Here is a 288,358-nt window from a genome sequence, read left to right as displayed (position 1 = left end):
TATCTGATATTGTAATTTGCATAAACATGAAAATCCTCTTTTGCTACATATTCACTTGACTTAAATGCTTTCCGTTGACTAGGATTTTGGCTCTTGTTATTCTGAATTTAGATGACAACAAGTCTGACATGATAACAAAAGTTGTTTATGCAGTTTTCAAGTGTTATAGTAAATGAAATATCCATACCCTGTATAAAATTCTCAATGATATTATGGTGTTGGTATCCTCATTAAAATTTAGACACGACTAGTATCAGAGCATTTAGGAGTCCATGAAGAGGTGAGGTATTTAAGCTGTTCAAAATCCTGCTTCTGTAATACCCATGCGATGACACATTGTTATGATGCTCGGATTCGACCAACTTCTTCCATGATCACCTCGACCGTTGAGGGAATAGATGGTGATGTGTAAGTTCGGATATTTGTTGAGTGAAGGGGATTGTTGGACAGTCTCTATTCCGTCCCATTCTTGGAAGTCACCATCTTGCAAGTCAACTATGATTGTAAGAGTTGACAAACTGGACTGGACATGGGCAACATTACAATTTAATGACCATACAAAGTATATGCTGTGAACAATCATTTATAGATCATTGGCTGTGCACAAGTCTATCAAACCTGACATGGACAGTGGCAGGAATTTTCTACCTATTGTGGGTCGCTCTTGCGCACACATACACTTATAAGATATACCATCATATCATGTTAAATTGTACTCATGAACAATGTTCCCTCTAATTTTTCACAAGTCTGCGCAAACACGTTAACTCACTGCGCAGGCCCTTGGACAATAGTGCGCAACCAGCCCCCCACATAAGGTGATAAACCGAACTTATCGGGGGCGAAGTCCCCCAGACCCCCTATCGGGCTCTGCGCTTTTTGCCGATATCATCTACATCGGGGGGGGGGGGGCTTAGTGGCTATCTCGCCTGAACGCGCGAAGCGTGAAAATTCTATATGATTCATGATTGAATCGGTCAATATGATCGGGAATTACATAGCATATATCTATTGCTATCCATTTTTATCATCTCTCTGCTCACATAATCAGATTTACCGGTAAAGCTGATCAAGTGATGTGTGTTAGAAAAGGTAGGTCCTCTAAATATTAATTAAACATCTTCGCGCGCACTCGTTGGTATAATGACTCGGTTATATGATGCTATTTCATGACCTCCCATCGGCTATGTCAAAAGACATTGAAATCGCTCAAACGTACTAAACTAAAACACGAACACGATTTAAAATTGGTATTTCTCAACTGGCAAATAATGTTCCCTCGACATGGCATTTGTCTTGTTGTGGGACTCGGATCGCCAGCACATGAACATTCAGCGCCAGCCATTTACGCACCTGTGGACAATTAAACTTATATGTATGAATCGAAGTTTTCGGTCAGCATATAGGGCAGTCCTTTTCGGCCAAGCTTTTCTCGCTGCTGATCGTTTTGGCGCACTTCTCGGAGTCGCATGTCACACAGCCTATAACTTCATCTATGTCTTGGTGCGCCGTGGCATAAGGTAATGGCCGACGCCCAAGTGCCCATTTCTCTTAATCACGCCTATTTTTGTTGTGGGACGGGTACCCAATAATCAAGACATTTGACAAAATTAATTCGCGCACGGCGCGATAAATATTTTGAAAAATTCCAAAAAAATATACCATGATTTATGTTAATTCACGAAATAATTTTGGGTTCCTTTCGATCTCGGCCCCCTAATTGAGGGTTTGGGTGCGGCAGATACGGTCCTGAGGAAATCTTACGCAATGTTCATGACACGCGGAGAAGACTATGCGCTAGTTTCTCGCAGATTAACTTCGAGCTCGCCCATTGTTATTTATAACTATGTTAAACCATGTTATTTCGCCATTACCGGAAAATAATGCGCTATTGAAATGATATCAGTATCGCTCACGCGTACGAGACCATACAAAAAGAAAAGATTTTTCGTTAGGCGCTCGTGATTGCAAAGTCTCATTTCTTCACGGAGTGCAGTATTTACCTTTGCTGGCCGCACTTGTACCTCAATGTAAGACTTCAGCGATAACACTATTTGCCCCTGGCAATGTTCCCTCTAATTTTTCACGAGTTTGCGCGCCTGCGTGGTGCCTTGGACAACAGTGCGCAACGACTTCAAAAAACATCACTTCGGATTTTCTGTGCGCAACCTAGATTTTCTGTGCGCAGGGACCGCTTCAGCACTGAGCATTTGCGCACATCCGCAGCTTAGAGGGAACATTGCTCATGAAGTACCGTAGTTTGAAAAAGTAGGTTAAGACCAGGTTTTGCAGACGTTTCTTAGTCAATTGGATATTGAAATCTACTTGTTGAAGCAGAAAATGAACGGTCTGAAAAGTACTCGAGTAGTATGAAGAAATGAGTTAGACTTTACTTTGTATACATCTGTTAGTCAATTGTATACTGTATCTACAAGCTGCTGACGATTACTCCTGATATGTATCAAATAAAAATATTTTTATTTTTATTCAATTGTATATATGAGCATTCGGATCACAAGATGAATCTCTGTAACAAAGGAATAATGACTATTATTACTTCAAAAACGTGATGCTTTTTGCGATATCCTCAAGTAGGTTTTGCCTACTTTCACAACTTCAGAAGGCCTGACTTCAAAGTCAGTTTTAGAACCTGCCTGAATTGACTTGAAAAATTTAGAAATGACTTCGTGACTTGATTAAAAATTTGCAATGGCTTGAAGATAAGGACCTGATCCCAACTCTAGCTCGTACTATGAAGTATTCACCTTTATTTGATACTGCGAGACCACCTCCGATCACAATGTTCATCACGTAGGCACACTGGTACATCAGTTTCGTCTGAATATTAAGCCATGCTACTGGAATCGGCCAAAACCTGTACAGTATGCACACATTTCACGTGCAAAAGAGGTCTCGATAAAAAACTTTTCACTACGTTAACGCCAGTTCCTGAAGAAAGATTGCTGGCGAACCGTTTGTTTACATCGATTTCATTCCTGTAGTGAAGCATGACTCGCGACGCGCTCAAACGCAGAGCTCACTGGAGTTTCCAATCATTGTATATATATCATTGCAATACCCTAGTGATGGAGCATTTTAATATGTGGTCTGGATAGCCAGTTTTGGAGAGAATCAAGTGGATATCATCCAATTCGCGTGACAGTTTTTTCCGGCGAATAGAGGCGCAAGGCCCGCTTAACGAGAGCAAAATAAATCCCAACGGATATAATGGACAGTGAAGGTAGATTTCCTGTACACCGACGTTAAAAACGTATGTCCTGCTCTCTCAACTAACACGTCTAAAAAGGTAAGGGTCGCACCAGTTTCTTTTTCCACGGTAAATTGTGGAGCTCGGTGGAGACAGTCCAATTTTTCGAAGTTTGTTATTGTTGCCATTGTTACAATGCGAATTTCATGGTCTGTGATTTTGGTTGTTGTGTCAAACTTTGCTTTTTTGGTTTTGATTTTTAATCTGTTTAAATCCCCTTAGTGTGTCGTTAACTCTTGAAAAGAGGCACCCGAAAAGTCTTCGAGCTCACTAAATATTCTTTTACAATGGATGTTGTATTAAAAGCTAAAAATCTAAAAATTGGAAAAAGCAGTTTATTGTAATGCCTAGCATCTCTTTTACTCTCAACGCCCCCCCATCGCCCAGTTTGTGGCTAGCTCTCCCTGCACGGTCACTAACGCCTCCAGGGGGCGCTACCGTTCAATTAACGAACCAGTTGTGCGATGGTAACCTACGCATAAACGCTGATAGGTGTTACAAGTTAGAAGATAATATGAAAACACAACAAACTTGTGAGAGCACCATTACGTAAAAATAAGGGACTGCTTAAAGGCTGGGTATGACCCTAAAATAAAATTATATATATATTGTAAATCACTTCAAGGATACAAGATTTGCAGGATCAGGGTTATCAAGTAGCACATCAGTATTTTCGACCATTTGAATATGAAATCTTGAATTGGACTAGGTAATTTCGTTATTTTTAGAGTTCATGCAATACTCATTAATTCATAGCGGCGAGCCGTCAAATTTGAAAGTGACGTCACGGTGGAGCTTTGAAATCAATATCTAGGATAATATTGACTCGCATATTGGACACCACGCCAAAACCAAGGTTGTCATACTCAATCGATCCGATCCCCATGTTCGTAAGCACACTTTGCTTTGCTTTGGCCGTAAAGTCATTATAGGCGCTAGTCTAGCATTCATCACATATTATGAACCGGCTTATATTATAGTTCTTAAGAGCTCCCGAATCCATAGGTACAATCAGAAGCCAATAAATATTTCGAAGCACCAGAGAGCGATGAAGCAAGATACTAGGGATGGTGTGAACCTCTGAAAGGTTCAGGTTCGTGTGAACGCGAACCTTTTTGAAAGGTTCTGTGTGAACGCGAACGTGAACCTCATGAAATCACATGACGTCATATTGCTAATTCCAACCCTGCATTTCAGTGAAGTGATGTATTAATGTACACGCTAAAGACGACTCGGGCCACATTGTGTCACAAGTTACAATGTTGGAGTACATGCTGACTTGCAAGGGAATGTAAGCTTTCGCCCTAACGGTCTAGGCCAGACTGGAAAATGTATTCGGCGTTGTATGACTATTGCTTCAATGATATTAAGCAGCGTGTTTTTACTTTCGATGCTCTATTACCCCATTAACAAGTTACACAGTAGCCAACACCCCAATCTCAGGGATTTCGTTTTTATGATACAATAAACATATTAAATCAAGATGGATCCCGCAGCGTAGCGCCTGCTAGATCTCTTACATTACAACAGTGGTTCCCAACCTGTGGTACGCGAAGGTCTTCCAGGTGGTACGCGAGTAGATTCTGTTTTTTTCGACCGAAGGAAGTTATTAGTTCAGGTGAGGTTGGTTTTGAGTTGTTTGAAGCCGTCGTCTCACGCTATTCCGCAGCTGCCCCCTTAAACGTGGGAATGCGAGCAAGGATTTTCATCCCTGATGACTATCAAGTCAAAGAAACCGACTTGTTGCACCCATACATGACTTTCGATGCGCTGTAAGCAAACGTATGCAACGCATTGACAAGCTAGTGGAAAATAAACAAATGCAGCCATCGCATTAAATAAATTGACTTTTGTTGTGTAATGTCATTTCATTATGTTGTTCTTCTTGTGACTGATGGTGAAAAAACAATTCGATACATCCCATCAACCCTGGCTGATAATGTCTAGTTCAGGGGTGTCAAACTCAAATTGCATCGCGGGCCTGATCGAAGTCATGAAATCGCTCGCAGGCCGGACCAGTTAACGGAATCCAAAATGTTGCCTCGTGCCATTGCTTCTCGCTGGAATACTTTATTATCAAGCATATATAGATAATACAAGGATCGTAGGGGATCATTCTAGCGCAGAGGTGGGCAAACTACGGCCCGCGGGCCGCATGCGGCCCGCAACACCGTTCTGTGCGGCCCGCGTGAGTCTAAAGAAAAATTTTTGCAATATTGATAAAATGCGTACTAAAAATCATATTAATGCAGGGACTTGATTAACTTTTTTTTAGTATATTTCACCATAATAATTCTAAGACAGTGGATCTCAAACTGGTGAGCACGCCCCCCTGGGGTGCGTGAAGCTGAGCTCGACTGAAAAAATTTTTCGCGCTCCGCGCGATATTCCTCCAGTTCATAGTCATTGCTCTGTATTCAGTCTGAATTACATATTTAAAAATCTCTCATGCATAGTCGTAACCTTCCGTGCCATCAAACTACCCGTTAGACTAGCTAGAATTCTGGTTGCGTTTTGTGATATGACGATGAGGGCGCACGAAATCTTTCACCATCTTAAGGGGGGGACCTGTATTAAAAAGTTTGAGAACCACTGATCAAAGGTAAATACTTGATATCACAGCGGGATAGCTGCAACGAGATTGACATGATTTGGATCTCGAGTGGGATTTCAGATTGGCCACTCCATTTTTAATTATTTCAGTGATGTGCTTATAAAAAACGATTCGGGCGGGTCTTAGGTAGATTCGTTGTCTGCATGCGTAGAATTGGGATTTTTATATTTTATCTACACATGGTAGAAGCGTGTTTGAAGCTAACATGGTTATGATGCTGTCAGCATTGTGTTTCCTGGAACTGAACCAAAAGTGGAATTAGTTAATCTATCAACAGATCGCTGCTCACAGATTCAAATTTCAATCCTGTTCTAAGAATCGGGCCAACCGACTTTCATCTCTATAGTTTTGACAAGTTGGTTGTTGAGGTATTGGCTTGGCTTGTTTTAAATAAGCACATATATTATCGCCATGTCCTCACTATATAATCAAATCAATATTGCGTTTTGGTTTATAATCCCGATTTTATATAGTGCGGCCCGCGAATGGATTCAGATGTTGAATGCGGCCCGCGAGCTCAAAAGTTTGCCCACCCCTGTTCAAGCGAGTCGCAACACCATTATTTGCAAGCAATGAAATTGGCGAAAATACGATGTTTGTCCGGTTGAATACAGTTAAGAGCCGCTAAAACAATGGCGTTACCGGCGATAGAAGTAGACATATTTCAGTGTTCCCTTTGCTTTAGTCCAGGGGTTGGTCAACCTGTGGCCGTAAGAGGGAATTTGTGCGGCCGTAGACACGCAATTCAATTAGTATGTGTTGGCGGCCGTCGACATGCAATTCGAATTTTCGAATTGACTCCCGATTTCTTGGAAGATTTCAATTAATCTTGAAATTTTCGTCGCGCTGCGCGCGATTTAATGCGAATTCATTTTTCGATTTTAATATAGTAGCACCCTTTGCAATCAGAGCCCCACAGTACAGATGCGAACATCAGTGGAAAATGATGAGCCTCACATGGATATATCAGCTCGGAATCGTGTGCTCCTCACTATACTAACAATCCTGATGGGAGGTCAAGAAATAACAGCATGCTACAATGTGACTAATGCAAATTGGCCTACCCGAAGATGCATCGTAATTTATAACTTGCTTTAAATTTTTGAAAACACCCCCACATCAACTCTATACCAGTGAATCTGATCACAAGGGATGAGAAAGGATAAATGTTTGATGGTAATATGTAAAACTACTATAATATCAATGACGAAATTCATTGGTGAGTATGAATATTTTTCGCGCCTCGCGCGACTATGATCACCCCCTTCCTTAACATTTTACCAGTGACCACATGCGATTTGGGTGCGCATAGTAAGCGTGTCATTTAAATAGATTAGTCCGGAGTTCACCAAAAATGGACATATACACTTTAACCTGGGTATTTGGCGTTCAGCTCATTCATTACGACTATGCCCTGGAATGCGGTCATAGGCTACACGAGTAGTCGAAATGCGGCCGTGAATGGCAAAAAGGTTGGCCAGTGGCCACCCCTGCTTTAGTCATAATCTGGCGTTATCCCTGCGTATGCGTTGTGATGAGTACAAGATATTTAACTGTCAACGCGGACGTTGTAATTTGGTTTATTACTGTGGATCTTTTTTCAATGTAGCCTACTCAGAATTGCTATGCGGGCCGGATAAAATCGTCTGGCGGGCCGGATCCGGCCCACGGGCCGTATGTCTGACATCCCTGGCCTAGTTTAATAGAATGTGTTAATACACCTCGCATAGGTCAAATACGTGAGCATGACGTCATAGATGGTGGAAACGCACGTAACTTATATAGGTGGTACGCGAGCACTGCATAAAACCTCAAAATGGTACGTGGGTGGAAAAAGGTTGGGAAACACTGCATTACAACAACAATGTATTCTTTACATCAATTTCATTGATTGGTTGAAGAAGCGTCATTCACTGACTACCAACATGAAACGTATTTCGCTCTTGATGTTGTGTTATTGCGGGTCAAGCTCACAACAGAGAGTCACTAATTATTCAAAAAGAGAATGCTGGACATTATGAGCAAACTTTTATTGTAACAAAGCAAGTAGAATTTTAGGGATTGGCAAAGTGCATACTCGTTTAGCGTTGATTTTTTTTAATGCTTCCAGCGCCATGCATAGAGTGGCTCGAAGTTGAAATGCAAAGAATTTCAACCAAAGATGCTATATTGATATGAAAAATTGTAATAGACATCCGTGAAATCTACCCTAAATTTTATTTGTTGTAAAGTTTAAGTTTGAAGCATAGAGAACAAACAGTATTTATTGAATATAATAACCTAATGTACTTCAATAGCTGTTTAAGTCAATCGGATGTGGCGAGACAGCGCAGTGGTATGATCCGCGGCTGCAACACCAATGGGTTGTGGGGTTGGAGTCCGACCGAGGTCGACTTCAGATTTCATCTACTTATGTGTTTAAGTTTTATCTAGGCTCGTCTTCGCTACCTCATCCGAGTAAACGCTGTCTTGCAAGAAGCCTAGAAGTGGGTCGTGCTATAAGTCGGCAGTTACGGAATAAAAATGAAGAATATCGGCCTGGTGTAAATGACCAATGACCATAGTAGTCAACAGACACCATCATGAATACCTCAAAACAAACAAACGAACGAGTCAATCGGACATTTGTGGTCGATCAAAGTTGCCGACATGTTCTTTGAACTATGGATGCATGTCGGATGTAAACCACTGTAGTGAACATCACTTATATTGGAACACGGCTATATCTTGCTATTTTTCATGGTCAAAAATTTTAATTCGCAAATGTATGTAGACCCGAACAGAAAAGGTATAGTTTCGTTCATGACCATAATTCTCAGTTTGGCAAACTTGGATTCATTCTGTGACGCACAAAATTTGTCGATACCTTCAGATTTTAATTTCACTTTCAGTGTAGAATAGAAATTCTCTACGGGCCGCTCAAAATCTCGTCGCGGGCCCCCGGGCCGTATGTTTCCCGCCCCTGAGATATATAAACCTGCTACACTTGGGATACGGAGTCGGAGGTATAGTAAGTGGTAAAATCACAGTATCGGTGTCAAATGTACAGGCGAACATGTAGATTGGATCTACCGGAGGTGACTGTAACATTACAGTCTGGCGTGTATAGAGTGAGATTAGCGGATGGGTGACGGTTAAATTTAGAGTGACCGACGGTAATATTATATTACCGCGAAGTGTCTGGCCACCCTGCTTCCAAACATTTCGCGGTAAATCGATGGTATCTTTTTACAGTGTAGTGAAATGCGATAGCTTCGTCAACCGTACTTGAACCGTGTCTATTCGGAACAATTCGTAGACTCACTAAATGTTTAGATCACTGGAACATGTTCATAGTTCCCAGCAACATCGTAGCGACGGATACGCGGTAAATGTTTGCAATGCTGCCAGTAGCCGATACATAATATACACGTTATGAATCGATAAAATCAACAGAATATGTAAATGAAAATGTTCAGTGAAAAAATTATGGTAAATAGTAATTCTATTTTTGAATGTTATTTACTCAATCTCCCATGCATACTCATTGAATGGGACTGAACACTGTTTTGTCGAACACAATTATCTGTCATTCCCAGCGCTTTGTTAGTTATATGCGTACTGTGTTAACTGGGCGTGTCGAACATGCGTCGCACAATGTGCAATCCATTTTCCACACGTTCCTATCCCATGTGTAAATTTATTAGTGATCACGAGCAATGAGGTATTTGTAATCTTCCATTTTTTAAGTAGAACGCTCTACTGAGGCGCAAATCGATTGTTCCGCTTTACATCTGGATTGGAATTCTTCACTTCCAACTACACGGAAAGCACTGCCTGCGCACTTCCATTGATTTAGTAACAAATGGCTGTAAATAGGTTGCATGCTACTGTAAGCGCCGGCGGAACTGTAACTCTTGTCAACCATAATGTGGCGTTGGACGATAGCGAAATGTAATTTGAATAGAAATAGAGTGAAGTCATTGAAAACGGAAAATATGTGAGACTATACATAGCATCCAGCTTGAAGTTGACACAATAATATTACATGATGCCAAGTGGCCCTTCAACCAGACCATTATCTGTGGCACAAGTGTAAGCTCATTCGTTCGTTACGAAATGTGTTAATTATTGCATCAATTCTGCAACGTTTTACCGAACCGTCATATCTCCAAAGAATTCACGAGTCCCTTGGTCTTACGTTATTTTGTGCAGTACGTCGGAATGTTCAATTCTTCTAATTTTGTCATAAATGCGTGAGTAGTCAATGCGATGCAATACAAAAATGGTATGCGATAGTCGCAGTATCTTCATAAGATTTACTGGTGTTACGTTGCCTAGTAAAGATACGAAGGCGACAACTACGCGGCTATGACGACAATAAACTATCTGTGTACACTGTACACGGACGGCGAATTCGATATGTCTTCTCTTTATTCTTGAAAGCTGGCAAAAGCAAGGCTTGGAAACTAAAACTATATAGTCGCATTTTATTTGATTTCTTCTCAACGGGCTTTATTGTCGCGTTACTGAATATCGAGCCAAGCTAATCGCTTTCCGCCAGCTCCTATTATTTAGGCTTACCATACGTCCTCTTTTAAGAGGATTTGTCATCTTTTTTGACTTTTTTGAAAGTGTCCTTGGAGGACGCCCTTTTGTCCTCTTTTTTGAGATTTAGAGCAGATTTAGAGCAAATTGCGAGTGATATGCCGCATATCAGCACAGAAGTGAAGCTCCGACGGGTATTTCGGAGTGAAAAACGGTGATTTTAGCTCTAGGCGAAAAGATAACCTTTTTTTTTTTTTTTCAGTCAACCGATCACAAAGTGGGAAAAATTAACCGGTTTTTGAGAATTTCACTCCGGTTTTGCAAGTTGAAAATTTCTGAAAAAGTGTCCTCTTTTTTGATTTCCAAAATATGGTAAGCCTACTATTATTCAATTTCTACTTCGACGTTACGATGGATAGACCAACCCTATTAGTCTCCTACTCTACGATAAAAATGACTGTCGACTGCATTTTTAAAAATCAACAAACCAGAGGCTGTCTACTGACGTCATTACTACCGCCAAATACCATCATTGGTCAAGATATTGCCAAAATCTGCTACTATTTGAAATTATTGGCTATATGGAAGGGAAATTGTTTGGATCAAAGGAAAATATCCCTAAATGGCACTTTAACCAAAAATTTCGAAGCCTCGTAGTAATTTAGCGTAATCTTAATTGATATTGAATGTTTAAAAACCTAGACGAATTAGATCTGTTAATGTCAGTATTTCAAATCTTGTCATACGTGATTCCGATCCGTATCAAACAGGCGTTAATGGAATGGTTGCGACCAAAACTGCTGAGCAATGTGGTCTTAAGCAAGACATTGCCAGTGATATTCTACTTTTATCGCCACATTGTACCCACTAACTGTAGATAAACAAAATCAGAACTGTCGTCGATTCTGAAATCCACTGGCATTCTGGCAAATTTAAATCACCCCAATGATCCTTTTATTGTGAAATCGTATTCAAATGCGGTTCGATTCGCTTTGTTGGGTCGGTGTCGAGTTATATCACACATGGGCGAAGCTGCATAGACTGAGAGGCTGGGAACCACTGAATTATGGTAACGAATCCATACATGTAAAACCAGTCATTCACTACACACGGGTTTGGCAAATATTGATGCAGAAGTTTGGCATTCAAGTTTGACAATCAAACGAATGCATTCATACTGTATCCGTGAATATGCGATACTTATGTGTATATTTGTGTATAACAAATCAATGTTTGGTTGGTATCTGCAGAGTGCACAAATGAGACTTATATTGATAAAGACGGTATACTACATTTAAATTTGATATGCAGCTTCCCTATTTTGAAGTAATTTTCTTTAATTGACTTCAGAGATGTGGCATCGGTAAAAATATGAGTCATAGGATGCAAGCGAATAAGCACAGTCGAAACATATTCAAATATATTGCAGTTCGAAGGGATTTAAACTTTCAAAGCAATTTTTCGATTTCGTCCTCGTGTCAGTTACTTTGACGAATTTTGGATGATGAATTAATTTGACTCAAACTGATCACTGTAGATCAGTGGTTCCTAATCGTTACTAACCTGGCGAACTTGTATGTTAATCTTCAAGTCTTGGGCAAACTCCAAATGCTCGCCAAGTCATAAAACAATCTACGACATTACTCATCTAAAACATGGTGCACACAATGAGCGGTGCATCAACAACATAACATAACGAATTAAACAATCTTTACACAGAAACATACATATTATAATAAAATTCACTACCAATCAGTTGTAAGAGTCAGAGATGTGTGTCTTAACCTCCAGCGAACGCCTGAGACTGGCTCAACGAGCCCCTTGGTTTCGTGCGAGTCCCGGTTAAAAAGTCACTGCTATAGATTGAATATGAATCTGTTCGGACGCAATTCCGATCCACAGCTTCATGTCAAACTTCGGTAGCGGGAACCAGATTAGTAATTTAGAGAGCAATAAGGAATTTCAGCTGGAAACCAACTTCACTTCGTAGCTTTTGATAAGTCGAGATATACAAAATTGGGCAACCTTCTCCTGCAGGGGTTTATAAAGTAGGCCTATATTCAATTCGAACCTTTATTAGAATACTACATCACCGAGTAAGAAGATTTTGAAGTATCATACATCTCGGTCACGAAATTATTGACACTTCATTCGAAAGAGGGTGCCGACGTACAAATGTAGAATCTTGAGTTGGTTGGCATTGCCTCACCCGACTCCGATTGGAATCAGACATGACGTATATGTGCCTACTTTTACATAGTTTGGCACTGTTATGTTCTTGATCTTGCTTGAACAATAACTCAATGCGACGAAGTTGCAATATGAAATCAGTATATTAAACAGCAGAATAACTTTAAGGCAGCGACACGATCCAGAGTGCAGTTAAATGAAAAGACCACGAGACAACAGAACACAGGGTATCAATACAAGCACGGCACACGAGGAAATAATGATTGGCTGTGATTACTAATCCTATAAGAAAGAGTTGTAGGACACTAAAACGTAAATGCACGAACATAACAGTCCTCCCCTATAAGTTGAGAGGGTTTCCCACATTTACGTAGGTTTGTAGAAATCGGTTGGCTTTCTGTCCCTAAGAGGATAACGTCTACCCGACGTATGAGCAGGATTAGCTGCAGGACCTTGTGCCCTGTTCCTAACCAATGGTTGCTCAGCTTGCGACGGTGGAGGCTGAGCAACTTCCTGTGTGGCTGTATTATTATGGCCATCTGAAATCAAGCGTGGTTGGAGTTGGTTTTTGTGCCTTCTCCAATACCCATGATCCGTTTTTATAATGTACACAACACGCCCCAGTATTTCTGTCACCACGCCAGCAACCCACTTTGGTCCGCTTCGGTAACTGCGAGCGTAAACCGAGGAACCAATCTCGAAATGAGTGACTGATTGTCTAGGCGTAACGGGTATCGATTTATCGAAGGGCGAGCACAAACTTAACAAATTGCCATCTGCTTCATTTTCGCGATACCCCAATGTCCTTCGTGCAACAATGATAAGACTCGCGAGCGAAGTGACTGCGGAATTACTACGCGCTGAAAACCATCAATATTGAGCATGACTATGTCTTCGTGCAGAGAGAGCGAATGTTTGCGAGACGCAAACCAAGAAAAATCATCAATGTGCGTCTGTGGATTCCAGTTACCATGAGTGACAGATAATTTCACTAGTTTCATGGTTTTGTCCTTCAGCGTCGCGTCGCGAATTTCATTGCGAGTTAACGGTAAACCATCGAATGCCATATTAATAGCGTGAACGATCTCCGCGTTTTCACGAATTTCCAGTTCGTCAAACTCACGGTCTGGACCCTTTGGTAGGCGAGATAAACCATCGGCGTTTCCGTGCTGATTAGTCGGTTTATAGCGAATATCGTATTGGTACGCCATGAGCGTTAGTGCCCATAGCTGTGAGCGTTGCGCTGTAATCACGGGAATTTTCTTGTCCGGCGAGAAAATAGCTAAAAGCGGTTTGTGGTCCGTTACGAGCGTAAATTTTCTACCATACAAGAATTGACGAAATTTAGTGACTCCGTAAATGATTGACAGAGCTTCCTTCTCGATTTGAGAGTAGGATTTTTGCGAATCGGAAAGTGTTTTGGATGCGTGCGCGATCGGTCTCTCTTCGCCATTGTGCTCGATTGAGAGGACAGCGCCAATTCCGAATTGAGAAGCATCAGTTGACAAAATGAGCTGCTTGTTTACATCACTACGTTAACGCCAGTTCCTGAAGAAAGATTGCTGGCGAACCGTTTGTTTACATCGATTTCATTCCTGTAGTGAAGCATGACTCGCGACGCGCTCAAACGCAGAGCTCACTGGAGTTTCCAATCATTGTATATATATCATTGCAATACCCTAGTGATGGAGCATTTTAATATGTGGTCTGGATAGCCAGTTTTGGAGAGAATCAAGTGGATATCATCCAATTCGCGTGACAGTTTTTTCCGGCGAATAGAGGCGCAAGGCCCGCTTAACGAGAGCAAAATAAATCCCAACGGATATAATGGACAGTGAAGGTAGATTTCCTGTACACCGACGTTAAAAACGTATGTCCTGCTCTCTCAACTAACACGTCTAAAAAGGTAAGGGTCGCACCAGTTTCTTTTTCCACGGTAAATTGTGGAGCTCGGTGGAGACAGTCCAATTTTTCGAAGTTTGTTATTGTTGCCATTGTTACAATGCGAATTTCATGGTCTGTGATTTTGGTTGTTGTGTCAAACTTTGCTTTTTTGGTTTTGATTTTTAATCTGTTTAAATCCCCTTAGTGTGTCGTTAACTCTTGAAAAGAGGCACCCGAAAAGTCTTCGAGCTCACTAAATATTCTTTTACAATGGATGTTGTATTAAAAGCTAAAAATCTAAAAATTGGAAAAAGCAGTTTATTGTAATGCCTAGCATCTCTTTTACTCTCAACGCCCCCCCCCATCGCCCAGTTTGTGGCTAGCTCTCCCTGCACGGTCACTAACGCCTCCAGGGGGCGCTACCGTTCAATTAACGAACCAGTTGTGCGATGGTAACCTACGCATAAACGCTGATAGGTGTTACAAGTTAGAAGATAATATGAAAACACAACAAACTTGTGAGAGCACCATTACGTAAAAATAAGGGACTGCTTAAAGGCTGGGTATGACCCTAAAATAAAATTATATATATATTGTAAATCACTTCAAGGATACAAGATTTGCAGGATCAGGGTTATCAAGTAGCACATCAGTATTTTCGACCATTTGAATATGAAATCTTGAATTGGACTAGGTAATTTCGTTATTTTTAGAGTTCATGCAATACTCATTAATTCATAGCGGCGAGCCGTCAAATTTGAAAGTGACGTCACGGTGGAGCTTTGAAATCAATATCTAGGATAATATTGACTCGCATATTGGACACCACGCCAAAACCAAGGTTGTCATACTCAATCGATCCGATCCCCATGTTCGTAAGCACACTTTGCTTTGCTTTGGCCGTAAAGTCATTATAGGCGCTAGTCTAGCATTCATCACATATTATGAACCGGCTTATATTATAGTTCTTAAGAGCTCCCGAATCCATAGGTACAATCAGAAGCCAATAAATATTTCGAAGCACCAGAGAGCGATGAAGCAAGATACTAGGGATGGTGTGAACCTCTGAAAGGTTCAGGTTCGTGTGAACGCGAACCTTTTTGAAAGGTTCTGTGTGAACGCGAACGTGAACCTCATGAAATCACATGACGTCATATTGCTAATTCCAACCCTGCATTTCAGTGAAGTGATGTATTAATGTACACGCTAAAGACGACTCGGGCCACATTGTGTCACAAGTTACAATGTTGGAGTACATGCTGACTTGCAAGGGAATGTAAGCTTTCGCCCTAACGGTCTAGGCCAGACTGGAAAATGTATTCGGCGTTGTATGACTATTGCTTCAATGATATTAAGCAGCGTGTTTTTACTTTCGATGCTCTATTACCCCATTAACAAGTTACACAGTAGCCAACACCCCAATCTCAGGGATTTCGTTTTTATGATACAATAAACATATTAAATCAAGATGGATCCCGCAGCGTAGCGCCTGCTAGATCTCTTACATTACAACAGTGGTTCCCAACCTGTGGTACGCGAAGGTCTTCCAGGTGGTACGCGAGTAGATTCTGTTTTTTTCGACCGAAGGGAGTTATTAGTTCAGGTGAGGTTGGTTTTGAGTTGTTTGAAGCCGTCGTCTCACGCTATTCCGCAGCTGCCCCCTTAAACGTGGGAATGCGAGCAAGGATTTTCATCCCTGATGACTATCAAGTCAAAGAAACCGACTTGTTGCACCCATACATGACTTTCGATGCGCTGTAAGCAAACGTATGCAACGCATTGACAAGCTAGTGGAAAATAAACAAATGCAGCCATCGCATTAAATAAATTGACTTTTGTTGTGTAATGTCATTTCATTATGTTGTTCTTCTTGTGACTGATGGTGAAAAAACAATTCGATACATCCCATCAACCCTGGCTGATAATGTCTAGTTCAGGGGTGTCAAACTCAAATTGCATCGCGGGCCTGATCGAAGTCATGAAATCGCTCGCAGGCCGGACCAGTTAACGGAATCCAAAATGTTGCCTCGTGCCATTGCTTCTCGCTGGAATACTTTATTATCAAGCATATATAGATAATACAAGGATCGTAGGGGATCATTCTAGCGCAGAGGTGGGCAAACTACGGCCCGCGGGCCGCATGCGGCCCGCAACACCGTTCTGTGCGGCCCGCGTGAGTCTAAAGAAAAATTTTTGCAATATTGATAAAATGCGTACTAAAAATCATATTAATGCAGGGACTTGATTAACTTTTTTTTAGTATATTTCACCATAATAATTCTAAGACAGTGGATCTCAAACTGGTGAGCACGCCCCCCTGGGGTGCGTGAAGCTGAGCTCGACTGAAAAAATTTTTCGCGCTCCGCGCGATATTCCTCCAGTTCATAGTCATTGCTCTGTATTCAGTCTGAATTACATATTTAAAAATCTCTCATGCATAGTCGTAACCTTCCGTGCCATCAAACTACCCGTTAGACTAGCTAGAATTCTGGTTGCGTTTTGTGATATGACGATGAGGGCGCACGAAATCTTTCACCATCTTAAGGGGGGGACCTGTATTAAAAAGTTTGAGAACCACTGATCAAAGGTAAATACTTGATATCACAGCGGGATAGCTGCAACGAGATTGACATGATTTGGATCTCGAGTGGGATTTCAGATTGGCCACTCCATTTTTAATTATTTCAGTGATGTGCTTATAAAAAACGATTCGGGCGGGTCTTAGGTAGATTCGTTGTCTGCATGCGTAGAATTGGGATTTTTATATTTTATCTACACATGGTAGAAGCGTGTTTGAAGCTAACATGGTTATGATGCTGTCAGCATTGTGTTTCCTGGAACTGAACCAAAAGTGGAATTAGTTAATCTATCAACAGATCGCTGCTCACAGATTCAAATTTCAATCCTGTTCTAAGAATCGGGCCAACCGACTTTCATCTCTATAGTTTTGACAAGTTGGTTGTTGAGGTATTGGCTTGGCTTGTTTTAAATAAGCACATATATTATCGCCATGTCCTCACTATATAATCAAATCAATATTGCGTTTTGGTTTATAATCCCGATTTTATATAGTGCGGCCCGCGAATGGATTCAGATGTTGAATGCGGCCCGCGAGCTCAAAAGTTTGCCCACCCCTGTTCAAGCGAGTCGCAACACCATTATTTGCAAGCAATGAAATTGGCGAAAATACGATGTTTGTCCGGTTGAATACAGTTAAGAGCCGCTAAAACAATGGCGTTACCGGCGATAGAAGTAGACATATTTCAGTGTTCCCTTTGCTTTAGTCCAGGGGTTGGTCAACCTGTGGCCGTAAGAGGGAATTTGTGCGGCCGTAGACACGCAATTCAATTAGTATGTGTTGGCGGCCGTCGACATGCAATTCGAATTTTCGAATTGACTCCCGATTTCTTGGAAGATTTCAATTAATCTTGAAATTTTCGTCGCGCTGCGCGCGATTTAATGCGAATTCATTTTTCGATTTTAATATAGTAGCACCCTTTGCAATCAGAGCCCCACAGTACAGATGCGAACATCAGTGGAAAATGATGAGCCTCACATGGATATATCAGCTCGGAATCGTGTGCTCCTCACTATACTAACAATCCTGATGGGAGGTCAAGAAATAACAGCATGCTACAATGTGACTAATGCAAATTGGCCTACCCGAAGATGCATCGTAATTTATAACTTGCTTTAAATTTTTGAAAACACCCCCACATCAACTCTATACCAGTGAATCTGATCACAAGGGATGAGAAAGGATAAATGTTTGATGGTAATATGTAAAACTACTATAATATCAATGACGAAATTCATTGGTGAGTATGAATATTTTTCGCGCCTCGCGCGACTATGATCACCCCCTTCCTTAACATTTTACCAGTGACCACATGCGATTTGGGTGCGCATAGTAAGCGTGTCATTTAAATAGATTAGTCCGGAGTTCACCAAAAATGGACATATACACTTTAACCTGGGTATTTGGCGTTCAGCTCATTCATTACGACTATGCCCTGGAATGCGGTCATAGGCTACACGAGTAGTCGAAATGCGGCCGTGAATGGCAAAAAGGTTGGCCAGTGGCCACCCCTGCTTTAGTCATAATCTGGCGTTATCCCTGCGTATGCGTTGTGATGAGTACAAGATATTTAACTGTCAACGCGGACGTTGTAATTTGGTTTATTACTGTGGATCTTTTTTCAATGTAGCCTACTCAGAATTGCTATGCGGGCCGGATAAAATCGTCTGGCGGGCCGGATCCGGCCCACGGGCCGTATGTCTGACATCCCTGGCCTAGTTTAATAGAATGTGTTAATACACCTCGCATAGGTCAAATACGTGAGCATGACGTCATAGATGGTGGAAACGCACGTAACTTATATAGGTGGTACGCGAGCACTGCATAAAACCTCAAAATGGTACGTGGGTGGAAAAAGGTTGGGAAACACTGCATTACAACAACAATGTATTCTTTACATCAATTTCATTGATTGGTTGAAGAAGCGTCATTCACTGACTACCAACATGAAACGTATTTCGCTCTTGATGTTGTGTTATTGCGGGTCAAGCTCACAACAGAGAGTCACTAATTATTCAAAAAGAGAATGCTGGACATTATGAGCAAACTTTTATTGTAACAAAGCAAGTAGAATTTTAGGGATTGGCAAGGTGCATACTCGTTTAGCGTTGATTTTTTTTAATGCTTCCAGCGCCATGCATAGAGTGGCTCGAAGTTGAAATGCAAAGAATTTCAACCAAAGATGCTATATTGATATGAAAAATTGTAATAGACATCCGTGAAATCTACCCTAAATTTTATTTGTTGTAAAGTTTAAGTTTGAAGCATAGAGAACAAACAGTATTTATTGAATATAATAACCTAATGTACTTCAATAGCTGTTTAAGTCAATCGGATGTGGCGAGACAGCGCAGTGGTATGATCCGCGGCTGCAACACCAATGGGTTGTGGGGTTGGAGTCCGACCGAGGTCGACTTCAGATTTCATCTACTTATGTGTTTAAGTTTTATCTAGGCTCGTCTTCGCTACCTCATCCGAGTAAACGCTGTCTTGCAAGAAGCCTAGAAGTGGGTCGTGCTATAAGTCGGCAGTTACGGAATAAAAATGAAGAATATCGGCCTGGTGTAAATGACCAATGACCATAGTAGTCAACAGACACCATCATGAATACCTCAAAACAAACACACGAACGAGTCAATCGGACATTTGTGGTCGATCAAAGTTGCCGACATGTTCTTTGAACTATGGATGCATGTCGGATGTAAACCACTGTAGTGAACATCACTTATATTGGAACACGGCTATATCTTGCTATTTTTCATGGTCAAAAATTTTAATTCGCAAATGTATGTAGACCCGAACAGAAAAGGTATAGTTTCGTTCATGACCATAATTCTCAGTTTGGCAAACTTGGATTCATTCTGTGACGCACAAAATTTGTCGATACCTTCAGATTTTAATTTCACTTTCAGTGTAGAATAGAAATTCTCTACGGGCCGCTCAAAATCTCGTCGCGGGCCCCCGGGCCGTATGTTTCCCGCCCCTGAGATATATAAACCTGCTACACTTGGGATACGGAGTCGGAGGTATAGTAAGTGGTAAAATCACAGTATCGGTGTCAAATGTACAGGCGAACATGTAGATTGGATCTACCGGAGGTGACTGTAACATTACAGTCTGGCGTGTATAGAGTGAGATTAGCGGATGGGTGACGGTTAAATTTAGAGTGACCGACGGTAATATTATATTACCGCGAAGTGTCTGGCCACCCTGCTTCCAAACATTTCGCGGTAAATCGATGGTATCTTTTTACAGTGTAGTGAAATGCGATAGCTTCGTCAACCGTACTTGAACCGTGTCTATTCGGAACAATTCGTAGACTCACTAAATGTTTAGATCACTGGAACATGTTCATAGTTCCCAGCAACATCGTAGCGACGGATACGCGGTAAATGTTTGCAATGCTGCCAGTAGCCGATACATAATATACACGTTATGAATCGATAAAATCAACAGAATATGTAAATGAAAATGTTCAGTGAAAAAATTATGGTTAATAGTAATTCTATTTTTGAATGTTATTTACTCAATCTCCCATGCATACTCATTGAATGGGACTGAACACTGTTTTGTCGAACACAATTATCTGTCATTCCCAGCGCTTTGTTAGTTATATGCGTACTGTGTTAACTGGGCGTGTCGAACATGCGTCGCACAATGTGCAATCCATTTTCCACACGTTCCTATCCCATGTGTAAATTTATTAGTGATCACGAGCAATGAGGTATTTGTAATCTTCCATTTTTTAAGTAGAACGCTCTACTGAGGCGCAAATCGATTGTTCCGCTTTACATCTGGATTGGAATTCTTCACTTCCAACTACACGGAAAGCACTGCCTGCGCACTTCCATTGATTTAGTAACAAATGGCTGTAAATAGGTTGCATGCTACTGTAAGCGCCGGCGGAACTGTAACTCTTGTCAACCATAATGTGGCGTTGGACGATAGCGAAATGTAATTTGAATAGAAATAGAGTGAAGTCATTGAAAACGGAAAATATGTGAGACTATACATAGCATCCAGCTTGAAGTTGACACAATAATATTACATGATGCCAAGTGGCCCTTCAACCAGACCATTATCTGTGGCACAAGTGTAAGCTCATTCGTTCGTTACGAAATGTGTTAATTATTGCATCAATTCTGCAACGTTTTACCGAACCGTCATATCTCCAAAGAATTCACGAGTCCCTTGGTCTTACGTTATTTTGTGCAGTACGTCGGAATGTTCAATTCTTCTAATTTTGTCATAAATGCGCGAGTAGTCAATGCGATGCAATACAAAAATGGTATGCGATAGTCGCAGTATCTTCATAAGATTTACTGGTGTTACGTTGCCTAGTAAAGATACGAAGGCGACAACTACGCGGCTATGACGACAATAAACTATCTGTGTACACTGTACACGGACGGCGAATTCGATATGTCTTCTCTTTATTCTTGAAAGCTGGCAAAAGCAAGGCTTGGAAACTAAAACTATATAGTCGCATTTTATTTGATTTCTTATCAACGGGCTTTATTGTCGCGTTACTGAATATCGAGCCAAGCTAATCGCTTTCCGCCAGCTCCTATTATTTAGGCTTACCATACGTCCTCTTTTAAGAGGATTTGTCATCTTTTTTGACTTTTTTGAAAGTGTCCTTGGAGGACGCCCTTTTGTCCTCTTTTTTGAGATTTAGAGCAGATTTAGAGCAAATTGCGAGTGATATGCCGCATATCAGCACAGAAGTGAAGCTCCGACGGGTATTTCGGAGTGAAAAACGGTGATTTTAGCTCTAGGCGAAAAGATAACCTTTTTTTTTTTTTTTTTTTCAGTCAACCGATCACAAAGTGGGAAAAATTAACCGGTTTTTGAGAATTTCACTCCGGTTTTGCAAGTTGAAAATTTCTGAAAAAGTGTCCTCTTTTTTGATTTCCAAAATATGGTAAGCCTACTATTATTCAATTTCTACTTCGACGTTACGATGGATAGACCAACCCTATTAGTCTCCTACTCTACGATAAAAATGACTGTCGACTGCATTTTTAAAAATCAACAAACCAGAGGCTGTCTACTGACGTCATTACTACCGCCAAATACCATCATTGGTCAAGATATTGCCAAAATCTGCTACTATTTGAAATTATTGGCTATATGGAAGGGAAATTGTTTGGATCAAAGGAAAATATCCCTAAATGGCACTTTAACCAAAAATTTCGAAGCCTCGTAGTAATTTAGCGTAATCTTAATTGATATTGAATGTTTAAAAACCTAGACGAATTAGATCTGTTAATGTCAGTATTTCAAATCTTGTCATACGTGATTCCGATCCGTATCAAACAGGCGTTAATGGAATGGTTGCGACCAAAACTGCTGAGCAATGTGGTCTTAAGCAAGACATTGCCAGTGATATTCTACTTTTATCGCCACATTGTACCCACTAACTGTAGATAAACAAAATCAGAACTGTCGTCGATTCTGAAATCCACTGGCATTCTGGCAAATTTAAATCACCCCAATGATCCTTTTATTGTGAAATCGTATTCAAATGCGGTTCGATTCGCTTTGTTGGGTCGGTGTCGAGTTATATCACACATGGGCGAAGCTGCATAGACTGAGAGGCTGGGAACCACTGAATTATGGTAACGAATCCATACATGTAAAACCAGTCATTCACTACACACGGGTTTGGCAAATATTGATGCAGAAGTTTGGCATTCAAGTTTGACAATCAAACGAATGCATTCATACTGTATCCGTGAATATGCGATACTTATGTGTATATTTGTGTATAACAAATCAATGTTTGGTTGGTATCTGCAGAGTGCACAAATGAGACTTATATTGATAAAGACGGTATACTACATTTAAATTTGATATGCAGCTTCCCTATTTTGAAGTAATTTTCTTTAATTGACTTCAGAGATGTGGCATCGGTAAAAATATGAGTCATAGGATGCAAGCGAATAAGCACAGTCGAAACATATTCAAATATATTGCAGTTCGAAGGGATTTAAACTTTCAAAGCAATTTTTCGATTTCGTCCTCGTGTCAGTTACTTTGACGAATTTTGGATGATGAATTAATTTGACTCAAACTGATCACTGTAGATCAGTGGTTCCTAATCGTTACTAACCTGGCGAACTTGTATGTTAATCTTCAAGTCTTGGGCAAACTCCAAATGCTCGCCAAGTCATAAAACAATCTACGACATTACTCATCTAAAACATGGTGCACACAATGAGCGGTGCATCAACAACATAACATAACGAATTAAACAATCTTTACACAGAAACATACATATTATAATAAAATTCACTACCAATCAGTTGTAAGAGTCAGAGATGTGTGTCTTAACCTCCAGCGAACGCCTGAGACTGGCTCAACGAGCCCCTTGGTTTCGTGCGAGTCCCGGTTAAAAAGTCACTGCTATAGATTGAATATGAATCTGTTCGGACGCAATTCCGATCCACAGCTTCATGTCAAACTTCGGTAGCGGGAACCAGATTAGTAATTTAGAGAGCAATAAGGAATTTCAGCTGGAAACCAACTTCACTTCGTAGCTTTTGATAAGTCGAGATATACAAAATTGGGCAACCTTCTCCTGCAGGGGTTTATAAAGTAGGCCTATATTCAATTCGAACCTTTATTAGAATACTACATCACCGAGTAAGAAGATTTTGAAGTATCATACATCTCGGTCACGAAATTATTGACACTTCATTCGAAAGAGGGTGCCGACGTACAAATGTAGAATCTTGAGTTGGTTGGCATTGCCTCACCCGACTCCGATTGGAATCAGACATGACGTATATGTGCCTACTTTTACATAGTTTGGCACTGTTATGTTCTTGATCTTGCTTGAACAATAACTCAATGCGACGAAGTTGCAATATGAAATCAGTATATTAAACAGCAGAATAACTTTAAGGCAGCGACACGATCCAGAGTGCAGTTAAATGAAAAGACCACGAGACAACAGAACACAGGGTATCAATACAAGCACGGCACACGAGGAAATAATGATTGGCTGTGATTACTAATCCTATAAGAAAGAGTTGTAGGACACTAAAACGTAAATGCACGAACATAACAGTCCTCCCCTATAAGTTGAGAGGGTTTCCCACATTTACGTAGGTTTGTAGAAATCGGTTGGCTTTCTGTCCCTAAGAGGATAACGTCTACCCGACGTATGAGCAGGATTAGCTGCAGGACCTTGTGCCCTGTTCCTAACCAATGGTTGCTCAGCTTGCGACGGTGGAGGCTGAGCAACTTCCTGTGTGGCTGTATTATTATGGCCATCTGAAATCAAGCGTGGTTGGAGTTGGTTTTTGTGCCTTCTCCAATACCCATGATCCGTTTTTATAATGTACACAACACGCCCCAGTATTTCTGTCACCACGCCAGCAACCCACTTTGGTCCGCTTCGGTAACTGCGAGCGTAAACCGAGGAACCAATCTCGAAATGAGTGACTGATTGTCTAGGCGTAACGGGTATCGATTTATCGAAGGGCGAGCACAAACTTAACAAATTGCCATCTGCTTCATTTTCGCGATACCCCAATGTCCTTCGTGCAACAATGATAAGACTCGCGAGCGAAGTGACTGCGGAATTACTACGCGCTGAAAACCATCAATATTGAGCATGACTATGTCTTCGTGCAGAGAGAGCGAATGTTTGCGAGACGCAAACCAAGAAAAATCATCAATGTGCGTCTGTGGATTCCAGTTACCATGAGTGACAGATAATTTCACTAGTTTCATGGTTTTGTCCTTCAGCGTCGCGTCGCGAATTTCATTGCGAGTTAACGGTAAACCATCGAATGCCATATTAATAGCGTGAACGATCTCCGCGTTTTCACGAATTTCCAGTTCGTCAAACTCACGGTCTGGACCCTTTGGTAGGCGAGATAAACCATCGGCGTTTCCGTGCTGATTAGTCGGTTTATAGCGAATATCGTATTGGTACGCCATGAGCGTTAGTGCCCATAGCTGTGAGCGTTGCGCTGTAATCACGGGAATTTTCTTGTCCGGCGAGAAAATAGCTAAAAGCGGTTTGTGGTCCGTTACGAGCGTAAATTTTCTACCATACAAGAATTGACGAAATTTAGTGACTCCGTAAATGATTGACAGAGCTTCCTTCTCGATTTGAGAGTAGGATTTTTGCGAATCGGAAAGTGTTTTGGATGCGTGCGCGATCGGTCTCTCTTCGCCATTGTGCTCGATTGAGAGGACAGCGCCAATTCCGAATTGAGAAGCATCAGTTGACAAAATGAGCTGCTTGTTTACATCACTACGTTAACGCCAGTTCCTGAAGAAAGATTGCTGGCGAACCGTTTGTTTACATCGATTTCATTCCTGTAGTGAAGCATGACTCGCGACGCGCTCAAACGCAGAGCTCACTGGAGTTTCCAATCATTGTATATATATCATTGCAATACCCTAGTGATGGAGCATTTTAATATGTGGTCTGGATAGCCAGTTTTGGAGAGAATCAAGTGGATATCATCCAATTCGCGTGACAGTTTTTTCCGGCGAATAGAGGCGCAAGGCCCGCTTAACGAGAGCAAAATAAATCGCAACGGATATAATGGACAGTGAAGGTAGATTTCCTGTACACCGACGTTAAAAACGTATGTCCTGCTCTCTCAACTAACACGTCTAAAAAGGTAAGGGTCGCACCAGTTTCTTTTTCCACGGTAAATTGTGGAGCTCGGTGGAGACAGTCCAATTTTTCGAAGTTTGTTATTGTTGCCATTGTTACAATGCGAATTTCATGGTCTGTGATTTTGGTTGTTGTGTCAAACTTTGCTTTTTTGGTTTTGATTTTTAATCTGTTTAAATCCCCTTAGTGTGTCGTTAACTCTTGAAAAGAGGCACCCGAAAAGTCTTCGAGCTCACTAAATATTCTTTTACAATGGATGTTGTATTAAAAGCTAAAAATCTAAAAATTGGAAAAAGCAGTTTATTGTAATGCCTAGCATCTCTTTTACTCTCAACGCCCCCCCCATCGCCCAGTTTGTGGCTAGCTCTCCCTGCACGGTCACTAACGCCTCCAGGGGGCGCTACCGTTCAATTAACGAACCAGTTGTGCGATGGTAACCTACGCATAAACGCTGATAGGTGTTACAAGTTAGAAGATAATATGAAAACACAACAAACTTGTGAGAGCACCATTACGTAAAAATAAGGGACTGCTTAAAGGCTGGGTATGACCCTAAAATAAAATTATATATATATTGTAAATCACTTCAAGGATACAAGATTTGCAGGATCAGGGTTATCAAGTAGCACATCAGTATTTTCGACCATTTGAATATGAAATCTTGAATTGGACTAGGTAATTTCGTTATTTTTAGAGTTCATGCAATACTCATTAATTCATAGCGGCGAGCCGTCAAATTTGAAAGTGACGTCACGGTGGAGCTTTGAAATCAATATCTAGGATAATATTGACTCGCATATTGGACACCACGCCAAAACCAAGGTTGTCATACTCAATCGATCCGATCCCCATGTTCGTAAGCACACTTTGCTTTGCTTTGGCCGTAAAGTCATTATAGGCGCTAGTCTAGCATTCATCACATATTATGAACCGGCTTATATTATAGTTCTTAAGAGCTCCCGAATCCATAGGTACAATCAGAAGCCAATAAATATTTCGAAGCACCAGAGAGCGATGAAGCAAGATACTAGGGATGGTGTGAACCTCTGAAAGGTTCAGGTTCGTGTGAACGCGAACCTTTTTGAAAGGTTCTGTGTGAACGCGAACGTGAACCTCATGAAATCACATGACGTCATATTGCTAATTCCAACCCTGCATTTCAGTGAAGTGATGTATTAATGTACACGCTAAAGACGACTCGGGCCACATTGTGTCACAAGTTACAATGTTGGAGTACATGCTGACTTGCAAGGGAATGTAAGCTTTCGCCCTAACGGTCTAGGCCAGACTGGAAAATGTATTCGGCGTTGTATGACTATTGCTTCAATGATATTAAGCAGCGTGTTTTTACTTTCGATGCTCTATTACCCCATTAACAAGTTACACAGTAGCCAACACCCAAATCTCAGGGATTTCGTTTTTATGATACAATAAACATATTAAATCAAGATGGATCCCGCAGCGTAGCGCCTGCTAGATCTCTTACATTACAACAGTGGTTCCCAACCTGTGGTACGCGAAGGTCTTCCAGGTGGTACGCGAGTAGATTCTGTTTTTTTCGACCGAAGGGAGTTATTAGTTCAGGTGAGGTTGGTTTTGAGTTGTTTGAAGCCGTCGTCTCACGCTATTCCGCAGCTGCCCCCTTAAACGTGGGAATGCGAGCAAGGATTTTCATCCCTGATGACTATCAAGTCAAAGAAACCGACTTGTTGCACCCATACATGACTTTCGATGCGCTGTAAGCAAACGTATGCAACGCATTGACAAGCTAGTGGAAAATAAACAAATGCAGCCATCGCATTAAATAAATTGACTTTTGTTGTGTAATGTCATTTCATTATGTTGTTCTTCTTGTGACTGATGGTGAAAAAACAATTCGATACATCCCATCAACCCTGGCTGATAATGTCTAGTTCAGGGGTGTCAAACTCAAATTGCATCGCGGGCCTGATCGAAGTCATGAAATCGCTCGCAGGCCGGACCAGTTAACGGAATCCAAAATGTTGCCTCGTGCCATTGCTTCTCGCTGGAATACTTTATTATCAAGCATATATAGATAATACAAGGATCGTAGGGGATCATTCTAGCGCAGAGGTGGGCAAACTACGGCCCGCGGGCCGCATGCGGCCCGCAACACCGTTCTGTGCGGCCCGCGTGAGTCTAAAGAAAAATTTTTGCAATATTGATAAAATGCGTACTAAAAATCATATTAATGCAGGGACTTGATTAACTTTTTTTTAGTATATTTCACCATAATAATTCTAAGACAGTGGATCTCAAACTGGTGAGCACGCCCCCCTGGGGTGCGTGAAGCTGAGCTCGACTGAAAAAATTTTTCGCGCTCCGCGCGATATTCCTCCAGTTCATAGTCATTGCTCTGTATTCAGTCTGAATTACATATTTAAAAATCTCTCATGCATAGTCGTAACCTTCCGTGCCATCAAACTACCCGTTAGACTAGCTAGAATTCTGGTTGCGTTTTGTGATATGACGATGAGGGCGCACGAAATCTTTCACCATCTTAAGGGGGGGACCTGTATTAAAAAGTTTGAGAACCACTGATCAAAGGTAAATACTTGATATCACAGCGGGATAGCTGCAACGAGATTGACATGATTTGGATCTCGAGTGGGATTTCAGATTGGCCACTCCATTTTTAATTATTTCAGTGATGTGCTTATAAAAAACGATTCGGGCGGGTCTTAGGTAGATTCGTTGTCTGCATGCGTAGAATTGGGATTTTTATATTTTATCTACACATGGTAGAAGCGTGTTTGAAGCTAACATGGTTATGATGCTGTCAGCATTGTGTTTCCTGGAACTGAACCAAAAGTGGAATTAGTTAATCTATCAACAGATCGCTGCTCACAGATTCAAATTTCAATCCTGTTCTAAGAATCGGGCCAACCGACTTTCATCTCTATAGTTTTGACAAGTTGGTTGTTGAGGTATTGGCTTGGCTTGTTTTAAATAAGCACATATATTATCGCCATGTCCTCACTATATAATCAAATCAATATTGCGTTTTGGTTTATAATCCCGATTTTATATAGTGCGGCCCGCGAATGGATTCAGATGTTGAATGCGGCCCGCGAGCTCAAAAGTTTGCCCACCCCTGTTCAAGCGAGTCGCAACACCATTATTTGCAAGCAATGAAATTGGCGAAAATACGATGTTTGTCCGGTTGAATACAGTTAAGAGCCGCTAAAACAATGGCGTTACCGGCGATAGAAGTAGACATATTTCAGTGTTCCCTTTGCTTTAGTCCAGGGGTTGGTCAACCTGTGGCCGTAAGAGGGAATTTGTGCGGCCGTAGACACGCAATTCAATTAGTATGTGTTGGCGGCCGTCGACATGCAATTCGAATTTTCGAATTGACTCCCGATTTCTTGGAAGATTTCAATTAATCTTGAAATTTTCGTCGCGCTGCGCGCGATTTAATGCGAATTCATTTTTCGATTTTAATATAGTAGCACCCTTTGCAATCAGAGCCCCACAGTACAGATGCGAACATCAGTGGAAAATGATGAGCCTCACATGGATATATCAGCTCGGAATCGTGTGCTCCTCACTATACTAACAATCCTGATGGGAGGTCAAGAAATAACAGCATGCTACAATGTGACTAATGCAAATTGGCCTACCCGAAGATGCATCGTAATTTATAACTTGCTTTAAATTTTTGAAAACACCCCCACATCAACTCTATACCAGTGAATCTGATCACAAGGGATGAGAAAGGATAAATGTTTGATGGTAATATGTAAAACTACTATAATATCAATGACGAAATTCATTGGTGAGTATGAATATTTTTCGCGCCTCGCGCGACTATGATCACCCCCTTCCTTAACATTTTACCAGTGACCACATGCGATTTGGGTGCGCATAGTAAGCGTGTCATTTAAATAGATTAGTCCGGAGTTCACCAAAAATGGACATATACACTTTAACCTGGGTATTTGGCGTTCAGCTCATTCATTACGACTATGCCCTGGAATGCGGTCATAGGCTACACGAGTAGTCGAAATGCGGCCGTGAATGGCAAAAAGGTTGGCCAGTGGCCACCCCTGCTTTAGTCATAATCTGGCGTTATCCCTGCGTATGCGTTGTGATGAGTACAAGATATTTAACTGTCAACGCGGACGTTGTAATTTGGTTTATTACTGTGGATCTTTTTTCAATGTAGCCTACTCAGAATTGCTATGCGGGCCGGATAAAATCGTCTGGCGGGCCGGATCCGGCCCACGGGCCGTATGTCTGACATCCCTGGCCTAGTTTAATAGAATGTGTTAATACACCTCGCATAGGTCAAATACGTGAGCATGACGTCATAGATGGTGGAAACGCACGTAACTTATATAGGTGGTACGCGAGCACTGCATAAAACCTCAAAATGGTACGTGGGTGGAAAAAGGTTGGGAAACACTGCATTACAACAACAATGTATTCTTTACATCAATTTCATTGATTGGTTGAAGAAGCGTCATTCACTGACTACCAACATGAAACGTATTTCGCTCTTGATGTTGTGTTATTGCGGGTCAAGCTCACAACAGAGAGTCACTAATTATTCAAAAAGAGAATGCTGGACATTATGAGCAAACTTTTATTGTAACAAAGCAAGTAGAATTTTAGGGATTGGCAAGGTGCATACTCGTTTAGCGTTGATTTTTTTTAATGCTTCCAGCGCCATGCATAGAGTGGCTCGAAGTTGAAATGCAAAGAATTTCAACCAAAGATGCTATATTGATATGAAAAATTGTAATAGACATCCGTGAAATCTACCCTAAATTTTATTTGTTGTAAAGTTTAAGTTTGAAGCATAGAGAACAAACAGTATTTATTGAATATAATAACCTAATGTACTTCAATAGCTGTTTAAGTCAATCGGATGTGGCGAGACAGCGCAGTGGTATGATCCGCGGCTGCAACACCAATGGGTTGTGGGGTTGGAGTCCGACCGAGGTCGACTTCAGATTTCATCTACTTATGTGTTTAAGTTTTATCTAGGCTCGTCTTCGCTACCTCATCCGAGTAAACGCTGTCTTGCAAGAAGCCTAGAAGTGGGTCGTGCTATAAGTCGGCAGTTACGGAATAAAAATGAAGAATATCGGCCTGGTGTAAATGACCAATGACCATAGTAGTCAACAGACACCATCATGAATACCTCAAAACAAACACACGAACGAGTCAATCGGACATTTGTGGTCGATCAAAGTTGCCGACATGTTCTTTGAACTATGGATGCATGTCGGATGTAAACCACTGTAGTGAACATCACTTATATTGGAACACGGCTATATCTTGCTATTTTTCATGGTCAAAAATTTTAATTCGCAAATGTATGTAGACCCGAACAGAAAAGGTATAGTTTCGTTCATGACCATAATTCTCAGTTTGGCAAACTTGGATTCATTCTGTGACGCACAAAATTTGTCGATACCTTCAGATTTTAATTTCACTTTCAGTGTAGAATAGAAATTCTCTACGGGCCGCTCAAAATCTCGTCGCGGGCCCCCGGGCCGTATGTTTCCCGCCCCTGAGATATATAAACCTGCTACACTTGGGATACGGAGTCGGAGGTATAGTAAGTGGTAAAATCACAGTATCGGTGTCAAATGTACAGGCGAACATGTAGATTGGATCTACCGGAGGTGACTGTAACATTACAGTCTGGCGTGTATAGAGTGAGATTAGCGGATGGGTGACGGTTAAATTTAGAGTGACCGACGGTAATATTATATTACCGCGAAGTGTCTGGCCACCCTGCTTCCAAACATTTCGCGGTAAATCGATGGTATCTTTTTACAGTGTAGTGAAATGCGATAGCTTCGTCAACCGTACTTGAACCGTGTCTATTCGGAACAATTCGTAGACTCACTAAATGTTTAGATCACTGGAACATGTTCATAGTTCCCAGCAACATCGTAGCGACGGATACGCGGTAAATGTTTGCAATGCTGCCAGTAGCCGATACATAATATACACGTTATGAATCGATAAAATCAACAGAATATGTAAATGAAAATGTTCAGTGAAAAAATTATGGTTAATAGTAATTCTATTTTTGAATGTTATTTACTCAATCTCCCATGCATACTCATTGAATGGGACTGAACACTGTTTTGTCGAACACAATTATCTGTCATTCCCAGCGCTTTGTTAGTTATATGCGTACTGTGTTAACTGGGCGTGTCGAACATGCGTCGCACAATGTGCAATCCATTTTCCACACGTTCCTATCCCATGTGTAAATTTATTAGTGATCACGAGCAATGAGGTATTTGTAATCTTCCATTTTTTAAGTAGAACGCTCTACTGAGGCGCAAATCGATTGTTCCGCTTTACATCTGGATTGGAATTCTTCACTTCCAACTACACGGAAAGCACTGCCTGCGCACTTCCATTGATTTAGTAACAAATGGCTGTAAATAGGTTGCATGCTACTGTAAGCGCCGGCGGAACTGTAACTCTTGTCAACCATAATGTGGCGTTGGACGATAGCGAAATGTAATTTGAATAGAAATAGAGTGAAGTCATTGAAAACGGAAAATATGTGAGACTATACATAGCATCCAGCTTGAAGTTGACACAATAATATTACATGATGCCAAGTGGCCCTTCAACCAGACCATTATCTGTGGCACAAGTGTAAGCTCATTCGTTCGTTACGAAATGTGTTAATTATTGCATCAATTCTGCAACGTTTTACCGAACCGTCATATCTCCAAAGAATTCACGAGTCCCTTGGTCTTACGTTATTTTGTGCAGTACGTCGGAATGTTCAATTCTTCTAATTTTGTCATAAATGCGCGAGTAGTCAATGCGATGCAATACAAAAATGGTATGCGATAGTCGCAGTATCTTCATAAGATTTACTGGTGTTACGTTGCCTAGTAAAGATACGAAGGCGACAACTACGCGGCTATGACGACAATAAACTATCTGTGTACACTGTACACTAGGGTTGTCCATAATTTGGAAAATCTTACAAATCCTCGGTTGTAATGTCTTATTCGATAGATTATTGATAAAAAACGACACTGAGCCTGAAAGAAGCTCACAGAAAGGCCGTTAAGATTTCGTGCAAAGCGTTTGAAAGTAGCTGCCGAAGAATGGGCGTGCCACCGACCATAGAACGGCGAGAAGACTAGTAATCAAGAAACCACGGCTCTTGATTGGATAATCGGCTATGCTTCAATGACCACGTCAGCAGCAGCTTGCTGATAAGATGAACAAGGAGTCTGCTACTGGCAGCGATTCTGAAAGCGCATTGTATGTAGGTTGACAGATAATGATTTAGGATTGATTCAAGGTGTCTTGAGGTACGAAATACATGATGTACAAACAACAGCTGCTTCACAAAAACGTCTAAAGCATGACCGCTTCATTGTGAAGGAAACCGCTGTAGCCTATATGCCTTGTTTTCAACGAGGAAAAGCATAGGCGCTTATGCAAGTGGCGACGGATTCCTGGTTTCAGAAATAATATATCATTATTGAATACAAACATGAAGCTTAACAATGACACTATAAGTTAGGTGATCTGATTGGGCTCAGGTTCCAGTACATAGTTTAAGTTTTGATTGCTCTAGTGATCGGCTGAATCAGACGGTTTGGCTTAGCACTCATCAGATGTTTGCAGCAAATTGAATTCACTTGTAAATGTTTTCAAAGTCCCTAATGATGTCGCAGAAACGAGGTTTAAATACAAGCACCGGCCCTGCTTGATATGATATGCAAACTATGCTGGATACTATGCACTATGCAGCATTGTCTGTGTTTGTTACCTTTACACCCCTTTTCTGCGCGATTATTAAGGAATTTGACATATCATATCCAGAATATTATGTGCTTACTTTTACGTCTCTTTTCTGCGTCATCATCAAGGACTCTGACAACACTTGCAAGTGAATACAGTTTGATGCAAGCATCTGACAAGTGCCAAGCGTGACCCGCTGATTCAGCCGACCCTTAGAGCTTTCAAAACTTCAACTATGTACTACAACCTGAGCCCAATGAGATCACACAAACTATAGTGTCATTGTTAAGCTTTATCTTTGTATTCAATAATTATATATTATTTCTGAAACTAGGAATCCGTCGCCACTTGCATAAGCGCCTATGCTTTCCCTCGTTGAAAACAAGGCATATAGGCTGCGGCGGTTTCTTTCACAATAAAGCAGTCATGCTTTAGACGTTTTTGTGAAGCAGATGTTGTTTGTACATCATGTATTTCGTACCTCAACATACCCTTAATCAATCCTAAATCATTATCTGTCAACCTACATACAATGCGCTTTCAGAATCGCCGCCAGTGGCAGACTTCTTGTTCACCTAATCAGCAAGCTGCTGCTGACGTGGTCATTGAAGCATAGCCGATTATCCAATCAAGAGCCGTGGTTTCTTGATTACTAGTCTTCTCGCCGTTCTATGGTCGGTGGCACGCCCATTCTTCGGCAGCTACTTTCAAACGCTTTGCACGAAATGTTAACGGCCTTTGTGTGAGCTTCTTTCAGGCTCAGTGTCGTTTTTTATCAATAATCTATCGAATAAGACATTACAACCGAGGATTTGTAAGATTTTCCAAATTATGGACAACCCTACTGTACACGGACGGCGAATTCGATATGTCTTCTCTTTATTCTTGAAAGCTGGCAAAAGCAAGGCTTGGAAACTAAAACTATATAGTCGCATTTTATTTGATTTCTTATCAACGGGCTTTATTGTCGCGTTACTGAATATCGAGCCAAGCTAATCGCTTTCCGCCAGCTCCTATTATTTAGGCTTACCATACGTCCTCTTTTAAGAGGATTTGTCATCTTTTTTGACTTTTTTGAAAGTGTCCTTGGAGGACGCCCTTTTGTCCTCTTTTTTGAGATTTAGAGCAGATTTAGAGCAAATTGCGAGTGATATGCCGCATATCAGCACAGAAGTGAAGCTCCGACGGGTATTTCGGAGTGAAAAACGGTGATTTTAGCTCTAGGCGAAAAGATAACCTTTTTTTTTTTTTTTTTTTCAGTCAACCGATCACAAAGTGGGAAAAATTAACCGGTTTTTGAGAATTTCACTCCGGTTTTGCAAGTTGAAAATTTCTGAAAAAGTGTCCTCTTTTTTGATTTCCAAAATATGGTAAGCCTACTATTATTCAATTTCTACTTCGACGTTACGATGGATAGACCAACCCTATTAGTCTCCTACTCTACGATAAAAATGACTGTCGACTGCATTTTTAAAAATCAACAAACCAGAGGCTGTCTACTGACGTCATTACTACCGCCAAATACCATCATTGGTCAAGATATTGCCAAAATCTGCTACTATTTGAAATTATTGGCTATATGGAAGGGAAATTGTTTGGATCAAAGGAAAATATCCCTAAATGGCACTTTAACCAAAAATTTCGAAGCCTCGTAGTAATTTAGCGTAATCTTAATTGATATTGAATGTTTAAAAACCTAGACGAATTAGATCTGTTAATGTCAGTATTTCAAATCTTGTCATACGTGATTCCGATCCGTATCAAACAGGCGTTAATGGAATGGTTGCGACCAAAACTGCTGAGCAATGTGGTCTTAAGCAAGACATTGCCAGTGATATTCTACTTTTATCGCCACATTGTACCCACTAACTGTAGATGAACAAAATCAGAACTGTCGTCGATTCTGAAATCCACTGGCATTCTGGCAAATTTAAATCACCCCAATGATCCTTTTATTGTGAAATCGTATTCAAATGCGGTTCGATTCGCTTTGTTGGGTCGGTGTCGAGTTATATCACACATGGGCGAAGCTGCATAGACTGAGAGGCTGGGAACCACTGAATTATGGTAACGAATCCATACATGTAAAACCAGTCATTCACTACACACGGGTTTGGCAAATATTGATGCAGAAGTTTGGCATTCAAGTTTGACAATCAAACGAATGCATTCATACTGTATCCGTGAATATGCGATACTTATGTGTATATTTGTGTATAACAAATCAATGTTTGGTTGGTATCTGCAGAGTGCACAAATGAGACTTATATTGATAAAGACGGTATACTACATTTAAATTTGATATGCAGCTTCCCTATTTTGAAGTAATTTTCTTTAATTGACTTCAGAGATGTGGCATCGGTAAAAATATGAGTCATAGGATGCAAGCGAATAAGCACAGTCGAAACATATTCAAATATATTGCAGTTCGAAGGGATTTAAACTTTCAAAGCAATTTTTCGATTTCGTCCTCGTGTCAGTTACTTTGACGAATTTTGGATGATGAATTAATTTGACTCAAACTGATCACTGTAGATCAGTGGTTCCTAATCGTTACTAACCTGGCGAACTTGTATGTTAATCTTCAAGTCTTGGGCAAACTCCAAATGCTCGCCAAGTCATAAAACAATCTACGACATTACTCATCTAAAACATGGTGCACACAATGAGCGGTGCATCAACAACATAACATAACGAATTAAACAATCTTTACACAGAAACATACATATTATAATAAAATTCACTACCAATCAGTTGTAAGAGTCAGAGATGTGTGTCTTAACCTCCAGCGAACGCCTGAGACTGGCTCAACGAGCCCCTTGGTTTCGTGCGAGTCCCGGTTAAAAAGTCACTGCTATAGATTGAATATGAATCTGTTCGGACGCAATTCCGATCCACAGCTTCATGTCAAACTTCGGTAGCGGGAACCAGATTAGTAATTTAGAGAGCAATAAGGAATTTCAGCTGGAAACCAACTTCACTTCGTAGCTTTTGATAAGTCGAGATATACAAAATTGGGCAACCTTCTCCTGCAGGGGTTTATAAAGTAGGCCTATATTCAATTCGAACCTTTATTAGAATACTACATCACCGAGTAAGAAGATTTTGAAGTATCATACATCTCGGTCACGAAATTATTGACACTTCATTCGAAAGAGGGTGCCGACGTACAAATGTAGAATCTTGAGTTGGTTGGCATTGCCTCACCCGACTCCGATTGGAATCAGACATGACGTATATGTGCCTACTTTTACATAGTTTGGCACTGTTATGTTCTTGATCTTGCTTGAACAATAACTCAATGCGACGAAGTTGCAATATGAAATCAGTATATTAAACAGCAGAATAACTTTAAGGCAGCGACACGATCCAGAGTGCAGTTAAATGAAAAGACCACGAGACAACAGAACACAGGGTATCAATACAAGCACGGCACACGAGGAAATAATGATTGGCTGTGATTACTAATCCTATAAGAAAGAGTTGTAGGACACTAAAACGTAAATGCACGAACATAACAGTCCTCCCCTATAAGTTGAGAGGGTTTCCCACATTTACGTAGGTTTGTAGAAATCGGTTGGCTTTCTGTCCCTAAGAGGATAACGTCTACCCGACGTATGAGCAGGATTAGCTGCAGGACCTTGTGCCCTGTTCCTAACCAATGGTTGCTCAGCTTGCGACGGTGGAGGCTGAGCAACTTCCTGTGTGGCTGTATTATTATGGCCATCTGAAATCAAGCGTGGTTGGAGTTGGTTTTTGTGCCTTCTCCAATACCCATGATTCGTTTTTATAATGTACACAACACGCCCCAGTATTTCTGTCACCACGCCAGCAACCCACTTTGGTCCGCTTCGGTAACTGCGAGCGTAAACCGAGGAACCAATCTCGAAATGAGTGACTGATTGTCTAGGCGTAACGGGTATCGATTTATCGAAGGGCGAGCACAAACTTAACAAATTGCCATCTGCTTCATTTTCGCGATACCCCAATGTCCTTCGTGCAACAATGATAAGACTCGCGAGCGAAGTGACTGCGGAATTACTACGCGCTGAAAACCATCAATATTGAGCATGACTATGTCTTCGTGCAGAGAGAGCGAATGTTTGCGAGACGCAAACCAAGAAAAATCATCAATGTGCGTCTGTGGATTCCAGTTACCATGAGTGACAGATAATTTCACTAGTTTCATGGTTTTGTCCTTCAGCGTCGCGTCGCGAATTTCATTGCGAGTTAACGGTAAACCATCGAATGCCATATTAATAGCGTGAACGATCTCCGCGTTTTCACGAATTTCCAGTTCGTCAAACTCACGGTCTGGACCCTTTGGTAGGCGAGATAAACCATCGGCGTTTCCGTGCTGATTAGTCGGTTTATAGCGAATATCGTATTGGTACGCCATGAGCGTTAGTGCCCATAGCTGTGAGCGTTGCGCTGTAATCACGGGAATTTTCTTGTCCGGCGAGAAAATAGCTAAAAGCGGTTTGTGGTCCGTTACGAGCGTAAATTTTCTACCATACAAGAATTGACGAAATTTAGTGACTCCGTAAATGATTGACAGAGCTTCCTTCTCGATTTGAGAGTAGGATTTTTGCGAATCGGAAAGTGTTTTGGATGCGTGCGCGATCGGTCTCTCTTCGCCATTGTGCTCGATTGAGAGGACAGCGCCAATTCCGAATTGAGAAGCATCAGTTGACAAAATGAGCTGCTTGTTTACATCATAATGAGCTAACTGCGTAGCGTCGATTACGTCGTTTTTGAGAATGCGAAATGCTGCGTCACAGTCCGTATTCCAAATGAATTTAGCATCTTTTTGAAGAAGACGGTACAAGGCAGCGGCTTTATTCGTAAAATTAGGAATAAACGCGCGATAATAATTGACTTTGCCCAGGAATGCCTGTAGCTGGCGAACATCCTGAGGTTTAGGCAACTGTTTGATTGCTTCAACGGATTTGTTAGACGGGCGTTTGCCATCCTTGTCAATTATGTGACCAAGATACTCGATACTTCTTTTGAAAAATTCACATTTAGCGAAGTTGACGGTGAAACCGTATTCGGTGGGGCGCTCAAAGAGTAGCGATAAGTTGCGAAAATGATCGCGTTCATCAATGCCAGTAACGATTATGTCATCGATAAAACTAGCAACACCGGGTAAGCCGGCGATCATGGCATCAATACAACGTTGAAAATTTGCGGGACTAGATGCGACTCCGAAACACATGCGTCGATAACGGAATAGACCGAATTGCGTGTTGATGACACACAAATTCTTCGCATCATCATCTAAGTCTAGCTGAAAATAAGCATCGGCAAGATCAATTTTCGTGAATATACAACCACCCTGTAACTTGTGAAGGATTTCATCCAAGGAGGGCAGGGGATGTTGATCTATCTGAATTTGTTGATTCAATGCTTTAAAGTCACCACAAATGCGTACTGATCCATTAGACTTAGTGACGGCAACAATTGGTGCTGCCCCCCTGCCCAATCACTGTAATTGATTGGTTCGAGAATACCTTGATTGACTAATCTATTCAATTCGGTTTGAACAGCGATTTGTCTTGCGAAAGGCAAAGGGCGTGGCTTGTTGAATACGGGCTTGGCATTAGGTTTCAAGTGAATTGTCACCTTTGTCTTGGTGCATCGTCCTAATACATTAGAGAAAACGGAGGGAAATTTGGACTGAAAAGATACCAATTTGTCGTTCGAATCAGAAATGTCAATAGTATTACATGATTGCGATTTGACCATCTGCGAGGAAATTGCATCCAAAGCAGACGTTCCCTTAGCGGTCATGGAGAAAGCATCGCTCCAATCGAGACCAAAAATGTTTTGCCCACGGTGTTCGTCGAGAACCACCAATTTTATGCCAACTCGAACTTCAGAACCCACCTGCACGCTTACAGTGCAAATACCTTTCACTTTCAGTGGCTTGTCGCCATACGCTACGAAAGAGCAATGGTATGCTGAGAGTTTCGGAGAGCCCAAAGTTTTGTACCCAGTCAATCACACCATGGCGGAGGGTGCACCAGTGTCCCACTGTGTCGGCAACGGAATGCCGTTGATGCTGAAGTCGATCCAGAGCTGGTTTCCTACGCGTCGATATAGTTGATCGATGTCGAAGGAGAGGAGTGGTACTGAGCAGAAATTGACGGATGTGACCTGTTGCGTGATACTAGGTTTGGTAGACATGCACGCAGGTTTGATATGACCTTTACGACCACATTTCTGACATACTGCATGTCGATATTGACAGTCTTTTCTCTGGTGATCGATGAAACAGCGGCTGCAGGATTTCAGTCTTTCCGGGAAGTTGCCTTGGATGGATTTGGAAGGTTTTTTCCCCTTCTGATAACTTCCCGTCATTTTGTTGACGATTGAAGTGTCTTTACCGTTACTCTCGCCCTGGATAACCCTATCAGTTTCCAGAGCTCTCACATATGTTGCGGCTACTTTGAGAACGTCGTCGAGGGATGGATTGGTTTGTGTTAGACAATGCCGTCTCACATCCGCGTGCGGCGTTTCTTTAATGATGAGATCGCGCATTAGCTCATCAACGTAGCTTTGATCACAGCCTTCTCTTGAGCATGTGAAGTTGCAATCCTTGGAGATTCCGCGTAGAGTTGCGATCCAATCGGCGTACGATTTCCCCGGCTGCATTTTGCAATTGTAAAATTCGTACCTGGCTGCCTGCACATGAATTGAGTCCTTGAAGTGTGTAGACAACTTCTCAGTCAACGCGTCGAAGGTTTGCGCACTGACATCAGCAGCACCAAACAAATTACGTAGGAGCGAGTACGTTTCAGTTCCAACCCATGAGAGTAGACACGCTCTTTTTTTCTCCATGCTGGAAATACCGTAAATTGCCAGGTGATGGTTGAATCGTTGCAGATATTGGTCCCATTTCTCCTTTGATTTGATGAACGAATCAAACTTGGGAGCGGTAGCTTCGGATGTTGACGCACCGGGACTCAACCTCTGCGCTAATTGCGATATGGCTTCCTCGTGCTGCAGCTTTTGCTGTGCCATATCTTCTTTGTGCTGTGCGCGTTGTTGGTACAAATCTTCTCTGTGCCGAGCATTTTGCTGCTCCAGCTCTTCTTTACGCTGTGCTTTTTGATTTGCCATTGTTTCATGTAGGCTCGCCATCATTGCCTGCTGCTTCTCGAGCAGCTTCAGTATACCTGAATCCATGCTTTATCTTCGTCGCAGAAATAACTTTGAATCCGACTTCTGACACCAATTGTTATGTTCTTGATCTTGCTTGAACAATAACTCAATGCGACGAGGTTGCAATATGAAATCAGTATATTAAACAGCAGAATAACTTTAAGGCAGCGACACGATCCAGAGTGCAGTTAAATGAAAAGACCACGAGACAACAGAACACAGGGTATAAATACAAGCACGGCACACGAGGAAATAATGCTTGGCTGTAATTACTAATCCTATAAGAAAGAGTTGTACGACACTAAAACGTAAATGCACGAACATAACAGGCACCTTCCACTTTCGTCATCAATTTCTGGATTTATGTCATTTTCCTAGTAATTAGTATTCATTGTTGCTTTTATACTGGCGTTCAAGTTAAAAAGAGAGATATGTTAAAACTGCTGGATGAAATGTTGTAGCGTAATGTATTTTACGGTAATACTGATATAGGCCTACGTGATGTTTTTAAATCCGAGTGGTCGTACAAGTTCTCACTTTTATCTGTATAGTTGAGTTCGCACAATGTCGGATTGAGTGATCTTCCTCGTGGGTGACATCCTTGGACTGTACGTGACTGAATGCCACCAGACATGCTGAAAGACGTTGGTAATCAACGCTGTGGATCCGGTATATTTTATCACCAACTCTATGGGTAGGACTTACATGCTGTCCGCATAAATCAGGATTATACACGCCTGCATGTAAATTAACCTACATCCATACAATACATACAAGCCACACACAATGTACAACGCGATAAGACACAATGCGATGTCATGAACAGATAGGAATGTCGAATGACACGCATCAGGAGCGATCCTTTACTCTAATATCCACCTCGGCCTAGAGTGCCCGAGAGAGAGAGAGAGATATGATATTCTTTTTCGCCTGCACCATCGAGATGCTTCGACGGCGGAGTTACGATACGGCCCTAAGGTCATCTAGTATGCGACCCCATTTTTTTCTCCTTCATGGTATCCGTGATTGCTGAGCGCCTAGCAGGATAGCTGCGGATACCAATTTTCGAGTCTTTGGTATGACCCGGCCGGGGATCGAACCCACGACCTACCGATCGAGAAGCCGGACGCATGTTGACCTTTTCTTGAAGCCGCGGGCCTTTCTCCTGGTTCTTTCCATTCCTTGTGAGTGCTTTCTTTCGTCGAATATTTTTCTGGGCTTTTCTATCGCCGTAAGAACGGCAACGGCGGGGGAAGAGGAGCCCAGATAAAGCTCCGACGGGAATCGAACTGGCTCCGTCAGATTGGTGGGCGCTTATCGTTACCGCTACGCTATCTCCTCCGCCATACCTCCATACCTATCGCATTGTAACGCGATACTAAAATATTCACACTCCCAAAACAACACTGCTAAAAATTGTATATTCATTCATGATTCAAGATGATAAAAAGGATTAAGACAATAAAAATAAACAATGAAACGTTTGTTTATCTTTCTCGTCCTTATTCCTACTGGGTAATTAGTTTCTTACAGTTCCACCTAAAAAAAAGAATTCATTCGTAAGTTGAAATATTAAACATAGTTGCTAACCTAGAAATGATATTATAAATAGTAAGACAAATAGTTTCACAAAAATATCACAAGTTTTGAAGTACCGGTACTGGTACATTGTGTGTGACGGCTATCCCATTGTACGTGATTTCGCCGAGATTGATGACATATCTAATGTATTGAAGCAAAAGGTTCCTCATTTGAGGTGGCATGAGCACCAAACATATCGAGCAGTGGATGAAAACATCTCTCTAAGCTATGGCCCGATAAATGACATGAACAGGCCAACCGTTTCAACTCCTCCACGGAGTATGTTGTGTCTCATGGTCAATATATCGGTCGACTAATATCTCAAAATAGAAGAGAGAATGCGGCGAATGAAATATTTCAATCATGAAAACAGAGTAACCCGGTGTTGTGCACAGTCGTAGATATTCACGGTAGCTAATACTATGTAGTAGCAGTACTATACTTTTTACGATGCGTATCTCATTCATCATTCCTAGGAATCTTCAACGATCGTGTCAACTATCTTTACTTGAACACGCTTTGCAACACCCTTTGCTCAAAGCTCACTAATTCACTAAAGACCAGACGGCGCACAGACGATCCCGAAATCAGTGATATTTCTCCGCTTCAGATATGCCACCAATAATATTTACTGACCAAGTTATATAATGTTTATTGTAGGTCATTTCTTCCAACAGAAACATTTATCAACACATTCAGTCCATTTGTTGTTGTTGTTGTTGTTGTTGTTTATTAAAAGGAAAATTTGGCGCTTATTACCTGTTGGTCTTTTGCGTCACGGTCAAGAATTGCGTAATAAATGAAAAGCAGTCAATGATGGCGTACGTATCGGACAGACATATTTTTTAAAAAATAATCATTTCAGTGAAACGAAAGAATATCAAGGCAAGAAAAGGGAAATTTCGGAGCGGTGGAAAATAACATATTCACGGCTATTCACAAATTACGGTTGCAGGATATCACAAATTCAATTATAAAAGGGATGATTTGATCCTCGATTAGGATAATTTCAAGGCGGAAATCAACATTCAATTCAGCACATTTAGCAATGAGGAAAGTACGATGGAAATCATATTTTGAGCAGTGGATCAAAAAAATGTACAGTGGTTTCCGGATGGCGACAAATAGAGCAAAGTGGAGATTCCACTGAACCAATTCTAAACAAATGGCTATTCAGACGACGGTGGCCGGACTGAAGACGAAACAGGACGCTTTCTTCTACGCGGTTACTACGTGCGGGCGGTTTGTTCGCAATGAATGGATTAAACATTTTATAATGTTGTCCGTTGTCGGATGCTTGAAATACTTCGTCCCATAGAACCAGATAATACCGCCGGATGATCCTCCGCACCTCAAGTTTTGATAATATCGGCAATTGCTGGCCGATATTGGACGAATAGTTAGAGACCGTTTTCGTTAGCCTGTCGGCTTCCTCGTTTCCGCTGATCACTGCGTGCCCTGGAATCCACAAAAATGCCACATCGATACTTCGCTGTCGTAAATCGAGAAGAGATAAGAGGATTTTCTTAACCAGTCTGCAGTGGGGCTGTAAATTAGAGTTGCGAATGCAGAGTACGGCACTAGAACAGTCGGACATGATCAAGAGCTTATCGGTCGTCAGATAACTTCTGGAGATCCAGTTGACAGCCCACGATCACGATCAGTTCCGTGGAAAAATCAGATTGCTCGCTAGGGCAAGGATGAACCTCTGATACTGCGAGTGACGGAATATAAAAAGCAGCTCCTCCTTCATCGGTTGATTTAGACCCGTCGGTATAAATCGGAGTGTATCCGACATACTGGTCCGCCACATGACTCAAAAGCATCTGGTTGGAAGATTCCGAGACATCGCGGGAAGAAGACTCGTGCAGAAGAGAGAGGTTAACGTGTGGCTGGGGCAGAAACCAAGGTGGAATAGATGGGAAGTGGTACTTGTCCAATATGATGCCGTCAAATAGCGTCGAGTTCGTGAGCGTATTGAACGTTCGAAAGTTCGGTCTCGTTAGACTGTAGATCTCATGCCAACTATCTTGAATGATATGCTGGACGAATTCATTTCCAGGCTCTTGATTCAAAATATGACATCGATAGTTCATCGAGATCAGAAGGTGTCGGAGATTAACGGGCATCTCGTGACATTCGGCCTGGAGCACACAAATCGGGGTACTGGTCATTGCATTGGTACATATGCGAAGGGATTTATTCTGGATGGCTTGAATCTTCTTGAGATGAGTGGCAGGCGCAAAGTAGTATGCGGGCAAACCATAGTCCATAATAGATCTTATGAGTGTTCGGTAGACGCGCAAAAGGGTCCTTTTGCTGGCTCCCAAACTCGTGCCACTTAATACTCGCAGTATGTTGAGCCTCTTACAACACTTCAACGAGATATATTCAATGTGAGGTTTGTATGAAAGTCGTCTGTCAAAAACAACACCAAGGCACTTGAATATTTCCACAAACTGGATTTCCGAACCATCAAGATGCAGCGAGATGGGGGAAATGTTGCGCTTACGTGTAAAGTGTATTGCTACAGTTTTTTCCTTGGATAATATCATTCCCCATTAATTATACCAATGCTGTAAGACGTACAAGGAACGCTGTATGGTGTGGACAAGATTCGAGATGGACAAATCACTATCCCAGATTAGAAGATCATCAGCGAAGAGTGCGTGGGAGGTGGGAGCAATCGGCTATTGGTGGAATATCTGACACCATTACCGCAAAGAGGAGCGGACTTGTGACACTGCCTTGAGGCAGACCATTCTCCAGATAGTGTATGTCAGAAAGGGTATTCTCGACACGAACCTGGAAGGAACGTGTTGACAAGAAGTTGTTGATCCAGTCTAGCATTTGACCTTTGACCGCATGCTTCGTCAATTTGCACAAAAGACCTTTTCTCCAGACCATATCGTAAGCGGATTGTATGTCCAAGAAGACTGCAATTACTGAATACCGATTACTAATACCCTTATATACATTATCGTGTAACCGAAGAATGTTGTCTAACGTACTGCGCTCATGACGGAAACCAGATTGCTCATCGTTGATGAGGCCATTGGATTCGAGGTACCAGGCGCCTCGTGACCATGACCTCCATGATCTTGCACACATAGCTGGTAAGGGATATGGGTCGGTAGGACTTGGCACGGGAAGGATCCTTGTCCATTTTTGGAATTGCTATAATGACAGAGCGCTTCCTTTTTTCAGGTAGTAAACCACTAGTCCACGAGGTGTTAATCATGTAGAGAATATTGATTAGGCTTTTCTCTGACAAATGCTTCAACATCGGATGACCTATTTCGTCCTGACCTGGACTATAGAATTTTCCGGGAAGATATAGCTGCCTTTAGTTCAGCCATTGAAAACGCTTGGTTTATGGCATCGCAATTCGGTAACAAGCTAGAGATGTCGGAGTTCACATTGACCTCGAAAGCATTTTTCCTTGCTTGAAATTCGGCTGGATAATTGCAATCACTACTTACCGACTGAAATCGTGCGGCTAATGCATCGGCTTTTGCTTTGTCACCACATATTCTATCGCCATTGACTATGATTGGAGGTATGGACTGATATGTTCTAACTCCGGAGAATGAGCGAACAACGTTCCAGACTTTCGAATAATTGCTCTTATCGTTGAGACTAAAGCAGAACTCTTCCCAGCTCTCCTTTTTAGAATGTAGGATTGTTTTACGACATTCTGATCTCAGTAGTTTGAATTCGATAATATCGGCCATGGTGAAACTCCTTTTCATCTTCAAGAAAGCTGTTTTCTTACGTCTGACTGCTCTTTCGCATTCCACCATGGTACCGATGGCTTACGGTAACGTAACGGACATTTCCGCGGGATGTGCTTGCGAGCCGCGCTCAGAACACATGCCGAGAGACGATCGTTTAGAGAATCGACATCGGCGCAGCCATGGGAGTCAAGGTTTCTCTCAACGACTTTGCTGAATGCCATCCAATCCGCTTTGCGGTAATTCCAAGATAGATGTCTGGTATCTGGTATGGGGACACGGATGTTATAAGTAGTTGAGTCAATGAAATGGTCGCTGCCTAACAAAGTATCTAAGACCTCCAAACAGCACTTCGGCGATACGTCAGCAGATGCTATAGTGAGGTCGATGAGCCAGTATCAACTAATTGCATTGGCCGCAATATTCAAATGAGTGGGAGTGCTGCTATTTAGCATGACCATACCATTCCTATCCAGAGCCCCCAAAAGAAGATTACCCTTTCTATTGCTGCTTCCTCCCCAAGATCGGTGGTGGGCATTAAAATCCCCGAATATGATCGACCGGGAGGCCAGTGAATTCAGGAAGACAAACGCGTCCTCTTCCAGGATAGCGTTGGGGCTCACATAAACGTTGCAGATACGAAGTTGACCGATAGATGCGCACATGACTTCAATGCAAGACGGCGTCACGAGATGGACCTCCACTGAAGAGAGTGTTTCGCGAACAAATATGGCAAGTCCGCCCGAATGAAGTGTTTTGTCCTTTCGGAAGGTTCTGAACCCGAGTATATTGGGGGAGTACTTTTCAATAAGATGAGTCTCCTGCAGTAGGATGACGTCAGGTGGCGAAGGGAGGTTGGTAATAAAATGTCTTAATTCAGTTAACTTCCGATAAATTCCCCGACAGTTCCGCTGTAAAAAGTGGAGGGCGTTAGCGGCCATGAGCATTTGGTACCGGAGCACTGAGGCCAATTTCTAGGCATACTTTTGAAACTATTTCGAGGGCATTACTTTCACCAGATTTGAATGCTTCCATGGTGAATTGTACAATCTGCACGAGTAGACGCAATAACTGACGTAGGTCCGAATGACTTGTGTTAGACGACGGAAAAGATGAAGACATCGGATTATTAGAAGGAAGTTCCTTCCCCTGCGATTGGGTCAAGTGCTGCAAATCACAATCGTTTGAAGCAGGAGCGGAGATGTAATTTTTACTAGGGGGTCGGGTGGCTTGAATTGAAGCTTTCGAGGGACGATGTTCCGGGATTGCCACGGTGGCACGAGAAGGTTCACCAATTGATTCACGAAGCACTTGGCTAAAAGTCCTACTTACCTGTTCGGAGATCAAGGTGGTGTTTGCGAAACCAGAGCTAAGAATTTCTTTCGCTTCTATATAGCTAACCTTGGTGCGCTCCTTAATTATCTGCAGTTTTGCTTCAGTTTGGTACACTTTGCAGCCACCGAGGGCAACACTATGTGGCATTTTACAGTTTACACAAAATTTGTTTTTGGTGCAGGAAGAGTGCTCATGCTCAGAACTACCACATAAACTACAACATGCTTTACCTCTGCAAGAATCTTTATGGTGGTCATACCTGTTACAGCGATGGCATCTTAGCGGCGGTGGATTATAGGGTCTTGTCCGGAACCGAAGGTAAGAGAAAGTGACACATTGACGGCGAAAGTGAAAGGTGGAAAACTATGTAAAAGCATAGGCACATATGTATTTCATGTCCGACTCGAATAGGAGTCGGGTCAAGCAATGCCAATCAACTCACCTTTCTTAATTTATACATCGGCACCCTCTGTCGAATGAAGTGCATGTCAATAATTTCGTGGCCGAGATATATGATACTTCAGAATCTTCTTATTAGGTGATGTAGTAGGCCTATCATAATAGAGGTTTGAATTATATATATACCAAGTTTATAAACACCTGCAGGAGAAGGTGGCCCAATTTTGGATATCTCGACTCGACAAAAGATTAAAAGTGAAGTTGGTTTTCTGCTGAAATTCGTTATTCCTCTCCAAGTTTTCAATCTGGTTTCCGCTACTGCAGTTTGACATGGAGCTGTGGATCGGACTTGCGTCCCAGCAGATTCATATTCAATCTATAGCAGTGGTTCTTAACCGGGACTCACACGAAACCAAGTGGTTGGATGAGCCAGTCTCAGGCGTTCGCTGCAGGTGAAGACACATCTATCTGAATCCTACAGCAGACATCACATTGATTTGTAGTAAATTTTAATATAATATGTATGTTTCTGTGTAAATAGTGTTCATTTCGTTATGTTCTTTTGACATTGTTGTTGATGCACAGTTCATTGTGTACACCATGTCGGGTTGCATTTGAAACAAACCGTTGTTTGAAACACCTTGCTAAAAACCCGTTTTGAACAGTGTTTTAAACAAAAGCCTTTTAAAAAAATATTGTGTTTTTTAAGTTATATAACTATGCCATAATTGCGTAAATACTTTCCAAAAACATGTTGTATGAGCCTACCGACGACAATCAGCACCCGATATAGCCGACGTATATGATAGTGGATGGCTGGAATCCTCGAAATAGTCAGTTCATCAGCTATAGTACTTGTATATAGATCATTGGTACGAAAAGAATGTTCGGATGATGATGACCGCCGACCGTAAAAGTGCTGCAAGACGATGTAGCCCTGGTTAAAAATATTTTTGGTCCGTACATGGCAGGGGTTAGATGCCTATTTCGTCAAAGGAGCTATATTTACTCTATATTTTCAATTGTGAATATCAATCCACTACGACGTCACAATTTGATATGCGTGACGTCATGGCTTCTAGAAAAATATAAAAAATAAAAATAAAATAACATGTTTTAAACTAGGGCCTTGTTTTAAACATGTTTGTTTTAAATTGATTTTTGTTTTAAACACAACCCTAACACCATGTATTAGATGAGTAATGTCGCAGATTTTTGTTTTGGGGAGCTTCTTGGCTTCGCCCAAGGCCTGCAGATTAGCGTATGAGTTCACCACTGATCTATAGTGATCAGTCTGAATCAAATTAATTCACCTTTCAAAATTACTCAAAGTAACTGAGAAAAGGACGAAATCGAGAGATTCTCGTAAATCCTTCGAACTACAATTGGTTTGAAAATGTTATATCCGTGCTTTTTCCCGGTATCCTTAGATTCTGATCTATACCGATAACCCACCACTGAAGTCAAGTCAAGAGACGAGACGAAGAGAAATACTTCAAAATTAGGAAGCTGCAAATCATATTCAAATGTCATATGTCATCTTTATCATTCCAAGTCTCATTTGTGCAATCTACAAATACAACCAAACATTGAAACACCATACACATATATACAGTACACATAAGTATCGTAGAGTCACTGAGATAGTATGAATGCATCCGTTTGACTGTCAAACTTGATTCCCAAACTTCTGCATGTAAATATTCCAAACCCGTGTTAAGCGAATGACTGATTTTACATGCATGGATTCGTTACCTAAATCAGTGGTTCCCAGCCTTTGCGGCTCCGCCCATGTGTGATAACTCGACACCGACCCACGAAAGCGAATCGAATCGCGTTTGAACACGCTTTCAAAAGAAAAGGATCAATATGGGTGATTTAAATTTTCCAGAATGCCAGTGGATTTCACAATCGACGACAGCTCTGATTTTGTTTATCTGCAGCTAGTGGGTCCAATGTGGCGATAAAAGTACAATGTCACTGGCAGTGTCTTGCTTATACGCACTTTGATCCATAGTTTCAGTCGCTAAACGTTACATTCCATTAGCACCTGTTTGATACGGATCGGAGTCAGATATGACAAGATTTGAAATACTGACATCGACAGATCTGCTACTATTCCGTCTAGGTCAGTGGTTCCCAACCTTTTTATCCTAATTCCCCACTTCCAGCTTATTCTGAGGCTTCATTCCCCACCTAAAATCTCTATATCCATATCTACCCTTACCATACCAACCAACAGAAAAATAGGAGGGGTTTGAAGATTTTCCAAATGTTGCGAGGTAGCATCAATTTACATACGTAAATGCCGAATAATACATGGGTTAGATGAACTTCCTGATGTTGACGAACTCATGCGTGCGATTCATATATAACTTCACTTTCGCACAACACTAAAAGAACTTGAAATAACATAAACATGTAATTTCATTTGTAACGAGTCCGGATTTACTACCAATTAGCGCGTCCACGATATCCCTTGAACACATGTTCACAGCACCGTAACTGCCGCACCCAAAACCCCCCAATTGGGGAGGGCCCGAGCTCGAAGGGGGCCCAAAATTATTTCGTGAATTAGCATAAATCATAGAGTATTTTTTCAAAATTTATGCAATTTTTTCAAAATTTTTTCGCGCTGCGCGCGAATTGAAGTAACCGTTTGTCTTTCTTATTGGGTATTGGGCCATTACGGCGCCACGACCCACCAAGACATACAATCAAGCTTTAGGCCATATAACATGCGGCTCCAAGAAGTGTGCCAGAACGATCATCAGCGGGAAAACCTTGGCCGAAAAGGTCTATGCCAGTGGTTCCCAACCTTTTTCGACCCATCCACCCCTTTTCAGGTTCAACACCGATCATCGCTCCCCAAATTTGAACCGAAAAATGGGCATACAAACTGTAATCACCGGTGGGTTGACTAAGAAAAAAAATAAAAAAAGGTCAACTTTTCGGCTCGATGTCGAACTTTACACTTTTGCAACCAATTTTTCGTGGATTGACTAAAAAAAAAGATCATTTCTCCGACTTATGACTCCAATATAGCCGCTCTAACGCGTTATCGCCCCCTTTGTCCGTTTTCGCCCCCCTATCGCCCCCTTCGTCATTTTCGCCCCCCTAGACCGCGAAATCGTCCCCTGGGGGACGATATCGCCTACGTTTGGAACCTTATGCTGACCGAAGACTTCGTTATATATACAAAATACATATCGGTTTAACTGTCCATAGGTGCCTAAATGACTGGCGCCGAATGTTCCTGTCTTTGCAATCTGAACCTCACAAGACAAATACCATCCCACTGGGAACTATTTTATGCCAGTGAAGAAATACCAATTTGAAATCGTGTGCTTCTCTTAGTTTAGAAGCCTACGTTTGGACGATTCTATATTTTCTGATATAGCAGACTGTAAGTCACGAAATAACATCATGTAACGAAGTCATATCATCGGGTCCGCCCACCCGAAGATGTTTAATTATTATTTACGGGCCCTCCCGATTTCAAGACACTTCACTCAGCTTCACCGGTAAATCTAATTACGTGAGTAGAGAAGACAATAAATTGATAGCATAATATATATGCAATCGCCGATCTGATTGACCGATTTTATCATAAATTATCGAAAATTTTCGCGCTTCGCGCTGACTCATAATACAGTACAGATGATTTCGTGACAATCGCGAACAACGTGATGGGGGGGGGGTCGTGTTATCACCCTATGGGAGCGCAAGACCCACTTTTTTGGGGGTCTGACGAGGTACTGTTTCGTTCCTGCCAACGGGTGTATGCCCGAAGATGTTTAATTATTATTGAGTGGTCCTACCTTTTCAAACACACCTCACTCAGCTCTACCGGCAAATCTGATTACGTGAGCAGAGAGAAAATAAAAATTTATAACAATATATATGCAATTCCCGATCATACTGACCGATTCAATCATGAATTCCAGAAATTTTCCGCACTTCGCGCGCTTAGGCGACTAAACTGATTCACTACACAAACTCCCAACGAATATGATAAATAGCGGTAAAAAGTGTATCACCGGAGGGGGGTCTGGGGGAAGTTCGGCCTATAACCCTACGGGGGGCCCAAGACCAAAGTTTTTTTGGGGGGGCCTGACGAAGTGCTGTTACGGCCCTGCATGTTCAGCAATATGAGCTCTTAATACAACGAATAAGAAATTTTCTATCACTACGTTTCGTGACCGATGATGGTGTACAAATGAATAACAACATTTCTGGAGATCGCCTGTCGCTATCCAAGCGATTCCCGCTAGTTGGTGGCACTGATAACATGAATCGCTGAACTGCGAATGAGCTATAAAATATTTGGTCGGCATTTCAAAACGACATTTAATAAAGAAGAATCTTACTGTGAGAATTTTTTCAAAAGTGAGTCTATTCCCCACCAGAAATCCCGAAATTCCCCACCAGTGGGGAATTCCCCACCGTTTGGGAACCACTGCTCTAGGTATTTAAACATTCAAAACCAATTAGGATTACGTTAAATGACTACGAGACATCTGCATTTCTGGTTCAAGTGTCAAATGGTGATATTTTTCTGGATCCAAACATTTTCCCTTCCATAGCCAATAATTTCAAATATTATAAGATTTTGGCAATATCTTGACCAATGATGTTATTTGGCGGTAGTAATGGCGTCAGTAGACAACCTCAGGTTTGTTGATTTTCAGAAATGCTGTTAACCGTCTTTTTGTGTCTTAGAGCAAGAGATTAATTGGGTTGGTTCATCCATCGTAACGTAGAAGTAGGAATTGGATAATAGCAGCTGCGTGAAAGCGATTCGCTTGGCTCGACATTCACTAACGCGACAATACAGCCCGTTGAGAAGAAATCAAATAAAATGCGTCTAGTTCTTAGTCTTGCTACTTGTACTGGGTGAATTTTACCTATTTTCACGCTGGCGATGTCTGACATGGGATTCTTGCTGCAGATATCATAGTATAGATCAGAGGTCTCAAACTCAAATGTGCTCGAGGGCCAATTTCCTACTTTTTTTATGGCGGCGGGAGCCGGCACCAATAATAGGGGAATTAAATGTATTTCGAAGTAGGTCTTATTTCTGGATTTCGAGCATAGGCCTACTCCTGTTAACTAGGCTATAGTGATCATGTCATTACCGAAGTCAAATAGAATCAGCGTTTCATTTTACCTTTGAATGTTGCAACAGATCAATATCAACTTGAACATAATGGATCTGTGCCATAACAATAGAAATGTGCAATCGCCGAAGAGTCCATTCGTGTTACAGCTGGGAAGCGTAGGCTACGACTAGTTAATACTCGCCACATTAAATTGGCGATAATAATATATATAAAGATACCCAAGATGGCACAGTATGTAACCAACTATACATCAAAGGGGCAGCATAATGCCTATGGCGGTTGCCATACCTACCTGCTTAGATATCTAAATAAGCAACGCAACGCCAGATACGACCTTTTGATATTTTACTATTTCTCCTACCAGTTTGATAGTTTGTTCATAGTGTCCTATATGATGTGGACACAAGCAAATCTCACGGCTCAGTGAAATTGGTCTATGTCACCCTTTCCATTTGGTCAATTGGACGGTAATTTCGACCGGCTTGTCCAGCATTAAATTTGGTAAAACGGGTATCAATGGAAAGCTACCGCTGTACTGATTGCGAAAATATAAATTTCATTCTGTTCGTGGCCTTGGAACTCCCGAAAATAAGCCTAGGGTGTTGCGTTGTACGTGAGTTTGGTATTGTGATGCAACCATGCCGTCTGAACAGGTCAGGAGAAAATGCGCACGAGAGTGAGAGTGTGAATGCTCAGTCGCCTGTGCATCAATGGCCAATACGCTTGCAGCTTGCGGTGGTCCTCACCTGATCCCGGACGTCATTGCTGCGACACAATACCAAACTCACTTACAATGCAACATTCTAGGTTTATTTTGGGGAGTTCCAGGACCACGAGCAGAATGAATATATATTCTCGCAATCAGTACCGCGGTAGCTTTCGATTGATACCCGTTTTATCAAATTTCATGCTAGGCAAGCCGGTCAAAAATTACCGTCAAATTGCCTTGACCAAATTGAAAATGTGACGTACACCAATTTCACTGAGTCGTGAGATTTGCTTGTGTCCACACCATATAAGACACCATGGCTGTACCAAGTCACGGCATTTCGAGTCACAAAAGTCCTTCTCTGATTGTAACGTTTGACGCGACGAGTACGAGAACGAGTAATTCTACTGAAGGTCGCGCCCAAATCCAAATCGCAATTTTCAGTCACGAATCATCAACGGGTCATGTTTTACCATCATACACAAGTAATTTCACGTAATAGTTGATCTTCCACTGCGTGGTAACTTTTGAAATTAATGTATTAGTGAAGTTTGATGAGTAGTTTCAGGCTTCTGGAGTTGTTTTAGAGCGAATTCTAAGTTCTCAAATTTAAAAAATGGTAGTTAAATACTGTCGAATACTTCGAAATCCAAAATGCCGTCGCAAGCCGCACAAAAAGGTCTCGCGGGCCGCGTGATTGAGACCTCTGGTATAGAAAGTAACAAACAGGTTTTGAGCATACGAAGTATTTTTCTAAATTCGCAGTGATTAGAGCAGGAGTGGGCAAACTACGGCCCGCGGCGCGTATGCGGCCCGCAGTACAGTTCTGTGCGGCCCGCGAGAGTCTAAAGAAACTTATTAAACCTTCCATGCCATCAAACTATCCGGTAGGTTTGCTAGCATCTTGGTTGCGTTTCATGATATGACGATTAGGGGGGCGCGAAATCTTTCACCATCATAAGGGAGGGGGGGTGTCTTAAAAAGTTTGATAACCACTGTTCCAAGGTAAAAACTCTCTGTATTATTTTTTGTGTTTAATTTCTGGCGCAACAGCCCGATCTCAAGGCCCACGCAGTTTGAAAGGTTTCAACTGCTAAACATCACATAAATGCTGAACAAAATTGACATAATTCGGATCACGAGTGTGATTTCAGATTGGCCACTCCAGACTGGAGTCTCCAGTTTTAACAGACTGGAGTCTCCAGTTTTAATTGTATCAGTGATGTGCTTATTGAAAACGATTCGCGCGTGTCTTAGGTAAATTCGTTCTCTGTAGGCGTAGCATTTGGGTATTTATGTTTTATCTACACATAGTAGAATCGTGTGTTAAAAGCTAACATGGTTATGATGCTGATAGTATTGTGTGTCCTGGAACTGAACCAAAAGTGGAATTAGTAAATCTATGAACAGATCGCTGCTCACAGATTTTAATTTCAATCCGGCTCTAAGAATCGGGACAACCGACTTTCATATCTATAGTTTTGACAAATTGGCTATTGAGGTCGACCAGCCTATGAAATCTCGCCACTGTTTCTGACGCATCTACGATATCATCAAAGCAATGATTGGTGTGTTTTAAATAAGCATGTGTAATTTCTCCATGTCCTCACTATATAATCAAATAAATACCAATATTGCGTTTTGGTTTATAATCCCAATTTTATATAGTGCGGCCCGCGAATGGATTCAGATGTTGAATGCGGCCCGATGGCCTCTAAAGTTTGCCCACCCCTGGGTTAGGCGGTAACTTATGGTATCAAGTTAGTCGGCGCATTTTGGAACCTCGCGAAATTAACTCGTGTTGATGAATATTTCATTCTCGCGGACTGAACGCATGATTTGTTCTCAAAACGTGCGCTAGATATCGCAAACTCCAGTGGACAGAGACACTCTAAAACGTTTGAATTCTTCACGCCTTTGATCAAAGTCAAAGTCGGCTTAATACAATTTCCTGATCTCCGACAAATACGACTTCCATGGTAATTGAGCATGACAACTCATAAATAACCGGTAAAGGCGAAGCATCTAATATTTGTGATGTTGGCAAGGAAGTGCACATCTGACATCAACATAGACGCATGCACAACGTCAACAACATCTGGTGTAATCTAGTTCACGCTTCAATGCAAAAGAGGTGTGGAACCGTCACCTATCGCGCTGGCGCTTAGGCTATTACGTACATAAAAACACACTTGCTTAGGGTTCAGCGTCTGGAATGTCTTTTCGCGTAAGTTAGGGAGTTGACCCAGGCCAAAGGCTGACTCTAGTAAGTTCCAATGAGTCATTGTTTTTTTTGTTTGAAATGTTACGAGACGCGCCTAAATATGTGGAAGATCGTCACGGGCAACTGGCTACTCGACGGCAGTGAGAAAATTGAGCTAAGGCATTCTCTAGGCGCTATCTATTTTTGCCTCAATACCGTCTTGAGATAACTATATTATCCCGCATGGGTTGTTGCATTTCAATAGTGAAATGTTTACCGTACGCTATTTGCATGTAATATATTGGTTACAGACGGTTTCTGGATGAAGTGTTTAGAACTAAAATGCTAAAGCGAATATGTAGCATACGAACATGAAGAAAACAGGTCCAGTTGACTAGCTTTACCAATATTTTTCTTATATAGCGTGCAGTTTGTGCACTATAAAAGGAAGTAAGACTATAGGCAAATTTTCTTACAGCTGATCTTTATACGAACTGGATTTACTAACGGCAACGGCGTTCGGTGGTGATTTCTGCGAATCGGGATGCAGTTACCAGTCAGTGTGGTAAGATCTTCAGCAACTGTAACTGAAAACCGTATTGGTTATTACAGGAAATATTCAAAATCATCATGAATTTTTTCGACGTTGCTCGGTCCCGGCGCGAATAATCAGTCAACCGGAGAACAAGATTGCCATAGTCGTCAGCCAATGTTATGTAGATATTTCAGATGGAGGTCAGCCTGTGCCCGAGAATATCCAGAAATTTCGCAATGGATTAAGAAGCGATAAGCCGAGACCTCGACAACACAGAGCTATATGCAGTTCGATAGGACTGTATACGTTGAATACGGGGGTTATCTTAGAAAACTGACTGCTTCCGATACTAATCTATTTTTCAACGAAGTCGAGTCAGCTCGTCTGATTACTAATTGTTGAGTTCAAATTAGACATGCACGTTTGTACATGTCGTTATTTTGCCCAGATAAGCGTCAATACGTTCTGACACTTGGGTCGATAATTCTTTCGAACCAAAACTGGTGTTGCGGTCGAAATTGTTGGTATTTCGTATGCTCACAATAACGCAGGGTAATGTGCGGTATATACCATACCATGGTTCGGCGGGTTCTATTGAACAAACGCATGCATGCCTAATAACACGCAATAATAATGTGGTATGTTTGTTTCATATCTTTTGCAGAGCCTATCTGTAATCTATATATCCGTAAGGTAATAATATGGCGTATCTGTGATAAAGCATTATTGTTCAAGAACGAACAGACAGCATGCACGCCGCATTGACGACACTGCTTTTTTCAATATCCATGCAATATGCTTATGGAGTTGGTAAGTATAGCCTACTCTGTGATAATCGAGATGTTTTATGGGCAATGTATATCCTAATATTGGTTCTGGCGTCAATTATGACACTGGTCTACAAATTTCGAAAAAACAATTTGCGCCAAAAATTTTAATGATTGACTTAGGCTAATTTATGGTTGCTGAATACGATTCTGTGCTCAGAATTTCTCCATCACCTCAGATTTTTTCCGTATGAATTTTTCTCATTTTCTTAAATTAATCAAATTTCGGCTTTCGTTAGTGACATCACGGTAAGCATACAACAGCAACAGATTAAACTTGTTATTGAAATCATCTATCATGATATATGGGTGGTTGTATAGTACAAAAGAGTGAGTTTTCGGTGAACTGAATCCGGTAATTCTCTATCTTCGTTCAATCAGAAGTTTTTTTCGACCCATAAAATCACACTGGTCTACAAATTTCAAAAAAAATTGCCCCGAAGATTTTCATGATTGACTTGGGCTAATTTTAGGTTGCTGAATCCGATTCTGTCGTCAGAATTTCTCTATCACGTGAGATTTTCTGGTATGTATTTTTCTAATTTTCATAAATTGATGGGATTTCGGCTTGCGTTAGTGGCTACGGTCAGCGTACAATAGCAACATATCAAATATTGTTATTGAGTTCATCTATAATGATGAAAGCTGGGTTGTTGTAAAACAGAATAACTGTGTTTTCGGGGAACTTCAATTTAATGATTCTCTATCTTCTTTCGATCAGGACCTCTTTTCGACCCATAAATTTATATGTAGCTGCAATTTTTTTTAGTCGGTAGCAGTAGTCATCTCTATATACCACTCTTCATTTAAAGATTGTGATTAGTAGCTCCGTACCTAATTTAGTTCCATGCGTTATCTATCTTTATACATCCATCCTGCTGACTGCTGAAATAATTTATCATCATTAATCTCTACATGTACTTATCGGGGTAATTCATCTTCTCCAGTTTCCATATATTGTCACATTTCATCGGTATCGAGGAAAGCTGTTTCTGAACGGATTTTATTTTGGTTTATTGCCATGATATAAAGGGCTTCTTTTGCATTGTCTATTTTAGACAACCAGATGAATAGAGACTGCTTACTAACAGCTCAACACGAAACTGAAGTGTGTGTTATTTCACAATAGAAATAAATATGCATCGGTTCTAAGTCAGTCGATTCCTCTCGGCATAGGACATTCTATGGCTCTCTGGACGCTGGCCGGTGCGAAACCCTAGTGGTCCAACCATAATACTTCAATCACTCTTACACCCAGGAAGAGTATGGCCTTTGGCCTTCATATTCCGAACTGGATCTGAAACCGCTTGACGGGGCAGTATCCCTTGCATAGCCATGGTGGCGAGGGCAATCTTGTGGCCGCAGACTCAAGCCCCTCAAAGCCTGGCTATGTAGACTCGTTGCACCAGTTTGTAAAAATAAAGAGAAACTGAAGCAAAACGAGATGGGTGTCTATGTGTACCACATAGACACCCTGGCAAACCCTACAGGGGGAGGTTGGCTGCGGTCCCTCCAGACCCTCAAGGATCATATCGCCGGCACCCGTCTATACCGTTATAGAGTTAGTGACACGTTAATATTTTTGCTTCATGTTTTTTGTTTTGTACATTTTTCCCCAACTTATTCTGTTATCCCGGTTGAAATAAATAAATATCTCTCTCCCTCTCTCTCTTTCTGTGCAACTAGTAAATCAACTAAGAATGTGGTAAAGATCTTAGCTTACAATGAATTTAGTATTGCACCCAGTTATCAACTTTGACATAAATGTATTCCAAACAAAGCAACCTATTTTATATAACGTTCAGGTGAGGTTGTGGGTCACAACACTAATCAGTATCATTCTTTGTGATACGCTGAAGAAATATTCTAAAGAGTCAATTTTGTAGCTGTCAAATATAAGTGTATTTAGTTGATCATTTTCGAATAAAATCTTCAAAGCTTCTTTAATGTACAAAGGGCTCTCACTCTCAAAGGTGGTACAGAGCCTCTCTCTTCGATATCGACACGATGTGCGCAGTGCCTGCAGGATGCAATACATAGTTCGAAACATTATGTGTAAAATAACCGGAGCTAGCGTGATGGAAGTGTTTTAAGGGGGAATCACTGATTCCGAATCAGCGATCTAAACGTACGCGCAATTCATTTTACATCACACCTGGGCAAAGTGCGGCCCGCGAAAACATTTGAAGAGGGGTGCAAAGCCGCAGTTGAATCAAAATTATTTTCGCGCTGCGCCCGATTTACCACGTGATTATGTTATTATAGTTATAGCTCTGTGTATTGTCCGACTTTGATATTTCAGAATTTTCTCATCATTACCCAGGTAGCAAGGAGGGGCTGGGAGGTAACAAGCTAGGATGAAACGTGGTAACAGAGTGGGGTGGGTTTAGAGTGCCCTCCGTCACAGTTCCTTTCGAAGTTGATCTTTTTTGAGGCCGCGGCCCTTTCTAGTTCTTTCCATTCCTTGCGAGTGCTTTCTTTCATCCGGTCATTTTCTGAGCTTTTTTGTCGCCGTAAAAACGGCGATGGCGGCGGAAGAGAAGCCCAGACAAACCTCCGACGGGAATCGAATCGGAGCCGCCCGATTCGTACGCGCTTGTCGTCACAACTACCCCGAATTCAATTCATATGGAGAGAGGAATAATCTGGTGATGGAATTCATGTTGCAAATGTCCCAGCGACCATCATCGCAAATGAATAAATCGGAAACCGATTATAATATGACTTTGCTATACAGATCAACAAACCTTGCTGTAGGAAAATATAAAAGAAGCATCGTGAGAAGCATCCTGAGTCAAAAAAAGTAGATACAGATAAGGGATAAAGGTAATGGGATCTACGCTATAAAATTATATCGCACGCTGTGAGGAATTGAGTACTCTAGCAAAGGAAATTTAAGTTCACTTCAGTGTGACGATCGGTCAATTTTAAATAGTTCAAATCACCATGACGAAGTAAAGCTAGTAGGGGTGTTAAAGTTCGATGTTCGAGGAACCAACAGGGATCGCATAATAGCTAGAAAACTTTACTACATACGGAACCACCTTATTATTCGATTAAATAAACCAAATAACATTGATGGAAAATAAGGTTGGTTCCTGTGTGGGTAATATGTGGGAAATCTAAGCTCCTCTATATGTGGATTTCTCATGTTTCAAGATGATTTGATTACAAAAACTCAACAGGTAAAACTCCCCTGAGTTCAAATTGATAGGTACAATGAGAAGATAGACTTATTGCAATCTACCTGGGATTAGTATGGTATAACCACGCATCTTTATGGATAGAAATCCCGCTTGGTTTCGATGTGGGTCACATGTTACTAACCCATTTCATTTTTCCACCCCACCTAAGCACTTAAATTCCACTTGGATACCAAGTGGGCGTGCTAGCTGGGTAGCAATAATCTTACATGACATCAAACTATCCGTTGAGATTGCCAGAATTACCGTTGCTCTTTTCAATATTTTGTGATATCATGATAGAGGGGTCGAAATTTTTGCTGTCATAAAGGAAAGAGTGCCTAAAAAACTTTGAGAAACACTGTTCTAGTGTCTTAATAGGCGAACGAGAATAGCAGTTTAAATATAGTTAAAAATGTAACATGTTTAACAATGTTTCGAATCATGACGACAAATAGATAATTTTTTAATCACCGCCACTTTCTCATTACCTAACATCAACACATTCACTGAGCAGCATTAATAACAATGTAATTAAGTAATCTAATTAAAATACGCTGGAAAGTAAAGCTAAAATTTTCACTCGGCCCGCTAACGTATTTTCTACTTCTCATTTACCCGCGGAGAAAATAATTGCCCACCCCAGTTTTACATGAATTATAACAAATCACTGCTTTCGTGGAATAATGTTGCAAGCATTGTGTGCGTCATTTGACAAATTTGACGGATTTTCGCGAATGTTATTTTGCAATGAGAAGTCAGGAATATATAGAACTATTGTTCTACTATATGATCATATGTCCCTACTACATCATCTGCTGAGATGGCATTGTTCTTCAGTGCCGCTCATAATGCCCCCTGAGCTAAGCGACCCCATATCGCCGCCTTCAAAATTCAAATCACCGCTTGGAAGGCGCAGAAGCCCAAGTTAGAAACACTGATGTAGGGCCATATGAGAATAAGATGAGTAGGCTACAATACAATTCGGCCATTATGAATAATCCTTCTCGTATGTCCAGTTGAACATGTTTATGCCTATCGTCTACTATCCTCTCAATACAGATATCGTTGCGAATATTTAATTGCTTTTGACCTGCGAACTCACATTTAGTATCTCTGTTCGTCTCATTTGGTGATTTGGTCATTGATTGTTTGGGTTGTAGGTTAGGACAGTGGTTCTCACCCGGGGGTCGGCCAAACCACTAAATTTGCAGATTGGTCGATAACCTAATTTGTATTTATTTGAATTAGGTGAATCACGAGGTATAGTTTAGCTTCGTAACTGCTAAAACTTCAGTACTCACATAACTGAATGACCTTCTGGGGTGGAATATCCTAACTGTGCAAACTTAGGCCTATTTCTATTGTCAAATTGCCAATAGCCTACTGATATAAACATATTGCTGTTTAGAGGTGTTACGTTGGTGTTTGCGAAAAAAAGTTGCAATCCATTTTCCCTTGTGTTCCACCATTCCAGAATAACTTCAAGATGAGCTGCTAGATAGAAATGACCAGGCTGGACTTTATATGTACCGTACATATGCCATTAAAAAAATTGGTGCCTTATGTTGCGATCATTCTTAGAACTGTCGTTGAAAGCATTACGCGTTATTTTTGCATTCGCCACTACCTATTTATGAGGAAATGAATTTTCGGCACTCGTTCACATCCAATCGAAGACGACGATTTTCAAGACACGATCACGTATTTCAAGAAATGCGGCTATATAATAATATGCTAAATTTGAAATAAAACTTTAGGGGGTCCACGGGGTCCGTGACGGTCCAAAAGGGGTCCACGAAGACAAAATGGTTGAGAACCTCTCGTTTGGGACGTAGTGCCTAAATGCGTTCGTGTGTTCGTTAACCGTTGCTGTTAATATACCTGTCTTTTCTCATTCGAGTGTTTGACGTCGTTGAGGTCGGATGCTCTCCTTTGGCTGTGGAGCGAACGACATTTGTAGTCAACATCGGAGCTACTTCTTCTTGTAGCTCAGGTGTAGTCGCTTTGAAGTTATATCTAGTAATATATATTGCAACCACTATATAGGCTACATTCAGTTAGTGTTACTAACATTTAGATGCCTAGCGCCGGCGTCGCTCACAAGCGTACCGCGAGCGATGAATTAATTGGTCCCGCTTCTAAAGGTATCGCCGGTTATGATATGGCTGCCGGGAGTAACCTCACTGCGGTCATTAAAGGTTTAACGAAGCCATTGTGACATTACAGCCCTATCGCGATCAACAAAGCGTTGCATCGTGTTCTCGGGGGGTCTTACGAGGAAATGAAGGTCTTGCCGTCGGGAGATCTATTCGTTAAATGTCATAATTCGGGACAGCTAGCAAATCTGCTCGCGTGCGTAGATCTAGGAGAGGCAGGTAGGAAGATTGAGGTGCGGTGCAAGCTATATCAAATGAGGAGTCCAGAGGTTCGTGGCGTAATAACTGATGTCCCACTTGATATGACTGATGACGAACTGAAAAGCGGGTTAGAAAACCAGCACTTTATTATTGCGAAACGTTTCACCTACCGCACTGATGGTAAAGTATGTCCGAGTCGCTCGGTATTATTAGATTTTGGTTCTACCATACTGCCTTCGGTTGTGACGATTGGCTTCCTAAGGTTTTGGACACGTATATATAATCCGCCACCTATGCGGTGCTTCAATTGCAGCCGCTACGGACATAAAGCTAAGCACTGCCGAAGCGCGCAACGCTGCACAAGATGTGGAATGAGGCATAAACATGATCAATGCAAAAACGAACCATATTGCGTGAATTGCGGTTCACCGCACTCTGCCGGGTACGCGGGCTGTACTAGATAGCCTACAAGCAAGAGGCCTAGATAGCCTACAAGCAAGAGGCCAGAATAACCTCGATTATGGCGCACAACAAAATAAACTATTGGGAAGCCAGAAAAACCTTACAAAATCAATCCCAAGCACCTAACTTGACGTCAGAAACTGATTTTCCTACGCTGACTCGACCTGCACGAAACTACACCAACGCTACAGACATAGCACCTACATTTCCGTCACCATATCCAGGTACGAGTGTCACCATTCCGTCCGCGCCATCCCTCACACCGGATGGAAATATCACAATACCGTTGAACAATTTCTTCACCTTCATAGCCGATGTCATCACGAATACTCTTGCTTCCATCTCTGATGGTGGGAAGCCGCAAATTCATTCGATCATAGCCAAATCTGCTGAAAACACACTGGGAATAAATATAAACGCTCCTTCCGCCATTGAGCACCGCGATGAGGTCCTGGATCTTTCGCCGAATCGTCCAAGCAATGAAATGGACACCACCAATTCTCTTCAGGAAGACGAGACTAGCTCCAACAAATACTCGAGTACTCTGAACTCAGCAGGCGATGAACGACCAGATGATTCTCGCCTACAACATCGTCAACCTCGCCAGGATATACTCCTGCAAGGCCAAAGACAAACTCCACAAAGCAACTCCCAACCCAAATCCTATTCACTCTGATTCAATGGAACTGCAGAGAGATATATAAAAAAATAGACGAATTTAAACACTATATTGCAAATTTACCAACGCAACCTGATATAATAGCTTTACAAGAGACTCATCTGATTCCTAAGTATTCCCCGAGAATACCCAATTACTCTTTGTTGAGGAAAGATCGCAACATCCATGGTGGTGGTGTTTGTATTTTCATTAAAAACGGGCGACGATATTTGGAAATGAATATTGAAAATATCCATCCAATTGAGGCTCAAGCGATAATCATCGACGGTATTATGATATGCAATGTGTATATCCCCCCTAACAAGAAAATCACTCGCTCTCTCATTCAGCGCTGCTTTTCTGCCGAGCGATGTGGTTCGCGGTGTATCCTCTTGGGCGACTTCAATGCACACCACCCCCTTTGGGCAAGCTCATCCATGAAAGAATGCGGTAGGCATCTCCCTTACTTACTGGAGGAATCCGAGCTTGTTGTTGCTAACACGACATCCCCGACGCACCTGGACATGTCTCGCCCTAACCCAGGCAGGTGCAATATCTCTGCTTGACCTGACAATAACTTCAAAGGACCTGACACACAAAATATCAACATCAGTAACCGACACACTCCTTGGAAGTGACCACTTCGTTGTTATAGGCGTCCTTGATGTCATGTTAACTGCTCCGCAAAGGCACCACAGTTCATGGGCTTTACGGAGAGCAAACTGGAAAAAATTCAAACAGTTGTCTCAGATTCACTTTAGAAATTTTTCCCAGGCCAATGAACGAATTAGGCTACTATCCATTCAGCCTCAGAAGCCATTATAAAAGCGGCAGAGGAGAGCATTCCAATAACGAAACCGTTTACGAAAAACGGCGTGCCATGGTGGACTGACGAGTGCTCCAGGGCAATCCGTCTCAAACGAGCGTCATTCCTGAAAATGAAACGCTCTTTCTGTCAACGGGACATAATCCAGTTCCGGCGCAGTCGCGCCTTTGCACGAAAAACTGTGTTGAGGGCAAAGCGTTCGCATTGGCAAACATTCTGTAGTGGACTTTCGAACACTTCAAAATTATCTAATGTCTGGAGAGTTATACGGTCAATGTCTGGTTCCAAAACTTGGAGTGACATCCAATCCGTGACATCGGCCCGAGGAACGCTAACAGACGACTTCAAAATAGCCAATGAGCTGGCAACATGCTTTGCGTCGGTCAGCAGTAATGGCAATCTCGACACCAATCACTTGCTAAAGAGAGCAACTCTCCGATCCGAATTATCTAGAGAGACTGCAACATCAAGCGCACCAAATCAAGGTATCAATGCTCCATTCAGCATAAACGAACTACAGGCAGTACTGAAACCCAGGACAAATACCGCACCTGGAATCGATAAGATTTGCATGGCAATGGTGTCCAACCTAAATACAAACTGTAAGACGATGCTACTGGACGCATCCAACGACTCTTGGACAAGTGGCATCTGTCCAGAGCCATGGAAACATTCGATTGTTGTCCCTATCCTAAAGCGCGGAAAACCCCAAGACATCGCATCATCTTACCGACCAATTTCTCTCCAATTTCTCTCACCAGCAATTTGTGTAAGATCATGGAAAGGATGATTCTAAATAGATTAAACTGGTGGTTAAATAACAACAATATTCTACACCCAAACCAAAGTGGTTTCCGACCTGGCAGATCAACCACCGACTGCATTGCGTTACTGCATGATGACATATATAAATCGCTCTGGAGCAAAATATCTGTTGTAGCAATATTTATAGACTATGAAAAGGCCTACGACTTGGTCTGGCGCGACGCCTTAATTTATAAGCTCCGAAACATCGGGCTCGAGGGCAACATCGTCAATTGGATTCGGTCTTTTCTTACTGACCGCACCTTTCAAGTGAGAATCGGTACTACGATGTCAAACACATTCGAACTCGAAAACGGTATACCTCAAGGAAGCGTGTTAAGTCCGGTTTTGTTTTCGCTCATGATAAATGATCTCCCTCGAAACGTCACATCTAGTATGAATTTGTACGCCGACGACATGTGTATCTGGGAATCGGGCCTAATCATTGCTGAAATCCTTCAGAAAATTCAATCTTCGCTGGACCAGATTTCCTCGTGGTGTGAACAATGGGGTTTCAAAATAAATTCCGAGAAATCAGCAGCTGTATTATTTACGCGACGCAGAAAAATCCCAAGTATCGATCTTGTATTCAACGGCTCACCCATACCTGTACAAAAGGAATACAGGTATCTTGGCATTATATTCGATTCCAAACTAAATTACAGGTCTCATTCAAAGATGGTTGTCGGCAAATGCACCAAGAGACTGAATCTCCTCCGCGCCTTGGCAAGTACCTCGTGGGGAGCATCGAAAGATTGCCTCCTGACCCAGTATAGATCTCTCATACGATCTGTAATCGAATATGGGTACGAATCATACCTTTTTTCACCCAGATACAATCTCAATGCTATTCAAGGAATTCAGAATGCTGCGTTACGAATTTGCTGCGGTGCGATGCGTAGTACTCCAACGTATGCTCTACAGCACTTCTGCGGAGAACCGCCTATAGAACTCAGACATCTGCAGTCGTGCCTGAATTTGAGATGTACCATTTTGTCCAATGATGACCACCCTGGTCAGCAAATCATCAACCACAGCTGGCATGAAATTTTTCCCGATTTCCATCGTTTCAATACCTTTAACATGCTGACAAGTGGGATACTGCCTGCAGAACCGGCTATTCAGCGATCGAAACAACTTTCCATCCCCCCATGATGTGAAACACACCCCTTTGCTGTTGACTTCGCTCCGTGGTTGTACCTTCAATAGGTCATCATACGGCAATTTCGCAGGTGTGCAGTCGTCACATATCGTACATCTATCAGGGGTTTATCAAAATATTCACTGATGGCTCAAAAAATACTCGCCACTCTGGTGCTGGGTTTTATGTTCACGACTACAATTTCTTATTTAGTATAGGCCTTGATTGTCTACTCTCCGTTTTTTCTACAGAGCTAATCGCGAACTACAAAAGTCTCACTTGGGCGTACCAAACCTGTCATCCTCCATGTAAGATAGCAGTCTTCACCGATAGCCTGATTGCATTGCAGGCCATCGAAAATAGAAGCCTCGGCAACAATATGGTCACTAATATTATCAGTGGCGGCTCGTGACAATATCGGGTGGTGGGGCAAGGGCTGCAAGCGACTTTTTATCAAGATGACGTCACAAAGGCGTTTTCCAACGTAAACAAGTAACTTAATGATGGTACGGTAACATGAATTTCCCGGCAACAGTGATTTTAACGTATGTGCCACGAGAGTTCCGCCGGTGAGCTGTGACTTGAAGTGTGGTAACTGCGTAAACGGCGTACGGAACAAAGATTCAACACGGTTCATGTTCGCACTAGACCTGACTAATTATCTGCAGAAATGAAAATGACTATTGACTATTCCTCGAGAGACAGCGTAAGCCTAATTGGAAAGGTCAACGAGTTCGGACAGATACGCAATTGTTATCTCATAGATTGGGCTTGTCATATTGAATCCAAAACATAATTCTGAAGAACTAAGAATAGCAGCCTCGGAAATTCGGTCTCGGTACAGCAAAGGAGATTTTGGCCTTGAAACTGGAGACTGTAACACGACACATACGGCTTTATTACTGTCTAAGTGTCTATAGGTATGCTGCGAAATCGCCTTTGGAAACTATATTACCGAATAAATACGTGGATGAAAGCCTTAAACTTAGTACACTGTTACATGACATCATCGAGAAGTGGCCTCATGGCCCTTTTCGGTATGGTACACTGTCAAAATTAATGCGAACAGACCAACACCGAAAGAGGAATAGGCTGATCAAGTGATCAGCTGTTAGCCGCCATCGAAAACGAAATAGCTATCGCGCTTGACAGGGGTTGTAAGCAAATGGCTTGAAGGCCACAATTTCACGGTGAAATTGACATTGGAGAATATAGTATCAAAGTAAATATTTGAATGCAAACTGAGAATGATATCATCATCTCAGTTAACGTTACCGCAGATACACCGGCTTTTGCGAGAAATCCGCAATGCGTCGTAAGCTAAAGTGTCAGATCGGAGCACATCTCTACCATACTCGACCTTGAAATCGAAATTACTGTCCTAATCATTGAGTGTCAACCTTGAGACTTGGCACAGCGTTCGATACTAAAATCAAGACATAACGTGCAAAAGCTTATGACGGATCTAGGTAAGGAGCATCGTTAAAATCAATAGAGACCAATACCGGCTTTGCGTATAATCTGTTAGCGATAAATGACGAGTCAGCTTTCACTCGAATTAGGAAACGAAATTACCACTAACACAGTTCTGTGACAAACTTAAAACTTGGTACAGCGTTCGATACTAACATTAAGACTTACCGTGCCAAATGTCATAACCGATCTCAGTATTGAACATCGTGAAAATCAATGGATACCAATACCGGCTTTTGAGTAAAATCTGTTTGCGAGACATGACGGATCAGCACACACTCAACTTCGGAAACGGAATTACTACCCTAAACTTAAAGTAGAAACCCTGAAACTTGGGGCAGTGTTAAATACCACCATCACGACATGACATACCAAGTTTCATTAGTTTTCATGGTGTGAAACACCATCAAAATCGACCTATACCAGCAAAGGTCGACTAAACGCATATGACGGTAACCGAGTTCAGCTATAGATACGATTGTTACATCACACCTTAGGGGCACAGAGCTATTGAGCCCCGGTTGCTCGGCAATTTTAGGAATAGGAGAGAATAAATCACCGTTTCTTTATTGTGCGCGGCTTTGAGAGAATAGACAGTGAAAGCTTGTTATGAGCGCTACCGGGGCATGCCCCGGCTAGGCATTCGCAAAGCGAAAACACAGGAGAGAATTCGATTTTCGCAGAGAATGCGATATATATATAAGAAGAATACCATTTTCGCTGTGATTTCGGTATATATAGATTGGTGTGCGTCTATAAATGGTAAAGAATTGTTATTGAACAGAATTTTAGGTGGGGCAATGCCCCAGTTGCCCTATAGGACGAGCCGCCACTGAATATTATTACTATCTGCGGAGATTTATCTCAAAGAAACATCTCGTCCCACCTAGTCTGGATACCAGGGCATCACGATGTCGGATACAACGAGCGGGCGCACAAATTGGCCAGGCATGCTGCAAGTTCCCCCGACGTCGAGATCATATCCACCCCTTTGTCGCTGAAGGAAGCCAAAGTTCGCGTCTCTAAACACTGTCGTGAGAAATGGATTGGCAAGTTCAGGGAGCATACGGACGATTCCCAATTCAAGCGTATTTTCTCGCAGCACAACGGAATCCCGGTTTTCCCGCTATCGTCACGAATCCAATCGTCAGTCCTCATACGTCTACAGCAGTGGTTCCCAACCTGTGGTACGCGAAGGTCTTCCAGGTGGTACGCGAGTAGATTCTGTTTTTTCGACCGAAGGGAGGTATTATTTCAGGTGGGGTTGAACACAAAGATTGTTCTCCGATAAACTTCAGGCTTACCACGGCCTCCTCGTACTCGACTATAGCTTAGCACGCTATTCCCCAGCTGCCAATTTTCCCTTCTACGTGGGAGTGCGAGCAAGGATTTTCATCCTTTCATCCCTAATGTCTATCAAGTCGAAGAAACGAAACCGACTTGTTGCTGCCATGCGACTTTCGATGCACTGTGAGCAAACATATGCCTCGCATCGACCAGCTAGTCAGTGGTTCTCAAACTGTGGGTACCCCTCCGCCCTTGATGCGCGTGAAAGCATCTGAAGGGGGCGAGAAGCTGCAGCCAACTGAATTTTTTTTCGCGCTCCACGCCATTTATCTCCGTTCCATTGTTTTTGCTTTGTGTATAGTCCTAACTGCATATTTTAGAATCCTCTAATCAACTGTCATAACCTTCCATGCCATCAAATTATTCGCTGGGATTGCTAGCATTCTCGTTGCATTCTGTGATATGACGATTAGGGTGCGCGAAACTTTTCACTATCATAACAGGGAGCGTGTTTAAAAAAGTTTGAGATCCGCTGAGCTAGTGGAAAATAAACAACTGCAGCCATCGCAATAAATAAATTGAAGTTTGTTGTTTGCTGGTATTTAAATATGCTGTTCTTCTTGTTACCGGGTGTGTAATAACGATTGCATGCATCCCATCAACCCAGGCTGAGAATGCCTAGTTCAATAGCATTTGCTATTACGCTTCGCATAGATCAAATACGTGATTATGACGTCATAAATAACGAAAAATTTCTTGACCGACGTCGGCGCGCGCAATGTTCTCTCTAATTTGTGACGAGTCTGCGCACACTCACCAACTGACCAACTCACTGCGCAGACCCTTGGAAAACCGTGCGTAACGACTTGAAAAAGGTCATCACTTCAGATTTGTTGTGCGCAAGTTATATTTTCTGTGCGCAAAGACCGTGAAAGCGCTGCGCATTTGCGCACGTGCGCAGCTTAGAGGGAACATTGGGCGCGCGTAACTTAAGTAGGTGGTACGCCAGCACTGCATAAAACCTCGAAATGGTACGTGGGTGAAAAAAGGTTGGGAAACACTGGTCTACAGACATGGCATTCCCGACTTGCCAACCACCTGCTTCGAATTGGAAGCCACGAAGACGGGCTATGTCGTACTTGCCAGCGGCCAGAAACTGTGGAACATTTCCTCATCGATTGCCCAAAATATTCATGCGAACGGGAGTACCTGGAAGGCGTAGCTCGGGAACACGGCGTGCCTTTCTTCATAGATAACATACTGACCCATCCCGCCACGATTTCCTCCGCAATAGAATTTGTTTTGTTGTCCAGAAGAGAGATTTAATGAAATAATGCATATATAACTAATTGACCTGGTGCACAAGGCCATTGCCGCCGAGCACCAAAATTCCATACCAACAACAACAACCTGTCTTTTCTACGCTGGATCCTACTTGCAGATGTTAAAAAAGATTATCTGATTCCTTGTAATAAATATAGTTCGATTGAAGATATATATCTCAAACCTTGACCGATCAGGTCATCAGATTTTTGGAGCTGTCGTTACAAGTAACGGACAAAAAACAGTCCGGTCATGATTTACATCAGTAGTCGTTGGTTTTTAATGCTTCGATGTGTTGTAAATAATCATTAATTTTTTGGCGATTATTAAATTTCAAATCTTTGTCCGATGAACATGTACATAGGCTACTCCTCGCCAAGCAGCAATGTTCAAACTGCATTTAAGTAAGAAAAACGAGACACCTATGAGTACGTTACTATTTGAAACGACGCTGAGTGGTGAATATTATCCTCCTCTTGTGAGGTATTGGTGTCCGACTTGACGGCATGACGGTTGTTCCTTCTATCATACTACTTCATCGAATGTATATTTACTAATTGTAGAATTCGCTAAGCAATGATGGACGAACAAAACTAATACACATGACGTCATAATGAGATGTTGAGTTTGAAAATCAGACGTTCCTGCAATCAATAAACTGATGTAATATCGCACTATTCGTTGTTCAAGAATTTTAAAATATTTTGCAAATCTGAGGAGAGGACACTTTTTCAAAATTTACGGACTTAAAATACTGGAATGAAATAGGCCTACGACAAAATGGTAAATTTTTCTCGACTCTGTGGTTGGTTGACTAAACAAAAAGGTCAACTTACCGGCTCAGCTCCCGAAATAGTCGCCGGGATGTTGCTCAAATAATGATTTTCTGTACTCGGTCGACTTTTACCCTATATTTAACCAGAATTCCCCTAAAAAAGAGGACAAATGCTCTCACGCGCCACTAGGGTGGGCGTGCCCCTAAGGTTGAGAACCACTGCTTTGAACCGTGAAATATTTACTCAATCCCGATAACTTTCCGAAGTCGCCGAGTTCGTAATTTTGTGCGGCATGTATATATATATATATAAATAGTGTTCGAATATTTGGTATGAAGATATTTTTAGATTATATTTATCCTTTGCGTTTGACCTACTTTTATCCGTGTCCCACCAGTTCACTAACAGTGGTAGGTGAAACTCCGAAGTCACAATTATTGAATATATTATTCCAAAAGGGCTTCTAAAAATTCTTGAATTTTTATTTCAGATCAGATGGCAGCTCCTATAATATCGAATGTACGATCTACATCTTTCGATATCTCGTTCGATTCGGTAGCTGACGCCACGGAGTACAAGGTCACCGTCATGAAACGACATTCATCTGGTTCATACGTGTATAGGAATATCACAAGTGGAGATACAGTATGATGAGTCAAATGTTCAAAATGCCACGGTATCAGACGCCACTATTCCGATCGTGTTTTTAGATCACAAATCTATCTTCGAACATAATCTATGACGTCATCATCAAAGCACAGGACGGCAGCGGTGATGTTTCACCCGACAGTACTGCGACGACCGTTTTTACCTGTGAGTTTCTTGTGGAGTTATTATCGTTTCTTGTGCTTCCCTGATGCCTTGTTACTGACTTTTGCAAATCGAGTGTGATGCGACTGTTGATTGACGATGAGAATGGATTAAGAAAATAATAATTGTATAGTTAATTATGCGTATAGTCCTGATGTGGTCCGATGCATTTTGGAATTTAATCATTCTATCGCAATAATATTGATTGGATTATTCCGATTTGATTGTGGAAATGTCACTGTACCATATTTATCTGTCCGTAAATTACTTTTTTTTTATAGTCCAAGGTCGCAATTTTCCTCTAGTAACTTATTCGTTGAAATTCCATTCGTGCATATCTATTCGCTTGGAATTAAAATGAATTTGCCCCCGTTTAGTGCCGGGACCTCCGATTCTTCATTTATCCACGCCGCTACAGGACTCAGTCTTCGTATTTTTTAAATCGGCGCGCAATTCCAGAGTTTCGCAGTGGCAGATTCGTTTCTGCGATGAGCCGCATCCCAGCAACGGCAGCTTTATCAACACGACGGAAAACCAGTATTTTGCTCACGTGTGAGTTCTTCTAGAAACTTGAAAACTGGCAAGTGTCAGCTTAAAAATACGTGTGGGTGATTCAATAACATACTCGTTTTGAAATCAATATTTTTCTAACATTGCTGTAGCACTGGATTTTATGATGTTGTAAACCAGCGGTTCTCAACCTTTCCGACCGCGCGGACAGGTAAAACTTCAAAACAAACGATGCGGATCGGTGAACTTTTATAAACCAAAATTGACTCTAGATTTACGACAAATGCCCGCAACTTTAATGTAATATTAGTAACTTCATTTAATGGTATATTTCTGATACGAGATTTACATGTGGTTCTCTTGAAGTTTATGCAAGGCGAAGCTCGCTGATTGTGATTGTTCGGCATCATTGAAAGAAATGCGAGTTTGCTATTTTCATTTGACTTTCGCCTCGTTTAATTGCACTGTCGGAATTTTTCGATGTTTGTTTGTTTTCGTAGCTTTCGCATATAACTTGTCCGAAACGAGCTGTATGTTACTTTGAAACGATTTCTTGTAGCACCTGCATCATTGTAACGCAAACGAAAAGTAGACCATGAACCCGCATTTGTGACATCATACAAAAACATCCCAGCAAACACAAAACCGTAAAAGGATAATCCGGGATCATCTCGATTAGGTTCTGATTTTCTAAGTGTCGGGGGAATGTCTAAAATACGTAGTAGGGCTGTCTTGTGGTTATATTCAATCAGAATAAATTCCAACTCGGTGTTGTTCCATGGCATGCGTTAGACTTCATTATATCGCGTTGTTAACCTAATAATGCGAATTTTCTATCGCTTGCGGGTATGTCTAAAAGACGTAGAAAGGATAATGTTTGTGTTACATTCAATAACGACAAATCACTATCCGGTTTTGTTCGATCTCAAGCGGTAGCTTCGTTATATCCATTAGAAAACAATGTTCTACCTTCGTTTTATTGCGTGAGGATGTCACCGGTGTTGAATATTCGTGTTGTTGCTCTAAGGCCGAACAGTTTCGTTTTCTTCTGATATATATGATCTTCATTAGATATATATTCGCTATTTCGGTAAACTCGTATGTTCAACGAGTATGGATAATAGTTTTATTCAGAGAATAACTAAATAAGTGAGATGTTGTACGTTTAGGAATATGATTATCGATACGTGACTTCTAGAATATATCGGCGATTCAAATTTACGCCATCGCGCGTGACAAAGATTTGACTCGCAACAGGTAGCAGCCAGGCATAGTTCGCTCTTTCTGTATGGTAAATGCCGTAAATATATAGGAATTGTGACTGAATGAGGTAGCGGGTAAAAGGTATATATGCAGTAGCATATAGCTTATGGGGTATTTTGAATTGCCTGTAGTATATGACGCCTAGAGCTGTTTGACTTTCTTCAAACCAGGCGTAGACATAACTGTAGAAAAGTCTCAACGTTTCCAGGTTAGAATTATAGAGCTAAACCGTTTTTTCCGAATTAGATTACAATTATATTACTGGCATTTCGCTCTAATTTAGTGAAATTAGACCACTAGAATTATCTAGTTGTCCAAGTCGCTTCAAACATCTGAATTACCGGTATGCCTACCTTCTATATATCTATATCATAATATTTATGCTTGAATTTTCTAGGCCTATAAGTCATATAGATACATACCTGTAGAACACTGATTCGTAGGTTACCTCTTACCTGCCTTGATACTGGCATCCTGATTTTATAAAAGTTGGTGCAAGAATGGACATTTTCAACTTGATGTTGATTAATGGAGCAAAATTTGATATTTGAATGCAATTATACCTCGAATCCAGTGACAAGATTATTAATCGTTGAAATCAAACGCAGCTTGTTTATGTTGGCCCAGAGAATTTCGCTAGCCAGTCCATATTGATAGAATATGGTCACAGTAAGATAATATTTTATGCTATTTTACATGAACTTTACAACATTTGATTTGATATGTCCGGTAAAACATTTGTTATTCTGCTTTCGAATAAGACCTAAATTGCTGGTTTCAATGTTAACTGTGTTTGTCAAAGGCTGTAAAGGTAATTTCTTTTCCATGTTAGATGTTTGTTTGTTTGTGGTGTTCATGGTGGTGGTTCGACTACACTGGTCATTTTACACCAGGCCGGTTCTTCTTATTATTCCGTATCTGCCCGATTACCAGTGAACTCGGCACTTGGTGAATTCGGCCGCACAAACTCGGCACTTGGTGAATTCGGCCGTGGTAGATCTCGTAGCGGTACCGGTCACCATGATTGGTTACTGGACTGTTTTCTGGTGAACTTGGCACTTTGAGTGGTTGGCAATGTTGTACGGGGGTCAGGGCATGCGTAGATCACACAGTCACGGCGTGATTAGATCACAGATTGTGTAACCGCGGGGAAATAACGCGACACTCTTCACTTGGTGAACTCGGCCCTTGGAGGAATTGGCACTAGAACACCTTCGCATTAGAAATGCATTTAAATGAATGAACAGTATCAAAAAGGAAATTTAAACGTGTCGTGGCTCGCGGTAGATCTCTTAATCTTGGGATCCTTCAACCCTGTTATCGAGACACCCTAACCCAGACTGGAATCGTCTCTCCAAAGGCAAAAAATAGTTTATTTTGACGTGATCATGCGAAACATTTGTTGATGAGGAACACTGGCTTGTGATCGATAAACGAAGAAGCGCCGCTTGATGTTCCACAGCTTCGATCTCACATACAACGACAAGATCCATCTTCTCAAAACTTGCACGACACAGGCCCGTCACTCGCGCCGTCGATTCCAAGCAGACCGCGCGTGGTCGGTATATGAGCGCTGCGTCATTTCCTGCGGCTACGCAATCCGTGATCTAATCACGCCGTGACTGCGTGATCTACGGATGCCCTGACATCCTTACAAGATTGACGAATCACTTGATAATACTATTATTAGTTTAATAATTCATATTAATAGCCGAAGTCACCAAGTGCCGAGTTCATCGGCAACCATCTGCCCACTTATAGCACGGCCCACTCCTAGGCTTTTTAAGACATGGCAATGCGGATCAGATGGCGAGGAGGAGCCTAGATAAACGGCCAACACTTCGGTAGGAATTATGGAGTCGACGTGTCAGGCTCGAACCCGCAATTCATTGGTGTTTAGCTATAATGGAACGTACAACTACGTTACCTCGCCATACCTTGTAAAATGGGACCGTAGCATTTGGCATTTCGTGTGGCAATTGACTTTTGTGTGGAAAATTGTGTTCGTTTTAGAACTTATCCGAAACTTTTATTCTGCCATAGATTGTATATGATAAAACGATATCGGAATTGATCCTAGAAGAATTCCAAAGCCACTCACCACAAAGGAGGATTTAAAGAAGTTTGATGACATATTGAATGAAAGCAAAAGCCTTTGCAAGATATGTGGTATGTTGAATCTGTTTTGTTATTTTTAAATACTTTGTTGTGCCGATAGCAGACGGTATATATAAACGTAAGATGTGGAAACTATCAAGGTGCTATGTTTATTATTTTTAGAAATTCAGTCAGTCAAAGTGGACGATCGTATTGCTTGGATTATATTTAGGCTTATTTTAGCATCTTTGAGATGCAACTCCGAGCGTGGACGGTCATGAACAGTCAACTAATTCTGTTCCTATATTGACATATCAGACATTTGCACTCGTACCGTTGGCGGCGACAATATTGGTCAGTCAGCAAGAAGCATCATGAAGAAGGTTGCCAGTCTGGTGTAATTATAGCAGAGTCGGAAAGAATGGGAAATACACTTTCATCAACCTCCATTTGAACAAGATCACATATAGTAAGAGACATTCATGATATGCTGCAAATGTGACTGTGTTCTTTGTCTAGTCACCCCACTCATGTAACTATTGAGGCTTCATGCCAGGGTTGTAACCAAGTCACAAGGCTCCGGGTCGCAAGTCAATTTCACTTTTATAGTTTTGACTCGAGTCATTTTCAATTCACCACCGAGTCAAGTCCGAGTCCAAGTCAGCGAGCAGAGGGCCGAGTCCGAGTTATGGTATTATGACTCGAGCCAGAGTATAAGTCATTGTGTTAGCTGCTTAGTTTCCAATTTAGGTCTTGTTAAACCAACTTATTATATTTTTTTGTGATATCGAGTGGGTCGCATTTATAATATACGAATTTTCCTTACTTTTAGCAGTTTCTGGCCGCATTTTCAAATACCAGTATCAATAGGCGAAATCCCAATAGCGATTTGCTGTACTATTCTTTGAAATAATCATGAAATGTCGGTCTTGGCCGTCTGAGTCTCAAGTCATGCGCAATTAGTCGAGTCATTTCCGTACTTTGAGAAGATGACCTGAGTCAAGTCGAGTCAACAGAAAATCGTGACTCGAGTCTTACAACCCTGCTTCATGCAATGAGCATTTACTTTGAAGATAAATAGTAATTAAATAACTGGTTGGTGGTACAAAATTTTAATACTGCTTTCAAAAGTACCTTCATGATAAACGTTAATGAAACCCGAAGAACTTTTCGTGCGCCAATTAAAGAGCTACCGGCACGATAAAGGAAGCAAAACAGCAGAGTTGAATTCAAAATCAGATGGAGAATTATGACACATTAATGTCGAATGTAGAAATAACATCAATGGAGCCAGAGGACAGCAACAATGCAGTGTATAACAACGGTTGCGTAAAACAGTATGACAGCGTGACACAATTCTTTATTTAGTTATTATAGTGGTGCCCACCGTAAATACTATTTTATTCAAGTCCAAATTTTTCGATGGCAATAACTCCGCTTCAACTTGTTTGAATCGAACCAAATTTGATGAACATCGTTTCTATACATAACCTAACACTTTCATGGGGTGAACAGAAAATTTTCAAATTTTTTCTATTTATTTTTATATGATAAATATAAACTTTCTTTTCCTGTAGCAATGCGGCTACTGGTTGGAATTGAACCAAATTTGATGTGTAGGCTTGAATTAGGTAACCTAACAATTTTATCAAGTAGCCAGAACGATTTGAGAAAAAAAGTCATTTTTTTAAGAACCCTAATGTCCATGTCAGAAAAACGTTTTAGGGTAGGCCTACTCTCATGTCTCGCAGCGTTCTCTACATAATTGTCAATTGCGATACAAACTGTACTTGTATTGGTAAAGCCATCCAACTTCGAATTGTAGAATGTTGGGAGTCTTGATATCAAATTTTTGAAAGGTGCACTTTGAGAAGATTTCGGAATCTGTCAAATTATACAAAAAATTTTAGCAAATTTTTTGACATATTTCATCTATTTGGGACTCGATCAACGTAAAAGAATTGGTAATTATTTTATACAATATATTGTATTTGTAGTTGAAGTATAGTAATAATTCTTATGGTTACCACACTTGTAACGATTCACGGCCATAACTGGAATAATTAGAATGATGTAACTTTCAAATTGTCATGCATTTTGCAACAACATTGTTCTCAATTTTCAAGGTGCTGACCATTGGAGGAAGAATCACCATTAAGCCGGGAATTCACGATCCGTAAACGCGGCCGACTGTTTCTCTCCTGAAGCGGAAGCGACAGAGAAGAGGAACGAAGAAAAAAAAGGAGCAGAAATAGCAAGAGTGTGACATGTCGCGTCCGTTCGCTTTGCTGCGTATTTCCATCCGCGAAGCGCGTAGCAGTAGGTGGGAAAACTAATGTGCGTTTGGTTAGCGGTTATATAAGGTTGACTCCAGCGCTGTATTTGCTAAATGTTGCGGTGAAATAGGGGTGGTGTCATTTGGTATCAATATTGACTATTAAAAGACCATTTGTTAGTGGTCATGGATCTGTTCGGCCAGTATTCAGTAATTTCTGATGGTCACTTCCCGGCTTCTGTTATCTAACCCCTCATGATTGTTATTCTGCTTCTAGTAAGACTGTCGATTCTAATGTTTTATCATTTGTCTGAGGTTTCGCTCGCTTTATTTACAACGTTTTGCTCTCTGCTAGGTCAATTACTTTCCTGGCTGAGTATCGCTAAAGCCTAAGAAACTGCACTAATTCTCATTTTAATGTCTTGCTGGTTATCTTGCTGTCAATTCTAATAATTTGTTAATGTCTATACCAGTGCAGCCACTCAAATGTTTTGTTCTCTGTACACAATATTGTTAGGTCTTCAGCTTTCCAGGCAGAGTATCATTCCACTTTCTAGACTTGAGTATATATCTCTCCAACTAGCTGCCAAATAACTGATTCATTTGGATTGTTGAATTGATCATTTTTGACAGAATGTGAAGAAATTTTAGTCAAGAATTCTTTTTGTGTTAGTGGCTGTTTTCAAAGATTGCTGAAGTAGTCATCGTTGATCTTGATAATCAAGTAGAAGTGGCGAAGTGGCTGTTTTCAAAGATTGCTGAAGTAGTCATCGTTGATCTTGATAATCAAGTAGAAGTGGCGATTGAAGTCAGTTCTCTAGTCATATAATAATAAAAAATATAATAAAAAAAACTTGAGTGGAAATATTCCAGAATCAAATCCATTTTAGTAAGTATAGGCGAAAAAAATGCAGGAGTCATTCGTTACTCGCTACCTCTGCCATTTTCGCAGTACGAATGTCTTAGCTAATAATTGTCATTTTCATTTTATTTCTGCAGGGTGTTGAAAAGAAAACGCCAGAGGGATTATCATCATCAGACGATGAAACCTTCTGATTACTGACTGTTCTCATAGTTTCATTCATTGCTACTTGGCACTACAAGTAATTTCGTTCGTTTCATTTTTTACACCGGCATTATTTACTTGCTAATTCCGTTTTGGAATAAATTACCGCAAATGTGATTAATATGTAGTAGATAATGTGGTGTGTGTGTGTGTACGCAGCCGTGATCAGGTTATGCCCAGTGGTAGAAAACAGGTTATTATATCAGGATATTCTTCTAATGTAGGATCTACATTCTACTCACCATGTGTAAAGGCTGTAGCATCTACATAATATTTACATTATTGAAGGACATGGAAAAGACATTGAATAGAGTCGACACAAAATCCCCCTTTCTACTACCTGCCGAGCTCTAATATCTACTATATCGGACTCCGCTTTCTACATCTTTGGTCTGTACTGTGTTTACTGGGATGTTCCAAACTTTAAATACGTTTGATATTTGGTGTTTATTGACTCTATTTCAGAAGTGGCCAACCTTTTCAGCCGAAGGGCCGCATTTGATTGACGAACTATTGCGTGGGCCACTAGCCGCGCGAAGCGCTAAAAATTTTCGAACCTCATATAGGTCAATAATATTGTCACTTCACTATATTGTGGGCCTGCTTTATATCGCTGGGCTCAGTTTGCAAGGAATGGACTATTCGGCACCTGGACATATCGATATCGAGAGCTTCGACCAAAATGCGTCAATCATTTTGTGCCTAGGTTTTATAGTCGACGGTCTTTCTGCGAGCGCAAACGCAAGGTCGCATATGTTGAACGACACTTTGTCTCGTAATCGCGAATATAGTTATACTCAATCTGATACATTAGGCGTCCTTTCATTTTCACAAAGGGGTACCAATATTAAAAGCAAGAAGTCGAGTGACAACATGTTGCGCAAAGCGTAAAGAATTTTTTTTGCTTTTGATGAATCTACACTCTAAATCGAAAGAATCGATTTAGACACAAAATTGTGCATTCAAAGATGCAATATGGGACAAACACATAAAGTCGACCCAAATCTTTCGCCGCAGTGGTGTCATAATATGTGCAAGTCCACACTTCATCAGATAAAGTTACGAAATATGTGCTTCTGCTCACATCTTATCATCTGTCTCCAGCTTTGATCACTATGAAAGAGTTTACGTATACATTTTAATAGTCCGGTAAGTCGCCGCACGAGTTGTTAGATCAGTAAGATTGAGAGGGGTTGTGAAGTCGACGCTGGAAACGCTGCCGGAACTTATCGTAATGTCACTGGTAAATGACCAGATCATCCAAGGTAAGGTACGGTACACTCGTGTGCCGATCATGACGTCATCGGTAAACCCAATGACCCTGGGATCCGTTTGCTCCCGCTGAGTTATTTGCAGGGGAGGAAGTAAGCTGCAAGATATAGCCGCTCAAATGATGCAGCATTTCTATAATAGATGTTGAACGGTATTAACGACTCTAGTGTGAGTAATGCGTGCTTTTAGCCCCGTTTACATATAGCTCAGAAGCAATGTTTCCGAATTCTGACGAGTCTGCAGCAAGCGCTCACCTACTCACTGCGCGGTCCCTTGGACAACAGTGCGTAGCCACTAAAAAAGGTCATCTCTTCGGATTTTTTGTGCGCAACTTATATTTTATGTGATCAGAGACCAGTGGTGGCTTTTGGGGTGGGCGGTCGCCCGCCCCCCCCCCTGGTCGAGGGGGCCCCCCTCTTTGGTTTATGCGCTTCAAGGATAATAGCGAATAAACATGGAATTCCGTGTACCAAGCAAGAATATGATTCCGTACGGATCTGTCAATCATCATCAAATCTCTGCATTTGTTAGAAAAGTCCTGTATCCCGATAATCATCACGTCTCTGCATGCGGTAGAATTACTTAGTTTTGATGTAGTCTATCCTTGCACACATACAATAATAGATATGGAAGAATCCAGCATCTGGTCCAAACTTGACGCGGTGAAAGATAGATAATAATAACAGATGCGAAAGGGGGGTCTGGGGGGCGGAGCCCCCCATAAGTTACGGTTAGATACTTATAGGGGCCCCCCGGTAAGTCTCGCCCAGGGCCCTCCCGTTCGTAGGGCCACCACTGGCAGAGACCGTGTCAGCTCAAAGCAATTGCACACGTGCGTACCTAAGAGGGCACATTGTTCAGGAGCCATGAAGTGGACTGCTGTTTCATCACTGTCGCTCCATTATTTTAGTGTGTCGCTTTCTTGCATTTACTAGGTTTCGTGAACGTTTCTCTTATCAATTTATTTACCTACCAAACTGGCAGAAGAAATTGATCATTTCAACCCAATTATATATATCATTGTTACAACTACATGATTGTCTGACTTGACTATGACTTCCATTATATTGCGTTTCCCCATTATTGATTATTAACATATCAGCAGTATAGCAATCAAGAAATCAATCAATCAATCATTGCCATCACCATGTAATTTTGAAGTACAATGTTTAGTAATCTTTAGTGTTACCTGGCTATTATCAGTGCATTCTGCTTTTGACTGTTGACTGAATAAACATCTCTCTCTCTCTCTCTCTCTCTCTCTCTCTCTCATTCACGCTTCACATCTCTCGGTAACGGCGGGAACTCAGTCAGGGTCAAAGTTCAATACACAGCATCAGTAAATGGAGCGATAAGTCGCAGTACAGTGATTTCGTGGATGTGGATGAACGTGTCGCTAATCTCATCATAGCGGAAGGAATGGAGAAGATGTTGATTGCGTACGGCATTACGAGAGAACACATTGCTTTAATTGAAGGTAATTCGTTCAAGAATATCAACATGCGATATGTTATGGTTACCGGTATGTTGTCAAGATGGTTCTTACAGCAAGCGGCAGTGTGAGAAATATTAGTAGATTGCCTTTTAGATCAACTTGCAGTAGCATCGAAACTGAGTTTCAGAATGTCAGTTAATTCTCTAACTTGATGCAATGTGGGTTTACAACTATAGAATTCTTGACCAACTTATATACATCTTGCTTTGCAGTTGACTCACTTGTTTTCCCAATTACATGACATTTTCATTGATTGAAAACATGACATTTCATTCATGAACCTATTATAATAATTATTGTTAATATTATCCAGTGAAATAAATCTTATCATATTCATATCAAGTTCCCTCTATATAATACATAGAAGTGTGTGTGCATGCTTAGCTCACTACATAGCTGCTTTTATAGTAACACTTTGCCCTTGTAATAGATCAGAGCGGAGTTTCAAATGGTCGTTCCGAGGTGTGTCGAAGCGAAATACTTACTACTAATGACGAAATATTTGGAGTAGAGCTAGAGACAGATGAAGAGGCTAGTATTATTTAACTATTCTAGAATGAATTTATTAGTTGGGATAATCCTGTTTATTTTTGTTGCAATTTTATATATTACATATTGTTGTGGCAGAACTCTTGCCTTCATATCAACCGGAATGCAATAAGTGGAATGTCCTTCAACCAAATCTTCTACATTATTTATATTTATTATTATATTTATTTGTAGGGAAAAGAAGCCGCTGCGGTTATGCTCCTGATGGAGTTACGAAATGCAGTAACTGAAAAGAGAATCAGGGCACAACAGGATTTGAGGGCGTTATCAGGTGAGTCGTAGGATTTGCTGCTTGCTTAACCCTGTACTGTGAGAACAATGAACATAGATGTACCATAACATCCGGATTTGTCAGATTTGTACTGATTTCGACTCTTGTCCTGATTTTCGGCAAACATTGTTCGGCGTTTTCCGTAACACCGGACGTTTTGCATGCCACGATCTGGCACAAGCTCGAACTTAACAGACCGTCACAAAAGTACAGCTAGTTGTTTGAAAATTTTGTGGCTTAACATGCGCGCATTTCGAGTTGGTTCTAATTCGGGGGTCTGTTAATTTCCAAGTTGCGCCACAAACATGTGTTCTAATTCGGGGTCTGTTGAGTTCAGACGTGTGCCGCCAAAATGTGGCACAATTGTTTTTGGGTGCTGAAAATGTGGTAGGCCTATGTTTTGATTGACACTGTTTACGTTATGACGGTGCAATAAACATTCGAACTGAAAAAAGGCCTCCAAACATAAATGTTTATTAAATGCTTTTCAATTACATCATTATTTTTGATAAGGCTAAATCTAAGTTTGAATGAGCTGGTGTAAATTCGTTTTCGTCCCACACCATGGAAAATCATTTCTGCTGCTAATGTAATTTTTGGTTTTCCTGATTTCGAGTCCATGAGGATGGCTACCATGGATATAGTGCATAGAATCAGTGAATGTGAACATAATACTTGTGCCGTTCCAAAAGGAACCTGTCTGGTGGTATACTGATCAAATCTGAATGGATCATTAAAGGTTAGTAAACTTATGATTATGTGGAAAAACCCATACATGTCAACGACTAGACAGCATATCGTGACGACAGAATTTGCTATCACTTGTTTCCATGAGTTAAGCTTGTTAAACCATATTGACAAAAACCTATATTGACCTATTCAGCTCTATTTTTATTCAATATTCTTCATACAGAAGTCCCATAAAGGCATTTCTACCTAATCTGAATCTTGTGCTTTCAATTCACACATGGATTATTGGCAATATAATTTTACTTAACATATTTTTTTCAATTCCAAGCCCATTCAGTCCAATTAACGGCCACAAAGCTGAGTCCCCGACATCTCGTACTAGCGCACCATGAAAATGGTGACCTGCAGTCATCATGGATCGTGGCGAATGGCTTCCGCATAAAGGGATCGTCTCACAATAAAGCGAAACCATTTGCGATGATGCTGGATCTTCTTGCGTGTTATTATGTTTGTGACCCCGCATATCCTAAAGTTTTCCAGATACTGTCAATTTTACAGTATGTCCTGATTGGAGACAAAAATTTGGGTTTCAATCAAACAAGCTTCTCTGTTTTATGAGCAGATTTCAGAAATCCCAGTAATGATTTTGATTTCGTTTGCTGACTTGGACAACTATACAATTCTAGTAATAGTCTAGTTGTCTAATTAGAGTGAAAAAAATTGTAGCTAAAACTCTGATTATACTCTAATTTTGAAAAAAACTAGCTATAATTATAATTCTACTTTAATTCGTGAAGTGCTTCGTCTCTCTCATTCAAATCTACTTTGTGAAAACTGAACCTATAATTCTAATTGTACTCTAGTTTGGAAAAACAGTGTAGCTATACTTCTAATTCTACTCGAATTTGGGAAAAGCTGTGTAGCTATAAATTCTGATGCTACTCTAATTTGTGAAATGTTTCTTTCAATCTCCCAATCGAATCTAATTTAGAAAACAACTACCGTATAGCTATATTTCTAATTCTACTCTAATTTGAAATAAAAACTACTTCTAATTCGGATTCTAGTCTAATTCAGAAAATATACTGTAGTAATTATTCTAATTCTACTCCAATTTTTCAAATGTTTCTTTGGTCTGATTCGAATCTAATTTGTGATAACAACTGTGTCGCTATAATTCTAATTCTACTCCAATTTGGGAAATGTTTTTTTGATCTAATTAGAATCTAATCTGTGAAAACAACTGTGTTACCATAATTCTAATTGTACTCCAATTTTTGAAATGTTTTTTTCGCTCTAATTAGAATCTAATTTGTGATAACAATTGTGTCGCTATGATTCTAATTCTACTCCAATTTGGGAAATATTTTTTGCGTTAATTAGAATCTAATTTGTGATAACAACTGTGTTGCTATGATTGTATTTCTACCCCAATTTGTGAAATGTCTCTTTGCTCTAATTTGAATCTAATTTGTGAAAACAAGTGTGTTACCATAATTCTAATTCTACTCCAATTTTTGAAATGTTTTTTGCTCTAATTAGAATCTAATTTGTGATAACAACTGTGTCGCTATAATTCTAATTCTATCCCAATTTGTGAAATGTTACTTTGCTCTGATTCAAATGTAATTTTTGGTTGCAAATGTGTCGCTATAATTCTAATTCTACACCAATTTGTGAAATGCTTCTTTGCTCTAATTAGAATCTAATTTGTGAAAACAGCCGTGTCGCTAGGATTGTAATTCTACTCCAATTTCTGAAATGTTTCTTTGCTCTAATTAGAATCTAATTTGTGAAAACAACTGTGTCGCTATGATTGTAATTCAACCTCATTTGTGAAATGTTTCTTTGCTCTAATTAGAATCTAATTTGTGAAAACAGCTGTGTAGCTACGATTGTAATTCCACCCCAAATTGTGAAATGTTTCTTTGCTCTAATTTGAATCTAATTTGTGAAAACAACTGTCTAGCTATGATTGTAGTCCTACCCCAATTTGTGAAATGTTTCTTTGCTCTAATTAGAATCTAATTTGTGAAAACAACTGTGTAGCTATGATTGTAATTCCACCCCAAATTGTGAAATGTTTCTTTGCTCTAATTGGAATCTAATTTGTGAAAACAACTGTGCAGCAAGGGTTGTAATTCTACCCCAATTTTTGAAATGTTTCTTTGCTCTAATTTGAATCTAATTTGTGAAAACAACTGTGTAGCAATGGTTGTAATTCTATCCCAATTTGTGAAATGTTTCTTTGCTCTGATTAGAATCTAATCTGTGAAAACAACTGTGTAACAATGGTTGTAATTCTATCCCAATTTGTGAAATGTTTCTTTGTTCTAATTAGCATCTGATTTATGATAACTTTGAAGCTGTAATTCTTATTTCTATTTGAAAATCTTATATTTTTCAATTGTGCAATCTAGAAATTCACACATTTTCGTTTGCAAATTAATGTTCTGTATTCATCTTTCGTTGCAATAAAATATTTTTGAGCCTAAGCTGAGTAAAAGTTGGCTGGTATTAATTTCGAGCTTTGCACGAGTCAGCATGAACACACCACCACGAAACACAGGGTAGCCAGGCACACATCGGCTCTACCCCGTTTTGTTTGTTTTGGTGTATTCATGGTCGACTACTATGGTCATTTACACCAGATCGAAATTTTTCTTATTTTCCGTAACTGCCGATTCATAGCACGGCCCACCTCTAGGCTTTTGTAAGACACCGCTGACGCGGATGAGGTGGCGAGGAGGAGCCTACGTAAACCTCCAACACCTAGGTATCGGAATTCCGAAGTCGGACTCGAACCCGTTCCCATTGGTGTTGCTGCCGCGGATTATACCACAGCGCTATCTCGCCAGCCACCCTGCTCTATCACGTTGTGTGGTAGTTAAAAACGGATTTGACGTGTTAGTTTGCGTTCCGCTGCACGCATTCGAATTTGGAGTGTACTGTACGTGCATGCATCATTTTGATTAAAATGTTTTACTCTATTAATAGCGCGGTATAAGTCTGAGGCAGGTTCTGGTTCCGTGTGCGACGGGAGTATATTTACACCCGTATATCGGGGGTGTTACAAAGGTGGAAATACAAAATCTTTTTGCTAAGAGTGTATAAGTCGATCAAGGTAACTCTGAAAAGCTATAAGAAAACTCCGTTAGCACGCAGCACTGCTTCGATGATGCGTTCGACCTAAAGGAAGTGTTCACTTGAGGTTTTCTGGAAAGGTGGAATTGCTGCCATATTAATTCGTATAGTCAATAAAACCATCCGTGGAAAATCCAGAACACCCCCGACACTTCATTGTTACGTCATTTTAGCCCTTCATTTATTTCAGACTCGATGGTCTCTCACCGTACACCACATACGATATTTCTGCGAGAGCTCTCAAAGTCACCGACCTCGACAGAGAACTTACTGCGGACGAGGTTGAATTCTCTCCATGCCGGAGATTCACAACCGGTAATAGAGAGAGTAATATACATAGGAACATGACGAATGGGACGTGTTATATTTTTGTCCTTGACGTTTTTCGGCATATATACCGACTCGTATAACCTCACAACGCATTATATTCATACACACGATCTGTACATATGCATTCCACGGGTCGTTATGCGATAATGACATGCTCAGTCACGTTAGGGCTAGGGTTGGACAAAATGATTCGAAAACTCGAAATACGAACCTAAAGTATTAATTCAACTGTCAAATGATGTTTATGTGATGTAGAGCTGACATTACATTTCTTGTGGTCGGAAGATTTTGTTAAATAAATCTAACACGCGAGATCAAAATTCCGTTATTCCGGTTCTTGATGTTAGCAAGAAATGAAAATGATTACAAAACTAGGATAAACGTAGCATAGTTGAAAATTTTATTGATTCTTGAATTTCTTGCTCCAAACATTGCACTATTCATGTTACAAGTAATATAGTGATGTGCCTCCGACTCGTGTTTCGTCCGGAAACCAATTATAGAGTGGTATCCTAAGCATATATTCCCACGTAGTGTCACTCTAGTACTCATTCTTGATTAAACCCAGGAAGGATATTTGCGTCTCGCGCTTCCAAGTGGTCTCATGCCCAGAAGCCTCTCTAAGCACCTCCATACTATTAGGTGGGAATAAGGAGATTTCTGGTCCGAAAAGTGACCCAAGATCTATTACAATATACCTACAAGTTGTTAGAACTACGGCGATTTTTTGACCTAAAAAGCGGAAGATTTAAACCTGAAAAATCAAAATTTTGACATTTTTGGACCTTAAAAATCAAAATTTTGACCAACTTTGACCTAACGTATGCAAATTAGGTGTTTTACCACATAATATTAGAATTGTACTACTTATCCTCATTTCTGGTTATAACTGTCCGTATTTACGAAGCAGTTTGGCGTGAAAAATACTTTTTTGTCTCAAAAGCTGACAAATTTGTACATAAAAATTCTTTATTTTAACGAAATCTGGCCCTATGAAGAATTCCAATAGTTACATTACGCATTATGATGGAAATAATTTAAAAAAAATTGTAGTACACCGAAAGATAATTTCATACATTCTCGGCTAGACAGTGTCTGTCCTCACTTAGTAGCTTGCAAAGAAAGAACGTTCAACAGCGGCAGTTGTTGGCTGACAACACAGAAGTTCGTACCCTGCTGGTGACAAACCGTATTGCATCATTATGGTAATAGTGTCTACATCACAAATTTTCATCATACGCTGCTTGATATAAGAACCATGCAATGCCCACGCAGTCTTGCTTCAGTTGGGAAATTGCGGTACGTTGAACATAACACCATGTTAACCTATTTGTTTCATTTGAATGTTTATGATTCACAATGAGCAGACAATGTGCCGTCTACAACTGTAGGCCTATAAAGTAGGCTACAAACTGTAAAATATCAAATGACAAGTTCACCGACAGTGCAAAATCTACGATACATACGAAATACAGGCTGCAAAAAAGTTTTAACTTTGTAAACAATTCTGACGTTTTTTGACCAATCGCTAAAGTTTTGACCTAATTTTGAATTTTTTTGACTTGTCAAAAAAAAAATCGCCCTATTTATAACATAATGACAAGACATTCTGCTCCAGACATATTGTCTTGAGTGACATATTTCGCATGAAACCAAGCGTACTCTGAATATTACACTGTAAATATTTATGCAAACGTGGGGTCGGATATGATGGCAAAAACGAATTTTACTTGATTTGACATTATGACGTCCCACGGCGTGACATGCTCGTGTTCACGTTCGCATTCACGCAGCGAGCTTTGTTTGAAAGTTTGAATTCATACAAACCAGAATAATTTTTTGGTTTCGACATTTGCCGCCTTTCTTTCTGTTTTGTCGTCTCTTGCCTCTATCTACGTAGTCCCATACTACTTGCAGAGGGCTTTGGACCATCCTAATGTATAGTGTCGATATTCTCTACAGCAGTGCTCCGCGACCTTTTTCAGTTTGCAGCCCACTTTTCATCCAAATTTCATAGTGCGATCTACCTTCAGATATGGCAACTAATGAAAACATAATTCAACTCAGAATGCGTCATTGTTGCTTTGAGGTATTTTTGGACTGCGATGGTCCTTTACGCCAGGCCAATATTCTTTAAAATTATTGCGTAGTTGCCGACTTATTGGAAGGCCCGATTCTAGACTTATTTAGACACCGTTTACACGGATCAGATGGCGAGGAGGAACCTAGATAAACCTCCCACAGTTGAGTCGACAGCGGACGGACTCTAACCTGAAACTTATTGGTGTTGCAACTGTAGAACACCACGCTTTCTCGCCACACATAATGCTGGAGGAAATAAATACACGTGACACATGATTACTGACGAGAACGCGGGTATATTTGACGTTGAACAAAATGATGTTCTGAGTAGCTTGCGTCACGGCAATTGTTTGCTCATTGTGACGTATAATCGGACTCGATTGCCGAATTCCCGAATAACGGTCTCAAAGCCATTGAAGGAATGAATAAAATCCAATTGTCAGTCTGCTGTCCAATTTTGCGATCCAATCCACATGACTGCCCCGATAATGTTGTTAAATAATTATTGCGAGCACGGAAACGTGGCCTGTGGCGATTATGGGCTCAATTCAATTTAGAGAATGAGAACATGTATTTGCTCGTCCAACAGCGAGAAGATAGGGTGCTCGGCATATAAAATAGAAAACTCTAACATTTAGAAAATCTTCGCCACCAAACTGAAATAGCTCCGCGTCCCACTGGTGGGTCGCGACACACCGGTTGGGAAGCACTGCTCCACAGAGTTTTATTGATTTGAGTCCTGATATCTTTATTAGCAGTGTTGCGACAACTTATACAGATTCCCAACTCATTTTATGCCCTTTACTCAATTCGCAATGTCCCACGGTAAATCCATTTCCTGCCCCACAACCTGATACACTTAAGTTAATTAAGATTTTTTTGTGACCGCACGAAAGTTCATTCAAATACCATACCCAGAGTGACACTACCTCAAACCACGGTTGTAAGGACTCGACTCGAGTTACGATTTTCTGATGACTCTACTTGACTTGAGTAATTTTCTCAAAATACGAAAATGACTCGACTCGACTTGTACTCGAGTCATTGCGCATGACTCGAACGAAGTTATATGTGACTTGGTTACAACCCTGCCTAAAACTGTTTGTTTCAGATTATCTGCCAGTAACAGGTCGGGTTCAAGTTGACGAGGAAAACATTACGCTGGATACAGTAGCAACGGGTATCGAGAAAGCCTTATATGATTCTGCGCAGCCAATCTATGGGGATGTCACGATATTCGAAATTGCCGATGATGGGGTTGTGCATTTCAAGATCGATGTCTCAGTAGTGCCTTTCATGGACAGCATTTCACCTGGCATTTTCAGTGACTGGACCTTCCGGAACGGTATGGTAATTCTCTAACCATAAACGAGCGTACTAATTATAGGAATTCAGACCTCGAAGTGATGGTTTACAAATAGCACTTGTAATCATCATATGTATTCAGTCCCCAAGTCCCGAAGGGCGTTTTGTGTTTGCACCACTGGCTTGACTGGCTTAACTAGCTAAAGCGACAATGCGCTATAAACATAATAAGTTCTCAAATTAAGGTTGAAAGTGTGAAAAAAAAATATTGGCAGAAGTGATTTTACTAAGAATGCCACCGTACTCGAACCAGAGATGGGGCAATGGTGATTGGTAATCGGAATCGATTACGGCGATTACAGCATTTTCAAATATTCTTAATCGCAATCGATAACATTTGAAAAAATCCGAAGTAATCTTAATCGTGATCGATTATTTCCCATATCTAATCGATTTCCCTTGTAACATAACGATAACTTTTTACTTCTACAAGGACTATGACATAAAGTGAACATCCGTGAACAAGTAATAGTGCGATATTATATCAGGTCATCGATGCGTAACGAATTACCAGTACTTCCCTGGAAGTCAGGAAGGCAACTAATACGTATGATTTGTGATGGCAAGCCCGTATTGGCCGTCATTCGTTGCAGGCTCGATCATCAGTCGAATTGAGACAGTTACGGTAGTACGTCCTGAACATCAGCTTACGCAGGGGCGACTGGGATCAACATCGAAACTTTTCGGAAATGCCCATTCTATCTCTACAATTTAATTTTTAAAAGCTCTTTTGCAATTAAGCTATCGGTATAAACAGAGCCGAAACAGCATTTCATCAGCTCCCACACAACAATGTGGACCCCCCCTCCCCCCATAGAAGGATGTACCAACCCCCACCAAGGTATACTTTTCATTGATACTTGTGAACAAGCTTTATTATATTCATTAATGGGCCAGGTCAAATGGCCTTATCGCGTTAAGTACGGTTTTTCGATAGTTCATGATTGGATTGAATAATATCAAGAATTGCATATACATTGCTCTAATTTTTGTATCAACCCTCTGCCCACGTAATCAGCTTTACCAATAGAGCTGGGTGAAGTGTTGTCTTAGAAAATGTAGGGCCCGTAAATAATAATGAACGATATTCGGGCGGGTCCGTTGGTATATTGACGTCGTTACATCTTGTTATTTCGTGACCTTCTATCCGCTATCTCAAAAGATATTGAAATCACCCAACGTAATAAACTAAAAGACGCACACGATTTCAAATTGGTATTTTTTCAGTGGCTAATCATTTTTCTTATGGGTTGGCAATTATCGTGTGTGATTCAAAGTGCCAGGGAAGTAGTATTTGGCACCAGTCATAGGCGGCCATGGACAATTAAATGCATATGTATTGTACATATTTTGAAGTTTTGGGTCAGCATAATGGCAGTAATTTTCGGCCAAGGTTTTCTCACTGTCGATCGTTTCGGCACACTTTTCGTACTCGAATGTAACATGGCTTAAAGCTTCATGTGTTGATGTGTCGTGGCGCGGTAACGGCTGTTGCCGAAATGCCCATTTCGGTCGTATTTTTTCTTCCGGGAACGGTACTCAATAATGAGGATATTCAGCAGAAATAAATGACTCCAGGGCGTAATAAAATTGATTTGCGTAGCCTAAATTCTCAAAAAAATACTTTGTAATTTATGTCCATTCACGAAATAATTTTGGGCCCGCTTTGAGCTAGACCCCCCCCCCCCATTTGGAGAGTTTGCTGTGCGACAGTTACGGTCCTGGGTATAAAGCCGTTGCACTTCGACCGAATAATACACACATTCTGAAATTAAGCCTCGAATTTCTGAACTGGCGGCAACTAGCTCCAACTCCGCAGAAAAAGTTCAGCTCCGGGGCTCCGGCTCCAAAATCCTGATGACATACTTCCTTGAAGAAGCTGAAACAATTGTCAAAGAACGAATTCGCATAAGATGGACAGACGAATGTCACTGAAAATCTCAATTATCGAATAAACACCCAACACGGGATCTCGCCTCCACTATCACGAAATGAATCGTCGATCCTGACACGACTTCACACCGAACATTGTAAACGGGCGGCCCTTAGGCTACGTATACGGTAACATTGGTGACCATGGTGATGGCTTGTTTATGACATTTAGCGTGACAGAGATGTTGGAGAATTTCTTGCTTCGAAGTACTCGATTTAACCAACAGTGAAATTATTTGAAGGGTGAAGCACAGTGGTTCTCAACTTCACTTGTATAACGGGCCGCATTATACCAGCAAAGTGCGCTGCGGGCCGCAGAACAATATTTCGATGTATTTGTGCGCTACTAATAAATTTAGGCTACTGTAGCCTATTTGCCAGCTGTATCCGGGCATTTCGTGCATGTTTATGCATTCTAAAGCATTAATGGACAGCGTTCGTTATTTGCAGTTGCTGTTTTTGTGAGAATATTACCTTCCAACGACCCTTCATGGAGAGTGCATCATTGCATTCGTTGCCAAGTCGGTATTTGAACCTTCAAGCCCTTCGACCAGAGAACCAAACCCTCTGTTTCAATGCGTGAGCGAGCAAGTATAAAATTACGGTAACCTTTTCGTTACATGGGCCATTATCATATTGAGCTCTCAGTGATATGAGAAGAATTCTGGCGTTCGGGTCATTTCTGAACAAACCAATCAACCCTTCTCGTTTCCTTCCATGGCTGGAGCCCAGCACCAATAGATATACAGATAGAAGTCAGGTTTATCAAGTTGATGTCTTTCGCTGGTCCCCTCGATCCCCACGTTTGCTCTGCCAGCATTTCCTCTGCAAATATGTCCAGCCCACTCTAATAAAACGCACACATATAATTTCTGTGGAGTCAGTGGATTTGTCCAATGCTAGGCTAAAGTAGTCTACGCGGCAACGTGTTTCAGAACATGCGAGAAAAGATCTACTGGCATTCCTGTTACTCTTCTGTTCACGGTTGACTCAGACCACTGCAGCTTCAAAATTTATCAGGTGATGCTATCCTTGCCGCTATGCACCGGAAACAGCGGATATTCTGACAGTATGTTAAAGTTTTAATGAAATGACACTTTATCTGCCAGATTTCTTGGGTTTAGCGATATTCCAAGTAATTTTGAACCATGCGTCTGTAACATCGACGGCAATGTTAACAATGCCTCGAAATATCGATTGATTGGCTTGATACCCAAAGTTAGCGGGCGTTTTTCCCCAAGATCAGGTGATATGTAAGCCTATAACCCCAGAAGAAATTGTCGTGGTAGCATTTTAAGCTGTTACGCTTCGCTACGAAAACTGATCTTCGACCAATATGTCATATCTGTTTTCCATTTATATCTGAGAAAGCAAATTGATTGGTCCACAAAGAGTTACAAACCAATGAGTTCCTGACGTTTAATTTCCCGTTCCTTATTCTTGTTTCTGTTCAAACCCTTCGCGGCGAGTGAAACACTCTTTAAAAGTGTACTACGCAGCGGGATTCTCTTGAACCAGAGTCCAGCAGACTACTGATTTAAAACAATAACAATCTGTACTCGAGAATATATCAAGAAACTAGAACACATCCAAGAATGAGTGATCAGACGAAGCGGAGGTGATGCGATAAGAGAGCCAAGTAGCTCAATTAATATCTAACACTATAATGACAGTAGTAAGTGCGTTCATAATAAAAGATGTCGCGGGCCACAAAATAAAAGTCTGCGGGCCGCGGGTTGAGAACCCCTGGTGTAGCACATTGGAACCATATGCCCATAGACATTATAACGCTAGTAATCAATTCCTACACCATGTTACCAGTGATGGCATATGTATTCATAGCCGAGAGGCAAGTATAATACAATACGTTTTTGTGCCGATAGCAGACGGTATATATAAACGTAAGTAGTTATGTAGATCGCTCGCACGCGGCTATGGGGCTCTTATGGGCCCGCTGGTGACTCGCCGCGAAATTCGTGTTGTTAATGGTTCTGTGATATAATAACGCTGCACATCACATTTGACTCCCTTCCAACAAATAAGAGATAAACGATACCAACGTAAAATGCACGAACATAACACAACCAGTATGGGCGGAGCTATAAGGAGTGAAATTTGATTTATTTGTAAATTTTGAGTAGCAATGAGAGTTGAGAGCCCATACTGATGGATCATGTGGAGCAAAGTGAGTGACCCATCATATGATTTCCAGGTAATACCTGGAGAAATAGGCTATAAGATGGAGGCCACATCGAGACACTCCAACAGTGATAAAATAACTGCCAGGAATTTCGCAAAGGATTAATAATGAAAGACCACAACCTCGGCACCATATGGATTTTATTTCTGCAGCTAGAAAGATATCGGGATAGTTTTATTAATCGTTTAGCTGCAGTTCCACTACGGTGACTTTTAGGATAGAATGGCTGCGGCCAGGCACGCATTGCCCCATTTATGCCAATTCGCAGAAGGGGCGACCCCCTTTTGTTTTCCGATTTAGATTCTGACCGCCAGGCACGTACATGATAGGCATACAAAAATAGCTAAAGTAAAGTTGGAACGTTTTAATTGTGTGCCTGACCGCGCAAACAACAGGTTGATGAAATTTGGTGAATCGAGAACAACACTATAGTGCACTGAGCAATGCGCACAACACACCTACACATGCATGAAGATGAACACAATATTGTAGGTTTATATATTATTTTTGATGATACATTGGTGGTCTTGGATAAAGAAGAACAACAATAAGAAATATGTTTTGAACAAACGCCCTGTTTTAAGCATCCCTGTTCCAAATGCATTTTAATTTCAAACACAATCGTAGGCATAGACCTTCCGTCACGTATTACCATGTTTCGACTGTGACCACCACCTGTTGACCTATACGATCCTGTATGATGGTTCGCACGCAGCATATATATCGAAATCACTGCGCCACAAATTCTCAATCGTTGCAAAGCCTTAAGGTGTTTGGATACCCGCTAATGTCCTAATTTTGCACTTACTATCGGGCCATTGTATCGTACGGAATGAAATGAGGAATTCCCATACTCCATACCCGCCCCAATCGTTCCATGTCATACTTACAATTTTCCACGCCATAGTAACATACTGACTACTATCCACATCAAAGTAGTACTTTTAATATTTTGGGTTTATTGCATAAAACGTTTCAAAAACCACAATAGTAAGGGCATTTTATGAAATATTTCGCAAATCTGTGAACTATATTGTTACGAAACAATTTCTTCACCAATATGTATGTCAAGATCTCTTATAACATGTGTTAAAATGTTGAACTTCAACTCTGTGGGAAACCCAGAAAAAAAAGCTGTTAAATTTGACAAATTTGAAAAAATTAAATAAAATTAAAAAATTATCTTTATCGGCTATAAGTAACTAAGGATGGGTTTAATAATGGTTTTTCATGTTTCTCAATTCATTGTTAAAATTTACATTTTACTACAGGCTGTTTTGTGGAAATATATGTAAAAGTAATGGCACTGATGGCATAGTTATCTAGTCATAAGTACATACCGTTCAGTAATTCGATACCGAACGATTCAACAAATTCTGTATACTGTAATACTGGGTAACACACACATATATAGGCTTAAAACCAGTTCAGTAGTTCCTTAAATACAGTTATAAGCCATGCAGCAAGGTCTAAAACGGTATTTCCTGTATCATTCCGTTCTATAAGATGGACGCAATTGTACCGAAGTAAAAAAGCGGCTATGAATCCAGCGCGGCATTGTGTGAGTTCATTGTCAATTGTTACTGAATGATTCGTCGCTGTTTCACCAAAATTTCTGATCCTTGGCATATGGATCAGCTTGGATCAGACGCTCATCTATCCAGGTAACACACTATGAGCAGTGGTTTGGGTTAATAAAGCCAACGATCCTGAGTTTCAACATTCCAACTGGCATGGCTGGATGAAGAGAATCAATGGTAATGATGCAAAACAGCGCGCACAGATCGAGTTCCTTCCAGTTATTGAAGGAGACCCTGATGACCACAAAACCTTATTCGCCAGTCTTAAAGAGTTCACACAGCGGGTTGGGGTAGCTATAGTGACCGTCGATCTTCCGATTCGACTGAAGGCTATATATATAATGAAGCAGACAAATTTACCAGTCATTCCAAATTTGAGTAGTTTTCACCTATTGAAATCTTATCTTGGACCAATTGGTGACAACATGGAATATTGTGGGCTACTAGATGTGATCCAGTTTATCTATGCTGGAAGCACAACAACCATCCACATAATGGATGGGGGATGTTTTGACAAGACAATCCCTCTCCACCTCCTCGTCGATGCAGCTATCTATCAACATACCATGGAAATTGCCTTAACTGAGGATAAGCGTGGTGACATGAAGTCCTTCATGGAAAAGGTGATTGGTGGGGAAATGGGATCCAGAACAGTATTGCGAGTATTTGAGCGAAGGTTTGAGGAAACGTTCAATCGATTCGCAAAAAAGAGGAAGAACACCTGCACTCTGGGTGGAGTACCACTACATGGTAGATATGCCCAATGTCTATATCAGAACCGAGTGACTCGCAGACTGCAATGGGAATCTGTCCTGCATTGTTACCAAGATGCCTCACACCTGCAGGCCATCATCAGCGGTTCTTAAACTTTTTTCGGCACGCCCCTTGATAAAAAATTCCCCCCTCTTATCGTCATATCAAAAAGTATTAAAAATAGCAACCAATGTTTGCAACCCCAATGCATTGTTTGGTGGCACGGGAGGTATTATGGCTTCTCAAATATGTAGTTGCAGTTGAATAATTTATTAAACATAACCATGTGCAATGATTACATGTAGCCCATAGATATTTTAGCGATTTTGGTGCCTAACCCCTTCTATTACCCCACTTGATCTTAGCTGGAACGGACCTGACCGCAACCTAAATCAAAAACCAATGGCAGCTACATGCATTACCAGTTACACTTCATTCAGGGACATCTGATTAGTGCAAGATTCGGTATCACTCAAAATCTAGCATCAGTGTGTGGATGGTACGGCGGAATTATGACATTTCAAATCGAAAGGCCTAATTAGGATTATTTCCATTGTTGAAAATGGAGGTTTCAGCACAAATTAAATTCATTCCGAGTTCAAGAAAATCATCTCTCTCAGGCGGCTTCGCGCCTCCCCTCAGATGCTCCCACGACCCGCCACCCCCACTTTGAGAACCACTGCATTAGAACGTCTGCCGCCCACGGGAACCACGTTAGTGAACCCGCAGAGGAAGAATGAGCAACAGCTTTTCTGGCCACAGATGTTGGGTGCCCACTTTCAGTCATCTGTCAGATGTCAACCGGCGAATGGAGGAGGACGTCAGTAGACATGTACCCGTTGACAGAGAGCTTACCAAGACACAGATGAAGCGAGATGCAGGGGCCATTGAACTTGTCCTAAAATGGTTTGAAGAAATGAAGCCATTCGTCAACGATGGATAAAAGGGGTTGCTCATGTATTACTCAACTGGATTCACAAGTATACGGTTGATGACGTAGTCGAAATACTGAGGGAGCAGCTGAATTTAGGATGTCCATTGGCCATGCAGATCAACCTGGATGAGAAGTCAGTGACGCCGACCATGGTTGCCATGTCAAAGGTGAAAGCAGGGTTTTAATGACTCGAGTCATGATTTTATACGACTCGACTTGACTCGAGTCATTTTCTAAAAATACGGACTCTTCACTCGACTCGACTTGACTTGACGTGTATTGACTCGACATCTCGAGTCATTGCGCATGACTCGAACCAAGTCATATGGCTCGAGACTCAGACGACCAAGACCAAGATTTTATGGTAATTTCGAAGAATAGTGAAGTAACCAAACTATGCGGGTTTCGTCTAATAGTACTTGTACCTGAAAATGCGACCAGAAACTGCTGAAAGTGAGGAAAACTAGTATATTAGACTAGAATGATAGAGCCTGATGAGCTATTGCAGTTCAGTTGCAGAAGCTATAGTTGTCATACAGATTGCAACAACCGAATATACAGCTGCGAGAAGAATGAGTCACGTGCATTTCAGCCTGTGGGGTAGGCTTTGTAAAGACCCTATAATGCAATAATTGCATTTACGATGATGTTGAGTCCGAAGAAGGCATAGGCAATGCCTGTTGAAATGTCTGATATTGTGCATGTGAAATAGGCTACCTCTTCAGCGAACATAGTTATGCAAAATAAAGGCGATTTTGTGCATGAATATAAAAGTGGGCGTGGTGTTTTTCACACAGCACAGCCTGTAGTGAATTACAAGTGGTAACAATTAATTGAGAATCATGGAAAACCATTATCAAACACGTCCTAAGTTACTTATGGGCGATAAAGATTTTTTTATTTTATTTATTTTTTAATTCGTCAAATTCACAAAGCAGAGTCTGTAGTGAATTATAAGTGTTAACAATCAACTGAGAATCATGGAAAACCATTATTAAACACGTCCTAAGTTACTTATGGGCGATAAAGATTTTTAATTTTTTTTTTAATTTTTTTTTTAATTCGTTAAATTTAACAGCTTTTTTGGGGGGTTTCCTACAAGAGTTGAACTTCAACATTTTACCACATGTTATTACACACCTTAACAAACATATTGGTGAAGAAATTGTTTGGTAACAATATAGTTCACAGATTTTCATAAGTTTCCCTTACTACAAGCAAGTAAATCAATAAACTCCAAATAGACATTTGCACTGTTTCATTTGCTTCATTTAATTCGATATTTCTTCTGCATAACAAATATTGTACGAGTTTCAGGGTACAAATGTACGCTCATACTTCATAATTCGGTGGGTTGTCTCGTTTGATACACAAGTCAGTTAACATATGTAAGCTCCAATATACTCTGGGATCTCACCCCCCTCATATTCGGATATTGAGGGTTGCTTTCTTATTGCCTATCGCTGACTATGCCAAGGTTTTCCAGGTAAATATTTAGATATTTTAGATTTTTCGAATGTCTGCTGTCCGACATAAACATATGGCAGTAGCACATGTGTTTCAGGGTGACATGTGCATTGTTATTGTCTGACCACTATGGAAACACAATATTTCAAAGCCGACACATATGCGAATGATCCAATCCAAATCGTGCTTGAGATATTGCAACAATTTAATGTTACTGTATTATTCTCGATGTTTCTGTATTATTCACGAAGACTAACTGAGTATGCAATTGTTACTGCATCAAAGACGTTACCATTTAGGAGAATGTCACACTTTAGGATCCTTTTTGAGCTACCAATAGACATTCGCTATTCACGTGAGTTGTAAATCGGGACTCATATCTCCGCCAGCAACCCATAGTAACAGTGTCATGCCAAAGCCAGTATCACGGCAATACAGAAATCCACCGACAGTAGCCCCATGATAAAAACTCCGAATCTCATGATCGAAAGTGAGATATCTTCGCTCTCTTGCCAAGTAATCTTTTTTAAATTCGCAAGGATGCTGAAAGTTCCCAATATTTCTCTTCCAAGTTCCAAAGCCTATGGCAGATCATTTAACTTGAGTTGATGGACTACTCCACGTTCTGAATCATCTTCGATTACAAAATCTTCACCATTAGTCCTAATATCCCTAAGATCTTAATCTTGATCCAAATTATCGAGCTTTTATGAGTTTCAAATTACACTATATAAGCTGAATGGGGCATTGAACCTAGAGCTGATAGTAAATGCAATGTTTATTTTTCTTGCCATATTTTGCAGTTCGCATCGAATATGTGTCTGAAATATCATCGGATGATTACATCCTCTAAGCAAAAATGGGTGAAAGCATCGGCCAGATCGATAGTACTTTTTCCTCTAATAATTCGATTGACCTCCTGGCTAGATACCTTATTATATGATAAAAGTGTGGATTTCTATATGGTATGTAAAAGTAACATGACTAAATTCATTTGCAGATTTTGGGAATATGTAGGTAAGCAAAAACTTGACGTGATAAAAAAACAGTGGTATTTTTGGAATCAGCATACCAAAATTAGCATAATTCAAGTGCAAAATCAGGATCAACAAATTTTTCGTTTAAAATTGTTGCCCAGTGTTATCATTATTATCAATTTTCTTGATATGCGGGATGCACAACTTTATTGTCCATAATAGATGTCGACCGGGGTGAGTCAGTCATGAATCGCAATTTGAGATGTGACCATAAACAATGGACGATTTTCTGTGGTATGCAATCAATCTGACAAATCGAAAGTAGGATCACTGTCATGGTTTTGGCAAAACTACAAAAGTATGAAAGAGCATGGCCAAAATTTATATACCATTCTACATACCATATCATAGTTGCACTTTTCCATACCGAAATTTCGTTTCACACCATACCATGCCCTGCTTATCATATATAGGGGAGATGTGGTACCGATGGATCCCTGAGACCGAAAATACTTGGGAAATTCTCTATGATAATTCCATTATTACACTCCGTGAACATGTCTAGAATTGCATGCTGGCAAAATATTTCCTCACATACAAAAAATTTCGACGTGCGGCGCGAGCTATGGGGTCTCTGACAGATATTTTCTGTTTTGGGGGATGTAAACTAAATTTCGATCGGCGCATACATTTTTATGTGTAACCTTCAACACGAGCAAACCAGCAATCATTTTTAATGTGAAGTGTAGGGCTTGTATCAGGCTAAATAATGGCACATATTATTTTATTTAATATTTTCCTTGGGTGGAATTTTTTTCGATTCATGTATAAAATTCGTTGGGTGGGGACCGATGATACAATAGCCAAATCAAGCAAAATAATGAAGCATACTAATCATGCAACAATTGAAACATGCCTACGTACAGTAACTCTTTATGTAATAATTGCATCTGATGTTTTATCGCTATAACGAGGTATTTGAAAGTCACAATGTCGATTTACAGGCAATATGTATGTATCCTCAAATTTATATGTTCGAGCCTAAATCGAAACGTGACTTTATGGCAACATTTGAGGTATTATTAATTCTATTTTTGACGGTTGCGACCAAACATTATTCTTTGGCATGCTGTAGCTTAGATTATAATACAAGAAAAGCAAGAAAAGTTGTCACATCTGAGTTTTTGAGAGAATGTCTCATAGGTCCCCGGGTCGTGTGCCAGTGGACCCACCTGGTGGGGACCGATGATACGTTCGAGCAACAGATTTTGAACGTTCATAAATATTTTTTGAAAAGACGGATATTCATGTATATATGCGCGATAGGTAGAGCGTGTATCAAAGTGTTGAGCCAGCAAAAGATCTGCTGTTATCGGCTGAAAATATTGGGGCCAGAGATCATTTTCCAATTTTTGATCCATCGGTACCACATCTCGCCATAGAATTCAGAATTGGGTCCAGTCATTCGCAATCCCCTAATCATTCCCTTCCCACTGGTAAGTGTAACGTTTGCAATAAATGTAGTAACAGATAAAGTCACAGTCCAAGTTAAATTCCAGCTCTTTGAGTGCAGACACAGCATTTCTGATGTATTCAAATGGTAACAAGACACACAAGAAGCAAGTACATATAAATGAAGTCTACATTGATACATAATTTTAATTAATTATATTTCAGAGGCTAACCGAACCGTATATCATTCAACGCATTTTTATTTTTCTAGGTGGGGATCCAGCCACATCCTACATGGCAAGACTAAATTATGTTGAAGCAAATGTTCCTTTCCGGTATTATATGGGTTATTATCGGGGATCTAAAGCATCATGTGAAGTGAGCAGGAGTAAAATTTTGAAATTGCAATTTGAAAACGAATCCTATCTTGAGGTCTCTTACAATAGTCATAATTCACCAGTACGATAATCACTGCGTATATAAATAACGAAACAGAAGATACTTGGTTGATTCAATTGAATAGTATATTCATATCGAAATGAACCCGAATATTTTTGGCTGACACTCGTCAGGGGTAATCGTCAGCAACTAGTGGAGAATTGGAAAGAACATTGTACATCAACAATCGTATCAGAAAGTCATAGAGACCCGTTTCATTTGCAATTTGCCTTCTGAATGTAGTTAAATTGTCCAACTTATAAATTTTACCGGGGTGACTTCGGGTATCAGCTTTGAGATGTTATCCTTCGTGATGAATCATGCTAGTATGTAGGTCTAACTTCAGTTTTTTCATAAAATGTGATGAAAAATATAAGTGAGTCACTTGCAAGAACAATATGCTGTCCAACAAATAGAGATGAGCAACCCGTTTCCATGGCAATTATGTGTATGTAAAATGTCCGCTGAAACTTGCTACGGAAAAGGTGACATTGTTGTGAAGTTGGAATGCGGTAATACTGGGATAAAGTCACTACCGTTGAGTCACAACTCATCTCGAGTCATTGCGCATTAGGACTGTTCGAAAAAACAACAACTTTATTTCTAAATGTTGCTTGTTAGGTTATTAAATCGTCAGGTTGCACAAAAAAATTATGCACACCAAATTTGAATCAATTCCTACCAGTAGAAAATGAGTTTTGCCAAATTAAAATTCATGCCAATTTTTAAATAATAGTATTCACGGTGGCAAATTTCGTCACTCTGACAAGAAAAAAAGTCGTGTAACAGCCCTATTGCACATTTTGACTCAAGTCAAATCAAATCAATCGATTTTCGAAAGTGACTCGACTCAAGTCTCTACTCAAGTTGAATTTTCAAAGTACGACGCATAATTCAAAGCATCATTGCATTTTGCTAGCTGTTTCAAATAGAGGATTCTCAATCGTGGAACGAATATAGTAGAGCGCTGTATCGGTAACTCATACGTGAAACTGCTAAACTACGCCAGTAACGGTAAAGTCCCAGTCTTTAATTATCAGCCAAAATGCAAGATATAGAATACGAAATCTAAGAAAGCTGAAAAAATAAATGATATGATCCGATACGCTACACTACCCATCCAAGATATACAATGTAAGCCTGCTCCAATTGTTGATGAGTAATATAAACGAATAAAACAGTGGTTCTTAACCATGTCGCTAGCGCCCCGTGAGGGCGATTTGGGTTTCAAAGGGGGCGTAAATACTCCGGGGGCGATATGGCGGGCGCTGGGACGGTCATGGGGTGCCGAATCAAAATGACGTAATAGTAGGCTACATATGTCGTTTTCATAGGGATGCAAAGTTCTATAGTTCTGTATATGCTTGAGGTCTCGTTGCAAAATTCATTCAACGATTCCAAATAAAATTAATCAATTTTATTATACAAAGCTTTCGTCGCTCCTTGCGCGAAATATACTGACCATGTTTTTAGTGTTCCGGCGAATGCGTTGGTTACTATGTTTCATCTGAAATGTGTGTTTTACGCTCATGCACGTACTCTTAGATAGCAAAATCGACCTTAACACAATTCGATAGCACTAGATGAAGGTTTTCCCAGCACAACGTTTGGAACTAGGTAATATCTATTGCAGCACACTGCGTCTCGAAATATGGAAGCGTGGTTCTATACCACTTTCGAGAGTAATAAGAGCCATTTGTACAATGAACATGACTTCAAGTTTCTGACCAGAATGATTAGCTAAATATCATTGCTTTCGAGAGCTACACAATACAACGTGACCAAATCGGGGTGTGTACATTGGGCTCGAACCAGATGGGTATGAGTCTGTAACCAACATGAGTTATAAGGACTTAGATGATTTGATCCTGACAATAGTTCATACAATTATTGAATCGTTAGTTAGTCGAGTGGTCATCGGGCGCGATGCAAGCGCGAAATATTTCAGGTAGAACCTCTGCCCCATCGTCTTTAGTACAGTATTTGAAAAATACGGGGGGGGGGGGAACCATGAAATATCCGAAAAGGGCAATGAGAGAAAAAGGGATAAAACCACTGATATATACGATGTTCGTTCGATTTATATCAGACATGAAGGTTGGATATATCAGCAATGGGCACCGAGAGAAGTTTATAGAAGAGAGTTGCATGGAGGAAAAAAGTGGAGGTGCAGACCAGATGACCTTATGGTCGTATCGCATCCCCGTCGTCAAAAGCATCTAGATTTTGCAGGCGAAACCGAATACCTGCTTTTCTCTCTCTCTCTCTCTCTCTCTCTCTCTCTATTATTAGATTACTTCACTACTAGTTTACGACAGCGTAAGCTGTAAGCTCCGATCACTACGTTTGCGTTCATTTTCTCTTTGATATAGCAATGGAGGCTCGATAAAACTCACATTCATTGAGTAATTGGTTGCGCACACAGTTAATCCGCAATATTGGTAACAATACGGACTTGTACAGGTTACAGCGATTTAGTCGACAATGATCAGCACTTGACTTGAACTTGACTCGTAAATTTTGCTGCGAGTCACGAATCAATCCGCATATTTTAAACATCGAGTCAAGTCAAGTCATTTTTGCAAAGTGAGTCGACTCAAGTCAAGTCATTTTTGCAAAGTGAGTCGACTCAAGTCAAGTCAAACAAAAACGTTGACTCGAGTCATCCCAACACTGGAATTTGGTATATCACAAGCAGGTCCTTGGTGAGTGATAACTTAATTACGAATGAATAGGCTCATGTCGCTGAAATGAAAACTATTCCGAGAGTGTATTCAAAGCCAGAAACATTCAATTACAGAATGAAGTAAGGACTTTCATTGCCTGGCGATAGTACTTTCAATACAAAACGTGATAGTTTCAAAATTGCATGATGTATCTTTGCGAAAACTGCAGATTGGCTAATCAAGTCACAGATATCGTTGCAACTTTTGAAATATTGTTCTATTGCGATGATGGAGGGGCATCAAGGAACTGTGAGTATGTTTATATGACTCCCAGAACGGAACAACTATAAACTAAAAAAAAAACTTTCTTTAAATGCTCTTGACGTTGAAAACGCGGTGGTCTAAATAGATTACCATTTGAGCAAGGAGTAGAGTTGGTCAAAACCTCAATGAGTAATCGGAAACAGTACGAAATCTGCTTATTACAGTAATGACGTAAAACGTTTTATGGGTGACAGTCTCAACAATCGGCCGATTAAAATCCCTTTATCGCCAGCATTTGTGGCATTACCAATCAAAGTTTATAGATGTGTAATGCGTATCGATGCGGAAATGCATCTTAAAGATTCTGGATGATGGATCCCTCGTCTAATCCCTATCTTGCGATATAAAGCACTTACATCGGTATCCTTTAAAATTCCTATATTCATATAGACGTGGAAGTTGCGATTTTACAACATCTCAGTTAGAATTAGAATACATCATGTTCGATAAATGTCATATACTCAAGTCAGTAGATTTTGACTGGATGTCCCATATTTTCGTATGTTAATTCCCGTTACCAGTTTTCAGAATTACTGTATACGTTATGTAACTAACGCCAAATGATTGATGATAATTCTCAGGTTTTGATCTTTTATCGTCGGACGTCTGTTTGGGATTACATTAACAATCTGCCACGTCACTCGAAAAGGTGGTGAGAATCTAGCTGTATATTGCTCTTTATCTAAATCAAACAGGTGAACTAAGAAGAATGTATTCAAAAATGATAAAGTAGCATTAAAAATAGTCTACAAATTTACCCCTGGTGCGAATAGTGGATCTATATAAACTTCGGGACAGTAGGAATACTTCTCAACTGACCAACTATGGTATCTTTCAAATCGTATATTTCTACTGCTGCATAGGGAATTTCGTTATGCTCGTCCTGGAAAGAAATAGAACGAATGTTTACATCACTGGTTCGTAAACGTTTTTGACACAGCTCCCCATTATCAAGCACAACATATCGTTATCGCCCCACTATAAAGAGTGGAGATCATCATTAAGGTAATCCTTCTACTTTTCCGTAGTCTTCAATTAATAGGTTCTCTCTATTTCATGCAGTTTTGCTTGTCTACCTCAACACCTTTTTCTCCCTCGTCTCTCATGATCTCCATTGGGGGGCAATATTCTGCTCTTCGGGAACAACTTTTTTACATCATTACTTGAGCTCGAGTCCAGTCCAATTCTTATGCATCATTATTTGCATTTTAGAGTCTGGGAAATGTGACTAGAAGTCTACTATTTACCCAGGAGTATGAAGAAACATTTATTATCACTGCACAAGAATTCTATCAAGGTGTTGTACCAGACCTGGAGATCGATGGCAACTCGACACCTGGTATACAACCATGTTTTGTTTATGTTTGCGATCTGCGGGTACACTGTTAGAAAAATCCGTAAATTTACACCTTTTTGAGCAGTAAACGAGTTTACATACGTGGACGTAAGGAAATTTACTGTTCTTTACGCTGTATTCAATTACGGACATGAGATCGTAACTCGATTCACCGAAACAATCCGTAAATTATTTCATTTGTCACATGTATGGGCGGGCATTTCTTGTGGTCAAGAAAGAAAGATTTTGATAAAATTGTAATTCCATATACATTAGGGTTGCACAAACGCGTAGAGTGCTACGATCTTGCCAGTACGGTTTTAGCAGGGCGTGTCAGAGATTGCTGAAAATCAGCATATTGGAAATAGGCATTTAATAGAAATAGGAATTCAATATCGCAACAATCAATAGGTTCATATCGACATAATTTCAGTAGGCCAGCCGTTCCAACACGAAGTAGGCTTCAGAATAGAATGTAATGTGGGACATCCATTTTAAGGCTTATCGTCATCTTCAACTTTAATAACAACAGGAACTATTCAGGCGGGAAGCCAGCGATAGTCCTTTTGTTCAAAATCCCTGGGGATTAGCGATGAAGATTGAGGTTAGGAATCACCAGAGTGGAAACAGCGGTTGTTTTCAGCAAAAGGTTGCGCGTGTGACAGAAGGGCTTCTTTCCCAGAATAAGGAACTAAATGGAAGGTTGCTCGTGACGATTGGAGTATTCGCCAGGATTGATCGAAAAACGGAGAAGTTTTAATTCACGCAGCTCAAGTACCGTACCGCGAATTTAGGATTGGACGTTTGTTAGCCTGGGATTAAAACTTGAACGTCTTTCAAATTTAAATTTTTCGCCTTGCTATTATAGCGTGTTCTCCGGTCGTGGGCTCGCGTTCTTCTAGGAAAGCGGCTCGGTAAGACATAGTAGACACGTCACCATTGCTCTTTTATTAAAACAACTAAAACACGACGATGCTCGTCCGACGAAGATTAAATGCGACTGCTCCTCGGACGGTGACTAAATGCGATTGCTCGTTCAACGGTGACTAAAATGCGACTGGCACACCGGAGTGCAACACGACAACAGGTATAGGCTACCATGCGAATCAGCGAGTGTAATAGTAAGCAAATCGGGGTAATCAGGGTAATTATTGCGTGATACGCTGCAAGCCCCCCCCCCTGGTTGGTAAAAGCTTTAGACTATTATGGACACTATAGTAGTGGCGAGATAGCGCAGTAGTATAATCCGCAGCTGCAACACCAATGGGTTGCGGGTTCGAGTCCGACCGAGGCGACTTCAGAATTCCTATACTTACGTGTTGGAGGTTCATATAGGCTCCTCCTCACCACCTCAACCGCGTAGCGGGTCTTACAAAAAGCCTAGAAGTGGGCCGTGCTATAAGTCGGCAGTTACGGAATAAAAATGGATAATACCGGCCTGGTGTGAATGACCAATGACCATAGTAGTCGACAAACACCATGAATACCTCTAAACAGAACAAAAAATGGACACTATAGTCAACGATCAAGCTACTAAGTGAAGGACTCAGCATTACATGGTAGTGATTACAGACTAAGATTCGAATTACATTTCTAATGATCTAACGACAATTGAAAGTGAGGTGGGTGTGGTGGTAAAGCAATAAACGACGAAATGATGCGTTTAGAGATAAATATATAGTTGCCCATGTGAAAGGTTCGGTAGACACGCTTTATATAACATACAAAAAGATGAATAAGCCTGCAGCGAAACTAATATACAAGTGATGGCGGAAAAGTGAACGACTATCACACTAAATATCCATTTTAAATACTGGTGCGAACACAAAATCAATAATAGAGCTGGGCAAAATCGAGTACAGGAGTGATTCGATTCTGAATCACATATTATTCTCCGATTCGAGTCGAGTATTCGAGTATAACTCATTATCACGTCACAACAGAATGCACCATGTCAACATTAAAACATGTACCTTCATATCACCACAAAGAACATAATGCCGGCTATCCGTCACATTAAAGATACTTTGGTATATTTTCGACCATACCGATTGGATTGCACTTCATGACAATGTTGTGGAATGATCGATCGTGACTTCGGAAATGTGTTATTTCCAGTAACGTTTGTAGCTTTATACTATGTCTCGTATGATGCGACACGGCTAATCAAGGTTTCAAGGATTCCGAAGTGGAAAATATTATCGAAACTATAATTCTCGTTAGTGAATTGAGTTTCAGTAGTGAGGAGCGTATAATTTCAGTACTCGAAAAAATCGTTTTTTACCACTCGACTCAAATCATTAGAATAAATACTCGATTCAGATTCCAGTAGTCCAATCATTGTGCTCAGCCCTAATCATTAGGTGATGTGTGGTACGAATAATACGGCTGCTGGATATAAAGGTATAAACCAGGTGTGGACAACCTTTTCGCCATTCACGGCCGCATTTCGACTATACTTACGTGGCCTACGGCCGCATTCCATGGCGTAGTCGTAACGCCAAATACCCATGTTAAAGTGTCGATGTCCATTTCCGGTGAACTCCGGACTAATCTATTTAATGATATCGATAGGCTTACCATACGCCGCGAAATCTCCAGAGGTCCCTAATAACGTGCTGGTCGCGCTAAGCGCGAAAAAAATTTCAGATTCCCTAATGAAATTCGTCGTTAATACTAGTAGTTTTGCATAGCCTATTACTATCAAACATTTACCCTTTCTCAGCCCATGTGATCAGATTTATCGGTATAGAGAGTTGATGCAGGGGGTGTTTTCGAAAATTCAGGGCATGTTATAAATTATGGTGCATCTTCGGGTGGGTCAATTGTTATTAGTGACTTTGTTACATGCTGTCATTTCTTGAGCTCCAACTAGGATTGTCGGTATAGTGAGGAGCACACGATTCCGAGTTGGTATTTCCATATGAGGTGCATCATTTTCCTTTGCTGTTCCCATCTGTAATGTGGGCTCTGATTGCAACGGACGCTACTATATTAAAATCGAGTAATGAAGTCGCCTTGAATCGCGTGCAGCGCGAGTAAAATTTCAAGATTAAATAAAATCTTTTAAGAAATCGGAAGTCAATTCGTTAAATTCATATTGCATGTCGACGGCCGCCAACACATACTTATTGAATTATGTGTCCACGGCCGCACAAATTTCCCTCTACGGCAGGGTTACCATATTTTGGAAATCTGAAAAGAGGACATATTTTCAAAATGTTCAGACTTGCGAAACCGGAGGAAAATCCTGAAAAAATGGTGAATGTTTTCCACTTCGTGGTCGGTTACCTAAACAAAATCCAACTTTCCGGCCAAGCTCGCGAAATACCCGCTAGAGCGTTATTTCAGAGCTGATTTACTTTATCTAAGCCGAATCTTGCCATATATTTAATCAAAAATCACAAAACGTATGGCAACCAGAGATGAGCATGGATTAGGATTAGGTTTTGAAAAAACAGGATTTGTGAAATTTTGTCGGATTTGGATTGGATTTGGATTAGACATTTTTTTTAGAACGGATTAGGATTTGGATTGGATTTACCTATTTTCTGGGAGATTGAAATGTCGTGTGGCGAATGGCGACAAACTTTATCCAGATCAGTTATTAATGTACTTATGGTTACTAAGTTATCTTGAATCAAGTGAATTGTTGGTTGTGAAGGAAAATTTTCGAATCCCTTCATTGCATAAATTAGTATTTTTTCTGAATTTCCAGTTGGAATCGGATTAGGATTGGACATGGACTTGAATAAGAAAAAGTTATGGATTAGGATTTGGATTAGGATTTCAAGGTTCGGATTTGGATTGGATTAGGTCATAGAAATTTCAAATCCGCTCATCTCTGACGACCGATTTCGAATCGTAGGTCGAGGCCGTTCACAATTCCATTTGTGTGCCTTGGAATCAACTTTTATCAAAATACACCAACCAAAACTCTGTCAACAAAAGGAGTTCGTGTATCACCTAAAAATAGTACATTGAACGCTCTCTCATTCGAAATTTCATGCTGGTGACGTCATATTTTGTGATACGATTGTTGATATACAATGTTCTTTCCAATTCTCTACTAGTTGCTGACGATTACCCCTGACGAGTGTCAGCCGAAAATATTCGGGTTCATTTCAATATGAATATACTATTTAATCATCTCTGATGGTAACACTACTGACTACTCTACGGCCGCAGGTTAGCCACCCCTGGTATAAACCTATCGGTTGAGGCGTCATGCGGACAGTTGTTCGTTCGAATTGTGAAAAACATTTCAGTGCGAATCAAAACTTGGTGTGGATAGAATAAAACGGATCGAGTGATCTGCGGTGACTACCACTGCAAAAACATCTGCGAGTAATTTTATAATCGTTTGGTACATGTGATTTTCAATTCGAATCAAAGCGATATGAGATCTAGCCCAACCCAGAGAAAGAGCGTTTGGATTTACTGGCGTAGCCGATACCATCGGAGTGAATAGTGAATACTACTAGAAGAGGGGTTGACTAATTGATGAGTTAGCACATTCAAGGGCCATGCTCATCACTGAGCTCTGATGGCGAAAAAGTATAGTTGGTCGAGTAACGGCTGAGGAGTGAGATTTCTTAGAATTGCGCGACTGCAAGTGTTGTCTGATCCTATATGGTACGCAAGTAGGTATGGGCTGTGAAAGCTTTTGGGCGACAGTTTTGGGATATGTAATGTACAGTCGTTACTGATTGCGTAAAGTAATGATAAGCATTAGGCATGCCATGCATAAGAATCCATTGGAGTCGAATGTAAAAACGGTCAATACACATGGAGCAATTAAACGAATATGCAGCTATTGCTAGGAGAACGTCTATCAACATCACGAAGCGGAATTGTTCGACAAGTACACTTGCAATGGGTTACCGGAATCTCTGCAGTTCGATTGAACTTCGAACGTTATTGGCCCAGCACGTTGACATCGTTGCGCGCATGAGCTCTGACGTGCTCCATATCTCGCAAGTCGACACTGTCGTTAAGGTCCGTGAGAAGTCAGTAGATTATTATCGGAGGCTTGAGCGGGTAATGTAAAGCAGAAAGTCGAAAGCGTCTGTCACATCATATTGTGACGAGGGCCGTTTTTCATCGGGCATAGGCCTATCAGCCATGACGTCACGAATACTAAAATGTGACGCCACAGGGGTTTGACATTAACAATTGAGAATATAGGGTAAATATAGCTCCTTTGACGAAATATTGGTACTATTGCTGTCGAACCGACTATTTTGAAAGTTTCAACCATCCCATATCGATATACGTCGGCTATATCGGGTGGTAATTGTCTGTAGGCTCATACAACCTGTTGTTTGGAAAGTATTTACACAATTATGACATAATCTTACATCGTTTGTTTTAAATGCAACCCTGATAATAGCTACCTTTGTATCTACGTAGCAAAACAAGTATGTCGGTGTCAGGCGATCGTGGATATAAGGTAGCGGAGATAATTCAGTGTACGTGCTCGCTGTGCTAAGGCTCGGTAATGTCGTCGTCGTGCTGCCAACATGCGAGTCCGCAATCGATGAAGCAAGTCGTACTTGGTGAAGTCTTCAGCATGCAGATTTGAGTTGTTCTGAGTCTTGGACAGTCAGCGGTATGGCGTACTCAATCAAAATGAAACTGACACAGATACTCGAAGCAATCCCGCACGCTCAGCAGCAGTGCTGGGATCAAGTCACTACCTTCGAGTCACGAGTCATCTCGAGTCATTGCACATTTTGACTCGAGTCAAGTCAAGTCAATCGATTTTCAAAGGTGACTCGAGTCAAGTCAAGTCACTTGATTTTGGAGGTGACTCGAGTCAAGTCGAGTCAAGTCAAATCAAGTCACGAGTCAAGTCACGATTCAAGTCAAATTGAGTTTTCGAAGTATGAGTGATGGCGCAAAGTCATTACATTTTGCTAACTGGGTGATTGACAAATTAATTGGCCATTTATCTTGAATCAAATAACGAATATAAAGTCGCTCACACACACGTCTGCTAATAAAATACGTGAGTAACTGTATTTGCTACAGTCTGATTTTATTAGCCAATATAGAGGATCGAATATGAAGCCTCGATAAGTTGAACAAATTGATGTGCTACAATAGGCACTACCCATCTATACACATCCGTGAGAATATAAGGGTATACACTATTTTCGTTCGATTTAAATCATATAAGAGTGTTGGTAAAGGTGAGCACTGCGCAATGTAAGCACTGAGCCGTCTAAGAAACATCGATACTACTGCTACTACATCGTAAGCAGTGATCGTGTCGCTAGCGGTCAATTTATTTGTGATGTAACAATGGAGGATCAATGACTGATTGCTCTCACAAGTTACACCAACGTATCGCGGACAACTCGAACATACATAAGATAAGGTTGATTCAATCAACACCGTTTACTTAATGACTTGAAATTGACTCGTTAATTTTGCTCCGAGTCACGAGTCAATCCACATTTCTGAAGCGCCGATTCAAGTCAAGTCAAGTCATTTTTGCAAAGTGACTCGAGTCAAGTCAAGTCATACGAAAAAAGTGACTCGAGTCAAGTCATGACTCGAGTCATCCCAACACTGCTCAGCAGTCCAATTCTTGTTGAGTGGTATCGAGTCGAAGCGTCGTATTCAAAGCAAATATACTTCCGACGAGGTCCGCAATTCCGTGTGATTGAAATCCGGCACACACGAAGACGAACTCAACGATTCAAATATGGCCAGTGCAAATCACGTTTTTTTTCGTATCGCAAGTTAATCGCTTTCTATCATTGATCCTGGTCGGGCTTGCGGCATCACAGTAGTGCAGTCTACCGCGTTGCATTGTCAGAATCACATCGGCTTCTGATCACGTCGTATCTGACGTTCGCGTCGGGGTCACCAAAGTATAGCGTGCTCTGGTCGTGGGCTCGCGTTGTTCTACGTTCGCGGCTCGGTAAGACACAGTAGACACATCAGCTTTGCGCTTTTATTAAAACAACTAAAACACATCGATGCTGCTCGGACGGTGACTAAATGCGATTGCTCGCCCAACGGTGACTACAATGCGACTGGCACACCGGAGTGCAACACAACAACACGTAGGCTACCATGCGAATCAGCGAGGTAATCAGGGTTATCATTAAGTGATACGCTACACTATATAAGTATAATTCGCTTAACATTTTCTTTATTTTAGATGATGGAAGTATTTCATTTGACGCCTCAACGTCCAGTCTAACCCCGAGTACCACCTACGGAGTTGCGCCTCAGTACCTGATAGAAGATTGTCCACAAAATGGAACTGAGACTATATATACAGTGCTATATAATATACATGAATTGGATCTCAACGCAAATTCTCCATTAACTGGAATAGTGAAACCACAACTATACACAACAGGTATCGTAACGCGGTAGTTCTTATCCCACGGGTCACGGCCCAAAGTTGACTCGCGTGATGATTCTGTTGGTTCGCCTGTATTTTGAGATATTTCTCAAACGAAAACAAAAATGAAACTATTTATAAATTAGTTTGAAATTCTACAAGAGGTTAGAGTTGGAATTAGCGCACTTATCATCACGGTTTCTACAATCTTCTTTGGCAACAAGAAGTTAGTATGACTGACAGTGTGATTTCCGGAAAACGGATCTAATGCAAGACAGAATTTGCTAATTTGCTAATCCAGGACTGGGCAATTAGCAGTCTTCAGAGAAGTAGTGCTCAGCCTGCGCGACGAAATCATCATTATCAAAGGTTTGCGTCTCATTAACGGAGTTCGTAATTAGGTAAATTCAGTAACTGAAAGCGATTACCATAGTTTATTGCGCGGCGGCGACTCTAAAAGATGTCATTCAATAACAGAATGCTTGAAAATAGCCTATAAAACTTGACTATATGCCAGGGGTAGGCAACTGACGGCCCGCGACGGGATTTTGAGTGACCCGCATGCAGGCAGTTTCTACCCTGAACGAGAAATTCCAATAAGAAAGCATTGAGAAATTTTATGCGTCAAATATTGAATTCAAATTTGCCAATCTGAGAAAGACGACCTTGAAACCACTTGTTCCGTTCGGATCTACTTTGTATATTTCGGGTTTTTAAAAGTATAACCTAGTTTTGTAATAGGTTTTCGACACTCTATATCTATTGTCACAGGAATCACGTGTAAAAGCCACGATATTAATGAAATTGATGTAATTTCGAGATTTGTAGTGTCATTGGTCATTTGGTGATGATCACCAAGATACACTTCGCAGTTTAAAAATGGGTGACATCCGATTAGTGTTGAAAGTATGTGAAATATTTATCAAATCTACTGTTTTAAAAAACTTACTTGACTAGTTTTTGATTCATCAAGTTCTCCTTCCACTTAGTACGGTGTCTGGAGCTGTCATAAATGACCACTTCGACTCGTAATTGAGTAGAGAATGTTGGCATTGCTTGAATTTCAGTAGCAACGCTCGCAAATTTGACCGTCTTTGTCTATTTGATCTGAGCACTGTAAGACTTACCGTATATATTTGCGTTGGTTTTACAATCCTGATGCTGTGAGATCACTTAGTGATTGGATGGCCTTGTATCACGTACAAGCGGCCCCAGTGCGGTGTACTTCTCATATACATGATGTCATGTCCAGTTTTGCGAATGTTATGTGTGAAGTATAGTGAAAACGGACCCGCACGATAAAAGGGGCACTTCTTCAGCCACCCCACAAAACGTTGGTCTTGTACCCTCCACAGGGTGATGAACCTACACTGTAAAAAATCTGGTATATTTACTGGGAAATCTCTGTAAATTTTGCAACGAATGACCGGTCGCAGCCAATAATTGTGCGTAGCTTGAAATTTTACATTTTGATATGTAATATTACCTCAATTTAGCTGTAAAGTCAAGTTACCAGAATTTATTCGCAAAATTACTGACAGTTACTCGTTGCTGAAGTTTACCAGGCTATTGGCAAAATTGATTAGCTTGAAAATCTCGGCAGCCAATTTATACGTGGAACTGAATGTTACTGATATCATTCTCGTGGTGATTTGACCTGATTCAACCTCGTTCGCGAGACTGGGGTCTGTCATACGGAAATTGTCGGCCCTATACCAATTTCAGTGTAGTACATAGTAGGGTAAAAGAAAAAACTGACAATCGTAGCTGATGTGGTACACCATAGCCACTATATTATATTATAAGGCTATGGCTATAATGCTGGTTACATTCGTTGTCACGGATCGGACTGATGAGTTAGAACATCACTTTAGGATGTATAATATTGTTCGGGAAACTAGAAATATCAGCACCGCGTGCTCTGTTGACGATTTGTTGATGGCGAACAACAGGGCCGTAACAGCACTTCGTCAGGCCCCCCCCAAAACTTTTGTCTTGGGCCCCCCATAGGGTTAAAAGCCGAACTTATGGGGGGCTTCGCCCCCCAGACCCCCCTCCCGCGATACCCTGTTTACCGCTATTTATCATATTGTTGGGAGTTTGTTTAGTGAGTCAGATTTAGTCGTCTAAGCGCGCGAAGCGCGGAAAATTTCTAGAATTCATGATTGAATCGGTCAGTATATGATCGGGAATTGCATATATTCATTATCAATTTTTATCTTCTCTCTGCTCACGTGATCAGATTTGCCGGTAGAGCTGAGTGAAGTGTGTTTGAAAAGGTAGGACGACTCAATAATAATTAAACATCTTTGGGCGTATACCCATTGGCAGGAACGAAACAGTACCTCGTCAGGCCCCCAAAAACGCGGGTCTTGGGCTCCCATAGGGTGTAAAACGACCCCCCCATGACGTCTGTACTGTATTGGGAGGCAGCGCGAAGCGCGAAAATTTTCGATAATTTATGATAAAATCGGTCAATCAGATCGGCGATTGCATATATATTATGCTATCAAATTATTGTCCTCTCTACTCACGTAGTTAGATTCACCGGTAGAGCCGAGTGAAGTGCTTGAAAACGGGAGGGCTCGTAAATAATAATTACACATCTTCGGCGGGCGGACCCGTTGATATGACTTCGTTACATGATGTTATTTCGTGACTTCCGGTCTGCTATAACAAAAAATATAGAATCGCCCAAACGTGAGCTTCTAAACTAAGAGACGCACACGATTTCAAATTGGTATTTCTTCACTGGCATAAAATTTTTACCTGTGGGATGGTATTTGTCTTGTGAGGTTCAGATTGCAAAGACAGCAACATTCGGCGCCAGTCATTTGCGCGCCTATGGACAATTAAACATATATGTATTTTGTATATAAAACGAAGTCTTCGGTCAGCATAAGGGGATAGACCTTTTCGGCCAAGGTTTTCTTGCTGCCGATCGTTCTGGCACACTTCTTGGAGTCGCATGTTATATGACCCAAAACTTGATTGTATGTCTTGGTAGGTCGTGGCGCGGTAATGGCCCAATACCCAATAATAAAGACAAATGGCTCCTTGAATTCGCGCGCAGCGCGAAAAAATTGCATAGATTTTCAAAAAATACTCTATGATTTATGCTAATTCACGAAATAATTTTGGGCCCCCTTCGAGGTCGGCCCCCCCCCAATTGGGGGGTTTGGGGTGCGGCAGTTACGGTGCTGGCGAACAAGGCGACCCGCAATAGGTTACATTTGGTTAGCGTTACGCGTTACTGAGTTTTCTGAGATTCGTAGAAAACAACCAACGCACAACTGTGACATCACAAGCAGCGTCTGGTTTAGTAGGTACGGTAAGTAGTAATTAGTGAACAATACACATGGAATAAATATCAATTTATACGCAATTAGATGGAGAAGAAAGGGGCTATATGTAATGATAAATGTTTCTGTATGAAAAAAAAAACAACCTAAATCAAACATTATAACGCAGTGGCCAGTGAATATTATTAGTGGCATGTCAGCGGATGAATACCGCTTATTTCGAAATCGTTCGAGTCGAGTGTCGTATCGTCGTCTGGCCATTATTGAGATTTGAGCAAAGGGTGGGGCGAAGCTTGTTGTGCTTGAAGAAAGTGAACACGATCGTTGAAGACTCCTAGGAATGCTGAATGGGATACGCATCGTAAAAGGTACAGTACTACATAGTATTCGTTACCGTGAATATCTACGACTACGCACACCACCGGGATGACTTTGATTTCATGATTGAAATATTTCGGCACTTCTTCGATGGCAGTCAGAGATCGAAGTGTTCACCATGATCACCTATGAATGTTTTCCATGAACACGAATACAAATTTATAAACGTCAAAATTTTTTTTGTGCAGTTGGAGAGACGGCTATTAGGGTTGGGGTGGGGGGTATTAGGGTGAAGGGAAAGGGGGATATTAGGGTTGAGGGAGGGGATATTAGGGTTAGGATTGGTGGATGGGAATATTAGGGTCGGGGGAGGGGGAGATAGCGTAGTGGTAACGATTAGCGCCCACCAATCTGGCAGATCCAGTTCGATTCCAGTCGGAGGTTTATGTGGGCTCCTCTTCCCCAGCCGTTGCCGCTCTTACGGCGACATAAAAAGCCCAGAAAATACCCGATGAAAGAAAGCACTCACAATGAATGGAAAGAACTAGTAGAAAGGGCCACGGCTTCAACAAGATAAACATCGAAACGAACTGCGACATCGGGCACTCTAGACCGAGGTGGATGTTAGATTAAAAGGATCGCAACTGCATGCGTGTCGTTCGACATGCTATCCGTTCATTACATCGCATTTTGTCTTATCGCATTGACATGCTATCTGTTCATTACATCGCATTTTGTCTTATCGCATTGTGTGTGACTTGTTATATTATTATTATTAGGGTTGAGGTGGGGAATATTAAGGTTCATTCATTACATTCAGCGCCCTTTACCATCTGTTCAAAAGATACATCATTTCCAATTGCCAGTACATTTCATTCGCGCACGGGGCATGAGGTGTTCTAGTTCATTACAAGACTGATCCAAATATAATCGAGTGATGAAAATTAAGCCCATTGAATCAATAGGTTACGTCAATTCACGCTTAATCATCATTACAAACGATGGAAAACATGAGCGCGTGAATTCAAGACTGCAGGCCTGTGTCGCTAGGACATACTTTGCGATAAGTGATGCTGGAGCGAACTGATGATAATCAGTATGTTGATATTTCATCCTTTCGAATACACGAAAAGATTGCGATTGAACAAAAAATATAGGATGGTATTGAAACGATATTTAGTAGTCGTTGAAACCGGACAGTCGGACACCCCCTTCCTATAGCCATAAGACAGTGTAAAGAGGCACTTACTTCGTAATATAGCGCTTTGCAATATGAACTTGAACATTGCAGGATGGACAGTTGGGCACTGAATAAAAAGTAACAGAAGTGAAGGGATGATAGCCTAATGAAGTGGCATGTTCCGGAATGATGGGTCGATATAACAAATTGAGATTTGAATGTGGAGGTTCTTGACGACTGTCGGGATGGCCTTCGAGGCTTTTAGCGATGTCTTTCCGAAACTTATTTCCACGGCGTATTTCAATATCGAATATATTCGACATATCGATAGAAAGTCTTGAATAGAGAGGTGTAGTCAATACACGCATTCATGGAAAAACACGAGCATATGGAATTATTGATAACCAACCGTAGGTTAGTTAATTATCTATAATCAGGGTTGTCATACCGTCCTTATTTCTAAGATTTGTCCTTATTTTGAAGAGCCACGTCTTAGAAAACTCAACTGTCCTTATTTCTAAGAAATGTCCTTGTTTTCGACTTGCGTCCTTATTTTGTCTTATTTTCAACGACTACAGAACTTCGATCATTTTCCTCTGGTAGGCTATCTGTGTTGCAATATCTGCAATTGTGACATTGACCTGGAGGCCATATGAAAAAGACCACTATGTCAACTTATATTGATACCCCAAAACACTAGAAGTGTGTCAGCTGCTGCTGAGGATACCTGGGGCATTCCATGCTGACAAAAACCAGCAATCATTACTCACCAACGATTGCACATCGCAATATTCCCCGATTCTAACATCGCAAGGAGTTTGCTTCGGCAAGGACCAAGACTACAAGCATTGTTACTGGAGGTCTTGCTCGATACACTCAAAAATGATTTTGCCTGAACTTGGTGTACATGTACAGCCTTTTCCCATATTGGTTGACGCCTCCAATCACAGCGAGGTGAAGAAGTTTGGTTTATCACCCTATGGGGGCCCAAGACCATCGTATTGCTTTTTTTGGGGGGGGGGGATGACGAAGTGCTGTTTTGGCCCTGAGTAAAGGTAATCCTAGACCTGAGCGGTCGTGAGATCAATGAAGCACTTTTTGATAACAAGGAGTTGCTGGAGCAGATTATTCCTGGCGAAAGGATGGAAAATAATATGCGACGCCTCGTATAAATACACAGTATGTACGAAACGCTTTTTAATGCCAATCTAGTTTTTCGACTGTCCTTATTTTTGGGTCCATGTCGATGGCAACCCTGTCTATAATGGAATCAAGATGATACAGGCTTGCGTCGCTAGGATAGAGATTGACGTTAATAAAGTTATAGTGAACCGAACTATTGGTAAATATACTCCTACACAAATTCCATACAGCATTCACAATCGATCCTAATGCGACTTATTTTCACCCGTAGGAAGGGTGTGTGGGAACGATTTGGTACTCGAGTGATTCTGTATCGTAGAACCTTAGCTGACGTATTACTTGATATTGACATGGTGCTGCCCGCGGTGTTCACCAAGTTCAAAAAGTGGCACTTTACTCTTTTTGAATTGGTAGCCCCTGCTCTGATATCAATATACCACTATATGTCCCTGTATGTACAATGTCTGTCTGAGGAGCACTGGAGACGGTACAATTCACGCATTGCTTGGTATACCGCCATGTGTATAAAACGAATGAAATATAATGAATGTAGCCAAGCCAACGAACAAATACAGTGTAAATCATGGATGTAAAATAGGTATCAATTCAAAAAGGGTAACAAGTGCGAATCTGATTTATCTGATTTATCAAATTCTCAAATGGATCGTGACCGAATTTGAGGCGCCACATGAATTCAAATAAGTACGTATCCAGGAGAGTACGATGAGTCCCGCACTCCCGCTTATTTCGTTGTTTTGCTCGGGCCCACATTGATTCCACATGGTTTGTCGTTGCGTGGGTGACGGGTCCACAAAGTTCAATTGGTGGTTTACTGTGAGATGCTGGTAACCCAAATTGCCCACCGTATTGTACGCTGCCCAGAGATCTGATATGACAGACGTTCCGGGCAGGATATAACGTTGCATGATGGGCAAAAGAGTACCAGCATCTCGTCTCTCGACTTCCACCAGGAATCCATCGATTCAACGTCGATGCCCCCGAACACCCACTGCATCTTGACCCTTCTTCCAACATTATGCTTTCTGTGGACAAAGGCCGACTCGTCGATTTCAGCGACTCTTCCAGTGCCGCCCAATTGGAGTGGATTGTCCACGAAATACTCAGCATATATGTCTTGGACGTAGTTGCGATAGTTACAACTGGTCTCATCCCGCACTCCCGTGTAACATTTTTGTACGACGGCAAATACAGCAATTCGATGGTGGTTTGAAGTTGGAATCTGGTCCCCTCGAAAAAACTGTTTTTCACAATTTGCAATGTCGGTTTGCAGTCGTGGTCTCGATATTGCCAACGGAATCCGATTTTTGTGCTCCGCTCGTATTCTGCTATATCGCTATTGCATTCGGGGCATCGCATTTGTTTTGCAAGCAGTCCGTGCTGTCGGCACCAAGCAATTGCGCTTGCCTTGTCGATTGTCGCCAAACTCAGCTCCCTCAAACTTACTTTAGAAAGACTCGGATATACGTTCGCCCCCGCCATCATCAACTCAATGTTACTCGCTCAGGGCGGCATGGTATTTAAAGACGCACGGTGAACATTGTGACGTATTTTGTTTTCGATCACTGGATGAAGCCGAATACAGAGTCAACTAGGGGGCAACGCGGCAGTGAAGACTATAGTGACAGAAAAAACACATCGCTGAACTCCCGTCGATGTCCTTTCAATTACATATCTAACCCGTACTAATAGGGGGTCAAAGGACGAAGGAAATTCTTCCACTTCAAGTTCGAGCACATTTTATCGACACACACTAGCCTACTGGCTGCATTTTCTCCCTACTTCTACTTCTACTTGAACAGTTTTCGAGTCAAAACAGGCCTAGAATACTGACTTTCTACCAAGTTAGAAGTCGCTACTTGTACTACTTGAGTAGCAACGTTGATTACTCTTATCACCGCTACCCATAGTTCACATCCATGATTTACACTGTATTTGTTCGTTGGCTTTGCTACATTCATTATATTTTATTCGTTTTATACACATGGCGGTATACCAAGCAATGCGTGAATTGTACCGTCTCCAGTGCTCCTCAGACAGACATTGTACTATGTACATTGTACATACAGGGACATATAGTGGTATATTGATACCAGAGCAGGGGCTACCAACTCAAAAAGAGTAAAGTGCCACTTTTTAATCTTGGTGAACGCCGCGGGCAGCACCATGTCAATATCAAGTAATACGTCAGCTAAGGTTCTACGATACAGAATCACTGGAGTACCAAATCGTTCCCCCACATCCTTCCTACGGGTGGAAATAAGTCGCATTAGGATCGATTGTGAATGCTGTATGGAATTTGTGTAGGAGTATATTTACCAATAGTTCGGTCCACTATAACTTTATTAACGTCAATCTCTATCCTAGCGACGCAAGCCTGTATAATCTTGATTCCACTGGAGACAGGGTTGCCATCGACATGGACCCAAAAATAAGGACAGTCGAAAAACTAGATTGGCATTAAAAAGCGTTTCGTACATACTGTGTATTTTTACGAGGCGTCGCATATTATTTTCCATCCTTTCGCCAGGAACAATCTGCTCCAGCAACTCCTTGTTATCAAAAAGTGCTTCATTGATCTCACGACCGCTCAGGTCTAGGATTAACTTTACTCAGGGCCAAAACAGCACTTCGTCATCCCCTCTCCCAAAAAAAAGCAATACGATGGTCTTGGGCCCCCATAGGGTGATAAACCAAACTTCTTCACCTAGCTGTGATTGGAGGCGTCAACCAATATGGGAAAAGGCTGTACATGTACACCAAATTCAGGCAAAATCATTTTTGAGTGTATCGAGCAAGACCTCCAGTAACAATGCTTGTAGTCTTGGTCCTGGCCGAAGCAAACTCCTTGCGATGTTAGAATCGGGGAATATTGCGATGTGCAATCGTTGGTGAGTAATGATTGCTGGTTTTTGTCAGCATGGAATGCCCCAGGTATCCTCAGCAGCAGCTGACACACTTCTAGTGTTTTGGGGTATCAATATAAGTTGAAATAGCGGTCTTTTTCATATGGCCTCCAGGTCAATGTCACAATTGCAGATATTGCAACACAGATACCAGAGGAAAATGATCGAAGTTCTGTAGTCGTTGAAAATAAGACAAAATAAGGACGCAAGTCTAAAACAAGGACATTTCTTAGATATAAGGACAGTTGAGTTTTCTAAGACGTGGCTCTTCAAAATAAGGACAAATCTTAGAAATAAGGACGGTATGGCAACCCTGATTATAGATAATTAACTAACCTACGGTTGGTTATCAATAATTCCATATGCTCGTGTTTTTCCATGAATGCGCGTATTGACTACACCTCTCTATTCAAGATTTTCTATCAATATGTCGAATACATTCCATATTGAAATACGCCGTGGAAATAAATTTCGGAAAGACATCGCTAAAAGCCTCGAAGGCCATCCCGACAGTCGTCAAGAACCTCCACATTCAAATCTCAATTTGTTATATCGACCCATCATTCCGAAACATGCCACTTCATTAGGCTATCATCCCTTCACTTCTGTTACTTTTTATTCAGTGTCCAACTGTCCATCCTGCAATGTTCAAGTTCATATTGCAAAGCGCTATATTACGAAGTAAGTGCCTCTTTACACCGTCTTATGGCTATAGGAAGGGGGTGTCCGACTGTCCGGTTTCAACGACTACTAAATATCGTTTCAATACCTTCCTATATTTTTTGTTCAATCGCAATCTTTTCGTGTATTCGAAAGGATGAAATATCAACATACTGATTATCATCAGTTCGCTCCAGCATCACCTATCGCAAAGTATGTCCTAGCGACACACGCCTGCAGTCTTGAATTCACCCGCTCATGTTTTCCATCGTTTGTAATGATGATTAAGCGTGAGTTGACGTAACCTATTGATTCAGTGGGCTTAATTTTCATCACTCGATTATATTTGGATCAGTCTTGTAATGAACTAGAACCCCTCATCCCCCGAGCGCGAATGAAATATTCGATACTTTCTGTACTGGCAATTGGAAATGATGTATCTTTTAAACAGATGGTAAAGGGCGCTGAATGTAATGAATGAACCTTAATATTCCCCACCTCAACCCTAATAATAATAATATAACAAGTCACACACAATGCGATAAGACAAAATGCGATGTAATGAACAGATAGCATGTCAATGCGATGTAATGAACAGATCGCATGTCGAACGACACGCATGCAATTGCGATCCTTTTAATCTAACATCCACCTCGGTCTAGAGTGCCCGATGTCGCAGTTCTTTTCGATGTTTATCTTGTTGAAGCCGCGGCCCTTTCTACTAGTTCTTTCCATTCCTTGTGAGTGCTTTCTTTCATCGGGTATTTTCTAGGCTTTTTATGTCGCCGTAAGAGCGGCAACGGCTGGGGAAGAGGAGCCCACATAAATCTCCGACTGGAATCGAACTGGATCCGCCAGATTGGTGGGCGCTTATCGTTACCACTACGCTATCACCCCCTCCCCCGATCCTAATATTCCCATCCACCATTCCTAACACTAATATCCCCTCCATAAACCCTAATATCCCCCTTTCCCTTCACCCTAATACCCCCCACCCCAACCCTGATAGCCGTCTCTCCAACTGCACAAAAAAAATATTTTGACGTTTATAAATTTGTATTCGTGTTCATGGAAAACATTCATAGGTGATCATGGTGAACACTTTTCGATCTGACTGCCATCGAAGAAGTGCCAATATATAATTCGCCGCATTCTCTGTTCTATTTTGGGATATTAGTAGGGATGGTGTGAACGTGAGGTTCACGTTCGCGTTCTGTGTGTGAACCTCGGAATTTTAGAGGTTCAGGTTCACAAACGAACCTTGGTAGGTTCTGCACTGTGAACCTTTTTCATATATTACAATTTTCACTTCATTATAACATCTTTGGTTGAAATTTATTGCATTTCAACTGCGGGCCACTCTATGCTTGGCGCAGACAGCATAAAAAACAGTCAACATTTAAACCAGCATGCACCTTGACAATGTCGAACATTTTGCTTGCTTTGTTACAAAAGTTGGCTCGAAATATCTAGCTTTCCGTTTGTGAATATTTAGTGACTCTCTGCTCTGAGCTTGACCTGCAATCACACAACATCAAGAGCGAAATACACTACATGTAGTTAGTCACGGAATGATGATTATTGAACGGATTAATGAAATTGATGTCGTTGTCTGATGTAAAATATCTAGCAGGCGCACGGATTCAATCTTCATGTCATATGTTTATTGTATCATAAAAACCAAATCCGTGCGATTGAGGTGTTGACTACTGCTATATAACTTAATAATGTGGTAATATCGGTAGCAAGTATAGAAACCCGTTTTACACTCTGCTCAATAGCAACGTAGTAGTATTTTATGGGATTATTATATCATTTGATTGCCCCAGTTGATACAATTGGCGACGTTTAAAACGTGAATATGTACTTCCGCATTGTGGCACTATGCGGCCCGAGTCATCGCTACATAAACGTGGGCTATTACTTAACTGAAATGCAGGGCTGGAATTAGCAATATAACGCCACGTGACGTCATGAGGTTCACGTTCGCGTTCACACAGAACCTTTCAAAAAGGTTCGCGTTCACACGAACCTGAACCTTTCAGAGGTTCACACCGTCCCTAGATATTAGTCGACTTATATAATGACCTGTGACACCACATACTCCGCCGCGGAAGACTTGAAACTGTTGGCATGTTTATGTCATTTTTGGGCCATAGCATAGAGATGTTTTCGTCTAGGCCTGCTGCTGGATTTGTTTGGCACACATGCCACCTCAAATGAGGAACCTTTTGCTTCAATACATAAGATCAGTGGTTCCTAACCTGGGGAACGCAAAGTCTGTATGAATTCTGACTAAACATGTGTTTCGCAACCATTTTTAGAAGACGATTGTTGAAGATGAAACTTATTTCGCATGAAGAAAGCTTGCCAAATTCAAACTCCAGCAGTCGCGATCAACGTCATTTGAGCAAATTTTTGATATTCTTTGGGGATTTAGAGGAATTCCCACGTGTAAGTCATTCATCACTTTATAGCTTTGGCTGTAGCCTAAAGCTCGGTGCGCTTGGTCGCTGTTGTTAATACCTGGCGAACTGCACTGCGTAAGACAGACTTGGATACAATGTAGGTTACTCGGTTTTGCCCTCAATTCAGCTACCCTATATCAACACAATTTAAGTCAATTCCAAAACTGTTCAAATTGGGCATGGAACAGGAATCAGAATCGTGTGCTCAAGATACAAATTTTTTTATGGTACATTTTGACGATTTCAATATATTTCCACTACCGATACGATGGACGATCCTGATGGGCGATCAACAAATAACAGCATGCAACAAAGTGCATGACTAATAAAAATTGGCCCACACGAAGATGCATTATCATTTATAACTTGCCCTAAATTTTCGAAAGCCTTCCGTCCATGAACCCTACCCGTGAATCTGATCATATGGGCTGAAAAAGGATAAATATTTGACAGTAATATGTGATACTGCTACTATTACTTACGGTATTCATTCGTGAATCTAAAAAAAACTCGCGCTCCGCTATGCGTGAAAATATGGAATCCCAGCAACTACTCATAGCATTGCCACTCACGATTTTGGTGCGTACAATAGCCCTTTGTGAAAAGTATAACAGTCCAGAGTTCACCGGGAATAGATATGGACATTGGACAGATTAACATAGCCTATCTCTATGTTGGATGATGTGCTCTTTTTGACATGACGATAAGTGCGGGGGCGCATGTCCAAAATGGTTGAGAACCGCTGCATTAGATAAAGTAAGTCATGAATCTCTGCTATATCATGTAAAAGGCGGAGTCGTCATCACACAATGTACCAGTACCGGTACTTCAAAAATTGTCGTATTTTTGTTAGCCTATTTGTCTTAGTAGTCTTTATAATGTCATGTCTAGGTAAGGAACTTTGCTCAACTTAGCGACTTACGCATGAATTCTTTTTAGTGGAACTGCAAGATACAAGATACTAGTTACACAGAAGAATGATGACGAGAAAAAGAAACAATTGGAAGTTTGGCCGATGGTGAAAGACCATTCGTGTTACTGCATTTCTCCTAAAGAAGAATTAGACCCCCAGCAGCAATACTTTTCCATCGATAACCTTCTCATCGTGAATCATGAATGAATGTACAGTTTGTTCCAATGTCGTTTTGTGGGTGTGAAGAAGCTTTTGCGATATTTTAGCATCGGGTTGTTTAGCGATAGGTATGGGATGTACGCAGAGGTGGTCAGTAACGAAGTACTTCTACTTTTTCGAAGTACTCAAGTAGTTTTCCTCTACTTCTGGTACTTACTCAAGTAGACCTGATTTTCACTACTTCTACTTCTACTTCGCAATATTTGGTGATCTACTTACTTACTTTTTGCTATTTTCAGTTTGTCAAGTAGAAGTAGTTCAATCTTCCAATCAGGAAGATAGCCTGAGAAATTTCGGGGCTGTTTTCACGGAGAATCAACATTTAATTTTCATAAAAGTTGAGTAAAGCGAAGAATTTTCGTCGCGTTTCGCGCGCAGTGGATACGGGGTGACCAGTATGATTTCACGAAAGTATCGGTGAATATAATGTAGGACGCGGGTTGGCGTGGTTCCGTTTACACCACATTGTCGTCCTTCGCCCATATGAAATAATTCATCACAGTATATATGGCTCATCATGACGTTTGAAACTGACTGACAAGCATTTACTTGTCATATCGTAACCTAGCATGTCCATGGCGTGTCCTAATCTGGAAAAGTGGACTCTGACTTTTTTTTAGTTTTAGAGCTGTTTTAGCACTTCACCTTTGTAACTTTCTGGACTAAAGGCAGGGTTGTAACCAAGTCACAAGGTTCCAAGTCACAAGTCAATCTCACTTTTCTTGTTTTGACTCGAGTCAAGTCGAGTCATTTTCAATTCAGTACCGAGTCAAGTACGAGTCCAAGTCACAGAGTAGAGTGTCGAGTCCGAGTCATAGTGTTTTGACTCGAGACCGAGTCCAAGTCATTGTGTAGACCAGTGGTTCCCAACCTTTTTTGACCCATCGCCACCTTTTCAAGGTCAACACCGATCATCGCCCCCCAAATTTTGGGCACCGATAATTGGGCATACAGACTGTAATCACCGGCGGGTTGACTAAAAAAAAAAAGGTCAGCCGTTTTGACGCGTCATCGCTCCCCTATCGCCCCCTTCGCTATTTTCGCCCCCCGTCGCCCCCTTTGTCCATTTTCGCCCCCCTATCGCCCCCTTCGTCATTTTCGCCCCCTAGATCGCCAAATCGCCCACGTTGGGAACCACTGGTGTAGACTGCTCTGTTTCCAATTAGAGTCTTGTTAAACCCACTTTTTATTACTCTGTTTGGTGATATCGAATGGTTCGCATTTATAATATGCTAATTTTCCTCACTTATAACAGTTTCTGGTAGCATTTTCAGGTATTAGTACTGATAGACAAAATAATTATAGTGTGATAACTTTACTATTCTTCGAAATTACAATGAAATGCCTGTCTTGGTAGACCCAGTCTCGAGTCATAATTATGATTTGGTCCGAGACTCGGACTCCGAGTCATGCGCAATGACTCGAGTACAAGTCGAGTCAATACACAAATTGACTCGAGTCGAGTCGAGTCATTTTTCATTTTTAAGAAATGGACTCGAGTCAAGTCGAGTCACCAAAAAATCTTGACTCGAGTCTGACTCGAGTCATTACAATCCTGACTAAAGGCATGAAATACATGTTCCACTTTTAAAAGTAGTATTTACTTTTACTTTTAATTCCCAGTATCATATACGTTGAGTTATAATTAATATCAGTTCTTTCGTCTGGATAACATACATGTTGAAGTATAAAGGCAAGTGTAGTAATGCCTTTAATTTCCGGAAAATATATCGAAAATTGGATACCTGTTGGTATGCATCAATATGAATCAAGCTTGTCACCTTTCGCATAGCTCAATTTGCACCTTTTTACAATCCATGTGAACGAATTAAGATCGTTTTCACAACTACTTACTTACTTGAGTACTTTTAAAGCCAATCAATTCTACTTCTACTTCAAGTAATTTTAGGTTGCTTATGGACTTGTACTTGAGTAGATTTTTTCGTCGCTACTTCTACTTCTACTTGAGTAGCTTTCTTGACTACTTTGACCACCTCTGGATGTACGTGAATTTGCAAGCTGGTATGTAATCCTGATTTACACAGACAGCATGTATGTTGGTAGGAGGTACAATTACAGTCTCAGTGGCAAATATACAGGAGAACATGTAGATTGGATATTCCGGAGGTGACTGTAACATTACGGTCTGGCGTGTAAAGGGAGATTACCGGACGAGTGTAAGTTAAATTTACATTGGCTAACGGTAATGTTACATTACCACGAAATGTCTGGCTACCGTGCTTCCAAACATTTCGCGGTAAATCGAGGTTCTTTTTTACAGTTTAACTTATGGGGGCTTCGCGCTCCATACCCCCTCATCCTCTACGCTTTTTGCCCTTACTTAGTGAGTCCACATATTCCGCCTAAACGCGCGAAGTGCGAAAAATTTATATAATTCGTGTTTGAATCGGTTAATATGAGCAAGAATTGCATGCATATTGCTATCAATTTTTCATCCTGCCCTGCTCACGTATTCAGATTTATCGATGGAGCTGAGTGAGCTGTATTGGATAAGATAGGACCCCAAATAATTATTAAAAATCTTCGGGCAGACCGTTTGGTATATTGACTTCATTACATGATGTTATTACATGATCTTCTGTCTGCTATGACAAAAGATATGGAAATCGCCAAAACGTACTAAACTAAAAGACTCGCACGATTTAGAATTGGTATTTCTTTAATAGCAAATGATTTTTCTCTGCTGAATGGCATTTGCCCTGTGGGATTCAGATCGCCAGGACAGGAACATTCGGCGTCAGCCATTTAAGCGCCTATGGATAATTAAACATATATGTATTATATATATATGGAAGTTTTTCGTCAGCACAAGGGCATTCCTTTTCGGCCAAGTTCTTCGCGCTGCTGATCATTCTGGCACAATTCTCGGAGTCGCGTGTTACATGGACCATAACTTCATATGTCTGAGTCGAGGCGCAGCAATGACCGACGCCGAAGTCTCCATTTTTATAAATCATGCTTATTTTTGTTGGGGGAAAGGTATTCAATAATCAAGATATTGGGAAATATTAAATCGCCCGCAGCGCAAACAAATATCTGAAAAAGTTGCATAATTTAAAAAAAAACTCTATAATTTATGCTAATTGACGAAATAAATTTGGGCCCCCTACTTGCTCGCCCCCCGCCAAATTGGGAGGGTTTGAGGTGTGGTAGTGACGGTTCTTGGTCCAAGGTCCAAGCTATCCACAAGTTGCGTTGATCACCCTAAGCGGAAGAGGGGCAAGAACGGGTTTTGGTGGACTGGCAAAGTGATGTGTCGGTTCTGATTACAACACCCAACCACAAAACCACAAATGTGTATCGACCTAACAGCATTTAAAGCAACAGTCTATTGCGGTACAGGCACTAATTCCATTACCTTGTCATTAACGACAATACAGCGCTGCAGGTGTGAGAGAAAAATTATTTGTCCCGTGAAAAAGTTTTAATGACGCGACAGTGGTTTTTGATTTACGAGTGAGCTAAGATCAAGTGGGGTAATAGAAGGGATTTGACACTAAAATCGGAAAAATACCTATTACAACCTACGAGTTACAGTCAAATGAAATTTGTTTTCAGCTACGTCTGTTTTCAGCTACGTCAAGTAGAAGTAGAAGTAGCGACGCAAAAATCTACTCAAGTACGAGTAGAAGTACTTCTTCCATAAGCAACCTAAAACTACTTGAAGTAGAAGTAGAATTTGCTGGCTTTAAATCTACTCAAGTAAGTAAGTAGTTTTAAAAACGGTCATAAAACGTTCGCATGGACTTTCATAAGCTGCAAATTGAGCTATGCGGAAGATGCAGAGCGCTTCATGTACAATGCATATTGACGCATCCCAGAAGGTATAAATTTCCGACAGCATGAGCATTCGGCCGCATCATGAGATTCAAATGATAGTTTTGCTATGGAAATGAAATATTTATCTTTTGTTTAATCGAACATCCCGTTTAAGAAAATGTTATGGGCGGATGGCATGCTCCCTCTCGCATATTACAACCTTTAGTTTAGTCGAAGAGCAATATGGATACGATGTTAACACTCTGCGCGATTCGTATACGATAATAATAAAATATGGCGTAACGTAAAAATGCCATATAGTGTAATTGTATTTTAGGAAAATAGACGTCGATCTTACACTTGCTTTTAAACTTGAACCTGTATGTTCTCGAGACAAAAAGAACTGAAACTAATTATAAATATAAGTAATAATCAGAGGTGGTCAGGAACGAAGTACTTATACTTTTTCGAAGTACTCAAGTATTTTCCCTCTACTTCTGGTACTTACCCAAGGAGATCTGATTTTCGCTACTTCTACTTCATAATATTTTGTGATGTACTTACCTACTTTTCGCTATTTTCAGTTTGTCAAGTAGAAGTAGTTCAATCCTCTAATCAGGAAAATAGCCTGAAGAATTTCGGGGCTGTTTTCACGGAGTATCAACATTTAGTTTTCATATAAGTTGAGAAAAGCCCAGAATTTTCGTCGCGCTTCGCGCGCAGTGGATACCGAGTAAACGGTATAATTCCACGATAGTATCGGTGAATATAATATAGGTAGCGGGTTGGCGTGGTTCCGTTAACACCAAATTGTCGCCCTTCGTCCACATGAAATATTTCATCACAGTGTATATGGCTCTCCATAACGTTTTAAACTGATGTTTCGCAATATAGCATTTAATTATCATATCGTAATCTAACATGTCCATTCATGACGTGTCCTAATCTATAAAAGTGGACTCTGACTTCATTTTAGTTTTAGAGCAGTTTTAGCATACCTACTTTGAACTTTCTGGACTAAGACATGAAATACATCTTCCGCTTTTAGAAGTAGTATTTCTATTTCACTTTCAATTCCCAGTATCATATACTTGGAGTTCTAATTAATAACAGTTGTTTTGTCTGGACAACATACATATTGAAGTATAAAAGCAAGTGTAGTAATGCCTTTAATTTCCGGAAATAAAGCTACAAAATATGGCATTTTTATGGTCCACCATATTTTTTTATTAACGTTCACTAATCGCGCAAAGTGTTTACACCGTATCCTATACAACTTCTCTGTATTTCTCTTCGACTAAACAACGGCCTTTATAATATGAGGGAGGGCGCCATACCATGATATTTCCATATCAATACTATCATTTTCATCCCATGATGCAGACAAATGCTTATGCTGTCGAAAATTGGATACCTGCTGGTATGCATCAATATGAATCAAGCTCGGCACGTTTCCGCATAGCTCAATTTGCAGCTTTTGACAATCCATGTGAACGAAATAGGATCGTTTTCACAACTACTTACTTACTTGAGTAGATTTAAAGTCAGTTAATTCTACTTCTACTTGAAGTAGTTTTAGGTTGCTTATGGAAGAAGTACTTCTACTCGTACTTGAGTATGTTTTTTCGTCGCAACTTCTACTTCTACTTGAGTAGCTTTTTTGACTACTTTGACCACCTCTGGCAATAACACTGCGAATTGAACGAGAAATACCAATACTACATCAGAAAAGCGGAAATATATTTTATGTCTTTTGTCGAGACAGTTTTAACGGTGGTCTGCTAAAACAGACCTAACACTCAAAAAGTCAGAGCCCACTTTTCCAGATTAGTACACGCCATGGGCTGCTTGATTACGATATGATGAGTAAATGCTAGATTTGGAAAAGGTAGTTTCAAACGTTATGATGGGCCATATTTACTGTGATGAAATAATGTCATTTGGGCGACAATGCGGTGTAATGCAACCTGCAACCTAAATAATATTCACTTCCTTGAAAAAATATTTGTAACTCTATATCTACTCGATGTGAAGCGCGACGGAAATTCTGGATTTGACTTAAATTTTCTTAAAATTTAAAGTTAGAACTCCGTGAAAACAGCCCGAGAATTCCCCAGTTTCTCTTTCTAATTGGAGGGTTACACTACTTCTACTTCACAAACTGAAATTAGCGAAAAGTAAGTAAGTTGATCACAAAATATTACGAAGTAGAAGTAGAAGTAGCGAATATTCTATCTACTTGAGTAAGTACCAGAAGTAGAGGAAAACTACTTGAGTACTTCGAAAAAGTAGAAGTACTTCGTTACTGACCACCTCTGCCTACAACTCATAGTTATTGATACGTGTATGAGCGCGAGTTTCATATTTCAGAATCTCTCAACAGTCAAAATCTGCCATGCCGTCACACTATGCGTTGAGATTGCAAACATTCTGTTTTTTCTTCAATATTTGTGATATGAAGATAAAGGGAGGTGCAAAGATTTTCACTATCGTCAAGGAGATCGTGTCGAAAAAAGCTTTAGGAACACTGCTCTAAAATGATCCGACTATAATAGGTCTGTTAAGTTCGATCTTGTGCTAGAAAAGCTTCGACAGTTCCTGGCATGTTACCAGGCCCTGACGTCTCAGAGAGCGTCGAACAATGTTTTCAATAACAACACTGGTCAACACCGGAGTTTGATCAATTACAATATTTTAATAAAATTACAATTACTTCCTTGCATGTTTCAATTGTTCAATGCGAAAAATATCAAATTACAATTACAATTACTGTTAAACATGTAATTAATTACAATTATAATTACAATTACTTTTAAACAGGTAATTGATTCAGTAAAGAGGTGTTCTTTGACAGCGTAGCGACGTAATTAGCAACAATCTCAAGCTCTTCATGTTTCATTCCTGATATGTAGAATACCCTTTAGTTAAAAAAGAAACTCGAACGTATTCGAACTATTCCTAATCATGAGTACTGCAAACTTCAAGCACAGAAAAATTTTCAAGCGACTGTTAAGAACCAAAGGTTTGAGCGACTAACAGCGAATAGGCTACAGGACAGTCAATGAAATGTAATCAAACGATTAGGCTACTCAGAGCTGAGTCAGGATAATGAAATGTAATTGGTGAGGCGTCAGGGATAAGGATGATACCGATAAGGTGCGTGAAATTAAAATAAATGCAAAAGGAAAGAACCTCCTGATAACTGGAAATTACAATATTTTGGTTCGCATATACATTTTCACTTGCTCGGAAACTGTTAGATTGCATTTGATGAACATTAGGGTGCGAAAAGTTTCTTGCCCAATTTGACCAAGATTGGAGGTTACCGGCTACCGGCTTTGACCGTGGTGTAGGAAATGGTTCAGCACAGGTTTCAGAAAAGTTTATTTGCTGTTCATCCATTTTTGAAATATTAATATTTAGTTTAACCAACTGGTTCTCTAACTTTTTTAGACACGCCCTCCTTTATGACAGTGAATATTTCGTGCCCCCCCCCCCCTTATCGTCATAGCACACAAGGAAACCAGAAAGTTAGCAATCCTTACATATAGTTTGATGGTATGGAAGGTTACGACTGTTGATGAGAGAATTCTCCAATACGAAATTCAGACTATACACCGAGCAACAACCATAAAACGGAGGTGAATCGGTGCAAGCGCGGAAAAGATTTCAGTTCACTGGAGCGTCGCGCCCCGTAGATGCTTTTACGCCGCCCAAGAGGGCACGTCCCCAGTTTGAGAACCACTGGTTTAGCCTATATTGTAATTCACAAAGTTTTCTGTTGCTACTGAAGTATGGGAAACAGTTTAGCGTGACTGAATTATCTAGTTATAACGCAGCACGCATAGATCACCGATGTAAATAGGCTAATTATTACATGTTGTGACTGTTTACTAAGGCCTTGAGGTCTCTCGTCGTCATCCTGGTTCGTACCGGATTTTCATTGGTGCGACGAATAAATGATTGATTAAATGATTATTTTATGATGTGATTGTCAGGTTTCCATGAAAATGTAATTGAGATTGTAATTGAGCAAAATTTTGATCAAATTACAATTACAATTACAATTACACAAAATAGAAATGCTTCAATTACAATTACAATTACATGAATTACATGAATTACAAATTACAATTGATCCAACTCTGGTCAACACATATTTTTAGGCAGACAAAGTAAGAGTGGTTTTGGGGGTTCCGAAGGGCACTGATTGCGAATACGACCTTGTTTTTTTCAAATTGGGCCTATTTTTGGAGATAATCCATGGGGCTATTTTCGACTGAAATCTTATATTTTCGCTGTATGGGCTAGATAAAAAAAAACGGCTCAGTGGTACTTGATATTTTGACTCGCTGCAGACTGTTTTAAATCAAAATACATCAACAGAATTATATTTAGGGTTTTTAGATTTATCATAATTGGAGACTTTCACCGATATCATGTACATAAATAAACTCCAATCATGTATATAAGTATTTACCTAAATCAGGCAACCTTTTTGCTATTCACGACCGTATTGCGATTATTTATGTAGCCTACGGCCGCATTCCTGTGCATCAGCCGTAATCGACTAACTGGGCGCCAAATACCCATGTTATACCGTCCATGTCCATGTCAGTTGAATTCCAGACTTATATAATTTCTCATATCGGCTTACTATACATACCAAAATCGCGATTGGCCATGTTTTGAACAATCACCATGAAAGCGATGGTAGCGCGAACTGCGAAAAAATTTTCAGATTCACAATTAAATTTCGTCATCATTTCATATATCTCACATATTGCAATCAAATATTTATCCTTTATCAGTCCATGTGATCAGATCCACTGGTGGAGTTGATAGAGGTAGTGTCTTCCGAAATTTAGGGCAGTTGGTATTGGTCACTTTGTTACATGCTATTATTTCCTGTCCCTCCATCAGTATTGTCGGTAGGCTTAGCGGAATATATTGGAATCGCCTGAACCAGTGGTTCCCAACCTTTTTGGGTGTCGGGACCACATTTCAAACTTTTGAGTACGAATGGAGCCGCATGAAAACACTTAAATATAGGCTACTTATAACGAAAATTTAAAGGTAGCTAGCCTACCTCTGCTCTCACCATCCAGCTAATTGAAAAGCATGCACATGCTGCACATGGACTTCTATAGATTCTATATTGGTTATTATAGCATTGATACAAGCAAATTAGCGAGTACTATAATGTCGTGATGTGATTGCTCTTCATACTTTCCTGCACTTCATACACAAGTTTGCGGGGAATTATACGCTGAGCCATGTTGGATTTATTGCAATTTATACTTGTCTATGAGCCTTTACTTTGACGTTACTAAAATTGTGTCGAAATTTACTCCTCACTGAGACGTTATATAAAGGTCTATGACCAGCAGAACTCAAGATACATCGTTGTCTGACGGGTATTCATTAGGGGTCTTCAACAATGACTTTTTTCTCTCAAATCGTAATGGCTACTTGATAAAATTGTTAGGTTACCTAATTTAAGCCTACACACCAAATTTGGTTCATTGAAATTCCAACCACTAGCCGCATTGCTACAGGAGAAGAAAGTTTATATTTATTATATAAAAATAAAGAACAACAAATTTGAAATTTTTCTGTTCACCCCATGAAAGTGTAAGCTTGTCTCTAGAAACTATGTTCATTTTTTTTTATCCGGCTCGCCGAAATCCCAAACCTTAGTAATCCCCTCTCTCAGAGCATAGGGGCGTCCGCCGGTTTAGGGGTTTTATTTTCGTTCTTTTTCATTTTCAATTCAGTTCTTTGAACAAGCGCACTTTGAGCCTGGTTTGATTTGTACCGGGAAAGCGGGGCATTGTTCGAGTTGGCCTGACGTTTTGAGGTCTTCGTTAGGTTTTCCACCGTTTGTGGTGGGTAGTTTTATCTCCGCTTGCATGCTTATTCTCCACTCAGTAGATATTCCTCTGCTTTTAGAAGCGTAATCTTCTGTTGTACGCTTGGTGGGAGGTTTTCGATATGATTTTTTATCCTCCTCATTATCTTTTTTTTCGTTTTCATCTCCTATTTTTCTGTTATCGATATCCAGTGCCGTTTTTAGGTCCAAAATTGTTCGTTTTATTATCGAGATCATAATCCATTCTAGTTTTGTGTTTCCTACGTTGTGTTTTATCGCGTCTTCGTGGAAATTTGCGGCCAGAGCGCTTCCGACGTTGTGGAATATTTTTTTTTGCAAAATCGCATTCGATAATTATGTGGTGGATATTATCTTGTTTTGAATTGCAAAATTTGCAGTTGAGGTCGAGTAGTTTGTTTTGTTTGTCGAATATTAGGTTTCTGCTTTTTCGTTTTTCTCCGAATATATATCCCCCTCTTGCTGTCCTGTAGTTTATTATCATTTCTTTATTGGTTATCGTTTTGCGGCCAAATAATTTTTCCTGTAGTACTTTTTCCATTTTACTTTTTTTCCAAGTTTTGTTCTGATTTGTGTTTGATTCTCCTTCAGTTTTTTAACCACTTTGTATATTTCGTTATGCGTCGCTTTCTGCCATTCCTCGTTTGTCCACGCGATTTTTTTTATGAATTTCCAGATTTTCTTTCCATCTTTTTGGTGTTGGGTGTCTGTGTAGCTCGTTGTTTTTGTAAAGTTTTGCATTTATTTCTTTTATTCTTGTGCCTATCTCGTATATAGCGTGTCTGTGCCATATTTCGTTCGGTCTTTCGATGTTTTTCAGGATCGCGATTTTTTCTAGTTCGCATGCGTGGGCACGGGATTCTATATCCGGCATTTCGAATCCGCCGTTGTCTTTTTCGGCAATCATTGTTTTTCGTGCGATTGCCTCTATTTTTCCCGGGGCCCATACGAATTTGAAATACATTCTCTCTATTTCTTTCTGATCTTCTTTTGGTATGGGTATCACTCGGGCATTGTAAATTACTTGTGTCGTGACCAGGGTGTTCAGAATTGTTCTCTTGCCGACCCATGTTAGTTTCCGATTTGGGTGAGCGTTTAGGATTCTCTTTATTTTTCTTTTCATGCATGTTTTATTTATTTGATTAGCACCGAAAAGTTGTCCTAAAATTTTGATAGTCGGGTGCTTTTGGTTTTCGTATCTGCTGTTTCTGTGAATTTGTGGTTGATTGATGTGCAATATTTCGGTTTTGGCGTGGTTCAGTTTGACCGGTGGCCCGCTCGTATTTCTCGAATTCTTTGAAGACGTGTCGTAGATCCTCCTCGTTGCCCAAGTAACAGGTTATATCATCTGCGTACTGTTGCAGTTTAATAGTTTCCTGGCCTATTCGGAAGGGTCTAATTTTTTCATTTCTCTCGATCTTTCTGGCAAGAGGGTCGCAACTTATGGCATAGAGAGCCATACTCAGAGGGCAGCCTTGCCTGATACCACGGCCGATATGGATGGCGTTGGTCGGGGCCCCGTTGATTATAATTTTAGTCGTAGCTGTTCTATATATGTTCTTGATGATCTTGATGAAGTGTTCGGGGAGTTCGTATTTTTCTAAGATTTTATACAGGTAGCTGTGGTGAAGGCGGTCAAACGCTTTTTCCTGGTCTAGGTTAACGATGACAAGTTCTTTCTTCCTATCTTTTGCAAATTCTATGGCGGCCTGTTTGTTTCTTAGAATGTCCGTGATCTGCCTATTTCGGATTGCACATTTCTGTGTTTTGTTGATTAGGTTCGGCAGGATTGGCTTCAATCTGTTGGCCAAGATCCCGGTCAAAATTTCATAGTCTGTGTTGAGTAATGTTATTGGGCGCCAGTTTTTTAGCTTTTTCGGATCTCCTTTTTTATATATTGTGGTTGCGATTCCATTTTTCCATGTTTCGCACAGGCCGCCAAAGAAGTATGCATTATTCAGTACCTCAAGTAGGTCTTGTTTTATGGTTCCCCAGAAACACGTGTAGAACTCCCTCGAGAGGCCATCTGATCCAGGTGTTTCATCGTTTTTCATATTTTTAAGAACTGCCTTCAGTTCCTTTTCCTCGATGTGGTTTTTGAGGTCTTCTTTTTCAAGTTCCGAGAGTTTCAGTTCATTTATAGCGCTGAGGTAACTCTCCTGCATGTCTATGTCGTCTTGCGTTGGTTTTGCCCACAGTTTCTCGTAGAATGTTTCTTTGCCTGCGGCTGTCTCGATGATCGTTAGGATCTTGCTCTCTTTTCTTTGTTTTAGTTTTTGATAGAAATATTTGGTAGGTTTCTCATTCTGTTCTAGGTTCGTTATCTTGTGTAGCCTACATTGGTATCTTGTTCTCTCATCTTCGAGCGCTTTGAGCTCTTTGATTTTGTCTACAGCTACGTTGGTATTGTCAGGGGTATCGCAAGTACTATCAGAATCGTTTTGTAGCATTGCTATTTCCTCTTGTAGCTTTTTGATTTTGTTTGTCTCGGCAATTCTCTTGTTCCGCCCATGTTGTTTTAGGTGTGCCTTGGCGTAGTCCCACCAATCGTATACGTCTTCGTATAGGTGTTTCTTTTTTTGGGCTTTTTTGTATATATTTTTTATTTCTGTTTGCAGGCATTCGTCGTCGTAGTGTCGGGTGTCATTTTTCCAGACCCCGTGTCTTCTTTGGTTCTTGTATAATCGTTTTTGTTTGGAATATGTGGTCCGAAACGGTGTTCAGTTTATATGTGCAGGCTGTTATATGTGGTAGGAATCTCTCTGACGCGTATACTCGATCTATTCGGCGTGATTGGAAGGTTTTCATTACAGTATATATTTTTTATATGGGTTGCGCCATCTCCAGATATCCCTGATTTTAAAGATATTTGTGAATGTCTTCCATATCTTCGCTGCCGGAGTCAGTTTGAAATTTGCCACGTTTTTTGAATACAGTCTATCTGTCACTATGTTGAAGTCTCCAACGACAACTGCGTTGTCTGGGTCGTTCTCTATGTGACTGGTTAGCGTGCGGTAAACCTCTGTTTGCCACCGGCCCATGTCTGAGGGCCCATATACGTTGTACAGGTTCGTTTTCTGGTCTGTTTCTTTGTTTGTTAGAAGCTATCACTATTTCACTTTCTATTGCATATTGTTGTTCCCATTCTTCCTCGATAAAGATTCCGGTACCTTTGAAGTAGTACCGTTTCTTCTCTCTGTCCGTCCACATTTGGTATTTGTCGATGTGGTTGGGGTAATATTTTAGGTTATTCTTCCTGCTCCAGTTTTTCAGTTGGTTTATGTCGCCTTCATGCGTTTCTTGAAAGCATATTATGTTCCATGTTCCATGTGGCCTCTGTTTTCATTAGGTTTTTCAGTTTGTTCCAGTGTGTCGTGATTCCGTTCACGTTCAAGGAGACTATATTCAAAGCCATTTCTGTGCAGGGGTACGGGGTTGGTTCTATTTAGTGGGTTTTCGTTTCCGTTTTGTCTAACTTCTTTCTGGCTTTGGTTAGGTTGTTTTCATTTGGTGGACTGCGTCCGTCGTTGGTTCGTTTGCTCAGTGAGCGGCTCAAGCCGAAGAATTCCTCCTTTGTGAAAGTGTTTCTCTTCTCGAACTGTTTGCGCAGTTTGTGTGTTCGACCACTTTTTGGTTTGTTTCGTTTTTTTTTTGTTGCTTTTGCGCGTGTTCCTCATTTTCGCTTTCGTTTATTTGACCCTCTTCGTCGCTCGTTACGATCTGTAGTCTCTCTTCATTCGTTGCTACGCTGTTGGCGTCTTCTTCTTCTAGTTCTGGTTCTGGTCTGATGGTGCTATCCAGATTGCTCTTTTCTGGATTTTCGATAATGCTCCTGAAGAGATCTTCTGCGTCATCACTATCGGTCTCGTCTTCTTTTTGTGCTACGCTGTCTTCCCCCTCTTCCTCACTTTGGGCCTGGAAAGGGTTTTGACTTAGCTGTTCTCGTGTACTGACTGATGGTTCTTCTTGTTCCACTAATGTTTCTATGTCAACCTCTTAGGATTTTCCTAGTGTCGGTGGTTTTGGTTACGAAGAGCTCCTGCATCGCCGGGTATTCGGCTGATTTTGTAGTGTGTTTTGGGCACTGGTTCTGCCTGTGTCCAAATTCTTCACATATGGCACAAGCTGTCTGGTTAGGACAGTCCTTGGCGTTATGTCCCGGCCGTAGGCATTTGTAGCATTTATTGTTTTCTATTTCCTGAGGCAGGTATGTTTTGCATGGTGCTCCACCAAGATGGATGAAAGGCGGTATTTTTCCTGCCTTATCTTCTTCAATCCATATCTGTCCGTAGCCGTTTTGTAATTCCGTGCCTTTATGGTATATCGTTTTTATTTCTTTGATAATGCCACAGTCTAATCTTTCAAATTTTCTTCGAATTTCCGTTTCTTCCACCTCGGTGGGTACCGCTCTAATGTTTATTTTTGCCACTGGCTGTCTGGGTGATTCGAGAAATATGATGCCGCTCTCCGTCAATATGCCGTCTCTCGTCTGCGCCAAGAAGTTTTCTTTTAGGTGTTCTATTTGTGAGTCTTTATTAAAGGACAGGTTAAAAGTGTTTCGTCCTATTTGGAATATTGATGTTATATGGTCTTTATCCTGTCGCAGTTTTTGGTGGGTCAAGATTGCGTCGATTACTGTTGCCGCTTGAATCTGTGATGGAACCTGTATGTCCAGAGACCGTGGTCTCGTTCCATACGTTACACGGTTTGCTATGTCATTTCTGATGGCATCTGCATATGCCATGTTCATCAAGTTGAGGTATGGGTCAGCTGGGTGGTTATCCCTGCTGAGCTGGAAGAGTCGGTGAGGCTTCTGAGGCCTAGTGGCGGCTCTTGTCTAGTAGTCTGCCTTTGTAGACAAGCCCCACTGGGATGAAGGGCAAGCAGGTTGCAGTTTGGCTGCGTGCTTCTGACGTATTACAGCAGCGGTCTGCTTTGGCACTTTGCGCGAAGAGCTGATTCAAAGATACAGCGGGGTAAGGGAAGAAATAGCTGAGAGTAGTAGTAGATATCCTTTATGCAGCTTTAGGCGATGCTATCTTCTGGATAGAAGCGATGTAGAGCGTTCTTGGTCGCTGTGTATCAAGTGTTAGCGCCTAGTTGAAAATCGATACTGCGGTACCGGTTCAGCAGAGAGTGTCGCGAAAGTCGTACAACGTCTGTCTAGACCAGGGGTGGGCAAACTACGGCCCGCGGGCCGCATGCGGCCCGCATCACCGTTCTGTGCGGCCCGCGCGAGTCTAAAGAAACTTTTTAAAAATATTGTTGAAATGCGTACTAAAAATCGAATTCTTAGTACATTTCACCATGATAATTCTAAAGCAGTGGTTCTCAAACTGGAGGGCGTGAAGGCATCTGAAGGGGGGCGTGAAGCTGAGCTCAACTGAAAATTTTTTTCGCGCTTCGCGCGATCGTAAACCTATTTGCAGGTATTGCTCGTTATTTAGCCTCAATTTCATATTAAATAAGCTCTCATCCACTGTCGTAACCTTCCATGCCATTAAACTATCCGTTCGGTTTGCTAGCTAAGGGAGGCGCGAAGTCTTTCACCATCATATGGAGGGGGGTCTTAGAAAGTTTGAGAACCACTGTTCTACGTTAAATACTTTAATAGTTCAATTTTTGGCGCGGCAGCCCGATCTCAAGGCCCACGCACTTTGCGAGGGTTCAACAGTTAAGCATCACAGAAATCCTAAGAGACATTGACATATGTCGGATCACGACTGTGATTTTAGATTGGCCACTCCAGTTTCAATTATTTCAGTGATGCAACGATTCGCGCGTGTCTTCTCTGTATGCGTAGAATTAGGGTATTTATATTTTATTTACACATAGTGGAAGCGTGTTTGAAGTTAACATGGTTATGATGCTGTCAGCACTGTGTGTCCTGGAACTGAACCAAAAGTGGAATTAGTAAATCTATGAACAGATAGCTGCTCACAGATTTAAATTTCAATCCTGTTCTAAGATCAGGACAGCCGACTTTCATCTCTATAGTTTTGACAAATTGGTTATTGAGGTCGATCAGCCTATGAAATCTCGCCACTGTTTCTGGCGCGTGTACAATATCATCAAAGCAATCTGGTTTGCTAAGCATATATATTATCTCCTTGTGCTAATTGTATAACCAAATAACAATATTGCATTTTGGATCATAATCCCAATTTTACATAGTGCGGCCCGCGAATGGATTCAGATGTTGAATGCGGCCCGCGAGCTCAAAAGTTTGCCCACCCCTGGTCTAGACAGTAACGTGTACTAGAAAGTGTAATCAAGAGTCGTACGAGATCTCAGAAGCGAGCGTCGCAGACAGAGGGAGAGAGACTTGACTCAAGGGAGAGCCGAGACTCCAAAGAAAAGTCTCGACGAGAATCGACTCAAAAGAATAGTCAAGACTCGAAGAGAAGGAGAGAAGACTCGACGAGACTTACTCGGGAAGAGGAGCCAAGTCTCGAGGAGGGAGAGGTTTGAGGGAGAAGAGTTATTTTTTTTTTTTTTTTTTGGCTCTCCGAATTGCCAGACCATTGCCGGCCCCTCTCTCAAGCATAGGGACCGGCTCCGGACTGGGGTTTTATGTTCTTCTTGGGTTATGGTTTTTTGTTCTGTTTAGCTAACTCAGGCGAGCCTAGTTTCTTGCCCGTTATCATCGGGAAAACTGGGACTCGCTTTCGCCTGTTTTTTTCTAGTATATTAGTTGTTTTTCTTTTTCCTTCTCACGACGTGCTCAGCTTCGGCCCGGTTGAGTCCGGGGGCTGGGTCACGTTCGGTTTGGCCTGGTGTTATGAGGGCTTGTTACTTATACATCTCGAGTTTGTTTTTCATTTACGGTGATCGTTCGTTTTGATCGCTCGTCTTATTTTGTATTTCGGTATTTCGGTTTACGGTAGAAGCCGTACCCACGGAAGACCGCTATGTTGGGGAGTTTCGGCTCATGTTTTGTCCCCTCCCCAGTTGGATATTCATCTTTTTTTCTCTTTATGCATCTGTTGTTGCTAGTTTTCTTTCTATGTTTTGCAAAATTTTGTTTATTTGTGTGTCCGAATGTATGATTTCCAGTCTTTTTTTGGTTTTTCGCAGTATTTTCTTCTCTAGTTTTTGGTCGCCGACTTTGATGTTGTCAATATCTAGGCTTATTTTTAGGTTTATTATCGCTTTGTTGTAGATGGATATGAGTATCCATTCTATTTTGTTTATTCCCTCGTTGTATAGGATGGCATCGCTCGATAGTTTTTTCTTCCCGAGTATTTCTGCCAAGCTTTCTTGGATTTTTTGGGAATATGCGCAGTCCGTGAGGATATGTCTGACATTGTCCTCACGCGCGCCACAAAATTTGCATGATAGGTCCAGTTTTTTTCCGTATTTATCTTGGGTGATGTTTCTGTTTCTCTTTTTTCTCCAAATATATATGCATTGTGTGCCGTTTTGTAGTTGATTATTCTTTCGTTGTTTTTGACTAGTTTTTGTCCGTAAAATCTGGTTTTAGCGATTTTACTCCATTTCACTAGTGCTCCGCTTCCTGTTCTTAGTTCGGTTTTTATTTCTTTGAGTTTTTTTACTGCTTTATATAAAGACTTGTGGGTGGCTTCCTCCCACTCTTCGTCAGTCCATTTTAGTTTTTGCGACATTTCTATATTCTCCGTCCAGCGCTTCGGTGTTGGGAATTTGTGTGGCTCGGCATTAGAATATAGTTTCGCGTTTATTTTTTTCATTTTCGTCCCAATCTCGTATGTGGCGTATTGCTGCCAGAATTCCGTAGTCTTGTCTAGCTTTTTAAGTTCCGCTATATTTTCTAACTGGCACGCCTTGATTTTTGAGGCGATGTCAGGAATCGACATACCGCCATTGTTTTGCTCCGATATTAATATTTTCCTTGCGATACTTTCCATTTTCTCTGGTCTCCAGAGGAAATGGAAGCACATTTTTTCGATGCGTTTCATAGTCTCAGTGGGCATCGGTATTGCTCTTGCGTTATATATAACTTGGGTGGTCACCATACTGTCCAATATGGTTTTTTTCCCTACCCAGGTTAGGTTGCGGTCTTTGTATGCGTATATGACGCGTCTTATTTTTGCGATCCTGTTTTCCCAAGTTGCCTTTATCTGATCTTTTCCGTATATTTGTCCCAGTATCTTTATGTCCGTTTTTTTGAGTTTCTCTAATTGTGGGTTTCTTGTGGTGTATGTTGATTTTGGGTTCAAATGTAGTATTTCTGTCTTTGCCGGGTTGAGTTTTTGTCCTGTTGCTTTTTCAAAAGTGTCAAATTCCTTGAAGATGTTTGTTAGTTCCTGTTCTTTTGTTATGAAGACGGTCATATCGTCAGCATATTGCTGTATTTTCATTATTTTCTTTCCGATGTTTATGCCGCTTATTCCGCTGTTGTTTTCTATTCTGCGGGCGAGTGGGTCGCAGACAATCGCGTACAGGGCCATGCTCAGAGGACAGCCCTGCCTGATGCCTCTTCTGAGTTGTATCGGGTTGGTCTGAGCTCCGTTAACGATGATTTTGCTGGTAGCGGAGTTGTAAATGTTTTTGATGAGTTTGACGAGGTTAGCCGGAAGGTCGTAGTTCTCTAGAATTTTATATAGGAAGGTATGATTTATTAGGTCGAAGGCTTTCTGTTGGTCCAAATTGATTATAAGTAGTTCCTTTTTCCTTTCGTTTGCGTAGTCCATAGCTGCTTGTATATTTTTGAGTATGTCGCTAATTTTTCTGTCTTTTATGGCACATTTTTGAGACGGGTTTATCAAATTCGGGAGAATTGTGCTTATTCTTTTTGCCACTATTCCTGTCAATATTTTATAATCTGTATTTAGGAGAGTTATAGGTCTCCAGTTTCTCAGATCGTTCGGGTTGCCTTTTTTTATAAATCAGTGTTGTTGTTCCTTCCTTCCATGTTTCGCTGAGACCTCCGAATTGGTATGCATTATTTAAGAGTTCCTGCAGGTCTTTTTTGAGGAAGCTCCAATATCTTGCGTAGAACTCCTTGGATAGCCCATCCGGGCCGGGGGTTTTGTTATTTTCCATGTCCATTACTATTTTCCTTATCTCTGATTCCTCTAGGTGGGTTTCGAGGTTTGCCTTTTCGTTTTCTGTAATTTTTATATCCGCTATGGTGTCGATGTAGATCTTTTGTCGACTGTTGTTTTCGGTTTCTGGGGTTTTCCATAGGTTTTTATAGAAGGTCTCTATCTCCTTCAAGATCTCTTCCTTTGTTGTTAATTTTCGCCCCGATTCGTTCTCCATAGCGGTTATTGCTTTGTTTGTCTTCCTTTGCTTGATTTTACTAAAAAAGTATTTAGTAGGTTTCTCACCCTCTTCCATGTCCTTGATCTTATGTATTTTACAAGCGTACTCTATCTGTTTTTGCTCAATTTCTTTGAGTTGTTTGATTTCTGCGTACGCTTCATCTCCATCGTCTTCTTCGTTTTGTTTTCGCGCTATGATGGTATTTAGCTGTTCTATTTCTCGTATCTCGGCTTTTCTTTTATCATTGCCGTATTTTACTAGGTGTTTCTTGACTTTTTTCTTAAAGTCGTCCCACCACTCGTAGATGGTCATGAACGAGGGTTTATTTTTGCTACATTTCTCGTGTAGCTTTCGTAGTTCATTATATAAATTCTCGTCGTCATACATTCTGCAATCATTCTTCCACTCGCCTTTTCCCCACCTAATTTGTTCGATATCTTTTATGGTTATGCGCTGCATGTATGTGTGGTCTGCAATCGTGTTGAGTTGGTATCGCGACCTGCTTCTGTTTAGCAGGTCGTTTGAAACGTATATCCTGTCTACTCTTCTAGATTGGATAGCTTTGATGACAGTGTAGAGTTTAACTCTCGGGTTGTGCCATCGCCATATGTCCCTAAATTTGTAATTCCTGATGAATTCTTTCCAGTGTTTCGCGGCGGGTGTTAGTTTAAAGTTTGTCCTATTTTTCGAGTCTATTCGCTCAGTGACGATGTTAAAATCCCCGCAGACTATTGTGTCGAGAGGTGTCTTGATTAGTTCGCTAATTATCAATTTGTAGACGTCTGTCTGCGCCCTTCCTACGTCTGATGGCGCGTACACATTCCAGACTCTGGTTTGTGTATTGGTTTCTTTTTCCGTTAGCGTTAACATTGGAGCCTGTGCTCCTTCACTATCATGTTATGTATATCATATTTTTCTTTGAGAACGTTTTTTGTGAACATTCCCGTCTCTCTAAAATACAGCTTCTTATTTCCTTCCTCATCGGTCCAGTCCGTTTTATTTTCTATGTGGTTTGGATGGTATGTCATATCGTTGGCGTTGGCCCAATTTTTTATTTTTTTGATGTTTGCTCTATGTGTTTCCTGAACGCATGTTATTTGCCACTTTTTGTCCGTATTGAGCAGATTTTTTATTCGCCGCCAGTGGTTTTCCATTCCATTCACATTAAGCGAGATTATTTCCAGATCCACTTAAAATATTAGGTGGGGGTAGGTTGGTTATTGTGGTGGTAGTTTGGGTTGCAGTTCATTTAGTTTCTTTTTCGCTTTTGTTTGTTTTTGTCGTCCGGTGGGCTGCGTTGGTCGTTGGATCGTTTGCTCGGTGATCGAGTCGCTCCGAAGAATTCCCCGGCCGTGAAAGTTCTGTTTTCGAATCTCTTCCGTAGTTCGTGCGTGTGTCCGCCTTTTGGCTTATTTTTGTTTTCTTTCTGGTTGCTGTTTTCATTATCCGTATCTGTTTCATCTTCTGTTGTTATTATTTGGAGTGGAGTGTCTGTTTTGTTACTGCAGGTTTCGTCACCGTCATCGTCACCCGGACGTATCGTGGTGTCTAGATCACTCTTTTGCGTATCTTGGGATTTTGTGAGTTGTTCGAATAGGTCGTCTACGTCTGCGTCTGTTATTGAGTCGCTTTTTTGTGTTTCCCCCTTTGCCTCATCCTCCATGTGATTTGGGGGAGAGTCTCTGCCAGGTTCTGCTTGTGTCTCTGTCTGCTCTTCCTGTTCTAAGATGGAGTGTCGGTCAACCTCTAACACTTTCTTTGTACGTTTGTCTTTTGTTTCAAATAGGTGCGGCAAAGTGTGTTGTGTGTTGGGTATTATGTTGTTTTGCGGGCACTCATTTATTCTGTGCCCGTATTGTTTGCAGACTGTGCAGGCCGTTTGGTTGGGGCAGTCCTTTGCGTTATGTCCCGGCAGTAGGCATCTGTAACACACTTCACTTTCTATCTCTTGTGGTAGGTATACTTTGCACGATGCTCCACCAAGGTAAAGGAAGGGTGGTATTTTTCCTGGTTTATAGTCTTCTACCCAGGCCTGTCTATATCCGTTCTGGATATTTGTGGCTCTGTGATAGATGATCTTAATTTCTTTGACGTGGCCACAGTCGAGTTGCTCCAGTTTGTTTCTTACTTCCTCTTCCTCTACCTCGGTAGGTACCGCTCTTATGTTTACTCTTACTACCGGCTTCCTCGGATGTTCGAGAAATATCAATCCGCTTTCTGTTCTTATTCCGTTTTCGGTGTTTTCCAAGAAGTGTTGTTTAAGCTCCTCTGTGCGCGCTTCCTTGTTAAAGGTAAGGTTATATGTGTTGCGCCCGATTTGGAATATGGAGAGGATGTGTTCCTTTTCCTTCTTCAACTGTGGGTGTGTTATTATTGCGTCTATGACTGCCGATGCCTGGATTTGTGCGGGCACAAGCAGGTCGAGCGACCTGGGTCTTGTCCCGTATGTAATCCTATTGCTGTTGATGTTTTCATTTCTTATTGCGTTGGCGTATGCCATATTAAAATGGCCTGGGAAGCTGATTTTCCCTACTGGTAAGTGGTGTCTGCGTCTACTGCAGTCCACTGTATGTAGTCCACGTCCGCTATTTGTCAGCTAAGCCTGTATATCTTTAGCAGTATGGTAACTACAAGCAAGGTTTGCTGCAACTTCAGGCTGCTTTAGCGTGTCTGTTGAACGCGTTTTTAAAGGCGTTTCTGCGCGCTTTCGAGAACTGATACTGTAGTATCAGACTAGCGTAGACTAGCGTACGATCACCGTCTAGGCGGTGTCGTAGCGCTTTTGTAATTTAAAAGGAAAGCCAGACAGTCTCCCGTCGCCTCAAGGTAGAGGCGCGAGAGAAAGGAGAAAGTGGAGGCTTGACTCAAGAGAGAGTCAAGTCTCCAAAGAAAAGACTCAACAAGTCCTGACTCGAGAGAGAGAGTCAGGACTCGAAGAGAAAAGACTCTACTAGAGTTGACTCACTAAGACGAGTCAAGCTCCAGTAGAGGTAGAAACAGACTCCTTTAGACCTGACTCACGAAGACGAGTCAGGTCAACTTTTATTTATTGCATCGCACGGAAAAGAAGCTTATTGCTACAATTGCAATAATAATATTAAGTATGCAACACAATATCGTTTTGTATGCAACAAACTGATATTTACAATATTATAACATGTATAACAAGTTTCAACATAAATTCGTTGACGCACTAAATGCAAGATTTGCCCACGGTTTTTTTTTAGGACGCTGCCCGTTCGATATTGACAGGGTCTTGCGAGTTCGGTTTCGGAATATCGGAAAGTCTTCGTGTTTGTAGCATCCGCTCGTATGGCAGGTTGCAATGGAAAACTAGGGCCGCAAGAGGGCAGTGTTGTTCAAGCCTAGCGCGCGCGCCCGCTCTTTGATTTCGCTCAGAATTTCTCACGTTTTCTCGTCTTCCTCGATCTGGGGTCTCCTTTCAATTCTTCTCAGCATTGAATTTTGGATCCATTTTGTGTCAATTTCCGGTCTGTTCTTGATTTTTCTGTTTCTTGCTTGCCAAATGGTCTGTTTGAAAATGGAGATCAATTTAATTAGCGAATTGATGTTACTTCTCTTGGTGGGTTCATTCAGCTTCATTAGTATGATGCTTCCAAGATCGGCATTCTGCTTCCGTTCGTTGGTGGTTTCTTCCCAAAGGTCTAGAAAGAGACGTATTACTGTTTGGGTGGCTTTGCATTTGGTAAAGAGGTGCACGTGAGTTTCTGTGTGAATTTCACAAAAAGCGCAATGCGCCGTTTTCGCGGCCAATCTTGCATACATCCTATCCCTGGTTGGGAGTAGGTTGTGGGCTATTCTCCAGTTGAGGTGTATTTGGTCTTTCGTTAGGCAGCTGCTGTGAATGTTGTTCCAGCTTGGACCCTCCATTTCCCTTATTTCTCTTCGGTGCTCCTTTTCCAGCGTGTCTTGATATATTCTCTTGCTTTTGTCTATATTCTCCTTTTCTATTTGAAGGTCTTTCAACGTCTCGTTGGTCTGTTTCCAGTGCGCGAGTGGCTGAAAGGAATGGGGTCTGGAGTTATTCAAAGGGACTGTTCGGTACCTTTTCAAGAGGATGGAGAGCTGGTGATCTAATCTCCTTTCCCAGTCTTCCTTTGGTGTTTTTTCGGAATTTTTTACGAATCTTCTTGCGTGCTTGGTGAACATGAGGTCCGTTATTCTTGGAATGTCGATTAGATCGAGCCCTCCTTTGTCCGTTTTTTGGATCACTTTTTCGTAGTCCATTCTTTTGTCCTTTTCAAAGATTAAAGTCATTATCTCTCCTCTTAACCTAGCACGCATACCTTTTGGAAATCTCGATGTCGCAGCCGCGTATGTAAAGAGAGGTAAGATGTTTGAGCGAATGAGTGATATCTTCTCGTGGGCCTTGAAGTTCATTTTTTGCATTTCTTGCAGCTTGTCCACTGCAGTGTCGAGCGAGTTTTTCCATCGCGGTTCAGTTGTCTTTTCATCCTGGGTTATAGTGAGACCGAGAATTGTTAGCTGTTTAACCATCATGCTTTTGTGTGATTTTTTCCTCCATTTTTTTCGTTCGTAGCTTATGGCTTGCGTTTTTTCCTCGTTTATCTCTAGTGCGCTCGCTTCTCCAAAACTGCGGATAATGTGCATTGCTTGTTCCGCGTCTTTTTCTTCGGCCAGCGTCAGCGTTACATCGTCAGCATAGGAGAGGACGACTGTTTGTTTTTGGAAGCCCGCCAGTCTGTGTCCCTTTATTTCCTGACTCAAGCGTTGTAGAAGCGGCTCTGTGACGATAGTGAATATTAGCATTGAAAGAGGGTCACCTTGTTTTATTCCGGAGTCGATGCGTATTCTTCCTTTGATTTGTCCGTTGAGGGATATTTTCGCTGTGCTTTTTTCATATATTTTGCGGATGAATCCCTGAAAGAGAGGGCCGAAGCCTGCGTTTTTAATTGTGCCGTACATAAAATCATGGTTTATGGAGTCGTAGGCTTTTTTAAAATCTACCGATACGATCGCTCCTTTTTCCTTATCTTTCATGTCCGCGGCAATTTCTCGTATGTGGAGATTCAGGTCTCCAATGCGACGTGGCGGATTGACAAATTGCTGCTCATGGGTTATCAGCGGGAGGACAGTTTTTATTCTGTTGGAGAATATTTTCGTTAATATTTTGTAATCTACATTTAGTAGAGATATAGGCCTGTAATTTTTGATATCGTTTCTTTCTCCTTTCTTGTAAATCACCTTGATTATTCCGCTTGCAAAATTTTCCGTTATTTCTTGTTTCAAGTAGATTTCATTGAATACCTTCGTTAGTTCTTCTGCGATTGTGTCTATATTTTGCATGTAGAATTCCGCGCTTATTCCGTCCTCTCCCGGGGTCTTGTTTTTTTGTTGCTGCATTATTGCCATCCGTAGTTCCTCCTCTTTTATTTCAGCTTCGATCTTTTCTCGCTGTTTCTCGGACATCCGTTTCTTTTGGAATCTGTAATATTGGTTTTTTATTATTTCGTTCGTGTTTTTCTTACTGTATAAGTCCTTGTAGAAGTTCTCCACAATGTTTCTTATTTCTTTCTCGTCTGTGGTTATGTCACCATCTGGCTTCTTTAGTTCGCAGATTGAGGCGTTCTCTTTCCTTGTTCTTATTTGTTTGCAAAGCGCGTATGGATCGTAGTCGAGTAACGAGTCTTCTGCCGCTTTTGCTTCCTTCCGTAGTTTCCATAGGTCTTCCATTTCCAGTTTCCAAAGTTTTCGTTTTATTCTATTGTATGCAGAAAATGGAAGGTTCTTTTTGATCACATTTTCTCTTACTGTTTCGAGTTCTTGTATGTTTTCCCTGTGCCGTTTCTCGCTTTGTCGCCTCATCTCCCGTGCTTGTTTGATTGCGAGGTGTTTGATTCGTTCTTTTATTGCGATCCACCATTCCAATTTGCCGTTGTATAGGATCGGGTACAGAGTTTTCCACTGGGCCCATTTCCGTTCCATTTCGGTTTTGTGGGTTTCTGACTCATAGATTTGAGTGTTATTCTTCCAGGTTGTTGTTCTGGTTTCACTGTTCCCCATTTTTACTACTGCGACGACTGCGTCGTGATCTGAAATGGGACATACGATATGTTTGCAATTCAATGTGGAAATACCTTTTGTGGCATAGATTCTATCTATTCTGGACATGCCCGTGGGGTAGAAGAAGGTGAAGTCCTTTTTCTCTCCGTTCTTTGCTCGGTAGAGGTCACGCACTCCCATCGTTTGCATTATCGCATTGCTGTATCTGGCGTCTCCATCGTTTTTTGCTGTATGTGTCGGTTGTCGATCCAGCTTTGCGTTGTCTACTCCATTGAAGTCCCCGGCTACGATGTGGTTGGTCGTATCGCTTGTTCTTGCCGCTAATTGCCTTAGCTGACCCCTTCTTAGTGCTCTGTTATTAAAACCGTGCAGGTTTGTTATTGTCAGATTTTGGGTACCTGTCTGTATCCTGATTCGAAGGAATCTTCCGCTGGCATCTGCTTTCTGGTTAGTCACCTTCATGTGATTTATTCTATTGGAGAGCAGGATTGCCGTTCCAGCCGGTCTTCCGTTGTCGGAATTCCATATGGCTCTCCCCCCCATTGTTTAGTCCACTCCTGTTCGAATTCAATTGTGGCGTGGGTCTCCTGGAGGCAGGTGATATCGGCTCCATTTTTCTTAATAAAATCATATATCAATTTTCTTTTATGATTATTGTTCATACCATTGGTGTTCAGCGTCAGAATCTTCAGTCGCCTCTTCGTCAGTGTGCTGTTGAAATTCCTTTCTTTTTCTGCTTGGGTTTTGAGCACTTGGGGCAGTGATTGTACATCCTCGCGGCGTCCTCATTGACTAGCGCTCCACAGCAGTTGGTGATCTCGCATACTCGTTTACATATTCCGCAGATGATTTGCGTCTCTTTTCGCATTTGCTTTCCGTTTATGATGAGCTGATCAGTTCGGTTGCAGCATGCTTCTATGAAAGAATGTTCTGTTTTACATGCCATACATGTACATACCTTGGCGTCGACCAGGAAGGATATCGGTTTCCCGCAGTTTGTGCATGTTATCTTTGCCTGCTTTTCTCCCGCATAGCTGTGATGCCTTGTTATAGGATTTGCAAAATCTCCTGAGTCGGTACTTGTCCTTGGTCTTTTTAGGCTAGTTTCCATCTCATTGTTGCTGTCGTTTTCTCTGTTAAGGGAATCAGACGATTGTTCAAACCAATCCTCATTTCTTACCTCCTCCGAGCTTTCTGATATCGCAAAAATATCTTCCATATCTGTTTCTATTTCTTTCACCTCTTTCTTGCTCGGCGATAAGTTGCATACGGGCGTCTTGGATGTGCCCTGTTGTTCGCTCGTTCCGGCTCGTGATTCTGCGTCATCATCGCTCTCTTTTCCTTTTATGGAATCGCATTCTTCTCTCGTTTGCTCTCTCGCGTCTTCCCTTCGCGCTGATTGGTTGTTGTTTCCCGACGTGTCCAAGATCGTCATCGGTGACGTCTCGCTCTCATCGTCTCCCACTGGTGGTCGTTCCGGTGAATGCTCCTCTGGTCTCGGCGCTTCGCCCTGCGTATCTCCTTTTATGGTATTGGGTGTTTCCTGTTTCTCTGCGTCTCCCTTTGGCGGATCTGCGGTATTTGGGATTTCGGTTAGCGGATTATCATATATTCCCATACCTTCCATGCTATTTTGTATTGTTTCCTCATAGTTTCGTCTTTTCCTCTCTATTCCTGTTGGCCGTATGGTTTTCTTGGTTCTTTTGGGGCATAGGCGCATGTAATGTCCCGGTTCCTCGCAATAGGCGCATGTGTGTATTTGACCTCTGTATCTGACCGTGATTCTGAAGCCGTCTATGTTGATGAACGATTTGATCGGCGTTTCGTCGAGTTGTTGTTTCCCCACCAGCATGCTCCTCACTCCGTTTCGTTTTCCTAGGTCATCTTTCTGGTGAAGGATATTTTTGATCGGAATGTTGTTATTCATAAAGTATTGTTCAATTCGCTGATCAGTCATTTTAACGGGGACATAGCTTAAGTAAACCGCCGTATTTTCGGCTACATATAACCAATGGACTGGGAGAGGTGTCCCTTCACTCTTCATTTTCGTCATGTTTCTATCGACTGTAGTAACCATTATTCTATCTCGAAAGGTGAGATCAATTTGACCATTTGGGAATCTTACTATTCCCTCTATATTTTCCAAGACTATTCCTACCGTATTGAAGAAACTTATCAATTCCTTCCTGTCCGGCATTCTTGGCAGCTTAATTCCAATATCACATGATCTGTCCACAGGCTGTGATCCTCCAGCCGCATTTGCGTACGTTCCTGGAGGCTGACCTCCTTGTATATCCGTCATATCGCTTATCTATTGCACGAGTTTCTTTGAGCCCTTCGAAGCTACCATGATAAACAACTTAATACAACCAAATACTCCAACGCTCGCCAAATTTGGTTCAAAACAATCAGTCATAACACAGCATTTACGGTGGTCACCAAATTACCGTTACCGCAGGCTGTCTGTAGTGATGATGCACACCCAAGTTGGCTCAATTCAAGAGAGAGTCAAGTCTCCAAAGAAAAGACTCAACAAGTCCTGACTCGAGAGAGAGAGTCAGGACTCGAAGAGAAAAGACTCTACTAGAGTTGACTCACTAAGACGAGTCAAGCTCCAGTAGAGGTAGAAACAGACTCCTTTAGACCTGACTCACGAAGACGAGTCAGGTCCAAGGAGGTTAGAGTCTGAAGAAGACTCGAAGGAGAATCGGAAATCCAACGACGACGAAGAAAGAGCAGAAGGAGAAATTAGCCTAAGTGAAAAGTCAGACTAGGTACTCTAAGTAGTTACTGCTAATTACGGTAGTTGCCACAACGGCTCTGGATCACCTGAAAATAGCCGTTAGTCGATACTTACGCGGGTTGCGAACCTTAATACAACCAAATACTCCAGAGTTAGAAGGAGTGTAGTGAGTAGCCCAGGCGAAAGAGTTCTAGTCTAGCTACGGCATCTATTACGACAAGGTATTTTTAAGACTTACGGTAGGTACAACAGCTAAGATACAGTTCAAGACGTACTACAACCAAATACTCCAAAAGATGTTCACCAAACTTGGTTCAATTTCAAAGCTTACACTTTCATGGGGGGGACAGAAAAATTTCAAATTTCTTTGTTATGTATTTTTATATAGTAAATAGAAACTTTCTTGTCCTGTAGCAATGCGGCTACTGGTTGGAATCGAACCAAATTTGGTGTGTAGGCCTAAATTAGGTAACCTAACAATTTGATCAAGTGGTCCGTACGATTTGAGAAAAAAAGTCAATTTTGAAGACCCCTAGTATCCATACGTTTGACGCCAGTCTGCAAGAATTCTCTTTTCTAATTTAGAGAAGCGCGGCCTTGGACGGCTTTAGACTTTACGAATGTCCCCCATTTTAGCATTCATATACAGAAATTGCCCATAGGTATACATAGAAACAAGCAACAACTGTCCTCTGTTATGTTTTTGTGGCATATTTAGAGGTCAATCAGAGTCACAATAAGGCTTTCTTGGAGCCGCATATGTGGCTCTGAGAGCAGCGGTTGGGAATCTCTGGCCTAAACGTATCAGAAACAAATTTCTGTCATGAGAAGCACACTATACCAAGCTGGTATTTCTATATGGGGCGCATCATTTTTATCTGCTGTTCGCGTCTGTACTTTGGAGCTCAGATTGCGAAGGGCACTACTATGAAGTATAGCACTGAATCGCGGGCAGCGCGAAGAAAATTCCAAAATTATTTAAAATTCAATTATTCAAAATTTCAATTTGCCCGTTGACGGCCGCAAACACATACTAATTAAATTACGTGCCACGGCCGCACAAATTTCCTTCTACGGCCGCAGGTTGCCCACCCGTGGACCTAAATACTCAAATAACGTTGCATTAATTGAATCAGTTTTATCTCAACCACCTATTTTAAATTATTAATAATCAGTTGGAATATAATAATAATAACTTATCTTAAAGCAAAATTGGTTCTTGTACTACTTTCGGTTGTAAGCAATTTAGCGCAGTTTTTCGAAAGGTTTCAGCAATAGTATGCAATAATATGTTCGTCGCATCTGCACTGATATATTTCTTTTGTTGTTTTGATGTATTGATGCAACCTTTCCCCTTTCAATTCCATCTAATCCACAATATTATCAGAAAGTATATCGAGATGACTGAACAGGAAGTGAGATTTAATGCTCATGTTTGGTCCAAGGTTTCCATATGCAGATACCAATTCTCGGACCAACTGTTTGTAGTTGTGTGCTTTGTGATCTTCCATAAAGTTTTATGTACTACATCCTAGAAGGGATTCCATGCAGTGAGAACCAATCTCAATATGAAGTTGTAATCCTTAGTCCGTATTCGAATCTCAGATCTTTCAAAGATTCCAGATTTAAGGTTCTCGTTTGATGGATACTAAGTGTATCACTTTGCTGGCTTTGCGGAAAATTATACATTTACAAGTAAAAAGAGATGAGACGCATATGAGTATTTAGGTCAAGCTTTCCAAGGACACACTTGATTACTTTATACTCCTCTTTCATCTTGGTAGGATGACCAATTGGGACAGGAGAAAATATATTTCCATTGTGCAAAACTACAATTTTTAGGCTTGACAAACTGCTTTTTTAGCGAACAAAGTTCTCGCATCAGGTCATGTTAATATTGATGGATTAACTGAGAACGACATGACTGTTCATCAAAGCCAATTTTCTATGTGTGCGCATTATGAAAGTAGAAAAATCTGAGATTTACTTCCTACCAAGTGAAATATTCAAGGGTAAATACAGTGATTTCAAGCTTTTTAGGGGTATAAATATTTTCTCTTTTAGAGCCAATTTGGCAAAACTAATGTGATATTCGTAATCAGCAAGGGTGCCTTTATTTCGTACTAGGGAACTTATGAAATAAGGAAACTTATGGAACTTATGGAAACTCATGAAACTTATGAAAACTTAGGGAACTTATGAAAACTTATGAAATTTATGGAAATTTATGAAACTTACGGAAACTTATTAAACTTACCTCGAAACCTCGAAAACCCCAGAAACGGCTCTCAGGTGTTTTTCCAAAAATAATTTCTTCATTTTGTTGACCAGTGCTATCAATAAAAGATAGAGCTTGTAGGGCAATTTGTTGGAAAACATTTTTTAAACCAGCATTTGCATGTTTCTTGGCTACAGTATTTTTTTGGAAATAAATAAACGTTCGCCTTAAAGTCTTGTTGAAAGTATGACCAATCAATTGGAAATGTGAATAAAATAACAATTGGGCATTATTGAGCGTCCTCGAAGGGGTATTCAGTTTGGTTGAGAAAATAAGACAAATCCTCCCAAAGAAGACATATGGGCCTATAATTTGTAGAGTTAACCATCTTGTTAATACCGTTGACCGAGGCAGTCAGTTCCATTTTCGTTTTATGTAGTTCCGAAGATTTATTACCGTCGTTTGCGTTATTCTTATAGGCCCTGCGCCGTGGACCGCAACGGGTTATGCAATTGAACCACAGCAGAATGGGCCATGTTGGTTTCTCCGTATACCCATGCACGATAAAGTCGTGCAAGTTGATGTTACTGGAACGTCGACAAACGAAGTACTGAGCGAAGGCGAGCTGGACGGATCTGATGTGTGGAAGGTATAGAAATGGTCGGCCTTCTACATCATTCGTAAATAAACCGATTAGTGATAGACATTCAACATTTACGAGCGCCACTCTATAATCACGTGGCATAAATATATTCTTACGATGCGTTCTACAAGCTGATACTATTTAACATGCGTTGAAAACCACACGTGACTAGCGCCCACCTATAGCTTACATATATTCCGACGCTATAGACCTCAATGGTAAGATTTGTCAAATTCCCAGACGTCGAATCCTATATATATAACCTATATATCAGGGATGTGCACGTAAACACTTGTTGGACTCACGACGCACCACTAATCGTAGCTTTTACAATAACAACATCTCGCACCAGCCATAGTATATTATTGTTTGCGCACTATAATTACGTAATCAAAAGTCTGATTCGAAACCGGATATAGTGGCAGGCAATACAGTTCACCAGCCCGTCTGAGCTTGCGACTAGGGTTGGGCAAAATCGAGTACCGGAGTGATTCGATTCTGAATCACGAAATATGCTACGAGTCGAGTCGAGTAATCGAGTATCACTCATTATGACGCCATAACAGAATGCAGTACGTCAAAGATCAAATCTGTACCGTTTATATGCCACCACAAAGAATATAATGCCTGTTATCCATCTCTTAAAAGATACTTGGGTATTTTTTTCGACCATACCGATTTCATTCCACTTGGTGATAATGTTGACTTCGGAGATATGTTACGTCCAGTAACCTGCGTATATAGCTTTGTCCCATATAGGCTATGTTTCGTATGCTCTACGACACCGCCAATCGAGGTTTCGAGGCTTAACAGTGAAAATGAGTATCTAAACTATACCTCTCGTTGATAAATTAACTTTCAGAGGTGAGAAGCCTATAATTTCAGTACTCGAAAAAATCATATTTTACTACCCGACTCGAATCATTAAAATTGATACTCGATTCAGATTCGAGTACTCGAATCATTGTGCCCAGCCCTACTTGCGACACGCGGGACAAAATGACGTATAATTGACTTTCTGCTTTCGTTCTCTGAACAATCCTCATATTTTCGCAATTACTGATCGATTAGCACAGTGGTTCCCAACGGGGGGGGGGGGGAATTCCCCCCTTGTGGCAAATTTTGAAGTTTTTAGGGGGGAATCTGGCTTAATTTTTATGAGGAATCTAGCTTTGGCAACGTATCGAAAGATACACTGGGTTCACAAGGTTTTTAGATTTTAATGGCATAGAACTGTTAAGTAGAAATTAGTTCTTTACAATTGTATGTTTGATTGGCAGATTTCAAGCTTGTTGTATGTGTAAATGCCTTCGGTAGATATTACATCCCCTGATAAAGTGAGGCTCACGAGACGATTTCGTTTCGTTGGGTCCGCGACAGCCTCTCGACCAAATTGCTACCAAGCTGGAAAACGTCAATCCGAATTCAGCTCAAGGCCGCTAGTGAAATTGTTAAACTTTTTAAGCCAACATATGAGCTAACGTGAAAAACATACCAAATTCATCGATTCAACTCAAGTCCATAGCAAGCGGACTTGGTGATTTATTTTTCATCAGCGGCTACCCGACCGGTAAAAAACAGGTCAAATTTGACTGCACTCTACCAAAGTTTAGTGCGGTCGACTTTCTGAATATGTTTGACCATCAATTGCTCAGTCAACAATGGTTGCGCGTTAAAAAGCACATTTTTTTAGTCACAGGCAACTTTTGCATAAGGGGAATTTTAGCTCAAATATCGGCCAAGGGGGGCACGAGACGAAAAAGGTTGGGAACCACTGGATTAGCACGAAGCACGAAGATAATGCTAAATACTATCGTTACAGACCTACATTTGCAAGTTTCTGTAACGCAAATTTTCCTCCATTTGAGGGTCTAATTTTGGAATTTTGGGTCGACACGGCACCAGAGCGTTTTGTTATTATGTACGCAATATTTGTTGAATTTCTTGCAGAAAATTCTTCGCGAATAGTTTGTCCATATCCAAGGTCACGGTGTTGGGTACGGTTGCCAATAGGAGAGACACGCAGAAAGTGTGGCTTGATAATGAACAAATGACGCGACTTTGTATTACACAAATTAGTTTGAATTCATGATAAGATTTGTCCGACTGGTTTCTCTGGAAAACACCGTCAAATGCCGTTGGGGTGCTTTGGTGTAGGCGCCTGCACCGAGCGGATACAAGCCTATAATGCACATTCATGTGGGGGCCAAAGAGGTCATCACTTCGGATTTCTTGTGCCCAACTTATATTTCCTGTGCGCAGAGACCGTGTCAGCACTGCGCATTTGCGCACGTGCGCAGCATAGAGGGAACATTGCGGCCAACCCCTGACGTATCGGGACACTGGAATATGGGAAGTTTTTTTTCAACATACCGCTGGGAAGGTGCGGTGTCAAAAATGGCGGCGACGAAACCTTGGCCAATAATGACTGTCGCTAATTGGCCAAAACTTTCTATATTGACATGCTCGGTCATCGAAATCGTAGAAAGTCGGCACCGAATAGTACTGTCCTCGCGATTTTAGTTGACAGTAATACTAAATCGACGCACAGAGAAAAACAATTCACCCCAAATTTCTTATCACATGTCTCAGGCATGTTTCATAGAGCTGTGTTACGTACAGTTGTGGTCGGCGAGTTGTCTTTATCATAAATGCCCCTATACAATCGTAGCATTCTTTTTGATGTGTGAGGCTTGGGTCGTGAGATGCCATTACAACTCAGATTTTGGGTCGCAGCCGTAAGAGTTTGAGAACCACTGCTTTAAGGTTATTGAACTGCTATGAGCTTTCAAGTCGGATTGAGCTAAAGAACCGAACACGGGATATTTTGACTGTATTTGCTCTTCTCATATAGTCGCTAGACATAAAATGGGAAATTGAAAGAAAAAAACAGAACACAGGTTGAAGCAGCGTGTCATAAGAAAGCGATCTCTAATGTGCCTACTCTCCTTGATCGCTTTGGATCTTTTTTTCCAAACAATCAGGCAGCAGCGATAAATCAAACATGTGGATTTTGTACCCCTTCGACGAACTGAATCCTCCGAGACTTGGTGGCATACTCTTACAAACGATTGCTGCCAGCAAGCATCTTTCACTTGCGGAAAATACGGTACATTGTGGATAGGAGTGCGGGATGGCTCTTATAAAGTTTTTGTACAAAACCCAACACTTATTTGGCCGAAAAGGGTTTTAGTGCGCTATCGTCGAAATCAAAACGAGGGAACAGAGTTGTCTTTGTAATGGGGCATTTCATGGCCTAAACCCGTTGTCTATACGTGTCGCACTTCCGATCGAAATATTATTACCTATCTTCATTTTCGTTTCTTGAAACAATTTTCCGTAGCGTTGTGGGTGACGATGAATTTTGTGCTAAAAAAAGTGCGGATGGTGCTGAAAAATATTAAAAAGCACTTGTATAGGCTAGTATACTTATGTACGGTTTTCAGTGGACGGCGTTCGACATTCGGTGTTCAACGGACGACGTATCAACGACAACAAAAAAGGGTTTGGTACCGTTATCCGTAACAGCCACATCATATTTGCATCGTATTGCCGCTTTAAGCTTACTCTGTACGAAGTACAACAATGTTTTTGTTCACAACTTACAACGCTCAATTTTCTTTTTCCACGCCATGCTCGATTTCCTGTCCTATTGTGATAATGTGTGCTGAAATACCAGAGGTGGTCAGTAAAGAATTACTTCTACTTGTCAAGTAATTGTCAAGCGGATTTAGCTTACTAGCATCACTTCTTCAGGTGTTTATGGTTTTGGACTACTTTTACTTCTACTTGACAGTTTTCAGGTTTTTAGGCAAAATTAAGCCTATAATCCTTACTTTTTTGCTTAATTGTAAATCGCTTCTTTTATTTGTACTTGAGTAGAAATTGATGACTTCGCTTCTCCTTCTACTTGAGTATAACGACGATGAGTACTTTGACTCTGTGAATTACAGGTACCACGGTCGTCTCATTTTCTATAGCATTGTTTCACATCACCGTATATGCGACCTTCTTCGCAAGAGATTGAACGACATTATCGTAATGCTGCGGCCCACGGCGTATACTAAGTTGGGAAACTGCCCAGCCCTGAGGCAACCTCGAGTTCGTGACTCCTGGGTTAAATTATTATCACCATGTTACAAGCAGTTCCTGTACAATACTCTTGGAAAATAACCTTCGAATGGTGTCGTGCTTTTCAATTTGACATCACCACATTGCCTACTCTCCCATTCATGTATCATATAACTGCCATATAAAGATTTGCCAATAATAAAACGTATCTGTGGTTCTCAAACTTTTGAAAAAAATTCACGAAACTGTCCCTTGGCAATTTTTTGAAGTACTCATGTTCCCTTACAAAACTCAACACAAAACCGCGTGTTTGATTTTATGGTGTCAGTGTGACAGGTGTAGTAGATTTTATGCGACCAGCTTGGCTATGTTTGGTTGCGTTTTGGGGAACGCAACTCTATCGTGAATCATATTCAACCGGTTCTTATTCACAATCAACTGTCGAAAACGGCGGTCTTTATTCTCATAGGTCGATCAACCTACTCTATGGGGGATGAATCCTTCTGACCTCTTTTACCCCCTACGTTTAAGTTCATTACTACTATTTTTATACTCCATCAACAAACGGAATTACGTGATTCGTTACCGAACCAAAATAGCTCTAGGCCAGAGATGGGCAAACTGCGGCCCGCAACACCGTTTTGTGCGGTCAGCCAACGCCTCAATAAACGTTTTATAAATATTATTAAAATGCGAAGAAAATCAAATTACTGTGAGTACTTGATTAAACTTTTTCTCAATATATTTCAACATGATAATTGTAATCTATATTCTTACCGAAGTATATTTTTGAATTTCATTGATGACGCGATGGCCCAACCTCGCGGCCCACGTATTTTGAAAGCTTCCGCAATTGCTAAACATCACAGAAAGTGAATCGTAAATGACTTAATTCGGACCACAAGTGTGAATATAGATTGGCAACACGAGTAAGTTTAATATTTTTTGTGCTGTACTTGGATAAACCGATTTGCGAGTGTGTTAGATAGATTCGTTCCAAGTATTTTTATATTATAGAAGCGTATTTAAAGTAGAGTTGCCATACGTCCTGAATTTCCCGGACATGTCCGGAATTTCACTGTTCAAACTAGCGTCCGGGAGGAATTTCTAAAATATGCCAAATGTCCGGAATTTTGAAGATTTGACGACGTGGGCTCATAATTTTTTCGTAAATCAACATAAAAACATTATTTTTGGAAATATTTATGCTGATGCATGATATTTTTCTTCATGCTGAGCGCGATTTACTATCACATTTATTGATTTTAATATGAAGACTACCACACCGTCGCAAAAACTGAAATAAAATATTAATAAAAACAACCTTCATTTACTGGAATAAGCCTAATTGTAATCGCAATTATAGGAGAACGGTTTATTCCTAGAGATCGTTAAGGCCGTTTAAATGCTTTACTCAAAGATAGTGATTCCAAACGTGGAAGTCGTTTGCCTTTATTCTGGGGTTCGCGAATATGTTGAATGTAATCACCTTCCAATATAGCCAGTGAGTAAGTCCGGGCAAAGGTGCTGACTTCTTTTAGTAATGAGGTCGTCAAATTTTGATCTGGGACACGGAAAATTTTCAAATTGGAGATGGATTCGCAACCACAAAAGGTTGGAAATCACCGGATGTGGGGTGTTTATAAAGCTCCGTGGTGCGCACCGGCATACGGCTAATAAACGATCTTATCGGTTGGGCATGAACATGACTTAACGATGTACAATTACGCTCCCTGTATTTCCGAACTCATCATCCTCCACCAGCTCTACCGCTAACTCTGATCATGTGGGCGGAGAGTAGAACATGTGCTTTCGGTCCCGGATACACAACACACAGCCACATACTCCTGAACCGGATCGTGACCACCTCTGGTCTTGAGCAAAGCTTTGCTAGTGTGACGTCATAACTCATTTTAAAATCCACTAGTGGGCACTAAAGGGTGTCCGGAATTGGGGTCACAGAAACATGGTAACCCTAATTTAAAGGTAACATGGTTATGATGCTGTCAGCATTGTGTGTCCTGGAGTTAAACCATAAGTACAATCAGAAAATCTATGAACAGATCGCTGCTCACAGACAGACTCAAATTTACTTCCAGTTCTAAGAATTGGGACAACCGACTTTAATCCCTAATATTGTCCATGAGGACGACCAGCATATAAATTCCCGTGAATGTTTTTAAAGCGTGTACGTTATCATCAAATCAATGTTTGGTAATAATATTTCCATGTTGTCGGTCACTATATAATCGAATACCAGTATTGAATTTTGGCTTAGTATCCCAAATTTGTATAGTGCGGCCCGCGAATGGATTCAAATAATGAATGCAGACCACGAGCTAAAAAATTTTGCCCACCCTTGCCTAGGCCGACGCAAGACCTATTAATTTGCTTCTAGCGGCTTAGTAGTTATGAAAATCAGTATGAAGTTGTTTTCAGGGCCGTAACAGCACTTCGTAAGGCACCCCCCCAAAACGTTGGTCCTGGCCCCCCATATGATGATGCACCGGACTTCTGGGGGGCCAAGCCCCCCAGACCCCCCTCAGGTTATTTGCTGATGTTTAACGCTACTTATCATCTACATGGGCCATCGTTAGCTGAGTCCGCCTTACCTGCCTGCACGCGCGAAGCGCGAAAATGTTCTATAATTCATAATTGAATCGGTCAATAGGATCGGGAATTGCATACATATTGCTATTAATTTTTGTCCTCTCTCTGCTCACGTAATCGGATTTACAGGAAGAGCTGAGTGAGGTGTGTTTGAAAAGGTAGGACCCCTCAATAATAATTAAAAATCTTGGGGTGTATAGCCGTTGGCAGGAACGAAGCAGCACTTCGTCAGGCCCCCCAAAAAAACTTGAGTCTAGGGCTCCCATAGGGTGATAAACCTACCCCCAATCACGTTGTTCGCTTCTGCCACGTAATTAGTCGTACTGCTTGGTGAGCCAGCGCGAAGCGCGAAAATTTTCGATAATTCATGATAAAATCGGTCAATAAGATCGGGAATTGCATACATATTGCTATCGCTTTCTTGTCCTCTCTGCTCACGTAATCAGATTTACCGGTAGAGCTGAGTGAGGTGTTATGGAAACTGTAGGGCCCGTTGGTATGATTACGTAACATGATGCTATTTCGTGACCTCCTGTCTGCTATATCAAAAATATAGCATCGCCCAAACGTAGACTACTAAACTGAAAGACGCACACGATTTCAAATTGGTATTTCTTCACTGGCATATAGTTTTCCCTGTCTTGTGAGGTTCAGATTTTCAAGGCGGGAACATTCGGCGCTGGTCATTTAGGCGCCTGATTAAACCTATATGTATTTTGTATATATAACGAAGTTTGCGGTCAGCATAAGGGCAGTCCTTTTCGGCCAAGGTTTTTGCGCGTGCGATCGTTCTGGCACACTTCTTGGAGTCGCATGTTACATGATGGCATGAAACTTTATATTTCATGGTGCATCGTGGCCCGGTAATGGCCAACGCCGATATGCCCATTTCTATAAATGTTGCGTATTTTTTTCTTTGGGGAAGAGTACCCCAAAATGAAGATACTTGGCAACTTGAATTCGCGCGGAGCGCGAAAAATTTCTGACAAAGTTGCATAAATTTTCAAAAAATACTCCATAATTTATGCTAATTCACGAAATAATTTTGGGCCCCCTTCGAGCTCGCCCCCCCCCCCAATTGGGGGGTTTGGGGTGCGGCAGTTACGGCCCTGGTTGTTTTCTTCTCGAGTGAAGCGCGAATATTTTTAGAGTCCAAGAATCAATTTTGTCAATAATAATATTTGCTTTGTTGAAGCATGTTCTTATTTCGTGAACTTTAAGTCTTAAATAATGATTGTCGCTATAATCGAAATATATTGGAATCGGTCACGCTTACTAGACTAAACTAAAGCCCTTTTCAATTCGCATTTCAACGCAGGAATCATAATTTTCAACCGCAGGCCGCATTGTACCGCGAGGGGCTTAGATTAGGACTGTTCGATGCTTCGACAATATCAAATCGAAGGTTCCGGCGAACATCCAGTGATCATTTTGGGCAACTGCTTTATCGGCAGTGATATTTTTGACAGCATACTTCTCGTGAAGTCGCATGTTCGCCAAACATTGATTATGTCTTCGTGTGTCATGGTTCGGGAATCGTCATCGCCAAAAGCCGATGATGTACCCGCACGTTGCGCAACCCCGGACTATATAGTATTTCAATGGCCCCAAGCGATGTTGTCATAATTGAGGATACAGGTAGACTTATTTCTGTAAAATTGTGCCTGACTTGTTCTGGGTGAGTATACAGACGCATAATAAGATCATGAAATGTTGTGACACTGAAGCGCGCGAGGCGCGACTTAAATTTAAAAGTGAATAATTCGCACAAAAATACTCTAATTGTGTTGATTAACGACAAACAATATCGGGCCATTATCGAGTTTGGTTTAAAAATAAATTGCATGGAATTCTTTAGAATGCAATTTTTGTATCTGGATCATGTGAATCCGCGGATCCCAGTTTAAGAACCACTGATATAGATTGTCACTTAATAATAGACTAACGGATATAGGGACTGTATGAGATGATTTTCTCGCCCTAATTTTGTACTGTTCATGAGTTGAATATAAGCTACCTTAGCGACTATTCCAAACTGATTCTTACCACGCAGCCCGTCTTCGTGCTCCATATTACTTCCGATATTTTATCTATTTCTGTACTCAAATAACATTTCAGATGCTCTCCTGCAACATAACTGAAGAAGAATCAGTGACCATCAATCTGACGTACAGAAACAACGACATGTCGACAGAAGTGGCGGTAGGAAACTTGAATATCACCTCGCGTAAGTGTAATCACAGTTTGGACATTCGAATTTTAAAAAAGGCATTGTCGTTTTACTCGGCATCGTGACATATGACTACAGGAAATGATCGATAACAATTCAAAATTTTCAAAATATTCTAGTGACTGGATCTTGAAAGTTTACATGAACAATGAACATTGAACAATGAACATGTCCTACATGGCACCACACTAACAATCCACTGTTTTACTGCGTCGCTATGTTAAATCCCTCACTACTATGACACTCGCTGATTTGAAGCTTGTCATTTTTGATGCCTCGCTATATTGGTAGTGTTGCAATTTAAAACAAATGGTGACTTAAAACACTGTGTTTAAAACATGTGTTAAAAACATGTTTTAAACAGTGTTTTCAAAAAAAGGCCTTTTAAAAAAACAAAATTGAGTTTTTTTAAGTTGTATAATTATGCCATAATTATGAAAATGCTTTCCAAAAAACATGTTGTATGAGCCTACGGACGATTACCGGGCGATAGAGCCGACATACAGGATATGGAATGGTTGGAACCGTCAAAATAGTCGGTTCAACAGCTACAGTTCGTAGATATTTCGCCAAAGGATCTATATTTACCCTATATTTTCAATATTAATCCACTATGACGAATAAATATCCGTGACGTCATGACTTGGAAAAAAACAATAAAAACACGGGCCTTGTTTTAAACATGTTTGTTTTGAATTGATTTTTGTTTTAAATGCAGCCCTATATATTGGAATCGCTTTTTCGTCACTAGCTGTCTTGACACTGGCCATTTTCCCTAGATCCCGTGTAGGACCTGTCACTATATCATAACACATCATAAGCTTTATGACATATCATAAGCTTCTGACTACATACGTTTGTAACATGGGCGCCAATACTTCCTTTTCAATTTCGAAATCTGCTTCGGTCAGACTTGAGGTCAGATCTCAGTCTATTATGCTTGCAAGGATTTCAAACTCTAATGTGCTCGCGGGCCAATTTCCTAGTTTTTGATGACGCTGCGGGCCGCAGCATCAATAGTTGGGGTATGCAATGTTTTTCCAAGTAATAATTATCTAACAAGACCTTGCAGACTGGCTCTCCACACACATCGTGAAAATGTGACGTACTATATTGTATAAAACTCACGCCTAACACGAAAAAAATCACATTTTCGAATATCTGAATAAAATTGTTGTTGCGCTTGGCATCACGTGTCAAAATAAAGAGATACAGACACAATGCTGCAAGGGGAAAATGCATCAAAACATGAAGTAGTAGCCTACGTGGAAAACATATGATGTGTCACTCACTTTGCTTCCACATGATAGAACAGCACGGACTGTCAATGCTACTTGTAAGATATGCTTTCGACCAAGAACAGTTTCAGTATCTTCCGCGTCCTGGAAGATTGCATTTGGATTGCCAGAGATCCTATATAGTCGCTGCCGCGAAACAATCCAGATCTTAACCTCAGCGAAAATGAACGAAGCAAACACTTTGGGGTTGCCGTTCCGTGCTCACTAGGGTTGTCCATAATTTGGAAAATCACAAAAATGATGCGTATCCATGTCTCATTCTATAGATTATTAATAAATAAACTTCAAGGAGTCTGCAATGAGCTCACTGGAAAGTATACTTTGCATTGCTCATTTCATCATTTGCTCATTGAAGTTTATTTATTAATAATCTATAGAATGAAACATGGATACGCATCATTTTTGAGATTTTCCAAATTAGGCAAACACGTGTAGCGTGTCGCGTGTAGCGACCCTGATACGGCGCTGTCGACCTAACAGGGACGTCGTTGTTCTTCGGTTCAGAAACCCTCTCGTCGGCGACCCGCTACCACCAGCATGTCATCAAGAACATCCAGGAGTATTTACAAGTTACCAATTTAATTACAAGCCAAAGCTTAATACAACCAAATACTCCAATCAGCACCTCACAGAGATATACAGGCACTACACTACATTGCAAGTACAACTACACAGTTCACAAGCATTCCTAAGTGATGAGCGGATATTGATTTTTGAGAATCCGAATCCGTCCGACATTTTTGGTGTCTGCGGAACTATCCGTCCGACTCCGGAGAATCTCCTCCAACTATCCGACTTTATCCGGAAATCTCGTCAAGAATCCGAAAAATCCTTATCGAACAATGATATCCCACAGTATCAATTGTACAGCTGAGCTTAGCTACAGTTCTGCACTAGAAGATCACGAATTGTATCTATGGAATGAACAAAAACGAATAGAACAAAAATTGAAATTTTAATTGTAGGAAGGTTAACGCAATAAAGAAACAACGCTACTAATTTGAAGTAAGAGTGCGAATGAAAGTGGTATCTCAGTTCAAAAGCAAATGACAAATGACAAAGATTATTAGTCCATGGCCATATATAACAATCAGGCATTTAACCATATTACCCAATACATATCAAGAAGTAATAATAGCAAGTTGTAACCATGGAATTTTACAATCAGGAGATGGTCGATATTGGATGCGGATAATCCGCATTTTGCCCACAAATGCTGGAAGGCGTGAAAGCCTGTTTAGTAGCAACTTGCTGATGCTTATAATACCTTTGGTCAATCAGTTCAAAGCTTCGAGCATGACGCTTATAGTCGAGTCACACAATATGTCAATAATAGCACCATCCTGAATGTCCCTCAATCGGTCAAATTTCCTCTTCGGTAGCAGGTCAGTAGTTGTCTTGCCGGCTTGTTTATTGGAAGTGAAGAAACTTATCGTCAACTGTGCTGTATCCTTGGCCTTTCGGATATGGTTTGTTAGGTTCATTGTACCACTTGAAAACTTGTGGTGTTTCACTTGAACATAGCAATTATTGCATTCAGCAGAGCCAGTGTTCCATAAATCAGGATTAAATCTCTTCACACTTCACTCTTGCTGTGCTATCTTTCAAGACGTCGACTTTCCTCAATCCATTATAATGGAAATACGAAACTGCGACAGTACGGAATCACAGCTCAAATCGACACTCAGACGAGGGGTTTGACAACATTCGAGGTCTTCAAATAATGCAATATACTGCGAACAGTTGATCGAGCTCCACTCAAGAAACATGGCGCATCACTAACGTACAGATCACCACTCCTTGGCGTTGACTTTCGAACTGTTTACATGGTCTCTCGTTTAAATCATATAGAAAAGCACCATAATCACGCCAAATTCTTTTTCACAATTCTTCAACTGAAATCAAATTTACTTGAACAGACCATTGCTTGACAAAAATAACTTACAGCTTTTTCGTGTATGGCTCAGTGGTTCTGGATGATTGATTCCGTCAATCATATTTGGAGAAAATATAGCTGCTGAAGGAAGGGAAGAGTGAGCAGGAGAGTTGAATAGGTTTGCGTTTCGTTGTAACGTTATATAGTAATTGTGGATTATATAGCCTTGTTACATTTTATTAGTTTACCTTAGTAAGATATGCATGTATCTTGAATGATTTCAAAGAGGCTGGTAGGCTACTGTAACGTCAAGGCATCATAATATTAATTATACATTTTATCTGTGCATATATCTTCTTACATAATTTTCCATATAAATATCAGACTCCAGAAAGTTACTTGTATATGTTTGTATGCATATTCTTATTTGATTGGCCGGGCTGCAAGCACTGGCGTAGCAGCATGTGTTGCCGCCCCTGGCTCTCGCTTAAAATGCCGCCCCCTCCCTAAGTACGCCACAGCTAAATTCGACATAGATTCATGTTCAAGCAATCTTGTCAATAAAAATAATTACATATAATATGCCGCGTCTCAGCCTCACCGTCTCAACGGTAATAAGGCAAAAAATATTAAAGACAAGAGATAGCGAACGAATGTATTATGCAAATAGAAAATCAATAGCCGCGTCAAAACTTAACTTTTGGGGCTTTCGCCGAAGCAAAATCAGGGATAATAATATACTCAAATTCAAGTTTTAGAACGTAGTCTCTTTCTATAGACCAGTGGTTCTCAATGGGGGTCCGCGAAGCATTTTCATGGGGTCCGCGAAGCCTCTAAATTTCTGAAGTCATTGATAACCTAATTTACATTTTTAATTAGGAAAAGCATGGGACAGTTTTCGCTTCATAAATATTAAAACTTTAGGACTCACGTCATTAAAATGGTCGTCTCAGATGAAATATCCGACTGTGCAGACTCATTTTATTTTCAACTTACCAATAGCAAAAGCCGATGCAAACATATTGCTGTTTATAAATATGTTTTTTAAGGTTTCTGAAAAATTAAATGTTGGAGATAGCGATTTGGATTTGCAGTTGTCAGTCTCAGTAAATTTGTAATAGAAATTCATGAACTTTTTTCCTAAAATGTCCCAATGAAGGAATTGAAACCGCGCCACGAAATCCATTTTCTCCTGTGATATAACCACTAAATAATTTCAAGATGAGATGCTAAATAGAAACAACTAGGCTGCGGGGACAAAATATGTTCATTACAAACACTCACCAAAGCTGTCGTCGGAAGCGTTACGCGTTATTACATTCGCCACCAATATATCTTTGTGGAAATGGATTTTCGGCGCTCGTTCATATCCATTCAAAGACAAGGATTTTCAAGACAATTAATACAGCTGGAAAATTCGTTTCGAAATAATAAAAGTCTACCTAATGTCGACATATAGTGTGATGTTATTATGACTAAAATTCATTTTCTGGCTGTTTATTACTAGCCTACAATCAATTTTTGCACGAGACAGTTGACGGTTGCACGATAATTGAGCCAATTTTGAACGAAAACTGGAGGGGGTTCGCGGTGGACCAAAAGGGGTCCGCGCAGACAAAAAGGTTGAGAACCACGGCGGCTATAGACAGAATGGATAGACCTGGTAGCCGATCATCATCCATGGTAGAAAGTAAATAAGACTTAATCAGTTTGAGCTTTGAGAAGCTCCTCGCACAACTCGGAATTGAAACACCAATGGTTAGATAAAGTTCCAGACACGAGCATAAATACACCAGCATAATAATGATTTCGAATGAACCAACCAACCATTGTTAGGAACAAGCAGCCTTGACGGATATTTCGGAGTGGTTCCATTGCCATGTTAACATATGAATTCGTGTTTTCGGAATTAGCGTGACACTGGCCTTCGATTTAGACCAGTTTAATTAAATTTTAGCTCATGATACGCCAGCTATAGGACTACCAATTACGCTGATTTTAGCCGGCTATGTATACTAGGGCTCTTCAAAAATGATTTTTTTTCTCAAATCGTACTGGCTACTTGATAAAATTGTTAGGTTACCTAATTTAAGCCTAGACACCAAATTTGGTTCAATTCCAACCAGTAGCCGCATTGCTACAGGAGAAGAAAGTTTCTATTCATTATATAATAATAAATATCAAAAAATTTGGAAATTTTCTGTTCACCCCATGAAAGTGTTAGGTTGTCTATAGAAACGATGTTCACCAAATTTGGTTCAATTTCAACCAGTGGAAACCGAGTTATTGCCGTCGAAAAATTTGGATTATGAATAAAATAGTATTTACGGTGACTAATTCTTTAATTATTTATTATAGTCCACCGTAAATACTATTTTATTCAAATCCGATTTTTTTCGACGGCAATAACTCCGCTTCCACTGGTTGGAATTGAAACAAATTTGGTATGTAGGCTCAAATTAGGTAACCTAACAATTTTATCAAGTAGCCAGAACGATTTGAGAAAAAAAAATCATTTTTCAAGAGCCCGAATGTACACTGTGCAGCCTCATTTTGCCGCCCCCTTGGAGCCTGCCGCCCCTGGCGCAGAGCCAGAACCGCCAGGTGACTGCTACGCCACTGGCTGCAAGTGTGTGAATAGCTGTTAACTCGACGTGCCAAACTGACACAAAGTCCAAGTCCACACTGAGAATACCTTCTCGCAAAACGGAGTTATTACATTGTTGATCGTCATCAGGATATATTCCGTTATGGTCATGAACTGCTGGAAGACTCATGGTAGCTAAAGTTTGTGCCATAGCACAAGCACCGCTGTATAGTGCTGATCGAAATGGTATCATACAACTACTGTGGTAGCATGAAAATCAGTCATTCTACCAGTACGCAAAGAGGGATTTGACTGCTATTAATCTACAGAAGACTGCCACCAAAACAACTTCGAGGATTCTAGAGATTGTATGCCCTATTGTGACATTCATCAGCAATGGGTTCAAAAACTACATGTCAAGGCGGGAAGCAAATTCAGTTCTGTGACTGATGTTGAAACAATACCTTCAATTTTGCGAACTTCAAACACTGCTCTGCGAGAATACCGTACCGATGGTAACCATGTCAGGAGAGCTCATGTCAAATCATACCATTTTTTATCTGTTCACATATTATATATCGTTAGACTGGCAAGTATGGTATACTTGATGTGTTTTAGCTAATAAATCTGATAACTTGGCTGATCTTATAGTATTGTCTACTCTTGAATGGTAAGAATGGTAGTGGCGATAGTTGATCTATATTATCCTGGACTCTTGACAAACATTTTTAGACTGCTACCAGTCATATCGCAAGGTGTCAGCTGTTTGTATTTGGTTATTGAATTGATGACTCCTTTCTATTGACCTGTCATCAAATCTCACATCTGGTTACAACTATCCGGAAATATCCGTATAAAAAGTGACAACTATCCGACAATATCCGAAAAATAATCTGCGATAATATCCGAGTCCTATCCGACTGCCACGAAATCGTCTAATACCCGGTCCGAATGCTATCCGAATCCGTCCGATGCTCATCACTGATTCCTAAGCTTCCTACTAAACGACCGCGCACTCAATAACACGTGTAGCTACAAAGGGCGAGAAAACTGGTAATCACGAAATCGCGGCTCTTGATAGATTTATCAACTATGCTTGAATGATCACGACTGCAGCGGCTTGCTTATAATGTGCTTCTACACTCGTTCAAGAAGTTTGCTAACGGCAATTTCTGTAAGAGTATTGTAGCTTGGTGATATAATAATAAAATGTGACTCCTGGCAATTAAATGTTGTAGTTTTAGAAGTAATTTACGATAGGTTTAAAGCAAAAATAGTTTATTGCAGGCATGGTAGAGGTGAAACAGCGAATGATTGTGTTCTTATAAAATTTAGTATAAATCCAAGAAATACCTAGTCTGATATGCTTGCAATTACGCCGAGTGCTCCTGCTTTTCTGAATGCAAGTGAAGTATATTAGCCATCGCCAAACTGGTGCATCACACCACGTGAGATACCTGCTGAACACAATTCTCTGAAGAAGTCCAAAGAAGTGTCACTACCGCAATGCATGTTGTGATCTTTTTTATATCCATGTCTGGTTTTGATTCAAACATTAGTCGTGTTGCAGTCAGTAATGATCTAAGATTCATTAGGAACATGCTAAAAGCTATACCAGAAATAAACTCTCTTTTTACTGGTCCTACCTCAGTCTGTGCTTACCTTTATACCTCTTTTTGCGGCGTCATTTTTTGACAGCACATACGGGTAGATTCATCATGCTGTTTGAATCTGACAAGTGCCAAGCATAAACGGCTGATTCAGTCCATCGTTACAACAATCCAGACTTCCATTATATACCACGACAAGAGCCTAATTAAATCTGACAAAGTACTGTCATTGTTTAGCTTTATATTTGTATTCAATGATGTTATATCCCTTCTGAAACTAGAAATTAGTTTGCCACTTTCATATGCGCGTTTTCTTCATGTGTGTTTTAGCTTTCCCTTGATGAAAACAAATCATGCAGGTAACAACCGTTACTTTTACAGTAAGCCAGTCATGTGTTAAACGTTTTTGGGAAGCATCTGTCCTTTGTTCATCATGTATTTGGTAACTCAACATGCCCTGAATTAATCTTGAATCATTATCTGCGGACAAACCTACAATGCGATTACAGAATCACCGCCGTTAGTAGACTCATTGAACAGCTGATCAGCAAACTGCCAATGTTGTGATCATTCAAGCATATCCGATAAGCCAATCAAGCGCTGTGACTCCGTGATTCCTCGTCTTCTCGCCATTCTATGGTCCGTGGCTGCCACGCTCAGTCTTCGGCAGCTACTTTCGAACGCTTTTAGTCAAATCTTAACGACTTTCATGTGAGCTTATTGCAGCCTCATTGAAGTTTTTTTATCCATAATCTATAGAATGAGATGTATGGATACGCATCATTTTTGAGATTTCCCAAATTATAGACAACCCTTTGTTCACATTCGCTAGTTATACACTACCAGTACTGCTGTGCGAATGCCTTCTGATCTAATGGGGATTATTGTTTGTAGATGTATATTGATGAATAGGCAATCCGCAAGAATGATATAACGAAGATGGTGCCGGTTTTGCCTCATCGTTGTTGATATAAAATGATAGTAATTTTGTAGTGCACACGGTACTGCAGCTGCAGCAATATCCATTGGCCAAGAATGTATCCTATGACTATGACTTCATTTGGCTGATTCCCTGTAGCGTCTTCGTATTATTTGTGGTGAGTTTGAATATGTCCTTGAGAATTTTCAATCGTGGTTAGTCGTTTCAGATCGGAAGACATTAGCAAAGCACAAGTAACGTAGGGGAGATATGGTAGCGATGGATAAAAAATTGGAAAATTATCTCTGTCCCCAAAAATGTTCAGCCGATAACAGCAGATCTTTTGCTGGCTACCTACTATGATACAAGCTCTGCCTATGGCGCATGTATACATGAATATCCGTCTTTTCAAAAAATAGTTATGAACGTTCAAACTTTGTTACTTCAACGTATCATCGGTCCCCACCCGGTGTGTCTAAAGCAGGGCCGGCCAACCCGTGGCCCGCGAGAACGTTTTGAGTGGCCCGCGAGGTTATTTTCGAAATTAGTAATGTTATCAAAAATGGATTGCCCAGATTGTGAACTTGCAAAGCCAACCAAAAATTTGATTGTGTTGCCGCAACACTTGGGATGTGACGACTAGAATATCAGTTCCGACGCATTGGCATCATAGGTGTATGGGAGAAAAAACTTTTGGGGATGCGAATTTTTTTTTGCCCAAATAGACGGTGAGCGACAAAAGTAGTTATAAAGCACCTAATAGTGTAAATGACGCGCTGGGAAGAACTTTACCCATATTTAGGACAAACTGCAATACAGTCAAAGCAAAGATAACCCATCACTGAAGCGAAATCCAAAATTATTTCAAGGCTCGGATATTTATGAGCAGTCAGTATCACCAATTCAAAAAAAGTATTTGTCTCTGCCACTGACATGATGCATACCAAATAGGCCTACATCACTGATGTGCTCAATATTGACGATAGGTAAAATACCGCCATATTGGTAAGTCGTGCTTGACCCATAGTCTATCTAAGATGTTTTTTAGTCTTTTCAACTTCGAAAGTGCACTTTCAGAACCGTAGTCAGAATTTTCCCATCGCTGTAAGATGAGTCTTGCACTTTGCATGATTAACCAATTTATGAGGCATCCTCCATAGCGAATACTTGCATCCATCATTTGATTTGTTGAATTTCAGGCATGGACAGCGTTTCATAGTCTTGTCATTTTTGTTACAAGTTAACCAGGCATGAGTTTTTAATAAGACTTGAGATTTCGTTTTGAAGAGTTGGATTGAAATCTCCTGTTTCTCATTGCCATAGGCTATTTCTTTTGATTGTAGCATTGTAAAATTTGTCGATGAGGCTCAATGTTGTCGCCAGCAGATGTTTTGAAATCATTGCTCATTGCCGGATCAATATTTGACATTGCAATTGTTTCAAGATTTGATATCACACTCGTTTCTGGCACTGACTGAAAAAAGAGACACTTGCAAAACCATCGCTGCAACAGTAGTTATATCGTGAGCAGGAGTTTCCATGGGCTTGTGCACTGTCAATGGGTATCAGTACTGACGAGTGACGGCTATGAGTGTTCCATTCCAATTGGCCGAGAAATGGGTGTAAATGTTTACTTTCTTTGTTCAAGTTTATCTTCAGCACTAAATTCAATTGAACAATTGGCAGACTTTATATGCTCTTTTTTGTAGGATGCAGCATGCAGATAGGGAATGGCGGCAGTTTTGCATGTCGGTTGATGTCCGAAAACTTTCTCTTTTGATGCTTATCCATTGGATTATACCTGGGTAAAATTCAAAACCTTTACCGACTTTTTAGTAGTTACACTACTATTTACTATTTCTCAAGTTAACGAGCAATTGATCTTCAATTACATGGTGGAGAATACCGTATACCTGATAGGCGAAAACTACAAGAACTGGTTTGGATACTGCTTATCATCAAAGCTAACATAATTTCATGCAAAATCCCAATTGAAAGAAATATACAGCTCACCTGCTTTCTGTATAAATTTTGAAAATCCAACAAATTTCCGACAGCGCGACACTTCTTATTCTCCCTCAACCAACACACCCTCAGCTAACACAAAAGACAATGACATTTTTCATTGCAATTCGGCATAAATAAAGTGGCAGAGCAAGGTATGACATGAGCCAAGCCAACAAACCAAACATTAATTCTGTTGGATTAGTGTGCGATGAACCATAGCTGCAATAATGCCTGTGATATTAGATTGCCTGTTCTAAGATATGATTCAACGATATATCATTTTTACTATATGCAGAAATTGTCGATTGGTTTATGCGACTATTATCTCTGTCAGTCGTGTTCATCTCATATCCGGATTGATAGACTGAATATGTTCGTTCACCTATGACCTCAAATGTTTTGTTCCAACCAAAGTCACTCAACTATGGTCACTTTGGTTCCAACCCAGTGACCACTACTGACGAGTCTACTACGTTCAGGTTCAGCTTGTCGTGTTATTTTTGGCGATGACCAAAAATGATTGATGAGCAATAAGAAATTTAGCATCCTGAAAGATGCATGCTTAGGAAATCCATAAATTTAACTTCCTTTACATTTTTAAACTTATTGCTTTGCAAGAAAATGTAGGTACAGTTATTGTTTCAAAGAAAAATGCAGGTTACGGTACGTTGGACTGACCAAATCTAGAAGTTATTTTATTAAGGAATTAGATTGCAAGTCTGGTGTCAATCATTATTATCTCATAACAGTTTGTATGATTTAGAAATATGAATATCTTATGCCATAGAGGAAGAAGCGTAAAATATCGACTTTACGGCCATAAGAAGATGGAGAATTTGGTCCAGATGGTCCATCGACGGCCATAATATGCTGAAACTAAGATCCAGTGTTGGGATCAAGTCACTAACTTCGAGTCACGAGTCATTTCGAGTCATTGCACATTTTGACTCGAGTCAAGTCAAGTCAATCGATTTTCAAAGGCGACTCGAGTCAAGTCAAGTCACTCGATTTTTGGAGTTGACTCGAGTCAAGTCGAGTCAAGTCAAGTCAAGTCAAGTCACGAGTCAAGTCACAATTCAAGTCAAGTTGCCATTTCGAAGCATGAGGCATGATTGCATCATTGCATTTTGCCAGCTGTCTGAAATACATGTTGAGTGGTCATTGATTCTGAACCTCTAAACGAATATAGAGTTGAATATACACACAAGAAGGCATTGTATCGCTCACATATACGTAGAACTGATAAACTACGTCGATAGTTGCCAGCCAAAATAGAGAATAGAGAATTGATTGAGAACGAATTGATAAGATGCAATACATTACCCATTTACAAATTGATCCGATACAATTACAGCCTGCGCCAATGGTTGGGGACTATGTAAACTATATTCGAATTCAATTTCAATAAAACAAGAGGTTTGGCTAAGGTGAAAACAGAAATATACATTTTGCCATTCAATTACTTTACAACTAGTTTACGACAACGTAAGCCATAAGCTTCAATCCCTTCGTTCGCGGTCAATTTATTTGTCAGAGAACAATTGAGGCTTAGTAAAACAGACGATCATTAAATGATTGGTTGCTCTCATGGGTTACACCAGCGTTTCGCGAAAATCCTAACATATGCAAGATACAGATCTTTATCCACACCGATTGCTTGGTGACTTGAAATTGACTCGTGAATTTTGCTCCGAGTCACGAGTCAATCCACATTTCTGATACGCCGAGTCAAGTCAAGTCGAGTCGATTTAGCAAAGTGGCTCGAGTCAAGTCAAGTCATACGAAAAAGGTGACTCGAGTCTGACTTCAACGGGTAAAGGTTTGTCTTACTTCAATACGAATAAAGCTGCTGGATGGCCGAGCTGGATTGATAGATTTGAGATTTGGATGGTGGCAGAGGGTATTACAGACCCTGGCAAGAAACGTGCAAAACTGCTACATGAGGCCGGCGAAGACGTGTATGACATTCTTAAGACCTTGCCTGACATTGAGGGGGATGAGGATGCGTATGTGAAGACTAAGAAGCGGCTTACGAACTATTTTATCCCGAAGCGGAATAAAATCTTTGAAAGAGACCTCTTCCGGCAAACAAGACAAAATGCTGGTGAGCCCATTCAATCATACATTACGAGACTGAGGAAATTAGCTGCAACATGTCAGTTTCACAATACCGATGACGAGATTGTGCAGCAGATAGTGATAGTCTCTTGTGGTTGCGATTCTCGTGTTAGAGAGAAGGCACTGCGACGTGACATGTCTTTGCAGCAATTGTACGACTATGCACAAAGTCTGGAACAATCAAGGCATCAATCCAGGCAGATTGAAAACCACCACCAAGAAATGCCTGACGCACAGATGCAGGTAAATGCACAACGTCAAGCAGTGCCATCCGATGGGGAAAGTATGAACAAGCAGAGAAATTACGCTCACGCCTGTTTCCGATGTCGCAGTACAAAACATTTTGCTCGGGCGTGCCCGTTCAAAGAAAAAGACTGTTCGTTTTGCGGAAGACGAAGGCACAGTGAGAAGGCTTGTCGTTCGAAAGATTCGAATCAATCTTATCGAGAAAAGGCTGGCTCAAGCAGCCAGAATAAAGTGAAAACGCTTAGCGCAGAAGAAACGAGGAGTGAAGCCTTGAAGAGTACGATGACGGTGACTTCCTGAATTCTATTGGCAAAGAAGAAAATGCAGATTCTGCTGATTTGGACTTGGGAGATACAAAGCCCTACTTCATTTATCTGGAAGTCGACAATAAACAGCCAGAGCTTGAATTGGATTGTGGTGCTGCTCTCACAGTGTATCCACAGCATGTCTTCAGAGAGTTGTGGCCCGATGCCCAACTGAAGGCGCTACCAAGGAAGCTTTATACTTACACGCGGCAACCACTGAAGGTCGCTGGATATATGGATGTGTTTGTAAGATATGGAAACTTTGCTGGATATTTGCCATTGATCGTTGTCGACATGCCCAATTTGTCTGAACGACCGTTGTTGGGTAGGAATTGGATAAGAAGCATCAAACCGAGTTGGCTATCGATTGACAAAGTCGATGTACAGGCTGGAAAGTCTGATATCGATGTACAGCAGCTGCTGAAGAAATACCCTGGCATATCAACTCCTGGTTGAGGCTGTGCTAAGACGACAGCTAAGCTGGAGGTCAGTGAATCAGTATCTCCGAAGTTTTTCAAAGCTCGTCCTGTACCGTTGGCTTTGAAGGCTGCATATGATGCGGAGATTGACCGACAGGTCAAGATGGGAGTACTGAAACCAGTGAAAACTGCAGATTGGGCTGCGCCAGTGGTTACAGTTGTGAAGTCTGATAGAAAGTCAGTGCGCTTGTGTGGGAGTTATGATCTTACAGTGAACAAAGCAAGTAAACTTGAACAGTATCCGCTACCGTAAGTGGATGAACTGCTTACGACATTTGCTGGTGGACAGAAATTCTCTGTTATTGACTTGAAGGAAGCTTGTCTTCAGTTACCCTTGGCAGAAGAAAGTCAGAAGTACACCGTGATCAATACTGCTAAAGGGCTGTTTTCAACTAATCGTCTGGTATATGGAATATCCAATGCTCCAGCGATATTTCAGCGGTATTTGGAAACACTGCTGAGTAGATTACCCCATGTGGGAGTTTTTCTGGATGATATTGGAGTCACAGGAAAAGACGATACTGAGCACATGGCGAATTTGGAAGAAGTATTCAGACGATTGGAAGATGAAGGATTGAAGATCAACACAGAGAAGTGTAAATGGATGGCTCCGGAGATTAAGTATCTGGGCTACAGAAATAAACTGAAAGATGGAAGATTTTTCCGACGACATTTGGATCATATTCGACCTCGCTATACAGTCGAAGAAGATCAGGTTGTTCGTGACGAAATTGAAATGGACAACATTCCAGAACCGGTAGTGGAAAATGCAGAGAGAAGTTACGAGTCTACTCCGTTGGAGTCAAGCGGTTCGAGCGAGGAGAGACAAGTTTCTACCGCTGATCGTGAGATTGAAACGATGAAGGACGATGTACAAGGACCTCCTTCATCTACTGGTGGGAGTTCCACAGTTACCAGATCGGGCAGGATCTGTAAACCTCCTGAAAGACTGAATCTCTGATTTTTGTCTGGTGACTAAATCTCGTGTTGGACTTTTTCTTGTCGGATTAGTTTGTCACCAGCGAGCGTTTTTTGCCTTGTAAATGCTTGCTTGTGTGTTTTGTTTTATAATTCTCTCTGTTGTTGTTGTTGTGTGTCTCTCATCCATTAAGGGGAGAAGGAGTTGTTGTGTACTGACTCTACGTACGTTCATTGCATGACATATCTAGTTAGTGTGTCACCTGGGCAGTGCACATGTGACTGTCTGGGAGTCGAGCTGATGCGATACTGATGTATGCACGTATTCTGTAAATAGCAATATCTTGGATGTAAAAGACGCGTGTATTCACTTGTCTGTATCCTTAGCAAGTTAGTAAGGATATAACAGTCACAAGCTGAGCAACCATTGGTCAGACATAGGGCACAACGTCCTGCAGCTAGTCCTGCTCGAACGTCGGGCAGACGTTATCCGCTTAGAATTAGGACCCAAACTGATTTCTATCGGCCAACGTAAATTACCTTGTACTTTAAACTTACAGGGGAGGACTGTTACGTTCGTGCATTTTACGTTGGTATCGTTTGTCTCTTATTTGTCTAGGATTAGTAATTACCGCCAATCATTATTTCCTCGTGTGTCGTGCTTTGTATTTATACCCTGTGTTCTGTTGTCTACTCGTCTTTTCGTTTAACTGAACTCTGGATCGTGACGCCTGTCTTAAAGTTATTCTGCTGTATAATATACTGATTTCATATTGCAACCTCGTCGTATGAGTTATTGTTCAAACAAGATCAAGAACATAACAGTAATATTCGAAAAGGTGAAAACATATGCTGGATTACAGTTGAGATATGGCGCTAGCTTTTCTGAGTAGCTAATCTAATGGTCTATGTTCCCATGTGGTATCAAATGCCATGCGGTGTAGGGTGAAAGGTTAAATAGAGGCGAAACTTGATCAACGGTGTGAAATCGGTCAAGCGTTACACAATTTGGAATGCGAATTGATCAAAATCCTATTAAAGTATTCGAGCGAGTATGATATCATAAAAAAGCTGGCATGGACAATTTTTTATAGCAGTTTCATTTCGGTTTTTCGACTGCAAGTTGATAAAAATTGCAGCCTCGAGAGTACACTGCATTTGTACATGAAAATGCGTAAGTTCATAATATGGTAGATCAGCGGTTCTCCACCCTTTTTGACACGCGCCCCCCCTATCGATGGTGAAAAAATCGCGCCCCCCTGACCCCCTTACATTTATCGTCATGTCAAACAGAGCACATCATCTAATACAGAGGTGGGCAACCTTCTTGCTAGTCATGGCCGCATTTCGATTACTTATGTAGCCTGAGGCCGCATTCCAGGGCATAGCCGCAATGAACGATCTGGACGCAAAATACCTATGGTAAACTGTCCAGTGTCCATATCCATTCAAGGTGAACTCCGGACTATTCTACTTTTCACAACGGCCTATTCTACGCATCGAAATCGCGAGTGGCAATGTTATGAATAGTTGCTGGGAGTCATAATGTCGCGCGGGGCGCGAAAATTTTTCAGTGCCGCGAATGAATTGTTCTTTCTTGAGGATTCCCATTCCTGCTCCAATTAAGAAGGGCACTACTGCATTAAAATCGAAAAATGATGTCTTGTTGAATTGTGCGGAGCGCGAAGAAAATTTCAAGATTAAATAAAATCTCTCGAAAATTCGGGAGTGAATTCGTAATTGCAATTTGCATGTCTACGGCTGCCAACACATACTAATTGAATTAGGCGTCGACGGCCGCACAAATTCCCTTCTACGGCCGCATGCGCCCGTACGGGCTGCCAACCCCTGATCTGATAGTATACATAAAATATATCTTAAGCCAATTTTGAATCCGCATTCCACTTGTTTAGTCTTTTACATTGCTGACAAACTTCCCCAAACTTGTTTGAAAATAACAAAAAAACATTGAAAAGGACATCAATTAATTTCAAGGGAGGTTGCATCGAGACTAATCCTGATGCTGGTAGTGACTACAGAGAGCACGACGTCGTTCTGTCCTGCCATGCTAAATTTGATCAGTTTTGGAAATGAATCAAATTGTGTTGATTTATAGCCAAATTGAGGGTGAAACCGGGCAACCTATATTGCATCTGAGTCTGTCTTAGGCAGTGCAGTTCCCCAGCTATCAACAACAGCTACTTAGCGCACAGACATTTAGGCTACTGCCAAATCTATAAAGTAATGGATGACTTGCACGTAGGAATTTCTCTAAATCTTCAAAGAATATCAAAAATTTGCTCAAATGAAGTTGAAGTCAGCCTATACTCCGTTGAGCGCGACTGCTGGAGTTTGAGTTTGGCAAGCTTTCTAGAATACGAATTAAGTTTATTCTTCAATAATCGTCTCTTCAAAATGGTTGTGAAACACATGTTTAGTCACAATTTATACCGGCATTGACAAAATTGACAAAAATCTATCGCGCCCCCCAGGTTGAGAACACCTGTGGTAGGCCGATGGATCCCATACTTTTTTGAGAATGCACATCTTATTAAGCTCAATATATATTTATCACTCTCCCTGAAGACAATATGTCAGGTTTCAATAACCTATTTGAAACCAAGAGCTGTTTCCTGGGTATTCATTATTGATAATAGCTAACCGTTGCTCCCGCCGTTTACCCGTCCAGTATTGAATTTCAAATTAAGCAAATTCCACGTCGGTGCGGGCAAATGGTGGTAGTAATGGGTGGCCCGCCATATGTTGTGATACCGGTGACACGTCATATTTTGCGATAAGATTGTTGATATACGATGGTCTTTTCCATTCTCTACAGAAGAGGTCTCCAACACGTGTTTCGCGGGCCGCATGCGGCCCGCTACTTGATTTGAGATTTCGGAAGAATGCTAAGAAAAGCGTTTTGAAATGCTGAAATTGATTACAGTTTCAACATATTGTTTTTGGTGTTTCCAAATAAACTATTCTCCTGTGCTCAAGATCACTATTCCTCACACTAGCTAAAACGGCTTAACGATGGCAACATCATTCTATTGTGGGAGAATCAACTGATCTGAATGGGCACTGCCAGTGGAAGCGGAGTTAATGCCGTCGAAAAATTTGGATTGGAATAAAATAGTATTTACGGTGACTGATTCTTTGTTTATTTATTATCGTTGTGCTCACCGTAAATACTATTTTATTCCAATCCAAATTTTTCGACGGCATTAACTCCGCTTCCACTGGTTGGAATTGAACCAAATTTGGTGAGCATCGTTTCATTGGAGTATTTGGTTGTATTAAGGTAAGGACTAACGGCTATTTTCAGGTGATCCAGAGCCGCTGTGGCAACTACCGTAACTAGCAGTAATTATTCAGAGTACTTAGTCTAACTTTTCACTTAGGCTAATTTCTCCTTCTCTCTCTTCATCGTCGTTAGATTTCCGTTTCACCTTCGAGTCTTCTTCAGACTCTAACCTCCTTCCTCCCTGGACCTGAATCGTCTTCGTGAGTCAGGTCTAAAGGAGTCTGTTCCTACCTCCACTAGAGCTTGACTCGTCTTCGTGAGTCAACTCTAGTTGGAGTCTTCTCTCTTCAGGTTCTGACTCGATCGCGTGAGTCAGAACTTGTCGAGTCTTTTCTCTAGAGACTTGACTCTCTCTTGAGTCAAGTCTCTACTTTTCTTTCTCTCGCGCCTCTCTCTTGAGGCGACGAGAGATCTTAACCTTAGGTCATCTTAGATCGTCTGACGTCAGACATCACACCACTTCCGCGCGCTCGGAAAACGCCCTGCAAAATCGCAGCATAGAGCTCTCAGCTGTCTGGAAACAACTCGCGTTGCGTTCCATAGCAATAGCAAAAGCAAAGCAAAAACGCCACGACATGGCTTACGCTAATGCATTAGCAGGCAGAGAATACCAGCGCATAACCTACGGGAATAGGCCAAGATCGCTCGATATATTGACGCCATTGGGCTGCCAAACAGCCGAGATAATCGATGCCATCATCACAGAGCATAGCCTTAAGCAGTACAAGGAACACATAACATCAATTTACCAAATCGGGAGAACAACCTACAATCTAACATTCAACCAACATGAGGAAACAGAAGCAATACGCGAAAAGTTCTTGGACCAAACGCTCCTTGGTATAAACACAGCAGCTGGATTAATTCACTTCCGAAAGCCGAGACCGCCCGCTGCACAGATTAACGTCAGAGCCGTGCCCACAGAAGTGGGAGAAGATGAAGTACGCCACAAAATAGATCAGTACAAGTGCGGCACGGTACAAGACGTTGAACTTATATATCATAAAGAAACAGCACTCCACAATGGGTATCGACAAATAACCATACAAGGTTACATACCCGGAAAACTTCCGCCTTTCTTGTACCTAGGCCAAGCCCCGTGCAAGGTCTACACACCAAACAACGAAGGTAACGAGACATGCTATAAATGCCTGCAGAGAGGGCACACTGCGAACCAATGCCCAAACCAAACAGCGTGCTTTCACTGTAAACAAATGGGACATAGACGCGATCAATGCCCAACAAAAAAAGACGAACCAACACCTCTAAACCACAGAAGAATATTAAGGGTTGATGAACACCCAACACCTACCGACATGGAAGAGCAATACCAACCGGAATTGATTGAGGAAAGCCCAACCCCTTTGGCGAGTGAGGCAGAGGTTGAGAATACAGTCGAAAAAGAACACAAACATGATGAGGAACAAGAAGAAGAACTGATCGAAGACTTCTTCAACTTAGAACAGCAAACACAACCAGACAGCGAACTAGAACAGCAATCACAAGCAGATAGCCAACTAGACAAGACAATAATACAAGAATCAGACAATGAAAGCCAAACGGACGCAGAACAACAAATTAACACAAGTGAAGAGGAAACGCAAGCAGAGCTAAACGAAAGACAAAGTAGCAACCAACCAAAACGCATACTAAACAAGGACAGAATGAACCAAACCACAATACTTCGACAGAAGTTTGAGGTTAGCAGCTTTACACCAAACGAATTCTTCGGCAGTACACAATGCTCGCCAAACAAAAGAACTAAGGACGCGCGTAGTCCGACATCGCCAACGGCAGGCGGAGCCAGACGAAAGCTGGCCAAGCCAGACCGAAGCGAAAAGAAATAGGAACGTAACCTAAAACGAACAAGTCTTCCCTCATCCCAATGAAAATGGATTTTGGCCTAAACATACTATCCCTGAACGCCAATGGGCTCAACACCCACTGGTTTAAAGTTAAAAACTTCCTTAAAAAGAAAAAAACTGGAATATAGTATGCTTTCAGGAGACTCACAGGGTAGATACAAATAAAATAAGAAAATGGACAGAACAAAACGGATACCTATACTACCCAAATCATATAAACATAGGACAAAATTGGACTGATACAGAAGAGGGGAAAAAACTCTATTTTAGAGGAACGAGTATACTTATTAAAAAAGAAATTGAAACCAAATTCGGAATCGTCCACCAGATTATAAAAGAACATAGGGCTCAAGCGCTAAAACTTACGCATAAAGAAACGAACGAGAACACTACTGTATATAATATATACGGACCAAGTGATGTCGGAAGACACCAAACAACATTCTATAGTGAAATAATATCGGAATTGGAAAAATACCCAGATACCGCAATAGTCTGCGGTGACTTTGACATAGTCACCGCAAAAAAATAGACTCGAAAAACATCCAGAACTTTAAATTAACACCCGCGGCCAAAATCTGGAAGTCCTTTATGGAAATTTATAAAATTAGAGACGCCTGGCGTTGGCGAAACCCAACTAAAAAACTATATACGATCATGAAGGCAAGACAATCGAGGCGCATAGATAAGATCTACGTCTCCGAAAGACTCCTAACGAGAGTCAAAAGAACAACATACCAACTTAACACCATTTCGGACCATATCTTTCTCCAAAAAATAACAATAGCAGAGCCGGCAAACAGCATAAAATGGGGTAATGGAACCTGGAAAAGTGATCCCAGGCATTACCCCAATGAAGAGCTCTACAAAGAAATAGAAGAGGTCCACCTAAAATGTACAGAAAGAAAACCAATGTACAATGATGTATACGAATGGTGGGATTACTTTGAAAGAGAAACTAAGAAGCTACTAAAACATCACAGCTGGACCAAAAGGGTCGAAACAAACCAAAAAACAAAAGCACTGAAAGAAGAAATTGGTCGAATCCAAAACGACCAAAACACGGACGAGGACCCCTTCGAAGCCATTAAACAAATAAAAAGGCTCGAAGATGACGATATTAGACACCAAGCCCAGCTCTACAAAATAAAAGATCTAGAAGTGGGCGAACGACCCACTAAATACTTCTTTCAAAAAATAGAGCAAAGAAGAGAGAGAAAAGTACTTAATAGTGTGGTCAATGAATATGATATGGAAATAACCATCCAAGAAGAGGTCATTAAAACTGTAGAGGATTATTACACAAAACTGTGGAATAAAACCGCATACATTAACACAGGCCTCCAGGAAAAGTACCTTGAACAAGTGGAAGGGATAGAAATATCCCAAGAACAAAGAAAAGACTTAGAAAACCAAATAACCGAAGAAGAAATAAAAGCAATAATACAGAAGATGGAAGGTGGCAAAACTCCCGGGTCGGATGGCCTACCCAAGGAATTTTATGCCACCCTCTGGAACGTGATAAAAAAAGACCTCCAAGACGTAATCAACAATGCGTACATATTTGGAGGCATATGCGAGACGTGGGCGGACGGGATATCCACGATAATATACAAAAAAGGAAACCCCGCAAACCTCAATAACTGGAGGCCCATTACATTACTTAATACAGATTATAAAATCTTAACGGCAATAATATCAGCCAGATTGAAAGAAATATTACCTGACGTGGTACATGATACACAAAAATGTGGCATAAAGGGTAGAAAGATCACTGATGTACTCAGAAACACCCAAGCCGCGGTGGATTATGCAAAAGAACGAGGCAAACAGCTATTCCTGGTCAATTTTGACCAGGAAAAAGCCTTCGACAAAATAAATCACGATTACATGTATAAAATATTGGAGGGATACCGCCTCCCTGGGAACATCATTAAATTAATAAAAAAACTGTACAGCGCATCAAATAGCAGAATACTAGTGAACGGAGCCCTGACAGGCAAAATACATCTAAAAAGAGGAATAAGGCAGGGGTGTCCGTGAAGTATGGCCTTATACGCCATCTGCAGCGACCCCCTAGCCCGAAAAATTGAAAACAACCGAAACATCCAGGCCTACAGACTAGGGAGGAGCACGATCAAGTTGCAGCAGTACGCTGATGACTAGACCTGCTATCTTACCCACGAAAAAGACGTCGAATTAATATTTAAAGAATTTAAACAATATACAAGAGCAACAGGCCAAAAATTGAATGCCAATAAAACTGAAATCCTACACATCCCACCAAGACGTGGTATCTTAACCAACAGATTCCAATACAAACACCTAATAAAACCAAGTATAAAAATACTCGGCCAAATATATGGTGAAAACCAACAAAGAGAAACGTGGAGTATGCGCACTATGAAAATAAAGCGGGCCCTCAACGCCTATAAACATAGACGACTATCCTGGGTCGGAAAAAAAAACAATTCTCAATTCCATGGCGTCCAACCTCATCATATATAATGCTAGAGTAATTGAGATGCCAAAAAAATACCAAAAACATATTGAAAAGATGTATTTTAATTTTATCTAGAACCGGAAAAAATGGAATCAATTTCGAGAAAAACATTAATAACGGAGAAGGAACGAGGCGGATTTGAAATACCCGATGTCGAATCTAAAATAAAAGCCTGCGAATTAGAGAAAATACTCGAATTGAAGAAAATAGAAAAACCGAATGAAATATGGCATCAATATGCGATATACGAAATCGGGACAAGAATAAAACAGATAAACGAGCGACTGTATAAAAATACGGAACCTCACAAATACCCTGTCCCCCGAAAATGGATTGACAGTATCGAACTTAGTAAGAAAATAGAATTCGATGAAGAGGAGTGGCAGGAAGCTACACATAAAAGCTTATATAAAGCAATAAAAAGTCTAAAAGAAAATAGACCAATTATAAAAACGGAAGAAGGGAAAGATATAAACTGGAAGAAGATCATCCAAACACAATATCAAGCCCAAAAAACTATTACGAATCGAGAACTTATCATAAATTACTAAACTGCATTAAACTGCATACAACGCGTACATTTTCGGCAATAAAAAACGCAGCCGAAATATAACCCACACAACAACTGGAAAAGCGCTAGACCTGAAGTGCAAATTTTGTAACGCGGATAATGATGACGCAAAGCACATCCTGACGTCATGCAGATATACAAAAAAATCATAACCCACCTGGAGAAGATAATTGGGAGGAGTATAAGTACCAACAATATACTCTTCAACATCGGAAATCAAAAAATGGACTGGACAATCCTGTCCATATACAAAAAAAAAACATCATCAACTTCAAAATATCACTTGATATTGAAAATAGAAAAGTTGAGGATGAAAACATAACAAAAAAGATAATAAACAAAATCAAAAGAAGAGTCAGCCGTATAACAGCTGACACACACACAAACCATATACTTGACAACATAGAAAAATTGACTTAAAACACTAAAAATTGACTTAAAACACTAAAACAAGACTAAAAATGAGAACGAAACACAACCACCCCCCAAACGGGAGCTCAGACGCAAGTTTGGCCAACCCAACGGAAACTAAAATCTCTTCAGGAGAAAGGGGAGGTGACGACAAAGAACCCCCCAACTGCACGCAACCAGCGGTTGGGTTGGCCTTTGCTCCACCAACGGAAATACGAAAATATCAAAAATCGGATCAATTGGAGTAGTTGGTTGTGCTAAGGTACACACCCTCTACTCTAGTAAGAAGAATAAATACATGAGAGAAAACACAAGAAGAAACCGTTAAAAGTTATGTTCATATGTACCTGTTTAAAAACCTTTAGGTTAGAAAAATCAAAATAAAATAAAATGTGTAATCAAGACCCTGACCCGGAGGCGACCCTAACCTAGGAGAGGGTCGCAGAAGGGCAGCGGATACGGGGAGCCGTAAAAAAAAAAAAAATGAGCATCGTTTCTATAGACAGCCTAACACTTTCATGGGGTGAACAGAAAATTTTCAAATTTTTTATTATTTATTTTTATATAATAAATAGAAACTTATTTCTCCTCTAGCAAAGCGGTTACTGGCTGGAATTGAACCAAATTTTGTGTGTAGGCTTGAACTAGGTAACCTAACAATTTTATCAAGTAGCCAGTACGATTTGAGAAAAAAAAGTCATTTTTGAAGAGCCCTAATGGGCATATTGCCTTGACGCGCAATTGGCCAAACACTGGCAAGACTGATAGACGCTTAGAAAACGAATTCGGGCTTCGCCATGAAATCAAGCTTTACGTGTAGATGGTCTTTCAGCTAGTTATGTCTATCGCTAGCCCCGATATCGATTCCTTAGTTGCTGAAAAGCGTTGCCAGATATCGTGAACAGCTCAGAGTTCAGAACAAAATGAAATTGATTATCATGATTTTTGTTGCATTTGTTTTCCTTCGATTTAATGTTACTGCTTCTGTGGTAACTATGCCCATCGTCTATGTTAGATAGCACAGCGTTGTACTGACATGAAGTTTCAAAACGTGGTTGCTAAGTTGTGTGGCCTATTTTATATCAATACTGAATTCATGCGGCCCGCGGCCGCTACGAAATTTGAAATGTGGCCCGCGACCCGTTTTGAGTTGACGACCCCTGCTCTATACTAGTTGCTGACGATTATCCCTGACGAGTGTCAGCCGAAAATATTCGGGTTCATTTAAATATGAATATACTATTCCATTGAATATTGAAGTTCCGTACCTCCAGGAAGCTTTTCGTATAAATAGGCTGCACCACACAAGACTGCGATACAGATAAAGATAGGGAGGTGTCGAAACGACTTGGTGCAGTCTTCGAAATCAGACACCCACCTTGCCTAGGCAATGTAAAGAAGCAGGCATGCTCACTGAACGAAAAGTAAACAAAGAGAATATAAAAGGACATGTGAAAAAAAGTGGCATGTGTCGGAAAGCGATATAGATATGTCAGGTCGTGGATCGGTAAACTAGAGGCTAACTAGCATTGATTCAGTACCAATTGTTTGTATTTCGACTTGATGTTGACATGCTCGATAACTATCAGATACCCGGCGACAAACTGTTCCACAAATCGGGTCCGGAATATTCGATAGAGCGAGGTTATTGTTTGTCTACCATGTGGTAGTTGGACGACGGAGACGCGCGTGTGTCGTACCTATGCACTTTTGATACCGGGGTAAAGAAGTTATTGAACTTTTCAGGCAGTGGCCGCGGTGGAACTGATACATAAACTTGACAATTTCGAGTTTCTGCATATCTTTCATGTTTAGGACACCAAATCTTTAGAACAGTGATTTGCTGGACAAGCATCCCGTTTCCTTTGGGCCCCTGGTTATGATACGGAAGACCTGATGTTGTAGTTTTTGCGGTGACTTCAGTGCTCTAACACTGGCAGCCCCCCCCCCCCCCCCCCAACAGATGATGCCATACTTTGACTTTGATTGGAATACCGATTTAAAGAGTAACATGCCAAATGTCATGACTAGGGAAAGTTTTTGCATATTTTGCAACTTTTTTTCCAGCTTCCAACAGCTTTGTAGACACTCAGAATTTATGTACTTGGGTGTTTTAAGCTGTTTGGAGGGATCTTATAGTTCAATATTTTGCAACTTTTCTCTATTTTTTATACCATGATCAAGTATTGCGTCAAAATCTAACATGTGATTTAAAAACATGCCCTAAACTATTCCTAGTATGGTTCTTCTATTCTCTTTGATTTGCCTAACAAACAGCTATATGATAGGTTAGCTGCATCTCACTGTGTTATCTATGACACAATGGCTTGCAAGTAAGAAGTTCAACTACCCCTGCCAAGCATGACCGTGTCCAAACATTTAAATAGATCACTCTATAAATTCCGTCGCTTGAATTTGAGATGGTCTCCCATTTCACGAACGCCCAGGCGAGACAGCCGTAAATTACATTTTCACTATGTCACCTTGTACAGGCTATTGATTTTGTTGAAGTAGCCAAGAACGAGATTTTCTGCAATGCTCTGGATCAGGTTTGCAGACCTAGAGGTTTTGGCGTGTGTTATTTGACTTGTTTTAGGTAAGGGGGTTATCGCTTTGCTGTCTGACTTATATAGCGAACATTATTTTCGCATTGCGTAATTTTTCGCGGTCTCGCCAGAATGTCCGTGAAATGTCAAAGTAACAAGTTTGACATCTCTGCAGGAACTAGGTTACACAACGGAACCTTTTGAGTATCTAATACCCTATTAATTGAACAAAAATTGTAAATGCAACTTTCACTGCAACTTTTGTCAAGAATAATTGCAACTTTCTCGTGATTTTAGTTCAACAAAAACTTGCCGTAGTCATGACCGATCTCGGTATGGAATATCGTGAAAATGTATGGAGGCCAATACCTGCTTTTCAGTAAAATCTGTTTTCGATACATGACGGATCAGCACTAAGTTTGTTGCCCAGTTGCCCGATAGGACGAGCCGCCACTGCTGTTACCATATTTACCTGCTCTAGAATGTCTGTATCGCAAATTTTATTGCGTGTTTTGCAGAAAAACTCATTTTTAATTCTGGATGACCGATAATGGCGTCACGAGAGCATCCAGCACGACCAGTATCACGTGAAATAACGCTTTCGCTAAATTTTTATGGTTACCGGTATCGGTTCACAATACGTTTCATGTTGCAGTTATAGGCGACTGTCTTGCGTACTGGCGTTGTGGTGTGCAATGTTCCCTCTAAGCTACACACGTGCGCAAATGCGCAGTGCTGACACGGTCTCTCCGCACAGAAAATCTACGTTGCGCGCCAAAAATTCCAAAGTGATGACCTTTTTTTCAGTCGTTACGCACTGTTGTCCCAGGGTCTGCGCAGTCAGTTGGTGAGTGTGCGCAGACTCGTCAAATATTAGAGGGAACATTGGTTGTGTGTCTAGTGTACTCTAATAAGCAAATAGCTGCTCCGCAGTGACAGAGTTTCGGGTAGTGGGGAATGAATACTCGTATTAAATTTGAATTGGGGACTGAAGACAAAAGGTTGGGAACCACTGGCCTAGATTGCTGGCATTTCATGATATGGTGATTATTTTCATTTAGAGTAAGCAAATTCAGGGATATAGAAACGAGTGAATGTCCGTCATTTTAACCTTAACGTGTTATGGGTAACCTGAATGAGTAAACTGGAAACACAGGAGAAACGTTATTTCGACATGTTCCAGATTTGGAATGCAAAACCTATCAGAATGCTACTTCAAATACCATGAATTGTAAATACCAAGCGAAGTATTTGATAGTAAATGGGAGTGAATTATGACTTCCTTCAAAACTAAAATCTGAAATGCTGATATTTTCCATTTTGAGTGCTCACTGCTCATCGACTACTTTGCAATGTTTGTCACGCCAATGCCACGTGTTAAATGTGACAAGTGCGAATGAAAACAGCATCATTTATAGTTGTGAATGCCATGCAAATCTCACCGGTAACGGCACACATTGCGATTTCAATGAATGCGACAGCTCTTACGACAATGATTGTGAAGATCAGTGCTTTTCAACCTTTTTGAGCTCCATTCGCACTTTTTCTGTAAAATAAATTTCATTCGCACTAACCGAAAATTGTGATACAAAAAGATGAAGATACTTAACAACATTTTGTTCAGATGTGCAACAAATTGGCTACTATGTAGCTTAAGCTATCAATTGTCTCATTGAAATGACTACTTTTTTCGCTCGATTTGATTTCAACTACTTCACACTAAAACCAAACAAGTTGTTGAGTTTTGTACAAGAACGTCCACTAGTGCTTGGATGGCGAGGTCTTAAAATCTCTTCTTCTGCGCGAGTATATATGAGCGAATAAACTCACGAAACTGTGTTCGGCTCTTTATCTCAATCTAACTTGAGAATTCATAACAGTTTAATAACCTTAAAGCAGCTTTTTAGACTGCCACCAAAATCTGATTTTTTGTGGCATCTCGCAACCCGAGCCTCACCCATGAAAAGGAATTCATTTTTAATATTACAGTAGCATGCTACGATATATGTAAAGTATGACATGCAGTACGCACACGCCGAAATGCTACCCATCACAGCTCTTAAAACATGTCTGACGCACGTGATTTCAAATTAGGATCAATAAATTCCTCTGCGTGTCGCATTTGTAGCCTACTACTGTCTATGCTTGCAAGAACGGGACTATTCCGTGCCGACAACGGAGCATAACCATATCGGAAGGTTTGGCCATCCAGCATCGGCCATTTTGTAGAAAGTTTTGTTACCGCTTATGTTTTGGCACCGCATTTTATCAGCGGTTTGATGACCAAAACTTTACGTCTTCATGCCCCCCGGCGCAGAAGGGGTTGTCCTGGTATTGAATAAGTCTCATATGCTGGAACCCTCTCATTGCACACCCCTACTCTATAGTTCATCCCAACGGTCTTCGTCCGTGTTTTCTAGAAAAACCATTCGGACAAATCTTATCATGAATTTAAACCAAAGGTCGGCAGATTCTCATGATCAAGTCATCTTTCTGCGTGTCTCGCTTATTGGCTACATCACCCAACGCAGTGACCTTGGATATGTATAAACTATCGCAGGATTTTTTGCAATAATTTCAACAAATATTACATATATACATATTAACAGATAGCTTTGGCAGCGTGTTGACCTAAACTTGTTTGACCCTTTGCGGTCCATACTTCAATAACCCCATGAAGGGGTTGAAATTTGCGTTACAGTAACTTGCAAATGTGAATCTATAATGATGGTACTCTATCCACGTGCCTCGCGCTAATCGAACAGCTATTACAGCTAGCGAAAGAAAGCAAAAAGTTGGTTTAATGTCATTTTTCCAGCCTGTCAAAGGCTCAGACGGGCTGATATACTGTATGTCTGCCGCTAAACTAGCTTCCAAACCAGGCTTTTGGTTACGTAATAATTATAGTGCAAAAATATTAATTCACTACGGTTTGTGAGACCTACGATTAGTGGTGTGTCGTAAGTTAAACAAGTTACAATTGCGTCGAAACTACAAAAGTCACACTGCTCTTGAATTTCCCATTAGATTCATTTGCAATATTCCACGTCAGAAAAATGAACAAATTATTCGTCACGATTTTCGTTCGCACTCATCTGGATTTTTCGTTCGCACTGTTCGCACCACCTCCGTCATTCGCACCGCAATTTTTTTCGTTCGCACCAGTGCGAACCGTCACACAGGTTGAAAAGCACTGAGTGAAGATTATGCCACTTGCAACAACACTTATGGAAGTTATTCTTGCAGTAGTGGTGGCCTTAGGATTGGGGGATTGGCCTGGGCGAAACTTCAAGAGCCCCCCATATATCTATAGACGCAGCTTCTGGGGGGGGCTCTGCACCCGTTATAAAACAGCTTAGCCAGACCACCTCGTCTAAACGTCTAAAGATAGAATTGAACAGTGGTTCTCAACCATGGGTCCGCGGACCCCTGGGGGTCCGTGAAGCATTTTCAGGGGGTCCGCGAAGCCTCAAAATAGTTGATTAGCTAATTTGTATTCTTTTAAATTGGGGAAAACACGAGGCAGTTTCGCTTCATTCCTAGTAAAACTCCATAGCTCACATCAACATAATGGCTGTCTGAAGTGAAATATCCTACTGTGCAGACTCATTTTAATTGTTAAATAGCCGATAGCCTACGGATACAAACATTTTCATGTTTGGAGATGTTTATTGGATTAGTCGTAATGTAATTCAATAGCTGTTGAAGTCATTGAGACATCTGGGGTAATCAGAGTTGTCAACAAGTTCTTTAAACTCTGGCTGCATGTCAGACTTAGAAATCCTAGGGAAAGAATGCAAGTGAACGTCAGTTAGATTGTTGATGTTTATAGTCGAAAACGTTTGCTCGCAAATGTATGTAGACCCGCAGGTCACATTATCATGGAAGACCGGAGATTGTCTGCGGGCCACTCAAAATCCCGTCGCGAGCCGTATGTTGCCCGCCCCTGCAATATATGATCAACAAAAAAATTGGTTTGTCAATTTTGGTGCGATATTTGTTGCGATCATCCCCAAATGTGTCATCGGAAGCGTTGCGCCTCACTATCACATTCGTCAACACCAGTATCTGCGGAATTGGATTTTCGGTACTCGTTATTATCCTCTCGAAGGCGCGGATTTTCAAGACACAACCTCGCATTTCAAGAAATTCAGTTGCATAATTTGCTTAGAAGTAATAGAAGTCAACTCAATTTCCTAATGGAAAATATGATCTTATTTTCAAGAATAGTTATTTTGTTGCTGTTTATCACTAAGCCTAGTTATCATTTGCGCCAGACAGATGACGTTTACACGATAATTGAGCAAATTATGAGCTAAACCTTTGTGGGGGTCCGCGGGGGTCCGTGACGGTCCGAAAGGGGTCCGCGAGGACAAAAAGGGTTGAGAACCACTGGAATAGAAAAAGCTCTTGAACCGGATATTAAAATGAGGTATGGGATCAGAACAAGGCTCATAATAATGTTTAAAATTGAGTCATACAAAGCGTCAAATTCAAATATTGTTGGCGCAACACTGTCCACAAAAAGATTGCGAACGCTAGTTTCAAGAGAAACTAAACATTATCCTGCCTACACTATACATTGATGTCACAACTTTGAAATTATATATTCAATAAAAACTCATTTTTCAGCATTCTATGTTATAATAGCTTCCATATGATGACTAGTGATGAAATTTTTTCATTTGACAGAAATGAGAGGGATACTCTAATATTCATTAGCAATGACTTTAAACTTGAGTGTCGTACACAAAAAAGCTAAATTAAACCTTGAATGATATATGAGATCAACTTCTACAAGATATATAGCTCATGTACAGACCTACAAAAAATCCAATCAATTTTACGATTAAAAAGTTTGTTTTTTATCATGCGCCAACTTGAAAAGTTGGATATTGAATTCAAAAACTTGAAATTGTGATGAAGGCTACTCGGATATATTTCAAAATATCTTGATCCAAATTTCTGTCAAATCTAAAAACTGAAATAAACCATTCATTTGTTTAGGGATACTGACATGGAGTTAGCCTATTACTGAAAATGAATGAGATGCACCAGTCACTGAAAATATGTACTTCCTGTACACACTGTAGTAGTTATTGTAATTTAAAGCACTGAGAAAAAGGTATAAAATATTATTTAAAAATATCATGGAAGTGATAATCATTCACGACAAAATTTTACGTTAGCGGATGCGATTGCGTTTCTCGCTCAAATCTCTCCTAAATAAAAATTAGATAAAAAGTAGTAGCTGCCGGGCCTTCACAATTATGTGAATAGCGCAATACCACAATCCGCAAGGATTCTGGGCGGGGGGCTCAAAAAGCATGTTAATAAACCGGGTCGCCTTCAAGAGCAATTAGAAGCTTTTCATCTATAATTACAAAATTAATAGAGTACGGTACTCAAAACAAAGTATGCACTTATAATCAGTGCAAACATTTGATCATCGACCCCTCTTTACGACACCATATTCCACATTGGTGCATGGATTTCCATGGTTATTCGCAATATGATAACTATAAACTGTGTAAATGTAGGAGAGGTCCCCCTCATAAAATCGAAATAAACTCATAACATGCACAAAAATTTGATGATTGACAACAGTTTACGGTACCATATTCTACATGGGTTGTGTAAATGTAGGGGGAGGGGGGGGCTCATAAATCGAAGTAAGCTCGTACAACGCGTGCAGGATTTAATGATCGACAACTGTTCACGGTACCATATTCTACATGGGTATATATATTTTCACGGTTATTCGCGAAATTATAACTATATATTGCGTAAATGTTGGAGGCCTCCCCTCATAAAATCGAAGTAAGCTCTTTTATTGTGCACAGAAATTTGATGATGTGCAACAGTTTACGGTACCATATTCTACAAGGGTACATATATTTTCACGGTTATTTGTAAAATGGTAACTATGAATTGAGTAAATGTAGAAGGGGCCCTCCATAAAATAAAAGTAAGCTATTTTAACCGGTGCAGAAATTTAATGATCGACCACTGTTTACGGTACCATAATCTACAGGGGTAGGCCTACATGTATTTTACTGGTTATTAGCAAAATGATAACCAAAAATCGCCTAAATGTAGGAGCGCCACTCCCTCATAAAATCAAAGTAAGCGTTTTTAACGCGCACAGAAATTTGATGATCGACAACTGTTTACGGTACCATATTCTACATGGGTACATGGATTTTCACGGTTATTCGGAAAATGATAACAAAAAATATGAGAATTATGATCGATCACCTTTTTACGGTACTGTACTATATTCTTTATGGATACGAGGATTTCCACGGTTATTCAAAAAATAGTGTTAGTTAGAAAAAGCGCTTGAAGTGGAGAAATACTTGGAAAAAGCGCGTAAACCGAGGAGGTGGGCCTCTCAAAAGCGCGTAAATCTACCAGGGGACCCTGGGCGACCGCCCACCTCGCCCACCCCAGAAGCCACCACTGAGTGTCGGTTTCAGTGGAAACGGGAAATATTGCAGCGATATAGATGAATGTCACAGCTCTCACGACAATGAATGTCACGATAACTCCAATTGTACCATTACCGTGGGCATTTATACTTGCAATTGCAGTCAAGATTATAGTGGAAACGGGATATATTGTATAGCTGTTAGCCGACGACAATGATGCTGTTTCCTGGCGTCTTGTCCTCTTGATGGAAGTGCTGAAATTATGATTCTGTCCTTAGCACTAATTGTAATGGTTCTATCATCAATATTTTCGCCATTTAGCGTTCAAAACTACACCAGATTGAACTGGCTCCAGCACAAACCCTTCCTAGATAAATTATGGCCTTGGCCAAATAGCTGTCTGGTTGAATGACTTCATGTCATTTCAATACCTTCCCACCCTTTAATCCAGTGTTTCTCAACCTTTTCCACCTCGCGGACCGGTAAAATTTCAAAAAATGTCTGGCGGACCGGCGAACTTTCAAAATGGAAGTCAAAATGTAAAGAATGCAACCGTTTCTTTCAAATATATGGTGCTAGAGAGTGACATTGAGAGGGTTTTCATCGTGAATAATTATCTTCATGATGGCATCCATGTGATTTTATGGTAGTCAGTCTGCTGAGTCGAGGTAAAATTGCATTGTCCAGATAAACGTGCTACCGCTGAGAGTCGTTTACATTCTTTCGCGCCGAAGGACGAGGGTTTAACCGACTACGCCAACTCGAATAATATTTTTCACTTCGAAAATATCGAGAGAAGAAGCGTTTTGGAGTCGAACCAAGCACCTTGTCGTGCTACCTTTCTCATTGCCAAATGTCGCCAGACGCATAGGCTTACTCTGACAACTACGAGTATAAAGCGTGCCACAAGAAAACACCTTACAGCAACTATACCGGCCATCCGCAAATCCGGGCCGAAAAAGCACTTCGTCAGCCCACCCCAAAAACGTTGGTCTTGGGCCGCCACAAGGCGATAAGCAAAACTTCTGCGGGCTTCGCCCCCACAGTCTACAGTTGGATAGATATTTTCACCTGTACTTTGAGCACATTAATTCATTCTGCTTAGTGTAAGCAGAGAGTTTAAGTAGCTTAATTGCGCCAATAGCGAAAATTTTCGATCATTTTGGATAAATCGGTTTTGTCGCTGCCGAATTTCTTTTGGCACACCTTTCGGAGTCCCACGTTAGCCTAAACTTCATTATGTGTTGACACGTCGTGGTGCGGTAATGGCTGACGTCGAAATGCCTATTTCTATAAATCATGCGCATTTCTCGAAGGGCACTTAATACGCAAGACATTTAGTGACACTAAATCGCGCGAAAAAAGATTGAAAAATGTTGAAAAAAGTTTCAAAAAAATACGCTATGAGTTATGTTCATTTGCAAAATAATTTTGGGTTCTTTTTGAGCTCGGCCCCTCTCCAACTGGGCGGTTTATGGTGCCCCAGTTACGTTCCTGCACGAAATGATTGAATCGAAAACGAATGATCGCGCAAACTGCGATGTGTAGCGATGAGTCCGCTCGTATCTGTTCTGTACTTGTCTCTCGCATGTCGTCAAATGACACGTTTTGAACTTTAATGCAAATCGAACATGTTACCAGCCCTTATGTTACCTCACGAAGTTCTGAGTCAGTTTAAAACTTGATGTTTTATTTATTTTATCAATGGACAAGCCTGCAACATTGCATCTTGAAATTACGGTATAAAATTGTAATATACCTGACGGACCGGCAGGAACGTCGTCGCGGACCGGCAGCTGTCCGCGGACCGGCGGTTGAGAACAACTGCTTTAATCCCAAAACTATCTGTTTGTGTTTTAAATGATAAAATACTAATAATACAAACTAGATCTCATCCTCTCTGATGATTGACAATGAAACGATATACCTGTTGTATGTTGCAGTAATAATACTAATCATACCAACTAAATCTCATTCTCTCTGATCATACACAATTAAACGATGTACCAATGTATTGTTGCAGTTATCTTGTTGAATAAAATGTAACGGTTATAAACTGAAGTCGCAAAGCGTATATACTCTATAAAGCAGAGGTTCTCGAATAATTTTTTGCCCGACCCCGAAAATCAATTGTATGGAAAGCACATACACTTTGGATTATAAAATTCTAAGCAACGTATTATATGCATGCTTATTATTACTCGGTTACATAATTTGTATAACTTGAAGGAATGTCAACCCGCTATATTTGAGAAACTCATGTATGGGACTACCCTAAGACAAAGCAAAATACTACGGCGGAAACCCAATTGATACAAAGAGCATCACCATATCCGAGAATTTTCAACGAGAATGCTAATGTGAAAATTGCAGACAGTAAAACACAAAAATGAATTTGTGAGCAAGTAGTTTTCCGCTACTTGAGTACTTACTCAAGCAGACCTAATTTACCGCTACTTCTACTTTGTAATATTTTGTGATCTACTTACTTACTTTTTGCTATTTTCAGTTTGACAAGTAGAAATAGTTTAATCCCCCAATCAGGAAACTAGCCTGAGGAATTTCGGGGCTGTTTTGACGGAGTATCAACATTTAATTTTCATAAAAGTTGAGTAAAGCCTACAATTTCTGTCGCGCTTCGCGCACAGTGGATATGAAGGGTCCAATTTGATTTCACGAAAGTTTTGGTGAATATAATTTACGTAACGGGTTGCGTGGCTCCGTTCACACCGCATTGTCGCCCATATGAAATATTTCATCACTGTATATCAGACATGGGGTTATTATTTCATGAATGTAATCGATTGCGAATACGATTACTTCCGAATATCCAGATTACATTACATCCGATTACGATTACAGCAAAATCAGGAAGTAATCGGTTACGAATACGATTTCATTGGGAAAGTAATCACGATTAGGCTACTCACGATTACATTTATTTTGCTTCTTTGAATTTGCTTTGAACACATATTGGAAGGCAATATAAAGATTTTGATGAAGAGGCTTCATGAGAGGAAAACTTTTCTTTTAAATGAGATGTCATGACGTCGTTATTTTGCCGTTTACTTCATAATATACCCATTGCTCAATTCAATTGCTGACGATTTCTTGCACCCAATGATTTACATTCTAGCCTGGTCCGTAACCATACATCCTAAGAATGTGGGGAGCAAGGCGCGACTTAATGTTGCGAAATATCTTGATTTTGAAATGCATACCTCTCCCCCTCAAGAAAATATATGCATAATTTATAGGAATAGGCATTTCGCTGCCGGCCATTACCGCGCCACGATACACCAAGACATATGCTGTTTTGGTGAATATGTGACTTCACGCTACCAAAGAAAGACCTTCACTGAAACTTTGCGTACCCATCCATTATCCATAACAGCGCTGGCTGGGCGCGGCGAATAATCCTGTCCTCCAAATCTGCCACCCACAGAGAAAATGCGCCCGTGAAAAAATGACAATTTGTGTGTGGGTCTCACGAAAGATTTACATTAGTTTTCTTATAGTCTGCTACGATTGGACTAGCAGACGGGAGGTCACGAACTGGACCTTCCCGAAGATATTAAAATGATGAATTGCGTGCCCTAAATTTTTGAAGACACCACATCCCCCCGCTCGACCGGTATGTCTGATCACTGGTGCTGAGAGACGATCAAAAGGGAATAGTAATATATGCAATTACCAATATTATAGAAGAAATTCAGTCGTGAACTTAAAATATATTTCGCACTTGACGCGACTTGAAATCAAATACACGTCGAACCCACATCGCATCAAAACGTGTCGTCCAGTTGTGGTTAAATGTTCGGTCGTAAAATGGGAGTCAGGGGGTCTTCGAGTGCCAGACGTTTGATTGATCAACATGCGGGGGCCCCAGACCAACATTTCGGGTACGAAGTACTGTTTAGTTCTGCAACCCACGCTAGCATGGTGTATAAACGGATAGCTATGGTGGCAGATCCAATTGTTGAATAAAGAATTGCGAAATACCGACTGGTGCCCGTTTCCAGTAGGGCCATATACAGTGATGAGATGACTTGAGTCACATTTATCGTATTGCGTGACTTGACTCGAGTCACTTTGCAAAAAATACTTGACTTGACTTGGCATTTCAGAAATGTGGATTGACTCGTGACTCGGAGAAAAATTGACGAGTCAATTTCAAGTCATCAAGTAATCGGTGTCGATAAGAATTGCTGTATATTGCATATGTTCGAATTATTCTCAATACGCTGGATTTACATGAGAAAGCGCCCAATTTCATTCATTCAGTTAATGATTTTGTGTTTTATGGAACCTCCAATGCTCGATCACAAATAAATTGACCGCAAACGAAGTGATCGCAGCTTACAACGCACGTTACTAATTTGTTGGTAACTAGTAATATAAATAGCAAAGTATTTATCTCTGTTCTATTGACTGGTCATTTGTGCTCGGTGCTCATGCTCACCTTATCTAAACCTCTTGTATGATTTAAAAATTGAATTGGCACAGGCTTAAAATGTATCCCAAGGATATATAGTTGAGCAGTACATCGTATCAATGCGTTTCAACTATCTGAGGTTTCTTATTCTATTCTCAATTTGTGGCGGATGATTACAGACGGACGGTATATAGCAGTGGTTCTCAACCTTTTTGACTTCGCGGACCCCTTTTGACCGTCACGGACCGTCGCGGACCCCCTCAAGTTTTAGTTCAATTTTAGCTCTATTATGGTGCAACCTTCATCTGCCTTGTGCAAATATGAAATGTAGGCTTGTGATAATCAGCAAAATATTGATTTTTCTTGAAAATAACCTCATACCATTTATGTAGAAATTGGTAGACTTCTATTATTTCAAAGCTAATTTTGCTGCTGTATTTCTTGAAGTACTAGGTTGTGTCTTGAAAATCCGCGTCTTCGTTTTGATATGAACGAGGAGTGCCGAAAACTATTTCCGCAAAGATAGATGGAGGCTAATGCAATATTAACGCATAACGCTTCCAACGATACTTTTGGTGTGATCGCAACATTTTTTGCACCGAATTGAAGAAACATATATTTTATGAACATATCACGTCTAGCATCTAGCGCAGGGTCGGGCAACATACGGATCGCGAGCCGCAGAGAGTTTCTACCGTCAAAGTGAAATCCTAATCTAAAAGTATAGACAAATTTTATGCGCCGGCGAATAGATCCAAGTTTTCCAACCTGAGAAAGACTGTCAGGAAACGACTTGTTATGATCGGGTTTACACATATATTTACGTGCAAACATTTTCGACCATGAACAATTGAACATTAACAAGACAAGGCTGCATACCAATATAACTGGTGATATGAATTTCAGGGTCGGAGCATCATGCTTCGATAGCAACGAAACATTCCTTGTTCATCAAAATACCAGCCTTGTCGATAGGGAATCCGCAATAAGAATGTGCAAAATCTGATAGCTGAGCTTTAAGGGCAGGTATATCATTGTCTGATTTATGACGAGTGTCAGCCGAAAATACTCGGGTTAGTTTCATATTGAAGTTCTGTACCTCGAAGACGCTGTTTAAATAGTGGTTATGTATATCACAGGATTAAATGGATTTCGTGGCGAGGTTTTAATCCCCGCATTGGGACAAATTTGTAAAATACTTCGGACATTTTTATTTCAAACGACTGTTCACTAATTTTGTGAGACTGACAACTTCGCATCGAGAAGGTTTAGCAGACATTACGAAGTCACCCTGATTGACGTTATCTCCATATTTTTATTTTTTCCACAAACCCCAACAAAACGTCTCTAAACAGCAATATGTTTGTATCAGCAGGTTATTGAAAAATTGGCAATGAAAATGATATTCCACATTACGATAGTTCATGTCAGACGATTATGATGATGATATGAGTCATGAGGTTTTAGCAGTTGCGGTATGAAACTGCCTCATGCTTTCTCAAAATGAAAAATGAAATAAAAGTTAGGTTATCAACCATTTTAAAAATTTAGAGGTCTCGCGGACCCCCTGAAATTGCTTCGCGGACCCCCGGTTGAGAACCGCTGGTATATAGTATATACAGTTCTACGCATGCGTCGGTTATAAACTACGCCCTTGTGCATGTATTTGAAACTCTATTCCTTTCTCGATTAAATATAAATGGCGACCAAATCCCTATTTCAAAGAGCTAGCCATAGCCAAATGCAATTACTTAATCATACCCCGTACTTCGAAAAGATAACTTGACTTGAATTGTAACTTGACTCGCGACTTGACATGACTTGACTCGAGCCACCTTAAAACACGACTGACTCGACTTGACTCGAGTCACTTTCAAAAATCGATTGACTTGACTTGACTCGAGTCAAAATGTGCAATGACTCGAAGGCATTGACTTGAATCCAACACTGGTCATATGAGAATAAGATTAAGTGGACATAAAATTCGGCCTACAATACAGATATTGATAACTGCCGTTACGAGTAACGGCAAATAACGACTCAGTTATGGTCTATACCAGCACCGGTTGATATTTAATTCTTCGATGGCGAAATCGTCATGTTCTATTTAACGAGTATAAAATTTCAAATCTTTGCCTGGTGTAAGGAAATAGGCCTACTGCTTGTCAAGCAGCAACAGTCAAATTGCATTAACTAAGCGTAACCAAACATCAATACATACGTTACTATTTGAAACTAGGCAAAGTTGTGATCATTCTTCTTCTGCGAGGTAGTGGCTTCTGAATGTACTGATAACCTGATATACGGCATGGCGAGTGTTCTTACAATCACAAAACTACATGTACAATGTACATCGAACATCTATTCTATTTACTACGTGTCGATAATTCGATACGCAATGACGAGCAAAGTCAATACTTGTGACGTAATAATGGGCAGTAGCATCCGGAAATCCGACGTTTCTGTCATCATTCGTATATTCGTATATTCGTATATTCATTCGTATAATGTCGCACTCTTCATTGTTCAAGAATGTTCACTGTTCAGTTCATGCCATATAGTCCTTGCACAAAGAAGAAGTAATCGTTCTTTCACAATGAAATCGATTAGATATGTGAATTAATGGATTACGATTACGATACTTGGTATTTTTTCGAATGCAATCAATTGCAATCACGATTTCTTGAAGATGCAGTAATCGTCGTTATCCATTACGATGACTAATCACGATTACGCTATGTCTGCAGTATGCATCGCCCATCATAACGTGTGAAACTGATGTTTTACAATCTAGCATTTACTTATATCGTTATCTAGCAGTCCATGGCGTATCCTAATCTGGAAAAGTGGACTTTGACTTTTCTGTAGCTTTAGGCATGTTTGGGACTTTTTGGACTAAAGACATGAAGTACATTTTTCGATTTTAGAAGTATAGTATTTATACTTCTCTTTCAATTCCCAGTATCAAACTTCGAGTTCTAATTAGTTTCAGTTCTTTTGTCTGGAGAACATGCATGTTTACGTATAGAAACAAGTGTAATAATCCTTCAATTTCTAGAACTAAAGCTATACAATATGGTATTTTTACGATGCATCATATTTTTTATTAACGTTTACTAACCGCGCAAAGTGTTCACACCGTATCTGATACAACTTCTCTGTATTGCTCTTCGACTAAACTACGGGCCTTATAATATGAAAGAGGGCGCCATACCCTGATATTTTCTAAAACGGGCTGTTCCAGTAAACAGAGGACTAGTATCGCATTTCCATATCAATACTATCATTTTCATCCCATGATGCGGACGGATGCTTATGCTGTTGAAAATAGGATACCTTCTGGTATGCATCGATATGAATCAAGCTCTGCACCTTTCGTATAGCTCAATTTGCAGCTTTTGACTATCCATGCGAGCTAATTACGATAGTTTTCACAACTACGTACTTACTTGAGTAGATTTAGAGTCAGTCAATTCTACTTCTACTTCAAGCAGTTTTAGGTTTCTTATGGAAGAAGTACTTCTACTCGTACTTGAGTAGATTTTTTGGTCTCTTCTTCTACTTCTACTTGTGTAGCTTTGTTGACTACTTTGACCACCTCTGCATATAATAAGAATCCGGGTAGCGAGCAACCGACAACAGTAGTCCTGTTTTGTTGATGTCATATGTGATCGTTTGCTTCACTGTCTTACGAGTAAGCTTAATTTCCAAGTCATTCAGTTGTAAGTAGAAAAATGACGCCATGCTTTGAATATCCGACAGTGTTCATGGATATCATGAACGCAACAGAGAGCTCATAATCCAGACCGGAAACAGTGATTGTTTTTGTCAATAAATTGAAGATGACAAAAGGTTTACCCGCACAGAATAATTGAGTAATGAAGTAAAGTTTTGTGTGGAGTTGCCGTCATTCCCGCTCTTGCTCATAATCAAATCATCCCTGGCTTGGCTTAACTCAGCTTCACTGATACTGTTCTGGATCCATTGCCCAAGAGCTGTATTTCAATCTGTAGGCAACGCACCAGAACGTCAAAGAAGAATTTGAAGTGACTGTACTTGAAAAGAGTACCGGCACAATATTTAATGGATTTATCATTGGAATTATGGTTGCTTTCAATTCAACCAAGTATGCTTTTTTTTATAACGGTGAATCACTATAGATTCTGCCAGCCCTTTTCCAAATTGTTGAATTGTCATAACAAAGATGACGTGACTGATGACTCTACGGTCTATTATTTTGTAACAGCTTTTGGAATAGACGTCTGTTCTGCAATCTCTTTCATTGCAAACAAATGAGGCTGCCTCTCTTATTAAAGTTTCATCAGCTTCATTGTAATTCAAGCGTATGCTTTTTGTATGTTGCAGGACCTCAAATGTATATTACATTATATTCCATTACGCACAACACTCATGGAGGAACTGATTTACCGCAGGGGATTCAGGATACCTCATGTTGGTGAAATATTTTTCTGCAGACAAGTTTTCCATGACCAGGCATCCGTAGATCTTCGTCGTAAACAGAACCCATTCTCCCGATAACTTTTTGTTTCTACTTGATGCATCTTTTGAGATCAAATGACCGTCATCCTTACACAATGACGAATATAACAACAGCAATATCATACGACTTTCGTAAATTTACAGCAATATAATCTGCCTGGATTCGATGTTTTGGGTCGAGTTATCTTTGTCGCCCCTAGTGTTCGAAATTAATAAGAAGAAATGACCCATTGCAGAGATAAGCGGATATGAAATTTCAATGTCCTAATCCAATCCCAATCCGAAGCTTCAAATCCTAATTTTAATCCGATTCAAACTTGGAATTCCACTTGGAAAGCTATAGCCTACATCTTATGCCAATATAATTCTGAAAAAGAAATAAAACGCTCAATGAGTAGCAAAGTACATGAAGTAATAACTTTGCAAACTTTTTCAAATCGTGGTAGGACGAGAAACTTTGTCGCGATACGCTACAGGACATCAATCTCCAGGAACTCGGTAAATCCAAGCCTAATCCTAATCCATTAAAAAAAATTTCAGATTCTAATCCAATCCAAATCCGTAAAAATTTGACAAATCCGGTTTTCCTAAATCCTAATCGTAATCCATGCTCACCTCTGCCCCATTGATATAGTTGATTGCGAAAGCACGACAGTCACGGTCCATCAGACCGGAGTCAAGAAATGCGAAGACGCGCTTGGTAACGCAAACACAACATTCAGTTCAGTTCTGTTTATCAGCAGTTTTTTTTTATCAGTTCAATACACCAAAAAATGCGCTACAACGAAAAGATCGGAAGTTGTCGAAACGACTTAGAGTAGTCTCGAAACGACTTAGAGTAGTCTTTGGAATCAGACACACACCTTGGTATAGGCCAGTGGTTCCAAACCTTTTTATCCTAATTCCCCACTTCCGATTCAATTCTAGCCTTCATTCCCCACCTAAAATTTCCATATCCATATCTACCCTTTAAAGTGATACATCCAATAAAATTTTGTAAGACTTTGCTTAGTAAACGGTAGTAGTTAGTACGATCGCTCGCGATTCGTAATGGGCTCTTATGGGCGGGGTGGCGATTCGCCTGGAAACCCGGGGTGGCGATTCGCCTCTTATCTCTTATGGCGGGGCCGCGATTCGCCATGTGTTCTTATGGGTGCGGTCGTGATTCGCCTTTTCGGGTATAGGCCGCGGTCGTGATTCGCCGTGAAAACTCGTGGTCGTGACTCGCCTTTTTTGCTATAGGCGGTGGCGGCGATTCGCCTGTCGTGTATTCTTACGGGTTCTGTGGTGATTCACCGTGTGTTCTTATCGGTGCGGTCGTGATTCGTACTTTCAGGCATCTCTCGCGTGGTGTTGAATATGCACGAGTCACCAACAATAACCGCACAAACGGAAACGTGGCTTGTTGTGAGGATTAAGTAGTGCGTGCGACCTATATTTCGAATGACCTGCGCGCTGAATTGTTTCCGTGCAGTTGTGTGCTACTATCGATTATTACACTAGACCGGTCAGTGTGAAATAGTTTGATCGTAAATTATGATATATGATGTCGTAGTTTAGTCGTGTCAAATGACCGATCGTGTTCTCTTTCCTCGCTATTGATTGCTACCTGAATAATACTTTCGGCTTATTCGCTGTTTCGCGCCTACAGAATAGTCTGCTGTTCACAGTCGCAACTTCATCGCGATAGCACAATTTTCACACCTCGATCAGTAGAACAACACCGTGCTAACCCAGTTGTCGAATCACATAGGTCATACATTTTACGCGAAATGAAATATTGTATTGTGGTATACAAATATGCAAACTATTCTTTCAATTTAACAAGTCTAGTTAACGAATCGATTTTCAAGCTGCTGACACAGTTTTTAACACGAGTGAGTTGATATTTCTTCCCGGGTACGAGCGAGGCTTTGTTCCATTGGTCCAAAACCACCTCACCAGTATCATCCTTCAATGTAAAACTGTATAATTTCAACTCCTTTCCGGCACCAGAATTGACCGTCTTCTCCTCTCGAGAAACACAAGTAGCGGCGATCGAGACGTATTCATCTTTATTTCCGTATACCGATTCACAGGTCAATAATGGGTATTCTTCAGTCGTATGTCTCGATTTTCCATGCAGAGTTACTGACGAAGCCCGTCCCAGTAATACAGCAGGTTTTCCAGTAAACTTGTCAATTTGGACCCAACCGGATTTGACCATGAGTTTTTTTCGTTTGGAGAATGCTTTCTCAATGATCCCGAACAATTCACGATTGAAACACGTGAAAGATATCTCTTCGTTATTGCCGTCGATGAATATACCTTTGAGATATTGACTAACGCCACCTCTTTTGGGCGATGAGACGAATTTGACACCGACGTGAAAATTTGAAACTGCTCCGACTTGCATACTGCTGGCGCTGTTCGATGTCATATCGTTTGATAAAGTGAGAGTCATCAGCAAATCCTTCGAAATTTATAGAATTAGGTGTGTGGTATTGAGTGAGTTAACAGTCTTTGTATAATCCTGATGACCCGTGGTCAACTTGAAATGAAACTTACTACACAGCTCAAGTTGATTCGTGTCTGAATGTGTTAATTCGGTACAATTCTAATTAATTTGAGAAATCTTTTCGTGATCTTTTGATTCGACCGTAACCTGAATATTACTGACGCCGACTTTCAGCCACATTGAATTATTCGCACATTCCACGCCGCTGTTTTCACACCTATAGAATCAATACCAACTATAACTCTACAAGAATCAAGAATCACAAGTACGTGCATTATACAGTTATTGTCTTTATCAACTTGAAATCAAACCCTTAACAAAAACACGCATCTTATTACTTGTTAACTCTATCATGAAAATCCTCGAACCCGTATTATTAAGAATGTTATAGAACGGCGTCGGAATCCACTCGCGAGATGTACTAAAGGTAAATCCAAATAATCCAGAATGAAATATTTGGACTTGACATAGTGTGAATAGAAATAGGTTTGACAAACACGACTACCAACTTTGATCCAGTCACATTTCAAGATTACACTTTGAAACAATCCTTGAAACTTACAACTCTATTCACGACTGAGTTTTCCGTTTGTCAAATAGAGTTTCAGTAAATACTATCACGATATTTTAATGTGTTACTACACACAATGGAATCAATCAATGAAATATCGCTCATTGTTGTAAATATTTCTAACTTGACAACCACTTATGCATACCGCGATCGACTTGTGACGCGATGAGTTAAATCGGAATATTTCAATCTATTTGTCGAAACCTTGAACAAGCTATCGGGTTATGTCTTGTTGTAATTGAGTGTACGGAAATAGTATCACGTCTCGACATCTTACCATCTTGCCATACACAAAAGAGTAAAATACAAAAACCTTGTCAAGTCAATCCGTTTGTAACTTACCCAACCAACTCAACAGTATCCTTATGAAAAGTAGACAAGACTACGCGAGTAATCACCACAATCCAAAATCCATAACAAGTTCGGTTGTATTCATAGTCCGCCAACTCGTATTTTTTTATTCAACTGTAAAAGTCGTTACTATTCTGTACCCTAAAGTAAATACTACTCGGTGTGCGGTTTGAGATTAACATATGTTTTGAGTATATGATATTTGAATGTCTGAGCGATGTAGTCAAGAATTCATTTCTTACGATCGAACACCGGTGTTACATTGAAAGTTATCATGTTGTAAACATATGAATTGACACATTGATTTTGACATACGAGATTTTGTAATAGTCGATCACGACTTGATTAATAAATTATGACGTAATTAGACCGGGGTTGTGTTAAAACTTATTACGATACCAACAAACTTTTCAGAAACATTGTTATTAACATATTGATTTGTAAAACTAGATTAGCGCACCTGAAATGTTCTTGATTTGAAAGATATTCCGTGTTGGTACAAATCACTCTGTGTATTACGGATATCAGAAAATATTTTTACAAATGTAGTTGTTTCCAGTAACCAAGACTAAAGATGACACAACAATTTCGTTTGGAATATCTTAACTGGACGCATCCTATTCTACTAGACTTGAGTAATACACAAAACTCATAGCATTAACAAAATCACAATAGGCGCTACACTGAAATCTACAAAATGTGTTTGTATTGTTACTCAAAGTAGTGATCATAAATTATCATTTAAATAAGTAATTGTAATCATAAAACCAAACTTGTGAAAGTCATTACCATAACAAAAGAATATTGTAGGTTGCTTGCTAAATGTATGCCGGAAATAGTTGTAGAACGCTCACGACCAAAGAAATCGGAAATTTCTCCCCATTGTCATTCGTCAAAGTATATGTTGTCACAATACTCATCCCGTAAAAGATCTTACTTGTATGTGATTGAATCGCCGGTAATTAACTCGCTAAATCAAACCATAAGGAAATTTCACTCAGTCATCGGATTATGATATTAAACAGCGTCGCTTAATCGGCGTAGAGCGTTTTTCTAAATGCAAATCATACCTGACCAACAGAAAACAATTTTCACTCACCTTGTAATGAAACCAAGTGGTGGACCTTCGTTCAATATTTTGTTTGTGTCAAATACTTTGCAATAAACACACACACTGGAGTGGTTGAGCTTTACATCATCAAGCTGTCATCTGTAAATCGAGATCACATCCGACTTGTAACTGTATCGTTTACCTAACCGAGTTGTATGCACAGTTTCATATTTTTATCATTTAGTGATTGCTGAACATACCAAACGATACACATTCACTTCTGAAATACTGCGTTGATCTCAATTCCCTTTGTCGTGATAACCGAAGTACATTTGTTTCGAATTCGTAACAGCCGACTTTTCTATGACACGATAAATTTTGACAAGTTATGCTTAGAAGATTGGTTGCATATCGCGAAAAATAACATACTGCTCATATTGATACTGTTAATCGGTATTTTCACGCGAGTCGATTTTCAAATGAGTAAAATTTATTGCATGAGTTTCTCCGCTTAATGTAAATGAAAACTCAGTCGTATTTTAACATCACAAAGACATTGATAAAAAGTAAGCAATCAAACACAACACTTTGTACGACACTAATTATTGTTCCACACATCTCATTTCATACTAAGTGTATACGAAAGATATTCATGTTACACGAAAATATTCGCTCATGCTACAAACCTGTACAATGATTGGTGGTGTAAGTCCAGCACAATTGTGGTATCCATACGAGTTTAGTTAACACAATTTACGACACCGAGGTCGCCTCATCCTTCGTAAGACAACAAACCAAGGCTTCAGGATATGTCCATGTCATAACAATAAATCAGCTACTCCAACAACAGAGTACATATGTTTTCTAGCACGGTGCTTACATTTTACACACAAATCAACCTACTTTGCTAACGAAAAGTGCTGAGTCATCACATGGTTGTCCTCACAACAATACAACTAAAACATACTATCATACAAAATGGCCGTTATAGTTTGCACACCAACGATACATCGTACAAGTAGCAAGTCTCGAGAATCCAGTTATTCAAAAAACGTGAAAGTGTTTCTACGCCAAGTCGGTATGTTGACGAAAGCATATATTGTAATATCATGATCGATTTACATTCGTTGGTCACAAAATGTCACTACTCTAAATAATTATTTTTCACTCAAAGCCTACTTGTCACCATTCGTTTCACCAAGCACGAGTTCAAGAAACCTGCTACGGCATGAATTGTTATTTTTATGTTGTGTAAATAGGTAATAATTAATTTTAGCAACACTATATCAACATCATCGAGTTGTGCGAATAGATTTACATGTGGTCTTGTGGTTTTAATCGAAGTCCACAGCGCGGTCTAATGTAGAGTCATCTCTATTGTACAGCAACTCGGTAATCGAAATGCACGCATTAACATTTAAACAGCGATCTTGTTTCGTCACGCGAAAAATATGTTCACTATCGCGATAATCCTTTTCACATTCGTAATAGTATACCAACGGCTACCGGCGACACTAAACATACGATACCTACCCAAGTAAAATTTCCATTTTCGCCTGGAGGTCAACCGTTACCTGAGTAAAAATACCATTGTCCTTTGGAGATTTATCGTTTACTCAGAGTAACAAACCTTTTTCACTTGGAAATCTATTTTGTCCCTGGGTAACAAACCCCTTTTCACTTGGAAATCTATTTTTTCCTTGGGTAACAAACCTTTTTCACTTGGTAATATATTTTTTTCTCTGGGTAACAAACCTTTTTCACTTGGAAATATATTTTTTCCCTGAGTAACAAACCTTTTTCATTTGGAAATATATTTTTTCCCTGAGCAACAAACCATTTTCACTTGGAAATATATTTTTTCCCTGAGCAAAAAACCATTTTCACTTGGCGGTCCGTCGTTTACCCGAGTAAAAAATATCATTTTCCTTTGGAGATCTGGCGTTTACCCAGTGTAACAGTACATTTTCTCTTGGTCATCTAGCTTTTCCTAGAGTAACAAAAACCATTTTCATTTTGAAATCTGACAAACACACCTGACAATTTGATATTTTTGTATATTGTTACAACGGATAGCGACAAAATATACACCAACAACAACTCCAATACATTTGTGTAATCGCATATTCACTTGTGCTGATGCAACCCATCAAAATCGTCGGTTACCCACATGCAATGTGCTGTTGACATCGACGTTTATGTTTTTGGAAAATTGGACAATAGGCTTCGATAGTTCTGTGATGTCCGGGTTCGTGCTTTGGATTTTCCAGAGTCAAAATGTCTGAATAAAACACCTCCTTGACGATGGTTGGTATGTGGATAACGGTGTTCGGAAAACGGTTGGATTTATGTCACCCATCGCGATAACAACTCCAGGTCGAGTTTTCCCCCGCGTGTTTACTATATTGTGTCTTTATTGGTCATGTATGTCTCGACATTCAGTTTGAAATCGGAAACCCTGATAAAGTATGTAACCGGATCCGGATATCAACTCTGAATCGATAAACCAATGAACAATATTCAAAGTAAACATGTTACACCCTGTGTTTCCACGAAAAAATACCATCCAGACATACGTCGCGCTTGTTTGCCCACACCAGTATACGCGTAAATGGAGGTGTGTGACATTGCATGCAATGTGTTGGTATACAAACATCGATCCACAGACATTATCATAGCCGGTAGTTTTGATGTAGATCGAATGTCATCACACCCGATAACAATACCAATAAGCCACATTGCAATGAGTCCGCGCTATTACATCGATATTTCGACACCGCTCACTGATTTACTCGATGGTTTTGTCGCAAGATAGTCATGGCTCTATCTCCGGACAGACCACCCATACCAATTGGATACATCGGTCAATATCCATCGTGTTGTCGACACCGAAGTTTTCTGCTGCAGCGTTTGACCAAGGTGAACTATCGAATCACGGGTGCTCGAAATGATTGCGATCAGTCTTTCAGTCACGATGCATGGATGTCGCTACTCCCACATAACGACTTCAGATAAATATCGTGAACAGTGATTCTGCAAATCTCGGACCGATACTGTGATCCAATAAGGTGTGTTTTTGCGGAATGAAGACTGCAATCGTACACCACAATAAAACACTACCTCTCGTGATTTCACACACAATCATAAAACACACCATCGTAAGGATCCAGTTCGTCCGGTGACATTTCGAAACGGTCATCGCCACAAGAGATCGGTATCATTTTGAAACGACATCGTCACAAGTCGATTCTGTTGGTCATGTCAATCCGTTTTACAAAGTACCGTTTTTCAAGTCCCTGCACCATAGTGTTACGACACAGACAAGATGCGACGGTGGAAATAATAAAACACTGAAGGCACACTTTGGTGTTATTTGACATGGATTTTACACCAGACGAACCTCACATTCGAGCGATGAATTGGAATGACCTTTGTATTATTGACGTTGAAGGAAAAGAAATGTATCGATTTATCGGTTTCGTACATATCCAACAAAAATCTGGGTATATGATTGTGCATGGTTCGCATATTCGACTGTGAACGCCCAATTGGTATATGTTGTACAGTTCACTTTCACTGTCGTGCGAATAACCCATGTTAGGGTTCCATGTTTGTGTGTCTGTATGTCATGCTCCAGATTGACTCAGAGTCATTGCAATGTGGCTTATTGGTATTGTTATCTGGTGTGATGACATTCGATCTACATCAAAACTACCGGCTATGATAATGTCTGTGGATCGATGTTTGTATACCAACACATTGCATGCAATGTCACACACCCCCATTTACGCATATACTGGTGTGGGCAAACAAGCGCGACGTATGTCTGGATGGTATTTTTTCGTGGAAACACAGGGTGTAACATGTTTACTTTGAATATTGTTCATTGGTTTATCGATTCAGAGTTGATATCCGGATCCGGTTACATACTTTATCAGGGTTTCCGATTTCAAACTGAATGTCGAGACATACATGACCAATAAAGACACAATATAGTAAACACGCGGGGGAAAACTCGACCTGGAGTTGTTATCGCGATGGGTGACATAAATCCAACCGTTTTCCGAACACCGTTATCCACATACCAACCATCGTCAAGGAGGTGTTTTATTCAGACATTTTGACTCTGGAAAATCCAAAGCACGAACCCGGACATCACAGAACTATCGAAGCCTATTGTCCAATTTTCCAAAAACATAAACGTCGATGTCAACAGCACATTGCATGTGGGTAACCGACGATTTTGATGGGTTGCATCAGCACAAGTGAATATGCGATTACACAAATGTATTGGAGTTGTTGTTGGTGTATATTTTGTCGCTATCCGTTGTAACAATATACAAAAATATCAAATTGTCAGGTGTGTTTGTCAGATTTCAAAATGAAAATGGTTTTTGTTACTCTAGGAAAAGCTAGATGACCAAGAGAAAATGTACTGTTACACTGGGTAAACGCCAGATCTCCAAAGGAAAATGATATTTTTTACTCGGGTAAACGACGGACCGCCAAGTGAAAATGGTTTTTTGCTCAGGGAAAAAATATATTTCCAAGTGAAAATGGTTTGTTGCTCAGGGAAAAAATATATTTCCAAATGAAAAAGGTTTGTTACTCAGGGAAAAAATATATTTCCAAGTGAAAAAGGTTTGTTACCCAGAGAAAAAAATATATTACCAAGTGAAAAAGGTTTGTTACCCAAGGAAAAAATAGATTTCCAAGTGAAAAGGGGTTTGTTACCCAGGGACAAAATAGATTTCCAAGTGAAAAAGGTTTGTTACTCTGAGTAAACGATAAATCTCCAAAGGACAATGGTATTTTTACTCAGGTAACGGTTGACCTCCAGGCGAAAATGGAAATTTTACTTGGGTAGGTATCGTATGTTTAGTGTCGCCGGTAGCCGTTGGTATACTATTACGAATGTGAAAAGGATTATCGCGATAGTGAACATATTTTTCGCGTGACGAAACAAGATCGCTGTTTAAATGTTAATGCGTGCATTTCGATTACCGAGTTGCTGTACAATAGAGATGACTCTACATTAGACCGCGCTGTGGACTTCGATTAAAACCACAAGACCACATGTAAATCTATTCGCACAACTCGATGATGTTGATATAGTGTTGCTAAAATTAATTATTACCTATTTACACAACATAAAAATAACAATTCATGTCGTAGCAGGTTTCTTGAACTCGTGCTTGGTGAAACGAATGGTGACAAGTAGGCTTTGAGTGAAAAATAATTATTTAGAGTAGTGACATTTTGTGACCAACGAATGTAAATCGATCATGATATTACAATATATGCTTTCGTCAACATACCGACTTGGCGTAGAAACACTTTCACGTTTTTTGAATAACTGGATTCTCGAGACTTGCTACTTGTACGATGTATCGTTGGTGTGCAAACTATAACGGCCATTTTGTATGATAGTATGTTTTAGTTGTATTGTTGTGAGGACAACCATGTGATGACTCAGCACTTTTCGTTAGCAAAGTAGGTTGATTTGTGTGTAAAATGTAAGCACCGTGCTAGAAAACATATGTACTCTGTTGTTGGAGTAGCTGATTTATTGTTATGACATGGACATATCCTGAAGCCTTGGTTTGTTGTCTTACGAAGGATGAGGCGACCTCGGTGTCGTAAATTGTGTTAACTAAACTCGTATGGATACCACAATTGTGCTGGACTTACACCACCAATCATTGTACAGGTTTGTAGCATGAGCGAATATTTTCGTGTAACATGAATATCTTTCGTATACACTTAGTATGAAATGAGATGTGTGGAACAATAATTAGTGTCGTACAAAGTGTTGTGTTTGATTGCTTACTTTTTATCAATGTCTTTGTGATGTTAAAATACGACTGAGTTTTCATTTACATTAAGCGGAGAAACTCATGCAATAAATTTTACTCATTTGAAAATCGACTCGCGTGAAAATACCGATTAACAGTATCAATATGAGCAGTATGTTATTTTTCGCGATATGCAACCAATCTTCTAAGCATAACTTGTCAAAATTTATCGTGTCATAGAAAAGTCGGCTGTTACGAATTCGAAACAAATGTACTTCGGTTATCACGACAAAGGGAATTGAGATCAACGCAGTATTTCAGAAGTGAATGTGTATCGTTTGGTATGTTCAGCAATCACTAAATGATAAAAATATGAAACTGTGCATACAACTCGGTTAGGTAAACGATACAGTTACAAGTCGGATGTGATCTCGATTTACAGATGACAGCTTGATGATGTAAAGCTCAACCACTCCAGTGTGTGTGTTTATTGCAAAGTATTTGACACAAACAAAATATTGAACGAAGGTCCACCACTTGGTTTCATTACAAGGTGAGTGAAAATTGTTTTCTGTTGGTCAGGTATGATTTGCATTTAGAAAAACGCTCTACGCCGATTAAGCGACGCTGTTTAATATCATAATCCGATGACTGAGTGAAATTTCCTTATGGTTTGATTTAGCGAGTTAATTACCGGCGATTCAATCACATACAAGTAAGATCTTTTACGGGATGAGTATTGTGACAACATATACTTTGACGAATGACAATGGGGAGAAATTTCCGATTTCTTTGGTCGTGAGCGTTCTACAACTATTTCCGGCATACATTTAGCAAGCAACCTACAATATTCTTTTGTTATGGTAATGACTTTCACAAGTTTGGTTTTATGATTACAATTACTTATTTAAATGATAATTTATGATCACTACTTTGAGTAACAATACAAACACATTTTGTAGATTTCAGTGTAGCGCCTATTGTGATTTTGTTAATGCTATGAGTTTTGTGTATTACTCAAGTCTAGTAGAATAGGATGCGTCCAGTTAAGATATTCCAAACGAAATTGTTGTGTCATCTTTAGTCTTGGTTACTGGAAACAACTACATTTGTAAAAATATTTTCTGATATCCGTAATACACAGAGTGATTTGTACCAACACGGAATATCTTTCAAATCAAGAACATTTCAGGTGCGCTAATCTAGTTTTACAAATCAATATGTTAATAACAATGTTTCTGAAAAGTTTGTTGGTATCGTAATAAGTTTTAACACAACCCCGGTCTAATTACGTCATAATTTATTAATCAAGTCGTGATCGACTATTACAAAATCTCGTATGTCAAAATCAATGTGTCAATTCATATGTTTACAACATGATAACTTTCAATGTAACACCGGTGTTCGATCGTAAGAAATGAATTCTTGACTACATCGCTCAGACATTCAAATATCATATACTCAAAACATATGTTAATCTCAAACCGCACACCGAGTAGTATTTACTTTAGGGTACAGAATAGTAACGACTTTTACAGTTGAATAAAAAAATACGAGTTGGCGGACTATGAATACAACCGAACTTGTTATGGATTTTGGATTGTGGTGATTACTCGCGTAGTCTTGTCTACTTTTCATAAGGATACTGTTGAGTTGGTTGGGTAAGTTACAAACGGATTGACTTGACAAGGTTTTTGTATTTTACTCTTTTGTGTATGGCAAGATGGTAAGATGTCGAGACGTGATACTATTTCCGTACACTCAATTACAACAAGACATAACCCGATAGCTTGTTCAAGGTTTCGACAAATAGATTGAAATATTCCGATTTAACTCATCGCGTCACAAGTCGATCGCGGTATGCATAAGTGGTTGTCAAGTTAGAAATATTTACAACAATGAGCGATATTTCATTGATTGATTCCATTGTGTGTAGTAACACATTAAAATATCGTGATAGTATTTACTGAAACTCTATTTGACAAACGGAAAACTCAGTCGTGAATAGAGTTGTAAGTTTCAAGGATTGTTTCAAAGTGTAATCTTGAAATGTGACTGGATCAAAGTTGGTAGTCGTGTTTGTCAAACCTATTTCTATTCACACTATGTCAAGTCCAAATATTTCATTCTGGATTATTTGGATTTACCTTTAGTACATCTCGCGAGTGGATTCCGACGCCGTTCTATAACATTCTTAATAATACGGGTTCGAGGATTTTCATGATAGAGTTGACAAGTAATAAGATGCGTGTTTTTGTTAAGGGTTTGATTTCAAGTTGATAAAGACAATAACTGTATAATGCACGTACTTGTGATTCTTGATTCTTGTAGAGTTATAGTTGGTATTGATTCTATAGGTGTGAAAACAGCGGCGTGGAATGTGCGAATAATTCAATGTGGCTGAAAGTCGGCGTCAGTAATATTCAGGTTACGGTCGAATCAAAAGATCACGAAAAGATTTCTCAAATTAATTAGAATTGTACCAAATTAACACATTCAGACACGAATCAACTTGAGCTGTGTAGTAAGTTTCATTTCAAGTTGACCACGGGTCATCAGGATTATACAAAGACTGTTAACTCACTCAATACCACACACCTAATTCTATAAATTTCGAAGGATTTGCTGATGACTCTCACTTTATCAAACGATATGACATCGAACAGCGCCAGCAGTATGCAAGTCGGAGCAGTTTCAATTTTTCACGTCGGTGTCAAATTCGTCTCATCGCCCAAAAGAGGTGGCGTTAGTCAATATCTCAAAGGTATATTCATCGACGGCAATAACGAAGAGATATCTTTCACGTGTTTCAATCGTGAATTGTTCGGGATCATTGAGAAAGCATTCTCCAAACGAAAAAAACTCATGGTCAAATCCGGTTGGGTCCAAATTGACAAGTTTACTGGAAAACCTGCTGTATTACTGGGACGGGCTTCGTCAGTAACTCTGCATGGAAAATCGAGACATACGACTGAAGAATACCCATTATTGACCTGTGAATCGGTATACGGAAATAAAGATGAATACGTCTCGATCGCCGCTACTTGTGTTTCTCGAGAGGAGAAGACGGTCAATTCTGGTGCCGGAAAGGAGTTGAAATTATACAGTTTTACATTGAAGGATGATACTGGTGAGGTGGTTTTGGACCAATGGAACAAAGCCTCGCTCGTACCCGGGAAGAAATATCAACTCACTCGTGTTAAAAACTGTGTCGGCAGCTTGAAAATCGATTCGTTAACTAGACTTGTTGAATTGAAAGAATAGTTTGCATATTTGTATACCACAATACAATATTTCATTTCGCGTAAAATGTATGACCTATGTGATTCGACAACTGGGTTAGCGCGGTGTTGTTCTACTGATCGAGGTGTGAAAATTGTGCTATCGCGATGAAGTTGCGACTGTGAACAGCAGACTATTCTGTAGGCGCGAAACAGCGAATAAGCCGAAAGTATTATTCAGGTAGCAATCAATAGCGAGGAAAGAGAACACGATCGGTCATTTGACACGACTAAACTACGACATCATATATCATAATTTACGATCAAACTATTTCACACTGACCGGTCTAGTGTAATAATCGATAGTAGCACACAACTGCACGGAAACAATTCAGCGCGCAGGTCATTCGAAATATAGGTCGCACGCACTACTTAATCCTCACAACAAGCCACGTTTCCGTTTGTGCGGTTATTGTTGGTGACTCGTGCATATTCAACACCACGCGAGAGATGCCTGAAAGTACGAATCACGACCGCACCGATAAGAACACGGTGAATCACCACAGAACCCGTAAGAATACACGACAGGCGAATCGCCGCCACCGCCTATAGCAAAAAAGGCGAGTCACGACCACGAGTTTTCACGGCGAATCACGACCGCGGCCTATACCCGAAAAGGCGAATCACGACCGCACCCATAAGAACACATGGCGAATCGCGGCCCCGCCATAAGAGATAAGAGGCGAATCGCCACCCCGGGTTTCCAGGCGAATCGCCACCCCGCCCATAAGAGCCCATTACGAATCGCGAGCGATCGTACTAACTACTAACGGTACGTGCTATTGGTGATTGCTAAGATCCCCGGGATTGATCAGCACACAATAAAATTAACGCAGCGGTGAACTGGTAACCGTAAACGCACCTCCGTAATCATATATATTTACCCGGCGCGCAGCCAACAGAAAAATAGGAGGGGTTTGAAAAATTTCCAAATGTTGCGGGGTAGCATCAATTTACATACGTAAATGTTGAATAATACATGGGTCAGATAAACTTTCTGATGTTGACGAACTCATGCGTGTGATATAGATATAAGCCGCCGTCAACTACACTTTTGCACAATACTAAAAGAACTTGAAATAACATAAATATGTAATTTCATTTGTAACGAGTCCGGATGTGCTATCAATTAGCGAGTCCACGATCTCCCTTGAATACATGTTCAGCAATATGAGCCCTTATTACAATGAATCAGAATTATTCTGTCACTACGTTTCGTGACCGAAGATGGTGTACAAATGAATAACACCATTTCTGGAGATTGCGTGGCGCTATCCCGGCGATTCTCGCTAATTGGAGGCACTGATAATATGAATCGCTGAATTGCAAATGAGCTATGAAATATTCGGTCGGCATTTCAAAACGACATTTAATAAAGAATATTACTGGAAAGATTTTTTCAAAAGTGAGTCCATTCCCCACCAGAAATCCCGAAATTCCCCACCAGTAAGGAATTCTCGACCGTTTGGGAACCACTGGTCTAGGCGATGTAAAAAGGAGTCATGCACACTGAATGAAAAGTAAAAGAAGATAGTATAATAAAAAGCAAGCGACAAGAAAGAGGTGGCATGTCACGAGAGGCGAGATCGATAGGTCCTGTCGTGGTCAGTAATCTTGAAGACGGACTAGTATTTATTTAGTAGAAATTGCTTGTATTTAAACTTGAATGTAGACATGCTCGTCGACTGTCGGATGGCCTGCGGGATACTGTTCCACACACAAGGTCCGGCATATTTGACTGGGCGGTGATCTTTTCGGTCGATCATACGATATTTGGACGAGGTAGACGCGCGTGTGTTGTACTTGTGCGCTTTTGATTCCGATTTGAAGAAGTTATTGCAACATTCGGCGCAATAACCGCAGAGGAACTAATACATAAACTTGGCGATTTCTAGCGATATCATACAGTATAGGCCAGGGGTCGGGAACCTTTTTCCTCCGAAGAGCCATATTGGCCCATTTTTTTCATTTTAACTCCCAAAGAGCCATACATGTCAATCAACTGTTACGTCACAATTGAAAATTCGTGACGTCATGGTAGCACTCACAACATGGGATTCGTCGTGTGCGCCTCATTTTCTCTATAAAAACTCGTACGAATCATCCTGGTAACCTTATTCGAGCATGCGAAACTTGAGTTCCGAGAACGAAGCTTCTTCGTGATGCTCCTTTTAAATGCGAGAACTCATGATCACATGCGTAAGTGGAGCCAAACATGATCACTACAACAGTATGTACCCCACGTAAGGTGTGATACTTCAATGGCATGGGGTCAGGGGAGGCAAGCGAGGCAGTTCGACACCTGTCGCCAGGATGAGTGAACGAAACTTGTGAAACCTTCAATAACTATTGGTATTTTCTATCGATGTGAATGACTGAATTTTGTACATTTTCCTCCCACAGTTAGGCGATTTGCATATTTATTACTCGAGAATACATCCCGAAGCGAGAGGTAATGCACAGACGGGCCAAACTTCGCCATTGATACCGCAATTCACCGTAAATATCCTAGAATTCATAATAACTGATATGAATTGAATGTAACTGTTGCACTGATTCCGAAAATCTAAATACTGATCGCCATCTCAATTCTCAAAGTATTCGGCGGGAACATATAACGTTGCGCTACACGCCTGCATTTTATCGCCGGTGCTACAAAGCGACTTACCAATCAAGAACGTTGCTAGCTATGGAGTTATTTGTAATTGTGAATGTCACTTCCACGGCAGCTCATTTCGCGCCGTAGATTTATTTGATAACTGCGTTGTCATATGGACATCGCCAGGTCTGCTAATCTCTTTGATCAATCAACGTATCGTGCAATCCAAGATTTCGAGGCGGGTACATCGAATTCGCGAGTGATATTGGTCGCCGGCGCGACAGCAACTTTAATTTGGGGATTTTGAAAAGGGTTGTCCGTCCGAGCCTTTAACCCTGAAGACGGCATTTTCTTTACCTCTCAACGACATGTTTATACACAGTCACGAGAATAATTATTCTGGTCGTGACGGAAATCTACCAACTACACTGTTAAAAATATTCCATGCCAAATTACTGGTCTGGTCCTGGCAGCAGTTTTACGACTCTGAGACCGGTAAATTTGAAAAATATTTTCCCGTAAATAATATTGACCGTAATTTATTTTTACATAGACTGACTGTTAAAATTTCTACGGAAAATTCCGGTTACTTGACGTAACGGAAAACGGCTGTAATACCAAGTTACTGGTCTGGTCCAGTGCAGCAGTTTTACGCTGATGAGACCAGTAAATTCGAAATAACTCTCCTCGTAATATGATTTTACATATGCTGACCGTAGAAAATTTTATGGAAAATTTCCGTAACTAAACGTAACAGAAATCTGCTGTAATATCAATATACTCGTCTGGTCCCTTCCAGCAGTTTTACGTTCCTGAGACCAGTAAATTTGAATCAGGTTTATTTGATGCGGGAACACGTAAAAAAAAGTGAATGTGGATAATGACGAAAATCCAGTCTTTCTTGTAGAGATCATCAGTCAGCAGTCGCCTGAATGAAGAGGGCTTCATCAAAACAGTTGAAGGGCCATGCTCTTTTGTAGGTTCTTCTATAATCTGAACAAAAATTATGCAGTCATTAACACATTTACAATTTGGAAACTGAGACGCTATAGTATGACATACTGCGACTTTTCATATTCTGGTCAATTTCTCGAATAATGATGGCCTAGGATGGGGGTGTCGAACATACGGCCCGCAGGCCGCATGTAGCTTGCAAAGTAATTCTGAGTAGTTTGAAAAACCCCTGTATTTCCCAGCACATTTTCTAATAAACGTCGACATATCATTGTAAGAAATACTTCTTAGAGTTCTCGCAAGGCCCCAAATGTCAATATCATAGGCTGTAATATAATTATCCGACAGTGGTGTTATGGTTTTACTCTAGTCATCATCAGGAACAAGTTGGTGATACTGACATCCAATTACCAAGACTCCAAAAGTGCACACTGAGCTCAGATTTTTATGAAAAAATGAGGCAAAAAGTAGTTCTTCGTAAAGTGAAAAAGAAACTGTGATATGCAGGTCGCATGGAGAATATAATAGTTACAAAAAATACAATTCAAATATATTTGGTGGCACTGCTGTATCACTTCTACTCAAAGGCCCAGACAGACAGAGAAACCCGAATGACGATTAATGAGCCAAATTCCAACGTCTGCGTTTACAATTAAATCACTTGTGTTCCTTAAAGCGCACACGCCGAGTTAACGGCAGATTACGAATAAAACAAAGGGACCATACAAATATGTCAGATTATTCCGTTTTAGAGTCAGTGTTTTAGCGGTTGAATTCAAAAGATCATTCTTTTAATTTTTGCCAAAATTCCGTTGTTTGCGAGTATAGGTGCTTTTAAAATATATCTCTATGATATGATCGTGAATGTTATGCAATATACCAAAATGTATACAGCATTGATAATAAACTATTCAAGCGAAAAGTAAGGGTGGGCGTTTTGAGGTACCGTAACATTTTGGAATGATTTGACTGATCCGGCCCGCGAGCGGTCTGAAAGTTTGAATCCGGCCAGCGACGCAAGTTGAGTTTGATACCCCTGGCCTAGGACTTCGTACCTGAATCATCTTTTCCAGCGTGATTGCAAACTTTTCTGGCAATATTCCTTTGCATCGCACGTCCAACGTATTTCGCACGGCACCGTGCTAGAAGCGAGAGACGAAATGATCCCTTTCTATCACATAAGCATTGGACGTCATGATTCATAATGCCATAACGCTCCCAATTTCGTGTAGTTCAATGACAGAAAATGTAATACATTCTTATAAGCCATAGCTTCTGTTCACCATTAAACTGTAACGAAAATAGATACGTCTTCAGAAACAGGACTGAAAGCAACTTACCAGGTTTGACCTCGGATACTGCTATACCTACAATATCTGCTATCAACACCTGCAATAATTTCAAGCTAAAGTTAAGCTGTGGCTTCGAAACCCTCCATATCTTACAGCAACGCATCTTGTTATTATCCAATACGAAAACATCGCGTCGATATAATATCTATCTCGGAACATTCAGCCGCACGTGCTCAGATATGTCTGACGTTTGACGCCACTACGTCTGGAATATGTATGACGTCATAATGTACTGTTCGCTCGAGCAGCTACGAATTCATGATCAAACAATTCATACGGCCATTCGCAGGAAAAAGGTAAAGGACGTATACTACTCTCGTCGGAATGGCAAAGGAGCATGGCGGCTATACGCCAGCTCCAGTGTTTCGATATATATAGTTTGCATCATGCATGCGTTAAAGAGTCTACAATAGTGGCAGCACTGGTCCAGCAGATAATTACACAAAAGATCATACCTGCAGTAAAACTACATAACATACCGAATTCGCTTGGCATGCTACTATTGCTAGACCTTGATGTCTCAAAGGATACTATTCATAAATCGACATGAACGATGGTATCTGCAATGCCCAAATGTTCGGATACCATTCACCGATTAGCATTCAGCGCGGCCATCGATGTCGTAATTTGCTTGATGATTGAAACATGATGTAATGATGAAAATCACATATATATGTCCAATTGTCCATAATAAGACCGTAAGCGTGTAAAATGATCGAATTGTAAGTGCGATAGCAATGTTGCAAATAATGATTATCCAGTAAATCGCTTTTACGAATGCAAAAGTAAATCCGGAATACTGATTATCCAGTAAATTGCTTTTACAAGTCAAAAAGTAAATCTGAAATACTGGTTATCCCGTAAATTGCTTCTACGAACTTAATCTGTAATTTTTTTAACCTTTAAAAACAAGTAAGTTTGCTTTTGACGTGCCCGTATATTAATTTAACGGGCATTTACCGTTAATATAACTGACGGGACAAATTTACCGGTATAATTTGGGTAAATCTACGAATATTTCTAAGAGTGTAGTTGCTGCAATTTTAATCAATTCAGTAAAAAAATTAATATTTGGCAAAGAGCCATATCTTATACCCAAAAGAGCCATATATGGCTCGCGAGCCATAGGTTCCCGGCCGCTGGTATAGGCGCATATCCGTTGTTGTGTAGATAGGAAGCATGGTGAGTAGGGCTGTTCAAAAAAAACTTTTTTTCCTGAATCTTGCTGGTTACGTGATTATATCGTTAGGTTGCCTTAAAAAACGACGCACACCAAATTTGAATTCATTCCAACCAATATTCGCTGGTTTCGTAGAGTTTGAAAATTTGGAGTTTACCCAAAAATGCAAAAAAAAATTTTTATCAAATTTTTCTGTCAACCCCATGAAATTGTTGCGCTGTCTTCAAAAACAATGCAAAACAAATTTGACTCAATTCCAACCCGTAGAAGCTGAGTTATTTGAGTTTTTCTTTGAGAATTCGATGATTATCCTTGATCGGTGGATAATCCAAGAATTATCATCAAAAAACTTAAATAACTCAGCTTCTACGTTTTGGAATTGAGTCAAACTTGTTTTGCATTGTTTTTGAAGACAGCGCAACAATTTCATGGGGTTGACAGAAAAATTTGATAAAAATTTTTTTTTGCATTTTTGGGTAAACTCCAAATTTTCAAACTCTACGAAACCAGCGAATATTGGTTGGAATGAATTCAAATTTGGTGTGCGTCGTTTTTTAAGGCAACCTAACGAGATAATCACGTAACCAGCAAGATTCAGGAAAAAAAGTTATTTTTGAACAGCCCTAATGGTGAGGTAAGGTACGGTGTGGCACGTACCAAGACTTGCTGTGTAGAGAGACCTTTAGGGAAAAATTATTTCATTGCGGTGGCTTTCTGAGAAAGATGGTTTCGGCCAAAAAGTCCCACCCGATTTTATCTTCAATTTGAGACCACATCATTTTTGGAGGGCAGCGCACTTTTACATGTCAAATTTAACATTGGCTCATTGCCTGGATTGATGTGATTTCATGAATTGATGATAATTTTTTATGAAGACTGAACAAAGTCAAGGTATAAGAATGAGTAATTGTCCGTCAACTTGGACTTAGTCAGCTTTGGGTATAGGAACGAGTAAACTAAAACCACGGAAATGAATGAATGAACGTTTCTTCGACATGCTCTAGACTTGGAATGTAAAACAGATCAGAATGCAACCTCAAATACCGTGAAGAAGGCCCTATATATACTACCAAGCGAAATATAGCATAATGTTGTGTAGTGAATTATGATTTCCTTAAATCTGAAATGCAAATATTTCTAATTCTCAGTGCTCATCAACTACTGTGCCAGCGATGTTTGTCACGCCAATGCCACGTGTCAAAATGTGACGAGAGCGGATCAAAACGACATGAGTTTTAGTTGCGAATGCCATGCAAATTTCACTGGGAACGGCACACATTGCGACTTTGATGAATGCGACAGCTCTCACGACAATGATTGTCGTGAAAATTCCTCTTGCAACAACACTTATGGAAGTTATTTTTGCACGTGCATTGACGGCTACTCGGGAAATGGCACTTATTGCGATTTAGATGAATGTCACATTTCATACGAAAATGGATGTCACGATAATTCGACTTGTACCAACACGGAGGGAAGTTATTTTTGTACTTGCATTGAAGGATACACTGGAAATGGCAAGTATTGCGATTTAGATGAATGCCACAGCAACTACGAGAATGAATGCCAGGATAATTCGACCTGTACCAACACCGAAGGCAGTTATTTTTGTACTTGCATTGATGGATACACTGGAAATGGCACGCATTGCTATTTAGATGAATGCCACATCAGTTTCGAGAATGACTGCAACGATAATTCGACGTGTACCAACACCGAGGGCAGTTATTTTTGTACTTGCAATGAAGGATACACAGGAAATGGAACGTATTGCGATTTAGATGAATGCCATAGCCATTACGAGAATGACTGCCACGATAATACGACTTGTAGCAACACCGAGGGCAGTTATTTTTGTACTTGCATTGAAGGATACACTGGAAATGGAACGTATTGCGATTTAGATGAATGCCACAGCAATTACGAAAATGACTGCTACAATAATTCGACCTGTTCCAACACGGAGGGTAGTTATCATTGCACGTGCATTGAAGGATACACTGGAAATGGAACGTATTGCGATTTAGATGAATGCCACATCAGTTTCGAGAATGAATGCTACGATAATTCGACCTGTACCAACACCGAGGGTAGTTATTTTTGTACTTGCATTGAAGGATACACTGGAAATGGAACGTATTGCGATTTAGATGAATGCCACAGCAATTACGAAAATGACTGCCACGATAATTCGACCTGTTCCAACACGGAGGGTAGTTATCATTGCACATGCATTGAAGGATACACTGGAAATGGCACGCATTGCGATTTAGATGAATGCCACATCAGTTTCGAGAATGAATGCTACGATAATTCGACCTGTACCAACACCGAGGGTAGTTATTTTTGTACTTGCATTGAAGGATACACTGGAAATGGAACGTATTGCGATTTAGATGAATGCCACATCAGTTTCGAGAATGACTGCCACGATAATTCGACCTGTTCAAACACTGAGGGTAGTTATTTTTGTACTTGCATTGAAGGATACACAGGAAATGGAACGTATTGCGATTTAGATGAATGCCACAGCAATTACGAGAATGACTGCCACGATAAGTCGAACTGTTCCAACACGGAGGGTAGTTATCATTGCACGTGCATTGAAAGACACACTGGAAATGGAACGTATTGCGATTTAGATGAATGCTATAGCCATTACGAGAATGACTGCCACGATAATACGACTTGTAGCAACACCGAGGGCAGTTATTTTTGTACTTGCATTGAAGGATACACTGGAAATGGAACGTATTGCGATTTAGATGAATGCCACAGCAATTACCAAAATGACTGCCACGATAATTCGACCTGTTCCAACACGGAGGGTAGTTATCATTGCACATGCATTGAAGGATACACTGGAAATGGAACGTATTGCGATTTAGATGAATGCCACATCAGTTTCGAGAATGACTGCCACGATAATTCGACCTGTTCAAACACTGAGGGTAGTTATTTTTGTACTTGCATTGAAGGATACACAGGAAATGGAACGTATTGCGATTTAGATGAATGCCACAGCAATTACGAGAATGACTGCCACGATAATACAACTTGTAGCAACACCGAGGGCAGTTATTTTTGTACTTGCATTGAAGGATACACTGGAAATGGAACGTATTGCGATTTAGATGAATGCCATAGCCATTACGAGAATGACTGCCACGATAATACGACTTGTAGCAACACCGAGGGCAGTTATTTTTGTACTTGCATTGAAGGTTACACTGGAAATGGAACGTATTGCGATTTAGATGAATGCCACATCAGTTTCGAGAATGACTGCCACGATAATTCGACCTGTTCAAACACTGAGGGTAGTTATTTTTGTACTTGCATTGAAGGATACACAGGAAATGGAACGTATTGCGATTTAGATGAATGCCACAGCAATTACGAGAATGACTGCCACGATAATACAACTTGTAGCAACACCGAGGGCAGTTATTTTTGTACTTGCATTGAAGGATACACTGGAAATGGAACGTATTGCGATTTAGATGAATGCCACATCAGTTTCGAGAATGACTGCCACGATAATTCGACCTGTTCAAACACTGAGGGTAGTTATTTTTGTACTTGCATTGAAGGATACACAGGAAATGGAACGTATTGCGATTTAGATGAATGCCACAGCAATTACGAGAATGACTGCCACGATAATACAACTTGTAGCAACACCGAGGGCAGTTATTTTTGTACTTGCATTGAAGGATACACTGGAAATGGAACGTATTGCGATTTAGATGAATGCCACAGCAATTACCAAAATGACTGCCACGATAATTCGACCTGTTCCAACACGGAGGGTAGTTATCATTGCACATGCATTGAAGGATACACTGGAAATGGCACGCATTGCGATTTAGATGAATGCCACATCAGTTTCGAGAATGAATGCTACGATAATTCGACCTGTACCAACACCGAGGGTAGTTATTTTTGTACTTGCATTGAAGGATACACTGGAAATGGAACGTATTGCGATTTAGATGAATGCCACAGCAATTACCAAAATGACTGCCACGATAATTCGACCTGTTCCAACACGGAGGGTAGTTATCATTGCACATGCATTGAAGGATACACTGGAAATGGAACGTATTGCGATTTAGATGAATGCTATAGCCATTACGAGAATGACTGCCACGATAATACGACTTGTAGCAACACCGAGGGCAGTTATTTTTGTACTTGCATTGAAGGATACACTGGAAATGGAACGTATTGCGATTTAGATGAATGCCACAGCAATTACCAAAATGACTGCCACGATAATTCGACCTGTTCCAACACGGAGGGTAGTTATCATTGCACATGCATTGGAGGATACACTGGAAATGGAACGTATTGCGATTTAGATGAATGCCACATCAGTTTCCAGAATGACTGCCACGATAATTCGACCTGTTCAAACACTGAGGGTAGTTATTTTTGTACTTGCATTGAAGGATACACAGGAAATGGAACGTATTGCGATTTAGATGAATGCCACAGCAATTACAAGAATGACTGCCACGATAATACAACTTGTAGCAACACCGAGGGCAGTTATTTTTGTACTTGCATTGAAGGATACACTGGAAATGGAACGTATTGCGATTTAGATGAATGCCATAGCCATTACGAGAATGACTGCCACGATAATACGACTTGTAGCAACACCGAGGGCAGTTATTTTTGTACTTGCATTGAAGGATACACTGGAAATGGAACGTATTGCGATTTAGATGAATGCCACATCAGTTTCGAGAATGACTGCCACGATAATTCGACCTGTTCAAACACTGAGGGTAGTTATTTTTGTACTTGCATTGAAGGATACACAGGAAATGGAACGTATTGCGATTTAGATGAATGCCACAGCAATTACGAGAATGACTGCCACGATAATAGAACTTGTAGCAACACCGAGGGCAGTTATTTTTGTACTTGCATTGAAGGATACACTGGAAATGGAACGTATTGCGATTTAGATGAATGCTACAGCAATTACCAAAATGACTGCCACGATAATTCGACCTGTTCCAACACGGAGGGTAGTTATCATTGCACATGCATTGAAGGATACACTGGAAATGGCACGCATTGCGATTTAGATGAATGCCACATCAGTTTCGAGAATGAATGCTACGATAATTCGACCTGTACCAACACTGAGGGTAGTTATTTTTGTACTTGCATTGAAGGATACACTGGAAATGGAACGTATTGCGATTTAGATGAATGCCACATCAGTTTCGAGAATGACTGCCACGATAATTCGACCTGTTCAAACACTGAGGGTAGTTATTTTTGTACTTGCATTGAAGGATACACAGGAAATGGAACGTATTGCGATTTAGATGAATGCCACAGCAATTACGAGAATGACTGCCACGATAAGTCGAACTGTTCCAACACGGAGGGTAGTTATCATTGCACGTGCATTGAAGGACACACTGGAAATGGAACGTATTGCGATTTAGATGAATGCTATAGCCATTACGAGAATGACTGCCACGATAATACGACTTGTAGCAACACCGAGGTCAGTTATTTTTGTACTTGCATTGAAGGATACACTGGAAATGGAACGTATTGCGATTTAGATGAATGCCACAGCAATTACCAAAATGACTGCCACGATAATTCGACCTGTTCCAACACGGAGGGTAGTTATCATTGCACATGCATTGAAGGATACACTGGAAATGGCACGCATTGCGATTTAGATGAATGCCACATCAGTTTCGAGAATGAATGCTACGATAATTCGACCTGTACCAACACCGAGGGTAGTTATTTTTGTACTTGCATTGAAGGATACAATGGAAATGGAACGTATTGCGATTTAGATGAATGCCACATCAGTTTCGAGAATGAATGCCACGATAATTCGACCTGTTCAAACACTGAGGGTAGTTATTTTTGTACTTGCATTGAAGGATACACAGGAAATGGAACGTATTGCGATTTAGATGAATGCCACAGCAATTACGAGAATGACTGCCACGATAATTCGACCTGTTCAAACACCGAGGGTAGTTATTTTTGTACTTGCATTGAAGGATACACTGGAAATGGAACGCATTGCGATTTAGATGAATGCCACATCAGTTTCGAGAATGGCTGCCACGATAATTCGACCTGTTCAAACACCGAGGATAGTTATTTTTGTACTTGCATTGAAGGATACACTGGAAATGGAACGTATTGCGATTTAAATGAATGCCACATCAGTTTCGAGAATGACTGCCACGATAATTCGACCTGTTCAAACACCGAGGGTAGTTATTTTTGTACTTGCATTGAAGGATACACTGGAAATGGAACGTATTGCGATTTAGATGAATGCTACAGCAATTACCAAAATGACTGCCACGATAATTCGACCTGTTCAAACACCGAGGGTAGTTATTTTTGTACTTGCATTGAAGGATACACTGGAAATGGAACGTATTGCGATTTAGATGAATGCCACATCAGTTTCGAGAATGACTGCCACGATAATTCGACCTGTTCAAACACTGAGGGTAGTTATTTTTGTACTTGCATTGAAGGATACACAGGAAATGGAACGTATTGCGATTTAGATGAATGCTACAGCAATTACCAAAATGACTGCCACGATAATTCGACCTGTTCCAACACGGAGGGTAGTTATCATTGCACATGCATTGAAGGATACACTGGATATGGCACGCATTGCGATTTAGATGAATGCCACATCAGTTTCGAGAATGAATGCTACGATAAATCGACCTGTACCAACACCGAGGGTAGTTATTTTTGTACTTGCATTGAAGGATACACTGGAAATGGAACGTATTGCGATTTAGATGAATGCCACAGCAATGACGAGAATGACTGCCACGATAATGCGACCTGTACCAACACCGAGGGCAGTTATTTTTGTACTTGCATTGAAGGATACACTGGAAAAGGAACGTATTGCGATTTAGATGAATGCCACATCAGTTTCGAGAATGACTGCCACGATAATTCGACCTGTACCAACACCGATGGTAGTTATTTTTGTACTTGCATTGAAGGATACACTGGAAATGGAACGTGTTGCGATTTAGATGATTGCCACAGCAATTACGAGAATGACTGCCACGATAATTCGATCTGTTCAAACACCGAGGGTAGTTATCATTGCACATGCAACGAAGGATACACTGGAAATGGAACGTATTGCGATTTAGATGAATGCCACATCAGTTTCGAGAATGACTGCCACGATAATTCGACCTGTTCCAACACGGAGGGTAGTTATCAGTGCACTTGCATTGAAGGATACACTGGAAATGGAACACATTGCGATTTAGATGAATGCCACAGCCACTACGAGAATGACTGCCACGATAATTCGACCTGTTCCAACACGGAGGGTAGTTATCAGTGCACTTGCATTGAAGGATACACTGGAAATGGAACACATTGCGATTCAGATGAATGCCACAGCAATTACGAGAATGACTGCCACGATAATACGACTTGTAGCAACACTGAGGGCAGTTATTTTTGTACTTGCATTGAGGGATTCACTGGAAATGGCACGCATTGCGATTTAGATGAATGCCACATCAGTTTCGAGAATGACTGCCACGATAATTCGACCTGTACCAACACCGAGGGTAGTTATTTTTGTACTTGCATTGAAGGATACACTGGAAATGGAACGCATTGCGATTTAGATGAATGCCACAGCAATAACGAGATTGACTGCCACGATAATTCGACCTGTTCCAACACGGAGGGTAGTTATCATTGCACTTGCATTGAAGGATACACTGGAAATGGAACACATTGCGATTTAGATGAATGCCACAGCAACTACGAGAATGACTGCCACGATAATTCGACCTGTTCCAACACGGAGGGTAGTTATCATTGCACTTGCATTGAAGGATACACTGGAAATGGAACACATTGCGATTTAGATGAATGCCGTAGCAACTACGAGAATGACTGCCACGATAATTCGACCTGTTCAAATACGGAGGGTAGTTATCATTGCACTTGCATTGAAGGATACACTGGAAATGGAACACATTGCGATTTAGATGAATGCCACAGCAATTACGAGAATGACTGCCACGATAATGCGATTTGTAGCAACACCGAGGGCAGTTATTTTTGTACTTGCATTGACGGATACACTGGAAATGGCACGCATTGCGATTTAGATGAATGCCACATCAGTTTCGAGAATGACTGCCACGATAATTCGACCTGTTCAAACACTGAGGGTAGTTATTTTTGTACTTGCATTGAAGGATACACTGGAAATGGAACGTATTGCGATTTAGATGAATGCCACAGCAATTACCAAAATGACTGCCACGATAATTCGACCTGTTCCAACACGAAGGGTAGTTATCATTGCACATGCAACGAAGGATACACTGGAAATGGAACGTATTGCGATTTAGATGAATGCCACATCAGTTTCGAGAATGACTGCCACGATAATTCGACCTGTACCAACACCGATGGTAGTTATTTTTGTACTTGCATTGAAGGATACACTGGAAATGGAACGCGTTGCGATTTAGATGAATGCCACAGCAATAACGAGAATGACTGCCACGATTATACGACTTGTAGCAACACCGAGGGTAGTTATTTTTGTACTTGCATTGAGGGATACACTGGAAATGGCACGCATTGCGATTTAGATGAATGCCACATCAGTTTCGAGAATGACTGCCACGATAATTCGACCTGTTCCAACACGGAGGGTAGTTATCAGTGCACTTGCATTGAAGGATACACTGGAAATGGAACACATTGCGATTTAGATGAATGCCACAGCAACTACGAGAATGACTGCCACGATAATTCGACCTGTTCCAACACGGAGGGTAGTTATCAGTGCACTTGCATTGAAGGATACACTGGAAATGGAACACATTGCGATTTAGATGAATGCCACAGCAATTACGAGAATGACTGCCACGATAATACGACTTGTAGCAACACTGAGGGCAGTTATTTTTGTACTTGCATTGAGGGATTCACTGGAAATGGCACGCATTGCGATTTAGATGAATGCCACATCAGTTTCGAGAATGACTGCCACGATAATTCGACCTGTACCAACACCGAGGGTAGTTATTTTTGTACTTGCATTGAAGGATACACTGGAAATGGAACGCATTGCGATTTAGATGAATGCCACAGCAATAACGAGATTGACTGCCACGATAATTCGACCTGTTCCAACACGGAGGGTAGTTATCATTGCACTTGCATTGAAGGATACACTGGAAATGGAACACATTGCGATTTAGATGAATGCCACAGCAACTACGAGAATGACTGCCACGATAATTCGACCTGTTCCAACACGGAGGGTAGTTATCATTGCACTTGCATTGAAGGATACACTGGAAATGGAACACATTGCGATTTAGATGAATGCCGTAGCAACTACGAGAATGACTGCCACGATAATTCGACCTGTTCCAATACGGAGGGTAGTTATCATTGCACTTGCATTGAAGGATACACTGGAAATGGAACACATTGCGATTTAGATGAATGCCACAGCAATTACGAGAATGACTGCCACGATAATGCGACTTGTAGCAACACCGAGGGCAGTTATTTTTGTACTTGCATTGACGGATACACTGGAAATGGCACGCATTGCGATTTAGATGAATGCCACATCAGTTTCGAGAATGACTGCCACGATAATTCGACCTGTTCAAACACTGAGGGTAGTTATTTTTGTACTTGCATTGAAGGATACACTGGAAATGGAACGTATTGCGATTTAGATGAATGCCACAGCAATTACGAAAATGACTGCCACGATAATTCGACCTGTTCCAACACGAAGGGTAGTTATTATTGCACTTGCATTGAAGGATACACTGGGAATGGAACGTATTGCGATTTAGATGAGTGCCACTTCAACTACGAGAATGACTGCCAGGATAATTCGACATGTACCAACACCGATGGCAGTTATTTTTGTACTTGCATTGAAGGATACACTGGAAATGGCACGTATTGCGATTTAGATGAATGCCACAGCATCTACGAGAATGATTGCAACGATAATTCGACCTGTACCAACACCGAGGGAAGTTATTTTTGTACTTGCATTGAAGGATACATTGAAAATGGGACGCATTGCGATTTAGATGAATGTTACAGTTCTTACGAATTTCCATGCGACATTAATGCTAATTGTAGCAATACTGACAGGAGTTACGAATGCAATTGCAAAACTGGATACACTGGAAATGGCACGTATTGTGATTTAGATGAATGTCACAGCAATTACGAGAATTATTGCCACGATAATTCGACCTGTTCAAACACCGAGGGAAGTTATTTTTGTACTTGCATTGAAGGATACACTGGAAATGGAACGTATTGCGATTTAAATGAATGTTACAGTTCTTACGAATTTCCATGCGACATTAATGCTAATTGTAGCAATACACACGGGAGTTATTATTGCACTTGCAAAACCGGATACACTGGAAATGGAACGTATTGCGAACTAGATGAATGTCACAGTTCTTACGTATTTCCATGTGACATTAATGGCTATTGCAGAAATACTGACAGGAGCTACGAATGCACTTGTAAAACTGGATACACTGGAAATGGAACGTATTGCGATTTAGATGAATGCCACATTTCGTACGAAAATGGCTGTCACGATAATTCGACTTGTACGAATACCGATGGAGGTTATGATTGTAACTGTAATATAGGGTACACTGGAAATGGCACGTATTGTGATTTCAATGAATGTGAACGCTTGCAAGAACACGATTGTCACGAAAATGCTTCTTGTCACAATACTGATGGCAGTTACATTTGCACCTGTGATATTGGATACACTGGAAACGGCACACGATGTCAAGATGTCGATGAGTGCGACCTATCGTATTTCAACCACTGTAGCAATAATTCAATTTGCAACAACACAGGAGGAAGTTACTTTTGCACATGCGAGATTGGATACTCGGGAAATGGTCTTCAATGTGAAGATGTTGATGAATGTCGTTCTTCAGATGTCATAGATGTTCTCAGTTATTCGAATTGTAGCAATGCTTGTATTGGTTTACACAATGAAACTCTGGATCACTGTGAGGAATGCAATAAGCAAGGTGAGTTCTTACCCTGTTTTACGATGCCTACTACATCATGTTTATGCTAGGGTTACCATATTTCTCTGAAGTAAATTCCGGACACTCTTTAGCGCCCACTAGCGGATTTCAAAATGAGGTGTAACCCATTGACCGTCAATATGACGTCACACTAGCAAAGCATTGCCATCGACTGTGTACACTATGCAGGAATGGAGTGGAACATGTAGGTCATGAATTGGGCCATCTGTAATGTGAGCTCTGCAGATTGCCACTTGCTATGGTCTGCAATAGATTACTCCACGGGCCGGATGAAATCATCTGGGGGGCCGTGTCTGGCCTGTCATGTGGTGTGGTTATCTATTTATGTGTTTTAATCAGGTCCGAAATATCATTTTTTCTGCCCCCTTCCGCCCAAAAAAACGCTGATCTTGGGGCCACCATAGGGTAGTCGATATAAGTTGTTGGGCACTTACTATATGCATTTGGCTGTTAAATTTTATGTATGAATTCTGTCAATAATATTGATTCTTCCATATATTAGGCTACTATTAAATACACCAGCAGTTTGCACATCCGGTGATTTCCAACCTTTTATGGTCGCTACTAGGGATGGTGTGAACCTCTAAAAGGTTCGGGTTCGTGTGAACGCGAACCTTTTTGAAAGGTTCTGTGTGAACACGAACGTGAACCTCGTGACGTCATATTGCTAATTCCAACCCTATCTTTCAATGAAGTGATAGCCTATATTAATGTACAGTTGTACACGATACCTAGCGAAGACTCGGGCCACATAATGTCACATTGCTGAAGTACATATTGGCGTTTTAAACGTCGCTATGTATATCAACCGCGGTTATCAAAGGATATAATAATCTCATAAAATCAATACATTCCGTCGCTTTGCCAACAATTTCGATGAGAACTTACCAGAGAATTTAGGCTTACGCCTTAACGGTCTTAGCCAGACCGGACAATGTGTTTGGAGTCTGAGTATTGCTACATTGATATCGGAGGAGGACGTAGTTTATTTTTGTCCTCGATGTTTTTGCGGCATATACACCGACTCATGATACACATACACACGATCTGCGCATATGCATACCACGAGTGCATGATGTGCATATGCCGCCGGACAAGGAAGGCGCAGATATAGCCTTGTAGGGCTTTCCAAGTCTTGAACCACCCCTTCATGCTATCCCAGTAATGCATAAGCGCCAAGCAGGGAAGTCATGGATATCAGTGTTACTAATTAGGTCTTTGGTCTGACCCGGCCGGGAATCGAACCCACGACCTACCGATCAAAAAGCCGGGCGCTTCACCATTACGCTATCTTGATCGGCAGAGTGTAAAACGGGTTTCTATACTCGCTGCCGATACCATAAACAACAAGTTATCTAACAGTAGCCAGCACCTTAATCGCACGGATTTGGTTTTAATGGTACAGTAAAGATATGAAGTCAAGATTGACCCCGTACGCCCGCTCGATTTTTTACATCAGAAAACGATATCAATGTCATTGATTGGTTGAATAAGCATCATTCGCGGACTACGTATATCGCTCGTGATGTTGTGTGATTGCGGGTCAAGCTCACAGCAGAGAGTCACTAAATATTCACAAACGGAAGGCTGGCTATTTCGAGAAATTTTTTGCAACAAAAAAGGAAGTAAAACTTTTAAGGTTTTAAGGGTGCATGCTCGTTTAGTGTTGATTTTTTATCCTGCCAGCGCCATGCATAGAGTGACCCGCAGCAGTTGAAATGCAATAAATTTGAACCAAAGATATTATAATGAAGTGCAAATTAATATTTACCGAAAAGGTTCACAGTGCAGAACCTACCAAGGTTCTGTTGTGAACGCGAACCTCGAAATTTCCGAGGTTCACACACAGAACGCGAACGTGAACCTCACGTTCACACCATCCCTAGTCGCTACCTCATTTCCGACTTGAAAATGTTAGGTGGCAAAGCTAAAAACTTGATAAGCTGATAACTAAAATAATTCAGCTTGCCCAAACTTACTCACGGCCTAGCAAGCTGATTACGTCCAACATCATCGCGATCCCGAATAAAGGCGAGACCCCAAGATTTGGAACCACCGTCTGTGACTGAAGCATCCAATCGGCCTTAACCAACTCTAGGAATATACCGTTAGCTTATAATTGCGACTGCGATCGCACTTCTTTCAGTAAATGATGGGTATTTATATTTATTTTGATAGCATCGTTTGGCGAGGGTGGTGCCTGGTGCCCATACTAATATCATTATAGGTTGCATTAACTCGGGTGCGGCGCGAAGAACAATTTTGAATAGCATAAATCTGCTTGAAAATAATATTGTTTATGTCGATTTACGAAAAACTTTTGAGCCTGCTTCGAGCCTTCAAAATTCCGGACATTTAGGCATATTTTAGAAATTCCTCCCGGACGCAGATTTTTCAGTGAAATTCCGGACATGTCCGGGAAATTCCGGACGTATGGCAACCCTAGTATATGCTCATTGGCATATTGCTATAATCGAGCCTATAGCAATCGAGTATCCGATCAACTGATTGATGTGGTATAAATACAGATCATTTCAGTCACTTATTGAAAAGTGCGGATTAAATTGACAGACATAAAATTATGTCGTGAGACACGTAGACACGTTCTATTTGATCAATCTAAGGTCCATCCCTGACCTGATCGAATCCCATATTTGTAATAACCTTATCCCTGCATGAGTTGTCACACAAATAAACTTGAACATAGCCGAGCATGTTAGATCTGTTTTAGCGGCCGTAATTTGCGTGAGAGAACATGCCATGACATTTTCTAAAACGGGTGTTCGAGTAAACAAAAGATTAGTATCTCATTTCCATAGCAAAACTATCATTTTCATCTCATGATGCGGTCGAATGCTCATGCTGTCGAAAATTTATACCTTCTGGGATGCATCAATATGCATTGTACATGAAGCTCTCTGCACCATCCGCATAGCTCAATTTGTAGCTTTTGAAAATCCATGCGAACGTATTATGACCGTTTTCAAAACTACTTACCTACTTAAGTAGATTTAAAGCCAGCAAATTCTACTTCTACTTCAAGTAGTTTTAGGTTGCTCATGGAAAAAGTACTTCTACTCGTACTTGAGTAGATTTTTGCGTCGCTACTTCTACTTCTACTTGAGTAGCTTTCTTGACTACTTTGACCGCCTCTGCGTGTACCACTCAAATCTGACTGCTAGATTTGCTGGACAATTTTTAAAGAGCAAATAATATTTTTCATGTTTTTTTGTCTAGAAAGTTTCAACGGTAGTCTGGTAAAACAGGGTCGAACGCTCAAAAGTCAAGAAACCCCTTTCTTTCCGTGTTAGGACAAGCCATGTGCTGCCAGATTACCGATACGATAGTTACAAACCTTTTGCCAATGGGGTGTGAAGAGAATCAAGCTATCCGATATATCCGATATATTTTTACTACATATCTGTTTCACGCAAATCACGACGAAAATTCTGGACTTTACTGAAATTTTGTGCAAATTAAATTCTTGCTAATACTTTTTTGAAAACGGCTCCCAAACTTCCCCGTCTCTCTTTCGCTCTCTCACCGGAGGAAAATAATACTTCTACTTGACACATTGTAGAAAGGGTTGTTGTGGTTGGCTCTATCCTGCGCAAAAACAGCGATTACGATAATGTCATATCATAACAGGCTCAATCGTCACAATAACTGAATTTGCTATGGCTAGGGCGATTGTTTTGACCTAAAAAACGAAGATTTTTACCTAAAAATCAAAATTTTGACATATTTTTTACCTTAAAAAACTTAATTTTGACCAAATTTTGACCTAATGTATAAAATTAGGTGTTTTTTCACATAATGTTAAAATTGTGCTACTTATCTTCATTTCTGGTTGGAACTGGCTGTTCTTACGAAGTAGTTTGGCCCTAAAAGTCTTTTTGACTCAAAAACTGACAAATTCTTACATAAAAAAAGTTTATTTTGACGAAATCTGTCCCTATGAAGAATTGTAGTAGTTACATCACGTATTATGATTGAAATAATTATAATTTGTTGTAGTACAATGAAAGATACTTTTCTACATTCTCGATGAAAAGTGTTTTTTATTTTGTTTTTGGGGTATTCATGGTGTTAGTCGACTACTATGGTCATTTACACCAGGCCGATATTCTTCTTATTTTTCCATAACTGCCGACTTATAGCACGACCCACCTCCAGGCTTTTGTAAGACACCGCTGAAGCGGATGAGGTGGCGAGGAGGAGCCTAGGTAAACCCCCAACACTTTGGTATCGGAATTCGGATGTCGACCTCGATGAAAAGTGTCTGTCCTTACTAAGTAACTTGCCAAGAATGGAGAAAGAACGTTCAACAGCAGCAGTTGTTGGCTGATAACACTGAACTTGTGCTGGTGACACACCGTGTTGCTTCAGTCTGACAATGGTGTCTACATCACAATTTTTCATCGTGCGCTTCTTAATATAAGAACCATGCAATGCACGCAGTCTTGCTTCAGTTAGGATATTGCGGTACGTTGAGCATAACACCATGTCAACCTATTAGTTTCATTTGAATGTTTTTGATTCACAATGAGCAGACAATGGGCCGTCTACAACGGTGGGCCTATAAAGTAGACTACAAGCTGTAAAATGTCAAATGATAAGCTCACCGACAGTGCAAAATCTACGATACAAACGAAATGCAGGTTGCAAAAAAATTTTCAACTTCGTAAACAATTTTGACATTTTTTGACCTAACCCTAGAATTTTGACAAAATTTTGACTTTTTTCGACCTGTCAAAAAAAATCGCCCTAGTTATAGCTTATTAATGATCGTACGATCATTTTTATTGTGAGCTGTTTTATTAATTTTATTTCTATATTTCACTTTTTAATTTTTTGCATGAGGCTAATTTACTCTCGGATTCCGTTATATATCTACGCTACACAGTTCCGTAAGAATAGCCTGGCCTGCTGTCGTAAAATATGTTTATAAGATAATACTGTGGCCTACTTGCCAGTCAAATCGTATGAATGTTGGTCTGGGGTAAGTGCCGGGCTGAAATACCTTTTGGATGTCAGTTCTAATCAGCACCATAACTGCCGCACCCCAAACCCCCCAATTGGGGGGGGCCCGAGCTCGAAGGGGGCCCCAAATTATTTCGTGAATTAGCATAAATTATAGAGTATGTTTTGAAAATTTATGCAATATTTTTCAAAAATTTTCGCGCTGCGCGTGATTTAAAGTTGCCAAAATTCTTGATTATTTGGTACTCTTCCCCCAAGAAAAAACACGCAAGATTTATAGAAATGGATATATCGGAGTTGGCCATTAATACGCCACTACGCACCAAGATATATAACGATTTAGGACTTATTACATGCGACTCCAAGAAGTGTGCCAGAACGATCGGCAGCACGAAAAGATTGGCCGAAACAGACTGCCCTTACGCAGACCGAAAACTTCGTTATATATACAAAATAATAGGTTTAATTGTCCATAGGCGCCTAAATGACTGGCGCCATATGTTGCTTCCTGTCTTGGCAATCTGAACCTCAGAAGACAAATACCATCCAGCAGGAAAAAAATATACGCCTGTGAAGAAATACCAATTTGAAATCGTGTGCGTATTTTAGTTTAGTACGTTTGAGCGATTCTATATTTTTGATATAGCAGACAGGAGGTCACGAAATAAAATCATGTAACGAAGTCATACCAACGGGTCCGTCCGAAGATGTTTAATTATTATTTACGGGCCCTACAGTTTCAGATAAATCTGATAACGTGAGCAGAGAGGACAAGATATTGATAGCAATATATTAGCAATTCCCGATCTTATTGACCGATTGTATCATGAATTATCGAAAATTTTCGCGCTTCGAGCTGGCTCACTAAACAGTGCAGCTAATTTCGTGGCAAAAGCGAACACTGTGATGAGGGGGTCGGTTTATCACCCTATGAGACCCCCCAACCCAAGTTTTTGTGGGGGGGGGCGAGGCTGACGAAGTGCTGTTTCGTTCCTGCCAACGGGTATACGCCCGAAGTTGTCTAATTATTATTGGGTGGTCCTACGTTTTAAAACATACCTCTCTCAGCTCTACCGGTAAATCTGATTATGTGAGCAGGGAGAGGATCAAAATTGATAGCAATATATATGTAATTCCCGATCATATTGCCTGATTCAATCATGATTTACTGAAATTTTTCGCGCTTTGCGCGTCTAGGCGGGAAAAGCTGATTCACCAAACGGCCCCCCAGAAGTTAGGTTTATCACCCTATGGGGGGCCCACGGCCAACGTTTTGGGGGGGGGGCTGACGAAGTGCTGTTACGGCCCTGGTTCTAATGGTATAACTCTAGCTAATATGAAATTCATCTGCTAGATCAGTGGTTCTCAACCTTTTTGTCTTCGCGCACCCCTTTTGAACCGTCACGGACCCCGTGGACATCCTACGTTTTACAGCAAATCAAGCTCAATTAACGTGTAACCGTCATACGTCTTGTGCAAATATTGATTGTAGGCTAGTCATAAACGACACCAAAACGCTTTTTTTTTTCAAAACAACATCATACAGTTTATGTAGAAATTGGGTAGACTTTTCTTTGAAAGCGATTTCTGTTGCAGTGTAACTGCATTTCTTGAAATACGTGGTTGTATCTCGAGAATCCGCGTCTTCGATTTGATATTAACGAGTGCTGAACTCGATTTCCGCCATTAAATGTGATGGCGAATATAATAATAACGAGGAACGCTTGCGACGAGACATTTGGATATGATCGCAACATATATGGCAACAAAATTGAGAAACTTATTAGTAGTAGTATAGATCGGTCGTGATGCGCCATTGTGGCTTATGGGCCCGCTGGTGATGCGCCGCGAAACTCGTGTTGGTGATGGTACCCTTTAGACCCCCCCCTTCCGCTCGTGATGCGCCATGTGTTCTTATGGGATCTCTGGTGACCCCACCCTTTCAGGTATAGGGTCCGCTGGTGATGCGCCGCGAAACTCGTGTTGGTGACTCCACCCTTTTCGAGTCCCTATCGCCGATGACCTGCCGTCTCGTCGGTGATACCACCCTTTCAGGTATATGTTGTGTCGATGACCTGCCTGATAACGTTACGGGTATAGGGATCTCTGGTGAAGTGGTGTTGAATATCAAGTATAGTAAACAGTGACGCCATTACTTAGCATGCATATTCAAAAATATTATGTATGACCGATTCGAGTTATTCCCAACGTTTACGGTGATTGCGACTTCAATATAGCTTTATTCTTATGGGCGCGGTGACATGGTAACGTAGCTGATATAGACGCAGCGACATGTCGTACTTTCAGCAAAAAGGTGCGAAATAGTTTGCTAAATCTAGGAATCAGTCGCATGGTAATGTTTTGGTAATTAGTTGTCACAGAGCCGGCGTAGACGGCGAATCCAATACCAACAATAGCCGCGTTCACAAACTAACACTTCAAATAGGTGTGAAATAGTTTGCAAAACCCCGCGATCGCTGACAAGATAATGCCTCGGACATAGCCATTTTTCGCGACTTGGTGTTACAGACATGCCGATCGCTCACGCGGTGAAATTTTAGTAAGCAGTTTGTCACAGAACATGATTTCACTCGTAAGATTTAATAAGTAACGAATAACAGAACCACCAGTGTCGGTAACTTGAATAGCGACAAATTGTCACTTATTTCTGCTCTAACCCTAATCCTTTGTGAAGTTAACTCTTATTCAAAAAGGTGTGAAATAATTTTAAAATCCTACGACCACTCACAGGGTAATGCTTCAGACATAGCGATCGCTCATGATTTGGTGTTACACACATACCGATCGCTCACAAGGTAATATTTCGGTAATTAGTTTGTCACAGAGCCGTCGCAGACGGTGATTCGAAAACCAACAATTTGACACTTTCTGGTTGTCGCTATATGTTTTGACACTTCGGAGTTGGCTTTAGTTGCATGATAAGAATCATGAGAATATTCAAGCAATGTGTCAATTTGTCAACTTGAAATGAAACTTACTACACAACTCAAGTTGTTTCGTATCTGAATGTGTTAATTCGGCCCAATAGATTGACAATTATAACTTCGGCCCAATAGATCAGTGGTTCCCAACCTTTTTTCACCCACGAACCATTTTGAGGTTTTATGCAGTGCTCGCGTACCACCTACTTAAGTTACGCGCGTTGCAGGCGGTCAAGAAACGTTTCCGTCACTTATGACGTCATAATCACGTATTTGACCTATTCTAGCCGTAATAGCAAATACTATTAAACTAGGCATTATCAGCCAGGGTTAATGGGATGCATGGAATAGTTTTCTCACCACCAATTGCAAGAAGAACAACATAATGAAATAACAGCAAACAAAAAACGTCAATTGTTTTAATGCTGCGATGGCTGCATTTGCTTATTTTCCACTAGCTCAGTGGTTCTCAAACTTTTTAGACACGTCTCCGTTTATGATAGTGCATGGAAAATTTATCGCCCCGCTTATCGTCATATCACAAAATGCAACCAGAATGCTAGCAATCCCAACGAATAATTTGAAGGCATAGAAGAATATGAGAGTTGATAAGAGAATTCTAAAATTTGCTATTAGGACTATACACAGAGTAGAAACGATGAATTGGAAGTAAATCGCGCGAAGCGCGAAAAAATTTGCAGTTGGCCGCAGCTTCGCGCCTCACCTCAAATGCTTTCACGCCCCCCAGTTGGAGAACCAGTGAACTTAGCTGGTCGATGCGTGGCATATGTTTGCTCACAGCGCATCGAAAGTCATGCATGAGCGCAAAAAGTCGGTCATCAGAGATGAAAATCTTTGGTCGCACTCCCACGTAGAAGGGAAAATTAGCAGCAGGGGAGTGAGAAACTAGAGTCAAGTATACAAGGAGGCCACGCTAAGCCTGAAGTTTATTGGAGAACAATCTTTGTGTTCAAACCCGCTTTAGCTAATAACTCCCTTCGGTCGAAAAAAACAGAATCTACTCGCGTACCACCTGGAAGACCTTCGCGTACCACTAGTGGTACGCGTACCACAGGTTGGGAACCACTGCAATAGATTGACAATTTAACATCAACGTCGTTACTGTCGGTATTCACAACAGAGAATTGAAACAATACACAGTGTGAAAATATCTCTTCGATATCAAAGCACTATCCCAAGTACACGATTAATACTCAACTCCGTTCACACTTTCTATAGAACGTGCTAAATGTAAAATGTCGCGAGGAGACTTTGATCATTACAAAAGTAAATTGGGCATATGTTTGCTAGACGCATCCAATTCAACTAGAAATGTCTAGTGCACAACACTCGTAATATCAAGGAAGTACTTGCTACACTTTAATTCACTAAACGTGTTTCGTATTGTTGTTCATTTGTAGTATTGATTGAAATTGTTTTTGAACCCTGAAATAATAATTACCGACCCGAAACCAAGCCGCTGAAAGTCGTTACCATCACAAAGAAACAATTTGTACGATGTTTGCCGAATGTGTCCTATAGTTAGGTGTACTAGAATTATTTGTGTAACACATACACCCACAAAGAAATCGGAAATTTTTCCCGTTGTCATTCGCTAAAGTAAATTCCATCACAATACTCTGTCACTTAAAGGCGTTACTTGTATGTGATTGAATTCCTAGCAATTAACTCACTAAACCGAACTCCAAAGAAATTTTACTCACTTGACGGATATCAAACAGCGTCGCTTAATCGGTCTATATCGTTTCTCTAAATGTAAATCATATCCACCCAGCAGAAAACAATTTTCACTCGCTTGGTAATGAAACCGAGGTGTGGGTCTTCATTCAATATTTTGTTTGTGTCAAAAACTTTGCAATAAGCACACTGGAGTGGTTGAGCTTTACATCATCAGTTTGTCATCTGTAAATCAAGCTTACATCCGATTTGTAACTGTATTGTTTACCTAACCGAGTTGTATGCACAGTTTGATATTTTGGCGTTTAATGATTGCTGAACATATCACCTCGAAATACTGCGTAGATCATAATTTCCATCATCGTGATATTCGAAGTACATTTGTTTCGAATTCAAAACAACCGGCTTTTCTATGACATGATAAATTTTTGACAAGTTATGCTGAGAAGATTGGTTGCATATCGCGAAAAATAATATACCACTCATATTAATACTGTTACTCCATTCATCGGTATTTTTTCCGTTGTCGATTTTCAAACGAGTAAAATTTATTACTTGAGTTGTTCCGCTTACTATATTTAAATGTAAACTCGCCCGTCTTTCAAAACCACAACAAACAATGTTAAAAAGTATGCAATAAAACACAACAAGTTTTACTTTTGTAGGACACTAATTATTATTCCATGCATCTCATTTCATACTAAGTGTATATGAAAGATATTCATGGTACACGAAAATATTCGCTCGATATTCCCATGCTACGAACCTGCACAATGATTGGTGGTGCTTTCAAACTGTTTCGATGTCACAAAAACTTTATTGTCTGAATGGTTGTTCATGGATCTTAATAATCAAATAGTTCGACACAGAACTAGTACTAACAGAAATATCAGAGTTGTTTACACAAAAGTTTGTATGTGTACAGTATGCGAATACCATGTGTAAGTCCAGCACAATTGTGGTATCCATCCGAGTTTAGTTAACACGATTTACGACACCGAGGTCGCGTCATCTTTCGTAAAACAACAAACCAACCAAGCCTTCAGGATATGTCCATGTCATAGCAATAAATCAGCTACTCCAACAACAGAGTACATATGTTTTCTAGTTACGGCCCTTACATCTTACACACAAATCAATCTACTTTGCTAACGAAAAGTGCTGAGTCATCACATGATTGTCCTCACAACAATACAACTAAAACATACTATCATACAAATGGTCGTTATAGTTTGCACACCAACGATACATCGTACAAGTAACAAGTCTCGAGAATCCCGTTATTGAAAAAACGTGAAAGTATTTCCCCTGCACCAAGTCGTTATGTTGACGAAAGCGTATATTGTAATATCATGATCGATTTGCATTCGCTGGTCACAAACTGTCACTACTCTAAATAATTATTTTTCACTCAAACACAAAAGCATACTTGTCACCATTCGTTTTCATCAAGCACGAGTTCAAGAAACTTACTTACTACGACATGAATTGTTATTTTTATGTTGTGTAAATAAATAATAATTAATTTTAGTAACACTATATCAACATCATCGAGTTGTGCGAATATATTTACATGTAGTCTTGTGGTTTTAATCGAAGCACACAGCGTGTTCTAATGTAGAGTCATCTCTATTGTACAGCAACTAGGTAATCGAAATGTATGCATTAACATTTAAACAACGATCTTGCTTCGTCACGCGAAAAATATCTTTACTGTCGCGACACTCTGATACTCTGCACAAGATGTGTAAATCCGTTTCACACTCATAATAATGCACTAACGGGATACCAACGTCAAGCGACAACGTTTAACAACATCACTGACTCCGAACATACGATACCTACCCAAGTAGAATTACCATTTTCACTTGGAGGTCAGCCGTTACCTGAGTAAAAATACCATTGTCCTTTGGAGATTTATCGTTTACTCAGAGTAACAATACATTTTCACTTTGGGTTCTATCCTTTCCTAGAGTAACAAACCCTTTTTTCGTTTGCAAATCTATTTTTTCCCTACAGCAACAAACCATTTTCACTTGGAAAAATACTTTTACCTAGAGTAACTCATCATTTTCTTTTGGAAATATATTTTCTTCCTGGGTAACAAACCCTTTTCGTTTGGAAAACTATCATTTACCTGAGTACCAATACCGTTTTCACATGGAAATCTATCTTTTCCCTGGGTCTCAATACCATTTTCGTTTTGAAAACTGACAACCACACCCGACAATTTGATATTTTTGTATATTGTTACAACGGACAGTGACAAAATATACACCAACAACGACTCCGATACATGTGTGTAATCGCATATTCACTTGTGCTGGTGCATCCCGTCAAAATCATCGGTTACCCACATGCAATGTGCTCTTGTATATCGAAATGCATGTTCTGGAAATTGGACAATAGGTTTCGATAGGCCTGTGATGTCCGGGTTCGTGCTTTGGATTGTCCAGAGTCAAAATGTCTGAATTAAACACCCCCTCGACGATGGTTGGTACGTGGATAACGGTGTTCGGAAAACGGTTGGATTTATGTCACCCATCGCGATAACAATTCCGGGTCGAGTTTTCTCCCACATGTCTACTATATTGTGTCTTTATTGGTCAATGTATGTCGCTACATTCAGTTTGAAATCGGAAACACTGATAAAGTATGTAACCGGATCCGGATATCAACTCTGAATCGATAAACCAACGAACAATATTCAAGTAAACATGTTACACCCTGTGTTTCCACGAAAAAATACCATCCACACATACGTCGCGATTGTTTGCCCACACAAGTATATGCGTAAATGGAGGTGTATGACATTGCATGCAATGTGTTGGTATACAAACATCGGGTATACAAACATCGTACTCTGTTGTTGGAGTAGCTGATTTATTGCTATGACATGGACATATCCTGAAGGCTTGGTTGGTTTGTTGTTTTACGAAAGATGACGCGACCGCGGTGTCGTAAATCGTGTTAACTAAACTCGGATGGATACCACAATTGTGCTGGACTTACACATGGTATTCGCATACTGTACACATACAAACTTTTGTGTAAAGAACTCTGATATTTCTGTTAGTACTAGTTCTGTGTCGAACTATTTGATTATTAAGATCCATGAACAACCATTCAGACAATAAAGTTTTTGTGACATCGACACAGTTTGAAAGCACCACCAATCATTGTGCAGGTTCGTAGCATGGGAATATCGAGCGAATATTTTCGTGTACCATGAATATCTTTCATATACACTTAGTATGAAATGAGATGCATGGAATAATAATTAGTGTCCTACAAAAGTAAAACTTGTTGTGTTTTATTGCATACTTTTTAACATTGTTTGTTGTGGTTTTGAAAGACGGGCGAGTTTACATTTAAATATAGTAAGCGGAACAACTCAAGTAATAAATTTTACTCGTTTGAAAATCGACAACGGAAAAAATACCGATGAATGGAGTAACAGTATTAATATGAGTGTTATATTATTTTTCGCGATATGCAACCAATCTTCTCAGCATAACTTGTCAAAAATTTATCATGTCATAGAAAAGCCGGTTGTTTTGAATTCGAAACAAATGTACTTCGAATATCACGATGATGGAAATTATGATCTACGCAGTATTTCGAGGTGATATGTTCAGCAATCATTAAACGCCAAAATATCAAACTGTGCATACAACTCGGTTAGGTAAACACTACAGTTACAAATCGGATGTAAGCTTGATTTACAGATGACAAACTGATGATGTAAAGCTCAACCACTCCAGTGTGTTTATTGCAAAGTTTTTGACACAAACAAAATATTGAATGAAGACCCACACCTCGGTTTCATTACCAAGCGAGTGAAAATTGTTTTCTGCTGGGTGGATATGATTTACATTTAGAGAAACGATATAGACCGATTAAGCGACGCTGTTTCATATCCGTCAAGTGAGTAAAATTTCTTTGGAGTTCGGTTTAGTGAGTTAATTGCGAGGAATTCAATCACATACAAGAAACGCCTTTAAGTGACAGAGTATTGTGATGGCATTTACTTTAGCGAATGACAACGGGAAAAATTTCCGATTTCTTTGTCGGTGTATGTGTTACACAAATAATTCTAGTACACCCAACTATAGGACACATTCGGCAAACATCGTACAAATTGTTTCTTTGTGATGGTAACGACTTTCAGCGGCTTGGTTTCGTGTCGGTAATTATTATTTCATGGTTCAAAAACAATTTCAATCAATACTACAAATGAACAACAATACGAAACACGTTTAGTGAATTAAAGTGTAGCAAGTACTTCCTTGATATTACGAGTGTTGTGCACTAGACATTTCTAGTTGAATTGGATGCGCCTAGCAAACATATGCCCAATTTACTTTTGTAATGATCAAAGTCTCCTCGCGACATTTTACATTTAGCACGTTCTATAGAAAGTGTGAACGGAGTTGAGTATTAATCGTGTACTTGGGATAGTGCTTTGATATCGAAGAGATATTTTCACACTGTGTATTGTTTCAATTCTCTATTGTGAATACCGACAGTAACGACGTTGATGTTAAATTCTCACTCTTGGTCATTGTAAGCGAATCCTAAACATCGCAACAGTCGGTATGGAAATCGAACGCATGCGTACTTTTAGATAGGTGACACTAACAAGTTTATTACACACGTGAGATACTCAGAAACGTCGATTTGTGATTGTGTTAGCTTGATCCATCCTCTATACCCGGTGACACCAAGATTTCTTAACTTTGGTTACAACTCATTCGAAGCGAATTGTCGCGTGTAATCTAAAAAGCGTAAGTCGAAGAGGAATGATTTGACTTTAATCAACTAAAAAGTCCTTTTGTTTTGGTGTTTGGTTTAATACAATTTGTATGACTCTAACGAATCCGATTCCAAAAGTGCAATGTTACATTTAACGAAAAGTTTGATGACTTGCATTCTGATATTGATAGATGTACCGAGTAATATGACTAGTTTATAAAACCTCGGTAATGTGTTTTGTCATGTCTGTGTTCAACAAATATGTGATTTGTTTCAAGTCTTACCATTCGATATAAACTTTCGCAGTCGGTGTAAGAGAAAATTTGTTGAAGTAACAATACCCACGAGTTCAATAATATTCTCCATCGATGCATTCGAATAATCCGTCAGCTACAAGCGGATTTAAACTTGATGCTGTTTTGTGGTTAACTCAAGTCATGGTCGAGTTTGTGTTGATTTCAGGAATGATCATGACGAGTTGGCTGGGTAAATTAGGTAATGTGGTAGTAACTATGACCGTAAAGAGTTGCTGACATTCAAATATCTTTTACGCTGCCATATATGGATTCACTTGTGATAATTTAATTCTCAGGCATTGTTCAGACATTCAAATCTCGTATACTAAAAATATAATATGTTTATGTCAAGTCGTATATGCACCGAGTAGTAATTACTTTGTGTTATAGAATAGTAACTACTTTTACAGCTGAATAAAAATTATCGGTCATATGAATACGACCAGGATGGATTAATTCAAGTTTGCTAGTTGTACTGATATAATCAAGTAAGTGAAAACTAGATTTTTAACACCGGTTAATGTTGTGAATAATTCTTTTGAGTATGGTAAGATGTTAAAATGTCTCTTTGACAAACGGAAAGCCGGATCGCGAATAGAGTTGTAATGTTTCATTACTTGTTTCAAATCAATGGGCGTATAATTTCGAAATGTGACTGGGTGAAAGTTGGTAGTTATAATTGTCAATCTATTGGGCCGAATTAACACATTCAGATACGAAACAACTTGAGTTGTGAAGTAAGTTTCATTTCAAGTTGACAAATTGACACATTGCTTGAATATTCTCATGATTCTTATCATGCAACTAAAGCCAACTCCGAAGTGTCAAAACATATAGCGACAACCAGAAAGTGTCAAATTGTTGGTTTTCGAATCACCGTCTGCGACGGCTCTGTGACAAACTAATTGCCGAAATATTACCTTGTGAGCGATCGGTATGTGTGTAACACCAAATCATGAGCGATCGCTATGTCTGAAGCATTACCCTGTGAGTGGTCGTAGGATTTTAAAATTATTTCACACCTTTTTGAATAAGAGTTAACTTCACAAAGGATTAGGGTTAGAGCAGAAATAAGTGACAATTTGTCGCTATTCAAGTTACCGACACTGGTGGTTCTGTTATTCGTTACTTATTAAATCTTACGAGTGAAATCATGTTCTGTGACAAACTGCTTACTAAAATTTCACCGCGTGAGCGATCGGCATGTCTGTAACACCAAGTCGCGAAAAATGGCTATGTCTGAGGCATTATCTTGTCAGCGATCGCGGGGTTTTGCAAACTATTTCACACCTATTTGAAGTGTTAGTTTGTGAACGCGGCTATTGTTGGTATTGGATTCGCCGTCTACGCCGGCTCTGTGACAACTAATTACCAAAACATTACCATGCGACTGATTCCTAGATTTAGCAAACTTTTTCGCACCTTTTTGCTGAAAGTACGAGATGTCGCTGCGTCTATATCAGCTACGTTACCATGTCACCGCGCCCATAAGAATAACGCTATATTGAAGTCGCAATCACCGTAAACGTTGGGAATAACTCGAATCGGTCATACATAATATTTTTGAATATGCATGCTAAGTAATGGCGTCACTGTTTACTATACTTGATATTCAACACCACATCACCAGAGATCCCTATACCCAGAGTTGCCATACCGTCCTTATTTCTAAGATTTTTCCTTAGTTTGAAGGGCCAAGTCTTAGAAAACTCAACTGTCCTTAGTTCCAAGAAATGTCCTTATTTTCGACTTGCGTCCTTATTTTGTCTTATTTTCAACCACTACAGAACTTTGATCGTTTCCCCTGGTATTTGTGTTGCATAATATTCATAAATTATGCTTTTGCGTCGAGATTTTATGACTTCATAAAGGAAAGTAACTCTCGTGACGTACACATCATAAAATGTGACTTATAAGTGGTGAGATAGCTTGGGCCGTGAGTGTTTTCGTCTGTACCTAGTGTTTTCGTCTGTACCAAGCTACCACGGCGGACGTCATTTTAGCAGTAAACAGCAGTACCAGGTTCCTGCTGTTTGGTCTGCAGCAGAATAAGCTCAAGCTGTGGAGAAGGCAGCATTTATTGCGTAGTGAAAAAAGGCGCAGTGCAGTCGACACATTGGTTAAAAAGCAGTAAAGCTATTAATAATTGATAAATTTTTCTAAATTATATTGCACTTGCGCTCATAGTTTTAGCCACTAATTAGGTTAAATCTTATTAGTTAAAATGAGCAGGCGTAAAAACGTTTTTCGTGACGATTATGAGAGAGAATTCAAAGGTATCTAAAGAAGTTTGAAGGGCGAGTGTTTCGCACATAGCAATATCTGCAATTGTGACATTAGCCCGGAGGCCATAGGAAAGACCGCTATCTCAACTCACATTGACACCCCAAAACACAGGAAGTGTGTCATAATGATTAATTTGAACCAGTCGATGAATAATTTTTCCACAAGTCGATCAGCACCAACGACCGCAGACGACGAGGCAGCTGCTGCAGAGGGTACCTGGGCATTCCATACCGTCAAACACCAGCAATCATTCCTCACCAATGATTGCATATCGCAATTGTTCAAAGCAATATTCCCCGATTCCAACATCGCAAATAAGTTTTATTCGGCCAGGACCAAGATTACAAGTATTGTTACTCGAGTTCTTGCTCCATACACTCATAAATGATTTTGTCTAAACATGGTGTACGGCCTTTTTCCATCTTGGTTGACGCCTCTAATCACAACGTGGTGGAGAAGTTTGGTTTATCACCCTATGAGGGGGGGGGGCAAGACTAATGTTTTTTTGGGAAGGGGGGCTGACGAAGTGCTGATTCGGCCCTGAGTAAAGGTAAATCTAGACATGAGCTCTCGTGAGATCCATGAAGCACTTTCTATTAACAAGGGGTTGCTGGATCAGATTGTTTCTGGCGAAAAGTATGGAATGTGGTATGCCACGGCTCGTATAAATACGGAGTATGTTCAAAAACGTGTTTTCATGCTACTCTAATTTTTCGACTGTCCTTATTTTTGGGTCTATGTCGATGGCAACCCTGCCTATACCCGTAACGTTATCAGGCAGGTCATCGACACAACATATACCTGAAAGGGTGGTATCACCGACGAGACGGCAGGTCATCGGCGACAGGGACTCGAAAAGGGTGGAGTCACCAACACGAGTTTCGCGGCGCATCACCAGCGGGCCCTATACCTGAAAGGGTGGGGTCACCAGAGATCCCATAAGAACACATGGCGCATCACGAGCGGAAGGGGGGGGTCTAAAGGGTACCATCACCAACACGAGTTTCGCGGCGCATCACCAGCGGGTCCATAAGCCACAATGGCGCATCACGACCGATCTATACTACTACTCCTATTTTTCAATGAACATACGACGTCCAGCCTAGTCGTGTCTATCAAGAAACACATATTTATAAGTTATTCCAGAATATTGGTTATGTATATCACAGGAGAAAATGGGTTTGCAAACATTTCGAAGTCATCTGGATTGCCCTGCGCGACTAGGACTTTTATATTTTACCATAAACCCTAACAAAATGTGCATTCTGTTGATGTGAGTACTGGAGTTTTAGCAGCGATGAAGTGATACTGCCTCGTGATTTCCCTAATTTAAAGAAATACAAATTAGGTTATTACCCATTTTGCAAATTTAGAGGCTTCGCGGACCCCCGGTTGAGAATCGCCGAGCTAGATACTCATTACTTGAATAATGAGTGTCAAACATACGACCCGTCAGACGAATTAATCCGACCCGCGACGTAATTCTAAGTAAATGGAATATGGCCTGCGTTATTATCCAACACATTTGAAATGAATAACTGATTGGTGATGCAGAACTTGAACACGGCTTTTAACGGCAAATTCATATTTATTGACTTGGAAGAACTTCTCGCGTGCCTCTTATCAAAAGAAACCGGCACGATAAAGGATACGGAACAGAGATGGATTCAAAACCAAATGGCGAATTGTGACGCAATAATGAAAATTTATAAATAACATGAATGGAAATTCAACCTTAGCAACAATGCAACAGTCAACTTGAAAAAAGTAGTACGCATGAGGTATAAAATACACATACAGCGAGACAATGCAGCAATACAGAAAAAAAAATTGAACAAAAACACTGACGAAACACAGCTAAGCAACGACTAGTGTGAGATTGTAAGATTACACAAAAATTCTTTCTGGCGACAAAGGACCTGGTTGTTTAGTTTGATAAAAGTGGATTCCAAAGCAGTCAAATGAAATAAGGATCTACCCTTGGGTATTTGGGTATCACGTTTGACAAATTGCTCAACTATAAGCAACATATCGATACGATTTCCAAAAAGTGCTCCAACAAACTGAATCTAATCAGAGTCGTGACTGCGGATGGTACCGCATGGGAAGCGAGTAAAAAACCATTGCTGCAGCTTGTCAGGGCGCTGATACGCTCACTGATTGACTATAGGTTACCAGCATATTACTTCGCCCCAAAAAAGTATCGGGACAAGTTACGCACCATACGAAATCAAGCTCTCTGCCTCTGCTGCGGAGCAATGCGCAGCACCCCCATTTGTGCACTGGAAGCATCATGTAACGAACTTCCTCTCCATCTACGCCACAAACAGCTTAGCCTTAACTATCGCTGCCACCTTAGACGTTACCAGGCTCACGAATACCCAACATTAGGAGTGCTTGAAGACTATTGGCAGGAGATATATAGCCTCATGAACCCAAAATTCATTACTTTTCACATCGCCACTAATGTCGAGTCTCTGAATAACCTTGTCCTGGAAAGAAAAACTCTTCCAGATTTGCCTCCATGGCTGATGCAATCACCTAACATTGATTGAGACCTTGCAAAAATCGTTAAAAAAGATATCGCACCTCTGTCACATAAACCCATAGTCATGGACCTCATATTCTAACGATATAACGATGCCACTGAAATATACACTGACGGCTCTAAATCAGCAGAGGGAGCCGGTTTTGCATTTACCATCCCGTCGCTGATGATAAACTTTTCCCAGCCGTGTTCTACCGATTTACTCCTTTATCCTCAAATAACGCCTTATGTTGTTGAATTTGTGTTATCGTGCAACCGCAATTTGTAACTTGAGTTTATCATGCTATTCTGATAATTGATTCATGCCATTCTGATAATTGATTTGTTTTCTTGTGCAACCGCCTTACCCCGTGTTCTTGGTCTACCCTCGTGTTCTTGTGATACCGCCTGTTATGATCTGAGTGCATCCCATTTATTCCGTTTCCGCCATTAATCATGTACAATGTTATTGGTTGTGGCGCAAAAGGCCGTCAGGCGATAAGCGCCATTATTTATGTTTAATAAACAACAAAAACAACAACAAGCCTAAAGTCAATCTTCTCCGTAGAAGCACAAGTCATTCTCCATGCTCTAAAATGGAGCTGCCAGAATGGCTCATACCATCAAACATATCTGATTCTCTCGGACAGCCTGAGCGTACTATCCGCTATGACCAACTTGCAGGCACAGCAAACGCAGAATGTTATATTTGAATGTGGTCGCTTGCTGAATCGAGCGGTTCAGAAAGGCGCCATCGTTGTCCTGGCCTGGGTACCGGGGCATGCTGATATCGGTGGTAATGAGTTAACCGATAAATTGGCTTGGCAAGCTGCCAGGACCGATATCGAAAATACCCCTCAGACGCTTCCAGACGAAATTAGCCACGCTGAGGCGAAAGCCAAGGTACGTCAATACTGTAAGTAGAGCGACCTGGAACGCCGAATATCAACGAAATGAGCGAGGAGGCCACTGTCGAAATTTCCCTAGATCATTGACTGATGGCCACTTTCGATCGATGCATCGACATAGGCTTTACGAACGATTAATATTTCGGCTTCGTTCAGGCCATTGCCGCCTCAAAGCGCATTTATATAAAATTGGATGTAGCGACACCGACCTATGCGACCAATGTACAGTACCTGAAACAGTCGAGCATTTTTTGCTGCACTGCAATCGATATGATTTTCATCGGAACTTTTCATTAGACAGGGCGCGCGAGATCAAAATCACTGCAACACTCGAAAATTTACTGACCATCCCCGAAATGTTATCCTATGTTGCAGAATTTGTTCTATCTTGTGGTACTTACTTGTAAATCGGTTTTTGCCCACATTCTGGTATATCGATCGCTCATTCTAGTCCGCGACGCACCTGGCCTCACAGGCGAAAAGCGTCACTCAACTTCTCATCAATAATAATAATAATACCCTTGGATAAAACAGAAAACATGTCGTCTGAATAGTTCAAGGTGCAATCCGGGTTGTCGATCAAATGCTGGCCAATTGAAGAACTGCATGCCAAAACTTGGCAATACGATTTAGATTTCGATGCTCGTTTACGTTGCTGAGTGAAATTTTCCGAATGGAGAGACTGCGATGCTGATCTTATCTGCTTAGGAACGTGCTTTTGAGATTTTTAGTTAGAGATACATTTACAAACCCGCAAATATTACCTCAGGACAGCAAATGATGATCATGTCCAAATGTTCATAAGCTGCATTACAACTATCCAACGGCAGTGTTCCGTTTTCACTCTAGTCACCTTTAGATCCAAGTTAGTGACATTGACACGAAATTCCGCGAAGGCAAAAGCGCTGTGCAACAGTTATTAGCTTTCTATAACAATGAACCAGGCATAGCTATTCACGAAGATGAAATCGCCAATGCGAAACCGGTGCTTGTAAGTTAAATGAATAATATAAGAGGTACACAAAGAATATAATCTAAATATCTGTGGTCGCACTGCCGTATAACTTCCAACTCAATAGGTCTGGGGCCCCAAGAAAACAAGAGAAACCATGACTGCTGATGCAATTATAATAAATCAAATTGCAACATCCGGTTAGCTTAACCGGTAAATCTCTTGTATTCCAAAACGCATGCCAACGGAGGACAACGCCGCATCACGACTTGAAACAAAGGCGGTGTAGAAATATGCCAAGTGAAATAGTCGTTAGGGTCACTGCTTCAGCGGTTAATAACTATATTCAACCACCCAATCATCGTAATTTGGCGACTACGCTGTTTGCGAATGAAGGGGTTTCTAGAATTAAACCCCTGTGATCCGTGATATAATTATTAGGCATAGGTTTGATTATATCGCCTTTCGATAATGTTTTCGAGCCATTTGCCTGATCTGGCACGCATGCGATCAAAAGATTTGTATCCGCCACCAACACCTAAGATGAGTGCGACACCCTTGATTTAAATTGTTTGCGGATTCTATTATTTCGGTCCATTATTGGATATTTTTCTAGATTGTCATCCATATGCTTCTTGCATCAACGTTCCTGGGAGTTATTATTGCGAATGCAATAACGGAAGCTATGGAAATGGTTCTTACTGTGACTGCGATGCAGGATTCGTTCGACGAAGCGGAATGTGTCTCCGTGAGTTTAGCTTTAGTTGGTTACATTCCCATCTTAGTGGATACTTTATCGAGAAGTCAAATACCATTGATTAATTGACTGGCACAGATTGAGATACATTACATGTAGGGCTCGGGGATTCGTGTGAAGATTGTGGTATTTAGCAAAAATCGCGTTCATCGAAGCCACGTACAAATTAGACACGCATTTTTAAAACACAGTGATCTTTTAGATCCAGGGATGTTCGACCTTTTTCATAGAGAAAGTTGAAATTATTGGTAGTTCTGCAGAACGTCTCAACCACCAACTTAAAAGCAACAATGCTAGGCAAACTAGCGTAGGCATCAGAAAAATGAAATGTTTGACTCACACTATAGTCGAGATGACGAACCCTTTTTTCCGGACATACCTTTCCGATTAGGTTACTTCCCCTCCCTGCATTATCGAGATTTTTTCATTTGTGCATCTGACGCGTTTGGTCTTTCACACCCCACTTGCGGCGATCAGCATCAAGGAACGGCGTGTCCAATGCCGATTTAATAGTAACAGTCATCCAACTACTGAACTGAAATAAGTGAACTCAGGAATGAACGACCTGTCATAATAAAAATATCTTAACAATGCCTTCAACATCACACCGATATACTAGTTCCATGTCACTGTCACTAGTCACTGTACGTTTAAGTCTGTTTTAAGCACTTCAAAATCTTTATAATACCCCGTTTTCTTTACAGCCGATTGCTCGATACAGCAGTCTCAATCTGATATAGATTCATTTATCAATTGTTCGGTAGTTGATTCACAAATAAGGGGGATCATATCAAATTACGAGGGAAATATAACATCCATACCAGCTTGCGGTGACATACCAGCAGGTAACCTTACAGAACTAATTTGTATTGCGGAAATATTTGTAATTTTTCTATTTAGAGCGAAAGTTCTTCACTATCATTATCAATGATACGGGCACCAATGTAACGGATCTTATACCGGGATCAATATATTGTATAGTTTTATATGATGCTTCTACAAACGTCGTAATCAGCAATGAAACGATTCTTGTCCGTGAGTGTATCTTCTATTTAGATCTTTGTGTTCTATGTGTTGGAGGCGAGTCAAACCGGAGAATAATAAATGTTGCCGAGACAATACAACTTGCGCAAACATATCGTATTCATCTGATATTTGAAATATAATTTGCCGTTAGCAACATATATACATATGTAGACTCAAAAATTTCACATTACAAGGATCTACTGGGTGGACAAAGTGTGATTTAATTTCGCAGATCGATCAGCGTTGTAGCAGGCATCGATGTGTCTTTTCGCAATTATTTTCTGAGTCGCTTTTCAGTCTCTTCATACGCGAGAAAATGCTCCCGCACATGGGTATGTTACCGAACAGGGTGCACATTTTCAGCGAAAATCTATCGGGCAGGGGAACTGATCTTGGCTAATAGCATCCACAAGTTGGGTTGCATTTAAAGCAAATGGTTGTTTAAAACACTTTGTTTAAAACATGTTTTAAAGCCCTTTAAAAGAAATTCTGTTTTTTTCAAGTTGTATAATTATGCTATGATTGTGTAAATGCTTTCCAAAAACATGTTGTAAAAGCCTACGGACGACGAATACCACCCGATATAGTCGACGTATACGATGTGGGATGGTTAGACCCCTCGATTCAACAGCCGTAGTAGATCTACGTACATATTGATTTATTGTTACGGAATTAATGTTCTGTGGTTTGATGGCCGCCGACGTAAAAATGCTGCAAGACGATGTAGTCCCGGTTAAAGATATATGGTCCGTATATGACAGGGGTTGGAGAAGCTATATTTACTCTATATTTTAATTGTGAGCATCAATCCACTATGACGGTAAAATTGAATATGCGTGACGTCATGGCTTACAAAGAAACGTTTGAAACAAGAGCCTTGTTTCAAACATGTTTGTTTCAAATTGATTTTTGTTTTAAACACAAACCTATCCACAAGAATTTGTAACATTGATTTTTTTTACAAATTAAGCACACCACACAGGAGTCCGACCGAGGTCGACTTCAATACCTAAGTGTTGGAGGTTTATCTAGGCCCCTCCTCGCCACCTCATCCGCGTGAGCGGATTCTTACAAAAAGCTTAGAAATGGGCCGTGCTATAAGTCGGCAGTTACGGAATAAGAATGAAGAATATCGGTCTGGGGTAAATAACCATAGTAGTCGACAAACACCATGAATACCTCAAAAACAAACAAACAAACACACCACACCACACAGGGCTTCTGGCGCTAGTTCACCTATAGCTCAGAGGCTTTTCGTTGTTCCGGTGTCGTACGAATTCATACAATTAAGTCGGTCGTACAGGGATTTTTAGATTATGAGTGAGCCAAGGCGGACCTTTGGGATGCATTTAGTCCATGTTAGGTAGGAAATCCACGTTATCAATTATTTCTTTAAATCCGTTCAAATTCTTCACGCGAAGCTTGATTTACCGGTAAAGATAAAATAACGCGAGCTGAGAAAGGTAACTGTTTTATCGTAATCACAAATTACATGAACCTTCGAGTCCCGTTTGCGTCTCACCTGCGATCGCCGTACCAAGGTTTTGGCCTCCCCGACATAAGGATTGTACGATTTTCGTTGCCACTGCTTAGGCTAGACACTAACCATGAAAATCACCTTAATGAAAGACATGGTGTAAGTTTGGATTTTTGCCCGTCAATGCAATAGTAATTTAATTATGCCAGTTGCCTTACAAATAATACTTGTTCTTTATTTTCTTAGCACCATATGAGACACCAACACCAGGATTGAGAGCTTCTAGTGATTCAATATTTGCATCTTGGGACAAACCACACAACGGCACAGAATACTTGGTCACGTTTAAAGGTCTCAATAATGAAGACAAGAGGGAAGTCAGGTATTGAAAAATCTTGCGAATGTTTCAGAAAATCGAAAGTAGTTATCTCCTGTTTTAAGCACAACTGATTCACGGTGGGAATTCTCGGGCCTTGGTGCTGGCTATCTATATGAGGTTTGCATTACCCTTACGTTTTGTCAAGCGAGTTCTCCGGGATTAGCAACGAAGTGCTCCAAGAGTTATACTTGTACGTAACTTTATTGCATTTCTTTTTGATCATTTACACAGGCAGCAGACCATGTGCAAGAATCAATAATATCATATATTCATATAGGTTGTTATCCAGAAATTCCAATTATCGTTTGCTAATAACTAATTACCTGATTCATCGCTTCAAGGTTGAGATGTAATTTCACCATTGTTTTCATGCGACTAATTCGTGACGAGAGAAGGCTGGGTGTTACAAAATATGCTGAACGAGATTTCATTGTTTAAAGTCTCCAGCAAGACTAATGGTAGGAGTCATTGTTATTTGAGTATATTTTGAGAACTCCCGATATAATGAGTAGGTTTCAGGTCAACGTCAGATTCGTCTATTAGTTTGCTTCTATTATAACAGTGCCTGGACGAGTTACGGGCTTCGACTACGAATATACTGATTCGGTATTGGTCTGCTCGTGGAGAAATTCTCGTGGAACAGCAGACGTACGCGTGGACTTTGCTATTGGCAGGAATTCTCTACAAACCGCTAATCTTTTAAGATTTGTCGGTAGATTAGCATGCGCCATCAGAGTGGTAAGATATAACAACGGTGCGAACTACTAAAAGATTCAGGTTCTGTGAGAACGTGAACCTATGCCGTAACGTGACGTCATATGCTAATTGCAACCCTGCATTTCAGAGAGGTGATATAATAATGTGCAGGTACACGATACCAAGCGACTAGGGCCATAACATGTCACAACGCTGACGTAGGGAGATGTGGTACCGATGGATCACTGGGACCGAAAATACTTTAAAAATTCTCCATGATAATTCCATGATTACACTCCGTGAATTTGTCTACAAGTACATGCTGACAAAATCTTTCCTCATATGCAAAAAAATTCGACCTGCATGAGTTATGGGGTCTGTGACGAATGATTTACGTTTTAGGGGGTGTAAAGTAAATTTATATTGAGATTTGCATTTTTCTATATCTCCTTTCAGACTAACAAACCCGCCATAATTTTTGATGTGAAGTATAGGGCTTGTATCAGGGTATATAATTTCACATATTTTTTGAATCAATACCATCCTCGAGTGGACTATTTCCAAGTCAAATACAATATTTATGGGGTGGGGGACCTATGATACCATGGCTAAATCAAGCAAAATAGATGGACCAACTAATCACTTAACTACAGAAACTCGCCTACATATATAAAGGCTGTAAATCATAGTTACCTGCGGTATTTTATCGCTATTACGAGGTATTTGAAAGTCAAAATGTCGATTTGCGGGTAATATGTATGTTGCATTAATTTTGTAAGTTTAAGAGTAAATCAAAACATGATTTTATGCCAACATTTGAGTTGATATAATCTATTTTATTCTTGAAGGTCGCGACGAAACATTCTTCATTGGTTTGCTGTGGCTTAGCTTATAGCACACAACAAAACAAGTCAACAAATTTGGGTTTTTGAGCGTATGTCTCATAGGTCCCATGGTCGTGTGCCTTTGGACCAACCGGGTGGGGACCGATGACACGTTCGAGCAACAAATTTTAAACGTTTATATATATTTTTTGAAAAGGCGGATATTCATGTAAATGTCCGCGATAGGTAGAGCTTGTATCGAAGTGTCGAGACCGCAAAAGATATGCTATTCTCGGCTAAAGATTTGAAGGCCAGAGATCATTTTGTAATTTTTGATCCATCGGTACCACATCTCCCCTACATACGGACGATTTCAACGTCACCAGATGCATCAACTTGAGCAATAAAATGCTATGATAAAATTAACATCTTCTCTCGCTTTGCCAACAATTTTGACGAGGACTTGTAAGGGAATATAAGCGTACGCCGTAATAGTCAAGGCTTGGCAATGTATTCGGCGTCTGACTATTGCTATATTGATATTTTGCGGAGTGTAAAATGGGTTTATATACTTGCTCCCGATATTACCCCATAAACAGGTTATACAGCAGAGGTCTCAAACACGCGGCCCGCGAGACCATTTTGTGCGGCCCGCGACGGCAATTTGGATTTCGAAGTATTCGACAATATTTAAGTACTTTTTTTCAATTTGATAACTTAAAATTCGCTATGAAACTACTCCAGAAGCCACAAACTACTCATCAAACTGTACTATTACATCACTTTCATAAGTTACGGCGCAGTGGAAGATTACGTGACATTACTTGTTTATGATGGTTAAACATGACCCGTTGCTGATTCGTACTGGCAATTGTGATTTGGACTTGGATGCGACCTTTTGTAGAAATACTCGAACTCGGTGATTAAACAAAAATGACTCGAGTTGAGTCGCGTCAAACGATACAATCAGAGGTACACCTTGACTTGGTACAAAAACGGACGCAACTAACTATCCAACTGGTACAGAAAATAGTAAAATATCAAAAGGTCGTAGGTTGCGTTTCGTTGCTTATGTCGAGATCTAAGCAGGTCGGTATGTCAACCATTGGCATTGTGTTGCCATCTTGATCTATAATTGGTTACATCCTGTGTCATATTGGGTATCTTTATCAATGTTATTGTCGCCAAATAAATGTGGCGAGTATAAACTAGTCGTAGTCTACGCTTCACAGCTGTAACACAATGGCTTTTTCGGCGATTGGACATTACTATGGCCCAGTAATCATTATATTAAAGTTGTTATTGATCTGTTCAAATATTCGACGGTAAATCTGACGCTGATCTAATTTGTCTTTGGTAATGACATGATCAATTACCTAATTATCAGGAGCATACCCGAGATCCGGATTAGGCTGTAATGCTCCAATATCAGACCAATCTTTGTAAAATTGTGAAATTCTACCTATAATTGCGGCACGTCAAGTGTCCGCTAGCTGCAAAATTACAACGTTGACAGCTTTTACGATGTGCTGATGCATTTGTACTCTCGCATAGTGTCTACAATTAATTATTTTGACAAACTATGTCAAGTACAGCAACAATTTTATTCAAATATCTATAAATGTTATTTTTTCCGTGCCAGGCGTGAATTCACAATAGTAAATCACAGGCGTGTGGAATGTCAGTCTGCAAGGTCCCGTCAAATAAAGCCTACTAGGAAATACATTGAATTCCCCTATTATTGGTGCTGCGGCCCGCGGCGCCATCAAAAATAGGAAATTGGCCCGCGAGCATATTTGAGTTTTAGACGTCTGTTATACAGTAATCAACACCCAAATTGCACTGATCTGGTTTTTATGACACAATAAATCTCAAAGTTTACCTGGTTTGTTACAACAGTTTGCTCGAAATATCCAGCTTTCTGTTTTTGAATATTTAGTGACTCTCTGGTGTGAGCTTGACCCGAAATCACACATTAGGAGCGAAAACGCTACATGTAGGGAGTTAGCGAATGATGCTTATTCAACTAGTCAATGAAATTGATATCGTTGTCTGATGTAAATAAATCTACATCCATCTCGATTTCATATGTTTATTTTATCATAAAAACGAAATCCGTGCAATCGGGGTGTTGGCTACTTGTTAATGGGGTACAACTCGTTTCACACTATGCTCAACATCAACGTAGCAACACTCAGACACCGAATAAATTGTCCGGTCTGGCCTAGACCGTTACGGCGTAAGCCTATACCCTTGCAAGTACTTGTCGAAATTGTTGGCAAAGCGACGGGAGATATTGATTTTATGGGAATATTATATCATTTGACTGCTCCAGTTGATACATTTGGCGACGTTAAAAAAGTCAGTATGTACGTCAGCAATGAGGCATTATGTGGCCCGAGTCGTCGCTAGGTAAGTTATCGTGTACAATGTACATTAATATATACCACTTCACTGAAATGTAGGGCTGGAATTAGCAATATCACGTCATGAGGTTAACGTTCGCGTTCAGATAGAACCTTTCAAAAAGGTTCGCATTCACACGAACCTGAACCTTTCAGAGGTCCACACCATCCCTAATAAACCTAAAAAGCAAGATGGATCTAATACGCGATATGCTGAATATTTCACATTAGACACCGATGTATTTAAATCAATTTCATACATTGGTTGAATAAGCATCATTCGCTGACTACCTAGTGTATTTCGTTCTTGATGTTATGTGACAGCATGTAGACAGTCACTAAATATTCATAAACAGAAAGCTGAATATTTCGAGCAAGCTTTTGTAACAAAGCAAGTAAAATGTTTGAGATTGGCAAGGTGCATGCTCGTTTATAGTGTTTTTTTTTTTTATGCTGCCAGCGCCATGGATAGCGTGTTCCAAGTTGAAATGCAAAGAATTTCCACCAAATATGTTATATTAAAGTGAAAATGTCTAATATATGAAAATGGTTCAGAGTGCAAAACCTTCCAAGGTTCGTCTGTGAACGTGAACCTCTGAATTTCTGAGGTTCACATACACAACGTGAACGGGAACCTCACGTTCACACCATCCCTAGTAAGATATCTCTCGATCATTAAAATGCAATATCTTTAGATTTCCAGACTTTTCTGACCATGAACTCAAATGGAACTTACAGATACCGTATTCTCGAATGGATAGTATAATTACATGGACTATTGTATATTATAGCTTTACCATCAATGTATTAGATCACGGCTGTTCAACCGGGTATATCGTAACCCTATATAGGGTGAACCATAATTGTTAAAGGGTGTACAACTCGGATGGAGTGTACTGGGGGGTACCAGATCCGCATTACAATGGAACGATGACCATCACAATAAATACGTAAGTTTAGGCTTGAGAACAGATTGACCAGATGTGCAATATCGTAGAATGCTCATATCAACTGTACGCAGCATGTAAATTTCATTCATTTGATTGGTAATGGAATTATCGGTTCCTTTTGGAGTAAAACATGGCAGAGTTAATACGTGTTCAGCTTGCGATATCTGTCTACAATGATTTCCGACGAAACCGCCGCGATCGCTCAGACATTTTGAATTTGTACGTCCTGCGAGATGCTCATTGACAGCGCAATGCCATAATTGGAGTGGCATTGCCAGGAGTCTCGAGGTCGAGTTTGACAACCCTTGTGTTAGATGGCGATCCCCGATTAGAATTTAGAAATTCCTATACTTTGAAGCCTTGCTTATCCTTACTTTGATTTGGCCAGGACTGGCCAACCTGTGGACGTACGGTCGCATGCAACTGTAAAACAATATACGGCTGTTAACACATAATTATGTAGCATGTGTTGGATGCCGTCAACGTGCAATTTGCATCAACGAATTGGCTCCTAAATCAACTTCAATTCAAATTTTCTTCACGCTTTGCGCGATTCAGGGGGACTTGGATTTTCGTTTTTAATATGATAGGGTGCTTTCAATCTAAGCCCCCACCGCACAAATTCGAGCCGCAGGGGAAAATGATGCGCCTCAAAGAAATAACAGTGCGTCTCGCTAATGAAGGTTTTCCTGGTACGCTTGGGCGATTTATCCGATTTATGATATATTTGACTATACCGACAATCCTGACAGGAGGTCAAGAAAAAAACAATATGGAACAAAGTGAATGATAAAAACTGGAATAGGAATCACCGTTAATTTTTTGCCCAAAATTTTCGGAGACGCTCCTTCGATCAGAACTACCGGCTAGTCTCATCAGTCATCACATACTGAGAATGGATAGATATTTTGGACAGTAATGTGTGAAACTACCAATAACTTTACAAAGTGCATTCACGAGGTTGAGAAAATTGTCGCGCTTCGCGACACTAGTTGTTTCTTCGAGGCTTTGATTGCCGATTTCCAGGCGCAGAAGCCTTTCTAATCTTGAGATATCCGGACACAAAACTGTTGCAATTCGATTTTCTAGCACTCCAATGTTAAATACTGAAGAAATGTATAATCCAAACATAGCGAGTACAGAGCAGGATTCACAATTCATTAAGCGTCATCAAAAATATCCAACGTAAATGTTCCGACAGACGCTTTATATACCCCAAGTGAAACGACGCGATAAAGAAGATTACTAATAATTACATTGCTATACGATTAATTACGCAACGAAAAGAAGGGAAAATTATGTATTGACAATCGTAAACACTCCTCCCCTTGGCTGATATCAGCCAACAATCGATTTCTACAACAAATGGAGTTTCTGGATTGGTCTCGTGACCAATCCACGCACTGTTTTTAACTTAAGCGTTCGGATGAACGGCAGACGTCTCCTATTTCTGGAACGGAATGCTCCGTATTCCATTTATTTCGTCGGAGTAGTCTTCGCAAATACTCTTTGGTCCATCTAGTGCAGAAGTGTTTTAGCAAAGTAGCGAAACCGTTTTGAAAAGTTCACTGTAGATTTGACCGGGAAATTCGGTAGGTGACGTAACGGGCGACCGACAGCGAGATGTGCGGGTGTAATTGCTTGCTCGTTCCTTGGGTCGGATCCCAGATATGTCAACGGACGTTAATTCATGGCACATCAGATATTTGTTAACGCCGTATACAGCTCAGAGAATGTCAATTTACCCTTACCGAGAACTTTTCGTAAAGGCTCCTTCATCGACCTATTCATCCGTTCGTAGAATGCACCCCGATGAGGAGCTCGCTCTGTCATATATTACCAGACGATCCCGTTATCAGCGAGAAACCTTTACAACGCTTCGCCTTCCAACTTTTTTTGCGGAGCGATGCGCGCCTTGATATCGTCAGCATCAACAAGAGTTTTTCATCTGGTCGCCACAGGACTTCACATAAATCGGCCTCGTAAAATCCAAACCGACCTGTTAGAAGGCGGGGGAAATGCAAACGCGTTCCGGGGGAAGAACACCCATTTTTGGTGTAGATGTTTTGTGCTGTGATGTCTACACATCATGCATTGGCGCAAAACTCGACGGACTTTATTGCGAATGTAAATGATGTGAAAGCGTTCCCGTAGAATGGCGATTGTCGTGTTTTGCGGTGAATAAGCGGCTGCCTCGTGTACATACAAAATCAATTTTTCAATTAGTGGTTCCTTGGCTGGAAGAATCATGGCGGGTTTTGCACAATCAGAAAACTCGGACCAGGGCCTACTATATTCAGAATATAGTAGGCCCTGCTCGGACATACACAGAAGATTTCCAGCGACAAATAATGCGAGTTTAATATCGAGCCGTGGATCCATGTCTCGGAAGGGACACGTGGTTGGAACATTTTTACTAACCTCCAATTGTTCAAATGAAGCAGTAAATTGAGGCCTTTGTATCACACGAAACAGGTGCACCTCAGCCAATTTGAATTCATTCGACCCTATGAATTTATTTTCGCAATCTGGATAGAGTTTGTCAAAATCGCGATTCTTCCATCGCAGAATTCTAGCTGTAACGCGAACAATTTTCGAGTAACTGCTAAACTTGCTTTCATAGAACATAATTGAACATGCTTTGCGGCAACTTCGAATTTGACGTCCTCAAGGGAATGTTCTAATTTTGATTTGCTCGGCCAATTCGAACTGCCTTCCGACAGCCAAGAAGGTCCAAACCAATACCTTGAACTGTCTTTGATGAATTTAAGACTCACCCCTCGACTGTGCATATCCGCGGGGTTATCGACACCGGGACAGTATCTCCAGTCTCCACACGTCGGGTGAAACGAGATCGTGAATTTCTTGCACGCGATTGCGAACGAATGTCTTCTAGTGGGAGCTTGGCGTAGCGATTCAAGCAAGCGTTATTTCGAAATCAACCCACAAATGAAACTGATCACATTCGACGTGCGAATCGCATGCGTTAAGGAGATATTTGACCAAATTCGCTAAACTATGAGCAGCCATCAACTACAGTCTGGCAACCGAAACGGCTTTCAACGGGGCGACTCGGGTTTTAGCGATCAAGTATTGAATGTGAACGTTTCCTTAATCATCTTCTGCTCGCACGTACACAGCAGCTCCATATGCTTGTTCGGAAGCGTCGGCAAATCCGTGAAGCGGCACACCTTTTGCTGATCTTAATCGAGAGAAAATATACCGAGTGATCTTGATTGAATTGAACACAGCCAGGTAACCCATCCACTGTCGGAACTTCATAGGTATGTCGTCATCCACTGGTTCGTCCCATTCGTATTATTTCTTCGAAACCGTATGCAGCAATATTTAGGTACGCACGACATATGCTGAAAAGAAGCCAAAAACATCATATGTTTGACTTAGTTTGCTGAGCATGGTTCTCTTTGTGACTTTGGTTCCAAAGGGTGCTATGCAGGCACACGTTTGCATTCTTCGTTTGTAAGGCAATGATCTTTGAAAGAAGTTCAATACTGGCAAGGTCCTTGACGGGTGGGGCGGCTTCGCACATTTTGGCTGTCAGCGGATACTTGCCACTTGGAAGTGGAATTGGATCGGTAGCATCTTCACGTTTTGCGTTCAAGTAAAAGCACCACTTTCCGTCGCAATTAACGTGCATCGGCTCGTCTGGAATTGAACTGTTGTGAATCAGTATTGCCAACACTTTCTTCGATGCTTTATGTGCATCTGATGAAACATTTACGATATCAATATAGTAAAACTGACATCACTTTTGTATTCGGGGTCGAATCAATGTGCGGGCCCCTCCCATGTTATGATTTTCGTTTTTTCAGTCTCGTCAGGTTAAGTTGGTCTAGTGAACATTCTTTTGTTTACGAGATTTATATTTCTTCTTTTTTTACAGTAGTAGGCCCATATGGTTTTGAGTCTCTCAGCGTCGCCATAACTAAAGAGTCGCCGTCAGATATTAGAGTTGTGTATCTGAATCCAATCGATTCTGAGCGACGCCACAGAACTTTTGCTATGTCTCGTTCCATAGACCCTGATGAGCCCTCCCAATTTTTATTACAAACTGGCTCATGTCCCTCCTCCATTTCCTCAATTCTTCTGCATATATGTGTAGTTCTTCTTGTTGATCTCGCAAGCACGACAATTTAATTTGCACTTCATAGTCTAGAACAGTGGTTCCCAACTGGTGGGGAATTCAATGGTTTCTGGTGGGGAATAGACGCGTTTGTCGAACTATCGAATGTTAACATGGATGGCAACGATCTATTTTGCAGCTTCGTTCCGCTTCGCTGACGCTTCATTCAGAATTATGTTTTCATAAGGTTTTTGGGAAATGCCTTTTTCAAGACCCATCGTTTCTGTAAATGAATGCAGCTTGCTCGTGTGAAACTGATTATGTAGTGCCGAAAACACTGATCTGGTATTGATATGGTGATGACAATGCCTTTTGCGTTCCTGTTCCACATTATCTTTTTTGATGACATGAATCGACGAATAACTCCTTTCTTGCAGAACGACACTGCTATGTTAATTCCTGCAGTAAAGCCTTTCTTCTGGATATTTTTCCAGTAGCCGTTGCCTGTTGAACCACAGTCAGGGCAAATTAAAATACATTTAAAAACTGCATGACTTGTTAGGAAAAGGTTTCCTCTGAATTCCATCCATCACCATCAGACTTTGAAGGAGATAAAAGGTCCAATCTTTTATCGAATGACATTTTCTGTTTCTCAGAAACTTCTTTCACCTTAATATTTTTTCTTTTTCTTTACGAATGCTTGCTTTGTTGTTATCTTTGTCCCGCCCTTTGTATAATCACCACTACCTATCAATTTTCTCGCAATTTTATTTTGAAAAATAAAATAATTCAAAATTCATTCACCGACAACAGGATAGCTAATGGCCCTGCCTATAGTGAGTGCTTGCAACTGTCTCGGCCGCCAGAGAATGTTATGATATTCATGCTTCAATGATTAGAGATATGGTTCTTTTTTTTTATAAGTGTCCAACTTATGAGGACAGGGTGTTTAGTGATAATTTCGAGCTGGGTAAAAATATATGAGGCGTGTCTAGAACTTATACTTAAAACGAGAGATTTTAAATGCAATTTTAGCATACTTATAACTTGAAAACACGCAAGATGATCATATTTTTGGAAAGAGCCAGTCTCATACTTTGTAATTCTGCAATAACAAAAATATGAAAAATTTTGATGATCCGGGTGTTCCTTTCCCCTCAATGGAATCGGTGTGTTATGTGGTCAGGGATGTACGAGTTTCGAGTAAGCGTTAAAAGGGTTACCGTGCCGAAAAAATGTTGAAGAGCACTGTATTAGATTAAACATCGATGAGTCAGTCACACCAGCAACGAGTTTTTTGCAATACCACGATAACCCCTTAGCTTCATAGCTTATATTTTATTTGTTGTCAGTTTTTCTGAGGGTAAAGTACCAATGATTTTCAAGCCCGGTCGAGATGCGCTGGAAGCTTTGTAAGTTACACTCGTCTCGGACCATCATGTGTTGATGTGAAGAGCGTAGTTATGGCCCGCGTTGTTAAAGTCAAATTATGAACTGACGCCCGAGCGGAACTTCTTTGTGGTCATCTATGTGGCGTATCGACCTTAGAGGTCAAAATCTCGGAAAACGGATAACGTGATACATGCATGCATGCCAGCAATACGTCTGACCAATATTTGTATTCATTGTTCCATATCACTTTACAACGCATAGCCTGATCAAAATGACAGGCTTCTCAACAACAAGATATCGCATGATCCTGTATCAAAGTCCTACTTGGTTCTTATGTGATTTATGATTCTAGTAGTATGACCAATTATTATCAAAGTACTTTGAACCGATGTGATGAAAGGTTTGGACGTTTCACAACTATTCACGTTTGTTTTTTATCATCTATAGAGCCGAACCACCAGCGGAGAGTCCGTATCGATCTGGAATCTTTGCCCTGGGAGAGTATACACTTACGCTGTAGTCCCTAGGAATAGTGCGGGTGAAGGTGAGGCGGTACGTGGAAGCGTCTTGTTCAGTCCGCTTACCGCTACGGCATCAACAACAGCGACTGCAACAGCATCGACAGTTACAACACCACTGACAGTAACAAAGTCAACAATAACGTCAGCAACGACAACTATAAAGATCGCAACAACATCTAATTATATCAAAACAACGATAACACATGCTATTACTCCTATCCGGACTGAAACTACTAAAACGTCCAACAACAACAACGAACAATCCTCACCTGTCGCCGTGACGAGCAGACCAACAGCCAACATGACTACGCAGTCGGATACGCCGTCAATACTTACTATCACATTAGAAAAAACCTCTGACACCACTAGCTCATCTACATCGGCGACACCGCCAACAGCATCTGCGACGACGACTACAACGATCGCAACAACATCTAAAGATATCAAAACAACGATAACAGATGATATTACTGTTATCCGGACTGAAACTACAAAAACGTCTAACAACAACAACAACAAAGAAGAATCCTCACCTGCCGCCGTGACGAACAGGCCAGAAGCCAACATGACTGCGCAATCGGATACGCCGTCAATCTATACTGCCTCTTTGGAAAAAACCTCTGATACCGCTAGCTCCTCCACATCAGCGACACCCCCAACAACATCAGCAACGATAACTACAACGATCGCAACAACATCTAATGACATCAAAACAACGATAACAGATGCTATTACTCCTATCCGGACTGAAACTACAAAAACGTCCAACAAGAACGAAGAATCCTCACCTGTCGCCGTAACAAGCAGGCCAACAGCCAGCTTGACTACGCAATCGGATACACCGTCAATCCTTACTACCTCTTTAGAAAAAACCTCTGATACCACAAGCTCAATCACATCGGCGGCACCGCCAACGACATCAGCAATGACAAGTACAGCGATCGCAACAACATCCAATGATATCAAAATATCGATAACAGATGCGATTACTCCCATCCATAGTGAAACGAACAAAACGTCCAACAGCAGCAACGAAGAATCCTCACCTGTCGCCGTGACGAGCAGGCCAACATCCAACACGAGTACGCAATCGGATACGCCGTCAATCCATGCTACCTCATTAGAAAATACCTCTGATAACACTAGCCCATCCACATCGGCGACACCCCCAAAAACATCAGTAACGATACCTACAACGATCGCAACAACATCTAATGATATCAAAACAACGATAAAAGATGCTATTACTCCTATCCAGAGTGAAACGAAAAAAACGTCCAACAGCAGCAACGAAGAATCCTCGCCTGTCGCCGTGAAGAGCAGACCGACACCCAACATGACTACGCAATCGGATACGCCGTCAATCCATTCTAGCTTATTAGAAATAACCTCTGATACCACTAGCTCATCCACATCGGCGACACCGCCAAGTAAGAAGTTTGTACTTCTAATGATATTCAAATATATTATTCTGCATTTCTTCTGAGTTATTGAGATGAAAGCCTACGGACATTTTGAGAATGAAATGTTTTTTTTTCACAAAATGTGCCGTTTGCCGTGGTATCACGTATTTATTTATTTATAGCAAGCATCAGTAATATTTCTCTGTAACATTCCTATACATACATATTGCGGGAGTACAGCGTATTAGACCACATTGTGTATTTTCCGCGCCATTTTCGCATACAAATATGAATTCTTGTGCTCTGGGAGATTCGTGTTAAACCTATACTATTGCAACGTCTGAATAACCTGCGTATTAAACAATATCGGACGACGTACTCTACACGACCAGCGGACCAAGACTATCTCAAGTTAAGTACTCAGACAGTTTACAGCCTAACATTGGACACCAATACTGCAGAGTTGTACTTCACAGGGACAATAATCCTAACTAGCTTCATGGGAGGCCCAGAAGAATCCGGCTCGGAATCTGAGCTGAAGCAAGAAGTAGTGGGGGAGTAGATCAAGAAGTAGCCTAGATCCTGAAGTTGAACAAGAAGTAGCTTTTCCACGGCGGCGTACATTGGCTGATATTACTAACATAAGTACTAGGAGACCCCCGAAGCGTTCGGAGCCAGTCGCCGTACAGCAGCAACGCGTAATCCGCTAGCGATACAGTCATTGTTGTGGCCGATCTGTGTTTTGTTCCTCTAATAAGCTATCTACTTCACGGAAGATGATGCCACTGTCTCTCATGTTCGAGACTGAAATGAGAGCTTCCACCGAATGCGAACTGACAGTATGTATTGCTCAAAAGCCGCAGTCAAGTACAAAAGCCAGCGCAGCAGAATACGAATAATAATAGATCCCCTTTTTGCCGCCGGCGTGCTCTCCTAACCGGAGATCACCCAGCCTCCGGATCCGGACGACTACAATTGCCCTTTCAGGCGTCATTATCTGTTCAACCAGCAGCAGCGCTGTCGGCGCGTGATGCGTCAGTTTTCGGCACTGCTTCTTTTAGACGCATTAAATTCGATACGTGATACCCGAATCAGTTTTTATGCTACCTGAGTTGTCGTTTGAAGCTAGCAGAGTAACTTAGAATCACCCACGCACATATATTGTAATGCTAAACCTCGATCAGGATGTGATTAAACCCACATTCAATGGTAATATCGATACGAAGGCAGCAGATGACTACGAGAATGCTAAAAAAGCTTTGATACAGAGATTTTTGCCTCAATCGAAGGCCTTGACTAATAACCTAACTGGCATTTTGGCGATTGCTAAGGTAGGGAATTTCTGAGGAAGCTTACGATCAGTGGTGGCCCTCGGATTGGGAGGGGGTGGGCGAAATATCCAGGAGGGCTCATGTATATCTATAAACGCAGACTCTGGGGGGCTCCGACCCCCAAACCCGCACTCCTCTCAATACAACGATTATATATATTGCATGTATACAGACTCCGTCATATTTTATGGAATGTTTATGCTGTATGTAACTATGTACTATAAAATCAATCACAAAGTCAACGGGCAACTGTGTCATTCAAGTTCAAGATGTGATTTTCATGCGTGAAAGTAATCACAAATAGATCACAGGAAACGAATAGGAAATGAATACAGGATTGCGATGTCTCGAGTCGTGATATTTTGGTGACTCGACTTGGCTCAGATAAAAATATAAAAATAGAATTGACATTTGACTCGTTTACAATCCTGAATGAGGACCAAGAGCTAATCGATCACTAAGGTGACCACACAATGAAGTTGATAGAACACTTGCATAGAATTGAAACTTCCAACGAATGAAGAAACTACAATGACCGGACAATTGAATTGACGCATTTAGTACTTCAAAAAGTAGAAATCAAAATGATGATAGGAAATATGACACCAAAAGTAAAATATGACAACTAAATAGAAACTATCATATGGGTACAAAAGGATATTGGCCTGGTGTAAACTTAACAAAGCAATCGAGACATCATAATTCATGAATACTCAAAACAACAACAACAACCACAACAACAAACAACAATGACTTACCTTCTTTGACAATATGACTCGACCAAGAGGAGTTTATGGTCATCAAGAATTATTACTGGATCACTCAACAAGAAAAGTTATATTTAAAGAAAAATTATTTATTCGTAACAGCTAACACAGCAAAAGTACCTACAGAAAAGAACAAATACCAGTATATTACAAATCACCATTTGTCCCAGAAGTTACCTAACCAAGATATATAGCTTCAAGTTTAAGGTAAATTTTACATTGAATGCATGCAATGGTACCAGTTATAAAACAGCTTAGCCAGACCACCTTGTCTAAACGTCTAAAGATAGAATAGAAGAACCTCTTGAACCTGACAATAAAATGAGGTAGGGGGTCAGAACCAGGATCATAATAATTTTCAAAATCAAGTCATACGCGGCGTCAAATATTGATGGCGCAACACTGTCCACACAAAGATTGCGAACGTCAGCTTCAAGAGGAACTAAACATTATCCAAACCGCCCATTTCTGCCTACAATTGAGGCTACATTGCTGTCACGTCACAACTTTGAAATTATATATTCAATAAAAACTCATTTTTCGCTTAAATCGCTTAAATGTAGGAGTCCCCTTCATAACATCAAAGTAAGCTCTTTTACCGCGCACAGAAATTTGATGATCGACAACTGCTCACGGCACCATATTCTACATGGGTAGGGGAGATGTGGTACCGATGGATCACTGGGACCGAAAATACTTTGAAAATTCTTTGAAAAGTAAATTTATATCGACATATACATTTTTCTTTGTAACCTTCAACACGAACAAACCAGCAATCATTTTGATTGTGAAGTGTAGGGCTTGTATCAGGCTATATAATGGCACCTATTATTTTTTTCAGTACTTTCCTTAAGTGGAATTTTTTTCGATTCATGTATAAAATTCGTAGGGTGGGGACCGATGATACAATAGCCAAATCAAGCAAAATAATCAAGCATACTAATCATAAAACAAATGAAACATGCCTACGTACAGAAAATCTTTATGTAATAATTGCATATGATGTTTTATCGCTATAACGAGGTATTTGGAAGCCACACTGTCGATTTTCGGGCAATATGTATGTACCCTGAAATTTATAAGTCCGAGCCTAAATCGAAACGTGATTTTATGACAACATTTGAGTTAATATTTATTCTATTTTTGACGGTTGTGATCAAACATTCTTCTTTGGCTTACTGTAGCTTAGATTATAATACTGAGCAAGAAAAGTTGTCACATCTGAGGTATTTTGGGTATATGTGTCATAGGTCCCCGGGTCGTGTGCCATTGGACCCACCGGGTGGGGACCGATGACACGTTCGAGCAACAAATTTTGAACGTTCATCAATATTTTTTGAAAAGACGGATATTCATTTATACGTGCGCGATAGGTAGAGCTTGTATCAAAGTGCTGAGCCAGCAAAAGACTTGCCGTTTTCGGCTGAACATTTTGGGGCCAGCGATAATTTTCCAATTTTTGATCCATCGGTACCACATCTCCCCTACGCCTAGATGTATTCTCACGGTTATTCGTCAAATGATAACTATAAATTGCGTAAATGTAGGAGGGCCCCCCATAAAATAAAAGTAAGGTCTTTTAACCGGTGCAGAAATTTAATGATCGACCACAGTTTACGGCAGGGCCGGGAAACATGTGGCCCGGCCCGCGGGCAGCTTCCTGTCTTACATGATAATGTGGCCCGCGGACGATCAGTCTGCTAAGATTCCCACTACTTGCTTACTACGTCAAATTTTAGTGACTGTATGTTAATATATTCGTATGTGCGCTCTGCGCAGCGTGCGAGAGTGGAGCTTACGGGCAAGTTCGTCAAAGCGAGAGGACTTGTATTCTCAGCATTGACTATGTAGCCTACCTAACCCCGGGGTACCGGGCTTATCGAACAACTTAAAATCTTAAATAATTATTGCACCTTGTGTTGATTGATCAGAGAGAATCAGACAAGGTGGTGCATGTATGACAGTCGTTTTGAAGCTGGGAGGGGGCGTGAAAGCATCTGAAGGAGGCGCGAAGTCACAGTTAACTGTGTTTTTTTTTCGCGCTCCGCGTGATTTATCTCAGGCCCATGGTGTTTACTTTATCTATTGTCCGAATTTCATATTTGAGAATTCTCTCGCCAATAGCCATAACCTTTGATATCATCCAAATATCCGTTGGGATGGTTAGCATTCTGATTCACCTCTTTAATATATGTGATATCACGATAAGAGGGCGCGGATTCAGCTATCCGGCCCGCGAAGTACTTAATTTTCTTATATCCGGCCCGCCGACTGGAGAAGTTGCCTGCCCCTGGTTTACGGTATTATATTCTACATGGGTAGGCCTACATGTATTTTTACGGTTATTCGCAGAATGATAACCAAAAATCGCATAAATGTAGGAGGGCTCTCCCTCATATAATCAAAGTAAGCTCTTTTAACGCGCGCAGAAATTTGATGATCGACAACTGCCTCGTGACTTGGTTACAGCTCTGATAACCTACACGTGATGAGATTTCCTGCTGGAGCTCATTGAAATTTAGGACACCCATTACGATTCGGCAACATTGCACCAAGTTTAACATGTCTTTTTTCGATCGGGTAGCTGTTTACTAAAAATAAAGCAAGGCTATAGCAATCTCTTTGTCTTGAATCGATGACGTTGGATATTTTGTCACTGTCTGAAAATGTTGACTTGAAAATATAAGATAAATACTTTCACTAGAGGCCTTGTTATGATAGATTCGGCACGGCATTTGCTCGCTTATGACATATCTGATTGAGAGGCCGTCGCTAGCCTACAAAATTGTCTTGCGAACTGCGGCACATCTGAACTAGTTTTAAAAAAACAAGGGGGAATTTATATGTGAAAAAGAGATTTCAAATAGCATTTGAAGATACTTTCAGCAAAAAAAAAACAGAAATAAGGAGCATACGTTCGGATATAACAGGTTGACTACATGACAGTTCAAACATGAACAATTTGAGAAATCCGTTACAATTCTAAAGTGGAATTCCTCCCCGGTTGGGAACCACTGATGTAGGCCTACAAAGGGCATCACTCCCAAAAGTTGTACAGTACATTGCATTTTCGATTTCGACACGCAATGCGCTGCAGGATAGAATAGGCTACCTAGTTCCAAACATTTTGTGGAAAATAACCAGAGCTATCAGTATCAGTGTCAGTTTATTATTATGTACATCATTTCAAAACACCACAAAACTGCGATACAATGAAACGATAGGAAGGTTTCGAAAGGACTTGGAGTAGCTAGCCTGACGGGAGTATTTCAACGGGGAATTGGCAATCCAAAAGTACGCCAAATTCATTTTACATTAATTAAAAAAAAACTTCATCCATGGAAACATCGTCGATGAGCGCAGGCACTGTATTGTGTGTGGCTTACTATGTTTTGTATGACTTGACTTGACTCGAGTCACTTTGCAGAAATGGCTTGACTTGACTCGGCTCTTCAAAAATATGGATTGGCTCGTGACTAGGAGTAAAATTTACGAGATAATTTCGAGTCATCAGGTAAACATTGTCGATTAAATTTCATTTGTATTGTGTATGTTCGGATTATTCACTATACGCCGGCAACCAGTCATTCACTGATTCTCCATTGCTACATCACAAATAAACTGACCGTAAACGAAATGATCACATCTTAAGTTGTTGTTGTTGTCGTAGTAGTAGTAGTAGTAGTAGTAGTAGTAGTAGTAGTAGTAGTAGTAGTAGTAGTAGTAGTAGTAGTAGTAGATTAATTTAATTCTAATAGCAATGGATCGCTGTTTATTAGACGAATCTTTCCTTACATTCTACAGCGGTCACCTTTACCAACACTCTTGTATATGATTTAAATCGCACGAATATATTTATGCCTTTATATTCTCACGGATGTGTAGATGGTTATAGTGTATGGTACGATATCAATTTCTTTCAACTTCTCGAGGCTTCCTATTCGATCCTATATTATGCCTGATAATCATGACATCCCATTCAAGACTTATAACATCTTGGTCCAGCCCGAGCTATTAACCCCTGTGGCCGAATTCGTGAACTCATGTCGTAGAATCGTTTAACCATATTAACAATCATAATAATAATAATGCTTGATAATAACAGAATGTAGCATGTAGCTCAATAGTTGTCAATCTCAACTGACGTCGAGGGCCGGATTAAAATATTCAGATCAATCGCGGGCCGCATCAGTCAAATGATTCCAAAATATTACCTCCAAATACATAGATTGCATAACTGCGTAACTATTATATGCTCTATGTAACATGCGTATGAATTATAAGGGATTATCATTGGCGTTTTCGCTTCTGTGAATAACTAGTAGGCCGATTTGATTTTCCTACTACAAATTACTAGGCTATTTGTTCTGGTTCTGGTGGTTAAAATACGCGACATTGTTACGTGATATGGAAACACTGTCATATTAATCATCATCATTTTAATAAATATATATCAAATCAATACACCACAAAGATTGCGATATAATGGAAAGATGTGGGGGGGGTGCCGAAACGACATGAGACCCCCACCTTGGCCTACAGCATGTAAATAAGGGGCATGCACACTGGATAAAGGAAGGGACAATCAACAAATTCAAACAGGCTAATCGTTACGTATACCACGTAATAAATGTTCGAACGGATCGTCCCCGAATTTAAGACGCCACGTAAATTCAATAAAACTCGCTCGAGAACGGTTCGATGCGTACCGCATTCGTGTTTATTTAACACTGGCAGCAGTGCCACTAGATATATTTGAATTCTATATTCTTCGTGTAGCTCAGTGGTTCTTAACCTTTTTTCCTCCAGCGCCCCGTTTCAAAAATTATCGTGCTCCAGCGCCCCCCCCCCCCAACCTCATATTGTAAGGAATGTAATGAAGACAATGAGTAAGAGGGAGGGCCGTAACAGCACTTCGTCAACCCCCTTAAAACGATTGCCTTGCGCACCCATAGCGTGATAAACCAAACTTCTGAGGGCTTCACCCACAAGAACGCCGTAGCGTGATTTCGATGGTCAGCAAAGTTTGTGTTGCCTGGTCGCCCTAGGTACCGAAATTTTATATAATGCATGAATGAATAGGTGGTAGTTACATATATAAGCCGCTATAAATTTTTTATCCTCTCAGCCCACGAAATCAGATTTACCAGTAGCGCTGAGTGAGCTGTTGTATGGGAAAATAAAGGCCACGTTATTAATAATTAAACATATTCGGGCGTGCCCGTAGGTACAAATAATTCATTACCAGGGACGTAATAGCACTTCGTCAGCCCCCCCCCCAAAAAAAACGTTGGTCTTGGGCCCCCATCGGGTGATAAACCAAACTTCCGGGGGGCTTCGCCCCCAGACCCCCATTCTGATATCCGCTATTTGCTGATACTAGTCATCTACATTGTGTGTCCACTGTCCATTTACTGAGCCAGCTATCCTCATCTAGACGCCCGAAGCGCGAAAAGTTTCAATAATAAATGATTGAATTGGTCGATATAATCGGGAATTGCATGTATATTGATATCAATTTTTATGCTCTCTCTTCTCACGTAAACAGATTTACCGGTAGAGCTGAGTGATGTGTGATTGAAAAGGTAGGACCCCTCAATAATTATATTATATGTATATAAATATTATACATCTTCGGGCGTATACCCGTTGGCAGGAACGAAACGGCACTTCGTCAGGCCCGCCGAAAAAACTTGGGTCTTGGGCTCCCATAGGGTGATAAACCGACCGCCCCCCATCACGTTGTTCGCTTTTGCCACGAAATCAGCTGTACTGTTTCGCGAGCCAGTGCGAAGCGCGAAAACTTACGATATTTCATGATAAAATCGGTCAGTAAGATCGGGAATTGCATATATATTGCTATCAATTCCTTGTCCTCTCTGCTCGCGTTACCAGATTTACCGGTAGAGCTGAGTGAGGTGCAATGTTCACTCTAAGCTGCGCACGTGCGCAGTGCTCACACAGTCTCTGCGCACAGAAAATCTACGTTGCGCACAACAAAGCCGAAGTTATGACCTTTTTTTAGTCGTTACGCACTGTTGTCCAAGGGTCTGCGCAGAGAGTTGTTGAGTGTGCGCAGACTCATCAAAACGTAGAGCGAACATTGTGAGGTGTTCGCGAAACTGTAGGGCCCATAACCAATAATTAAACATATTCGGGCGGGCGAACCCCTTGGTATGACTTCGTTGCGTGATGTTATTTCGTGACCTCCTGTCTGATATATCAAAAAATATAGAATCGCCCAACAGGGATATCGCCCAACGGGAATATCTAGTTTTAGATATCCCTGTCGCCCAATCGTACTAAACTAAAAGACGCACACGATTTCAAATTGGTATTTCTTCAGTGGCATATAATTTTCCCCGCCAGATGGAATTCCTTTTCTGGGGTTCAGATTGCCAAGACAGCAACATTCGGTGCCAGTCATTTAGGCGCCCATGGACAATTAAACCTATATGTCTTTTGTAGGCTATACATAACGAAGTTTTCGGTGTTAATTTGCTCTGAATACTCATTAAGGATATGTCCTACCACCACATCATCTACTGCGAAGCCATTTTTTCCAGCACCCCCCATACCGCCCCCCTGAGCCCAGCGCCCCCCATTTCGCCCCCTGAGCGTTTCCGCCCCCTTCAAAATCGCCAGCAAGGATAAGAACCGCTGGTGTAGCTATTATTCCATGGACTTTACATGTAACTGTTTCGGATTGTCGTTTCCTTTGTGAATAACTATCATTTGGTCCATTTTCCAAGAAAACTCTGAACAGAGTGTGCATTTTTTTGCCTACCTATAATGTAGTGTCAATGTCACCGCAGTGTTTCTGGTGGTTACGTGAGTGAGAACTCAACACTGTCGACAGATGGTTATATAATGTGGCAGATGAACATGTTCGAAATTTCCTTTTATTAGAAATGTGTATTAGAAATATGCTGGATAATACAATAATTTTCAATATACTCATAATGAGCCCGCGGGCCGGATGAAATGGACTGGCGGGTCGTATGTTTCACACCCATGGCCTAAGGCAGGGGTTCTCAACCCGTGGGCCGCATGCGGCCCGCATGCGATTATCTCGCGGCCCTCGACATCTTTCATTATGAACGCAATTGCTGCTGGCACAGTATTGTTATAGAAGACCGATTTGCCATATTTATCGATGAATAGTTGTTGTAACGAGGCGTAGAAGCTTAAAATGATACCACGATAGTTTCTTCTGGAGTTTTAGCCTACATATCGCCTGATCTTCGGTAAAACGTTGTTAGCTAGGTGTCAAGCCCAGCGATCCATATTTCGAGGCATTGCTAAAATTGCCGACGACGTTACAGACACATTGTTCAAAATTGCTTAGAATATCGCTAAACTCAAGAATCGGCTAGAGAAGGTGTGACTTCAATAAAACTTTAACGTAATGTGCGAATGTTCGCTGTTTCTCTAACTTAGCAGCAAGACCAACGCATCACCTGACAAATTTCGAAGCTACAGTTGTTTGATTCAACCGTTACCAGAAGAGTAATAGCAGTCTCAGTAGATCTTTTATCGCATGTTCTGAAGCACGTTGCAACGTAGACTACTTCAGCCTCTAGCGTTGGACGAATCCACCGACTTCAGGTGCGTCTTATCAGATTGGACATGGTCATATTTCCAGAGGAAATGCTGATGGGGCAAGCTGACTTCTGTAAATATTAGTTTAGGGCAGCGGCGGGCAATTATTTTCCTCCGTGGGCCAAACAAGGGCCGAGTGAAAAAATTTAGCTATATTCTCCAGCGTATTTTAATTTTATTTCTAAATTACATTGTTAATAAATGCTGCTCAGTGAATGTGTTGATGTTAGGTAATGAGAAAGTGGCTGGTAATTAAAAACATATCTATATTTGCCGTCATGATTCGAAACAATGTTAAACATGATACATGATACTCTCTTTAAACCCCTATCTACGTTCTTTTACTAAAAAACTAAATCACTGGTTCTCAAACTTTTTTTAGGCACGCCCCCTTTATGATGGTGGGAAATTTCTCGCCCAACCCCCATCCCATCATGATATCACAACATAATAAAAAAAACAGCCAGTTTGTCAGCAAACGCTACGGATGGTTTGATGGCATGGTTTTTGATGAGAGAATTCTGTAACATCAAAGTCGGACAATACACAGAGCAATAACTACACTGTTATGAACTCTGGGAAAATCCCGCGTACCGCGGAAAAATTTTCATTTAACTTCGGCTTCGCGCCTCCCTCCAGATGCTTTCACGCCCCCCAGTTCGAGAACCACTGCACTGAAATGTATATGGGAAAGTACATAAAGCTTGTCTTGGTTGCAGCATTCCGAGCAATGTGCATCTCACATAGCCTTGGTGTTGAGCGAGGTTTGCAGTTTTTCTGAAATTCCCCCTTCCTTGACGGAGTGTTTTTGCCATAATTGAAATCCTTAATCTCGGCGACATACTCGGCAAAGGACGGGTTTACCCCTAAATCCAGTATACAAATATTTAGTGCTGTCTAAACCTTCTTTGAATTTCAGCTTTCGGCTTTCTCTTTAGACATGCCCGTTCATTATTTATGGGTGATAGGTATGATGAGTCCTATATATTAATCGCGAGCACTGATTGACTTGTTTAACGAATTAGGGATTTGGAAACGCCTGACGTAACAACAATTTGAAACTCGTACCGTATAATGCGTAATGTGACAATGGCAACAAAGAAGGTTTGACCTAAACTATATGGAAAGAGTTATTTCTTGTGAATTTGATTGTTACTCATACTTTGCCACATTGCCTATATTTTGAGTCTGGATTACACATGCAAGGTACGTAGGCAGCGTAATCGTGGCATATTAATAAACAGGCTTCAAAGAGAACGAGGTTCCGGTTTAGTTGATACAGCCTATCGTTTTAGTCCATGCATCAACATTCAAAAAGCAGGTGTAATGTTATGAAATCCAAGCAACCTTTCTCGGGTCGCACAGAATGGCTTCGCGGGCCATATTTGGCCCGCAGGCCACAATTTGCCCAGGTATGCCCTACATGATTGATTATCGTGACTGTGCAATAAACCACACAAATTTGGTCGGGAGTAGGAGGGGGTTCGGGGGGCGTTGATACGAACGTTGAGGCCCAGAGGGCCGTTGTGTAAAATTGTTTTGGAAACACCGGTCTACTCAGATTGCAAGGAACGGACTATTTGGTGCCCACTGCCGACCATTTCGAAGACCGAGCATATAAATATCGAAACTAGCGACGGTCACGGTCAAGGTTTTGTCGCCGCAGATGTTTTTTGGCATCGCACCTTCTCAGCGGTATGAATAGGCCCATATAACCGCTCCTTTCACAGTTTATACACTGAAGCATGCCAGCGGTATGCGACGGCGTTCGACAGTGAGAACCAATCGGACAAATCTCAATTCAAAATAAGCTGTGTAATACAAAGATCGGCACATTTCCATGACCAAGCCACATTTTCTGTAGGTTACCCAACACAGTGACCTTGGACATGCAAAAATCCTGGACAGGAAATTGCGCGATACGCGAAGAAATTTTTGTACAAGAAACATAACAACTATTACATGCATATTACCCGATCGATCTGGTAACGCAGCGACCAAAAATTACACCTTGTGCGACCCATACTTCCAGAAAATGGGGGAATAGATTGCGTTACAGTAGCTTGCAACTGTCAGTCAGCAATGATGGAAGTTACTACATCTTCGCACCCCGTGCTAATCGAACCGTTATTACAAAAATATGATGACTGTTCCGAGAAAGAAAGCAGAAAGTCAATTTTACGTCATTTTGCCCGCCTGTCGCAAGCTTATACGGGATAATCTACTGTATGCCTGCCACTACATCCGCTTTCGAACCAGACTTTTGATTACGAACTATTCATTGTGCGCAAATATTAATTCGCTACAGGTGGTGCGAGACATAGGTATTGTAAAAGATGCGATTAGTGGTGCGTTGTTAGTCGAACAAGTTTTTAAAATTGCTTCGACGCGGCAAAACTCATGGAGCCACTGCACTTGGATTTCCAATTATTTTTTTTATTAAATTATTCCACTTCAGAAAAAGTAACAATTATTTTCGATTTTCATCCGCACTCATCCGGATTCATCTTGATTTTTTTTTATCCGCACAAGTGCGTACCATTCGACAGGATGAAAAGCAGTGCTTCTAAACATTGCATTAGGTTAGGGCGGGACAACTCATTGGAAAAACCGAATTGCTAAGTATTGGTTTGATAACATCCGATAAGCTTGATATCTACTTTGAATAATATACGAATATACCCAAGATCCTATTTTTTCCGATTTAGAGGGTGGCAACTCACTCAAAGGTTTCAGATGACCTGGATCGGGTTTAATTGATCTATGCGACACAAGATGGTGCAATAGCGGAATTCATTTACACGGTTTACACGGATTTGTATTCGTTCGACGTTGGTCGAACATCAGATGCGGCTTTGAGGAAAGCTTGAAGTCTTTGTCGTGTTCCGCGACATTTCTACCAAGTATAGTTCTGTAGAGTGTTTGGATCAAGTCACAACCTTCGAGTCACGGTTCATCTCGAGTCATTACACATTTTGACTCGAGTCAAGTCAAGTCCATCGATTTCCGAAGTTGACCCGAGTCAATTCAAGTCACTCGTTTTTATTAGGGTGACTCGAGTCAAGTCACGAC

At 40.6% G+C, this 288,358-nt stretch overlaps 2 protein-coding genes and 1 long non-coding RNA gene across 3 annotated transcripts; 2 read left to right on the top strand and 1 right to left on the bottom strand.

Annotated features, from left to right (window-relative positions):
• The first annotated feature begins 56,905 nt into the window (after nucleotides 1-56,905).
• On the top strand, nucleotides 56,906-275,952 carry LOC145447139 (uncharacterized). Its single transcript, XM_080325560.1, has 20 exons — nucleotides 56,906-57,065; nucleotides 71,865-72,019; nucleotides 72,085-72,187; nucleotides 72,562-72,736; nucleotides 87,007-87,131; nucleotides 90,340-90,573; nucleotides 102,160-102,266; nucleotides 106,529-106,655; nucleotides 113,827-114,030; nucleotides 157,544-157,713; nucleotides 166,507-166,615; nucleotides 228,327-232,523; nucleotides 233,997-238,304; nucleotides 260,289-260,420; nucleotides 261,134-261,274; nucleotides 261,330-261,464; nucleotides 263,179-263,314; nucleotides 263,374-263,501; nucleotides 263,874-264,049; nucleotides 274,110-275,952. The coding sequence occupies exons 1-20, from the start codon at nucleotides 57,005-57,007 to the stop codon at nucleotides 275,667-275,669; spliced, it is 12,483 nt and encodes a 4,160-aa protein (XP_080181686.1). The 5' UTR covers nucleotides 56,906-57,004; the 3' UTR covers nucleotides 275,670-275,952.
• On the top strand, nucleotides 75,739-78,340 carry LOC145447142 (uncharacterized). Its single transcript, XR_013917465.1, has 3 exons — nucleotides 75,739-76,126; nucleotides 76,373-76,523; nucleotides 78,181-78,340. It is a non-coding gene; the product is annotated as an uncharacterized LOC145447142 (long non-coding RNA).
• On the bottom strand, nucleotides 152,807-154,468 carry LOC145447126 (uncharacterized). The gene has a single exon (XM_080325547.1). The coding sequence runs from the start codon at nucleotides 154,403-154,405 to the stop codon at nucleotides 152,807-152,809; it is 1,599 nt and encodes a 532-aa protein (XP_080181673.1). The 5' UTR covers nucleotides 154,406-154,468.
• Nucleotides 275,953-288,358: the final 12,406 nt, after the last annotated feature.

The sequence above is a fragment of the Botryllus schlosseri genome, chromosome 9, assembly GCF_051294905.1.
Source record: "Botryllus schlosseri isolate E-star chromosome 9, Bs_hap1, whole genome shotgun sequence".
Lineage (NCBI taxonomy): Eukaryota > Metazoa > Chordata > Ascidiacea > Stolidobranchia > Styelidae > Botryllus > Botryllus schlosseri.
Note: the sequence above shows the minus strand (reverse complement) of the source record. Positions and strands in the feature narration are given on the sequence as shown.

Coding starts and splice junctions, on each gene's coding strand:
- LOC145447126 (XM_080325547.1), bottom strand. CDS start 154,405: ATGACGGATATACAAGGAGGTCAGCCTCCAGGAACGTACGCAAATGCG.
- LOC145447139 (XM_080325560.1), top strand. CDS start 57,005: ATGCACGCCGCATTGACGACACTGCTTTTTTCAATATCCATGCAATAT. Junction 72,188..72,561: donor TGCGACGACCGTTTTTACCT/GTGAGTTTCTTG, acceptor GCCCCCGTTTAG/TGCCGGGACCTCCGATTCTT. Junction 238,305..260,288: donor TGAGGAATGCAATAAGCAAG/GTGAGTTCTTAC, acceptor ATATTTTTCTAG/ATTGTCATCCATATGCTTCT.